Here is a 288,106-nt window from a genome sequence, read left to right on the forward strand (position 1 = left end):
CTGTGCTCAGACCCATACACTTCCCCCCTTTAATCAGGGCTTTCCCCAGTATAACCAGTAAGCCAGCACAGATGGGGCATCTAACACGTCCCTGGGCTTGTTGGGGCTTCCTTTGGTGCGATCCTACTCAGCATCCAGGCTGGCAGACACCGCAGCTTTCTCCTATTTACATGCCATGGCCTGTATTTCCTACCACGGAACATATGTATGACCCAGCGTTGGTCAGATTTGGGCTGGCGGGGAGCGCGGGACGGTGGTGGAACCATCGCAGCGCCCGGCGGCCGGGTGGGCTGGTGATGCCACGCGAAAGCATCCCCGGGCTGTGTAGTGAAAGGACCCAAGCAAAAGGGGAATGGCTTCAGCGGCTCTTCCCTTCATAAATCCCCACGTCCCCAGCACAGGGGTGCTCTGGGGTGCATCCATAAATGGATGTGAACAAGCTGGCCAAACCCTACAACCCGATGAGGACCTCAAATTCCGGTTAATGGCAGATTGCAGGTTTCCTGGGCCACACCAGTGTGTGACACAGGACAGTCCCCAGGTCGGGGACGGGGTGGCCGTGGGAGATGTGAGCAAGGACAGGGCATGGCTTTTTATTCAACCAAGATATCTGATGGGGGAAAAAAAGCCTGGTAACATGCCAGCTTCCCAGCCTGCAAACCCTTCCTGAGGGCTGAAATAGCAGCACCTATGGCTTGAGAACATAAATTTGAGATACGATGTTTGTTATCGCAGAGGAAAGAGAACTGGATGCTGTGCTGGACTGGTACAGCTCTGCTACGTGAGCCCATGCCACCAGGAGCTCACGTCCACCGATGGCCTGGCTGGCTGGGTTTTCACCTGAAAAAGTGCTTCTGTGCCCCAAATCCTGGCTGCTCCCTCCAGTTAAAGCCATGAGGAGGGCATGCCGGATGGGCCAAACCTGCCCAGACTCGCCGGTGCCAGGGGAGCTGCAGGGCATGGCACTCCTGGAGGAATTGCGCCATGGGGCCACCCGGGTCGGTGGCACCAAACCTGCTGAGCCAGCCTTGGCTGCGCTCCGCTCCAGCCTGGCAGCTTTCCCCATTGCCGAAGGCTGAGGCGACTGGGAATCCCGCTGGAGCGAGGAGCATCGGGTGTCATCTCCCACATTCAACCTGTTATCCTTGGCATTATGACCCAGCTTGGAAAAGATGAGTCAAGAGGTTGGGGCGATGGCCTGATGCGGACACAGTATTGCATGCAAAACTCAGCTCAGCAAGTAAAGCAGGCACAGCTTGACAGGGAGACAGCGGGCTCCCAGCCCCGCTGGCAGCACTGCTGCTTTGGTGCCACCGGCAAGGGGTCGCAGGGTGCTGGGTTGGAAGGAGCTTGCCGGACTTCATGTCCAAAAATATTTATTTACTCCTAAGGCAGGGTAAAACAGGACCGATGGATCTGTCAGGCTTTGGCGTCCGTCCTGGAGACCCTTGGGAAAGGGTAAGCAAAGCGGGGACGCTGCCAGTCCTGCTCCAACCTGTGTTGCAGCTGGACCTGGCTCTGTCCCTGATGCCAGCGCCTATGTCACAGGTCAAGCAGATGTTCTGGGGTAAAAGTGCACTTTGCCAGCATCATGATCTCCCACAGCCCAATCACCAGATCTGCGGCCCTTGCGCAGGGCTGGCACTGCTGGAGCGCCCCAGGAGCAGGCTCATCCCTCAATGCAGAAACTAGCATAGCAATAAAACTCCATGAAAGCACCCAGGTATTTCTGTACCAGCCTGTGCTGTGGGGTGAACATGCCCTTCAAGTTGTGCTTCTGGGTGGCATGGGAAAGGCCAAGGTGACACGAAGGCCAGCACCATCCCCATCCCCTCTCCTGCAGCAAATCCTGCAGACATCTCTCCCGTGAGCTCTCTCCCTGGCATTGCTCGGGTCCTGCAATATACACATGTGAAAAGGAGAGTTCTCCGTTTTACTCAGAGGCACTCTGACCTGAAACCTCTGGGCATTTTATGTTATTTTTAGCCTTGAACCAGGCTTGTTGAGTGTGTGCAGGTGAGCCAGGGAGAAAGCCGGGAGCCTGTGCTGCAGGGCCCAGCAGAGCCTCAGGAAAGGCAGCACCACCATCTGCTGGTTTTAGAGCTGTCCTGAGTATAAAATCAACCCTGCCTCTTGCTTTCCTCTGCCAGACCTCTACTGTGGTCTGAAAAGTTCAGTGTTCTCTGGCTGTGGAACAGTCAGGATGCTAAATTTCATATTTAAGTTTCCCCCAGCGTAGTTGAGGAGGGATAATTTTAATTCTATCCATCATAATTTAAGTCAAAGAGCCAAAGGTCACAATGTGGCCTTCGCTTCAACTTTCCGCACTGCCTGAGCTTCAGGTTGGTGCACTCTGTGTGTGCATGCAGGCAACACAAATGCATGTACGTCTAAGATAAACTAACTCAAAATACTTTCACGGGTCATCTGAACGTATCTCCATGGTTTTTGAAATCATAGAGGGCCCCACTCCAATACAGTGCCCTCCCACCCCCCAGGACTTGTCCCTGTGCTAGAGTCTGTGTGGGAGCCTGTTTCATGCAGGCTCCCCTTGCTAAAACCCAGCTTTCCTTGCCCTCTGTTGTCATGTCGCAGGAACTTGACATTAAGGTGGAGTTCCCCAGTTCCCAGGGCAGCTCTGTAAAGATAAGTCATTGAATTGTCATTTTTCCACTGCTTTCTTTACCGGCCCATATTCCAGCATTTGCTCACGTGCCCATGCTCTCAGTTCAGTCGCAGCTCTGCAGGAGAGGTAAGACACGTGTACTTGGGCAATGGCAAGCAGGGCTGCCCTAAACCAAGGATTTATCCTGGGCACCACAACAGCAAGTCTGGAGGACATGGGACAGCCAAACATAGCTATGCTCCTGCTGCCTAACCCATCCCTTTGGCTTCCAGGACGCTGCTGTAAACAAAGCCGGGCTGGGACAGTGCCCTGGCTTTACCTGGGATTTGGGCACTGTGGGTTACTGGAAGCTTTTCCATCTGCTTCAATTTGTGCTTGTGTACATTCACACAGCTTTACTTTGCCAAGCTCTGTGCAGATCATCGCCTGGGCTCAAAGAGAGGTGAGGAAGCCCCAGCCTTGTGCTTCACCCAGCTCCTGATGTCTCCCTGAGACCCTTTTTATCGTGAAATCAGAGTGTGAAGCACTCAGGCAAGACCTAGTTTCGACAGCAAATCTTTCCACTTTAATAGCAGGGGGCAATCACTGTTTGAGTTGTTACATTTTTCTGGAAAGAATCCACAATTCAGATGTTGTATTCAAAACTTGACACGACTTCAGGGACTGTATATTACCAAATGTTCCGTAAAATGCACCAGACTGAGCACAGAAGCCACAGGCAAAGGTCAGGGAGAAGCACAAGTGCCGTGGCACATTAGATTTCACTGGAGAAATAAGTGACCTGGTTACTCAGAGCATTTTTTCCCCTGATGCTGAGATTAGTTCAGAGTATGTTGCTAGGTCAGGAAAGCAAATCACATTTACGTGGTTGTGAGGGAATTGCTGGGGGAGCGATTTAAGAGAAATTTATCTTACTGCTTTTGTCCACATCTATGACCCTGAGGGTTTTGAATTTTTAGGACCCATCCAGGGGGGTTTGTTCCTCACCAGCCGCAGCACCAGCATCTCCCCAGCTGCCCTCTGCTGCGGTGGGATGGGCTAGCCCTGCGCTAGCTGTCAGCCTCGCCTGGGAGCCAGACCAGCGCCCACGTGCAGCCCAAACCTGGGGACAATTTCGATCTGCTCTGAATGTGCACACTTCAGCGAAACCCTCTGGTCAAGCCTCCGAGCATAAACCTAAGTGTTTAAGCCTATGCATCAGTACTGCTGGCAGGAGCAGGTGGACAGATTCCTGCTGCCTTTGGCCAGACTTGCTCTGGCCCCTGGGAGAAACAGGGATGTTCCTCCAGAAGTGGAAGGGCAGCACTGAGTATTTCCACTCCCGATCTCCATCCTGGGAGCTGAGGATTGTCGTTTTCCTAAGTAAGTGACCTCCCCAAAGTCACCCTTGCTGCAACTTTCTGCTTCTTCTTATGGTGGCAAGGAGGATAGGGTGTCCCCACGTCTGAAGGGAAAGAAGATGCGTGAAGCACTGAGATTTTCAAAGGCCTTTAACTCTTCAGTGCACACACAATAATAAAACCCCTCTGAGAAAAGGTGAAATCCTGTTTTCAGAGCAAAGCTTTAAAAAAACCTCTTTTTAGTTTATGAATCCCTTTAGATGCTCCCTTGTTTATTAGTTTCTGAGCTGACTCTTTATGAAAGAGATAAGGTTGAAAATAGTTTATAAAGGCAAGAATAATGGATGCATAAAATTAAGAAACCCAAGTATTTGGAAATTGCTCCCCAATCAGTTTTGTGGCCTTCTGCCAGTGCTTGCCTTTCCAAAACCAGCTGAATCTGGAGGAGCTCAGTGCCAGCAAGTCGAGAAATAGCACAAATAACAAACAGCTCCTCTCAGAGTGAATTTACTTCCTCTGATGAATCATAGCTGGATCCAGCTCACCTTTCATAATCACCCCAGAAGCCTGCGGGCACATTAGTGTGCTGTTTCACCCAGTACAAACAGCTCGAGCAAGGGTGCAGGGCTTGACTGCTGCCTGAGCAGCAAGCACCAGCACGGCCCCTCCAGTTGGGGTGGCAAGATGAGCACAATCATCCCTGCAGCAAACGCACAGATTGTTCTTTGGTTGTGGCTATTGCAATTTGTGCTAGAAGAGCCTGAGTTTAAGGCTCAGCCAAAACCCCACCCCTGAGGAGTGTGGAGCCGAGCACAGGGTGGCGATGCCCACAGTGATGGGGACAGGAGCAGGGCAGGGCTGTGCAGACACGCCAGCCTGGCCTGGGAGCTGCTTGGCACAACCCTGCCAGCTCCGTGGGACAGAAATGCTGGAGGGTGTCACCACCTGCCTTCCTTCTGGCACAGCTGCCTGGCGAGGAGGGGGGGTCTTTGCGAGTGAATCCAGTGCAGGATCTGACCCTCAGTGCGCATCATGCTGTGTCGGCATTCCCTTCACCTTTCAGTCCCCCTTGCTAAATCTCCTCTGGCTTCTGTCACAGCCTCCTGGGGACTTCTTGGCTGAGCAGATCATCCATCACTGCCCTGCTAGACTAATGCAGGCCCTGGTGTTGTGCTCTGGGGTTTCTACTACTTTCACTTTGATTTCCCCAGTGGCTCATCCATTTGATGCCACTGAGAGGGATTTACAGTCTGCCTCTCCATGTCACTTTTCCTCCTGTTTCTCACAGTGGTGATTTCCTAGGAAAAAATATCCAGAAATGCAGAGCTATTCCCCAAGCACTTCAGCTGGGATGACCGTAGATGCTTCAAGACTCGCAGTGTGCTGCCAGCAGCATAGCATTAGAAACCCATTGCTCCTTCGCAAATTGGGAATAGCAAGAGGGCTGGCCACGGTATGGACAGTGCCTCACCCTCCCACATCCAGCGCCAGTGAAGTCACTGGGACTCACCCCACTAGTCCTGGAGAGCTCATGGCTTGCAGCAGCAAAGCAGTGCAGCGCAGCTGGGCATAGGATCACTCAAACCTGGATCCCACTGCAGGTTACTCCTCCTGGAGGATTTGGGACCATTTTATTTTGCCGGTGCTTAGTTACTACCTTGTAGCTGTGTAATGCTTTGCAAGCAGATCTAGAGGTGCACCCATTTATTATTAATAATCAGAGTCACCATATAAAAATACAAATGCAGCTAGACTGAAGAGGCAGCTCTGCTGCTGAATTAAAAGTGCCCTGCCAGCATCAGGACTGATCTCACCAGGCATCCAAGCTGCAGCTTCTGCAGCTCTGGAGAGCGCGTTGCACAAAATGCCACTTTTCTGATACGCTTTCCAAACTATTCAATCCAGCCTCTTTGACAAACCTTCCAAAGAGCAGCACATGTTGAGTTTGATGACTACTGAATCTGTCTTTGAAACTAGGTTTCAGAAAGCTACTCTTGGGGCTTGCACTGTGCTGGTCGCAACCCTCACTCTGAATGCTTTTATTTGAGATGCAGCAGTCCTGAAGGCAGAGTGGTTGATCTCATTAACAGAAGGAGGCTTTTCTTAGGATCATTAGTTGAAAAGCTGTGCTGGGTGGTCAGGTCTCTGCTGGCATCTGCTGGATATGCAAACAAACACCAGTGCTGAAAGAGAAGTGGGAATGGGGGATCTCATTCACGGGAGCTGTTCCGGTTCTGGTGATTATTGTCAGCTATTACAGCCTATCAGGCTGTCACTTATAAATTGGTAATTGTTCACAATTCATAAGTTATGCACAAAGCATTTGCTTTGAACCAAGACTTTATCCAGAGATTAGGAAGGGAGTGAAAAATAATTACTTGAATGAATCTGATGATTAAATCAAGATCAAAACTACCACTGACTCCAGTTGGAACAGTACCTTCTAAAATGCTTGTCATTCATCAAGACTTAATGTTTTTCCTTCTAAGATATAATGCATTAGTTATATCAGTGGCATGCATATCATTGCCAGATAGTATGGCACTCTTAAACTGAGGGTAAGTGTGCTGGAAAGTCATCGAGGGACTAAAGAGCCCAAGGAGTAACTTTTAATTTGGCTTTGACTAACATTGTCACTGGTATCCAGGGCTTAACTGGTCTTCAAAACATGTGAATTGCCATCTCCCTTCTGCCAAATATCCTGCACTGAATAACCCACGTGATTTTTGAATTGGGGCGCTAAAAAGTGTCCCAACATCCTTTGCAGAGTCCTTGTGCAAACAAGATTGCAGTTCATCTTGCATCCAGGCTCATCTCAAGGGAGGAAGAAGGAAAGAACTATTGCAGACCCATGGCCGGAGGGTTGGACCCTCAAAGCTGGTTTTGCAGTGTCTAAAACCTCGGTGTCTTGCTGCCTTCTGAGTTCTCCTTCAGCCCAAAGAAAGGGGATCTCTAAGAGGGGTGACACCAGCATAGGCATGTAAGAGATGTGGAGCTGATGTCCCCATAGAGACTTGGCCAGGAGCCACCTCCTCAATGTTTTCTTACCCAGGAACAAGCAGCTGTGACCAAGGGCAGAGTTTTCAGAGCTAGAGTAAAACAGTGAGGTTTTATATAACAGTGAGTAAAACAACCTCAGGTCTCCTTCTTCTGGATGAACACACGGAGCTATTGTCAGGTACAAGGCTTGTATGCTAGCATGGCCAAGACCTTCTCGCCCACCCTGCACTGCCGGTGAGAAGCAGCAACCTTCAGCACAGCTGGGACACAGCAGCATTTCAAGTACCCTTTTGACAGGCAGCCTGCAGCCTTTGGCATGCTTTGTGTGTGTTTGTGTGTGTCTCTCTCTGCTCTTTGTGGTTTATTTAAGACACTTCACCCTTTGCTGTATTTTTTAAAACATACTTCTAAAAATGTTGCAGGAGAGACCCATGTACCTGACTTGCTCAACAGTGCTGTGATATGAGGAGTGGCTGAGGGAGCTGGGGTTGTTCAGTCTGGAGAACAGGAGGCTGAGGCAGGGAGACCTTATCACTCTCTACAGCTACCCGAGAGAAGGTTGTGGCAAGGTGTGCACAGGTCTCTTTTCCCAAGTAACAAGTGATTGGATGAGAGGAAATGGCCTCAAGTTATGCCAGGGGAAGTTTAGATTGGATATTAGGAAACATTTCTTCACTGAAAGGGTTGTCAAGCATTGGAACAGGCTGCCCAGGGAAGTGGTTGAGGCACCATCCCTGGAAGTAATTAAAAGATGTATGGACATGGCGCTTAGGGACATAGTTTAGTGGTGGAGTTGGCAGTGTTAGGTTTACAGTTGGACTTGATGATCTTAAGGGTCTTTTCCAACCTAAATGATTCTATGATTATGAGGAGTACAGGACAGGCACAGCTTTAAAACACAGGCTGGCTCTCTACTGGAGCTGCAGCAGGTCCACGTCAAAAAGGATCTGGTCAAGAATCTCCCCTTGCTACAGCCCAAGTTAGTGTTTAACAGAAATGTGCTAATTTGTGAAGGCTCAAAGGCTGCAGCCAGCTGTCCTCATTCAGCTCTTCACATACAAGACTAACATATGGGCACCGGCCAGTGCTTGTTGAAATCTGTGTTGCTCCAACTTCACTACCACCTTCCTAGAAAGCCATGTTAGTTCACTCCTGGTCCAGCTCCCACGACACTTCATGGTTGACCTCAGTCCTAGCATCCCCAATCCTGACCTTGCCAGAAGCGAGATGCTTACCTGGCCTGTGGCATGCTGGTCAGGGTATTAAAGCAGTAGAAAACTAAACCAGGATGCAAAAGAGGGAATCAGTGGTTTTCTGTGGTTTAGTGCCTGAGCTGGTTAGCGAGAGTCAGCTGGGGTGGTGGGGACAGAAGGGACTGGGAAGGTGGCCAGAGCTGAGCACCAAGGGGAGCAGGACCACCCTTTTCAGGGGCTTTCTGCTGTTAAGATCAATGCACCCATAGATAGCACTGAATGGCACGCCACAAGTCAGGCGCAGCGGTGCTGGACCTTCATCTTCCGCATTTTCTTAACCCAAGAACCACCCCTTAGTTCATCTATTCTGACCAAGTTTGTTTCAATTGGCAGAGAAATCTCTTCTTGCATGCAAAAAGTGAAAAAACCCGCAGTGAATCGGTGTGGTGCTGAAGACAGGAAGACTCTAAATGATCACTTCTGGTCAAAGTACAGGCTCTGCTTCAGAGCTGCAGAGGGGCCAGGCTAAAAACGGTGCCATCCTTTCTCCTACAACACGGACTTCATACCACAATAAGGATACAAGCCAAACACGCTAGCTGTACCACGGCCAGCGGATCGGAGTTAGGGTGCTGCACTGCAGGCGATACAGGAACTAGAAGCAGTCTGCCTTTGCCTGCTGTCTATACTGCACAAGGCTGATGAGTATTCAGCTTGGACAGTTTTCCTTGCTTCTGTCCTCCCAGCGTTAAAGAGCACTGGAATTTACTCTAAGGACTGTTGCTACAACTCATGGAGAAATGTCCCTTCTGGGAAGGCAGAACCCCACGGGTTTTCTCTGCTATCTCCTGGATCGTAGTTAAAGTTTTCTATAGATAAATACAAGAGTCAATGACTAGTGGAACTCAGGCAAAAGCTTTTGAAGCTGTTCAAACACCAGAGTGATCTGTATGGCAAATTAGACCGCACCAATCTCCTTGTTACCACCTGCCAGCTACCTAGGTAAGAGTTAAACCTAATCTCATCATTCACAACCACCTCTTTTGCTTTACACTAGACATACCTTGCTGCGGAAGGACAGGTATGCAAGAAATTCCTGTCCTACCCTTCTAAAAAGTCACTAGTGTTCACTTGCTGTCAAACAGCTTGTGTGAAAAGCTGTGGGTTCTCTGTACAGCTTCTCTCTGAAACAGTATGAATACACTGCTCAACTTGTAAAATCCAGGATCTGCAGGGCAAAGTATCAGTGCTGAGAAGTAGTCAAGGGTCAAACCTTTTCCTTGTGGACTTCAGGAGCATCACAGAAGAAAATTACAGTAATGCTCACAGCATCAAAAACAGCTGCCTTAAAATTTCACAAACACTTAGGTCTCTCTCTGCTATCGTTCATCTGGCAATTTTTTACAGAAGTTCCCTTCTCAAGGCTGGGCTGAGAACGATGCCAGGCTAAGACACTTTCATCTCCTGCATAAAAGACAATTTATTTCTTGTCTCACTTACAAAATAATGATAGTATGTTCACTTGGACCACAAACAGTTGAAAAAGCCAGTAAAACAGTAACATTTTATTTTTAAAGCCTGTACAAGGAAAAACACTTCCTGTTCTTCACATTTAACTCTGGCAAAGATAAAGGAAGGCCCAGTCTTAGCTCCTGATTCAAAATACTAATTTAAGGCTTTAGGCCTTTGGACAAAAAAATTACACCGATAAATTCACATGAATTTATGCCGTGCAATCGCACTTCCATTGTATTATTTTCCTTTTTTTCAATGGCAAACAGAGTTGGCTTTTAAATATTAAACTCCAGCAGCAGATTGCTGCCATCAATACAGTAATAGCTGTTCTCTGCATATACACATTTTCACATGCTTAAGAGCACACAAAGAGCACATGATATTGCTTTACCTCTCCTTTCAGATACTCACCTCTCTCACATGGCTCCTCTAAACATGGTTAAACTCTTAAGAGATGTGAGACACTTTGGATGAGCTCAGAAAGAAAACGCACACCTTGTGCACAAACTCAGTGATAGCAGTCTACACCCACACCCTTTTCCTCAGTCTGTCTGAAGAACACTCATTTCTCATATTCATAGTATTTTAAGCTGACTATACCTGCAAAAAAAAAGAAAAGGCTGCTGAAATTCTGACAGCTGAGGTTTCACCATCCTTTCCCTCCCTCCTGATAACATATATCTTCCCTGTCACAACAATTACTGTTTTGTTATGCTTGGGAGTTTGAAGAAAAAAAAAAAATCATCTTTCTTAATAGATCACTTTTCTAGCCTGTCCTACAGGCCTATGACTTTCTGACTATCAGCACTTCCACATATGATGGGTTAAAGCAACATTTTCTTGCCATGATACCATTTTCACAGTGTGGTGTTTTCAGAGTGTCTTCCAGCTGCCAGTGCTCAGCTTTCAAGCGCTTTTTTTAGCACTTAACATCAGATACAGCTCACACAGTCAATCAGTTTGGGCTGCATTTGTGTGTCTGTCTCTTAGCTTCACTGTGGCACTTTCTGCAGCACTGGAGCAAACACCGTTTCATTCTTCCAGTCAAGCTCTTGTGCTAGCTGGGCTTGGCGGCTATCACCAGTGTGTCAGGCCTGCTGAAAGTGAAGAGGGACTTGATTTCCCTGTGGAGCTCTCGCTGCTCGCAGACTGGGTATCCAAACCAGTTCATACAAAAGAGAAGAAACCACACTGTGGCTCACGCAGACCCGTCTCTCCCATTTCCCGGTAATCTGGCTGCAAAGGGCTCCAAGAGCTGGGGCTGCCTGCATTTCCTCAGGGAGACAGCCCCGGAGCCCAGTGACTCCACCCCAGACCCCCATCCCTTCAGAGGCTGGTGTCGACGGTGTCCGCTTTGGCCGGCAAGGCAGCCTCAGAGATGGTGTCTGGTTGCCCATCCCGACAGAAGAGTACAGCAGGGTTCTTGCAGGCCCACATGGCCACCTCTGCCCCGCTCGCCGGGCTGGAGGAGGTCAGGGCGCTGCCCGGGGGGCCGCTGTGCCGGTTGACATAGCGCTCCCGGACGCGGTCAGCCCGGTTCCAGGGCTCCGGCTGGCGGCCCGGGACCGAGAGGTAGGCCGCCACGTTGTTCCTAGTCCTGTAGCCACCCTCACGACTGCGCCGCAGCAGCACGGAGATGTTGGGGTTGCGGGCGGCGTAGATGAGTGGGTTGATGGCGCCGTTGGCCCAGGCCATCCCGCTGGCTACGGCGTCCATGGTGGGCGAGAAGGGCAGGTGGCCGGCGGCGGCGGCCAGCCCCAGGATGCAGTAGGGCCCCCAGCAGCAGATGATGGAGACGATCATGATGAGGACGGTGGTGGCCGTGCGCATCTCCCCGTAGGCCCGCAGCAGGTGCCCGTAGGTGGTGAGGGGCCGCACGCGGCTCTCGGCCAGCCGCACGGCCCGGCAGATGTTGTAGTGGCAGAAGCACATGAGGGCGAAGGGCAGGAGGTAGCAGAGCACGATGAGGGCCGCGCCGTAGGGCGGCCCCAGCCGGGAGGAGCCCCAGGGCAGCACGTAGACGCAGCGGTAGGCCCCGGGCCGGGCCTCCCGCTGCCCCTCGCCCGCCAGCCCGTACCAGGGTCCGGCCAGGGCCAGGGCGGCCAGCCAGACGGCGGCCAGGAGCTGGGCGGCGCGGCGGCGGCCCATCTTGTGTCGGGGCTGGCGGACGATGGCGCAGTAGCGGTCGAAGGAGAGGAGGGCCATGGTGAGGGTGGCGGCGATGCCCAGCCCGGCATGGAGGGCCGCGCTGGCCAGGCAGAGGCGCTGCCCGAAGAGCCAGGCGCCGGGCGGGCGGCTGAGCAGGCTGAGGAAGGCCAGGGGCAGGCAGAGCAGGGCGCCCAGCAGCTCCGACAGCGACAGCGACAGCACGAAGGCGTTGGTGACCGTGCGGAGCTGCCGGTGCCGGGCGATCACCAGCACCACCGCCCCGTTGCCCAGCGCCGAGAGGGCGAAGATGAGCAGCAGCGCCAGCGCCTGCGAGGCCAGCGCCGCCGCAGACCACCCCGCCGCCGCTCCCGCCGCCGCTCCGCCGCTCTCATTGCCGCCGCCGCCGCCGCCGCCGCCGCGGGAGAGGTTGCCCGGCACGGCCGCCGCCGGCTCCATGCGCAGCCTCATGCCCCGGCCCGCGCCGCGGCTGCAGAGGCGCTGCCCGCCCCGCTCCCCGCCCGCGCCGGGCCGCCGGCCCCGCCAGCCGCTGACGTCGCCCAGCCGCCGTTGCCCGGGGAACCGGCTCCCCCAGCCGAGCAGCGGGGACGGGAGACCCCGGCCATCACGGCTGGGCTGGGGACAGGGACACCCCCCCCCCCCCCCCCGCTTCAGCCCACACCGGCATCATCCCCACCCCAGAGTCGGGGACGGGTCCCCACAGCCCCTCTCCCCTCACGGCCTCTCTCTGCTCACAGCCCTCTCCCCTCACACCCCTCTCCCCTCATGGCCCCTCTCCCCTCACGGCCCCTCTCCCCTCACGGCCCCTCTCCCCTCACAGCCTCCCTCCCCTCACACCCCTCTCCCCTCATGGTCCCTCTCCCCTCACATCCCTCTCCCCTCATGGCCCCTCTCCTCTCACGGCCCCTCTGCCCTCATGGCCCCTCTGCCCTCACACCCCTCTCCCCTCATGGTCCCTCTCCCCTCACATCCCTCTCCCCTCATGGCCCCTCTCCCCTCATGGCCCCTCTCCTCTCACGGCCCCTCTGCCCTCATGGCCCCTCTGCCCTCACACCCCTCTCTCCTCACACCCCTTTCCCCTCATGGTCCCTCTCCCTTCATGGCCCCTCTCCCCTCACAGCCCTGCAGCCCATCACGAAGGGGCAGGGGCCAGCTACCCCCAGACATTCCGGTGGAGGCTGGGACCACCCGCCATGCTGTCTGGGCTGGGGTCTCAGAAGCTGAGGGGTCAGACCGGGACCCCCCCCCCCTCCCATCGGCAGCAGGACCCGTACCCCTGCTCTCAGCCATGCTGGAGCTGCCTGCTCCTACATGAAAAATTCCTTAGGGATAGGGATAGTGAATAACGAAGGCTGCGACCCAATTAATGGCTGAAGAGCTTCCAACCTTCCTTTCCATGCTGGGCTTCGTGACTTGCTGCCCCAGCTCTTCCCCGGGGGCCAGGCTGGGGGGCTGGTGACAAGGGAGATGCCCAGAAGCTAGAAACACGTCGTGGAGTTTGCTCCTGCAAGTGCAGAGGATTGGTGCGTCACTTCTTGCTCCCCTGGACCAGAGGCTGTACGGGATTTATCTGGGGGTTACAGGAAAGCTAGGAGCAAAAGCCCCTAAAAAATCACTGTTGTTGGCAGCACAGCCTTTCTCTGAACGAGGGGATTTTTGTTTCTTCCCATTCCAAAGTTATCATTTTCAAGCTGACAGAAGAAACTCCTCCCAGGCTTTTCTCTGCCAACCTTTTCCAAGCTTTCCAGTATGACTTGTTCCCTTCCACTGCATGAGCTACTGGGAGATGATCATTCTCATTTTCATGTCTCATTTTAACGAGGCACACTCTCTGGAGTGTCTTCAATAAACGAACACCATTTTGTCCAGAGACACAGTGGAAATTACAGGCCACAAGTGGTCTGAAGCTCTGCTTCTGCCACTGCAAATCCTTGCCTACGGCCCAGGGCTTGGTTTGGTTTTTCCACTGGCAATCCTCCCTTGAGGGACTCTGGCAAAGCAAGCATTGACTGCACTCCCAAGCAAGCTGCGCCCAGGGCTGAGACACAATCATCAGTAAATAATTAGCAATCAAAGGTCATAATGGCTCAGACCTTCCAATTCCTGCTGTTGAAAGTTAACCACAGGGTATTTGCAGCCAACCGTCCAAGATAAGCAAGAGAGGAAGGTTTAGGGAAGCGGCCTGACGTGGACACGCAGCAGGGACAGCAGGAAGTTCTGAGCAAGTACCTGCAACCAGCCCCAGGACGCAGGAGAGCTCTGGCAGGAATGAAAGGAGTGCAGCGAGGAGGGGGGTGTCCGGACAGGTCTGAGCAGGGCAGACCGGGGAAGCTGGGACATGAGACAGAGCAGCACGGCCAGCTGAGCAGGAGGCATCGAGAAAGAGCAGGCAATTCAAACCAACAGCCCTGACACACTCAGCAGAGTCCTGGAAATGAGCTCCAGGAGTGAAAACGAGGAGAAAGGCAGTGTCTTCAGCTGGCGTTTAATAGGAATCTGCATTTGAAATTAGTAATTTGCAGACATACAGAAGGCACATAGATTTGAAGATAGCTCTCCAAGATCAGCTCCATTTTCTGTCAATAATTATTGAAAAAAAAAAAGAAGAAAAAGATTATGGCTTCTCAGAGCAGCACATATATGCTAATCACATTGCACCCAATACGCTAATCACAACAGGAGAACACGCCCTGTTATCCTGAAACATGGCAGACACTGTCACACCACCAAAGGCTGTTCCTGTTGCTCTGGCATATTGCAACGAGCCGTGTGGAGAAGCAGAACAGAAATGCGTGGGCAGGAGAAGTGCAGCACCATCAGGGAGACTTTGCCACTGCCCAGTGGCTCAGATCACTTGAAGAAGAAGCCATATTTCAGCGGGTCCTCCTCTTCAACAGTGAAGATGGCTGTACCAGTGTAAAAGGCTTCTCCCGAGACTTCCACGATGACAGCGTTGTAGTCCCCAAACTCGGCTTCCTGCAGAGGTATTAGGATCAGGACAGAGGCGACAGGAGGTTCTCCGCTCTCCCAACTCCACGAAATGCCAGCGCTACCTGGCACCGAGCACCCCTCACCGACCGCTCTGCCCTGCCCAGGTACATCCCAAAGTGCGCAGCAGCCCTTTTACCCCCTCACCTTGCCTGCGTGAGCTCCACACCCGCACAACTGCTGCTCCGACCTCACAAGCCCCCGCACTGCCACAGCGTGGGTTTGCCTCAAAGGAGGGTGACAAGCTGGTGGCCGCTTGCAGCCAAAGACCAAGAGCTCCCTGGGGCACATCCAAACCTCCACAGCCATGAGCTGCCAGATCCCATGGGGCCAGGGCCGGGCCTGGAAACCTAGATGCGCAGACCCAGCTTCTACATCTCTGAACAATGCGCTCAGCCTTTAAGCAGGGAAGAGGGGACTAAACCAGGAATCCACCCTTAGCTGCCACTGAGAATGGACCAGACTGATTTATCTACATCAGCATCGGAGATTTTCTCACCCCGGTCCTTTCCTGATGGCCAAGAGAGGATTTGCAGGGAAGCCATGCAAGAGAACAAGGTCTTACTGTTGCTTGCTTCCCTAATAAAAAATCTTGAAGCCTGAGGCTTGTGGGAAAACAAGACACCCAGGCACCTCCCTCCTTCCATACGTCTTTCCCCAGGTACAGAAAGGCTTTTCTGCTTCTTCACTGAGCCAAGGCAACAGGACTTTTCCAGCAGTCCTCAAGACAGAGGGAAAGTCTGGCACAAGCCACTTGCCTTCACTGCCTTCCCGGTGAACAAGGACCCCGTGGTGCTGCTCCGAAACTTTCTGGTCTGATTCAGCTGGATGAGTCCCTTATGGTACTGCAAGGCGATGCGAGCTGTCACACCCGAACCAGTCGGACTTCGGTCAACCTACATTCAGAAGAGAAGATGAACCAGCTCTAGTGTTTTGGGGTTTAACAGAAAACAATATTGCTTCTCTCAGTTCTCTTTGCCACCTTTATACTGCACTTGGGGGAAACCCCTCTAGCCCAGGGTTTTGACCAGAATCTGGACACATCACAAATCAGAAGACAAAATAAGGTTTGGGGTACTTTTGGATTATGATCAGCTTTGGCAAACTTGTAGGGATGAATGATCTAATAAATGTTGAGGCTATTTAGGGAGCACTTGAAAGCTTCCGAGCATCATAGCAAAAGGACTGAGAGGAGCAGAGGCCACCTTCCCCATTCTCACGCATCAAGGTAGGATTAGTTCTCCTTACGCTAAGTGAGAGAGCTGCTGGTCAGCCTGGTTTTTAAAACCTCCAAAAACACAGTGTTGGCCAGCTTCCAAGGTGATCTGTCCCAGTGCTCCACACTCCTCACTGCTGGAAGTCCAACCAAAACTTCCCCTGCTATTTACATGACTGATACCTTACCCACTGCAGACAAGGATAGAAGTTTACGCCTCCTCTTTTCTCTCTTGCTCTGTTCATCCCCAGCAACTGTTCCCTAGACTGGGACTTTTAAGGACATGCACTATGTTGGGATCCCGCCTCAGCCCCTGAACTCCTGGGAAACTCCCACCTATGGGACATGGGTATGAATGTTTTTTAAATGCCACCGTCTAGGATGTGCAGAAGTATTTCTGTCATTAGGAACTAAACCGGCATGTGTTAAGTGACACTCAGCTCTTCAGAGACATCACTGTAGCAGAAGCAACAATCGCTGCTCAAACCAAGAAGCAGCAGAGCTGTCCCTCGTCTCTGCAGTGGATGTAAGAAGGGAAAAAGGTGGTGCCTTGTGTGTCTGAGAAGAGCCCGTTTCTGTACCTGTTCGTCTGCAAACACACAGATGTTGGTGGTGGGCTCCTCACTAAAGGCGTCTTTCCCATCTGTCAGTATGGTGCCGTAGAGGAAAGCCAGGTCTTCGCTTTCAGGGTGATGAAGCTTGAACTGGGAACAGCACAGACATGTTCACCAACGCGCAGCACAGCTGGGCAGTCAGCAGTGCGTGCAGCACAGCTTCCTTGAGAGACCAGAGGAAGGGGACGAGGCCACAGTGCTGCATTTCCACCTCTGCTTCTCCAGTAACAGAGACGGATGGAGCAGCAAGAAAGCGAGCTCCTTCTCACATCCTTGTGAGGCTGGAGGAGGACTCTGAAGTTCAACATGGGGCTGGAAGGGTGGGACTCCCTCCCACCCCGAGCGTCTTGGGCGAATAAAGGGCCTCACCCTGGTGCAGTCACCCCTGAAGGGTACACGCTGGGGTACCGCAGCACTCCGCCATACCTGTTTCTTCACTGCTTCCGTCACCGCGCTCGCCGCATTGATGAGGTCTCTGGTCTTCGAGGAGCACACATCAAGGCCCAGCTGCTCGGCGCTGAGGAAGGCGTAGAAAGTGCCACCATAGCCGATGTCGACCACCACCTTCCCGTGACCAGGGACGTCGATGGCCAAGTCTGGGCAAGGAAAGGGAGGTCTGTGAGGAGGGGAAACCATGCTGAGCCACGGGCTCGCACGCAGAGCAAAGGGACCCAGCCGTGCGCAAGGGGAGGGGACGGGAACAATGACTTGAGTGCTTCCATGCCAGAGAGCAGCATGTGACGCCTTATGCCATCCCTGGCGGCCTCTGAGGAACATCGGAATTGGGGAAGGATTTGCCAGCCCCCAAACCACAGCACGGCCACCACCAACCCCCCCCCCCCCCCCCCCCAAAACCCATTGCGGCGGGCCCGGTTCCCACCGGTGGCGGCAGCGAAGGCGGGCACGCTGTGGAAGCGGACGGGGTTGCCGCTACGGCGGCCATCCCAGGGCACGAAGGCGGTGACGGGCCCGCAGGGGCAGCGCAGGCGGACGGCGGTCTCGGGGCGGCTGGGCTCCGCCACCAGCCCGTAGTCGAGGGCGAAGCGGCCGAGGGCCAGGACGGCGTGGCCGCACATGGCGCTGTAGCCGGCGCCGTGCAGGAAGAGGGCTGCCAGGTGGGCGCCGGCGGCGGCCGCCCCGCCGCGAACCACCACCGCCCCGTACATGCCGGCGTGGCCCCGCGGCTCGTGCACCAGCGCCCGCCGCACGTGGTCCTGCGTGGCCGCCACTTCCCGCCGCAACGACAGCAGCGACAGCCCCCCGCTCTCCGCCGCCGCCTCCGCCGCCTCCAGCCGCGGGATGATGCGCAGCGGCTCGCCGCCCGTGTGCATCTCCACCGTCTGCAGCACCAGGCCCGACGGCGAGTGCGGCGGCAGCCGCCGGCCCGCACAAACTCCGCCGGCCTCCGCCTCCGCCGCCGCCGCCGCCATCGCCGCCGCCGCCGCCATCGCCCCGGGGGGACGGGGCGGGGACCATGCGGGGCACGCCCCCCCGCCCGCGGCCACGCCCCCCCAGAGGCGGGGAAATCCCGCCCCTGCGTATGGCCTCACTCATGGGCGGAGCAACCCCGCCCCTTGGGCGTGACCACGCCCACATCACGTTCCTCCGAAGGAGGGGGGGGGTGTAGAGCGTGTCCCCGCGTCGGAAGCGGAAGTGGCGCGTACGGAAGTAGCTCGGCGGAGCGGGAGGGCCTGTTGTTGGGTTACCGGGATGTTCCACTCCGGTAGGACGGGCCGGGCTGGGGGCAGCGGGTCCGGCGGTACCCGAGTGGGAGTAGGGATGGGGAGTCGAGGGGGGGGGGGGGGGGGGGTGTCAGCGGCTGGAGCGGGCCGGGGTGCTGCTCCGTGCCTCTCGGCTGCGGGAGGAGCCGCCGTGTGCGAGGCGGGGGTGGGGGGGATCGTATCGGAGCGCCGCGGTAACGCGGGCTGCGCTCTACCCCGCAGCTGTGGACATCCAGCCCGCCTGCCTCGGGCTGTACTGCGGCAGGACCGTCCTGTCGGTCAACGGCTCCGTGGAGACCTACGGGGACTGCGGGGTAAGTGCGGCGCCGGAGGGGCTCGGCCTGGGGAGGGGGGGATGGCCCCGCTCCCTCCCGGGCTGGGCCTGGCATCGGCAGCGCGGGCCGGACCGCACCGCTGCGGAGGCTGATGCGGATCCCGCTGTAAGCAGCACCGCGGCCCGCAGCCCAGCCCCGAGGTGCCTTGGGGATCAGGGGGAGAGGAGGCTGCAAAGGGCGGGCAGAGCTCCCTTACCGAAAGCAGGAGCTGCTCGATGAAGCGTTTCCCGAAGGAGGTGCTGAAGGCTCGGTGCTAAAACGGAGCTGAGTGGAGGGGCTGTGAAAGCTGGAAGAGAATGGGATGGTACAGAGAGCTGTGCTGAAATCACTCTGCCTGCAGATTTTATTGGAGTACTAAGGGAGAGCAAGATCCAGGAAGGGTGGAATAAACGGGGAGCAAGAAACTCTGGGGGGCAGTGGTTGTGAGCGGCCTTGTGAGTGAGCTTAGTGATAACAGGACAGCAGGAGAGGAAAAGGAGGTCTTGGATGAAGCCTTTTAAACATGCTTCACCTTTGTTTATATTAAGAAGCAATAGCCAGAGAGAGCAAGGCCAGTGTAAGCTGAGAAATGGCTGGGGTTAATGTTCCATCTCTTTAAAAATCTGATACTTTTCTTGCCCCAGTACTACTTCAGGCTGTTTTTCTAGGAACCACAGTGATTTGTTATTGGTACTCAGATGCTTTGTAAACACAGTCTCTGCTTTTTGTAGGTATGCCCTAGAGGTCAGAGAACCGATGACAACAAAATCTGCCGGGAATGTATGGGATCTCCAGACCGCTATGACTGGCTGTACCTTGGCTTCATGGCCATGCTTCCCCTGGTTTTACACTGGTTCTTTATTGAATGGTATTCAGGAAAAAAGAGGTTTGTATACCTCTTTTTCAGACAAGTTATTTAAAAATGGAAATATTGTATCCATGAGTGATCAACCTGAGATGCTGAATTGAACTGTGCAGCAGTTCATGCCATTGGTTGAGTTGATATGGTAGCACATAAGCTTTGGGCAGCGGGAGGGGGGCAGGGTTATTTACAAATGTAAGAGTCCTGCGGGTCCTTCTTGGCAGTCACTGCCCTCAGGAGATGGTCCGTATCTCTTTAATGTGGTGGTGGCTGGTCCTTCTGGCAATTTGGGCTGGATTGGGCTTCCCTGTAGCGGGCGAGAGTGTGTCATCCCCTCTCTCCTGGGCCAGGCCTACCACCTGCAGAGGCCCAGATCAGCAATGCTGCACCCATCAATGAGAGAATGGGTTTGAGTTTTCTCGTTAGGAATATGTATACTGGGTTTTGGTCCTGATAGCATAGCTGATGTAACCTTTAGGTCAGCATGGTGCATCAAGGAAGTTCTGTAAAAAAGGAGTTTAAAACCACACTACATGTGGCCATTAGGTGCCAGACTGGAACTTTTAAGAAGTAATGACTCTGGAGTGTACTAAATGCTGAAAACATAGGGGACTGAGAGAGTTTAATATATTATTATATACCATCTTTAACAAGGACTTGCAGCTTTGAAATTTTACTTATATCGTATGTAACAATGTTATCCCTTCTGAGACGTGTGGTGTCTTATCCTCACTGCTGCTTTCTTTGAAACTGCAAGAGCATGAGTGTTGTCATCCCTCACCTGACAGGATGCTTATGCTACAGCAAGCTTTCATTTAAGAAGCTGGAATGTTGTTCAATCACATTTTGCACACTAAATCATCTGAGATTGTAAATGAGTTTTCACATTCAGCTTCAAATACTTAACTTTTTATTCAAACAGAGTTGTCCTAACCTTGGTCACAGGGAATAGTAAGTCTGTAGAAGGTTCTGTACTTCATGGGCCTCCACTTCCCAGTCGGCATTCAAATTTCCTATAGGTTTATAGTAAATCTCTCTTTTTCCTTCCACAGCTCCAGTGCATTGTTGCAGCACGTCACCGCCTTGTTCGAGTGCAGCATTGCAGCAATTGTTACGCTGCTCGTCAGCGACCCTGTCGGCTCTCTGCATATCCGCTCCTGCAAGGTGAAGAAGCTTTCGGACTGGTACACGATGCTTTACAACCCAAGTCCCGACTACATCACCACGGTGCACTGCACTCATGAAGCAGTCTATCCCCTGTGAGTCTAAAGGCATTTGTGCTCCTGTCTGTCCCTTCCTTTTATACAAGTGTGTTTCTGTCCATGCCTCTTCTCAAAGCTGCAAAAAGTGTTCAGATATAACTCAGACCAATGAGTATCAGTCCCCTGAAGTCTTTCATGCATTGAGCTGTTTTATGCGTGAAACACTTAGCAACACCTAATGACTTTCTGAGCCACCAAAGAAGGTGGCGTTGTCCAGGCTATTTAGCTATGAAGCGTAAGACTTCCTTTTTTTTCCCCTTTGCTGCATCTTGACCGTTTCCCCTAGAAAAAGTGAACCCGTCATTCTGTGTTTACATCCTTTGATTTTAAATTCTTTAGACTTGACTGACTCTAACCCCAGACTCCCTGGTTCTGAGTTGAGTCTGCAGGAGAAAAAGAACTACACATTTTAAGGAATTTCTTTTTTTTTTTTCCCAGGTACACCATTGTGTTTATATATTACGCCTTCTGTCTTGTGTTAATGATGCTACTTCGGCCTCTTCTGGTTAAGAAAATTGCCTGTGGTTTAGGAAAGTCTGATCGATTTAAAAGCATTTATGCAGCGCTGTACTTCTTTCCTATCCTCACCGTGCTTCAGGCCGTTGGAGGAGGCTTGCTCTGTGAGTTCCCTCCTAGTAACACTAATAAACACACCTATAAACACACACAGACAAATGACTTGAGGGAGGGAGGGAGGGAAGGGACATGACACTCTTTTTTGCTTTGAGAATATGGACATTGTTTAAGGTTATTGTGAGGAGTCTTACCTGAAAATGTTGCTCATTAGTAGCCCTGTCCTAACGAGGCTCCTGACCAATGCTGCTTTGCCTCTGCCAGTGCTGCTAGAGACTGTCCTTTTCCCAGAAAGGGAGTAGAGGGGGTATGAGAGGAAATTACCTCAGAGGGAGTTAATTCCACTTCCTGCTAAGGTAGAGTTTGTCTGATTTCAGAGGCGGTGTATAGTATAAGTTTGGGGAGATCAGCTATTTTTGGTTTAGCTTCCGGCATACTTGTCACTTGAAGGGGACAGGTGCCACAAAATCCCCACTCAGCCTGACTACTTTTCTCGTTATCTGCCTTTTTCAACTAGTGATTTAAGTGTACAGTAATTCCACCTAGAAATATTAGAAAAAGTTTGAAAACCTAAGACAAAAGTGTTGAATAGTTGTATTGGACCCTTACTGCTGTGCGTGTTTGATGAGATAAGGGGCAGGCTGTAGTAGCTTAGTTTACTTCACACCCATGGTTACATGTGGAAAAACTCTCTCTGCTGCAATGTCTATCGTGTTCTTTTTCCTGCTAATGTGTTCAATGTTTGCCTTTAGATTATGCCTTCCCATACATCATACTGGTGTTGTCTTTGGTTACACTGGCTGTGTACATGTCTGCTTCTGAAGTGGAGGTAGGTAAACATGTTTCCTATGTTAAAGCTCATAATATAAAATACTGGAATAAGCAGAGACCACTTTGTCTCTTGCCTTTTCTCAGCAGTGTATTCTGTGTTTAAACCTCTTCCTTTATGACTTCTCCTCTTAGCTGGAGGAAGGAGCTCCTGCGAGAGTTCCCTCTTGTGGCGCACTGAGAAACTGTGTTATGTGCCGGAAGGTCTCAAACCCAGGAGGCTTCCCGCAGTCTCTCTGCGCTACCTAGAACATCTCTTAAACAGCAGGGACTAGGTAACAGGCTGAATGCTAACAGGATACTCTCTCTATTTTGCTAGTCTTTCAAGGATCTTCTTGTGAGGAAGAAAAGGCTTGTTGTCCTCTTCAGCCACTGGTTACTTCATGCCTATGGAATCATCTCCATTTCCAAACTGGATAAGCTTGAGCAGGACCTGCCGTTGCTTGCCTTGGTACCTGCACCTGCCCTCTTCTACTTAGTGACAGCGAAGTACACCGAGCCGTCACGCATACTCTCAGAAGGTGGAAATGGACATTAAAAGGAGCCTGTGCCAACAACGCTGTCCTAATGATCTGGATTAAGCAATTTTAGTACTTGTTACACTTTGGAAACTTCTGTTTTAAAAGAAGTTATTTATGTACAAGACTGCTAGGTGAAACACCTCTGAGTGAGACTGTGTAATATTAAAAAGCTGCACTTTGTACTCTTTGTGTCTCGTATAGATCAAAGGGAATGTCTTTGTATCTATTTATCACTGTGAATCTGTATAAAAAGCTTGTGCCACATTCTAGTACAGCGGTTTGCTTGTATATGTTTATTTCCTAATACAATATTTTAGGTGGTGTTTGAATAAAACAATAGAGCCTGGTTTTCAATAGACTTTCAGTAAAACAAAGAGGGCTTCAATATACCATAGAGCTTTCTCATCACATACTCTAGCTGCTATCCCCCACCAGTGAAAACAGACTTTTATCTTTCTTCCATCAAAAAATAAAACATGCTGAGTGTGATTCCTCATGATGCTTTAGTCTGACTGCTAGGTAGAAGGAGAGGAAAGGCGTAAAGTTCTCTATAGTTTATGCTCTGTGTACTTCATGTATGGAGACCTCTTCCTGGAGAAGATTAAACAGCAGTAGTATCCTTCCCCCTAAAGCCATTTTCTTATACCTTGATTATAAATTGCCATCTAAGATCAAAGATTTTCTTTTCCTGGTAGTTGTTGGCAAACCACTTGCTGCGGGTAAGCCTGTGAAGCATCTGTTCACTACGTCTGGGTGAATGAAGCCTTCTCTGCACCTTTCAGCACAGTCACCTTAGCTTCCTCCTCTGAGGGGGCTTCGTGCCCATTTCACCTGTGTATCGGTGGTGCCAGTGGCTCATGTCTCTTGCTGTGTGGCCACAGCTGTACCCGTACTACTGCAAGAGCAGTGGTCAGGCAGGAGTGGAGTTTAGCAGCTGAGAAAAGAACGGCTCTTTATGCAATATCACTGCTGCAATGACAGAAACTGCTAGAGTGACTGAAGTACAAAACCAGCACAGATGTAATAAAAAGAATTGGAGCTTGCGTATCTTCTTAAAGAGATACCATTATCTTTGCTCTACATTCATCAAAATCTATACTTCATGTGAACACCTTGATAAGAATTGCTAGAATTTCTGAGGCTGTTCAGAAGTGAGGTTTTGGCCTTGCTGAAGCAAAATGTTCACTGACAGTCTCTAGCCTTCTCTCTGAATTGTACAGGAAGATACCCAAAGCGTGTATCCTGTATGTTAGTCACCGGTAACTTAGTGCTATAGAGGGTCTAGAAGAAGATGCAGAGCAGTGCTGAAGGTCTAAACACAGAGGGAAGAGTAATCTTAATTTAAACTCTTCCTGCTGTATGGATCATTGGCTGTAGCAGTGCAAATAACTGTGTATTTCTACATTTAAGTGCGATAGTAATGCCTTTTCTATTCTATTACCTATCAACATTGGTAAGGACAGAGCCTGCCAGCGGCTCAGGGGCTTTGAGGGGTGTCATCTCAGCCAGGCTGCCTCGAGATGTCGCTCTCCTCTTTCTCCATAGAAGGTTTGATTTCATTACATCTGAACACCTTTCCTGATGATAGCTTTTATCCTTTGAAATGCCAATTGACAAGTTCACGGCTTCTAAAAATAGTGTGCAAACAAACTAGGTCTTGCATGCAGAAGTAAGGTTTTATTTAGGGATTAAGGAAGTAATTGATCTCCTTAAGGAAATCAAATGCTGTCTATACTGCTATATACAATATGTACTTTGCAGACACAATCTAGATGACAGTTCTAAAAGCATGGTTTTAAAAGTCATGTGTTAAAATACCATTTCCATAACTGAGTCATAGGCCTATTTTTCTTTAAAATGCCCTAAACACAGTTTTGTGTCTACATTTGCACAACTGTCACATCAGTACAGGCACTGTAGGCATGTGAGCAGCCAGTGCAGCACCGTGCAGGAAAAGCCCTTTGAAAAGGTGTGGTACTAAGGACTGCACACTTTTATGTGCATTTCTATGTATGGACTATATGTATTGGGTTTAAATGTTGGGCTATATCTTGTTTTTAAAAAGAAAAAGTAACAACAACCCCTAGGTAATGTTAGCTGTAGTAAAGCGTACATCTTTTGATAGGTCTAGAGAATCACGTGTCGATTTTGAAGGCTGCAGAATGAGGGACTCTATTAAAAGCAGAGGCAGTGTGCCCTGTGGACCATGCATGGCATAACCAAACACTGACCTTCCTGCTGGGCTCCAGCGCTTTAGCCTTCAGCAAAACCTGGAATGTAAAATAAAAATTAATAAACTCTTTTTATCACCTTCTCTCACTAGCATTAAAAAAATGTAATGGCAGCCAAAGAGTTAGATAGACGCGGCTAAATTAATACATGCAGTTTTGAATGACTAAGCAATGTTTTTGTGCAGGCTCCTCATGAAGGAACCTGCCCTGCACAACTGACACAGAAAATAATACTGGTGCTGGCTTTCAGATGAAGCAGGATTCTCTTCTGCTGTATGTTCACCATCCTTCCCCTCTCTGCCTGACTTCCTTCCAGGGCCATTCCCTTCCTCTGAAAATTCATCATTCCTCTCCCTGGTTTCCTGCCACACTACCCACACCCAATGATTTCAAAGCAGCCTGTATGCCATAGCCTTTCAGCTTTAATATTTATAAAAACAGATTCTGAACAAGACAATGGTCATTCAGTGACCAAACCTGTGACTCATTACAAATGAGACCTCTGTGAACCAACAAGTAAAGCAAGTATCTATAGGTCGGAGTTAAAAGGAGGCCCTGAAGCAAGTGATTGTATGTGCCCAGGGCCCCTGTGTAATAACACCTCTCCCCAAGACGTGAGTACCGAATATTGTTCATTTAAATGGAAACAGCAGTACAAATTGCCCACATGTAAAATTCTAAAGAACATAAACAATAATCAACCATATAGTCCTGTAGTAATAACCATGCAACCACAACCTGCGGGATTTGGGGGTCTGTTAGCTTTATCTACCCTTTGTGGAAAAGCAAACATATAGTTCTGGAGAGACCAGTGAAGCTCAGACTATTTTACAACCCCCTTACTGTTATTATCACAACCCTTTAGAAAGTGGAAATTAAAGATGATAATATCCAGGCTGTGTTATAAAGCATGCCTAGTTCTTCTAATAAATGTACCACTAGGTCTCAATCTGCAGCAAAGTTATCAGATAGAACATGGCTGTACTACTTGTGTTTTATCACAAACTGCTAAGAATTAACATATTCTGGGATTTAAAAAAAAAAAGAAAAAGAAAAAGAAAAAACTTTTTTAAAGGTTGGGAAAAAAGTTTAGTGTATCTTTAAGCGCTCATCCATTCTAGATTTTTTGTCAAACAGAGAAGTCAGTCCTTCCAGCTTATTTTGTAGCCTCCTATTAATATCACCAATCTTTTCCTCTCGTTGTTGAATTTTTCTTTTTAGAGCTGTCACTGCATTCAGTATTTCCTGCTCATTCTCCAGAAATTCCTGTAAAGACACAGAGTAGAATTTATTTTTTCTTTAAAACAAACAAACAAACAAACAAACAAAACCTTCACAAAATGTTAAGAAACTTGTTTTGTTTGTCTTGTTTTCCCACAGCTTGACTGGCCACCAGACCTGTACCTCTGCAGGAAGTCTTTCCATTAACTACCCAATCCTTGCATAAAAAAAGCAGTTTGACTTTCTGATGGAATAACTGGAGAAAAACTTAATGATAGTTTGGTTTAATTCCTGTTCAAAATGAAGGCTATCCCCAACTGTTTTTACGTACACGTTTAAGTAAGGCTTGAATATAAGACCAGCAAAAGGAACAACATTGGGAAAAATTATTTTTATAGCCAGGACTTTTATACAATGTTGGAAAACATAGGTTTAATACTTTGCCCGTGTATGACTTCAAAGATTGTAGTGCCTTATTTGCAATATGAAATTTTATTTTTTACATGGTAACTGAAATATATTTATGCAAAAAAGTATGATAGAAAATTGAAATTCACCTTTTGAATCAAGCTCTCCTCTGACCATCCCTTCAGAAGAAGATCTACAACAGAGACAACAGTTAAAATGTGGTAGATTGCTGTGCCAAAAAAAGACATAAGGACTGAAACATATTCTTTTAAAAATTATACTTTTTTGTTTTGAAATCATTATTAACATGTTACCATGAAGCACTGCTAGGTCATTCAGGATTTTGACTGTTGCTGACTTGTGGTTTCCTGCTTCAGCATTCATTGCAAAAATATCTTCTTTTATCTGCGCATTGCACTGTTAAAAAATAATTACAACTGAATACTTGCCACAGTTTTCTAAATAATTTCCAAACAGTTTCACTGTTTCTGGAGAGATCAGGAAGAATAAGCTGAGTTTTAGCTTATGGAAATACAAAGGTTAATGTATTCCTCTGGACAGGCTTTCTTTCAACAATAGCATCCATTTCATCTTTTGAACAAATTTTAACAGTTGCCAAAAGCAACACAAAGCCAGCTATGTCCATGCTACCAAATAAAATTGATGAGGATGCGGAGAACAGGCAGAGCAGCACAGATCATGTGCAAAAAGGGAAACTCTTCCTCACTCGCTCCCCCAAAATAGGATGGACTCATTCACGTTGGATCAGCTCTACCAGTACCCAGCTTGTACTGTCCCAGGTTTGGCTGAAATGTGTTAGATGGCCCAGGTCAGGCACAATAAAAGGCATTGCCTGGTGCAATACAGGCATCAGAAAAATCAGAGCTGCTCAGCTTCTGTTAGTGAATTGAACATAAGGAGAGTGATGTTTGTAGTATAACCAAGAGTTTTCTTCCTGAGGGAAGCCTTTGTTTCCAGAAGGGTATAATCAGATAGAGCTGCAGAATAGCTGGTACCTAGCATCTGCGGTGCTAGCACACACACAGATTCAGGCAGCTGCCCTTGCAGCAGTAGAGCTCTGTGCTTGCAGGCAGCAAACAGTGCACAGGGTTCAGATCGTCTTACAAATGTAGCGCACATGGCTGCACAAATGTGGGTTCAGGTCCATATGGCAGCCCAGTAACAGCTGGCAATAAGACCACTTTTACTTCATGTGTTTTATGGGGAAGGAGATTCTACTACCCTCATAGCCCAGGGCCTGAAAGGTACACAGAGCATTTTCAAAAGCATATATTCGAAATTGCACAGGCTTATTCTACATCTCACATTCATCTCAGCCCCCTTCATGTGGCAGGAAGGCCTTTTCCTATAATCCCTGACTGAATGCGGTAGATATACGATATTGATTATGTCTCAGGGAGATGCCTGGACCTTGGATATTCCTCTTTGTTTCCTTCCAAATTAAACACAGCCCCACACATTCATTTAAAAGGCCTGGTTTGCCCTGTGCTGTTTATGTTTCATCATCTTCCACAGCTAGTTCTCTGTGAAATGAAAAATGTACAGAGAACTTCATACTGGGAAGGAACACTGTCAAACTTCAATATACTCACTAATTTCAATCTGCAGTTCTCAGTGTTCACAATGTCAAGCTTCCTGTTGATCTCGTAGATGTCTCGTTCTAGCAGCTTCATACTCTCTGTATGATTTTTCAACTGGCTGGTTGCAGCATCACGCTTCATCCGCAATTTGTTCCTCAGCTCCGGCTGTTAATAATAAACTCTTCACTGCTAACTGATCTTTATATAGGTTTTTTGTAACTAAATGAAGCGAAGACAGTTTTTGTTATGTGGCAGCTTTCATTTAAAAATTTCAAAGTACCATCTGAGATGGGTATCTATGCCCTCTTACCAAAGAGGAGGAAGAGATACAGAGTGGGGAAGTGATTGCTTGTGGTCCACAAGAAAGGAACAAGCTCTGATGTGAAGTGACCTTCCTGCTGCAGGGTCACCCAATGACAGGAGCATCACTTTTCTGTCACTGGAGGCTCAGGTGTACACAACTGTTTTGTTGTGCTATTCCTATTCTAATATGGTTGGAGAAACAGGTCTCCCCCGTTTTCTGAACAGAGACAATTTCTGTGTTGATGTGGCTTCTGTGGAGCTCATCAGAGAGATTTGCACATTACCAGACCACTGGGGCACGAATCCTGCAATCTGACCAGCCTCATAAGAGCCCTTTATGTAGTTTATTGAGCTTGTCTTATGCTTATCAGTACCGAAAGACATTTTAATTCTTCCTATTAGCAGCAGAAGGTGTGACTGTGTTTCTTTTCCACTTAAAAATTTTGTTCTGGCAGATAAACAGAAAGCAAAAGCAATCTGATTGTTTGCCTGGGTTGTACAGCCCAGCCTCTACCAGGTTGCCTGATGCCCAGCAGCCGTAAGCAAATGGCCCCAGTACATACTGGGACTGATTAAGTTTGCACCATAAAAATGACCAGTGCAGGTACAGCACGTCTGACGCACTGTGGCTACCACACTCGGGCTCATCAGCTGTAGCAGGTCTGAGGGTGGCTGACAGGCAGAGTCACTGTGCGAGCTCTGCAGGGACACTGTGGCTGGAAGCACTAGATGTACCATGCCTCAGACATTTCGAGCCACTGCAACTACCCCCACAGCTCTACAACTTTCTCTCTCTCTGCTCATGCTGGTGCTGATTGAATGCCTGAAGTCAGAAATGAGAAATACAGATAAAGAGGCAAGGATACAGGAAGATTTTTCAAATATGAGTTACTGAGGTGGCAGAAATTCCTGCCCTAGCAGCAGCAACCATCTGAATAGAAGCAGGTTCACAAATGCCCTTAGTTCACCAGCTTCTTTTTTACTTGCTTACGTGCCTAAGGAATGCAAAATCAAGCACAAGGGCAGCTTGATATAAATGCTGGATTACAGGTTGAGCTGAGGTCTGAGGCATCCCCCAGATGGAAACACAGCAGCAGGGAGGAAGGTACGTCCCCAGTCCCAGCCTGTCTCCCCTGATCCCACTCTCCATAGGTGCCTGGTCTTTACTAGGAGGAAATAAAGTTGGTGGTGGAAACTTGCAGAAGTAGTACAGCTGAGTTTTAAGTTATTACCATGTCCTCCTTGAGCTTCTCAGTAGTTTTGATAGACTGCTGAATGGCTTTTTTGACTCGTACCTCTTCATCTTTCTTTTCTACAAAGCAAGAAAAGGGGTTTTAGTGTAATGACTGAACATTAAAGTTAAGCTGTTATAAATAAAACTAGGCTCTATCAGTAAGTCACCTGTTTAACTAGTCTGGCATTTTTAAAAAATGCTTCATATTTATGTTATGGCCATGTCTACAGACTCCAGTTGTTGCAAAGAGCTCAGCTTATACTTGTTTCATAGATCACCTGAGCCATAGGCAGACAAAGGGCTACGGCATGCTGGTTTTGGAAACAGCAAGAGAAAGCCCCACTATGTAGAGGAGTTACTTAATACTTACCTAAAAGTGATTTCCTCAGTTCTTGGTATTTTGCATACTTCTGTTCTGTTTCTCTCTTGGTTTCTTGCAAGATTAGTCTGCTTGTGTTTAATTCTTGTTCTTTTTTAAGCAGATTTTCAGTTGCAGTTTTGATGTCATTCTTTAATGAAACTAAATATTAATCAATAATCTAAGCGGCATTTAAATGCATAAATAATTCAACATATCCGGGGGGGGGGGGGGGGGGGGGGGAACAGATAAAAGAATATTGGAAGTGATCCCAAAAGGTCATCTTAGTCCATCTTTTTGCTGTACAGCAGAATCAATTAGACCTAAGTACCCATGACAGATGTTTGATTTGTCCTTAAAAACCCTAGTGGTAGAGATACCGTGTCTCAGACAACTGATTCCAGGGTTTTACTATTTGCGCTGTCAATGCTTTCTTAGGGCCTAAATTTTTCTTAAGTTAAATCTATTCTCTTCCCTGTTATTTGTCTCAACAAGTGGACAAGGAGAAAAGCTTATCACCTTGTTATCAATTTTTATTTATTCAGTAGTTACTACCATGTTTTCTGTTAGATTTACCTATTTTAAATGGAAAAGCTGCACATCTTTTTTTTTTCTGATCATCTTTACTTAGCTCTTCTTGGACCTCAAAATAAACTACATCCTCCTTAAATGAGGTGATCAATACCAAAAACTGTACTCCAGCTGTGTCCTACCAAAACCAGGTGGAGTAGAAAACTTACATCATAAGCCTTGCCTGGCTATCTGCCTCTTTATACAGACTGGTTTGACGGTTGCCTTTTTCATTACTACAAATCTTTGCTGACTTATGTTCAACTCGTCAGCTTTAATACTATTTATCACTGCCTAAACACCTGCCTTGTGGTGGAGTTGTACAGGGATTTTATCATGATCTTTTTTCCCCAAAATTACTTCTCCAGCTTGCTAAAATAATTCTGAATTCTAGTTCTTCTGCCCTGCAGAGCGTGCTCCCACTCTTACCGTGTTTGTCATCTGCAGATACAATAAGTATTCACCCTATCCTATCACTTGAGTCATGAAGGAAATAATTACAGATTAATTCCAGGCTGAGAGCAGACCTCCCGCAAACTAACACGGACCATTATTCTGTTTTGTCAATAAAGCATGGGTAACCATTATCTAGGATGATTTTCCAATTGTTTTTGTACCTGGGATTCTTCAGCCTGGAAAAGAGACAACTGAGGACACACACAATAAAGGTGTGTAAAATCACACACCTTTGCTGGAGAAGATGAGAACACAACAGTTATTCACTGTTTCTTGTAACACAAGAACTGCAAGATGCCAATAAACTTGTGAGACAGTGGGTTTAAAACAAAAGAATATTATTGTCCTTATTAAATAAATTATATGTTATAGGTTGTTATGGAGGATAAATGTATATATATGTGAGCTAAAAGAATCAATCAGTGATAGGAGAATATTGCACTGAAGATCCAGCATAGCATAAAATTCCATCAAAGGCTATTAAATGCAGATACCATCTCCATCCAAAGAAGTCCCTGACACTTCATTTGTCACGGAAATTATACAGAAGAAGGGTCAGTCTATATTTTACTGTTCTTACATTACTTCTCCAAGAAGGACTATTGATCACTGGAGAAGACAGGATCCTGGTAGGACCAACATTGTGTCTTACCCAGTAGGGCTATTTTGGGAACTGAAGTTGATTTGAGCTTTGCTCACCTATTCTTGATATGCACTTAAATATAACCATGAATAGCTCCGAAATGGCTTCAGCCACTTAACTACCTGAAGGTGAATTTCATCAGACTCAGATGATCTGAAGGCATCTGAGTTCTCTAGGTATGCTTGCTAACTGGTTCCTTCCCTATTCTTGCCTGAGATGTTACTTTTCTGATGCTGGCATTAGTATACTAGGCATTTGATTCTGCTGACCCATCAGTGAAGCAAAACTAATATTTCTTTATCTTACCACAAACATGGAGGGCTTTCACATTATTACACATGTCCTTTCCTACCAGCATGTCATTCTGTGGCTTGACCTGTCTCATGTTGTTGCTCCACGCCCAGCCATAAGCAAATTTTTTTTTCAATCATACTAATATTTGTTTAATACAAATGTAACTACAGTGCTCCTGGATCTGACCTATACATCCCCCTATAACGGGGCTGCACAGACTTACCAGCCTGGGAATCTTTGCACTCTGTTACATCAGCATGGGGAAGAAGGTACTATTAGCTCTTAAAGACTAAGCAGATCATCACCTAAATACCACTACAAATCTGTACACTTTAATCTTTCTCTGTCTCATTCCTTAGCTTTAAAAAAAATCTGACCTTTGATTTTTAAAGGAAAAAAAAAAAAAGTCTAATTCAATGTATGTGCATCTCTCAGCATAGTGGAATCTCATCTTGTTTCGGGCCAAAGGAACACAAGTCATGAGTTAAATGACTTTGCAGTGGAAAAATACATCTCTTCTCTTTTGCTGCAACACATTAAAATGCAAAAAGGGAGAACAGGAACAACCTATATAGACTGGGAGACTTGAAGAACAATATTAAGAGAGAGACAAGATGATACCCAAGGAATAAAGCCATACAAAGAAATGAAACTGGGCCCAGGATGTGAAGTGTACCACCAGGACTCTGAACTTGCTTCTTTACAGGACATTAACATCAAATCCTGCACTACAAGTTTTTGTTCCCTCTGAGACTCTGAAGTCAGGTAAGTCACATCCACTTCTGTGATCAAAGACTAGAAATATCAGAAAACCTCAAAGTATAGAAGTTTGGATATGCTCATGACCTGTATTTTTTTTTTTTTAAGGACTGTAGTAGAAGGATGGGTAAAAAGAATGAAAAAACTAGAAAACATGGAGGAGAATAGATGAAATGGGTTCCTTGGCAGATACAGATAAGTGAAGAAGGCAGAAGAAGAAAGGCGATCTGAGACTCATTTCTATGGACTAATTTGATATCATGCATCATCATGATGCTCCAGACAGAGCAGAATGAACCTGATCTGACATGACTCTTACAAAGGAATTTATTCCCCTTACACAGACCACCTCCATGAGACAGCATTCAGACAGAATCATTTTGCAGATGAAAACAGTGGAGAGCAAGTGCAAGAAAATGCTGAAAGTTCCAAAAGCAAAAAGGGGAAGAAAAAAAAGCAACTTCAATTGTTTCATCAAAATGGTAGGAAATGAAAGCAAAGCAGGAAAACAGCTAGAAAAGGAGAAAATGCTAGAGCGTGTCACTGAATGAAAATAAACAGTTACAATTACTTTTTCAATCTGGCTCTGTCCAGGCCACAAAGGAAATGGCAACCTTCTGATAACAGTTTCATCAGCAGTCTATTAGATGGGGGAAAAACTCTTTTAGAATGGATCATATTAAAGAAAAGACAGAGAGTGTCAAGGTATATTTAGCATGTCTTTTGTATACTCTGCATAGCTCAACTGCCAGAAAGAGCATGAGAATGAATCCAGCACAACGGTTTACTTAGCAGTGACAGTCCCAGCACTCATTTTTAGGGAAGCTTGAGCAGTTACATGACCATAACTGTCTTGCGTGACATGGGAGCATAACCTCTCCAAAGATCTTCAAGGCCTTCTGTAAATCTACCTTTCTAAGCTCAGACGTACAAAGAGAATATTTCTTACACTCCTGGCATGTGATTTATCCTCTCTCCAATCAGAATGTTGACCATGAATCAGACAGTTTCCCTGGGGATAGAGGGTATGCTATATACCAAAGACCAGAGAAGCGCTTGAAATCTTTGAAAGCTCTGCATAGTTCATATTCAGCATTTCAGTGTCCTACTTTCTTTGGGAAAGAAAGCTCATCAGTGTTTTAAAGAACACTGACACTAAGTAGCCTTGGGTTATGTCTTGCACACCATCAGTCACTCCAATAGATTTACAACAACAATAATTCAGAGGAGAATTTGACCAGTGTCTAAAATCAAGCTGTCATATCTCCATGAATGTTGGCCTGTTTACCCAAAAATGATGAAACAAATTCTACATGAACAGGTTACACATTGGGAGGCTCACTACAAAGCTAAACTGGACACATCTCAGGAATGAAACTGGTCCTGCACATATTTTTATTTTAAAATGGGAGGCATCCCTTCTGAGAAACATCTTCACTGCATTCTTTTGACATAGATGCTCATACGTACATGAATATATATACATACATGTACATATATAGTTGTGTACTGACTCCAGTGTCTCAATCTGAGGGTCTTAAGTGTTTTTGACCATTAAAAAAAAAAAAAAACCAAAACACCAACCTGAAAAGTAGAGAATTTTCTTGAAACAATTACTGACATGTGTCACATTTGAGCATAGCTCCAATGGGCATAGCTGCAATGAGGTGCAACAAACACTACCAATTCATCCATCAGAAATCTTCCCAAGGTTAATAAAAAGAACAATGAAACTTACCTCCAGACATTTTATTTTGTTAGTAAAATCCTCATTATAATTCCTGTAATCATTTTCCCTCTTACTTGCTTCTTCACTCAGGGCTTTGGCTTGCTTTTCAGACTGAAAAAGCTTTTTCTCAAGGTCTTCAGTCTCATAATGGAAAGCAAAATGAAGGTCAGTGATTTCTGAAATACGTAATGTCTACATGGACCACTCAGAAATAAGCAATTAGAGCAAAATGAGAGCAATCTGCATTTAAAACACAACATCTGCTAAGATAAATAATTGCTTTAAAATGGTTATTAATAGGAGTTAAGGTCAGATCACAGAATCACAGAATAGTTGAGGTTGGAAGGGACCTCTGGAGGTCATCGTGTCTGACGCCCTGCTCAAGCAGGGCCACTTGGAGCAAGTTGGCCAGGACTGTATCCAAATGGCTTTTGAATATCTCCAAGCATGGAGATATTTAGATTTTTAGATACTGAAGATCTTTAGACCTGATATCATGTTTAATAGCTTACAAAGAATTGGCCTTCGGAGGTTACTTACTTAGGTGTCAGTTTACTCTGATTATGTACAGCATGAATGTATCGTAACACTGGATGTAATGGGTTATAATACCTGTTGTTCAACATACGTACCTCCAGAAGTAGTTCAGCATGCCTTTTTTTGCCAGCCTCTATTCTTTCATTAACTTTTCTGTTTGTATTCTCCTCCTCTGAGAAAAAGAGTTCCCTCTGCTTTGCTAAGTACAGTAGCTTCCAATGAAGCATTACTCTAGTGACAGACACATAAGCAGAAATAAATTGAAATTGGGAGAAAAAACAGAGAAGGGAGACAACATTATCAGAGGCACTGCAAGCCTAATTTGAGTGATTGGAAGACTCAAACGTATAACCTGTAACTTCAGGACTACAATCAAAGTGGTTCAAATAGAAGTCTGGGATCCTGACAAAATCTAGGAGAGATGCATGAAAAGACAGAAAAACCTCTACTGAACCTGGAGGAGTCATCTTGAGGTGACTAGTCTCACTTAAGTGCCTCTGTTATGTGCCTAAAATTAGTTAGCATAAGTCTGGACCAAATAATTTGGTTAATTTAGCTTAGCAAATTGGAAAGTTGGAATGGACAAGATTTCACATTCATAAAACTCTAGGGTTTGTAAACTGTGAAAAGGATAAAAGACTACACTGATACAAAACCAAAAAGGCACTAGCTGTCTATGCGAAAATGCAGACTGGAAGTCAGAAAAAACTATTTTTTTACTATTCATCAAAAGAATAAGATTTCAGAATGACATCTTAATGAGAGTAAGGGGAGAAAGCAAAAATGGCTTTTTGGATTGAGTATGATTATTTTTGGAAGACAAAATTATGATGCAATATTCAGGGGAGAACCAGACAGGACCAGATTACCAAGAAATCTCCAGATCTCTTTGCACCTTACATGGCAGAATAATCAAATGAGAAGTCAGAGCTGCAGAGCTAGTCTGAAACAGCTGAGCACACAATGGGTTTATTTTGGAGAGCATCCTACCAACTGTAGGGGGCTAAGTACTTTCCTGAATTCACTTTTTTTCTGGCCAGTAATGAAGTGGAGGTGAAAATCCTATCGGGGATCTCACATACAAGGAGGCATTCATGGAAGAAAAAAAAAAAAAAAGCCCCAAAAACCTATCAAGTACATAGGTCTTAATGCTCTGACAAGAAGGTATCTCCATATTGGTGTGGAATGATAGCACCTCAAGAACGAGACACACAAAACTGAGTTTAGACAAACAGTATGAACAGACCCCCAAGAGCTTCAGTTGAAATCTCGCAGGTGCTGAGAAACTCAAAACTACCAGGAAAGCTTTATATCACTCTCACTTTAACTCCAGCTACAATCATTCACTTAGATTTATCCAACTCAAGGCTTTTTCTATAGGTACCTCACACGACTGTGGGTAGGCATGTCTGTGTATATGAACAGTGATGCAAACTACTTCATGGCAGATGTTCTGAATATAGATAAAATAACCGTTAGTCTTTTTGTGACTTTTGTGTAACATGCTCCTTAAAATTCTCTCTAAAAGTTTCCTAAAAAGACAGATTCAGTAGAAGTCACTGCTTAAGTAATGAAGAATACAGAAATCCAAGGAAGAAAGATGAAATACCTGAAAATGCAAGGATATCTAATTTTTACAGACTCAGTCAAAGGATTTGTGTATATGACAGCTGGAACCCCAGATCCCACCAGTCTGAGGACCTGATTTTGAAAGCTGTTCAGCACACAAAGTTCCCATACTTCCTAGCTGGAGCTATGGGTGCTTGATACTACAGGGAACTGAGACACTTTTTTCTCATCGAATTCAATGGCAAAGCTCTCATTGACCTCAGAGGTGCAGGATCAGCTACCAATGAACTTTAATTTAAATTAATTAAAACAAATAAATTAAAAAATGCAGTTTTACAATTTACATAAGTGTCCATATCCTGGGAAAATCCCAAATAGCGTATAAAATAAATTAGAACACTTGTGCCATAATGATTAAAAGCCACTTATACGGTAAGTTCAGTGGTTCTCACCACTTGGCAGTATAGCAATAATATTCAAATGAAACCTTGGATATACTTGAGGAGATGTCCTTTTATCTGCCATCATATCACTGAATATTTACATAGTGAGGCTTTGGGTTTATATCTCTTATATAATAGCACCAACAAGATGCAGTAATTCATTAATTTGCTGCTTTGTTTTAAAGATACAATGCACACTTTCTAGTTTAACCTACCTTGTCTTATTTTCTGTCTTCAAGTCTTGCTTTAGAGATGCCAGCTCTTCCGCATAGCTCTTTGTAGCATTTCTGGGGGGAAGAAAGATAAACTTTCAGAAATAATGCTGAAGATTTGGAGAGTGCTTACTCTATGTCAAAATTTTAGTACAGTTTTTCAAAATTTCCTTCCCACCAACCAACATGCTAACACTAGTTGGAGAGAGACAATATGGTACCTGTGGGTCACGTTTCAAAAACCTACACATATAGTGTTCAACCATAGCTATGTGTTAACACATTGTTGTTTCTCAGGTTAGAAACATCAGTTTAAAATTCAGAGGGTCTTGTTAGGGACCAAGGCAAATCCAGGAGTATTTTTTTCAAGCCAGAAACAATAAACAAATGCAAAACACAAGAACAGATGTTTCAGAAATGAACAATTACTCTAATGTATTAGCAGCAAGTACTACAAAAGAGCATTTTCAGAAGTAGAACTTCTGGCCAGATGGACAAATCAATTTATTTTAATTTTCTATGTATTTTCCAGTGTATTATGTGTGGTAAATACTAAAATGCATGAACTTTATACGTATTCGACCCATTCTAGGAGAGTTCAATACAATAAAAAGGCTGGTAGTATGAAACCAGTGATTCTCACTCCTTCAAGACACAAAGGTGGTGGGAAGCGCCTACTCCAAACCCCACATGGATTTACAAAGAGATAGTATGGTGCTTTCTTCCAAAGGTTTTATTGTTCTAAATGCAAAGCTAAATGTATGGAGCCAGAACGGCAAGACATTTTACTAGTAGCAGAATGCATCCCAAATAATTATTAGAAAACACTGAAAAATTAGACTTCCGTTCCATACTTTCCAAAACTACATTCATTATTGTCAACTGCTCAGTTCAGAGGGTTTAATCAATTGAAGACTGCCCTCTTGGAATGAAATCTGACAGACTTCATTTGAAACTGCTCATTAAAAAAAAAAAAAAAAAAATCGGTCAATCTTGTAAGGTGAATAGTAAGATTCTGAATATATTGCATATTACTTTTAGAAAAAAATAAAAATTAACAAAAGATCTTAATTTTGATTTCCAGTTTGGTGGCCCTGTTAAAGTGACTGGGAGGTCTGTGATGTCCACTGAAACTAAATTATTTGGGGTTTGATCCAGAGGGATGTTGTGAAGCTAGTGAAAATTCACAGAACAAGATAATTATGTACAGACATAAAATAAAAACCTAGGGAAGTATGGGGACAGGGACTGGGAGAAGGGAATTTTACAATCAGTTTTTCTAAGGGATCAGAGCTGCGGTGCATTTTGCACAGTTCCACGTAGTCTAGTTTAAAAGTCTGAAATTAAAAGCTGATTGTCTCTGGGAGAAAGCTCTTACAAATCTTTCCTTTACTATCATTAGTGTAGATATCCAGTTGGCATCAAGATACCAATTGGTATGCGATGCTTATTTCACCTCATTATCTTGTTAACTTAGTTTTATACTGTATATACATAGCACTTCATTACAAGTTCTCGTCCTCTTTAGCAGTGCATGGCTACGTCCTTTTTAGCAGTGTGTGACTACCTCATGGTCTTATTTTCTGCATCCCATGTTTACATGGCAACAATATTTCCTTTGCCAGGAAAAATGCAGACACTGATCCTATCAAGATAGAAATGTACTTCTTTTCCTACAAAGCAGAATAAATGTATTGTATGTTTTCTTATTCAGGATGAAAAGGGAGGTGAGCAGTTATTTTCATACTTTTTAGTTATAATTATATCCATAAGTAGGGCAACTCCATATTATCAAAACATTCCTCAGGAGGATTTAGATAACAGGAAGACCCCAGGAGCACAGCCCCTTCAGTGCCACACTGTGAAAATATTGCACAGAATCAGCACGATTGGTGTCATTCAAAACACAGAGTGCACGCAAATATTTGGCTCTGCTAGGTTTGAGGGACATAAGATTAATTGGCTGAACCTTTTTACTTTCTCTTGCAAAGGATGAGACTCCAGCAGAGACAAAAAGAAAAGCTCTCCCATTTGTCAGGATTACCTTTGTTACATGACAGAATTTGATTATTAGTGTGTAATGTAAGGCCTTGATCTTCCGATTCTCTAGCAAATAGATGAACTGGGTCCAAAGCAGGATATCTGGGGTCAGCACACACGGGCCTACCCTCACCCTATGGCAGCAAAATCCCAAATCTCTTCCACCAGCTACAGGCTAACAGAGAGCTGCAGTGCTTTGACCGTGCTCCTGCCAGCCATCCCCCAATGCACAGGGCACAGGACGTCTGTTCTGCTTAGACTACACAAGCCAAAGATTTCTTTTGCAGAGCACTTCTGTGCACAGGGCAAATCTGTGCTTACTTAGATTTATCTGAGTAAAAGCAGATTTTCTCAGATACCACCATAAAAGGGCAGTGGCTTTGTCCAAGACCTGGTACCACACTATGGAGTTCACAGTCCCAACTGTTTGTGAAGTTTTACATTCTGCATTGCTTCAATAGCCTTCAGTATTTGTATGTGCATTGCTTGGTGATAAGAAACTGCAGATTAAATTAGGGTAACTGGCAGCTAACGTCTTTTTTGTATGAAGTTTCATACCAGCCTACTAGTATAGTTTATAAACCCATTTAACTTCCCTATTGAATGTTACACTTCAGAATCACTTAAACCAGCTGAACTCCTGAGTAAACAGTACTGAGGCCATTTACTGTTGTCAAGATTGAAAAACTACATACAGTAGGCTGTCTTCAAGATTTTCAATCTCTTTCTCTAGGTTTTTCTTTTCCATCATATGATTTGCCAGAAATTCAAGCTTTTCATCCAACAAAACAGATAATTTCCCCAATCTACCAGAAGAAAAAAGAAATGTTAGATATCTTGTCAGAAACATGATCTCTCTATGTAGCAAGAAAATCCTTAGTCATAAAATCACAAACTTAAGAAATCTGTATTCAAAAGCTGACACGTAAAACCTACTTTGCCACCATCTCATCCCTTTTTATAGCCCAGCGTTGCTCTTCTTCCAGTACTTGTTCATACTTTTGGCGCACAGCTTTATTTTCTAATTTAAGTTTTTTATTCAGGCATTTAGCATTGCTTAGATCTTCCTTAGTCTAGAAATAAGGACCATAGATGTTAGCTTATTATTTCTATCTCCGTTTTACATTATAACAACATTTTATACTGCTATAGTTACTTTAATCAAAAAAATCTTAGAGAACTTTACAATGAATCAAGATTCACAGCACATGTGTAATTAACATATATAGATGTCACATCAAGATCATGTTTCTGGATCTTCATTTCCACGGCCTCATTCAAATCCACCACTCTGGAGCAGCCTGCAAGCTGCGTGCTGCTCCCAGACACATGGTACCTTGCTCCAGCTGGAGGTAGTGACTTCCACTGTGTGGACTACAAAGAGTGATAAAGTAGAAATGAGGAAAGCTTGACAATGAAGGAACACTGGGATGGTGGGCATGCAATACCAAGATGGAAGGAAGCAGGAGTCAGGGGTCCTGGCTGAATGAGGCAAGGGCAGGAAGATGGAAGAGAAAAAGGAAATAGGAAGATGATGATTGGGGTCCTGGCTTTTGATGGTAGGAAGGCAGTAGAAGAGCAGGTGGGGTTGCCATAGGATGGGGAGAATGTGGCTCCCACCTAGTGCTGCCTAATGTCAGCATGGCAGCGTTTTTAATGGATCAACATCTTGTTTGATATGTACACCTTTGGAGAAGTTATGAACATAGCTAGGAAACCACCCCCAATAGATGTGTGTAGTCTACATAACAACAATAATCTCAGGCAGTCAGCATTCCTTCACAGGTTCAGCAGATGGAGTGCCACCACTAGTTACATTTTCCCCACATGCAATAAAAGCTAATAATAATATTAAAAAGCATGGAGCAAGTCAACAAGGATGACTATGAAAACTGCACACTCAGCTTTCCAGACCAGGAGCCCAACCTCATCCTTGTTAACAAATCTCCCCACAATCCTCCTACATACATCTGTCTGCCCCATTCTCTTACTGCACACATACTCCCTCCCAAATCAACATCCTAATCTCATAACCCTCTATTCCCTTATATCCCAGCACACAAGACCACTCCCTCAAGCTTACCCCACCTGTCAGTGCCCCTTAAGTCTTTCAACATTAGCCTATGGCCTCAGTTGAAGAGAAGATCTTGCCCCTACCTCCATCACGGCTTCCAAAACCCAAGTATAGTAGAAGGTAGAAGCCACATGTCCTGCAAATGTTTATGCCTCTTCTCCCTGCTCGCACTCATCAAGCACAGAGGCACAGGCAAATCAAAGCACCTAAAGCACCTCACATGTCACACTTCGTGCAGGCCTGTTCTCATTGAGTGTTTCAACAAGACAAGGCCTAGTAAAAACTCTGAGCCAGAATAAAAATATCTCTCTTACCTTTTCAAGTTCCTTATTGAAATCTTCCTTTTCTTGGGCAATTTTTGATTGTAAAAGCAGTAATTCAGAATCAAGCTGAATCCTATTAAACAAAGACAATGTAGACATATTTAGGAGGGCATTAACAAAAAAATATTTTAAAAAAAAATTATGCATTCTTATTCTCAGGCCCCTCATGTGAACATAAGCTATGCCTACATACATTTGAGCTCTATTCCATTCAGGTGTCTTTTTTCATTACTTTCCTCTAATATACCTGATGAGAATATAACCTGCAAAGAAGGTAAGGACATAGAGAACTAGTAAGCTTTCTACTACAAGATCTTAAAATACAAAATACAAGCCAAGGAAGGCTTGTGGGGAGAGGCAATATTTTCTATAGACAAACTGATAGAAAAAGTACACAAGGAGAAAGCAGATAGGCTTTCAGGTAGGTAAGTCCTACTAGCAACAGGTCTACAGGTTAAAATGGGAATGTTTGTGCATAGATTTATATTTCTTGCTTGGATGAACATTGTGCATTTGTATGTTTTACAGGATGCAGTCAGAACAAGGGATACTCACTTCCTTTTTCTATCTTCCATACAAAACAGGAGTCATGCAAGAAGCATGAGCCTACCTAAAGAAGTGTCTGAAGAAAGAAATCTGATATGGAGGAGGAGAGGATATCAAAAAGAAAAGAGGAATAGAAAGCGCCAGCATCCTAGTAATCTTATAGCAAACAAATATAGAACCAGAAATCCATATTGACCAGGCTTTGAGAGCATGTGCCAAACGCTGTGAAAGAATAAATACATTGACCAGATCCTTTCTTTAACTCAACTGCCAAACTCATCTGTTACATTAAATAGTAGAATAAGTTATGAAGGACAAACACTCTAAAACAAATAAAGACATTGACAACACTGAGCAGCTATAAAAATGCAGCACAAAAAGAACAGAAAGACAATGCTTCTGTTACACCCAGGTTATGAAATTCACCATAGCCCACAGCTCTCTGGTCATCACCAGATCATAACTGTTTGTACCCTTGAAACATGAGCACGATCAACTTCCCTAGCACAAATATTTCTACTGAAGTTAATGCTCAGGAGAGTAAAGATAAGCAATTTATAACTGCCTACAGGATCAAGAGCCACAGCCGGATGCTGGCTGCAGCTCATTTTTTACAGTAATTACATTGTTAATTAATGGCAACATTCATTTCATGAAGACATTAATGAATTAGTTCTGCCATCAAGAAAAATAGTGGAGTTCAGAGCAATAATTTTAGCCAAGTTTCCAAGAACTTATATTTTCTTCTTTGTAGGGATTCTCAGCTCAGCTTATACAGAGAAATGGGTTCAAACAAGAAGTTTGAATCACCACGAAAAGTCTCAGTTTTTCTCCCCATCTCTTTGGCCGTATAACCCTTCAGAAGGCCTATGGCAGCATCAGAAGAGAAGCAGCTATGGAGCTAGCCTGGATAATACTAAATTGAGGATCTCCACATTGAGCTCCATGGGTGTAACATAGACAAGCCCATAGAATGATATTTGGATTATTTTGCTTATTCACATCATTTGTCATGCTTTGCATCTCAGGTAACATACAGAAGAAGAAATCTCTGTGCCACAGCAAATGTAAGTATTCCAGCTGATAGGACAATGATAGCATATGCAGGGAGTAATGACTGACTTTCCAACCATGTGTATTGTTAGAATAACAGTATAAGTCTAGCCCAAAGGGCACTGTTTGTGAATATTTGTTCCCTGACAGTTAATTTAGATTAACTTCAGCTGTCCTCCAAGTCTTTACTGTATGCCCACTGACACCAGTAGAAAGATTCCCATTACATAATTCACATACTTTATAGAATTTGGCTGGTTCTTCTTAAATACTGGGCAAAAATTCCCTCAGAAAACATTAATGCAGGTTTAGCAAAAAGATCAAATCAAATGGTATAATAATTCTTACTTCTTCTCTGAGAGTGCCAGCATGTCTGTCTTTTTTAATTCCAGGGTTTTTTCCAGTTGCTTGCTTTTTTCTTTCAGTTTTGCTATGAGACTTTCCTCATTAAATATAGCCTATAAAAAATATAACAGACTATGTCAAAAACATCTGAAATTTCCAAAACAGCAGATAATGAATCCCTTTACTGCCAGTGGTCGGTCTTTTTTTTTTTTTTTTTTAAGATTTCATAACATCTGCATGAGACTGCTATTTTCTAGCCACTCTGAGATTTCACAGTCAAAATTACTACAGCCTGCAAAGAAAGAATACTGAGGAAGCAGTGGTTAAGGCTGTATTTACTGTATTTAATCACTGAAAGAGTTAAAAAAAATAATCAGTGCAGGTTGGTAATGAAAAGACACTTTAAAAAATCAACCTATGAAATCTGTCATTCAAAGGAACCTCACTGCAGAGTTAACTCAGGTACAGTTCTGGAATTTTTACTAACATGATACTCATTCAGACAGAAAGGACTTTTACTGGGAGGGCAGCAGTGCTTCTAACAGAAGTTGGCAAGACTGGGAGAGAAAATGGATGTTTTACATCTCAGTTTGGCTCAACTCATTACACAAGTATTAGTTTTGCAGTATGGTTGCTTTCAGGAGTCCTGAGGTAACTTAGCAGATATTAAACTGAATGCACATAGTTTGAGTTAACTCTGCAAGAAGTCATAACAGGAAAGATGAAGACACTGATCTTTCCTTACTTTTCTCTGATAAGTTATCCTTGCAAAAAGGGAAAAGTAGTTCTAAAGTAGGCAGGGTTGAACTGGAAGCCCATATTAAATACGTGGCAGACAGAGAAAGCCTGGTTGTCTTTTAGCCCTATTAGCCTTGACTTTCCAGATCCTGAGCCTCCTTAAAATTGCCATGTCCACCAGCGAGGAGTTAACTTACACTGCTGAATGCATTCCCAGGCGGCTGGGCATAATAGAGTCTCCTTGTTTATTTTAGTTCCTACAACACTTTTCCAGTACAAACTCTTTCATAATATCTGAACAGCCTTCTTTTCTAAATTTCTTCCTATTTCTTCCCCTTACATCATAGTTTGCATCCACTAAATATCTGTTGATTATCATGTCTCTTCTTCAGCTAGTCCTCCAACTACCTCTACCAGAGCCATGTGCAGGACTGGGAGCCAAGTCATCCTCTCACTGACTTTTTTTAATATTCCCTATAACAATGTCCTGATAAATAGATTGATGAGCACATAGTAGCCAACTGTTTCATTAAGCTGGTAAAAAAAGTCTATATGGACCTTCTATTTTTTAAAGTGACTTTATAACCAAGTAACTAACAGTTAATAATGTCAGTCAATTAGACATCATGCAAGCTTATTTTTCTTCTTAAAAGGTAGGGACTGTGTTTCTCTATAAATTCCCCTCACATTGACCAGTTACGAATTGAATTTTGATCTTTGCATTAATGAACCAAAACAATTTTCTATATAACTTACCCTTGAATTCAGACTTATCAAATGCTGTAGGTCCAAAGATTTTATATTCAAGTTTTCAAATTCATGCTTTTTCTTGGAATTGTTTGCCTCCTGAGTATCAAGGATTTTTTTCATTTCTCTCTTCTACATTAAAAATAATACAATTAATTGAGCAATGTACGGTACAATGTTTAAAAATTTATATTAAAACGTCTGAAGCCTTCCAAAATTAAATGAGCACAAAATTTACCCTGGAAGAAAATAATTTTCTGGAAAAGCCACAGCTATGTACCAAATGACAAAATTCTATAAGAAAAAGAAACAATATTAATTAATATAACAAGCAAATTATGACCCGATCTGTCAAAATTTCATGTGATTTTATTCCAGTGTAGGAACCTGATTATATCATATTTTCTACTAGAAAGTTTTCCTTTAATCTGATCATCTGTTTTTATGTTATTGTTGAGGAAGAATATCAAATATACACAACTGAAAGTAGGGCAGATTATTAAAAAAAACAGTAAAACCTTATCTCAGAGCTTGCTGGAAAATATAGGTACCTTTATTTTAAGCAGTTTGCCTGGAGGGGTTGAGTTCCCAGTACATGATTATTTGTCCCACAGTCAGTAAGAAGCACCAATATAGACATGACATTCTGAGATGTGCTGCTAGAAAACAAATTTCATATACCATGCAATTTTGATGTGTGCATGTTTGTGTGTATATGTATACACACCACACACAGATAAGTACATGTATACAGAAGTCAAAACAGCATGTGTGCACCTGATGTCGAGTCACTTTTCTGTTTGTGCTGCTGTGGAGACATACGTTAGCACCATATGAGATAGCAGAATACAACATCTGCAATAATTTCTAAGGTAATTTACTGTGAAGTACATTTCAAAACCTTTACCTTTTTATCACATTCTTCTTTCTCTTTCTCAAGTTTACTTATTTTTTCAGCTATTTTTTCTTTCAATTCTGCTAATGCTGCCTTCGCCCTGATTATTTCTCTTTCTGTATCTCTTGTTTTATCACAAGTTTCAATTAAGAGAACATTTGTGTTAACTTTCGTTGCCATCCTTTCATTCAGCAAGTCTACTCTTTCTTTATACTGTGTCCGCAAGTATTCCTGTTCCTCACTGGAAAAAAATAAATAATAGGTGAAAATTATATTTCCTACCATTCATTCAGATCGAAGACTTGGTTCAGATGTTCGTTGAAATGAATACTTGCCTATCCATATGTTAGCAACTCAGTCTACTATAGCACTATATATACTATAAAGCATGACATGCAGCAGTACCTGTGATGAAGACCATCTAAGACCTTGCATTCCAATGAAACAGCTTTCAGTTATTTGTATTATAACTTTATCAAAGCTTTACTTTTACTGATGTGATTATTTTCCACAAGTTTCATTGAAAATGGAACGGCTGCTTGCAAGCATTGAAAGAATAAAGAATGCAGGCTTCCCCTAAGAAAATGCATTGCGATTTATTTTTTAACAGCTCTAGCAGCAAGGCAGAAGGTGACAGTAACATGAAATCTGGCAGGGAGAAAACAAATATCTCCCAAATCTCTGTATCCTCTTGGGGTAACTCTTGAAGAGGAAGATGGGTCTCTAGCACAGTTACTGATTCAGAGTTCCTTCCACTGTTCTTGTTTTAACTGAAAACCATGATTTTTGTCTGTAGTAGTTCCTTAACATTAATTGTTGAAAAAGAAAACTCTCCCTGCTGGTGTGAGAAGTGAAGCTGCAGACAATTTTCCCTAAGAGAGCTTGTCAGGGCTACAGAGGGCAGGCAGCAGCAGGCAGGCTCTGCTCTTCAAGAAAACAGATCGTAAAAACCAGGCTTGCTGCTGCAGCAAAGAGTTGCCTAGGAACATTTGTGGCTAGCTGCAGGGGTGAGGGCCAAGCACTACTCAGCATGTTTTGATAACATTTCAGTTCTCCTTAATCATCTCGCTAGTATGGTTTTCCTTGTTCAAATGAAAACATACCACAGTGCAGCATTCTGTCTTTCACAAAGGCTTTGCTTCTCATCCAGTAATTCAATTTCATAAGCAATGCTTTTCAATGCAGACTGCAGCTGATGTATCTTAGCAGCACTAGATTCGCGTGCAGCAGTAACAAGAGCTAAAAAATAAATACAAAACATGCAGAAGCCTTTTAGCTATAAAAAGGTATATACAAGATAATGCAATAAGGGATTGATCCATAATCTTTAATTCACTACTATTGGTACTAGCGCCTGGTAAGGGATAGCTGTGATTCTAAAACACTAACATCCCTGAAATCATGTATGTTATTTCAGTAGTTTAGTCTTATCACATTTTCCCTGAGTCATCTGCATTTATCAACAAGAAGCCTGCTGTGTTCTCATGGAACAATTGCTCTTTTTCATACTATATGTCTAAGAAATCCCCTAGATGTATTGTGAACTGATAAAAATTATTCCCGCTCCCGCCCCCCCCCCCCCCCCCCCCCCCCAATCTTCTGCATAACCAGCTCTGGCAGCCAGGGACAAGGAACAGGATCACCTGGCTTGAAATTCAATAGATTTTCTCCCAGAAGAGCCACTGCTGTGTAAAAGTGAAGAGCCTGCATGAAGAGGCACTGTGGATAAAGCTCCTCTGTGCAGGGGCGTTGTACTACAGCATCTCTTCAGCTTCTGAGATAACAGTCACATTAGTGTACATCCACCCACACAAAAACACTTAGGCAGTGCAGAATGGGAGCAGCTAGTATAAACAATCGACTAACTGCATAGCAACCACGTGGTATAGGCAGAGAAAAGGTGAGGGAAGAAACTTGCTATGAAAAAGTAATCAACAAACATAGAATGTAGCTGGGGAAAAAAAAAAAAAAAAAAGAGTTCTGGTTGCCATTTCATGACGAACCTAAAGCTGATCTAACTCCATAGTACTCCAAGAGGAGCAGTCCTGCTCTCGCTGGCCACCCTGCCATGTTGCCATCCCTCCTCTTGTGCCACTGTTGTCCTACAAATGGGGTTCATTTACCCAGTGTGCAAGCCAGCGACACACAGAGTCGAGGTATTTTCAAATTAATTTCATTGATGCGCCTGAATGGGTGCCTGTCTCAAGACAGCACACCCTTGTCTCAAAAATTCTCACATTTAGACACTTAACTAATACATATTCATTGTTATTTTCCTTAATGATCCGTTCTTTCTTCTTCATCCCTTATGTAAATTAGTGTGCAGACACTTTCTTCTTCCTTGTCTTCATTTGAGTAGGTGGTCAATGAGTCGGTGGTCGCGATCTCCCCCTGTAGGAATTACCTTTTACCTACTTCTTCCCTAATCTTGGCAGTTCCAAGTGGTTCTTCAAGGTTTATTGACCAGACCACAATCCATTACCTTTTCTGACATAAACATAAAGCCCCATGGTCTAGTAATTAGTTCCTAAACACTGAATCATGTCTAGTTATTGTTTTCCTGTTTCAACTATTACTGATGGGGACTGTACACAGGACTTTAGCAGCTCCCTGGTTATTTCAGTCATATTGTACATATTAATTGATAACACCACCTCTAACAATCATGCAGCCTCATGGTTAGCCAGATAAAGAACTCCAACTCCCTTGCTTCTCCCAAAAAGAAGTCCTAACATTCATCTAAATCAGCTCCCTGACCACTTTGCTTTGTGACTACAGTGTAAAGAGAAGGGTGGTAGCAGAATATGCCTTGGTCATCTTAAAAGTCAAGCCATACCTGAGGGGGGGGGGGAGAAATAGAACTCAACTTTATTTTCATCTAGATACCTACATTTGAGCCAGGGCTTTAGCCTCCCTTCATAGCCAGTAGAGAGAAAGAGGCACTTCCAACTCATGATTCTTCTGACTTGCTTTAAACGTCTATTCTAGGGTGAGACGAATCGTGCCTAGAAGTGCGTCTCTCTCTTCACTGTCTAAAAGAGACAGTTGATAAGCATTTGGTCAGATGAACCCCACCCAAAAGTAACAGCGCATCAGATAAGCATTATTATCCCAACTTCACAAAGAGGGAACTTGTAGCACAGAGCACTCAAGTGCTCCTTCTCAAGTATCAGAGAAAGGCTGTGGCACAGCTGGGATCAGAACTGAATACTGCAATTCTCCAGTCATTCCTCTAGTGCTTGTGCATGGTCTTCAGTGAAGATATCTCTCCTTTATACTCTTATGTGAGACAATAATCCCTCACAGTATCATACATCAGCAAACACCTATCTTCTTTCATTAAGAAGTTATTATTGAAAGTTATTACCTTTAGCAGTAAGATTTATTTTATAGAATACTTCAAGTTGTTTAAATGCATAGAAAACTCAATTCTCTTGTTTTTTCAGAGCTGGTTATGTCAGTACTACCTGTCATCTCTGCAATAATCTCTCCTGGAAAACTCTGCATTCTGAAGCGAAGATTGCTGGTTTTTATAGTCTCCTCTTCTAGGCATTCAAGGGTATGTCTTCGAATTTCTTCCTGACAATTAAAAAATTCACAAGTGAGAACCAAGTAATACAACAGATTGAAAAGCACTTCTTCCTGACAAACTCTTTATTTCTTTTTTTAGTTAGTTGATACTGGATATTTTCCATGCCTAGGTATATCATTCCCCTTGCTCATACTTGCTCTCTTTCCTCCTTTCTTTCACTCTTCAAAATAACAACTAACTTGTTTTACAGGTAGCTGAACAAACCTATGTATCTCCAGGAACTGTTGGCTTCTGACTGTTAACAACCTTCAGGAAGCCGTTACCGACATCTCTGCTACTAAAGCTGTGCTGGCAGGGAAGGTCTTAGCTGTCAGCTTCTGCCATTGTGCATGAGAGGTGTTATTTAAGCAACAGCAGAGTGTCATTTCCCTGTGGCCTGAAGCTATACTGAAGAAGGGGGACCCTAGCTGGCCTTGAGACACACTAGAAAGTCATCTTCTGGTTCATGGTTAATGGTGTGAAAAGGGTCACTTTTAGAGTGATGGTGGAGCAAGAGAAAACAGACTGAACTGATTGTGGGAAAAGCCCTCAAACAACTGAATCCCCAAATTTGTATGACTGGGAATTGTAGGTGGGTTGATGAAGCCCCAAATGTCTGGGAAAGAAATCAGTTCTTAAATGGCTGCTGACTTTGGCATCACAACTTATGCATAAAATGAATCCTATCTTTCTCCTTCAGTTTTGCTAGCAGTTACAATCACCAGCTGAGACACTATGGGAAGAAAAGATACTGTTGAATTTTACTGTCTACAGAGCAAATTCTATATGCACACATATAAATTACTCTCATTTCCTTGCAAAGATGAAATATTTAGAGGTGTAAAATAAATGTGTAAAAGGTTTTAATTTTGTATGAGTTACATCGTCAATTAGCTGAAGCAGTGAAAAAGAAAACAGCTTTATGATTTCAGCACGTTACATAAAACACTCATCTGACAGGCTAATGCAGAGCTGGTCTGAAATAGATGACTTAGAGGCCTACTGAAGGAGAAAGTAAAGTTTTACAAGATTTACACCTACCTAGACAAATACATTATGGAGATACTTTTAAAATACCTTCTGTTTGAAGCCATTCTGGCTTTAATGGCTTCAGAGATCTTACAGCAAAAGTTAGCTTCCTATGAACAGCCATCCTCAGCTCATAATTACTATAGGGTCTCTTATTATCACACACAATGCAATTGTTTCAAGGAAAAACAAACTGTTAAAAAAAAAAATCCTTTTGTACCTAGTCATAGGGCAAACGACCTACCTGCTGAACTCTGTACCATCTGCAGAATGCACTAACATTAGTGGGTGTATCCTCACAGCAGCCCTGAGAGGGAAGCATTATTTTTCTCCCTTGCACGAACAGCATTAATGCCCTTATGATGTAAAAAGCTCTACACAAGTACACCTTTGCCTTCAAGTGATTTTTGTGGTGCTCCTACTAAGTCACTGTAGGTTCAGAGCTTACACTTCTCACACAAAAGCAAACTGTGAAGACATACCAGAGTAAAGGGAAAAAAACTTCAACCCTGAGTCCCAAATTACTCTGCTGAGCATAAGACCCTTCCTCTTTTTACTTCAACAGAATGCTGGCCACGCCTTGAATTTCACTAGCCCCTAGTATAAGTGGTATCTAATGTTCCCCCATTAAAATATCAGCAGGTGAGCTAAGGCTTGGATCAGCTGTGTGATCTATACTAGTCAGGTTGGTTTGTTCTATTATAGCCAAACTTCTGCAGGCAGCAAAGTGCATGCAAGCACCCACCAACTTCACTCCAAACTGCCTCTTTCTCTCTCTAAAGGTAGGATATTACTCACACAAGAGAACACAGTACAACCATAAAAGATTAATTTCATGGCTACCAACTAACTTTTTCCCACATATTTGAAACTAAATATTAGATTTTTCTTACCAATTTCTTAATAGCAGCAATAGTATCTTCAAGACACTGCACAATTTCCCCACTGAATGAAGAATCTTCATTTTTTAAGTGTTTTTCTAAATGAAAAATACAGTGAAATTAGAACATATAGTTTTAAAGCTTCAAATATTGCTCTATTGTTCTGCAAGAATTATCCTGAAAGAGAAGGATTTATTTTTTAATTATTTCCTAAATCTGTTTTCCCTTGTTGTAAAGTAGGTCAGCATCTTTCATACTCCTCCTCCTGGTGCACAGAAAAGGCAGATGCACAAGTGGCATATGAAGTCCACAGGACCTGGTAAAACTTGCAGTCACAAAATGCTTCCAACTTAAATTCTGCAGAATTAATCTTTTCAGAGTCATTCAGAGAAGTTTACAGAGGTTATTAAACAGAAGTAAAAGCTGTGGATATAAATAATTTCCCTTTAAGCAGGGTGTAACTAATCTTTAGAATTTTTCCAAGCAGTCATGGCTTCATTATGTCTCTTTCCAACCAAAAATACTAATCCGGATTCATCAAAGCCTGAAGTGAGATTTACGGTACTCCAGAAGCTACTTTTTGTATTGTTAAATTTAATTTAGCTTGAGCTGGAATAATAATTGCAAGGATTTGAATTCATCCAAAAGATTATTGTACCTGTTACACTGGCATGAAATTTTTTTATACCCTGATTTTGTAACAGAGACTAAATCCTTATAGGAGGGGGAAAAAGAAAATTCCTGACCCAAGCATAAGTGAATTTGTAGGGAAGACGAGGCACTCAGCCAGCTGAGACCTCTGTTTTTAATTTGACCTACTAACTTGTTTGAAAAGCAGCAACTGTCCCATTTCACTAGGATCTTTATCTGGAGTTGGTGGGAACAAAGGCCATGAGCAGCTGCTACCTCTGCCCATCTTCAGGCCTGAGGATGACAATCACCTACCAGTATGGCATTTTCTGTGAACTATGAGCAGGAGAGATGTCAGAAAACAAGCCTATATATGCAGCAAACAGCAGAGTGGGTGGTGTAAGAGCAGAATTTGCCCCAGCTTCACCAATTAGTAGTAATTCCAGACAATTCTTTCTAATGATAGCAGACTGAAATCACAGTCTTTTTACCACCTGAGAATCAACAGAACTATGAGCTATTTTCCTCAGAAACATAAAAAAATTTAAGGCATATTGTGCATAAATGAAAATCCATGTTAAAATCTAATTTAAGTCCTGCTTGTGAAGACTTTTTTTCCAGTCATTTAGGCCATCTTTCTTCCAGACCCCCTCTTGATTTCTTTTTATCTATTTGATTTTCTCACCTCTTTTGTACTTACACTTGCTCTCTCAAAATCTCTATTTCCTAGCTGAAACATCTCCTTCAGAAAAAAGTTGAGATAAAGCATTCAGATATTTTCAATTTCCTTCTATGTCTGTTATTAAACCAAAACTAAATGCCAGATGTAAATTAACATTAGTGAAGTATAGGTTTCCCAAATGCAGAGTTTTTATTAAAAAAAAAATCACTCTGAAAAGTCTTGCCATTTTTTCCTACATGCTGCTCCAGAATTCAGCCAGCCTTTTATCCCAGCCTCTTCACTGCCAAAACTCTTCTCATAATCAAACTCTTAAGCCTAAAAGTGGCATAAAAATCAAGGTGATATGCAAATAATGTCAGCTATCCAATCCCTCCTGGTCTCTCTCCTCCAGTGCCACAGGCACAAATTTCTGGCTTCAGAACAGCATCAGTTCACTCTCCCTGCACATCAGTGCATTACTTGCATACCACATTCTCAAAAACTATAGTCACTGCTTTGTCCCACCTGAAATCCCTCCTGAACCCCCCTGGCTCCTTTGGGCAAGGGATGAACCGCAGCCTGACAGTGGCTGGGAGGGCAGAGTACTGAGACCATGGACATTTACTGGTGAAGTGTTTCCATATCATCTTAGATCTCATACTACAGCTTATGTCACCCCAAGCCATTTGTTTCATCTGTATATACCTTTTTCTGACCTCTAGGTTATAAGCTCTTTGAGGGACATTATAATTGCACAGCCTTTGAAACCAGGCTGTTGAGATAATGCCCTGCAACCAATCTCAAAGACAACAGGGAAGCTCAGGCCCTAGTTCCATACAGCCCTTAGTTGGACAGCTGAGGCCTCCAGAAGTGAATTTTTGTTATACTATAACCACAAGCTGTGCCCAATCCTCTCTATTTATAAGAAACCAGTTTTGTTAGACAAGAATAACTTTCTATTAAACAGATTTGATGGCGATGGAAAGTTTTGAATGTTCTGAAATTGGAAAATTTGAAATGACAACCAGAGGCAGTGTCCCCCAGCATGGAATCCATCCCTCGAGACTGCTCAGCTGTAATACATGTCTGCCTCTCCCTCTCAAAAAGGAGTATTTGAGAGCCAGATAAAACTTGTTTGAAATGTATCTCCTGGTACTTAGTTTATTTGGTCCTTTTACTCTGGCTAACTTTATTACTCATAGCACAATTTCCTTGCTTACACTTGAAGCAATCCTTCTCTTGCGTGATGATTATACTTTCCTTCTAAAGCAAATTTATTCCAGTTTTAGTCATTGCTTCATCTCCTTCATGAAGGCCTTTGCACCAAGTTCCTGATTGCTGAATTGTTCCAGTTTTGCATCTCTGTAATCCATCCAGCTACCCTGAAAGCAGGCTGTATTTCTTACAAGAGACACCATGATAAATGTGATTCTATAGGTCACATTTATCTTCCAAGAAGGCCCAACAGCTCCATAAGCAGCTTCTCGCCTGATACTGCACAGGAAAAAACATTAACATTCAAGACAATTCAAGGGCTTTTAACCTCTCAAGACTTGAAAGGAATGAATTTGTGCTTTGAGCATATTTAAAATTTCCTTCTGCCTTGAGATACCATGCCACATGCTCACTTCAGAGGCTGAGGGGACCACAAGCATCTGTCTCACACCACCTGCCACAGCACCTGAACCACCCTGCGAAGTGCATTCGCTTTCTTAATGTGCCACCAGACCTGTAGTTGAAGGAGGATTTTTCTCAACGCTGCCCTACAATGTCAGCACTGGTGATAGTGAGGAGGTTTGTGTTACAGGTAGAGACTGCAGCTGTCCATGAAAACTCTTTTTTAAGGAGGGTTTCCAGAAATAAGATGTAGTAGAAAGGCTTGAGAGGAAAAACCCTAGACATCTTCACATATGTGCTTGCCAAAAAGTCTTGGGAGTCCCACAGAGGAACCAGATGGCCCCATATGTGATAGTAAAACAAAAAAGACAAGGAGGAAATGCATTAATAACCATGGCAGCCATCTCATTTAGAAACACATGGCCTACACATGGCCCTTCCCCACCAAACACTTGCAGTGACTCTTCCCTTCAGATTTTATGTCTTCTACATTAACCCCAGTAAACCAGGCTGCAGGTAAACAGGAAAAGACAGTCCATGGCCATTGCAGCCATGGGGAGAACATTAGCCATATTTTCTTAGGTGGATATTTAAAACGGCAAAAAAGTGTAAGGCAAAATACTACCCGTTTTCTCTATTAAGCCCTGGCTCCACACGTACCCACAGTAGCAAATATACGTACAAGACAAGGTGTGGGCCTTTCCCTGCTTCTGCCTGCCCGGGGCTGGAGGGATGTTGTTCCTAGGGACACCAGCCCTCCAGCCCTCCCTCCCTCCCAGTGCTGGGGCAGGAGTCACCTCAGCAGCCCCCCAGGCCCTGCGCCCACCCACCCAGGCTCTGCAGGCAGCTGAGGGCGGCCGGCGCCACCGCAGAGGACGAGAGCGCCGTGGTGGACAGACCAGGCCTCAACATGGCGGCCAGGCCAGGCTTCAGCATGGCGGCCAGGCCAGGCCTCGCTGTCGCCAGGCAACCAGGCTCTGAGGGCCCAGGGCCACGCTCTGTCCCCTCACCCCGGGGCAGAAGGACGGGCGTCCTGGGGGCTCAGGCTGGGTCTGTCCCCCTGACAGACCTCCCCGGGGTACGGCGGGGGTGTAGCCCCCACCCCATGCCAGTCTGCCGATGAGGGTGTTGTGATGTCCACAGGCGTCCGAGGGAGACCTTGGGCAGGAGAAGACCTCACCGCCTTCCCCACATCGCATCCCTGGGGACAACGGCAGGGTTGTTGTTCCTTGTAGAAGTCATTTTTGGGGAGCAGATGATTGATCGGGAATTTTCTTCGTTGTTGCAACCTCTGTGCTTCTGGTTTGAGGCTTTCCTCTGTCACGGACAATGAATCACATCAAGATTAGATCAAAATATTACAGTAAACCTAGAAGAGTCTTGGCCCACATATTAAATGGCCTTCTCACAAAACACAGTGCATACAGTACTTTTAGGTCCCAGAAGTTAAACCTGGTAATTTCTGGCCTTGGAGACTATGCTGGCACCCCAACATTTCAAAGCATGCAAGATTTAAAAATATTAATAATAAAGGTTAGATTCTTTATTTGATTTTCCAAGCCTGCAGGCTGCAATTGACTTGCATGTTGAAGCTTTCCCATGGATCTTTTAAAATGCAGTCATCTGTGTTTTACAGTTATCACTGTAAAAACAGGGGCTTTAAGAACAAATATCCTCTATTCAAAATTGAAGATAAAATAGTGATTGTATGAGGGAATATCAGCTGGCACTGCTGATTATTTCCAAGTGAACTAAGCTCATACAGACAAATAATCAGCGGGATAATATCACCTCTTTTTAATTATCTAAAAAAATCTAATAAAAAGTGCTGCAACTTTCCTCTGGAGATAACCAGCTTCTTAGGAGATGACCCCTTTCTTTCCTACATATTTATGGCTGCTGCCACCTTGCCAAGCTACTACTGGAGACCTTTGTTCACAATCAGTATTGATTTATGGCTCAGCAAGGGACAATCAGCAAAGGTGGTGCCATCCTTCACCTCCAGCACTCTGAGAAATTGCTTTGGAAATTGAACTGTGCCAAGAACAGCCACATTAAGTGATCTGCTGTTAATCCTGTATGTTGGGTACACGCGCAGGACCTAATCCCAAGCGAGATGAGCATCCTGCCCTCCTCCTGATGTTTGCAGGAGATGGGGGCAATCAGTGTCCACTGCCTTGTAGACTGTGGTAACGCTCTTCTGCAGTTTGAATACGCAAAGTATCTCCAGTTAACCCCCCAAATAGATGGATCCATGTCTTCATTTCACTGCAGACATAATACCATTGTCTGGGTGAACATAGTAATGCCTGGACTAGTAGAAGACCTGCTCATAGACCTGGACTAGAAGAAGTCCTATCCTATCTGACTTGAAAAAAAAAAAAAAGGTCAACTGTTCATTGCATGGCAGCCAATTTGGTAACTACAAGATAAAGCTTTGCTAGGAAGAAGGTGTCACGACCCACTTTTCAAAGAGGAGGGTTGGAGACTCAGATTTGCAAAACCCCAGCAGCATGGACTAAGGTGAGACAACTCTCAAGGTCCATATACAAACATTTATTAGATTCCCACAGTGATTAATGTATGTCTTGAACTAGGTTTTCCGATAATTGTTTAGGAATATACAAATTATGGCAAGCTGTAAGGTACGCCTTGTGTTACTTAACAACTCTAAGAGAAAAGAGAAACAGGGTGGGGGGGAGATAAAGAGATCACCGGTCCTGGTTCCAGCATTGGTCCAGCCAAAGGGGAGGGGTTCTGGTTCGTAAGAGCACTCTTCTGCAGAATTCCACTTTTCCTTTTCTTTAGTGGCACCTATCTTCCCCCTTTATATTCATCATATCAGTACGACCTGCCCTTCTGCTACAGTGGCAGCTTCCTTTCAGGTTCTCCCCCCTTCCCCCAGGTGATGTGTAGCATGATTTGGGTTGAGAGGGGAGTGCTGTAGTCACATATGTTTAGCATGATCTCCATAATCTTCATTAGAATATGCAGGGGGGTCAACTTTAATATGCATTTCACGGATAATGAGGCAAAGGTCATTCATTGGACACGATGGCCCCGAAAACAGAGAGTTAACAAGTTTCACAAATTGTTTCAGAGCAGAACTGTTCTGCCTTCACAGGGCTTCCTCCTCCAGCATCACCCTTTGCTATTCCTCCCACATGGTATCCTTATCTGTCCATTGAGCACCAGACCTGCATTATTCAGTTCAGGATACTTGCAAGTGTTTGAGAGATTCCTCAGAGAGACTCAGAGGGCCTCCACCTCCCTCCCCCCTTATCTTTACCAAGTTTTGTCTCTCGCCATTGTTCGTGCTTCCCTTAGCTTGGTTTTCTCAATCTTTGTCTGGGAGTTACAAGCCATCTCCTACAGAAGGGAAGGGCCCTCTTTTTCTGAAAATCTTTTAAAGTCTTAAGCAGAATTCAGGCCTCAATGAACGCAGTAGTTGCAGAGCGCAGGCAGTTTTGTACCTGACTGACGTTCAGGCACCTCTGGGCCAAGTAAACAAATTGATTTCTATAATATCAAACTAGCAGGGGCAAGTTCTCAATTCTCATGGTGAATTTAGCCCCTCAGCTAGAAATCATACTTGAGGAAAAACTATAGGTTGTTTCCTTTTCAAGCAATTAAGCATTTCCAGGTAGAAAATTTACCCATTCTTTCTGGGCTTTTTTGAAATATTATGGTCCCACTGTTGTGGTGGTACAGATAGATTTGTAAAAATGTATCAGTGGAATTACAAATTTTACTGGAAAAATAATAGTAGTTTTCCTTTTTCTTTATGAAATATAACCATTTTTTATGCAAAAACCAGCCTCAAAATCAGGACTTCTGATGTGAAATAGTAACTTTTTTCCAGCAGATATTTCAAGACAAGGCTTCACTAGACCTTAAAACACTTTTGCAGAGTTGCAAAGGACTTCAAGCTCTTTAACGCTTAACAGAAAATTTCTAGTTGCTCTTACACAAAAGGTCCTCCGCAGGGCTATCTCCTCTCCTAAAGACATGCCTTTTCAATTGCCATCACGCTGCCTGTGCAAGTCCTGTAAGACCTTATCTGCAGATGTTGCTTTCAAACTCGTGTCAAAGATGAGGGTGGTAAATATGGTACAGACATATAAAATGCACACATGAGCAAAGGATAGATCATAAACTGGGATGGTTTTACAATGGCTGCAGGATATTTAAGCTAAGAAATACTTTGATTTCTAGCTTCAGCCTTCTAGGAATTTATGGCTGCGCTGTATCTGAAATAAATTTAGCTACTGCATTGATCACCAAATGGGGAATGTCAAATCCCTGCCCAGCATTATGGTGAGAGTAGCTGGGCAATGCAGCACCAGCTTACAAGAGCTACCAGGATATTAGGTCTGAGTAAGCAGAGGTAATTTTGTCTAGGAGGATCTGCTCCCTCCTTCCTTTTACTACAATGCACAGTCTGAACATGGATAAAGCAAGTGCACGTTCAATGTGAATGAAAATTTACATCTCAAATTATCTGCTTCCTGACAAGTTTATTAGAGTAAAAACTAAGGGCATTCCAATAGATTTTTCCCCCGCTATTTACTTACGCCAGAAAAAAGATTTTGGTTTGTTTGCACGTATTTCTATTAACCTATCCATCACAATCTGAATCTAATCTGGTTACCCTTTTCCCTGCATAGAAAATTATGTCACAGCAAACAGGATTCATAGAGGGAGACATGGACCAGTCTTTCTTTATAGTATCTTCCTAACTCCCAGGAAACAAGAAGAGGCATGAAGCCCCATCTGCATTTGCAAGAATTGACAAGCCTTTAAAATTTTGTCACAAGTCTAATGATGGCCTCACTGGTGCCTGGATGTCTCTGCTGAGCCTGGAATACCTTTCTTGGGATCACAAATATTACTAGCTAATAATAAATGACAAGGGCAATCTTTTCTTCCCAAAGAGAATGGGCCAAATTTTGAGTTCATATGATCTGGAGAGAGCTGCTCTGACTTCAGTAGATCTACTTGTCCTATCAGATGAGCATCTGTAATATTCTCTTCCTGATAAATAAACACAGAGATTCTACTTGTTAATGCACTAGTGCAATAATTGCGGGGGGGAGGGGGGGAACGTGTGTGATTCCCTTCAATCATCTCTTGTAAACTCACTTTCGGCACAAAAAAAGAGCCACATGGGGAATTGCCATCTGCTTATTTTATCAACAAGGCAATCAGCATTGTATGTAATATATTTCCTACCTTGAATGACTCACAGTGCTTGTTTCTAACTCCTATTTGGGAGCTAGTGTTAACTTCCCTGACCAATAATAAATTTCAATTTCAAAACCAAAGCCATAGAATGTAATTTTTTTCCTGTGTCATCATTAAGCAGCTTAATTAAGCACCAGCTTTCAGCCTTCCTGGTGTTTACCCCCAGTGTATGTGTAAAGAACAACTACATCACTGCTTCCCAGCCTTCATTTTGCTAGCGTAATGAAGCCAAACTCTTCTGGACTCCATTCCTGTAACGGCCCCTACATTCCCTTTGGATACCCCTAATAGCATTTCTCTGCCCCACTGAGCACTTTCTTACTGTGTTGACTAGGGTTTTCTCATCAGTATTTGTTTCTAACCGGCAACCTTCTAGCCAACAAGAGAATTTTCTGTTATCAATCCAGGACATAACTTTGTATTTGTGATGCAAAATATCATCTGATTTTTATTGCTCATGGGCTTCAAGATTATCCAGTTCCTTCCATATGGCATCCCAATGGTCTCCTCCAGTACCACTTTGTATCTTTAGCAAAGTTCATTAGCGTCCTCTGCATCTGGGATATTTTATTTATTCTCATTTTATGTATGAAAAGTTGAAATATGGCTGATATTTGGGAAACTTCAGTACTGACCTCTTCTTTTAACACTACCGATTACCATCTGCTCCTGAAGAGCTTCTTAAAATCTTTTATTAATTGCCATTTTATCTGGCTCACTCATAATTTCTTTCATGGCACCATATCACAGACTCCAGGTACATGACTGTGTAGCAGCTTCTCTGCCTGATTTCTTTTGCAAAACTTGAGTTATGATACTGTAGTTCAACCTGCATAACAGAGTCCATAGCATTTCACTCTAGAAGGAAGATTTACTCAGGTCTCTTGTGACTGGAGAGCTGTAGGAGTACCTTTGGCTAAATGGCAGTAGGAACAATGTTTTCTTTTAATTTGCACTATTGGTATAGTGTATGAGTCATAGACTTGTGATTGCTGTTGAGCGAGTGGGTGAGATAAAACACTTGAGACTAAGAGAGATTCTTAGTTATATCCTCATGTCGGAATTAAAATTTAAGCTTATTTCTGAAAGTCTGGTGTTCAAAAGTGAGACTAGTAGTATCAGCATTTTATACAGGTTTTTTTTTAAGCTTACGTGAAAACTTTGCATATACTTTTTGATAGTTTTGCTTTCTGTAGTTCATCACAGCTCTGTATTTCAGCTGAAAAAGTTGTAAATTGTCTAGTTTTCAAGGGGGGAGAGAGGTGAGAAAGGTTTCCAGGACTTCAGAATTTCTGACTAGAAGGAATACAAGAGGTGCTTCCTCAAATGAGTTCTAAGGTGCCTAGAGCCCCACCTCTTCCTAATTAAGTGCTGCAAATTTGCTGATAACTGACAAGTTAAGCTGATGTTCTGGTGGTAACTGTTCAGTAACTATGTTTAGCCTGTGCCAAAGGTGATACTTTTTCACCTGTAACAGGCTAATAATCCTGTGCATGGTGCTTTCTTCAAGCAAGCATCTGTGGAATTAGGAGAAATGAAATTAGGCCTCATGTCTAACTTGGTAAATGAAGAATATTTTGTGTAAAGACATCTGTTATCCAAGTCACTCCACCACCTGGATGTTACATATCCCTTTTTTTTTTTTTTTTTTTTTTTTTTTTAAAGTCACATCTATAAAACATTATAGACATTTTTGGACTGGTCTGTGCTACTTTACATCACTTCAGCTAAATTAGAGGGCTATACAAAAGAAGTAAAAATGTAACTAATACTCTCTTTATAGCTTCCCCGTAAAGGCAAATATATGCAGAGAGGCCTTACTGTGAATGACGATTAGCTTCACTGGACTGAATTATTTTTTCAACTTAAACAAAAAAAAGCCATGAGGAGGCATAAATTGCAACCTTGAGGCTGAATCGCTTTGATATTCAGTGAACATGAGAAATGAGTCTGACGTACTAGTTAAGGGGCAGACAGGAGGGAAAAGCAATGAAAGCATGTCAGCACAGGGCTGCTTTGTCTTTTGGTTTTCCTAGATAGACTCCTTCTGCAGCTCTATCCCATCCTCTTATTTTGATCCTGGTCCCTTCAGCATCTCCCAGCATTTTGGCTGAGGCAGAGCGGGAGGGAAAGGGAAGACAAGAACACAGGCAATGCAGAGATGGGCACATCCCAGTCAATGGGGGCTTGCCAGAGTGCTAGACAGAACCGTCTACCCACGTACCTGCCTGCCGATGTAACTTTACCTCGCCTTGTGCACACATGGTGATGTCCCCCAGATTATAAATCTGGCATACTTGTAGATCTAGCAGTCATTCTAGGGGAGCTGCAGAGGTGGTGAAGATACCTGGACTTGCAACAGGTTCAGGGGGCTAAGGTGCCCTTTCTGGTTCTGTTATCAATTAATATGTATAATATGATTGAAATAACCAGGGAGCTGCTAAAGTCCTGTGTACAGTCCCCATCAGTTAATAGTTGAAACAGGAAAACAATAACTAGACATGATTCAGTGTTTAGGAACTAATTACTAGACCATGGGGCTTTATGTTTATGTCAGAAAAGGTAATGGATTGTGGTCTGGTCAATAAACCTTGAAGAACCACTTGGAACTGCCAAGATTAGGGAAGAAGTAGGTAAAAGGTAATTCCTACAGGGGGAGATCGCGACTACCGACTCATTGACCACCTACTCAAATGATACCACCTACTCAAAAGAAGACAAGGAAGGAAGAAGAAAGCGTCTGCGCGCTAATTTACATGAGGGGCGAAGAAGAAGAAAGAACGGATCATTAAGGAAAATAACAATGAATATGTATTAGTTAAGTGTCTAAATGTGAGAATTTTTGAGACAAGGGTGTGCTGTCTTGAGACAGGCACCCATTCAGGCGCATCAATGAAATTAATTTGAAAATACCTCGACTCTGTGTGTCGCTGGCTTGCACACTGGGTAAATGAACCCCGTTTGTGGGACAACAGTTCTACAGAGGTCATCCTCACCCCATAACAGCTACCCATACAAAGAAGAAAGGAGAGCTGTAGAAGTGGTGAGTCACAGGCATCTGACTTGCTAGCCTGCAGTCACTTGGATCAGATACTGACCAGAGGAGAACACCAACAGATGGTGAGCTGACTGTGTTGTCCTAAAAGCAGATTCGTTACTTGGTGTGCAGTAGGCCAGTCTCACACACTCAGGAGAGATATTGCTTTTTACTCAGGCCTGGGTGCTTGGTGGACTTTCCACAAATCAGGCACACCAGGTTCATCAGGTGTGTCCCTTTTGCACCTAATTTATTAAACTACTCCTACCTAGTACATATTAAAACTATCTAATGTGTATGCATAGGATTATATAACCATGACACACCAAACGCCTTCTCTGCATGCGCGGGGGTCTCGGGTGGTCTTCAGTGGTCGTTTGGGGAGTATCCCCTCCTCACTTTGACTGCTAAGTCACTCTCTATAGGGTCAATGGTTTGTTTTCCTGCCAAGAGGGATGCATCATCAATCAGGAAGACTAGAAAGGATCAGAACGATCTTGGCTACTTCTCTAGGTATTATTAAGTTGAAAATGATTAACTAACTTAATTTAAAACAGGCTTTTCTATATCTGACATCTACTGTTCACTTACAAGCAAACACCGAAGACAAGGAAATGAACAGTTCAGGTAAGAGAGAGGCAGGTCAAGTCCATATACCTACTTACAGTCAACTCCCATTTCTATGCACACCTGTGGAGAAGGATCATCCACTCTCACTGTCTTTCCCCTACCGTGGCAGAGAGCAGGGTTTTGCCACTCTCTCCTGTAAAGGTGCTGAGCAGCCAGAAAGCCTGGCAGAAATGAATAGAGACCATTCCTCCTTCCATTTTCAGGCACTGCAGCTATTTAATCTTATCAGTGGACATGTCTCGCCCTTATCCAAATACCATATGTCCCACAGTGGCTGCATGTGCCAGCCAGTCTTACCAGGCTCCTTCATGCCAGCAGCCTCACTCCACTGATTCCTGGCATCCCAGGAAGCTTGCATGCAAGTTCACTGATGGAGCATCTTTTAATTCTGTGCCTGAGAAATGAAGTGTATTAAGAAAAGCCAGGAAGAAATACATCACACTTGGTGTTTTCAAAGCTGCACTGGGCAAACACGTGGGCTTGCCACGTATTTCCCTGGGCCCATATGGAGAAGGAAAGGCTGAGAAGCTTACAGTTGACTGACTTGTAACCCACCAGGACAGGGATGGGAGCCAGCTGCCATCTGAAAGCGTGCAGGGAGATAGCAAAAGCTATGAGGAAGCAGACAAATTCTCTTTAACTGGATTAGCTGCTTACAGAATATTATATCATTCTTTCCTCCCCCAATTCCAGGACTTTCCTGACACTGATGTGTTTTATGATCCTACTCTCACTAGATTAATATTAAAGAGCAGAGGATGCATAAAAAAGATCAGTAACAGCTCAGAGGCAAATACATAGGCTTGAAGAAGAGTGGAATACTCCCGAGGCACCAAGAAGCAGGGAATCAAAACCAACAACATTAGAGAGTATTCACATTTCACATCAAATTAGCAATGGAGTATCCATTTCAAGGTACATAGACAGACATTCAAGTGACAAAGCACTGACAGAGCTCTTCAGTAACTATCCAACCTCTCCTTAACAGGCAGCAGTTTAGGAGCAGGCTTATAAAGTTTCTGGAAGGTACAGGTGAAACCATGGAGAAGATATTTTAAAGTCATAGAGCTTAAAAAAGACACATTTGTAGGTGTGTCTTTACAAAAATACAAAATTTTTTCTCCCACCAGCACGCCACTCCTGATTTCATATCCCCAAGCCAGAGTTGAACAGGTTTGAGTTCAAATTAGCACAGTCATTTGGGCTGGCTTTCAAAGGTAAGCTCAGCAGTAGACCTGTTATCTTCCTTGAAAGGCAGCACCATGTTGAGCAGATCAAAACACAGCTGTCTTCTTTAACCAGCCAGTTCCCATGGGAAGGCCAGGTCCAGACCTGTCCTTGCATCTAAACAAGCCTCCTAGCTGAGACATCCACCTTAGAAACCTCTCAGCTTCCTCTCCAGAAAGGGAGTATCAGCATCTCAAGCTACCCAGAGACAGAGGATGAGAGACACTGCTTGGGCAAGGTATTTAGCACACACCTAACTCCAACCACCTGAACTTGGTTAGGTGGATCTTCAAAACATCCATACACTTGCATATCTTGTTAAAGCAGCCTTTGAACCAGGAGGACAACCTGACTCCTGAAGCACTAGTGATGTGGTGTGATGTCCAGGTTCCTCTAGCAAGGAACATTTTGAAGACAAAAGAATGGTTTAATGCCTTCCCCTCCTCTGCATTTTACCCAGGCAGTGTGAGCTGCTTTCCAGGTTTCACCTGCCTAGAAATCCTCACAAGTTTGCTGCTTTTACTATTCAAGCTTGTCTACCCCTGCTCTTCACTTTGAATACAAATACAGATCAGAAACAAAAGGGCTTTACAGCCTGTGAACCTCAGAGCACAGCTCAGCCCATGAATGTGTCATTGTGCTATCTTTAGCCATCTACTGTAATCACACTAAAATATTTTAAAAAGTAGAGCTCAGTGTTGTTTTTTCCCCCCAATTTTTTGAAAACCAAAAAAGATGGAGGTATAGCCCCTCCCCACAGTGTTGCTCAATGAATGAGACTTAATCAGGGAACACAAAAGGCGTCACAAGCTCTCAGTCCCTAGATGCACAGGGGCTCTGTCTTTGCAAGCTGTATAGCAGGACCATGAGTTCGCAAAGGTTTGCAAACAAGGCTTATGGGAGCTTTGGGCACGATGGCTTTCTCCAGGCTTCCGTGTTCAAAGGTATTATGGGAAGTGCTGCTGTGATCCCAGGAAGGTGATAGTGGCTGTGGGCAGCACAAGCAATCCAAGCCCTGGCTAAAGTCCTCTGCTTCTGGTACGTCCCAGCATGGTCTCCCAAGTTGGTTCCACCCACCAGATTAACCCACCCCAGCTGCTCAGCAGCACTTGCCCACTTGCAGGCTGTTGTTGCTAAATACATGGAAAGTCAGGGTGGCTGCAAGGAAGTTTGGGAGCTGGGCTGGAAAGGTGGGATGTGAGGAAAAGATAAAGGGTATGGGCTTGAGAGGTGTACGTGTAGGGGTACAGTCAGGGTGATGAGGGCCTGGGGTGGGGGGCTGGGGGTTTTGAGAGAGGGTGATGCTGGAGGAGACAAGAATGGGGTTCTTGGTCTCTATTGATTTAGGCTCTTAAGAATATTTGGACTCTGCCAGAAGGTTTTCTTTTGTTTGATTTCCAAATATACAGGAGATGTAGCCTTTAAATCCTGCATAGTGTTCAGCATTGCAAAAGGCTAGTCTTGGGTATAAGTGCATCGGTGGTGCTAGGGAAGAACATATTTATGCGACCAGTGGGATGGGACATTAAATGTGCTCATTTTCAAAATTAAGCTGTTGGACCCACATACTCATCTTGTAAGCGGCAAGAATTCTGAAGGTCAATCTTTACCCTCAAGGGCACTAGTACAGGCTGTACTGTCTTCCTCAGAGATACAGGGTATCTACTGGCCACCTGAATGCACTGGTAGGAAAGTCTAAGAGGCAGTTAAAACTGGGGGTAGATGTTGAATTTTAACTCCTGGCTGCAAACTACACGTGCTAAACCAAATGTACTCCATTTGATCAAAAGCAACACGTGTCACTTTGAGGCATTCAGTTTTTCATTGAGAAAAAATGTTCCTATCTAGCTGCAGGTGACATTTAAAAGACACTTTAGTATTTTTAAATAAGAGCAAAGAAGAATATAAATCTTAAATGAAAATAATGGTATTTGAGACTCATCACAATTAACTAGCCCACAGCCATACCAATGTTTCTACCAACTCCTATGTGCATTTGGGTTGTAGATTTATACACAGAACTGCAGCCTGACCTCGGACAGATGTCACCATGTCCATGTGTAACTGAGATGCTGAATTAAATGAATGAATCTAAGGAAAGACTTCAAGTCAATAAGTTGGGATAAGTGCTTAAGGATCTAGTTCTTTGTAGAAAAAATAATTTCTGCATAAAACCCTTTTGTGATAGAAAAAAAAGAAAAACTGCAATTTGGCTGAAAATGTTTTGATGTTCACATTTTTATACAAAAAAAAAAAAAATTTCTACAGGTATGTTCCACAAATGGGCAAATCATTCAGCACTTAACCAGTTGTTTGTTTTGAAGCACTTTAGATAATGTTCAACAGCTGTTTCTCTTATCTGATGGTTCTCAAACACCAAATGCCAATTTTAAAAACCTTCACCTTTGAACAAGAGCAAATGTTTATTTCAGTTCTCAGCCTCCGGATTCAGTATGGATCCCACGGTTTAAAGCAGATTTCAGAGAACAGCTTTGGATAAGAGAGTAACATGATGATAAGGAAATGGAAAAGTCCATTTTGGTGTGCTGACCTCTCCCACAGTGTGTTGCTTATGATTTGCACAATGTGCAAATGGAGGAAGAGACATTTATTCAGTTCCTGTTATTTGCTAACACCACCAACAAAAAAACCAAACTACATGCTAAGATCCTTCTTTTATTGCCGTACTCATCAAGATGTGAAACTGATAGATGAGCTACGTATTACATGTTGGACTGTACCATTTTGTAAGGGCAAGGCATGGGAGGATCTCAAGGGGAGAGAGAGAGAAAATCCTTCTTTTTGCATGGTACGTGTCCAGTTTCCAAATGTCAGGATAATCCCAGTGGCAACAAGAGGGAGAATGTTTTACATTTAGTAACATTTATTTCTGCATTCGGTATCAAGTACATAAGTGCAAATATTCAGAGTCCATAATTAAGTCCATTAGGAACTACAGAGAATGTAATACAAATTGTAATAAATTTAACATGCTGGAACTTTCCAGTTACCATACATGTAAGTCAGCCTGTCAATCCCTTACGACAAAAGTACTGGGTTTTGTTTTCATTTTTTTGAGTTATACAAAACTGATTACCATAAGTACCGATTACTGTTTATTTTATTTGTGCTGGAAAACACTAAAACATCAGTCTACAATTCTATATAGTTAATAAAGATGAATCCAACCAGCAACCCAGTGACGTAGAAGCAATTTTAACTATTGCATCAGTGCGCTAAGCAGGAAAGCCCCTAGCCACATGTAACATTAAAAGTTATAGAAGCAATGCCAATAGAAGAAGGAAAAACACTAAAAAAATAAAATAAAAAGGTCAATATTATTTAGGCTCTCACCATCATGCACTTTATAAGCAACACAAAAAACCACATCTAGTACACTTTTCTCTTTACTATACTTTAGTGCTTGACACAAGTGATTGCAAATATTCTAAGTGCAGAAGCAGCAGGGGAAAAGCACTGCTTCTGAGTTTTATGTTTCTAAGATTACGGTGTTGAGAAAAAAAAGAACGATAAATTTGCAGTAAAGTGTAAGAACAGAGCTGTTTCACTCCAGATTCCCCCATTATTCGCTACTGTAGTAGATGAATTCTTGATGTCTGCTTTACTCTGCCTTTCTCTTAGCACCTGGGATTTTAGCTTGAATCCTAGAAATAAAGAAGAAAAAAAAAGAAGGATTATATGGTGAGGCAGCTATTCCATTCCAGTGCATCCCCACCTGGAGTCTTACTCAGGGGTATTCTCTAGCTTGCGTTCAGTGTGTTGTCGCAACAGGTGGACTAGAGTCTAGTAAAAAACAGAGGTGATGTCCATCTATGTGTTCTTACAGGCCCCTAGTTGTAAATGGACCAGTTTGGGGTGGTTCATGTAACCATGGGATATGCTCAGTGATATTCTCCCCCCCTTCATTATTCTACCATGGTATATTATCTATTGGAAGCCAGGAATTAAGTTTAAACAAACAATTTTCAATACAAACTTTTAGTCCTGCCTAAGGCTAAGGGTTTTGCAGAATCACAGAACTATTGGCTGGAAAAGACCCCAGAAGTCTTTGAATCAACTTCCTACGTGAGGCAGGACTATTGCCAATGCTAAATCAGGTTGGCCACGGCTTTGTCTCGCTGCATCTTGAAAACCTCCAAGGAAGGAGGTTCTGGCACCTTCCCGTGTAGCCTGCTCTAGTGCTGTCCTAATCTCCTAGTGAAAAAGTTTCTCCTAATGTCCAACAGCAACCTCCTAAACTGGATTTGTGTTGTTGCTCCTTGTTATAACTTCTGCCACTACTGAGAAGAGTTTGGCTCTATCATCTTGTAACTTCCCATCAAGTACTTACAGGCTGCTATGAAATCACTCCTGAGCTCCCTCCTTCTCAGGCTAAACAAGCCCAGTTTCCTCAGCATCTCCTCGTGGGTCACCTGCTCTCTGTACCTCACCATTTTGTAACCTTCCATGGGATACTGGTTATTCAGCCAGTTTTTGCAAAGCCGTAGATACAAACTGCTGAGATGCACAGATCTACCTTCCAGACCAGCCATCCTGCTTCAGTAATTCTCAAGTTTCAAGAACTATGCTTAGACCCTCACTGTGCCCTTAGGGATCCCACAAAAGCTTTTGATACAGGCAACGCATTAGGAACTAGAGCAGACTGGCTTAAAAATTTCATCCAGGTCTTCTGTCTGTTCAATGGCGGTTTGAAACAAGATCATGGTGCTTCCAGGTATTTTCTTTCTGTAACAGGGTGGTGTTCTAATTCCCACTTTGTTCATTAATGGTATTATTAATTCTAAAGGACAGAGTCCCTGAAAGCAAAAAGCCAGGCTTGGAGCGGTCAGTGGGGAAGGCAGTTAACACATTTCTTCCTGTTTGTCTTGGCGTCTTTGTATGGACGTCAGCCCGGGGTTGGGCTGCTCTGTCCACAGCTCCCCCAGATGGCAGGAGAGGGGAGAGAAAGATGTAGGGTCACAGCTCTGCCTTAGTCTACGCTCAGCTGAGAAGGCCTGTGTTTGTCCGGGGATCTGCCCTCCCGCAGTCTTACATGCCAGGAGCTGGGGAGGACATCATTCATAGGGCACGTTGTCCCCGGGACCACCCAGCTCTTAGCCACCCTCAGGGCACCCCAACCTCACAGCAAGACTTCTGGTCAAGCCTGCTGCTGCTGAACTCACTTTGCCACAACAGTGTTTATGTGGGTCCGCACAAGTCCCAAGTATTGATCAATCTGTGCCTGCAAAGAGCAAAAGGAGACCCAGTCAATCAGGCATCAACAAGGCAGAACCACCCAGACACCCGAACCACACCGTGCAGACAGACTTACCTGGTACTTGTCATATACAACAGGGAGAGTAAACATAGACACCACAGCTGAGGAGAAAAAGAGCACACTGTTATATTCCTGCAGATCAGATTCCTCCAGAGAAGAGACCTACTTCAGTGACAAACACATATCATGCCACTTGGTCAGCTGATCCACCAGGGATCTTTGTATTAAAAATGAACTTTGCTCAAACCTCCCAAATATGGAATTTCCCATTGCTCTGCAAAAGCATAGAACACAAATTAGTTCTAGCAGGAGGGACAATGTAATAGGAATAATGAATATTTACTGGAAAAGGAAATAAATTTGATGGTTTAACTGTGGGGAAGGCACAACAAAGATAGGCTGTTTTGTCTAAGTAGAAATCGCGAGGGAGTTAAAGTTAAAAATAGATTTTAAAAGAAATGATGATTTTTACCCATTATCAGAAGAGTCAGGCCATTGAAGAGGGCTCCCACGTAAGTCAGCAGCCACATTAGTACTGCAAACTAAATTAAAGACGGATCATTACATCACCTCCACTGTCAGCATAAGAAGAAATTAGTGCACTTAACTAGCTAACATAATAGCACATTAGCCTTTTTTAATGTGTAAGGGGAGTTGTTAAGTAAGGCACATTAGGAACTAGGTACTTTTTCTGGGTGTATAAACCCCATTCTCCGTTCTGCTGTTCACTGCTTCTCACCCTCTTAGCTGAGCTTTCATGTATATTTAGGGCTTAATTGCATACATTTAGGACTCTGCATTGAGCACGGCATAGGCAGATTTCTGCATCCAATTTTGATGATGGCAGGGGTCATCCCACACAGGTTAATCACAGCCCCACAGTGATAATCCCAGTGACTGAAAACTCTTGAGGCTGGGAGATGGGTACATTTTTCTAAAAATCTTCAGTAATTTAGGAGCCTAACCCATGTCTGCTCTCTTAATGATCTTCCCTTTGCTCTGAAGAACACCTACTTGGGTTCTAGGGTGTAAGGCTTAAAATAATTATCTCAGCAGGGAGGGAAAGACGACATTCCTCCATAGCAGGAAATGCCACCATTAGAGGAAATCCAGATTAACAGAGGTATTAGAGGGGAACACACTATTTTGTGGCAAAGTCATAGAAAGCATAATGCAGAGATGCTTCTAGAACTGCAGTGGAGCTAAGCTCATCCTGCAACTTTTATAACTCCTGTATTACACATCAGTAAATTCAAATGCAGATTGCCAAACCTCTAAACTGCTGGAAGAAAGCAGTTTGGAAATCAAAAAGGAGAGCAATTTTTATATTTGGAGCTACACAAAACTAGGTTTTATGATGACACTGTCAACAAGTGAAGCAGCACTTAGAAATGTAGATTGATCCTCTAGAGAGGGGTTAAAAATATTTAAAGCAATCCTACTTTTAAAGAATCCACGAGGTCCTGAACAAGAAAGAGTCTCCTCAGCTCTTTGACTGTGCTGTTGACGTATAGCTGGAGACAGTCTGTGTATTTCTGAATCTGGTCCTGTGAAAGATTCATTTCCATCTCCAAGTAGGCTCTGCCAGAAACACAGGTCCAGTTACAAACCCAGGCAGGTTCACCTGCCGTTCACCCTCCTGCCTGTCTACCCCATCACTCCCTCCTCCCCAGACCTCATTTCTTTGTGCCGGAGCAACGTGTCCCCCTTCCTGCAGACACAGAGCCACCAGCGCACGCTGTCTTTGCCTTGCATGACCCATCTCCCTGGGCAATTGCAGGCTGTGTGGGGGCTGTTTGCCTCCAGCCTTGCCCTCTCCCCACGCAGAGCCTGGTCTTGATGGGTTGTCTCTTTACTCCATGCGAAGGGGGATGTAAATCCTAACTGGGGTGGATTCCCCACAAACTTCTGTGCAACATTGCTGCTGCAGAAGAGGACATCTCCTCCAGCTGGCAGCCTCTGGAGGAACAAAAGCTGCTGTCTGGCCACGTATCACCTTCGGCAGCGATGCCCCCTTCTCTCTCCTCCATCCCTCCACCTGCCCTGCACGTCTGAGCTATGCCCATGTCGTGAGTTGCATCTCAGAACTTATCCAAGTGAAATAGAAGGAGCAGCACCCCAACAAGCCTTTTTTTCAGTGTGTATGTTTGCAAACCAGACCGGTTCCATGACCTGGTTTTACCAACTTGTTGGCACAGCAGAGGAGAAAAGACAACTGCTCTCCTGGAGCAAACCACACAGAACCTGGGGAGGGTGGGGAGGACACTGGCATTGGCACCATCACCTAGGGTAATGGATTGCCACATCACAGCCAAGCAGTGCTGCAGAAAAGATATAAATAGTTCCCCTCTATGCCCAAAAGAGTGTGCCCAGAAACAATACTCCTCCTGCTTGCAGAGATACTGTATTATCATTAGTTCTAATGAAACTCTTTTTCTGTTTGCTTAAAAGTTTCCAGATCTTTTGAATTTCAGGAAAAAAATTCCCTGTATCAGAGGATGATGGCTTTTGTGTTGTTTTTCTTCCCCCAGGATCTGAGCCAATATAGCCTTACAGCTCTTGAGACACTGGACAACAGAAAAAATTATTTCCCCTGTTATGAGCAAGAAAAGAATTTTAGCCAGTATAAAAGCGGCAGCTAAAGAAACGTGAATTGCCACTAGGAATGGATCCTTTGCAAGATAAATGGCCCCTGGCCACGACTGCAAAGCACTCACTTGAAGGGGTGGCCCTCGTCCGTCTTCTGCACAGCCTGTAGGACCGATTTGTAGATTCTGAAGCTAATGGTGGCCGAGAGGCCAGCAAGGGCCAGGTAGGCCACGACGCTGACGACGCTGAACTGGGTCAGGGAGAAGAGCAGCAACAGGAGGCTGCCGAACACGATCCCTGTCTGCTTGATGTCACGCCAGTACAACAGGTCAATAGCTGGGGAGAGAAGACCAACATGTTAAAGGCAGGAGCTGGAAGGGCATTGAGGATGGCCACCATGGCCACTGCGATGCTCGGAGTCCTTGCAGGAGAGTAAAGGGAGGAGTGATGCTCCTGCTCACATCAGCATCAACAGGAACTCCTCAGCAGAAGCAGTGAAGTGACTTCAGCGACACACTGAGGAAACTGCAACCGGTGACCTACTTGAAATCCTTGTATTTCTTGCATCTGTGTCTGGGTTAGATAAGATGGATGAATATCTCCAACCACAGCACGGTAAGGTGCAGCAGCAAGGCAAATGTAAGCTGGGGTTTGTGTTGTCGCTAGGGTTGTATGGAAGTTTTCATCCTAGCTTGCCTTTACTTACTATGGAAACTGGATTATTTCTTTGTCACAAGTCCAAATGCCAAACGCTTGATCAAAGCATTTTCAAGTTTTGGTTGTTGATAAACCAATGAGAAATTTTGGGGTTAGCCACAATAAATCACTTTCCCATTCAAAGTTTTGACAATATGATTTTGTTATTTCCTAACTTTTGAGAAAGGAAAAGACTCCTGGTTTTACCACTGCTTAATAGTTACATGGGTAGGAAACCATTTTTCAGATGGGACCTTAAAATACAGAATAAATCCCTTTTGCTACTCAAATGCAACCATCTCAGAAATAAAAAAAAAAAAAATTTTTCTGCTTGTTATATAACTTCCCTTGTCTAGATCCATGGGAGATATTAGAACAAAGCAAGTGCAGAAAACCATTTTCAACCAATGTATTTTTACATTTGTAAAGCAGTTAATTTTGACAGTGTTTTTCACCCAGTTTGTATAGTTTATTCCAGCCCCTCCAGCAAACAATCTTACCATCAGGAATAGCCACTATAAAAGCAAAATTTTATGAAATGATTGCTGAATATCCAGTCCACAAAGGTGAATTTAATTTCTTTACACCAATAACCTCTTCTTGAGAGGACTCTTCATCCAGCCAAAGAACATGCTTATGACAATCTAAACAAAACAGCTTTAATTTCACACACTGCACAAGTCCTCATGAACAGCTTGAACACACCACCAGCCAAACAGATTTCATAGCTGCCACTTGTCAAATCATTCTGAACAAAGAGTAAATTCAGGAAAACTGCAATCTGTCAAAAAAAATTTCACAAATACAAAAAGAAACAAAATTAATCCAGCCTAGTAGTTCTTATCATCTAATCTCCAAAAATTGTGAGTCACTGCGGCATGTTTGCCTTGAGTCAATGTGCTGTATTACTCATTACTATTACACATATTAGCATTGCTTTTCAAAGTGATGGGCTTGAATCTCAATCAATATACACAATATAATAACTCTTTCATATTATTAAGTGCCAGCATTCAGCACTGGACCTGTGATCACAAGCATTCATGAATAGATCTATGGGCTGCCTGGAAGCCAAGGGACAGGGGACCTTGGTGGTACATGCTGAGGTCCTGGGTGCTGACTTTACAAATCGAGGACCAGGCCAGAGTCTTCCAGATATATGCCCAGGTCTCCTTCCTGCAGAAACCTAGGGGCATGGACTAGGGAATGCTCCAAAATGCAGTTACAGCATAGTCAGAGCATGCACCTATATCGAGGAGGTTAGCAGCAGGCCCAGCTGTATTGATGCAGGCAGCTGGAGCTCCACAAATTGCTTACAGTGTTGAGGTGCTGGAGCATGCGACTTGCAAACCATCCTTACAAAATGGCATCCAGAACACAAGTGTGCAGTTTTTACCATTTTTCATATTTTTTTTCAGTCAAGGCGCTGTAAAATTCTGCAGTACAGCACAGCAACTGGGGTGCTTTCACCAGCGAGCATTTGGACAGGAGGTGTTATTCACAGCCTGATCATTTTTGTGCTTAAAAATTCCTCTGTCAGAGGACAGTATTGGAAATTTATGCAAATCTCACTTTTTGAAATACTTAAAGTTTATATCACACAATACCTTCATGTTAAATGAAATGAGCACAGCTCAGCAAGCTGTACGTGGAACATCATCTACTGATGAAAGAAAAAGGCCACTTACCAGGGGAAAATACTACCTGGAACGCAGGCAGTAGACAGGGAAACAAATGAGACCTGAGCCAAAAAATACAAAAGCCCACTTCAGTAGAGTTCCCTGAATCAATCCCAATTTATGGTAAGACCCAAGATGAGCAACTAAGCCCCCTCTCTTTCTTTCGAGTATCTTTCACCTCATATTCCTGCAGACTGGAAGTGGGCTCTATTCTCACATACAGACAGATGCCAAACTGCATTTTCTCATTCCCCTCAACAAGGAAGATGCTGAATGACTCAAGACAGACTTGACCAGGTGTGTGTACATCCTGAAACTTGCCCTTTTCTGCCATGAAACGACTGGGATATTTACTGAGCTGTATCAGGTAAGGAAAGGCTTGTCATAAATCAGAGCAAGATGGACAGACGCCAAATGACACAGTTCTGGGGATATGTGCATGCGCGAGAGAGGAGATGAAAAGGCAGCTGGCCTCTTTCTCCAGCCAAATGAGACCTGGGAGAGAGGGATCCTGTGTCTTTTAGACCTGAGGCAAATATTCCCATGTGCATGGAAAAAATATGTGCCAACTGCTAGGTGGAAAATCTCAGCACAGAGGAGGGAGATATGAGTTGGATGATTTTTACATGGCTGTCCCAGTGCCCAGGTCCAGCCTGGGAACACAACCCCCCCACCCAGAGCCTGCAGTAGGTCAGTTAGGATTTTCAAGGGCAGGAACCAAATCTGCCTTCTCCTTGTCTCCCTCACAGGGATGGGGAACTGCGGCACTGCTGCCATGTCCAGCTGTTCAGGAGGGATTTGCTGCTCCCGCAGCCATTCCTCCTCCTCTCCCTTAGGGAGAGGGCGGTGAGCCAAACCGACTTGCAAAAGGCGATGCAGAGGGAGATGAACCTCACGGGTCCTTGGGCAGGGAAGGGGGAGAAGGAGAGTTCAGAGCCAGAGATCAGTGGAGACTTGTGGGGTCCAGACATGGTCCATGGGCTTCCCTGGAGAAAGCACTTTTTTTGCTGACAGGCCTCAGGGATTTGAGCTGTATCAGTTCCCCTGGAATTTAGATGGTGCTGAAAACACCTGAGCTACATGTCAGAACCACGTTTGCTCCTTCAGTCACAGCTTCAGCCACTTCAAAGGCTTTTTGCATGAATAGAATAGAATAGAATAGAATAGAATAGAATAGAATAGACTATTTCAGTTGGAAGGGACCTAAAATGATCATCTAGTCCAACTGCCTGACCAATTGAGGGCTGAACAAAAGTTAAAGCGTGTTGTTAAGGGCGTTCAAATGCCTCTTAAACACTGACAGGCTTGGGGCATCAACCACCCCTCTAGGCAGCCTGTTCCAGTGTTTGACCACCCTCTCAGAAAAGAAATGCTTCCTTACCGAGAGGGTGGTCAAACGTATTTTTGTCCTACATTTCCTTACATAAACAAATCTCCCTTAAAAGCAGGCAGAGGTGCACTGGGTGCAGAATTCACTAGCTGGGATCCTTTGCCTGGCTTCCTCGGGGTGCCATTTTCTCCTGTAACCATTTACACCAGAGCAAAAGTACCTGTCACATTGTTATCTGATGTTGTAAACAGATACCAAGGGGCAAAGGAATGAGAAATTTGCTCCTTCACCATCAGGTGAACCCAGAGCTAGGAGCATCAACCCCCTCCACACCCTTTTTTTTATTCTGAACGGGAATGAAAATGAAAGATGAAGTTGTCCACCACATTTATATGTCTGCTTTGAGTTTCATCTCATCCTATATTCATATACAAAACTGATTAACATAGCAAACAACTCCCTCAAACACTCACTGACCCATGTGTTTACTGCCCTTCAACAGGTCACAAAATATAAATAGTGGCCTGAGTCTTTGATGATGGGTACCTGCCTGTTCATGCCTGCACCCCTTCCTTTGCACGCTGAAGAAATGACCACCCAGGCTCAGACCAGCCTCCCCAGCACACAGGGACGCAGTGAGTCTGAGGACGGCGGGGCTGGGAGCTGAGCTGGAGCTGCGCACCTTCACACACACGCTTCTCTGCAAAGCCACTTGCCAGCATGCGCTGGCCCCATGCTTGGCTGGGCTGAGACAGGCTTCGAGTCTGGCTCTTACATGGGCACAGCGTTTCCCAGGTAAATTAAAGGAGATGGGATCCCTCACAGTATGAGTTAATGACATAAGAATTAAATGCTTTGGTCAATCCGTAGGGAAAGAAAAAAGGTCCTAGTGTGGTGAAGGGTCCTGCAAGCGCCGGGTGTGTTACAGACAGCGTGTGTGTCTGTGTGTGTGCACGGCACTGCCCAGACCCGACTACAATGGCATGATTCTGAGCAATGCATGCTGAATATGCATGAAGCAGGAGGCTGGTGCCACGTGAGCCTGTCGATATGTGATGTGCATGCAATTGGACAGTGGGTCAATCCGCCTGGCTAAGCAAGATACGCTTCTGAGAGCCAAAATGTCAACTTCAAACCACCTAAGGTTTGCAGCTAGGATTTGCAAACAGGGTTTGGAAAACAGGCACTGAAACCAGCCTCAGCTTCACTGAGATTTGAGTTCCTCCTGGTTTGAAAATCACAACTGTAAAATCCTGACCGTGCCCATTAACATGCAGAAGCTGTTCAGCTGTAGCTTTCCATGATCTCCCTTTAGCCTCCTGGAAGGAGGGAAGCAGTGTCGGTCACTTTGCACTCTTTCCAGTACAACACACCAGAGCTCTGGCTCATTTGTGGAGATATAAAAGGACTCTGGGTCTTGCCAGAACTGCCTCAGACTCAAAAGTTTTTGTATTTATTAAGGAGGACTTGCCAGCCATCTCTAAGACAGCAGTGCTGCAGGTCACTGCAACTGCCTTTGAAGAACTTTTCTGGAGAAGCATGTCTGATGAGCTATTTATCTGAAAGTATCACCTACCTGTGCTTTTTAACTGACAGCAGAACTTGTAAAATGTTAGTCAAGTAGCCTTCTATTTAAAAGAAAAAGTTTTCAAAGGTGCCAAATCAGTGTCTTAGCTATACTTTATGGTATAACTTCATCTCATTAAACTAATGTGAGTCCTCCATTTGGGGCCAACCCCCAGACTAATGATGCACAAAGGTAAACTCTATGATAGAAGCAACCACTTGTTAATATGAGTAGCTGGTAAATACCCATGTTTGCGAGGCAAGCTAAAATTAACCTCACAAATATAACAGCAGCAGCATGCAATACTTGTGCCAGCATGGAACTGCTCCTGAGTACAGTGCCTGAAAGCTCTCCCAGCTCTCATCATGGCTTTCAGCAGAAAATGTGTCTGCTCCTCAATATTTGGCAGCAAAGAAGCCAGAAGACAGACCTGGGGGCTGGAAAGGGCAATGCTGGAGGCAAGGCGTGAACAACTTGAGACAGACAAGGTGGACTAAGTAGTGATGCTCCTTAATCCATTCTCCTTGGGACCTGATGGAAACATGAGGACTAGGCTCTGGTGGTTTACATGGTCCCCAGAAGCACCGTGATATGGGGCTGCTGCAGCCCAAGGCTCCTGAGCGGAGATCCCAGAGGGAGAATAGAGGATCCAAACCAACTTGTAGCTAAAATGTCCTCACACCTTCAGAGTCCTGTGTGGTTATGTTTTTGAAAGGTACTTTTGTAAGAGAAACGGGGATCTTCCCATTCCATGTCTCAAAGAAAGCATTTTAAGATGAAATTAATGAAGATCAACTGAGCACAGACTGGACAATTCACATCTTCCACAGCTTCTTCCTCCCTTCCTCTGAAAACCTCTGTTCTCTCCTTCTGACTTCGCACGATTTTCCTCTATTGCAACAACTGTATGAAAAATGAACATGCATTAAGCAGCATTTACATGGAAGTTAGTACAAAAAGTGTGTGCAAAACCCTTGTATCCAGCCTTCAAATGAGGCCCATGGGCCTTGATGACTAAATAAAAGGTTATGTGCTTTTCAGCATACTAAAAGCACCCTTGGATGTGATCAAGCTGCCCCTCCCACAATGGAGGTCCCATTGGGCCTCCTTAGGAGGTAAAATCAATGGGTCATACAGCTTCATTCCCTATGTAATATTAGTATTAATGAGAAGTGAGAAAAACCTGTCTACACACAGCCTTTAATTCTGTATACAGTGTAATACTATGACTTCATAAATATAAATGACTTCATAAGTAATTTCTCAGACCTACTGGAAGTGGAAAGATCAGGAAACATGATTTAAGAAGGGCAATTTTGTTTATAGCATTGTCACAACAATATTTGACAACAAATGCAACAAAGCTGTAAATCTTTGAATAGAAGTAAATACTGCTCACAGTCAAAGAAATTCTAGTTTGCAGCTTTAACCACAGGCTGCAGGACCAGGCTTTCCCTCTTCTCTCCTGTGAAGGATCCAATGTGGTCATTTCTGCCCTCCCCACAACAGATCTGATTCAAATGTAATACAGATGGATACACCATTTAATGAGCAGTCTGGTGCCTTCAGGAGACTGCTGTGATTAACAGCAGAGTCAAGACAGAATATCTGCGCTATTTCATGAGGCATCTCTCCTTATCCTTTATCTCCAGCCTTGAGGGACCTCTCCATACTTCTTCTGCCTCTTGTACACACTTTGTCCATTAACTTCCTGTCCTCAGTTCAGCTTTATATCATTCACCTGCCCCAAGACTCAACTTGAAAGTTCAGACCTTCTTGGTCCCCAAACTCTGATGAGAGGAGACCTGGAACAGTACCAGGGAAAAGGAAAGTCTTGGTATAGGATGCCCTCCATGTTATCTCCTACTCCATCTGCAAGATCAAGATGTGAGCAAAAAAGTATTGATTGATTGCCTTATGTGAGTCACCGGAGTGGGCTTGAGTAGACAGAAAAGGATTGGCAATAAAAAATCAGCCCTAAAACCATGCTGCACACACGTCTATTGTAGTATTTATTATTATTATTATTGTTGTTGTTGTTGTTGTTGTTGTTGTTATTGTTTTCACATGAGAGATACTTTAAGACCAGGATTTAACACAGTGGCAGGAAAAAGCCTCCTCCACACACCTCCTGTTCATCAAACCATATCACCACCTGCCTTGGCCAGTTTCGATGGAGGATGTTACTGCTCTCACCTTAAGTGAGCAGAAACCCAGGAGACCAAGCAAAGACCTTGAATTGAGTCCCTGAATGCACATAATGCTATGGAAATGTTAAGATTTTCCTGAGATGCTCCTGGACCAAAATAACAGACCTGGACCCTTCCAAACTCTATCCAAACATTTGAAAATCTGCAGATTTTCAAAATGAATGGGCCAGACCTATGGTATTTGTGAGAATTAAATGTGACATGGAGAGAGTATCCCCTCTGATATCAAAAAAAGCCTCACCAAAACTCACTTCCCAGAGACCTAATGAAAGCAAAAGCAGCCCTCCAATGTTGCCTTCAGCTATTGCCCCATCATCACCCTCTTGCTAGAGTTTAAATTACTCCTCAGGGAATACCTTAAAATAATCTTACTTCTGGGGAACCTTCTCCTTGTTCTGGCAATGAAACAATATTGTTCATCTATTCTTAAAAGAAAAGAAAAAAAATTACATTCAGACATGGCACAGCATGTGTGCAGAGCACATTTTGGCAGAGCTATTGAAATCTCAGTGATTTTTTGATACTACCTATGTCAAGATATTTGTTGGGATGGTTGGCAGTCAAACAGTGTGAAGCTCATCGAAGAGAGTTTGTCATCTAACTTTAAGCTTTTGATCTTGCAGTTGTATTGCCATCAACAGGAATGTGTTTGAGGAAGGATTGATACAACTTCTGCTGCAGCAGCAGCAAGAAAAAAGGAAAGCAGATCTGAAAGTGGAAACAAATCTTGACAAATTTAATTCAAATTTCACAGGAAATCAACTGTGAAATTAGGAATTCAATTCCTCATAAGTTAGTGTAGTTTTCTGAAACTCCTAGCTAAATTGGTTACGTCAGATGATGACTTGGTTCTAAGATTTTAGCTCTACCAACATAAAAGCCAACTACTGGGATGGATCCTTAGCTGCTGAAAAGAGGGAGAGCTCATGTGAGCAAGACAAGTGGATCCCAGCTGAGAGTTCAGCCCACAATATTTTCAGGAAAGCACTGAAGGAACCAACTGGCTGAAGTTATATTCTCATGACAATATCTGTAATTAGACAGATTTCAGAACTGTCAATAGATTATAGATTAATAACATGCATCCATATTATTGCCATTGAATTTCTTTATGAGTCTTAAAGTGGGGAACGTTGCCACGAATAGTTGGTGCAGCTTCTCAGCACCCTTTGGAAACCAACTGATAGATCAAGCAAGCAAGGTACCTGGTTCTCTGAAACAGCTGCCAAGAAAATGCTACTCAATAACTCCAGTCCCTGTGGAGTTACATCAGCTAGACGGATTTGATAAAGTCTGCAGTCCTTTTCCACATTAAGTTTTATAATGTGGGTAATATTTAGGATCATTTCTATGAACGGTTCGCGGGCCTTTTTCTCTAGATCTTTCAGATTTTCTTTTTTAATAAGTCTTGCAGGAGGTTGAAACTGCAGGAACAAGCATGTCACTTATGACCACCCAAGAGCTGGCACATAGAAGAAACAGTGGAAGAGGGAATAGTCATGGGGACCAGTGTACTGACATCAAATAGCTCCATCAAGTTGGGGTGCAAAGACCTTCCTAATCCAGAGAAACCTCTCCAGCAAGGCATGGGGATGAGTCCTGCCGAGCTGGGCCGAGTCCCTTGGGAAGGCACAGAGACCTGCTCCTCCACCTGAACCTGGAGGCACACCTCATCCAGCAGCTCCCCTCTGGGAGCTGTGCTCTGCGATGCGTCACACAGCTGGCGCTGGCCATAGGTTGTTACACGAAGGCCCACATCAGCCAGCATGCCCGGTCGGAGACGTTTCTCCACACGCTCATGCATTATGCATGGCTCCATCCCAGCCTACTTCAAATGCATCACCTTCCAATGCGAAAGATGACTTGGGTGTGGAAGCCAGCTGCAATTCCCCAAAGCAGCCTATGATAATATTTTGAATGTAGCATATGCCCAGCAGGGGCGAATTACTCTCCCGCTCCCCCGAGGGGCTGTATCGTGATCTACCATTGACATAATCATGCTGTACCTGCAGGATGGGTAGGTAGAACACACTGCAATATTTCTAAATGTATGAAGCGGCATCAATTGCTTCATTGCAAGGAAAGTAACAGTACATTGACTTAGTGGGGCAAAGCCAAAGCTCCACCAAGTGTCCCTGCAGCTTCTTAAGATCCCCACCCAATTTTACACCGATTATAAGTACTATAAGGGCAAACCAACAATACAGCTAGTTGCAGGCTTGACTATTAATTAAAACTTATGTTAACCTCAATGTTGTATCTCCATAATTTCAGTAAAAATATGCTCTGTATTTACTGAGGTTTGTGTCTGCATCTGTTACATTCACAGACATTTCCAGAGTTTTCAGAAAGGAACCATAATTCCACTGAAAATTAATCTGGCAAAATTATACAACTCCAGGTTTGCACAAAACTGATATTCTGGGTTGAGGCAGACACTACATCAATAACAGATATTAAAAGAATCAATGAATCAAATCTTTAGTTTTCATTATTCTGAATTTTAAATTTCTCCTATTTTATCTGGGACCGATCAAAGAATTTTGCTGACAGAAATAATATTCTATGACTATTTCATGTTTTCTGCAGTATCATTTTTGAATCATAAAGCACCATCCAAGAAAAAAAAAATATGCAAATGATGTGGAAGTGAGGCAAGTGATTTATTTTAGCTGCGTTGATTTTTTCAGATCTGGGTTTTATTTCAAATCACCATGGGACACACTGTGTCATTTAATTTTCAGCAAATCTACTTCGGTTTCAAAAAGGAGAGCACAGAAGGAGGGAAAGCCCACTATTATTATTAATTATTAATTAAACAATAGCAGCATGCCCTTTGTTATTCCCCTCTTTTTAATATATGAAAAAATACTATTTTTTCTAATAAAGAGGGAAAATATTTAGTTTGCCTCTAAATACAGGTGTTTCAGCAATCTGACTCAGCAAATCAATGTCTTTATAAGGATCAGCAAAATATTGAGCCTTTTTGGAAACAAAACAAACAAAAAACCCAAACCCCGCCTAACAAGGAAGTTTATCTGCAAAGCTCAGATGAAAAGACCCTGAAGTTTGGTTGTGGCTCTGCCATATAAGCTTAATGAATCATGCAATCCTATAGAAAAAGCTAGCCCTTGATTAAGGCATGGAAAGCCCGATCTGCTGGAGGCTGGCATTTAACAGGTGCATCTGTTTACTTTCCAGCTACTCGTCTTCCTTAAAAAAACCCTCAGACCATAAATACAGTTAGGTACTGAATTAAGACTGCAAAAATATCGAGCTCCCTAGAGACAAGTGTCTGTCTGAAAGATGTCCCCTTGCCCTCCCCTCCCCAAAAAACAATGTAGGAAGGTTTTCTGGCTTCTGTTACATTGAGCTGCAATTATGAAACTATGTCTGCGTGCATCCTGGACCCTTTAATGAGATGATGCTATAGAGCAATCTCTCTCCCAGGGACCCTGTTGTGAGCATCAACATTACGTACTGTCTATTCAGGGTAAACATGCACCTTAAAATTAAAAAACACATTCAAACAAAGCCTGCCCAAAGCAGACAGCAGCCTGCCCGGCAGGATCAGCCACTAGCTTTTCTCCCTCTAATCTGCCCACCGAGCAGTGTCACAGAGACTGTCTTTTATCAAAACAAAGGCTGGATGCTGGCTGGGAAGTGTGAAGCTGACTAAAAATGGCTGAAAAGCTGTCCGAGGCGCCCGGGAAGGTAGCCAGCCCCACCCAGCGCAGACACCGACCCGCTCAAAATAAGCTGAAAATAAGCCCAAAAGGGAGATGCTATTGTTCCCCTCGCCTACTCGGCAGCAAGACAACATCATCGCAATATTTTGCCCCCGAACAGCTCAGCGGAGTGCTCGAAAGCACAACGAAGGGATTAAATTTTTTTTTTTTCTTTTTTAAAGCAATCCTACAGCAAAGTACGAAGTGGGTGGCAATGCCGCGGCCGCCTCGGTGCTATCGCACTTCTTGCCGAAGCTGCGTTTTCTTTGTGTCGACGCTAGGCTAAGCCCTCGCTATGGGTGTGTCCGTGGGCAGGATGCACCGAGGCACCCAACGCAACCGCCTCGAACCCTCGCGAGCCCGAGCAGGCACAAATTCACCATCGCCCGGCTTTCCTAAAGCCCGAAAGGTATGAAATCATGCCAGCAGCAGCCCGATGGAGAGAGTCAGGGATGAGAAATGGCACCGCTAACAGCAAGGGCGGATGCTTTGGGAATGAGCTGTAAGGTGGGAAGGAAGGTCCTGTTATCCTGGATGCTTTCAGGGTGAGACAGCTGGAGACGGGAGAAATACATTCAAAGAACAGAATTAAGGGCTCTTTATCTTTCTTTCTTAAATTACCCCCAAAGAAAAGCTTCACGGGGAGGGAGAGAAAACAGCATGCAAAGGCCCACAGGTGAACAATGCAAAAATGGATGGATCCTGCCTTTGCCTCCTCTGACATGCAGTCCTTCTAGCATGCAACACTAGAATAGATATAATACCCTGACATTTCCAGTTGCTCCAAAGACAGTCCATCTTGGTGGAATCGGCACTGGCTTGCATCTCGGAGAGCTGAGGAATTGCCGGTCCTTTCGTCGGAGGCACTGCGTTACCAGTCAGGCATTCCCGAGCATGGGTGGGTTAGTGGGTATCGCTCCCGTCTCCCCGCTCGGCTCCGGACTGATGCTGTAAGCAGCACAGGCGGAGGGGGGAGGGCATATTGTACGCGCTGCGGTCTCCACTGCAGCAAATCAGCGGTGTGATGTGGTTGCCCTAGGGAGCAGGCTCCTTTGAAAAGGGGATGCAGTCCCCTTTCAAATCAAAAGCTTGCGCTCGGCGGCTTAGCCTCCTAAGCCATCGAAATGGTTAAGGCAACCTGACGGCAAAGAAATAAAAACAAATTGGGTGTGGGTGGAGGGGGGGGGGGGGGGGGGGGCGAACAGTGTTTCCTATGTGGCTGTATGGTTGTGACTATTCATGTTCCAGAAATTTCTTGAGAGCAATGAAATCCGGTGTTTTCTTAATTTTTTTTGGAGGGCCAAATTCTTCCCAACCCTTCCAGGTTTTGATGCCCCCCCCTCCTCTGCCCAGCTGGGTGAGGTTGGGGAGCAGGCAGGAGAAAACCAAAGTCAAGATCCGACCCCAACAGAGCAACCCCCATTTTGCTACTTTTTTCAAAACTATTCCAGAAACAGTAGAAAATAGCAGAGTACCCACACCACCAGGGATCACCCTTCTCCCCCTGTAGGCATGAGCACCCGCACGCACGGGGTGACCCGCATGGCCCCCCAGCCCCTCATGCCAAGCCTTGCTACACCAGGATGCCAAGCACTGCAAACTGCACCCAGGTTAGGGTGTGGGGGGTATGAGCGCTGCCTCCTCTCGTTGCTCAAATTGCTGCATAAACCAGGATTTGAGGTGCAAGAGTGCAGGTATACAGGACAATTTGTGAAAAAGCGTGTGCTCTTGGTAGTAACTGTGAGCCCGCTAATGGCTGAATTTTAACAGCAGCCTCAGCACTGCTCCCCCAGATAAGACACTGCCCTTGCCTCAGTTTCCCCATCAATAAACTACTATAAGTAATCTCACGGAGATGTCATAACTAAGCAATGGCCACACAGTACTTGGTAAATACTCAGAAAGAAAATGCTTTATATCCACCCAACCTATTTGCCTTTTCAGATTTTGAGGAGTGGGTTGGTTATTAATCACAAAGAAACTCCCCCAAAAGTCACCCCATTTCACTGAAGAGTGACCTGAGATACAGCATATCAGACTTGGTCCAGTCATTGTTGGCAGAACGATCCCAACTGGGGACCTCTCGGTTCTGAGGCTGTATTTAATCTTTTCAATCATGCTAGTTTATGAAATAATTTTACTTTAGCCATGTTATACTGAGTTTAGCTTTTTTATAGGGCAACAGACACCAGCACAGACACAGCGGGTCACGTACACACCAGCATGGGGAGCAGAGTTTGAACCTCTCTGCTCTTTTGGCTCCAAAATCAAACAGTCTTTAATGCCCGAGTTAACAGAGATCTCCTCCAACTGGTAGTAGTAGGTCACTTGTCCTTCCCTCAGGTAACTCATCTCATAGAAGAAAGCCAAAATTTAAGGAGAGATTCACCACAGTGTGATCTTAACCTTTACCTAGCAAACTCTGCCGGGATTACAGAGGCCAACAGCTATTGTTCATGTCTCAAAACCGTCTTTGAAATTCCTCAAAAGACTTGCTTAGGTTTGAATCCAGCATCTTCAGTCCCCTAACAGGGAAATAATTAACTAATTGGTGCAGAACTGGCTTCAGCTGTCATTGCATATAGTAAGTTAAATCATCTACAAACAATGTTACAAGTCTTGATTTTGTGTTCTTCCGGGCTTTGTTAAAAAACGGAAGAAACAGGTTGGCAAGGGATGATTTCTCAGCATGGACTGATTGGTTTAGACCCTTTGCAAGAGCAGAAAATATCCCTATTGACACATTTTGCCCTGCACACTGCTTGCAGCTCTATGATGGGGTTCCCAGCACCAATCCATAATATGAGATATTTACAAGCAATGTATATAAAACAGAGCCATCATTCACATGAAATTCTTAAATCCTGGTGCCCCTGAAAAAAAGCCAGAGAGACCTCAAACTTAGTGCACCAATGAAACTCATGGCTATTATTGGGCACATACCACCAGCAACACAGACGTGAGAAGACACAAAATCTCTGCTTAGTCTCACTGTAACCCACATTTCTCAGTCAGGTATAAAAGACAAATGCCCTTTGGACAGAATAGTAGTCCATGTGCATTTAACATCCCAGTGTTGTATAAAGCAGTGATGATTTCTCCGTTCCTTCATTGTTGGCAGGGATTTTTCTTGCCCCAGACTGCAGGTCTCCACCTCCTTCCCCAGGCTTCCAAAATAAACCATACCATCACTTCTCCTGCTTAAATTCTTCCCTTTGGAAAAGTGTCTCTTCAGACCTGGCCTGTGTGATTGTACTGTCCCATGCTACTTCCAGAGCTATTTTAATTCATGGGCACCAGAACCCATCACTTTACCAGCAGTAACAACAACAATGCATCTGTGTCAGAAACCGAACTGGACTGGAACTGAGATGAACATACTTAGAAAATGTGAATGGGCTAAGAAGGTCTTCCAGCGTGCACTCACTCATCCCAGGAGCCAAGTCGGGTGAGGGACAGAGGCAGCGCCTGGCATTAACTCTGTATCTGCGTCTACACAGACGTGCACGAACAGTTTAACAAAATCCCGATCAGCACAGGGTGGATCCAGGACTAAAATGGCAATTAATAAAAAATGCATTTCTACAATGAGAATTTAAATTATGCATTCAGTAAGTAGTGAGCCAGAATTAGGACTAAGTAGTTGGCTATCAATAGACTGAGGGTGAGAACTACTTCTTTGCAACAGAACTAAACCAGGATCACCAATTAAACATTTACTGAGCAGACTGGAAGGCACAAATAAGCATAGCACTGCCAGGATCTTGAAAACATGCACAGGTCAGAGATCTTGGCATCAACCACAGGATACTGCAGTGTTGGAGGAAAGCTTTCCTGTGATCATGAACAGAAGCAGGATTAAAAGCAGTAAGTGGAATTTGCTTCCCTTCCCTTCAGAGCACTGTCCATGGGAAGCCTTATTCTGCCGCAGGATATTACTGAAATGATTACAGATCTTAAGATGTTTTACTGAGGTCACCTAGAGCTCAGTGTTGATGGCACAGCCACAAGCCAAGTGGGCTCATCGCTATTTGCCTGTTAAGTAGCTCTGCTGGAGATAATGACCCATGTATGTAGGACGTGTACGGTAAGGACTCAGTAAAATAAAGTTACCTGGTTGCTTTCAGCCCATCCTAACCTCCCATTGAGGGAAACCTCTGGCCAAGTTAACACATGAGTAGGGTATTGCTGTCTGCCTCATTTCTTTCCATCCCTCCAACCCCAGCAGGGTTTGCTGGATGAGGTGCAGACTGCAGCTCAGCAAAGGACACAGGCACCCTGCCGTGGTGCGTGGGTCACCAGGGTTGTGCTGCTTACAGGGACACAACAAGCCCTGCATCAGGACTAACTCTCCAGCTCTACCTTGCTTCCCTCTGAAGGTCCTCCCACTTCCATGGTGACCCAGCCTGCCTGTGCACTGCTGATGAGCTCTGACGAGGTCAGAGTTAACAACATTTAAGGCTTTTTAGGTAAATATACTTGAATTGACATAACAGTCCATAAGAGCTCAGAAGTACCCACTGTTCTACCACGGGAAGGATCACACATGGCCCTAAACTTCAGGGCTATCCCTTAACAATCCTGCTGGAGGGCAGGGTGGAAATCAGCATTGGTTTCAAAGAATATCTAATGATAACAAATTCAAAGACAGAGCTGAAACCCGTTGCCAGTTCTGCTCTAAGTGCAGTGACTTTGAAGACACTTTGGACTGATTATGTTTTTCAGAACAGCACTCTGCATCACTCCGCGTCAACGCATCGTGGGACACATTGAGGGCAGTGCCAGATCTGCAACGTGGTGCTGTAAGATCCTGACATTTAGCACTTTAGGAAAACAATAGCATTAAAGGAGATCATTGGGTTTTTCTTCTAAGCTAATTTGTTCTTAGCATTAGCAATAAAAATAGAGGGGATGCTATTTTAAAAGTTGCATTAATACGTCTTGAAGCTCTAAAGAACAACGGGGAATTTTTGCCTGACTACTCCAAGCCAAGGGCAGCCAGCAATTACATTTTCATGAGAAGGCTGTCAATAGCAGAGAGATGGGCCAGATCCCGGCTCTGCTCTCATCCTTCCCACTGTCTTGCACTCACTCTTGCACATTTTCTGGGCTGCAGAATTGCTCAGAGGCAGCCCAGGTGGAAAAGCCATGAGCTGGGAGATGCTGATGGCTATTTCAGGTCCATCACTATTCACAGTATAGGTGGTACATAAACAGCTCTGTCCTTGCTGTCTTTTGCCCCACATGTTTGATATTTTCTCTTAGGAGATGTAAGGCAGTGATGAATTACTTATTTTCTCAGGTCTTTAGACCACAAAAGCAATGAATAAGCTGGTAAAAAATATGGTCTTAATCTGGTGCAATTTAAGTCTGGAGCTGAATGCTCATAACAAAAGAAACCTCATGTCTCGGCATGCCACATTATGTTCCAGCTTCCCTGTGATTTCTTTTAGAAGTCTTGAAATGCCTGGATTTATCAGGGTTTTTTAAATCATCAGTCAAAATATTTGGGTTGTTCACAAGGACGAGAAGTGTGTTCTGAGATGTGTTGCTAAGCTCCTGTTCTGCTGCCTCTGTTTCACTTTCTTTCACTTTTTCAGCAGAACCGTTCTTCATGCCCATTTTTGCTCAAAGTCTGAGATTATCATAAGGTCTTCAGCAACAACCATGTGACATGAGTCAAATGAGTGGGTGAAAGAATCAGGTGAGACACACTTTGCACTTGCTTCCCTCCCTGGGAATGAGGTGGCCTTTCCCTGAATCCTAGTAAATGAGCCATTTGGGGTGAAGTCCTTAGATTTGGCTCTATTGTTGAGAAACAATTTTCCATTTTGGTTTTTGAACCACTGATGTGCAGCCCCTCAGCAAATTTGGCACAGATCCTCTTCACTGGCCATCCTGGAGATGGCTGGCACTTCTGCAGTGCCATTTGAGCTCACTGACTACTGCAGGCAACAGCACGTCTAACACATAAGAATCAGTTTTGATTTACTCCTGGCTCTTCAGCAGTGGATAATTTCTCTTGGTTCTTTAATGTTATTTTTGAACTGTGAGGATCATAGAAATGAAGGCTCTGTTCCTGCCATTGACCTAGAAAAGTCTTTTGATTCTTTCCAGTGGGACTACTTTTTTCAGTTGCTGGGAACCTTAAGATCGGGTGTTTCTGTCCTGTGGGGGAGGTAGTTGGTACATTCCTCCTTTAAGATTTGATCAGTAAAACTGACAAGATCCTAAAACTCTGGCTGACCTATTGCATTCCCCCATTACAGTGGGCTCTTACGGTGCTTGCAGCCTACCACCATTTTCAAGCCTGCCACTTTTAAGCCTGTGCTGCTAAATTTTTCTCTCTTACAGCATTGCTGGTGCTGCAGCTGGCATTATTAATTCCATTTCATTAACTGATCTTTCTAATGGACTGGAAGACAAAAGAGAAGACAGTCCTGAGACCACAGTGTGGCTGCGCCTCAGGAGATCTATGTTCAGTCCTCGCGTCTGCCACAGGCTTCCTACGTGACCTTGGGAACCATCTCTCTTAGGTCTCTGGGTCTGCTTGGTCTATTTAAATTTGGGGCATCTTCTGCTTTTTAAGCTTTATTTCTGCAGCACCCAGCACAACATCTGCTGTTCTAGCAAATAAGCCTCACTCATTTTTGCAATACAGCTTGGAGGCTGGTGTTACTGGCTGTCATTCTTGGACCAGTGGAGATCAAGCAAGATCGTAAAGATGAATTGGGATTGCATTGCTCTTGGAAATGGTGAAAACCTGCCTGGTGCTGTGGAAGGATGCTGGGGGACAGAGAAGCCTCCTCTTTGGCCAAGCAGGCCCAGAAGAGATGAAGAAGACACACTTTTAGCAAATTCTCAAAGCAAGGTCTGGCAGCCAGTGCCTGAGCTGGGGAAATAAGGCCTGGACTTTGCCACATGAGTGTGCCACAAGCTACCAGGGACCCTGTCCCTGCCTGGGAAAGGTCCTGTGCTGGAAGCAGAGGAGGTGGCCCCGGAGCAGCTCACCTCACTGGCTCTCCCCCTGCACTGCTGGCACGCTGCAGGGCAGGCACAGCCCCTCCGAGCTGCTTTGCTGGGAGTAGGAGGCAGTAAGAGGCAGAAATAAGAGCGTGAGCAGTGACAATGCCAGTACAAGCATGCAGGCATGTGGCGTGGTGGTGCACAGAGAGCGCCGTGCCCCAGGCAGGCAGCCCTGCTGCGAGCTCAGGCAAAGTGCCACACTAATGCAGCTCTGCCGCACAGCAGCACTAGACAGGTCTTGCCCAGTCAAGTCCTTCCCTTTGCTCTTCTGCACATCCAGGTCCTGGGCTGAGGCAGCTCTGGTGCAACCCCCAGGAAAGATGTGCCCACAGAAGTGTCCAAAGCCTTGCTTCCAGCTTACAGGGGACACCCCTTGGTCCTGCCCAGCTGGGATCAGGCTGAAGTCTTGAAGCTCCAGGTGCTGATTCAGGGGCTGGGATGCTCTGTCCAAGTGCAAAATGCAACTACAGATTGTGCAAACGTGGCTGCAAATTGAACAGCCTGCAGGCAGAGGCTCAGGAGACTGAGGTTGCATTTGCAGCAATGCCACGAGCCCTTAATTCAGGTTGGGATTCTCATAAGCAGCCAGGGGTGCTTGCAAATGAGCTGTGGTTTGCAGGGTTTCTGCTGGCTCCTCTGCTCCTGTACCCAGCACTCCTCCTGCCGGCCCAAACTAGTTGGGTGGGTGAAGGTGCAGAAAGACTTACTGCAGACCAGGCCCCTTTCCCCAGCCCTTGTTCCCCCAAAAAAGTAATTTTCTTTGGGGAAGGGAATCACCCAGCATGCCCTGAGCTGCTCACCCCTCTGCACCATGCTGGAGAGCTGCTTTGAGCATCTTGGCATGGATATCTTTGCATCCCCCGCCACTGACCCAACCCCACTGCACAGGAGGCCGGGAGGATAAATGCGTTAGTGGCGGAGGTGTGCGGATGCTGTGGCCATGCACGCACTGGCTCAACTGACACACAATTGTCATGGCAACCCCAGCTTTCCCTGGAAAACAAAAACAGATCACTAATACACAGCTGGATGCAATAGCCACAACCGCCTGCTCCACGGATGCAAGACACCTGGGTACCAAAATGCTCTCTGCAAAGGGAGGGGTGGCACTCACCGAGCCGCAGCTCTAGATTATACTCAGGCTGGGAAGTCAGCTGCTAATATGCAAAAATCTTGGCCGAGTTTGCAGAGGAAGGGGGGACAGGTCAGGCAGAGGCAGGTTAGAGAGTGGCCCCTCCTGTCCTGAGCAAATGGAACCCTACAGTGCTTGCAAAGGTGATGGAGGAGGCAGAGAGTGTGGCTGCTTATTGCAGCAACGCTAACAGTGCTTCGTGGCGTGAAGGGCTGATGAACGCGTTAGTACTGCCCAAGGAGAAAAAAAAAAACAAAAGGCAAAATGAAGGACATAAAATACTGGTGTGTAAGACAGGAATGTCAGCGCAAGGCTGTGGGAGGGCAAAAGCAAAGAGAATATGAAAAGGGCCCTGGTAAGAGCCAATATGAGCACTGGCTAGAGAAACACTTTGGACAGTGAAGCAGCACTCTGATTTTTAAATGTTATTATGGGCCTCGAGGGTAATTAGAAGAATTAGATCAGGAAATGATGTGCCAGAAGTGTTGCCTGGAAAGTGGTCAGAGTTGTGTTTGCTGGTGAAGTGAGCAGGGAAAATGGTTTTGTGGGGCATTTTAGGATATTGGCTGGAAGAAGAGCTACACAGAAAAGCAGTGACAGTTTGAGTATTGGTGGAGCTGGCCCTCCCCCGGCACATCCCCTCACATGGGGCAGAGGGAAGAGGAAAGGATGGATCATATATATGTATCTTATGGAAGGTACCATGAGCAAGCTTCCAGCATCAAATCAGCAAAATATGCAGTCAAAATCCACACCCTGGAGCCAGCTCGTTAGGAACTTAACATCAGTCATCCCTAAAACTAGGTATCTTAAACTTACAAATGTAAAATGAGGAAAAAGAGAAGAAAAAACCGCAGAACCCAGATAAACCCACTGAATTTGTGGAAATGGGTTTCTCCCTGAAAAACAGATTCCATCTCTGAGTACTTGAATTCTCGCTCCCCCTCTCTGCACACAATGAGAAAGTCCTGATTTGGATGCTGACGTCGAGGATCTGAGAAAAGACAATTTCATTTCCCATTCTCAAGACCAAAGGATTAAAGATAGATCAGCAAAACTATTTCACATTTAGAAAACCAAACTAAAAGGCCTAAGGAATTCAGATTTCCCTGACGATATCATTAAACATCACAAGCCACATTTTCCTGATTGCTTCTGCAAAGGAATGATAGCTCTCTATTCTGGGATGAGCATGAATATATAATAGGAGGTATAGAGTGAATTTGAATATATATATATGTAAAATGGAATTATTTTGCCATCTTTATCAATTAATAAGCAGCATGAAAGTTCACTGAACAAAACTGAACAAGGGAAAATGTTTTCCTTATATCACAGTACATTTAACTACTCTGCTTCAATAACGGATAGCATGCGGATATGGTAGAAGTAGCAGTAATTTCAGAGTAACAGTGTAGATTTGCAGAGATACAGAACTAGCTGTTATCCCAGAGCACTGCACGTGAACAATGCGAGGTGGAAGGATAGCATAGTACGTTTTCTGCGTGAATAGTGAATTCCCTTGCAACAGGTTTGGCTTTTGCAGAAACTAGGGAATTCCGAAGAGAATTGTAAAATAGGTCTGGGCAAGCATTGCAAAAGGTCTGCTGGGATTACTGAGCTGCTTTCCCCAAGTGTTTCACTCCTTGCAAACACTTTAGTACATGGAGCTTTGCTGAAACTCCCTGACTGAGACAGGTACCACCAAATACCCCTTTGTACTGTATCAGACACCTCATTCTAAATAAAAACATCCAGGGACAAAAGCACAATATCGCTGTGTCCCAGCTAAGGCTCTTGCATTTCATATGCCAGATACTTAAAATTAATTTCTTGCAAATAAATCAGAGATAAAACATAATGGCGTGCCATTAATTTTAAATTATGATAAATTCAAGAAAACAATAATCTTTGTATATGCAAATAAAACAAACCCAAACCCCAAATTCAAATACCACATTTTGTTTTGGATGAACCTTATCTTTCACAGTATGCTGGACATGATCAGCCATTGCTGAATGCCGAGCAGGTCTCTGAGTCCTGCTGGTCCTCAGCACCGGCGGGCCTGGGCTTTGGAAACCTCTGCCTCTGAGTACCCCCAGCCTGGTGCCGAGAAACATCAGCCCTCTCTGAGCTAGGATGTCTAGTACTGGGGGCCAGAAGAGATCGTACTTCATTTTGGAAACAGCAGCTCCCACCTTTTCCAAAACACTTGCTTTTTAATTGTGCTTTTTTTCCTCCTTTTTTTCCCCAGGCCATCTGACATTTAAAGTGATCAAAGTTTCCTGTGAACCACAGCTTCTAAGTTTCAGATAAATATAGCCACGCTGCTCTGCGTTCGTTTGTTTTCCTCAGGTTGCAAACCTGCAGTCGAGACCTACTTATTTTGCAGCAGGGAGAGCTGCTGCTTGTCACCATGTGCTTCAGCAGCCGGGGAGAAGCACAGCCCGGCGCACAGGGTGCAGCACCACACCACTCGCAACATGGGGTTCAATCCTGCTCTGGCAACTCGGAGCAAACTAACCAGCAGCCCCTGTGCTGGCTCGAGGAGCCAGAGCAACCCTGGAGCAGGCAGAAAGCAAAAGGAGGCGTGATGCACAGAGACAGGCTGCTTACAGGGGTGCATGGAGGCGATGACGGAGATGGCCGATGCTGAGTGTTGTGACATGTCCAGCCCACGCTGGCACACGGGGACAACACTCAGCCCTTCGAGACACAGCGAAACCACGTGCAAGGGCAGGAAGGTCCTGGCCCCGCCTCCCTTGCCCACCCATGCATACCCACTCAACCCAGTACAATTTATTTTGGTCTCCCCATTAGCTGGGAAGTAAACGTGGCAATTACTTTGCACATCTGAAGTGTCAGAACCCTTCAGCACATTTCCCTGAAGCTAAATAATTAATGAAGGGCTCTGATTAGCGTGAATCTTGTGGAATCATCAGACAGCACGCAGTGACATTTATTTTTACCTCTCGATGCCTGAGATGGGGCTTTGTTAAGAGGCCAAGGATGGAGGAGCTTCCTAGCCACCGAAATGGGAGGCTGTCCTGCAGCCGAAAGGGAGCTTGGGGTTTATTTTGGAAAAGAAGGTTTCTGCCCTGCTTTGTGCTTAGGCTGCCACAGACAGAAGCAGCCTTCAAAATTTGAATGCCTTGCAAGTGATGGAGGATAAAATACACTTCTTTTCCACACAGGAAAGACATCCCGCATACGTAGCACCCGGCAACTCGTTCACCTCAGTGCCTTGTTAGAGGCACCACAACTAAAAGGCTTTTTTCCCCTCTCACCAACAAACAGGGGTCAAGTAGAAGATACCGGGTGTGCGGCTGCCAAGGGTGAGGCTCAGATCCTGCAAACCAGACCACCACAGCAGGACCTGGCTCCCACAGCAGGATCAGGCCCCATGGAGCCATGCTTGTGGCAGTGGGTCTTTCCCCTTGGCCCCCAGTGGCAGAGCAAGCTGGTGTCCCTGCGGGATAGCGAGAGACTGCTGCATGGGAGATGCAGGAAGAGCTGGTGGCTGCCACTCAAGATCCATTTTCTCTTGCATGTTCTTTCTTTCTGAATCAGTTCCCCATACAAAACACGCCAGCCACTCAAAAGGCTGTATTGAGCCCTGCCTATGCCATGCAGGTCTGTGTGAGCCGCTGCCCTTTTCCCAGCCCTCCCTTGTTTTGCCCTCAGACTGCAAATAATCTCTTTTTTACCCTGACCCAAGGAGGAGAGAGGCTGCCCAGCGGACACATGGAGCTATTACATGAGCAAATTGGGTATCTTTGCGGTCCCGAAGTGCAGAGGAGGAGATGAAGGTATAGCAAAGGGATTACATTAAAGCTGAACTCTCCTGACCCCAAATGCCATGGCCATAACTACACCAGCTTCAAAACCCACTGTCCCTCCCCTGCCTCGTGTATTTCACCTCTGAGCAGCAAAGGGGCATGTTCACGTGCTCAGGGAGGATGCTTTCAACCCCTGCAGCAACACCAGTCAGGCACCTCAAAAAGTTGCCTCTCCCTAAAGGGATTTCCTCCTCATCCGGAGTTTTGTACAAACAGGAGGTAAAGGACTCCTTGCAAGGAAAAGCAAATATTTTGGAAATCATGTACTTTAAGTCTATGCCCGGTTTCGCCTCATCCAACACATGTTTCCATGGAAGCAGAGGAGGAAACGGGCAGCCTGCGGCTGCAAATCACAGCTATATCACTGCCTGCTCCTGAGACTGAAGAGACAAATGGATCATTAAAAATAAAACAAAACTAAAATTTAAAAAATCCCTTTTGATAGTAGATAGCTGATATTTAGTACTGCAATGTTGGTTTTAGGGACCAAGGTCCAAGAGCATCACGGCCGAATGAAACCAAACTTGGGCTCATTCTCAGAGAAAACGGAGTATGCGCTGAATAAAATGATTTGTGTTCTTTTGTTGATCACATTGGTGTAGTGATTGTGTGAGCACAGAGAATGGCAGCGCAGCACACAAAGGGAGTTATATAAACGGATTAAAAAGATGTTTTCAGCATGGTTTGGAGGAGTGTATTGCAGAGAGAGACCAAAACAAGGATGGTTTAGGAAATACGTATTGTTTAGGAAAACAGAAGGTTTATCTGTTGATCCAAACCCAGTTCTGATCTCTGGAGTGAGTCTCCTGAAGTCAGTCTGTCTGTCAGTCAGTTGCTCTTATCAACATGTCCTTTGAGCAAAAACTTATTTTTGACTATAACCACAAAGTTTTCCTGGCCTTAAACTAGCATCTTGAGGCACCACCGCATTCAAACAAAACACGCAGTTCCTAACAGCTTGCAAGCGTGTTGCAAATACATCTTGCTGCTGACCCAGGCACATTTCACTGGGAGTAATTACCATATATCCTCAGGTAAGAGCTGCCTCTTACCCAAAATGTTGCACTCAGTGACTTGAACGCAGCCGCTCCACACAGCTGCTCTCAAGCGACTGAGCTGGATCTACCCCGTCGCCTCATGCCAGCTCCCAGCAAGGTAGCAGGGCTGATATATGTGCGGCCATTACGTGAGCCAATGCAAAATGTTCTTCCTGCATTTACCCCCTCTCCGAAAAATATATATCTGCTTTACAGCAGCCTGCCTTCTCCCAAAAGGCAGCAGAATTTCTCATCAGTAGATTGTTTTTTTTCTTTCTTGACTACTGGGCAAGAAAAATTAGGCACACTTACAAAAACTGCCAATTAGAAAATATAGTTGCAGACTCTAGTGAGTTAAAAACCTGGAGTTTTTAGTGCTTGTGAGATTTCCTCCCCACAGCTCTGTGTAATGGATTTGGAGCTGTTCTTTATAGCTGCCTGAACACTGAATTTCTGAATACCATGATCAATACTGTATTGAATACCGATACCTACAGATCTAATGACAGCTCTGTGTGCATCTATTACTTAAGTTTAGTAGATAGATTTCAGGGGGAGAATAGCAAAAGTTGAAAGAATGGGTCAAATCAACTTGAGTTTGTTAGATTCTACATCTGAGCAGGGAAATACGTGAGATGAAAATAAATCTATTGGGGAAAATGAAGAGATTTAGCTTGGACCAGAACTGACCCTATTTCCACAGCCTGCAAAAGTCCCAGACAACTCTATACCATCAAATCCCAATGAGCAAATGGCAGTATCAACAAAGGTATCATTCTTGCCTTTTTTAGCCTGTGAAATTAATTGCTAAAAGGGGGGTTCAAGCCAGCAGACCCAGACAGGGCAGGGCCCTGCAAAAGCTTTTATGCACAGGCTGGAGACACAGTCTGCAGTGGTGCCAAGCACCAGCATCCTGGCAGGACCTGCAGGGAGTAGGGAACCACTGGTTTAGTTTTCATCTCTGGTTAGTGCTTGGTTTCTGTCTTCATCCCACCAACAGGAATCACCTGGTGGTACTGGTTGGTACCATGAACTGGAATAATCCAGGGTTTCTTTTTTAAAAATATGGACATCAAATCATAATAGTGATTTGTGGCTTGTTTGTACCTATGCCATTGATGAGCGAGCCATTGAGTGTCCACTGGGCCCAACAGCTTGAAGGTGAAAGGCTCCTGTATCCCATTCCCAATCCTGAGCCCACGAGGACAAGTTTTACAAACATGTAACTCAGCAAAAGAGGACAGTGCACCTAAATTCTTGGACCAATTAGGAATGAACTGGAAGGCGAGAGAGAAACTAGTGCAGATGAGTCTGGAGGATATCAGAAAAGCATTTGTCTCTAGACAGTGAGGGATATTGATCTGCAGAGTCACAGAGCAGCTCATGCTGGACAGGAAGCATCCAAAATGCATCAGAAATTGGCTGAGGGAAAGGGAGAAAGCTGTCAATAAACTCAAGCAGTGTGGCAAAGAGAGGAGGAAGGAGGAGGCTAGCAGGGCAGCTAGCGCTGGAGCCATGGGTGTTTACCTCGTGCTGTGTATCAGTGACCTTGAGAGTGATGCCATTATCTAATGATGCCAAATTGTAGGAGGCACAGAACAAATTAATTACAAATGGGAGATTAGGCTTACAGTCTGATAAGCAGCTCATGGAGTTCAATGAAGAGAAGTTTTAATGAGATTAAGTGACAAAGCCATCACTTAGAAGGAAGCATTAAACAGACTACAGACAAGGAGAAAGAACTGGGGGCGAAGGCAGAGAACTATTAAAACCATCTGTGTTATTAAAAGAAGAGTAAACAAGGCCTGTGCCTCTCAGGGAGAAATGGAGATGGTAGTAAGGCATGCTGGCACTGCTGGTGGGAACTCTTCCCTTGAACGTTTCATACGCAGCATCTGAGTCAGGCTTGGGGGCATATTGATGGAGCACAGCAAGGGAAACCCAACACACATTTGGGACCAACACAAGCAGCAAAGCACTGGCTGGCTTAGTATGAATTACTGCAAGCAAGAGCCCTGAGAGGAGGTCCAGGAGGCCTGGATTACTGGGAGACAGCAATGGGTTGGAGCTGGCTTGATGGAGAAGACCTTTGCCGTGGCCCACTTCAAAAGCAAATACAGCAGGGCATTGGATGGTAGCAATCAAGGAAAGAAACAGGCTAGCAGTTAATATTTCAGGCTAAGAAGGGCTCTTAAATAATAATAGCTACTGCTAATGATGAATAATTAAAGCAGACCATTTGGTCCTCCAGCCCTTACGTAGTTCCGTTCCTCTAATGTACAGCAGAAGCATAATTTATAGTACGTGGCAGGAGGAACCATGCACTCGCACGGACTGGCTGGGCTTTATCTCCTACCAAACCCACTGCATCCTTCTCCATGACCTGTATTTAAAGCCGAGTTCAAATACAATGGGAACGGGAGCGGCTTCAAATCGGACTGATGATAGACCTGGGGTGTAAAGGCAGCCCCATCTTGCCATGCAGCAAACACATGCAAGGCTAGGGATTGGAGAAAACATCCCCTGTTCACGTTACCTACAAGTAATGGGCCAAAACAGTTCCTGAAGAGGAGGAGAGACTCATCTCATCTTTCAACAGGGGTGGGCAGACTTCTGTTTGTCTGTTTTATAAAGGAAATATTAGACACGTTTCCTCATCTTTCCTCTTTGTGATGGGACATGTGCAGTCTGGGTATGTGGGGCTGACTGACATTGCCGGGCATGTAGTGACTCACCGGCACAAGAGTTTACCAATTCTTACTTCTCAAACGGATCCAATTAGGGAAAAGGTTTGGGAACAAAGCAGCGCAGACCCCAGCCCCCTCACTTGTCTCCTCTCTCCCTCGCCTTTCCACCCACCCCTCCACCAGAATAGTAACACCACGGTGAGGGGATTGGGGGACTCAAAAAAGGAGTGGGCACCAGGCAAAGCAGGGCTGACCCTCAGCCAACCCAAAATGGTGGAATTTCCTAGTTTCATGCATTAAACAATCCTCCTTAGACTGAAATTCATCCTGCAAACTCTCCAAGGAGAGGACCTTACTGCATGCTCTTACCTTGGCTAACAAAAGGTCCTGATCTTGACTGGGTGTCCAAGCACTACAACTAAAATAAGAACTCAAAACAATAATCAGCGCAAAGCTTTCTTTTTCCTTATGAAATCAGGGAGCAATTTGTGCATGTTAAGAAACACGTCTAGCACTACAGCTTTTCAAAGTCATCCGCTATTCCCCTGACTTCTCTTGCAATGCAGATTATCCAAATGTGGATCCCTGGGTGCTCTCTGATACACAATTCCAGTAAATATTTACAACCCCTCTCTTCCTATTTTGGTCTGAAATATGCTAAAAGGATGCACAGGGGGTCCCTCAGCATTTTACAGACTCTTCACTTTGGTCAGCAAAAGCAAAATCCTGCAGGAGTGACAGCCAAAAGCATGTGTTGCATTCTTACCTTTCTGGAAAGAGTCAAACCCCTACAGTTAAATCTTATTATTAAAAACTGCACAAAACCAAAGTGTGCAGCAGAACCTTCTTCGGCGATTTGATTTTTCAAATCTCTTTTCCCTTCCATGGGGATTATCCAAGATAAACTAACAGAGATGGACTCTCCCCATTTCTTAGGGTCTGTCACTAAGGAAGGGAAAACTGATCCTGAGAAAACACAAACCTTGGTGGTTTAGGATGCATATGCTTTGTGCATGCTTCCTTGTTTGTACCTCATCTTCCCAAGCCAGTGCTGATAGGGATGAGATGATAACTTGGCTCACATGCCTGGTCACACCTGGCTTGACCTGGATGTGAGATCCCGAGGAAACCTAAGCACAGGCTGGGTGGGGGGTGTAGGTCCTTCCCGACGAGTCCCTGTCCTGAGTGATGGGGACCAGGACCTCAGGGCTCACCACAGCACACCCCAGCAGGGACATCTTTAGAGACAGGTCAGCTACAAACCCCAACTGTCACACTTGTTTTGTGGCATTTGCTAGAAGTGGATGGGATGGTCTTACCTCTGGGTGTGAGTGGGGCTCAGCTCTGGTGGGGATGGCATAGGGGCTTGCTTTGCTTTCGGCTCTGGAAATAGGAAGGTGCATTGCACTCTGCAGGAGGCCAAAGAAACCAAGGACGTGGTATTTGCATGCAGCTGAGCACAGCTGGACATGCTGATGTTGGCTTTGCAAAGGCCCATACAGTTCCTGCTGTATGTGTTTCTGCTGCGTGATTGTCCCCATGCTTTCTCTGCAAAACCTCCATTTAGCAGCACTGGGAACTCTCTCTACCGAGCAAGCACAGAGCAGGCAGGAGGAGATGGGAAGGCTTAGGTATAGAATTATACAGATAGGTATGATACATATCTATGCCTGACTCAAATCCATGAATAGAAACTGCGGATCTGAACTCCACCCTTGCCCACAGGGCAAAAGCAAAGCTTGCATCTGAATAAATCCTGAAAATCTCAGCTGCCAACATCTCCAAACCAGAGCAACAACAACAGGAGCTGAAGTGAAGTGCTCTGAATATTTTCTTCCAGAATACCCAGGAGAGCTCGGCTATATGTAGCAGAGCCATTTACATGGTGTTTGAGGCAACATTTCTAGTCTTGGCAGACAGAGAGGTGCCAGGAAACGATTCTGCTCCCCAGGCAGAACTCAAACCACAGCATAGTCAGGCCTTTGAGTCCATGATTATCACATTGATCTTTTCACCGCCCCCCATGTAGCATCAAACATGTGTTAGATGGCTACTGCTCTTCCCAGATACTCCTCTTAGCTACTGCTGTGGGTTGTAGTGCAGTGAATACTGCAAAGGCAATGTCTCTCTCAGACTGTCCCTGAGAAGAGAGTCAGATCCTAGCCATGCTAAAGACAAGGCTTCAGTTCCCTCCTTTCCCTCAAAACACAGTGGTGTAATACAGAACAGTTTGATGAGGCATTGTTCCCCTCTTTCTATGGGATTTCAAATGGAGGGAAGAGGGGGGAATACGTGCAGACAGCTGCCCAGATCGGCCAGGGAAAAGGGCTCTCACCTGGAGAAGGAGCACTGGGGGAAGACACTGCAAAACTTGTGATTGAATTTTAACCAGGGGTGCAGGAACAGAAGAAAGCAAGACACCTTTAAAAGGGATAAGAGGAGATGGCATGTTCTCCAGACAGATGTGGCTGACAAGGATTAATCTTTCAGACTTCATGGCTCTACCTGCTATATCACAGTTGCCCCATCAATGCCTCTGGCCCTAGACAGCTACCTGCTTGCCATTCCCTACTCTTTGCAATACCTCCCCTCAAAGGGAAGGTCTCCCATCACAAACTGAGCTAATCTGGGCCCACAAGCATCACCAAAGTCACACCTGTCACGGCCAAAACATTCACTCTGTTTTTTACAAAAGGCTTGCACCCAGCAGCAACTGGCACGTAAGGGGTGGGATCCCAGGCCAGATCCTCTGTGAAATCTGTGACACTGGGGCATTTGGCTAACACATCATTTGGCATTTTCTCTCCAGCAACCTCATTTATTTCCCTTTGCAATGTCAGTTTGCCCAGCCAGCTCAATGAATAATTCAGCACCATTAAGCATGTGCCAAAGCCGCTTCAGCACTTAGTAGGATCAGTTCTTTGGCCCTTTTCTCCATTTAAACTTCATTGCAACATAATCTCCTCTTCATTGCTGCTGGAGGAGCAAGATCTACAAGTAAAAAGCACGCTGCCATAGCTATATGGAAATATAGCTATATATATGGAAATCACACCTTTGATAGAAATGGTGTGCTGCTAACCATTCTGCCCGATGCATGGTGCTTTGCTGCTCTGGCTCACTGTCACTTTGCACGACGGAGAAACCCACTGTTTTTTTACAGACATCTGTTGGATGTAAGGGTCAATAACCAGGCAGTAAGGATGATCTCACAAGCCAGGATTCAGAAAAACCTGAGGTAACTTCCCAGTTCTGTTGTGTATTCCTGGTGTTATTGCAGGGAAATCAATTCATCACACCCAACAAATCAATTAATCATATGATAAATTAGTCAATCTCAGTCCCTTTTTCACCAGCTTTTCTAGACAAAGGGGCTTTAAGATGGGTGTGCACGAGTTTCAGCATCCCATCTGTAAGATGAAAATACCATCTCCTTACTTGCCTTGCCTGGAGATTTGGACTGTTTCACTGTCCCTCGCTGCCAACCTGCAATGCTGAGAAAACTGGGGCTCTCAGCATGGACAAAACCTGTAGGTTCACTGCTTCTAGTAGTCCTGTCACTGTGATTGAACCATCTTTACTTCAGTCCCCCAAAATGGCACTACTCAGACCCTTTCCCTGCAAGGACCGAGGGCTGTTCCTCTGGAACATCAGACATAACTGCACACACAAATTCTGACCCAGTTTGCATGTGCAATTACCATGTCTGAGAGCACCAGGCAGCAGAGTCAGCACATAATATCCAGCTGCAATAACTGTCTGTGCAAATAAAGTGTATAGGTGAATGCTCATTTCAGAAGGCACAATTGCTACTATGGCTTTTATTAAATCCTACTCATTTTATGACTCCCTAGTTGGAGTAATAAACCTTTCGCTTTCAGCTAAAGGTGTACATGGGCCTGCTGTTTCAGCAGCAGTGGCAAAGCTCCAGCAGCTCCAGTGCAGGCATCTGAGACGAACAGCGAAGGCAGCCCATTCTCTTGCTTTGGTAAGTAACTTCCATTCTTTGGAAAAGCTCTCGCACTTAACCTAAGCAAGTAAGCATAGCTGCTCGTGTTTCAACGGTACATTAGCTGACAAAGTAACCTTCAGAAATCCTGACTATTAATCTCTGCTGGCTTTTCTGTAAGCTCTCCTACCCTGCTCCTTGCTCGTTGCCCAGATACAGACCTTGTTTTGTGGATGTTATCAGCATTTCATTAGGATGTACGCAGTAACTCCCCCCCTGTCTCTGTAAGGAACTGTCTATATTTCTAAAAGAGAGCAGAAAAACCTGTCTGTACAACGCCTGCCTCTGCTAACAGCACTCACTAAGTGAGCATAGATCCTAGGTTGCTTTTAAATGAGTCACTGTGAAAACAGTGTCTCCAGGATTGTCAGAGGCTGGATTTTGATCTTACAGCACTGTGGATCCCAAGTAACATCAAACAAGGCAGAGAGGTCATACCAGCCAGGCCATAGGTGGTATGAAACCTTGGAAATCTGCATTTATTTTTTCCCTTAAATTTTGCTATCTCATTGCACCTTCCATTCAAAAGATAAAAGGCAATTTTAAAAGTTTACATTTTGCTGATTTGTATGAAATGTGCTGATCCAACAGTGTTTACATCTAGCCAGATGATGTAGCAACACCAAGAGCTGCTTCCCTGGCAAATTATTCTTTAGGATCCAGTTTGAAAGGGGAGTCTTTACTGAGATTCCTACTTTACCTGGCAATCTGGATAGTCTAATGCCAAATCCTTAATGCAAGCTAAATTTGCAGCCTTGGAAGCCTCTCTAAGGCATGGCTTTTTGCAAATAGTCATTATCTGTGTCCTTTTTGTGCCTCTCAAGTTACCCCAGCTCTAGAGGACTCCTGAGGTCACCTCTCACAGTTGTTTGCACTCTAATGAACCGAGTCGTGGATTATTTTCATATGAACTGTGAGAAAGCTTGTACATCTTTTGCAGTAATGTTGAAGAATTGCAGGAAAGTACTGGACAACTGATAGCACCCAGCCGGACCTAATCAGTGCCCATGGTACAGAAGACCCCTACAGGGAACAGTAATGTGAAGCAAACTCCAACACCAGCTGAAACCTTTGGAAGAGATCACCAGTTCCACATAAAATCACATGGCACCAGTTGGGAAAGGGTTTCTCTGAGCAAGCGATACCAAAGGGCTTTCAGTGCATAGACCTGTGAGTCAAGTTGAAGCTGCAAGGAAGATAAACCCTAAAATGAGGCTTCTGGGAAAGCAAAGAACCTTTCACCTAAAAGCAACCCAACTGGCAGGGTTTTTCCCCACAAAATATTGACTGCCGCATAATGTGTCCTTCAAATCACTCATGCTTTGTGTCTTCTGAGCCCCGAATACACAGGAAATGAACACTCAGTCCTTTTGAATGGAGACACGCCTATTTCAGAAGCACCTGGATCTTTGTATGTCCAATTTTCAGAAATGATGGAACCGCCCGGACTCGGAGCACTTGTGAAATCTATCGTCACTACCAAAATGACAAGCCTTCACTTTCATTGCTAGAGTTGATTTAAGCAACCTTGACATCACCAAACATCCCCACCACAGGCAGGCTAGTGTCTGGCAGACCAGTGTCTGGCAGACCTGTGGTGGAGGTAGAAGACTATTGCCATCCAAGCCAACCCATCCTCTTGTAGCATTAATTTTTTCCACACTTGTTTGTATTCCTCACACACAAACGAAATGCTGTGAAAGCAAAACACCAGAATGACCTCTCACTGCTGCAGTTCCCATGTAACCACCAAGCTGCTGTCAGAGCCAGAGAGGGAAGAGAGGATATCTGTGATACCTCTCTGGAAAAAACAGTGGGCAAAATTGCCCAAGTTGGGTAAAGGTCAAGAGAGTTAGAAAAAAAAAATTACTGCAGAGGACTAAAACAAAAGTGGTAATCAAGATTAAGAGTCAAAATGATAAAAACACCAGATACTTTCTTCAGAGGGGAAATCAAGCCCTTTGAACTGTTGGATCATTGCATGTCCCTTATTTTCTAAATTGTTCTGAACTGACATGAACACAGCAGCCTCCCAAGGAAAAGGAAAAAAAGTAAATCCCTTCCAGTCAATATTGCTATTATGTCCCAATCACCAGTGCACTCTCAGAAGCTAAGGAAAAACACCAGTAAAATCAATACCCACCTCCAGGTTTTATTCCCAGTGGAAATCTCCTACCACATGCCTCCCCTTCACTACATTCAAATACAACCTCATGCTATCTACCAGACACAAATAGCAGTACTCAGGGAAGCCCTTATTCTGCTTAACATCTGAAGAATTTGAGTGTTACGACACCCTAAAACAGGCAGAGATATTAAAAAGTTTGTATTTCACCTCTCCTTGAGAGCTAGAGAGGTATTTTATATCACCAGACCTTAATCATAAATTTAAATCTGACCTGAAATGAATCCAAACTGTTCATTTGAATTAATCAATAAAACTGGTGAACACCCATGATTCCCAGCTCACGGAGCATTGCAGAAGTTCAGAAGCAGCACTTCTAGCAGACCAGAAAACAAAATATTCCAGAAGTTCCCTGCAAAATACTACATTTATGAGAAAATTGCATTAATGGGCAAAATATTTTGTTAATAAAACCAAAATGTTTTATTTTTCCTTCGCTTAATTTGTTTTATAGTATATAAACTTCCCTAAGCACCTTCTGGGCTAAAAACACGAATTGGTATGGAAAAAGCTCTTTAACATCATTTACAGAAAAGCCTTGCAAGTGGTATAACTTTTCCCCTTCATTACATACTGCATTTTTTTCTTGTTTCTGTACACCCAGAATAAACATCTCTCCTTCCTGTATATTCTGTCAGCCCCAGAAAAGCTATCAATAGGTATTAGATTTCTCTGTCAATAACAAGTCTCTGAGATCTGCTGGGAGTATCCAGGCAAAGCATCTTTATATCTAGGCATCTGGGAGAAACTGGTTGCCATCAGATTGTCAGTGTCACAGCCTTCCCTGCAAGCTGAGTCATTGATCGCTAATGCCAAGAGACACCAAAAGGGACACCGTGTCAAGATTTTGGCTTCTAAAACCTGCTTCAACTGTGAGTGATTCTGCAACTGAGGTTTGTCCGCATGAACAGAAAAATCACTTGTGAGCAGAGCAGTTGTCTCCTTGCAGCCTTCCCCAGGAGCAGGACTGAGTCAACCTTGGGTGCTCAGCTTGGCAGAGCATGGATATGGGCATGGGCATGGGCATGGACGTGGACGCGGACATGGACGTGGACAGGGGCAGAGCCAGCAGTGGGTTTGTGCAGCCCAGCTTGCAGATATAGGTCTTCACAGATTACATGTCTTTCTTCTTTGGACCTCTTCTCAGAAGGTTCCTGTTTGTATACAGATACCCACCAACCCACTGTGCTTGGCTTAAACTTTGCCATTCATGGCTTTGATATTTAAACATTTGACCTAACCATCAGGCACCTGTATACAGTCAAACAAGTAGCTCTTTTTTTTTTTTCCTGGTCACAATGTCATCTTGACCACCTGTCAGAAACATTTTATAAACACCATCTTGTGTTGTATCTATCAGAAAGGCCTGTATACTTCTGTTTGAGTGCTATGACTTATGACAGCTCATCAGAGGCAGTCCTTTGCTCTTAAAGGGAAGATATATGAAAACAGGATAAGGCCTATAAATTTTTATAGCTCTGTACTTAACTCACACACAGGCAGTGGAGTGGATAGCAGTCTCAAGAGAAGACATATGATCCTGCTACATTAAGCTATGCCCATTTTTTAAAGCACCTCTGAGCATCCGGCCACTGTGTTTAAGATGCTTTGACACTTAGGCATTATAAGTTTGACCTTAGCCAACACATGGGGAGTAATTTTCACGAGCGCAGCCAAAAATCAGGGGAGGAAACAGATGCCAGGGGTGAAATGGGCCAAATGCTCAGGCTATGGACAACACAGGTTGTGATCTGAAGGGTATGAGATTTATTGAGATATTTCTGAAGGTCATCTCAAGATCATGCTCTGGTATACGTGCATGGTGCTAATCACGAGAGGGCATCATTGCCCTTGGTCGTTACTGATCCCAGCCACTGCCCAAGCAAACTGTCATTTGGGAAGAGGAGAGAAAATTCCCTGTTCTTTGCTTCGCTCTAATCCTTTCCAGGGCTCAGGCATCTCCTCTAAGTGACCGCTCCTTACTTAGGAGACCCTGCTATCCTCCCACCAGACCAGGACTCCAGGGAGAACCCCAGAGCCAGCACCTGACCATCTATCAGCTTTCCTTGTCCCCTCTGCAGAGAAGACAGGTGATCCTGCAACCGCTCCTGAGGCCAGAAAGTGCCAAACTCACTCCTGCCTCCCTGAAAAAAAAGGATCTGGGAGGAGTGGAAGAGAAATCATGTACAGCACAAACCTGCCGGTGTGTGCACTGTTCATTTCCACCACCACGACCTGCACGTCTCCAGGTTTCTCCAGCTCAGCTTCGGTTGAGTTATCACAGCTTGACAGTTATAACAAGCTGTCATGTGGCAGCTGAATTGCATTAACTGGCCAGAAATGGGGAGGCGGGCCATAGCCTGCTGCAAAGGCAGAAACATTTCCAACTGCTTGGCCCACGGTGAAAAAGGGTAGCTGTGAAGTTCCCTCTCCTCCTCCGTGGGGAGAAGAACGTGCCCATGAGCCACTGCTGGGGCAGCTCAGCTGGGATGGGGAAACTCCTCCAGTCACAGTGGCTGGAGATGGTGTCTGGGGCCCCACTGCCTCGGTTGTTCAAAAGTCTCTGGAGTGAGACCCCGTGAAATGAGGCCATCTGAATGTGTCTGCAGAGTCCATGTCATCACAGCTCGCTGTTTATGTCCTATCAAGTGTTCAGAGTCATTTTTTAGATTCCTTGAACAGAGCAAAAGCAGAATTGCAAAGCAGCTGGAAGCCAAGACCTCTTGGTCTACCAATCTACTGTTAAACCTCCCAAAATACCAAGAATGTACCATGGAAAGGTTAATCCCTGGTATGAAACTATTCTCAGTAAGAAGAACAACCCTCACTCCTTGCTGCAGCTCTGCATGCCTCAGACACTTTCATTTAAAGCTGTTTTCTTACTCTTTATTCACCACTTTTGATCCATCTAGCCAATAAACAGCTAATTGGCTATTTTTGCTGTAACTTTGGGTTGCTAGGCCACAAAGCCAAGGAAGAACATGCATCAGAGCAGAGAGACAAGAGCAGGCTGAAGCATGTCTTAGCTGTGTTTTCTCCTGCCCACCGCCTTAGTCTTAAATTCATCCCTGACCTTACATCAGGGCAGTCAAGTAGAGGTATAGAAGTAGAAGACTGGCCTGGACAACAGACCAATTGCCAGTGCTCCAGGTGTGTCCCTAGCATGGGGTTTAGCAATGCAGGTGCCATTTCTTCCTCTAAGACCCTCTATACATAAGCTATTTCACTGGTTTGCAACTGAGAGTACACATGACCAGTTCCTAAAGAGGGTAGGCTGGGGAAGGGCCAAGCATACAGCAGAGTAAGAGAGATTTGTGAACCAAAGTGTCCTGTGGGATCAGACAGCCCAGAAGAAAGAGAAACCATTTTGCTCAAGGGAGGAGTCCGGAAGATTTGGGGAAAAGTTATGCCTGCAGGACCTCTTCCACTCAATACCTGCTCGTGGTTCTTGGAAAACACCGGTCCCTCTAGGTTCATCTGCTCTGCATTAACCAGGCAAGCCCACTTCAGCTGGCATTCAACCATCTGACCAGTAAGTCATTCAAGTTCTCCATTTCTACATTGAGTAGTATCTCTCCTTTACCCTGCTCTGCAGTGTACCTGCAGCTAATGGTGCTGAGGCAGCATCACGAGACTGACCCAGATTTGCAAGCTCCAACTCTCAGCTACCCCCAAACCTCTGCCTTTGCTGAGAAAATGGACAGGTAGACAAGGCCCTGAGCAACATGACCAAACTGCTTTGAGCAAGGGGCTGGACCAGAGACCTCCACAGGTCCCTTCCCACCTAAATTATTCCATGTGGGAGGCAAGCACACCAATCTACTCCAAGATTTTGTGGCAAGGCCAGGCCTAGATTCACATGTTTACTTCTCCAGGTGGGTTTTACCCCACTCCTCCTACAGCATCACAAGGTGAAGACACTCAAGCCCCAGGCAGGACATCTGTCTCCACTACACCTTTTCCAAGCAAGGACTTTCCAAAGGATGCAAAGCTACCGGAGGCCCATAAAAAGCAAACTGAAGCACACAAAACAGATGGGCCAGAGTGTGGAGGCACTTGCAGCAGATGGCACTAAAATATTAAACTAACATTACCGTATGCTTAAGCCGCGGCCTGGCTTGCTGCTGATTGCAGAGCCAGCCTGGTGAAAGCATGCAGATGAGAAATGAGCCTCAGATTGCTAAATCATCCTACCAAACATCCCCTTCCGACGGAAAAATGCCTCGCTAGCAACTCCTCCAACAGCAGGGACATGCTAACGCGATGCAGACGACATTTTGCTGAACAAAAAACTTCCCCAATAACTTATGGTCTGTCCCAGATCTCTGCCAGAAAACCATCTCCTTGAGAAACTGTGTAAAATCAATTTGTCTGTGACACCAAACAGGTGGATGCAGTGAGAGATTAAACAGGAAAAGCCCACACTGCTTTGTGCTTGTCTGCTGTGTGACAGCCCTGGACACCATGGGATGGCACGAGGGGAACCAGGGAGGAGGGGCAATGTTCTTCAACCCAGGGCATTTTCCAGTGTCACCCCAAAACAAGAAGTGATCCTGACTGCAGCTAGTGCCACTACCTGAGAAACACTGAGCCACCACATAGAGATGGGTGACCATGAACCTTGGTGTCCTCATGGGCACTTAGAGCCACAGCAGCCATGAAGGGTGTGTGGTAAGCACACGCTCTTCTAGGGGACTAACCAGATTAATGCTACAAAAGCCTTTCATAAGGCATAAAAAACAGGATGCCTCATAGCAGGGTGGCATAGGACTGTGCTGCAGAATAAAGCATTTCAAATAATGAACTTTATTTGACTGCATTTCCAGCAGGACCCTGTTTGGAACCTGGGTCCTGCCAGTTGTGCCATCAAGCACGTGAGTGACAGCACGACCCCATAGCCCCAGGCCTAGGTTTTCCTTTTCCTATGCTAAATTTTGCCATAAAATAAAAAGAAAATGAAAGTAAACATTACTATTAATGTCCACATCTTTTTTTTTTTTTTTTTAACCTGAGCTCAGACAGCTGATATGCAAGGTAACAAGGTGCTGCACGTTTCATTAAATGGATCAAGCAGAAGCAACCTCCTAATATTGTCATTGAAGGAGAGGCTGGAGAGAGACACGATACCGCAGCATAAGTGAAATCTCCGCCCAGGACCAGATCCCCAGGCTGTGGGACTCCAGCATGCAGTCAGCCAGGCCACTCTGGCAGACAGCTACCAACAGGCATGGCAAGAGAAGACAGGAAAGGACTCAGCCAAAATGCTCCTTCCCAGCCTGCCTTGGTCCAGGCTTTTTTGGGCTTCTTGCAAACTGCCCCAGGCCAAAAGATGCGTGTTTCCAGGATAGCAGGTCTTTTCTGAAATTTCCTGCATGCCCAAGCCATGTGCAAGCCCAGCCTGGATGTCACCTGGGCTATGCAATGGCACAGTGCTGTGCAGGCCACACTGATCAGTTGTGTTATTTTCCAAAGTTTGTGAAAATCTGTTGCAAGACAGGGTTTTCTTAGAGCAAACCTAAAAATCTGCATACCTTGCTCTGGCTAATAGAAAACACAAATGCATCTGCTCTTCCTTCTCTGTGGCTGAATATTTAAAAAAAAAGCGGGGGGGGGGGGGGAGAAACTGAGCTGGCAACTTCCTTTCCTTTAGAGCCACAGCCAGATGTGCTCTAAACCCTGTTGTGTAAGGGCTGTAGGGCTCTGTCCACCTCTGAGGGCGAGATGCCAGGACTGATGCAGGGGCAGCGACAGCCAAACAGCCAATGTCTTGCTACAGCTCTGCCTTCCCCTCTTTGCTCGGCAGGAGCCAAATGAGTGGGTAACACTAACATAGATAGTAACTGCCCAATTCTGGCCAAAACAAGGCCTGTGTTGCAGCAAGCAGTGCAATCTTTCTGACCGTGCGGAAAAGCGAGCGAGGCTGCTTAGCGGTTAACAGCATGGGAATAGCTCCACTCTTTAAAATCGTGATAGTCAGCTCCAGTAAAATGGAGGTAGGAAGTCACTGCCCATTTTTGTTACTGCCACTGGATGGCAACAGACGTTAAGCAGAGATGTTGAGTTATCGCTGCACAAACCACACATGCACTTGAAGTGCTCCACCTTGTTATTTAGGGAAATGCCTAGCAGACACATCAGAAAGGTCTCTGAGGAAATAAGCCGCAGTCTGGCAGCAACACAATCAGCAAGACTGCTCCTGGGGTCAGGTTGGATGCTGGGCTTTCACTTTGCACAGCTTCTCCATGTATTTCCTGGAGCGTGCACTCAAAATCAATTTTTGTCTTGCCAGCCCAGGGCAAACTCTTCTGATGAGCCATGCAAAGTATATTTAATGCCATGGATATGAGTAAAAAACTCCTTGGTGGAATTACAGTATCACGCTGTGAAATAGTTAACACCTACAGGTGAAACTGATGGCTGACTATTTTTAAACTACATATACCTGGCTACGAGCTGGCCAAGGGCCACAGAAAGATCTACAGCTGGGTGTCAAAAACACAGCCACGTGTGTCAAAGCTTCATTTGATCCATCAGTTTCCTATGAATCTCCAGACACGCTGGGCTAGCACTGACCTGAGTGGGTGAGTCCCTCAGGTGGGACTTGCCATGGCCATAGGGGAATCAGTGCCCACCCGGACTCTGAACATCACTAAAACCATTCTGTCTTAATAAGGATGTGCGGTGGTAGCGTAACACTTCTGAGGTGACGTGTAACAAGGAGGTAACGGGAAACAATGAACGTTTTTCTGTTTTCTCTCTTTTAACAAATGCATAGTCACATCTTGTTAGTATTCTCTTAATGACAGATAACTACAATTAAGATAATTCTCTAAATGAATGATGACACTGTTCCTGCTTTGGGTGACATCGTTCTGCTGCACCTCCGTTGTGCGGCACTGCCACATCTCCCTCTATTTTCACCACTTTGGCTGAGTGTGGCCCATGTCAAATGCCTGCCAGGTGCATCTGAGTTGGCGTATGTCACATATATGATGCCATAATGTAAAGCTCTGCCAGGACTTCCAAGTTGATGCTATGAAGGCAATCCCCGTCCCCTTGGATGTGCTCTGCCACACCATTTCCCTGCCAGCCGATGCGGCTGCAGGCTGATGGAGCCTGAGAGGACCCATGGGGGATGCTCTGGTTCCACCAAGCCAGTTAACACACCACCCAGTTCACCTCTGATAACCGGAAAACCGCTGAAGGGTTTCACGTGAATTTTCCGAGTGGGGAACAAGCTGTCCTTTCCCAGGTCAGGAGACCCCATACTCTACCTTCAACATAAAAATTTAACTAGTGTCCAGACACAAGTGACCTATGCAGCAAGTACCTGTGACTGGAAGGTAGTGTAAACTGGACCCCACTATCATCCATATTTTCTTATCTTGAGTCCCTCTCTCCATACCTTGAAATCAGCTTTAAAAAGTTACACAAGTTTTAGGAATAATCTTCTTGAGAGGCTTTATGTTTTTATTTTCCTTGCCTTAGGCACTGGAGTGTCTCAATGAAGCAAAGCACATACTGAAATAGTCCTCTACGCACCACCAAATAGTAATTAGCTGTCTTGTGTCTGTCCTGGAGGACAAGTTCCTGCCACTACTGTCCTACAGGGAATACAGATAGGAAAATACAGACACACTACAACGCAGGGAGAAAGTCTGCTCATGCACACAGGGATTTTCTCTGACCACCACATGAGAACAAGCCTTTGTTAGCATCAGTTTAGGCAACGACAGAAATTAAATGAGACACAATAGTTAGGCCAAAAAAATCTGAATATGATCAAGGGGGACTGAATATTGTAATAGGGCCTGAAGTCTCAAAATTGAGGGACAGGCAACTAGCTGCCCATGTGATATTCCCCAACTACTTTCCCCAAATCCAAGATCAAACTGTTAGTCATCTGCCCAGAAAAACACACAGAACACAATATGTGGTTGGTTGCAGAGACCCAATGCTAGAGACTGCAAGAAGCGTGTGTAACGTAAATTCAATCAGCCCTACAGCTTCTAGGGTTTGGGCAGGGCCTGGGCCAGTCCTACAAAATGGGAATTTGGGAAGTGGGAAAGAAATGGTTGGAGCTCATCCTACTCGTGAGGGAGCTAAGAGATGCACAGTGTGACGTTGCAAGCTCTGAGAATCTGGCAGGAAAACATACTTACAAGCTATAATCATATGTTTCTTATTCAGCCTATTGATGTCATTAGTTCATTACCGCTAAGAATATCGGTATTAACATATTTTATTGCACTGCAGATCTTGCAGTCCTCAGCACATCGTGCAAGTTCGGGCTGTTCCCTTACTAGACTTGCAGGCTTGGGTTCGCAGTGCTAGATAAATCAGTTGTAAAAGCGTGCCACTTAAACGTGTCTGCCACATCTCCAGACCATCATGTGGTCAAACGTCTGCACAAACGCGGATGGACAAAGAAGATGCTCTCTAAGCAGCAGGGGTGGGTTTCACCCCCCCTCCATCTCTACCAGCTGCTTGCAAGGAAGCAGTAGCTCTCTGAATTGCAAAACAACATCCGACAGAAGAGCCGTGGACAGCCGCTGCCCCCCAGCCCAGTCGGGGGAGACGACAGAAGGGGAGCAGTGCAGGCTTGGGGCAGCCCCAGTGTCCCTCCCGTCCACGCCAGCCTACAAAGCCAGAGGCACACAAAAGTCCTGGCTATTTAGAGCTGGCATCTTGCAAAGAATAAAATGCCTTTTTCTCTTGTGCGCCTTGTGAACGAAGCCAGTTACAGGCTGCAGGGATGCCTGGCAGTGTCAGTGTGCCATGACCGTGTGCTACCCTTTGGTCCTCAGGGTTTAGCTCAGACCAAAAGCTGGTGGTGGCTCTAAAGGTTTGGTGGGTCCAGTCAGACCTCAGTGCCTGGCACAAGCCAGGACCTGGCTGGCTCTACACTGGCTTTGAAGGGATCCTAGCAGACAAGTGCCCCTGAGCTCACCTGAGCGCCAGGGAAGTGTCATGCCCTTCCCCCTCCCAGAGCTGGATTAGGGAAGGGGCTTTCAGAGGGGCACACAGGATGCCCCAACGCACACAGAGCTGGGATGAGCACCCCTAAGCCACCCATCTCCCTGCACTATCCTGGAAACATACACAAAGCCCTCATTATTCAGGATGGAGGGTGTCAGTCACCATGAGAGAGATTGGTTTAAACTGCACTACCTTCAGAAACACGCAGACGCACCAAACCCAACCCCTCTCCTCCTCCAAATCTTTCTTTTTTCCTAATTGTATACTCAAAAACATTATCCTTACATTTTTGGGAGGGTCAGGACCACCTCCCTGATTACACCCCTTCCCTGGGGCAAGGCAGGTAGTATTTCAAAGGAAAAATGATCATTAGTTGCTCTTTGTCCTCCAGATGCCTGATGTACAAATCAGTCTTATGTTACTGGGGTTCCTGCTTGAACCGGTATCTATATGCTTAAGCCTAAAAATTATTGTAGCTGGTATTTTTAATTTTTTTTCCTAAGGGAAAGGAAAAGGAGAAAAAGAAGAGGATGGGAAGGTCAGAGATAATGTGTGCATTGTCACAGGCATGCCCAGCTTCGAGTTGAGGCTATCGCGTGCCAGCAGCTCCCCCGGCTCGGCACTACTAACATCTCCCCTGCAAGGAACAGGCACTTCTCCCTCCTCCCCCTTCTCAGCAGCACGGCAAAAAACAACATAAACATCTGCATTTACCTTTCTGCTTATTTAAAAACGGTAGTAGGGGTGAAGCCAAGGGACTTCTTTTGCCAGAGTCCTTGGAAGACACTTTACTTTGGTTAACAACAGTTTCTTCAATGGGTTTCTTCAGGATTATTCTTTCCTTCAGCTCATCGGTGCTGACGGCAGAGGTTGGGGGCTCAGCACCTACTTTTGGTGCAACAAAGGAGCATTTCAGGTAGGATGCAGACTCTGCCAGGTTTTCCCTGTTCATCCTGCTCTCTGTCGTTTTACTTGCTTCGTAGTCTGAGGCGTCAGTGCGCGAGCTGTTCTCTTCCTTGATAATGTCCATGACCATGGGCTTCATCAGAGGGGAGTCCTGCTCCCTCTTTGGGCTCTCTTCGGAGGCCGATGAGGCATCACAGGACTCGATGATGAGCTCGCTGTCAAGCTCGGCCTCCCGCTCCTCCCGCAGGATGCTGTACTGGATGGAGGGGGAAGCAGGTGATGGAGGGGGCCCTCCAATGTGGCTGAAGGTCATGTAGTTGGAGTGCAGCACCTCCTCAGCAGCCAGTGGGTCCTCCGAGACCAGCTCGATCTCTGAGTCTCCTGACTCAGCGCTGCTGGCTTCGTTATCCAGGGGTGAGGAGACGGCAGGGCGCCCAGGTTTGACCCTCTGGTCTCTCTTCTCCGTGGAAAGGGCTGGTGACTGCTGTACCTCCGGGGTCTCAAAGGAAAAGCTTTTTGCTTCCTTGATGGCACTGATGAGTTCATCCTCCGACAGGCTGCCTTTGCCCTGCGACTCTGAGCCGGATGGTTCTGCCACCCGGAAAGAAAGGGGGGAAAAAAAAAATTGTTAAGAAAGAGATTTTCTGGCTGCTTACACAACAAACACAGTAGATTTCAGGCCAGCACGAATCCCTCTAGCAGGGCTGGTAACATAGACAGAATGTCTCCCCGTCTGGGATAACTAACACTAATAACAGCTTGTCTTTACAGAGTGTTTCCCATGCACATACTCATTATAAAAGAAGTATCATTAGCATCATTTACTGAAGAAAAAGCTGAGGCACAAGGCAATGCTGGTCAGTGCTTGGCCAGTGGCTTAGCAATATGGTTTTCACCAGGAAAATCACCAGTCATGAGGAATGTGGGCTCAGGCCACACATGACAGCATCTGACTGTCACGGACAGATACAGGTTTGTTCTGGGGACAAACGCACACAGAGCTGGTGGGTTCCTGACACCGCTGATCATAACAACCCATCTGTAGTTACTAGTAGTTTTGTCAAACTTTAACTTTCAGGTGTGGAAAGTTCCAGGGCAGAAACTTTTCTCAGACTTTTTTTTTTTGGGGGGGGGGGGGGGGGAGAGGAATTCTCTGTTTGCTTTTATCTCAGCTGGGTCCAAGAATGAAACTCATTTTTTTACTGTAATTCTTAATATCATTAAGAACTACATTAACCAAATAATGACGGACCAACTTGTCACCCAAAATCTGAAACAAAAAATTTCTCTGCATTTTCTGGCTCACACTGGAAGAAGATAGACTCAGAGAGTGAAAATGAGCAGTCGAAAAGGCTGGTTGGTCATCCAGGATTAGCAAGGAGCCCACATCCTGTACTAGAAAGGAACCTAGCACCAGACTTCCCACCTGTTCTGCCTCCCTGTATATCACCCTACCACACGGGATTTTGTAATGAAATAACAAAGAAAGTAAAATTGCATGTAGAGTGTTCACAATAAGAGGTGACGGAGGCAGCATGAGGTGCATCAGCAGCTGTCTTGAGTTACTGCGTGGGGAACAGGCTTCACTTGATCATTCACAGAACATCAGCCAGCCTCAAACCCAGACTGCACCTGGTGCATCAGCAGCAAGGCCAGCCAGGCCACCTGAGCCTGTCTCTGCCAGGGGGGACCACGATGGCAGTTTGCATCCGATCCCCTGCCGGCACCTGGCCACCACCGCCTCCTGATCACCGGTTTCCACTTTGCACTTCACTGACCCAGAGACTGCTGCCATCCACACCCAAGACCCTCCCTTTTGGGGGAAAAAATGACTGAATTCCCCAGTCGCGTTGAAACAGCCATCGAGCACACATGGAAGTTTGTCCTCTGGACTCTTGAGTGCTCATTCACTGATTTTATACCATTATTAACATGACAGGGATCACTAAGTGGCATTGCAGGCATTGAGGGTTCAAGAAAGCCATCAGGAAAAGAGACCCCCAAGTTTTCTCCTGCTGATGCTGGTAAAGAGGCCCATGGCAGAACACCACCGGTGTCTGCGCATCTGGGGACCACAGCGGAGTGTAGGGAGGTTTCCAGCCCTTTGGTTGCAGGTGTGGGGAGCCCTGAGCTGACCTGTGCCTGCTCCCAGTGGGTATTTGCCTTTAGTCTAGCCCTGCTTTGGGTGCAGCCACTGGCATCGGCCCCCTGAGCCTACTCAGCTGCACTGGCCACCTCTGGAAGCTCCTCTACAACAGAGGGTGGGAAAGAGATTGTACCCGATGTGACCTGGGACAAACCCACTATTTCTGGCTATTTCCAGACTTAACTTCTCATGGCAATAGCGTAGCTGATTTCTTCCTGATCATACGCCTTCCCCAAGATGAATCATGTAAATGGGGAGGTTTTATTGATAGCACTCGAGCCATGACGTCCTACTGGAAGATGGGTAAGAAAAAGAACCTGCCCACAACCCCCCAAGCAGTTTTGGTTTGTGTATCTGCGAAAATGCATGTCATCAGCAGTTTTGAGCATATATTGTTGGCATGTCTACAGCTCCTCTGACAAAACAGTTCTCTTGTAACACATCCCTCTTGCATGAGAAAGTCCTTCTGCAACCCAGAGTATGGCCACAGACAGGATTAAGGTGTTTGGGACTGTTATGACACACTCCCGTCTGGATGCTGGGAAGTTTCTGTTGCATCAGCTGCGCTGAGCAGGACCCTGTGCATCCTTTTCCTCTGGCTGCAGGAAACCCATGTGAGCTGCACCACTCTCCTGCATTACCGCATGTGAGCATTTTCTCACTGAGCGATGACTTAATCCGGCACGCGTCCAACCAGGCATGTGATTGCCAGCCCTTGTAGCGCAGCAACGCGCCGTCCCTTGGTTTCATCCTGCTCCTGCCTGCGCTGGCAGTTTGTAACTCTCAGCCACAGCATTTACCTTGCGAACAAAAAAGTCCTTTGTGGCCAGCAGCAGGGTGTCACATTTACCGCTGGCATGGGGAAGCGTATAAATACCCACTGCCTTTCAGTGCCAGCGCAGTGTATGAACAGACCATGTCTTCCTTCCACAGAAAGATGATGGCCAGTAATTAAAAGCAAACTGTTTTCAAAAGTCCTGATCCAAGCGGGGGGGAACTGGGGGCTTCGCCAGAATGCTTGAGGGGTATCTAGGAGCAACGACTTTGCTGGGTCACTGAGTAGAAATAGCGAGGGCAGGTTTTACATTTCTTCCTCGCATATGAACGTGGAGTCTGAGTGCAGTGTGTCCCCAGCTGCGGGAAAGGGGGGAAATCCAGAGAAAACACCCTGTGGGAGCCAGCCCCTAAAAGAAGATGCCTGCTTCTTTCCTTAACGCGATAGATAAGCAGTCTTTCTGGCTTTCCAGCACCCCGATGCAAGGCAGTGGGACCTCCCAGGGCTGTTTGGGCAGTGGTGGCAATCAGCTTAACCCATGGAGAGGAACATTTCCATGCCAGCAATCATGCTGGCCACACCAGTGCCTCCCAGTAAGGCAGCAGCCCTGAGGCTCAGCTACAGACTATTCAGCTGTTATGATGGGATACAGTTAACAAGTGTCATGGAGCCAGCTTTGAACAGTCAGCAAGGACTGAATAAATAACAGTTAGTGCCTGAAGTTCTTAATTACCTTGTAGTGCAAAAAGTGTTAATCAATAAAGACCGGCATGCCTCAGAAGTAGCGTGTGATGTCACGCAGTTAAATAAAAGAAGAAAAATGGGAGTTTAATGTATATTTATTATCTAAAGTTTCTGGCTGATGCAGGCAGGATAAAATCGTAGCTGCGGTGGACTCTATCTCTTTTTTTGTGTGTGAAAGTGTACAAATGCACACTCAGTTTTGGATAGGAACTAGGTATTTCTCTAAGGGTAGATACTAGTGTGAGTGGAAATCCCAGACTGCCATTTTAAGGAAATTCCAGCTGATTTTTAAGTGCTTCTAGATGCCATCAAAGCCAAAGCAATGGAAATTTCAGCTTGGGGATGTTCATTGTCAAATGTCAAATGTTCATTGTCAAAGGGTTTTGATCCAGGACGTTGAAATTTAATTTCAAGTCTGAAAATTGTTTCCTGTCACAGAACTTTATTCCTTTTAAAAACACTATACTACTTTCATATTTTAGCAGTGTATAATATGGAAAATGAGGAATAGATATTATGTCCTACTGCAGTAATCAGACAATAAAAAATGTATAAACATGGGATTTTGGTGCTTCCCCAATAGAAATCAGGAGCCTTTAAAAGATACTGGCCCTTTGTCCCTGCAGTCCCCTTTGTAAATGAGGTGACAGCATTTCTCTCCTCAGCACTTTCTAAAAGCAGCACTTTCACATGAAAACAGCACTTCACCTTATTCTCTCCAAGAGCAAAGAGGTGTTAAAACAGCCATTAAAATTAAAAAAAAAGGAACCCAGACACTTGCAGCACCCTGGTCCCACACACCTCATTTCCTCTTGGAGCGTGGCCAGCCAGGGTGACAAAGAGACCCCAAAATCACTGGGATCCAGCCCAAACTGTCGGCTGGCTGACAATACCCCCAATGACACCCGCCAACTCACAACTAAAGATCCCCATGGGGACCAGGCTCAGCAAGCCTGGATCTGACCCCAGCCACGCTAGTGAGTGGCTCTTGGCAACTTATTTCTGTGGATCCCCAGCCCCGTCTTCCCCTCTTTTCACACAGAAAGGGCAGCCCATCCTGAGCAGCGTGTTAGTGATGGGCAGCACGGTTCGTATCCTCCTTCGGTTGGCAAAGCATGGTGCCTGAACAGAGTAGAAACACCTCCAGCCATGGAGACCCATTAATGTCTGCTCGCACCCCCTTAGACCCACCCCACAAACCCATAGTAATTCTCCAACATGTAGGGCTACAATTGCAACCACTCTCTGAATACCAAAAAAAATGGTGCCATGCACAAGCATTACCTGTGCCAGACGACGGTGGCGTGACGGACCCCGGGCTGTCATCTTCTGGCTCTGACACCGTCACCGTTGGTACCACCTCATGGCTCGGCTTCAGGCCGGTCTCCGGCTGAGTCGGGCTCGACTCTTTGCTGGCAGCTTCCCCGCCGCTTTCTGTCTCGGTGAGCGTGATCTTGACAGGGGCTGTAACCACGGAGGCACTGTGCTGATCTCCAGACCTTGTGTCTTCAAGCAGGTCTTGCTCTTTGGCTGCCTTCGTGTTCTCCGAAGCCGTCCGCTGTGGTTCAGCAGTGTGGCTGGACCTAGTGGGTATTCCCTGGTACTTATCGATAAGGCCTGGGCTCTCATCTTCTGAGTCAGGGTCATGTTTTTCTTGGTATTTTATTTCTTCTGATCTACTTATGTCCATGTATTTATAAGCTTCTACTTTCATGGGATCTGCTAAGGTTTTATCAACTTCAGTAGACTCTGCAGGAGTCATTTCTATTCCCGAATCTGAGCTAAACAAGCCACGGGACTCAAACCCAGTCACATCTTGAACAGGATGCCCCAGCGTGTTAAACCCCTCTGTGCTGCCGGAGCAGGGAATGGGGCTGTTTTCCTGCTGATAAATGCCCGTGAAATAGGTGGAGTCCCGTGGGGTGGTGTAGTGGACGTCCGAGATCAGAGAGGTGTAGAAGGAGCTGTCACCTCCATTGGCAGTGGAGCCATAGTCAAAGAGGTGCGATGAGGCTGTGACACCTAAAGCAAAGACACAAAAATGGTGCGCAATGAAGAGACAAATGCCTGCATGCATCAATCTTTCTGCAAAGCCGCACTCGTTCCCTGCTGGTTTTAGATTCAGTTTGTGCACCAGGCTTGGCTTTGCTTGGAAGCTCTTTGGGACTGTCTCTTACTATACCTTTGGGCGACATAGTGGCACATCTGTCAGACGAGGCTTCCAGCTGCTGTTGTATCTTAAAATAGCTATAATGATCCTGATAGCTGCTAAGAGTCCCCCGCCAATGTTTACCCAGCCTGTGCATAAAAATCTCCAGTGATGGCAATCCCACAACCTCCCTCACAATCTGACTCAGGGGCTCACCATCCAATAATCATAAAAAAAAAAATCCAATGTCCAAAACAAAAACAATCCTGAGCAAAAAAAAATTTTTTTTTTTTTTTTAAATACAGAGAAATGGAAGAGTTTCACCCTAAGCAAACTTTTCATTAAGAAAAAAAATCTGCTGGATAGAAATTGAGATAGAAAGTTGGTAGGCAGTTTTAGGTTTCATTTGCTCTTTTAAAAGTAGCCACCCTAAATTTGTGAAACACCAGGGCAGAGACTAAACATCCTCATTTAGTGATTTCCATGTCCCCAGAAAGCTGTATCCTGTGCGCATCATCTACAAAGCATGCTGGCATGAAAGCAGTTAAACCTCTACCCACGCCCATGCATCATTTTCATACAGTACTTCTAATTCCCTCTGTCAAGCTTTAAGTGCCTGTGGATGACGCTAATTAAATTACAAACAATGGCCACTCTCTATTTGCAGCATTAATATAAAGCACAGCTCGATGATGAGAACAGCAAGATCCCCCATGAGGGAGGCGGGATGTGGCGAGACAAATTTTTATAGGGGCTGAGGGAACGGGTATGTAGAGGAACAAAGCTAATGTCTGCAGGAGCTGGTGCCTATAGGAAGGCAGTAGCCTCTTAACTGCTTGTGCACTGATGCACGCTGCATCGCAGAGGCTGGCCGCCTTTCTCCGACCTCTGCTCATCACCCTGCAAGGGATGTGGGGCTCCTGACCCGCTCCACGTGTGCCCAGTCCTGGGTTACCATGCACAATGCAAACTTAACAGTAATATTAAAGGGACATTGCTGCAGCTGCAAAGCCAGAAGCTGGGAAATGTCAGCGTGAAAGCTCCTGAGCTACTTGCATTTGGTTATTTTCTTTCTCCTTGCACACACGTAATGATACCATCACACTATTTTTTCCCACAGCCCTCCACACATTAGGCATGTGCAGCTCATTTAGTGAGTCCTGAAGCAATTCCTTTTCCCCTTAACACCGTTCAGTGTGTAGATGCAGGCTTTGTTTTACTGCAAAACCTTGCCGGATTTTACATGCACAACCCAAGCCCTGCACAAAGGCAGAATGACCATTTCCCTCACGATACTTTTGCATCACTTGGTACTATGATGACTTGCAAGCAAATTCTCTTCCCTGGGCCACCTTTAGGGTGGGAACAGTATGCTCCTCCTTTTACAAGGGAAACTTGGCAGCATAGGGAAAAAGCAACCCCAAAGTGCCACACTTTGCTTTTCAGCCTACCTATGCTATCTGCTCCTGTGTGTCCATCCTCACTGACTGCGGGTGCTGCCCACCAGCCCTCACCGCTAATCTGCCACTGCGCATACGATGCTGACAGCAGCTCCATCCCCACACCCTGAGAGCCCGTGGCCAGGGATTCGCGGCAGCTGCCTTTGCCATACAAGAGCACAGAGCAAGGAGTGCTGTAGGTAGCAGGGGAAAAATTATCATCACCGCTCCCAGTTATTCCTGGCTTTTAGTTTGCTCTTCTCACCACTATGGAGCACTGCATAGAACTTTTCATAGAAATACTTATGATCAAGCCAAGATCTTGTTTCAGAGTGGTCAGGGTCGCTGCAGAGATTTTTCCTATGCATGTGAGTTTGGGACTTTTTTTTCCTCTCTATCTGTGTAACTTTACATTTATCTACTTTAAATTTCACCTTCTGCTTTCCTTCCAGCTCACTCAGGGCCACAAGATCCTTTTGTACTTCGCTGCAGGCAGCTCTCATCCTCACTGCTCCAAATGACTCAGTCTCATCAGCTAAAGGTACATGAGAACAGAGCCTAAGCAGAAAACCGCAGTGAAACTGAAGCAGAAAGAGGGCTAAGCTGGGCTGCCCAGCAGCCACATCTGGTCCTACCTGACATCATCCAGTACCTCACAAAGACAGCTCATACCCAAAAAAAATTTCTAAATGATCAGTAAGCAAAAACGGATAGGTTCTTTTTGTTGCAAATGTTTTTCTTGCTGAACTTGCCTTTTTGAAAATTATCAATAAACAGGCTTGGATTTTCACAAATGTGTTGGTTAGCTGGAATTATCTGATGCATTGTTTATGCCAACATATTTCGGGCTGTGAATTGCTGACTACAGACTATTCATGCCTGTTGCTGCCAGTATCTGCTGTTTGTAATTTACTATTTGTGCTGGGTGAGTGGCTGTCTAAATCACGGGGTTTCAGGGCTGCTCTTTCATTAGATGATTCCTCGGTGCCTACTGGGCCTGATCCAAAGCCCACCGAATTCACTAGAAAAGTCTCATTGATTCTGAGTGGCTTTGAACGAGCTCAAGATGGCTGAGCAGTACTTTCTGCTCTGGGTGCTCATGAAAAATACACCGTCACAACACCATCAGTGAGCAAAAAATCTGTTTCTACAAACATCCCACTATTGCTAGTAAAGAGAGAGCACAAACATAGTCAAAGGAAATAGAAGTCACCATCAAACCAATATTCATGGATGCTGTTTGCAGCATTCATTTCTGCTTTGTCCACAGTATATGCGAGCCAGATGCACATGAATTTGCAGCACTTAGTAATGCTGATCAATAGAGCAGTGAAAGGGTTTCTAATGCATTTGTGTCAGGTGCTTCATAGCAGGAGTTATAGCAACCCAGGAGAGCTCGCAGGAGAACCACTGTGGTAAAGAGAGCCTGGGAAAATATCATCCTATTCTTTATGTTATTCATCAACAGAAAGAAAAAATAACCCTGAAATAGTCACCGACAGAAACATCACTTCACATTCTCAAATAGTACAAAACCAATGCTGTAGCAGATGTTAACACACGAGCTGATTTAAAATGGACTCACTGTCGATCATAAACCTTTTTTTTTTTTCTTTCTGCAGTGGTTTTGCAAATAACAATGAAACCAGAAAATGCATTTCTTACTGGGGTTCAGGAGGAAGATAAAGAGTTAAAGGGTGTGTGAGCATGTCCATGTGCATGTGTGAGTAGAGAGAAGGTTCACATTAGCAGGACATAGAGGTATCCCAAATCTCAAGGCAACTGCAGAGTCAAAAGCACTGAAGACAGCTGAAATTGCCTAATTACTAGGATTTAATGCAACTCTATTTCCACAGGGAATGATTTAAAGCCATTGGTAAAACTGCCTCTTATTTGGGAAGTGTGAATCTATCAGCTATTAGGCTGGCTATTAAAGACATGGAAACCTATAATAGCTGAGCAGATTTTTGCTGAAGAATAGTGTATTCAGAGCCTGGTGATTAAGCAATGCCCTCTCTGACTTTAAGTTTATTTAGTTCAATATCCGTGGGAAGGAGAAGCCTTGAATAGCACTGGCAACTGATGGCAGTATCAGATCTGAATTTACCCTTGTTACAAAGGCTTGGTTTTTTTAATCTGTATTTCCCTCAAATGTGCCCAAAAACTTGCCTGCCAATTCAGGTAAAGCAAAACTATTCAGCACTTGAGAGCAGCAGTCACGCTTTCTTGTAATATGAGCCCTCGGGAAATAATTTCACTTCCTGTGACCAGCTAAGAAGTAATGGGTCTGATTCAATCATTCAAGCACAGCTGAGATGCGCAGCAAGTTACATGTGTTTTCATCAGCAGTAAAGGAAAAAAAAAAATTGAAAATGACTGTTTTGTTTCCTCAGAATAACTAAGTGAATGCTCCAGAAATCCTCTCCTACAGCACTGGATTTAGAGCTATTTAGCAATTGACACAGGAAATAATTTAGAAATCATTGGTTCCATGCAGAGTAACTCTTAATTTAAGAAAGGCAGCTGAAGCCCAATTTGTATCAATGCAAGCTGAACTGCTGCAGTACACTGGAAGAGGAAATCAAAAGCTGAGGATGATAGACAAGAAAAAGAGCTAATTTAAATAAAACTGCCTTTTTTTTTTCCCCAACTAGAGTATGCTCAGTGTTCTTAAAATTGATCACTTCAGAATATTGTGTTCAATTTTCAATAAAATAACCAGTTTCCACGTTAACGTGCCTTTCTTAATCTTCACATGCAATTCTGGTGACCTTCAATGGCACAGACAGACTGACACAGAAGGACATGAAATTTCAGTTCTGCAGAACAGCTGGCAACCCCGCAATGTGAGGTTCAGTATTTATTTTATGTCAGTGATTCGGTCAGAATTATTAATTTTTCAGAAGAGGAGGGGGAGAACTAATCTTTAATTAGATGATGCTATTTTTACAGCCTGGAGCTGCACTGAGAAGAGGAAGGATCTTTGGTTGCAACTGGAGGAATCAAGGTTTCAGTGACCTTTTCAGACAAAAGCAGAATAGTGTGAGCAAACCACTTCCAGCAAATTCCTGTAAGTCTTTTAAATAGTTGGCTCTGACTTTTGCTTTGGATACTAAGCCTTAGGAGCCGTTACTGGCTACCCCAGTTCTGCAGGGCTGGTAGCTCCCAGGAGCAGGGTCTCCCCAGCTCTCTCCCGTGTCCACGCAGATCACAACTTCCTGGCGACAAGATCCACCTTGTCCTGTTTGGACAGTCCCTGACTTGCGGTAATTTATGGACTAGAGATAATAATGAGCAAAGACCCATAAACGAGGTGAGTACTCTTGTTTGACTGGCTCCAAATGATGCTAGAGGGTCTCTCAGGCCACATGGCGCTCCCAGTACCTCAGCCCTTTAGATGTCATCCAGAGACTTTAGGTAACAAAGAGGCCAAAACTGAGCGATGAGCATTTTCCGACACAGCAACTTTGCTCTGATCCAAGACTCCTGAAGGCACCACAGAGCTCAGGGATATGCAGTGACTTTCTTTCAGCACTCAGACTAAAGCCTGGTTCTTAAAAAGATATCCTATATTGTCTTAAAGACTCAAGGAGGTGGTTGAGCACTTTGCCAAGCTTTTTATTTCATAATTACCCTCTTGCCTAGAAAGGCTGATTTCATAGCAAGGCTGACTGTCTAAATCCAAGGAGCCATCATGGCATCCCATTGCACCTGACAGCGATGCAGGAGAGTCCTATTTCCCAGACCTTGCCACCACCTAAACATCTGTATCTGGAGATCAAACCACAGCTTGGGGTCCTCTCTGATGACCAGCACAGACCATGTTTCCCAGCCCCACATCAGCAGCTTACATTCCAGCCTCTCCTTCATTTTTATTGTTCATCCATGACCACCAGATAGATGCATCTTCCTGCTTGCTTCCAAATACACAACAAAAGTAGCTATTAAACATCCTGCCTTTTCTGTACCAAATCTACAATTTTGTCATCAGCCACTAGCAAAAAGCCTATGCTTGACCTTGGCTGCTTCTTATTCCTAACTTATCCTTAAAAAAAGGAGAAAAAAAGGGAAAGACTTTTTACTTCTGTTCTTTTGACCCTTATATATGATGTCTCACTGTTTCTTTTTAGTTTCCCAACTCAGTTACCTTCCTTTTTAAAACTCACATTATATTGCCTTACTATGATCTCATCTGTAGTCATATACATCTTTATACAGATGTTCAGTGTTTTATCACGTTTCCACATCTCTTTACAGTACCCAGATGGACAGCAGTCCCAAGCCTATCTGCAAATTCAAAGTACACCCAGTTGTCTTAGATCCAGACCAAGCTGTTTCTTCCTCTCTGCTTGATTTCAAGTCCAACTCAAACCTCAGAAAAGCTCCGCAGATTTCCAAACGTCCTTTGCTAGTACCACTCCCAGCAGCGGCAAGGGCAGCTTGCACGAATGGCAGAGGCATCTCTGAGCCCCATGCCAAATCACACAATGCTTCGAAGTAGGCTGGCTACCCCCAGGGATATTTGAAGGTACCACTTGGAAGCCGTGCTCTCAATTTTGCAAGACCCTTCTCCATGAATTTTCTAACATAAGACATTTCAATATCCATGCAAACCTCAAAAGTACTTGAGCACTTGTGTGTCAGCTCAAGTAGAGTTTGAAACCCAAACAGCTGAGACTTCTCATGCCAAGTGCAGGCATCACCATGTTGTGGATAACACCACTAAATCAGCTCTCAGTCTCCCCAGGATTAGCCTTTCTCAATAGCCAGAGCCAGTTGTCAGCCCTGAGCTATACTACCTCCAGATGCTATAGGTTAGATGCAGAGAGCAGCAAGCTGCTTGCAAGAGAACTGCACTAGGCATGCATCCCTGGTAGCAGTGCCAGCTATTCCCAGCTGCCAGGAGATGGTGCTCTTTGTTTTAGCTCAGGATTTGCAAACCCACTTTACAGGTTAGCAACTTCTTTTCCTCCAGAACTCTCACGTTGCTGACTGCAGGAAAGATATAACTCTGCAAGTCACACCACTCGCAAATATGAAGTATATGGCCATACTCTGAAAGTCATTTTGAGATTCATTTGCACAATAGATGCTATAAGAAAATTGGATGTATCAGAAGGATACATGCTCCTACTCTATTATTTCCCCCTGGCTCTCTGCATGGGTCCTGAATGTGTTGGGGAAACTCAGAGCAGCAAGAAGGCTGCTTCCCGCTGTCTCAGAGCAGCTGACAGCTCTGCACCTTAGCTCCTGGGGACAGGAATGAGTCAGTGCATCAGCTGTGCAAGTTATTCATCCTTCCCCTCGAGATCCCACAGCAGCCAGAGGAAATGGTGCCATGCAGAGAGGCTGGTGCTGTCTCCTGCACAGGTAGGAGGGCAAAAGGACAGGGGGGGGAAATTCTCTTTACACTCCGGTTACTCCATTGACTTCATTGGAGTGACTTCTGATTCATCCCACCTGAGATGGAAAGCAAGCCCTAAACTCAGACAAGTTAATGATATGCTTTGATGCATGTAAAACCCCTTCTGCAGATCAATATGCAGAGGATATGAGTTACTACAGCCTCCAGCCCCAGAGCTTTAGCTGTGTATTACAAGCAGGTATTGCAGCTTCCAGTTCCAGGGCTTCCCCATTTCAGTCCTCCATGTGCTAAATATATGTGGGCGTGGGGGTCAGCTGGGATCCCAGCCCCCAAAAAACCTTGGCTTCTGAGGATGAGCATCCTTTATCAACTCACCACCTCCTGGTAAGCACGGAGGCTGGAGCAGGGGACAAATATCTTTCAGGATTCAAACCCTGGACGCCCTAACACTTTTAGGAATTTCAGTTTGGGGGCTGCCTGGTTGAGACACTCCCCCCAGCAGCTGGTGCCAGGTCACCGTCATGTTATGCCAAAGCGTGGTTCTTCCGTGTGGCTTCCCAAGACCCTGTCTGGGGGGTTCTCCTGTTGCCCCAGCTGACTTTGGATTTCTTCCAAAAACTGGACGGGCACAGATCAGGTCCTGGCTCAGCTGCTGAGTGCTACAGCCCTGTCTGCGGGAGGGATGTGTAAGAAACACTGATGAGCTTTTAATAAGATTAAGACAGATCCACTCTTGAGAACGCAGGACGCACTGCGCTGCCAGCACCATCATCCCGGCAGACTGTTAACAGCATCTTTTTTTTTGTTGTGGACTCTGCACCACAAGAGCTATTGTCTCCCTGCCAGCACCACTCTGAAAAGATACCAGGGTCCATCTTTTTGCTGCTGCTCAGTAGGCACTGAGGGTGTCATGATGCACCCCGGACCAAGCCAAGTCAAACAGAGGAGTGGAGCTCGGTTTGGTGATGCTGAACAGCCTCAGCTCCCACGGACATCCACAGAGCTCATGTTATCTGACAGGGGATGTTCAGCAGGTTCCCCAAAGCCAACCAGCCAGTGTGCAAAGTGAACCCATAGTAAATGATTCAGCAGTTCCCACCCCCACATGCTCTCTAGGCTTTCTGCTTCAATAAATGGTCTCAGAGAGCTTCAGTTTGACCTGGCCTTAAAACCCTGGTTTAAAGTCCATGACAGCCCCCCCAGTACTCTAGACAGCATGAAAAAATCAGAAACACTGAAAAACGAGCCCTGAGAGGAGCACAAGAACTGTTTGAAATGTGCATAAAGTTGCAAATGCTCCTGCTAGAAATGCAGCTGCAGCAGATTTTCATAATTATCAGAAAAGGATACAAATATCATTTAGTAAGTTTTAACAAAAGTCTGGTTCAGGAAAAATGCAGGTTTTCACTCCTGTGATATGAGTAACATGGCTGGTCAGTAGGGTTCAGCGACACTAAGGTACTGCCTGAAATGCTATCAAATGCACTTTGCTAAGGATAACTAAACCCCGCTTATGAGAATAATTCATTCTTATTTCACTGCAGTCACATTTCCCCTAGAATGATCAAACTCCACTGAGTCCCACTCCAAGCACTAAATGAATTAGCACCTAAATCATTCTTTTCAATGACTTGAAATGGGGCCTAACTCCCTTTAGAGCACTAGACACCAAAGTGTCTCACAAAATCTGGATGTGTTTGGCTAAGTGTCTTCCACCTTTAAGTTCTAAAATACCTAAATCCCATTTCAAACATGATTTAGGAACTTCAGCTATTCACTGTTTTTACCCGCAAACTGCTACAAAGCAGTCTGTCACTCTCCAAACTCAGACCAGGTTGTCTTTCAATACCCCCTGCAGAAACACCTTCTTCCCCTGCCCAGCCTCCATCCCAGGGCTCTGCCACAGGCACCTCCCACACATCCAGCCCCACCTTTGCTGCATCCCAGTTACTTAAAAATTGAGCTTCGCATGATTGCTGTAAGGCAATCCACAGCCGCTCAGCTGCAGATTCAAACTTAGCCTGGAAAAGAGAAAAATGCCAACGCCAGCTGCTCTTGATGCTGCGATAAACCCGGGACAGAAATCATTGCCCTACAGCTTCAGGCTCTTCCACGCCCTGGGAGCGAGGGCTCAGCAGCAGGGAGGTAAAAGCCAGTATTGGAGAAGGGCTTCTACTGAAATACAAGTCTTTGAGCAAGAGTTTGATGCACATGTGGAAGGGACTGCTGAGTTTTCTCTACGCCACCTGACCGCAACATCTCATGGAAATCCAGCTATTAAAAAATGAGAAAAAAGGAAGAAAGGGTCGCTTTGCACTTGGCTCCCCATCCCCTAAGATTGAAGCTACCCCAGTGGCATGAATCTTCCAGGGAGACAGAGCGACAATAGCAATGAAGTTCAGCTGAAATCACTGAGGGCTCTCGAGAGGAAAATTAATTTTGTGACGATGCATAACACCTACAGCGATGTGTCAGGCACGGTAATTCAGGGAGAAAACCAGCTGTCAGGCACTGAGCGCTGGGGTAAATCAGGAGCGACTCCACCAAAGGCACTAGAGTTACACCTGCATAAAACTGTCACCAGGGAAGGAAGTACGAGGCCCTGGGAGCCAACAAATAGAGTCTGAAGACAAGGCATTGCTGGCCACAAATCAGGATCAAATCTAATGCCCAAGGGACAGCAGGGAAATCTAGGTCAGAGAGGACACGGTGGCGCGAGGCTGACGCAGGCAAAGAGACAGAGCTCAAAAATCACCATCTAACTCTCTTTTAACCCAAGGTTTTCCCATCGCAACATGACCTGTGCCAGAAAGACCAGAGGACCAGTGTATGCTGGCTCCTGGTGACCACCTTTATTGGCAGCAATAAAAACATTAGGAGAAAAGACCCTGTATAGCATCAAATAGGATCCAGAATATATAACATCAAGGAGGAGTGAGGGAATATGAGCAACATCAGAAAAGATTTTGTTTTTAAATTTAAAAAGAGAAACAGGGAGGTTCTGCTGAGGCAGGTGAGGCAGCAGGCTCTGATCCAAGTGCTAATGCGGCTTCCTTGCATGTTAAGTGATTTCTCTCTGTTTCTAGAAGGTGGGGGCACCAAGAGTGCATCTGAAAGTCAATCAAAAAGTTCTCAAAAGTGTATTAAAAGTTAAACCTCTCAAAGTAGTGCAGAATGTGGGGCAGAGCCACTGCAGTCATAAATCAGCATCAACCTGCTGGCTCCAGCTTCTGCTTAAGGAGGATCGGGCCATATGTGCTATAACTAATGCTATAAATGTCCTTTCCTTCAAGGTCTCTCCTTTATTTACCTGCCACTATGTATCTTCACCTGCAAAAGATGAGTTTACTCCAGAGACAGGAAAAATCCTCCCCAGACATCTCACTTCCCTGAAGGACGTTTTTAGAGACTTATTCCACCCTTCACTCAAGTGGAGCGAAGAACCAATACAACTACAAGCCACTCCATTTCCTGACCGTGGATACGCGACACCAAAAATACTTGCCCACCCAGGAGACCAGCCAGCAAGTCTGAAGTCTGTACTTCGAGCAGAGGCATAATTAAGGTTTCAAGGAACACAGGTTAGTTGGACTGTCCCTCTCCCTGAAAGCCCAGGAGAAGCTCCTGCTCCTTCCTTACTCGGCAGCTCTCCATCTCTTTACATTTGCAAAGCCTGAAGGCTTGCAAGGGTGACGTGGGACCTCTGTGGTGAGCTGGGGCCTGGTCAACAGGCTGGCTTGTCTTTGGGGACCTTTCACAGACACCTTGGATGTCACCCACAAGCTCCTCACTCCTGGATACCCCCAAGCTGTGGGGAAAGGAGCAGCTCCTCTCCCCTCTATACATGCACACCATGCAGGCAACCCCACGGGCAGCACTGCAGACTCACCCAGTTTCCTGGGATAAAGAAACCTAGGACTTGGGTATCTTTGGCTCTGGCCCTCTTCTGTCCCACTGCAGCCAGCAGGACAGGGGTAGGGGCAATTGCTTTGCTCTAGGGCAGGCAGCTGCTGATCACCACTTTTCTGGAAGAGCGGAGGAAAGCCAAGGCAAAGTCATGCCTCTGCTGTTTGCAAGGGGACCCGGCTCCCCGCAGACAGAGTTGGTGGCTAAATCACAGTCTTCTGCAGATTTAAAGACAGCGGAGGCTGCACTGCAGAAAGCTTTTGAGGTTGTGGTGGAGCAACCTTGATTCAAACCAACCATTTGCTGGAATTAATGTTTGTTATTAAAGCAGGAGGGGGGCAGCAGCTTGACAGCAGTGCCAGGACCAACCTCTCTGACAGGCGCTTCTCTCCGCATTCAGCGGCACAGCCTGGCATTTGGCTTCACAAGTGAAAAGCTGAGGATAATTACCCAGATCATGATGCTTCGTGCAGCTTTCCTAGAGTCTCTGCCGCCTGCCTGGGAAGGGTCAGCTGCCAGGTAACTGTGGAAGCTGCAGTGAAAGGCAGGAGCAGACAGTTGTCTCCTTGCTCTCCTCCTCTGCCTGACCTCCCATCTGTGTGCCGACGGTGCTGCTGAAGCAGTTCTTGTGGAGCGGTTATTGCACACCACTGCCTCACCCACACCTGCTGGAAGATTTCTATTAAAAGCTGCAATGAAATCTTAGCTTTTCAATCACAGGGACATACGTTTTCCTCTGAAGAATGTCCCTTCCCCAGAGAAACATCCAAGCCTCCAAACCTGAAAATCTCTGACTTTGCTGCCATCCTGACCTTAGAAGGGGCAGAAAGCACTGAAATAGTTTCCTATTCAACCTCCGGGGAGGTTTCAGATCCTACATACTGAAGGTTTTTAAGAGTAGTTACACAAGTAACTCTTAAATGGTTTCAGTAGAGGTCCTCCTGCTTGGGGAGACAGGATAAATACATGACATCCACAGCAGCTCTCCTGCTTTAGGCTCTAGCATGAACTACTTTTGGAGGACAGCTACACAACAGCCAGACTTGCAGCTATGATCACGAACAAGGACCTTTCCATCCCAGAAGATACACCAGGTAGAGTGTTTCATCTGAGAAGAAAGCAGCTTCTAGATCAAGTTCTGGACAGGACATCTCTGCAGATACTGGTGATTCACCTACAGGTTCGTGCCAAAACAATAAACATGTCTAAAGAGAAAAAGCAAATATGGCAAGCAGTTTTTCTGCTGTGTCTTCAAAGAGATAGAAAGGAACATCCAGAAAACTTCAGGGCAAGCGAAGCAATATGTCCTCGGGGAAAAGCCCATTTTGAGAGTCTACCACAGCGAGTGAGCCAGAGGGCATTTCGAAGAGCATGACTACTACCTAAGATTAAGCATTAGGTTTTGCTTAAATAAAAAATAAAATAAAATAATAAAAAAAATCTAATAGCCTTCTTGGCTATAAGCTTGGTGTTAGGAAGCCAAGGAAAAGTAGCGAGTGTAGGAAACTTAACTTTCCCATGTATTTTTGGCATTCAGTCCTCTCTGGTAATCAACTCAACATATGTAAAGGAAATCAGTCAAACGGACAAAGTGTTAACAGGGGAATTAAGACACTAAGATATCCTGGAGTGAGTTCTTCACATGCAATATCAGATATTGGCTAATCATTCATTGCATTAAAAACCTCAGCCAGGGTAGTGTAAATGCATCAGCAGATGACACTGTGCGCAGGGATGTAGCATATTTCCCTTGGGCAGAAGCCAGAGTGCAAGGGTGTATGCAGTGCTGCAGACTGAGCATGACCAAGTACCCAGGCAGGACATGAAAGGAGGCAAGAGGCAGCCCAGGAACAGACAGCAAAAGAAGTAAGAGCTCATGGACTAACCCTGCAATGTAAAACAAAGAAGGTCCCGTACAGGGATGGGCAGGGCAGGGAGAAGAGACTCCCACTATTTATCTGTAGCTTGTCCTCTGGCACAGATAAACCAGGAGCCAGGTATTTGTGCAGTTTGTTTTCTTCATTTAGGAAAAGCATGGAAAGATGCAGAGAAGCTACAGAAGTTGCTGTTGGCATAAGTACTGGAGGGCAGGATACCTGGGACCAGTCTGGAGGAAGGAATAACAGAGATAGATTTATATTGTATGGAAAGGGGAAGGGAGGGGGAGGGCAGGATCACAGTCTATAAGTACTCTGAAGGTACCAGTATAAGTGAAGGGAGGGAATTAGTCACAGTCTTAAGAGGATGAGAGGAAGAAGAGCAATGGCTTGAAGTTAAGATATAAAATTAGGCTACATGTCAAGGTGTATTTCTTGATGGAAAAGGGCAGAGGAGTGGAATAGGGAGCACAAGGTGTGCCCATATACCGTCTCCGCATTACAGCACATCTGGATGGGCCTTAGCAGGGAATGAACTCCAGCTTTCCCCTGGGAAGGGGTTCCAGATGTCTTTTTCTGGCACCACTGTCAATAGCCCGATTTTGCCTCTTGTACATTAGCACTTCAGATGAAGTTTGGCAAAACAGAAAATTAAAGGGAAATAATTCTGCTTGGAACTGAGCTGGAACAGATTTTTTTTCCATGGGTTCCCCCCCCCTCCCTTTTTTTTTTTTTAAATGAAACACAAAAACAAACCAATAAAAATCATTCTAGGTCAAATCAATTTAATTTGACCTGAAGCTAAATGTCAGATCTGGTTTACAGCAAACTTTGAATATCAAAGGGAAGCGCTGTGCATCAGGGTCCCTCGTGGCAGCACGCGCAACATGGTGCATGTAGGGGGACCTTCATTTTCCCTACCCCACCCCAGCTGCACCTAACAGGCTGCAGCTCCCTTCAGAGTCAGAGAAGCATCTTTTACCTTCTTCCCTAACTTCTTCCCAAGTCCAACCATTTCAGCATAGCACCCATATGACCAAAGTTCACAGGCAGTCCTAAATCATGCTCAGACCCATCTTAGTTGCCAGTGTTTTGGATTTGAGCCCATGAAATTATTCACCACATCATATAGTTGCTATAGTAACATCCTATTGAGTATTATTAGAAATCGCTGTCCCAAAATCCCATATACTGGAAGGAGTTGTGCAGCAGGGGTAAGAGCCATCTTTGCCTGCACAGCTTTCCATTCCCCATAGCTCCCAACAGCAGATGATCCAGGCAGTGGATTAATCATGCCCTATCTTTCCCCGGCACTATTGGTTGCAGCACTGAGCTGTGGAGTGCAAAAAGCAATGTGTACCCCACTTCCAACTGACCCAGCTTCTTCAAAGCAGCTGCTGTTTAAAGCTGCTTCTTCACAGCAACTTGCTTACACATTTTCCAGAAGTGAATTAACAAAATATGCTCTAATTTAAATGCAGACAACGGGTATTTTTGTTAGCTCAAGCAAACAAGGAAAATCTGAGCCCCTTTCCCCTCCATTTTTCACAAGAATTTAGAATATGACCCTGCAGAGATTAAATTTTGCAGTAAACCTTCCTGAACATTTCCCATTTATGAAAAAGAACCACAACTTTTTTTTTTCTGATGTTAAATGTTAGAACAGTGCACATTCCTCAGGAAACAGGAAATTAAGCCAGTACAGGGCTGAGGATGGACAGAGATGACTGGACAGAGGAAGAATCAGGCTGCACCTTGCTCTAAAACACAAGTCACTACATTCTTCCACTAAACTCCTCTTCCAAGAGGAAAACTGGGTTTCAGTAGTTAAATATAACTAATTCAGGCAATGGCTTTCCACAATAAATTAGAAGTTTGGCGAAGTTCTAAATAGCATTTGATGTTGTCTTATGCAAATACCACATGGCTCAGGTGCTGCATCTCTTAGTGCCCGCAAGGCCAGCAGATGTCCACATCAGCTGTGGGGTTATAAGACAAAAAGGGCTTCTGAGGTCCACACAGCTCCCAGCCTGATCTGAAATAGTCCAAAGACAATAACCAATGTTCTCCTCCTTCAAAAACTGGAAACAGGACAGAGAAGGGAAGTTGGAGATGGGAGACTGTATGAAGAGTATTTCCAACAGGCTATTTATACCCTTACTGGCTCGACTTCCATTTACCCTGAAGCCATTTAACACTGTTTCGCAGTGTGAAAGGGCCTTCATGTGGATAAACATTCAGGTCTGTCACTGTAAGGCACTCACAACATATGGGCAGACTCTTCCTTTTTAGTATTTTCATCCACTTAAATACATCAGATAAAGGCTTAAGGATTTTATGTCTGCTTTTGACCACGGTGACAAGTGTAAACAGCCATCCCAGTGAGATATTTCTGCCTGCACACCCAGGATGCAACAAAACACCTCCCTGGGCAGCCCTCCCACTTCCCAAGCCAAATGCTATGCTGGCAACCCAGGTCAGGCCCTCGCGTTTGGGTATCAAGAGCCCCCATCTCTTGTCTTGACCTGTCTCAGGGTATCTCCAGGTGGTTCTCACGTAAGCTGCAGACCAAGGTCAGATTGGTCTTCGATGGGGAGGGCAGAAATGGCTTTTCCATCCTAACTATAGGTGGTCACCTTGATGCAAGATGCTTCATCCCCCAGCCCAGCTTACCCAGTCTCTGCATCTTTCAGCTAGCTCTCAAGTCAGCTTTTAAGCTGACACATAGGTTTTGGCCATCTCTGTACCAGGTGGCTAAATTACACCAGAGATCTTTGGCACCTGCTTGCCCCAGGGACTATTTGGGCAGAGCATCCCCAACAGATTTTTGGTTGTGATGATGAGAAGGAAACAGCTGAGGAATGAAGCAAAAAGGATGCAGAGACAAGAGGAAAAACAGGGAGAACAACTCAGTGCTAAGAACAGGGAGAAGTATTGGGAGAGAGGAGAAAGATGGGGTGTGTGGGACTGGCATGGAAAGCAGGGGGAAAAGGACACTGATGTGGAGAGAGAGAAATAGACAGAGTGAGAATTAAATGAAAGAAGAGTGATGCAGAAGAATCAAAACAAAGTCATGGGAACAAAGGACAAGAGAGGTAGAAGGCAGAGGGTGAAGTATGAAATGGGTGAGGAGAGACAGAAGAAATTTTAGAACTGCTAGGGTGGACACACATACCTGTCTGTATGTACAGTCTGACAGTTACTACATTTGATGTACACTTCCCGCGTTCATGTTCATCCATCATACATTTCTGGGACACTATTTTTAGCCATGTACAAAATCACACTAGGAGCTTTTCTTGCTTCCATTTTGGAGGAAGGGCCAGGCACTTCCCAGGCACAAGGTGAATCTCTTTTTAGAATAAATTCAGAAAGACTATCAGAGCAAACCCAATGCCTATTAATAAATAACTCTGCTCCTGTGGAGGAGGCTGTGGCAAGGAGCTATTCTCAGATGTTCACATAGCCCTGAAGGAGAGGATGCTTGGGAGCAAATAAGGAGGTGGTGGCCACCAGCCCTGCGTGGCTTGGGCATTTGACCTGCACTCCTGTGGGGAAGGAGCTTTTCCAGCCTGGAGCAGCAAAGGGCATGAGGAGCAACATGTGCACAAAGGCAGAAGAACGTGGCCGACGTGAGCTGTTGTACAGGTCCTGTTGCCTGGACCAAGGCAGCTCCTTCTTGCACCATGGCCATCCCACGCCCTCTGCACCAGTCTGCTGGTTGATAGCCTGTGACAGGTTCAGCAGCACCAGTCTGATCCTATTTTTGTTCCACATCAGGTGTGAGGACCTTGGGTGGAGCAGACCTGCTACTGGAGGGAGCAGGGAGGCAGGAGGCTTTGTTCTGTGCTGTTGTGCTGCCATCCTTATCAGCAGGCCTGGGATATTGCTGGCTAACATGGCTGCAGCATGAAACACTGGGCAGGGTGGGGATTAGCTTAAGGCAGAAATGTGCTGATTTAAGGTTAACCCTTCCCCAGCGTCATCTCTGTGCTTGAATCCACCAAATAAGTTGTGTCCTGCTCCCTGCACATTACAGCTGCTCTGCACCTCACTATAAGCATCAGATGAGGTCAATTTATCCAGTTATAGGAGGAAGAACCCAGAAGTTTGTATAAGCCACTGATCCCTTCTTGGATAGGACAACAAGAAAGGCAGGGATTTAGTCTGACCAAAGATCAGCTCTAGTTTCTTCCCTTTAGGGCTGCTTGAGCCTGGCATAACTTAGCCCTGCCTCAAGGCTGCTCTAACTCCACAATGGGAGAGTGGCTCTGCATGGAGTAGCACACGGAGATGCCCAAAGCCATTTCTATCCTCCCTCAGCACCCCCTCCAGGCCGCATGCAATTTGACCATACTATACAGTACATTCAGCCTGCTCTGAAAAGCATCTATCCACCTCCCTGGGAGGTGGCTGGGGACAGCCATGAGCTGAGACACAGGAACTAAAACAAGGTTTGGCAGTACTCATGCAAGCATCTTTCAATTATCCATTTACCCACACATTCCTTCCCTTTGGCTACTATATTGCTAATTACCTAAATTATGCAGCCATATTCACCTGGAAATGTATGAAATAGGACATTGATACATTTTATAAGATGGCAGTGGAAGCTTCACTTTCATGAGAGGTAAAAACAAAATAAGACTTTCGTCCATCTGCAATCCAACTTTACTCAACTGCCTTTTATAGCAGTTGGGATGACAGAGATGCATGCTCCTGAGAGTCCAGACACTAAAAGTATCTGTAATGTGCATCAGACTGTGAGTGCCTGCACCGTTTATACTCATTAAATTGATGTGAGGCTCCCAAATCCCTTCACTGCTCTTTCAGAAGATACAGATTCTTGCTTAAAAACTGGTAGGTTCCCCAATTCTGGTCCATTCCCAAAGTCTCTAGGATCAGAGCTGCAGAGGTCCTGACTGCAGCACAGATGGCTTTAATGAAGTTAGTGGGTTGGGCGGTGTCCCGTAGCCAGAGGAGTGTGCCAGAGATGCACAGAGATGTCAGGAGGGTGAAGCTGGGTGGAAATGCAGCAGTAGTGCTGAACTCCAGGCAGGGCTGTGGCTCAGCCGCAGAGGCTGTGAAGGTGCAGAAGTGCTGCTTGAGAGTTGGAGGAGCATGTTCTTGGTGAATTCAATGGATCATGCAGATGCAGAAAGTGGAGAATACGCAAGTGCCCAGATGGGAATCAGTCTCTCCTGTGGTACTCCTCTGTCATCCATCCCATGCAAATCCATGCAGAGCATGGGCAACGCCGAAACAAAACCCTTATGGGTTTGAGATGTGAGAGAGGTCTCTGTTGCAGGCTTTCAAACACAGTCTGCCTTGATACCACAGCTAAAGAAGGAGCCTGGATATCTCAGGTCTGAGGCTCGCTGCCAGCCTTGGAGATAGCTGAAGTCCCTTCTGCTCACCAGCACTTCAGCCCTCAAAAATAAACCTATTTCCTATCACCACTTGGCAGGAGTGCAGTTACCTGTGCTGCTGGAAGGGAATGGGAGACTGTTCAAAGGGGAAAATGGAAGTTGGGTAAATGCCTCCCAGATGTGCAAGGCGATACACTGTAAGCTCCTGCCCTCTCCAGCCCCAGCGTGACTTGCATCTCCATGACCTTGCTTCTCAACTAGACTTTTTGGGGTCATCAAACGAGACACGGCCATCCTATTTATCTCCAGCTACACCACCTTTAAACCAAGGAGTCAGACTTTTGGAGCCAAGTTGCTCAGTCACACAGCAGCCTGCTGCTTTCCAACACATTTTAAAGACACTTCATGGGAAAAAGAGCCAGTTTTCAACAACATGTAAAGCTGTAAGTGGGGAATGTTTGGACCACTAAGTAGAGCCATCCCCTTACCCAATGGTGAACAATATCACAGGCCCATTTTCAGGACATCAACCTCTGTCTTAAAAAACAATTTGACTTTTGACTCCTTACACCCATTAGAAAACTGGTCCACAACATGACTGATCTGGTGTTTTAAGAGTCTCCTAAATTTCCACCCTAAATTTATTCATCACCAGCCTACATCCATTAGTTCTTCTGTCAGCATTGGCTTTTGCCCCTTGAAAATATTTATAGGAAGCAATCATTCCCTTGGAGCTTTCATTTTGCTAGACTGAACAAATTACTCTCTCTAGTCTCCTAAGGAAAGCTCTCCACACCCTGACATTAAATCTCATGGAGAGTCTAGGATGCCTAGTGCCACGCTCTGGGAAGTTTCTTCTATTTTCTGTCCTAAATTCTTCTTTAGTGCTATGTACTTTAAGCCACTCTTTAATGATGTTTCTACACACAGAAATGCATTTTAACTCAGTGCAGACAGCTCACACCATTATTTCATTTGGCTCGAGGAGCATGAAAATACACTGATAGCAGTAGGTTAGTTTCTGAAGTATTGTTCTTCTTGGTTCAACCATCATAATTTCTGCTCTGGTATCATGAGAGGGAAAAAAATACTGTTAAGGGTCAGAAATTATGCAGAAACTGGAATCATACAGCACCGTTAGGGTAAAGCAAGTAGTTATCAGAGTTTCCCTGGCAAGCATGGCCACACAGTAAATACCATATCAAAGAATCAATACCAAACTACACTCCAAAGCACATCCTTATGTATGCATGCCTATGGGTGCACACACACCTACATGCTTACACCTTTCTTTCCCAAGCTGAAGCGATTAACTCTCAGCCTCTAAAATTTCTGGAATCACATTTCTGGATGACCATCACACACAGTGCCCTGGTCCAGTCTCTGCATTGCCATACTTGAAATGGAAAGCTCTGTGCAAGTCAGCATGTTCACACTGAATTTTAGCCAGAGCATCCTGGCCCATCTGTTTGAGATTAAGACCACAATGGAGCAGAGCATTAATAAATGATCTGCAATTCCTACCCTCCTCCACTTTGCAACATTGGGGAAAAAAAAAAATATTCCCAACACCCAAATGCACTTTTCAGCAACAAATAATGATAATGATTTGGTTCAGCATTAAGCATATAAGGAAAAAGTTTAATGCAGAATCTGAGCACCATCCTATCTCACGGGGCTATTGTTCCGACATGAAGAATTATATATAGCTGAGTCTTTTTATTACATTAATTCAATTCTTCAGCTGCTTAGACTGCTCCTGTATATCTTTTCTAAATTAAATTTGATTTTCTGTACCTGCAGCTATGGTTATCCTGGGTATTTTCTTGTGTATTCCACTGTGAAAATCGTGATTAAGTTCATTTGTCATAAAACAAACATGATGCCATGAATGATAAATAAGCAAAGTGTACTGCAGAGACTGGCAATGCAGCTCAGCTTTCTCAGTGCTTGGGGGATGGGGATGGTTTCTGTGTTGCTCATGTCTGAGATTAGAAAGCTTCCTAATGAAGAAATCTGCCTAACAAATGATGTCATTTCTGGCAAAGCCACAAGCCTAATTTGCAGGGAAGGGCCCAGCGACCCCAGCATCACCTCCCCAGGCATGCAGAGAATTTGCCTTTGCGAGCTCTCAGGCAAGGAGGACACAGCACAGAGGCAGCAGTGGGGGCTGTCTGCCTGGCCCCTGCCCCTCAAACTGAGCTGCATGCACCCACGCACCTCTGCAGAGTTTAGAGAGGGACATTCACCCCAAGGGGACATCGCCTGCTGTCACCTTTGCTGCATGCCTGGAGATCCAGGGATCCCATCCACTGCTGCACTGGGGTCGTAGACACTCCCCCACCCCTGCTCCTTTCTATGGCACTTGCGTCAGAGGGCAAAGGGGATCAGGGTAACTTTCACAGCCAGATTTTGTTAAATGCATCTCAGGATAAACTATCATATTGGACAGTATTTCACCAGCACCCATGACAAGATCCCCAGCCCATATCCGGCTCCAAGCCAACAGCAGCTGGCTGGGGTCTCCCACCACCCAGCACAGTACCATAACTGGGAAGCTGTGGGCTGTGTTTCTTGCCAGCTTTCATGTCCCAGACTTCAGGAGTTGCTAAAGCAGCCTGGCCCACCTCCAGGAGAGTCACTCCAGCACCCTGATGAGACCCAGGGCATAGGCGATTGGAAATCAGGCCCTCAGCTCTGCTGGGCACGTAAACTCTGGGCTCACTTGCAAGCTCCCGGTCCCACTACCCTCACCTTCTGGGTGCTGCCTATTTTATCACCATCCCTAGATTTCAGCACTTCAAACCATGGAATTGAAGCCCATTTTCCCCATCAAGATTATTTAACTCAGGACAGGTTAAATGCTAAGCTCAGACCCCAGGAAGCCTTCAGTGTCTTGTGGCACCCCTGGCTGGAAGATCAGGTTGACGTGGGCTGCAGTCCTCAGTTTGTGTTGCCCTGCTCTTGTTTCCAACCTTTGTGCTGGAGTTTCCACCCTGTAGACTTGATCTGCACCAACTTGCTTACTTCTGTAGAGCCCACAGGTTCTTACTCGGACCTCTGAATTCTGCGTTTAACATAAAACACAGGAGTAGCCAGAATACAAGCCCATGCTTTGCTAAGCCACAGCAAATAGAAAAAGCTGTGGCTCATGAGCTAAACAGAGGTCTTTACTGCCTATAAATCAATCCTACTCACGCTCTTCCTTCTCCAGTTCCTAGCCCTCCCAAAGAACTTTCTTGCTCTCAGGTTCTCTCAGCCCTCTGGCTATCTCTTCACCTAGCAGGCCCCAATAAAAACATATTTTTTTTCCATTTTCACTGCCCTCTTGCTCCAGAGATTACCAGGCCCATTGACATAACGTTTTCCACTAACCTCACACTCCAAGGCATCCATGGATCTTTGTGTTCAACACCACCTCTGGTGCTGATAAATCCTAAACCAAAAGCCTGCAGAAGCAGCCAGCCAAACACAGATCTGCTAAATGCAGTAGCTGCAAGCCAGCTAAGCACAGCAACACAGCCATCAGGATGTGAACCCATGACAACTGCCTTCTGACCACAGGCAGCTCTTCTTTCTCTACAGGATTAAGGACAAGAGTGAGGTAGGGATTACCTGCACTAATTCAGAGCAAGTTTGTGACCTCCCCCGTGGGTTGCCAAAGCACTCCTTCCGTTCAGCTGTAGGCTAATCCTGCTTCATTTACCTTATTTACAAGCACCACCACCATGTTTGCTTTATTTCCCAGTCCATTCTGTCTTCTGTGTTCCACAATGTGCTCAAATTCAGCATTCCCCATTCCCAAAAATTTCTTTGGCCAATTCTCTTCCTAACCCTTTCAGCTTACAAAGCTTCAGTTAGTGGCTGTTCAATACCTTCCCATTAACGCAGTATTTTCTCTTCCATCCGTAATGAAAGCAAGATGCAAATACATCCTGCTTCCCTCTCCAAAAGCATCATCTCCTCTTTCTAGAGCGCATCAGACATGTACTTTCTTGCCTTTCTGACACACTGATGGACGAGGTTGTCCTTTCTTTCTCTAACATCAGAGCCAATTGCTCTAATTACATGCTGTCTGCTGTGCTCTGAGAAGCTGTAAATAAAGAACTAGTCACAGTATCATTTCATCTATACTGTCCTCCAAAGCAGCAGCCCCCATGGTCTCTGCTGGCAGTGCAGACAGGCTGAGGATATATTTTGTGCAGAGCTACCTAACCAGCAGGTCTCTAACATAAAAAGGCAGATGCTATAGACTTGGGTGTCTCTGTAGGGGCCCAGCTCAGCACACTATTTAGCTGATCATGGGCCATTCCCCAAATACCTAAACTGCTCTACACACCCAGCTGCACAATTGCAGCAAACTGAGAGCCAAGGTCTGCTATGAACTGTATTTTTACCTATAGTGATTTTTAGGAAGGAGATCCCAGTTTTGCAGATATTCACATATTTGAGACCTAACTGAAAATTCGATGAAGCCAGTCTGAATTGTTTCTACTTAGCTAAAGCTTTCAGTCAGGTCACCTCCATCCCCTATAGAAACAAAATGGGAGGAATTAATAAGTTTCTACAGGAATTACCCCAGAAATGGTACAAAGACACATTCTAGCAACAAGACCCTTTGGGATGGTCTGAACAGCATGCAGGCAGACAGAAAGCCTGTGCTCAGCACTAGGAATTTTCCAATAGACATTATTAAACAAGGAGAGGAATTGCTGCTTGTGAGCAGAGGCACACTGCTCTTTTAATTCAGCCTCGGGAAGACCCACACTGAATCAATGCTGTGTTTCTCAAGTGTAGGATGGGAGCTCCCCAATCAGCCAATAATGGGGTTTGTCAGAACAATCAAATTGGAAAACACATTTCTAGGTGTCACCAAGTCACTGGCAACGCTAGCAAGAAAGTCAGTTTAAAAAAAGCTAACAACCTGCTGTTCAGCGAAGGAAACACAGACAGAGATGCACTCCATCAGGCTGCACACAAACAGCTCAAGCACTGCACAATACAGAGAACCACTGCCAGGTTTGTGGACAGTAGCAACTCTACAAGGCAGTGCTGCAGGTTTGTATCCCCTTTTTCTAAGCCATGGAGCACTCCAGGTGTGGCAGAGCGGGGACAGTCCCCAACCTGCTTCCTCACCAGCAATCTGCTGCTGCACTCACTGGGCAGAGCATCCTTGCTGGAGAGAGCGACCTTGCACAGGGCCAGTCCGGGAAAGTAGTTACTCTTCCCATTTCCCAGGTGGAAAACCATTAGACTGAAAATTTAAATGACATACCCAAAGCCACACTGGGAGATCAAGGAAGTGAATGGCCATCTCAAGTCACTGCTCTCCTCACAAAATCAGTGCCTTCCATGTGTCCCTTTGCTCGTGCACAAGTGGCTGCACTCAGCAGGAGGACTCCTTACTGCCAGAGAGCAAACACTGCTGGGGGTTTGCACATATCTATTGCAGCACCCTGTTCAGAACAGACCCAAGATCTTCAAAACAGCAAGTTTTAAAATTTAAAAACCTCTTTTAGGGCATTGCTCTTGCATTTAGACAAAGCAGCAGCAATGGAGAGGGGTTTATTGAGCTTGGTTGAAGAGTCATTATAATAACTTTTTCCCCCCAAAAGGAAAGCTCCATCATCATAGCTTAAAAGTGGAGGTGAATGGGTTCATGCAGGCATCCAAGGCAGCAAGCTCCTCACTGTAGCACAGGCTTTGTAACCCACTAACCTGACTTACGATGGCAGAATAATAATATCTAGCTCTTAGACAGTCCTTTTCATCAGCAGATCTAAGAAAACTTTCTAAATGCTGGTTGTGTCAGTGCTTGTAACTGCCAGGAGAATAGGAAGAGAGCAGTGAGAGAGATTTCTGAAGATAGCTTTGGAGCACCAGGTTTTGATCAGTATCATCCTACAATGGGAAACCTGATTCAAAGGCTGCTAAAATTCAATGGAGCCATTATGCAGACTTCAAGGGGCTTTGGAGCAGAACACCAGGGATTACCGTAACTTTTACTACAATTTCTTTTACAACAATAAAACCACATGATTGTAATATGCTTTATTTGCCTCGTGCACCCTCATATATCTAAGAGCTTAAAGTGATCTGTTGTTGGCTGTTCCCAATGGCACATCTGCAGCAGCTCTCTAGACATTGTATGTCCAGCTGTAAGCGATGATAAGGATCCTGCAGCAGACTGAAGAGACTTTAAAAGACCAATTTACTAAATGCCTTTTCTAAGGTTCAGGGTTCCTCAGTATTTTGCACAGTGCATTCTTCAAGACCTTAAAACAATGCCATCTGTCATGATGCTGTATTTCTTGAACTAACATCAAGAAGGACAGGATAGTTGAAAGCAACATCAGTCCAACTCAGATGTTACACCTCAGTATCTCTGCAACAACAGACCTCAGCAAATAACACAGGTGAATCATGATGCCCATGAAGTGGGTTTTTGTTTGGTTTTTTGTTGTTTTTTTTTAAAGGTAGTCTTGCTACAATATCACACATTTTTACTAAAATATATTCCTGCCAGAGAAGAACAAGTATGCTCTTCAGATGTGGTAAGTCCTCTGTTTACATTTTCCTTTTAATTGCATTTGCAGACCAGTGAAAAAGAAGCTAATTTCCAGTACACCATAAGCAAGCAGGCTGTGAGCAGCAAAGTAATTTTAGAGGAATTGTGTATCTACTGCTGAAATTGCTGCTCTTTTGCAAGGAAAAGTTGAACCAAAGTGCCCTTAAATTAGTGAGTGCCACTTGCCCACAAAGCTGGCAGAGGAGACCAAGCCATCTCCAGTCAACATGAATACAACTACCAGCAATTCTGGTGGAAAGTGTCATGTGAAACACCCTGCACAGAAAGGGTGGCAATTTACCAGGATGCATTTCCTTGCAGGTTAAAAAAAAAACAAAAAAACCCAAACAACTATATGTTGTGTTGCTTATCACTTTAGCTAAACCATACCCTACAAAGGTTCAATTTTTATGTCAATTGAACAACTACAGTGTCCAACATGGGAGGATCCGGCACAAAAAAGCACACAGGAAAGCAAGCAGGAGTCTGTAACCAGTCAGTCAGACCATGCACTAGGAAGCAGAGAGACACAGGCTCCACTGCCTGCTTCAAAAAAATCACTTTATACATCTTTAATAGCTTATAAATAAACCAGCATATGAACATGGACTGAAATTGAGGTCCTTTGCCTTGGAGTTCTGCCTGAAGCACTAGCACTATTCATCTCCCATTGGCCGCACACAGGCTCACGCACTTACCCTGCTGGGGTGCAGGTTGTACCCAGCCCTCCTGAACACGAGGTTAAGACACTGATGTCCCAGGGGGATTCCCACCCCATCCCTTCTCCTCAATCCAAATCAGCTGCTTTATCAACTATTTGGGTTTCCCAGCCTCTGTGCAAGTGGCTTGGGTGCCAAAATCAGACCTGCAGCTTCCAGCCAGCAAGTTCAGCACCTCCAGGCTCACCGCTGTTGTGCTGACCCAGTTGGAGATGCAAGGCACCCCCAAAGAAAGAGGTGTTTGAGGAACACAAGAGTGGGACCACAGCTCAGTTCTGAAATAGCTTTGCTCCCCATCACAATTTTATTAAGACCTCACTTGTCCAACTTTAAGGACAGGGCAATAAATTAAGTGCTTTTACTAGCCCAATGCCAAGAATAAATTAATGATTTATATTAATAATATACAGCATTCTATAAATTAATGATGTATATTAATAATATACAGCATTCTTACTGAAGCTAAGGCCATTTTCTGATGCATAAAATAGTAAGCTAAAAATGACTTATTTTTAAATCAATACAAAATTCACTCCCCAGCACTACCGCATAAACTGTAACTTTTATGCTGCGTCTTAAATATTAGATGAAAGTGGATGGATAACTCTGAGAAACTTCTCCTCCTCTACAATCTCAGAGGTGAGCTGCAAGTTTACAAGTGGGTTTGGACCTCCCCAGAAAAGAAAAACAGAAGAATCACTGCACACAGTGAAAGACTGTTCAGAGCAGCAAGTGTTATCTGGTAATACATGAACGGCACACGCTGGACAGACCCAAGAGTGTTACTTTCTTTAACTCACAATCAGCTTGATGCAGCACAGGACAATGCCAATACAAATATTGGCTCCCTCCCCTCCAAGGCACCTTGCCTGGTCCAAATCTACTCGTAGCACTCCTCTCTAGCCTCTATCCTCCTTACTCACCAGGACAAGGTCACTAAAACCAATATGGTCCTTCCCCACTATTTCCAGTGTGTCGGCTTAAATCCAGGAAGACAGTTTTGTCCATCAGTGCAGGCAGAGGAACAGTTCAGCCACCAGATATTCAGGTGAACTAGGAACAAGGCAAGGGGGGGCCATTTTTGACCTTCAGACCTGGCACTGGAGCAGCAATCTCACACTGCAGTTTCTCACAATCAGGTCTGACCCACCGACCATCCAGCTCTTGTGAAGCAAAGAGCTGTTTAACCGAACAAGAAGCATTTCAGAGAAAACCCACCCTAAACTATGGAACAGCTTATACTTATGCCAGGTTTACCAAGTAGCTGCTCATCTTTCAGCTAAAGGGTCACATTTATGTACTCTTGTCCCTCTATTCACCCAGGACACAGCACTACAAAAAAAAAAAAAAAAAAAAAAAAAAAAAAGAAAACCAAAAACCCATAAAAAACACCCCAAGTCCAGAGACACCACACAGCACTTGCCCTGGGATTCCTCTTGACCCATCTCTGGCCAAAAAACTTTTGTTGGGTTTTGGGGGGTGTTTGGTTTGGTTTGTTTGGGGGGTTTTTTGTTTTTTGTTTTTTTTTAACCTTTCCTGGTTGCATCTGTGAAGCACCATGCCATGCAGCAGAGCAGCATCTGTGAAGCACATCACCTGAGACTGTGCACCCAGAGTGGTGGCAGGAGAGCACCCAGGGGTTCTGAGTCTGAGGGCATAAAACCTTCTGGGATGGGGCCAATGCACACATAGGGTGGAACCAAACCCCAGGATTTAGCTAAAACCATGTTAATTAGCCTACCCAAGGAAACACATGTGGGAACATGTGTGGGAGGATGATAACGATCCCGTGTTTGAGCTGGACAGCTGTGGGCTAAAAGACCCTCACAGGCACAAGATGTACAGCATTAAGAAAGGCATCTGTAAGTATTCCTACTCCCAAATCTCCTTTGCTTCCACCCAGCTGAAATTCATCCTCATGCTTTTCTGACAAGCAGTGGCTGCCTGGCTGTTTTAATTTTGGAAAAAATACAAGTAACCCTCAGCTACTTTAATCTGGACAGACCACTGAAATTAATAGGTTTCCACCAGTAAAAGACTGGGTCCTGCAAGCACGTTGTTAGTAAGAGCAAGACTGATTTGCTCTGCAATGAGTTCTTACAACAACCTTTACTGAGCACGTAGCTGAACGTGGGTGTGCAACACCACCATTAAAAAACTGCCTTTGGTTACACTAATCAGGAGGACTTGAGCAGTTCCAGCTTTAAGTATGAGCCCCACACAGACTGTTATAATACGATAAAGGGTAACATGACCGTACTGCAGGTATTCATCACCTACTGCAATTAACTGGGAGCTCACTTCAGTCTCCCCTTCACACAACATCGTGAAAAAGGAAACCATGCAGGTGCATTTTGGCTTGAAACAACAATATTTGCTACCCACAAACATAAGCATCTGGCAACATACAGACATCACTGCTCTTTTGGGCTCTGCTGACTTCTGCAGAGAAGCAGAGTCATGAAGAGTCCCTAAACCATCTAGAGGGGTAAATCCCAATTCTTTTCACTGCTCTGCACTAAGCAAACAGAATTTTTCTTATCATTAAGATAACATAATCTCCACTGGCCTCCCAAAACCCAAGTCTGAGCAGAACTAACATAAAGGAAAAAGGTATTTTTCTTAACTTAATACAAATATTGGAAACACAATAATTTGCTTTCTGGGTGTGCCTCATTCCCCATTGTCCACAAATAGATCTTATTCAATTAAGTTAAACCAGAATGCCAGCTTTTAAAATACTAAAGTCAGGTGAGATGAGTGCTATTCCTAAAAGCATAATATTCTGGGTTATAAACACATATAGGACCTCACAGTTACAGGCTCCCTAGAAACATCCAATGTTTCCTCTTATAACATGAAACCATTGCTCCTTCTAGCCATATCCCCAGCTGGTAGCAGGCAACAGAGCAGTCTTAAAATAGATATGGATGTAGGACACACTCTATTTCCGAAGGCAAACTGTGGGCAAAATACCATGACCATTATTAAAAAAAAAAAAAAATACACACACAATAAACTCACAAGAAAGAAACAGGTTAAGATGAGACAGTGACAATTTGGCGCAGGTACTATCCAGCTTCTTTATCAAACAATAAAGTAACACCACTACAAGGACGCACTCACACATCTTCCCAGTGCACAGAGATGAATACACTATGCAAACTGAAAGAACTCTCTCCTGCTCCTCCACATAAATCCTTAGCTCTAGGCTCTTTGCAAGCTCAGAGGCAGCTGAGGGAGGCACTCCCATTTGGGTGCTAATTAGATAAAGCTGAGGTAATTAGCAAAAGCTGGTGTTCAAGTCAAAGGGGAGCCCAGAGGGTTACAGAAGAGGAAACTGGCATATGTGTGGATAGATGAGCACTGCTGTCCGCTAAACAGTTATGTCCTTTCTGTGTATATCACTTATATTAGCCCACTGAAGCGGCTGTTCCTGATGTAAGCTCAGAGGTGGAAGTGGGTAGGACGTGGGACTGAAGAATTCCCTGTGGCTATGTCTTCTGCAGCAGCAGCTCACACAGCTGCGCAGGCACCAGCCCCTGCACCCAGCAGAGCTGCTGACTCTCCCCACACAGCTTTAGAGATGTGGGCAGCTCTGCAAAGCCAAGCTGGAGGGAGCCATGCCCAAGCAAAGGCACCTCTGCTTGCAGCACTATGAACCCAAACCACAGCATCTGTGTTTGCCGCTTATAAAACTGCATGGGAAAACCTTGGTGCTAAAGTCTTCTGCCAACCCACAGACTCCCTGCATTAAAACAAGGCACCTAAAGCTTCCAGGGTGTTTTTGTGTTCAAACAAGAGCTTTTGCTGAGCTTCCTTTATCATGTTATTCTGTGCAACAGGTACAAATAATGCATTTTCCGAGGTGGCTTCAACATTGCATACACCTCGCCATGCACAGAGAGCCATCAGGCAGATAGGCATGTGTCATGGTTTAACCCCAGCCAGCAACTAAGCACCACCCAGCCACTCACTGAGTCCCCCCCACCCAGTGGGATGAGGGAGAGAATCAAAGGTAAAACTAGTGGCTTGAGATAAGAACAGTTTAATAGAACAGAAAGGAAGAAACTAATAATGATAATAATAAAATTACAATAATAATAAAAGGATTGGAATATACAAAACAAGTCATGCACAATGCAATTACCCACTGACCGATGCCCAGTTAGTTCCTAGGCAGCGATCCCCCCAGGCCACTCCCCCCCAGTTTATATACTGGGCATGATGTCACATGGTATAGAATAATACCCCTTTGGCCAGTCTGGGTCAGCTGTCCTGGCTGTGTCCCCTCCCAACTTCTTGTGCCCCTCCAGCCTTCTTGCTAGCTGGGCACGAGAAGCTGAAAAATCCTTGACTTCTTATTATAAACACTACTTGGCAACAACTGAAAACATCAGAGTGTCATCAACATTCTTCTCATACTGAATCCAAGACATAACACTATACCAGCTACTAGAAAGAAAATTAACTCCATCCCAGCCAAAACCAGGACACCATGCCACCTGCATCATGGACAGAGCACAGTCATACCAAACAATGTGGTTAAAAATTGGATGTCTGGGAAAATAATCAAGCACAACAAGTTTTATTCCAGTGAAATAAATCATATGCATGATGTACCATGCCCTGTGAGGTGCATCTTATTTAAAAAAAAAAAAACCAAGAAATTGTATATGTAAGTTACTGAAATCCAAGGATGGGGCTTTTTGCAGAAGCAGCATGTGGGAGGGAGCCCCTGGCAGAAATGCCTAGCAAGCCCCTCAGGCTGGACAACAGTTGTACAAGTCCTTCTGTGTATATTATCTTGAGATAGTTTTATTCAAGTACGACACTGCCAGTCTGCATTAATGCCAGAATGTTAATATCTAGGGAAGCCAATCTGACTAAATACCATGCTGCTCTAATGAGCAATTTTTCTGTATTCACCAGCAGTAAGGCTCTGTTGTCGAAATGTAGCTCTCCATAATTAGCACCCACTCATCACACTGCTGTGAGCTGGTGTCTGAAGGCAAAAATAAGAAGGGAAGCCCGTAAAGTTGGAAGTGCTCCTTCAGTGATATGTGTATTAGGGATAAAGATGCTCTATGGCCCTTTTTAGCACAGAGAAAGGAGAGGGATGGAGAAAGAAGTGACGGTATCTTCCAAAGGATAAGGAACATCTCAACAAAGTATATACTGGGCTGAAAAAATGGAGCTATGCTTTGAAAGATATATCTGTAGATACCCGTAACGTCAGGGCATGTCCTCTATTTTCAGCTCACAGTTGGGTTTCCCCTCTGAGCCAAGGAATCCCCGTAATTTTCCCTCTCCTTGTGATCAGTGTTTTGGTGGGAGACACAAGTAAATAAACAAGCCTCTACATCGCACATTTCACCTGCAAATCTCAAAGCAGTCAAAGGTTTTACAAAGCTTGTTAAGAAACAGCAGCTTTAAAGGGCTCTGGCTGACCCAGCCGGAGCAGGTTGTTGTATGGCTCAGAGGCTGGTGTTAACAACCTGGATAGTTTTGATCTTGGGCACTGAATGAAGCAGATCTCTCATACTCCTCAGCTCTGAGCAACCTTGGAGCTACACTGAGGGTTACAGAAGTGCTTTGTCTGAGACGCACAGTGAGGGAAAAAGCATTTGAGAAAGATAAGTATCTGAATCCCTTTGACCAGGTGGAAGAGGCTCTGCATAACCTGTTGGCACTAGCACTGGTGTTCTCCTTGCTAACTGCATGTTAGCTTCTCATAACTCCCTACCTGTGGTCACTGAATAAAGATACAGAAAATAAAAGCCAAAGATAATGCCATGGATTTTTTCCAATTTTTAAAAGAAATTTTTTTGAGGCTTTTAGAACAGCAGCTACAACAAAATAGAGCACATTTGTGGACCAGTAAGCAAATATTCAACAGTTCAGACATCTATTCCCTCAAATCCCTGACTAATTAAGTGCTAAAAAGCTCAGGCTGAGGGAAATTATTATGTAACCAAATGTGGTAATTCTCAATACCACTTAAGAAAGGGGAAAAAAAGGGATCTAAGATTTTTTTTCGCTTCCAAATTTTACCTTCAAAACTTCCGTGCTGTGTAACTCTTACGGGGAAATAGTGAGTTTTGTAGTCAGTCATTTCAGGCATTAAAGAAGCTGCTCCTCCTCGTTAGTGCAGAAGGCAGCATGGCTTTGCATGGCTTGGACCAGCCCAGAGCCCTGTCCTTGCTATTTGTCACCCCCAGGTCCTTCCTGCGGGGCCCAGAGTCTGTCTTCCAAATGCAGCACGAGTGGGAGTGCTGATGCTCTAGTGCAGGGAAACAGGGCAAATTTCTTCCGCAGAGGCCAGTTCAAAGAAAACTTAGGGTAGTAGATAGAGCTCTGACTTTGGCATTTCAAATACACTGGCAAAACCTCTCGTATTTTAAGACATGAAGATGTTAGTCTATACTAAGAATGAGTATGTCGCTAAGGTACAATGTGCAATAAGGGGGGGTGCAATAAAGGGACTCTGTGCAATAAATGTGCAATAAAGGGACTCTGCTTTGGCTCAGCAAGTGATGACAGGACTTAGTGAAGGGGATCAGTATATCTGCTAAAGTATTTGGTTGTCAGCAGCTCCATCCACAAGTGATGCATTGAAAACATCAGCTCCCCATTTTTGGTAGTTCTGGCACTGGTCCTGTTACAAATCTTCACCCAAAGCCACGCTACCTCAACAGCATCCCCATCTGCAAACTAACAATCCAGTGACAGATCAGACATGAATCCTCTGCCCGGCTCCAGGCACAAGTTTTGGTAAGTTGTGAGCTTATGGAAACCATGTGTACTAGCTGACAGCTGATACAACAGGACATGTTAAATCCAATCCCCATTTAGCCCCTGATCTTCAACATGCATGAGACCAGCTGAGTCACAGCCTGTGCAGGATGGAAAACACTGGCCTTCAGTAGTGACACTAAATATTTTCCAAATAAAACTCACTGCATTACAGGGTCAATCTAACTCCCCTTGATAAAGGCTCAGTACTGGACATCATAGCCCTCCCAGTCTCCTCCTACAAGAACTCCTCTCTTACAGGTCAAGGTTATAAAGTAGACAAAAGGGTAAAAGATCATAAAAAATCAAATCACCTTCTTGCTTCCCCTCTTCACCCACCTCTAAAAAAACACAGCAAAATACCAAGCTCCAGTAGATAACTTCCCTCCTGCGAGAAGTTATGGAGAGAGGGAGACAGGAGATGGAGGGTCCAAGTCACGCAGGAGACGTGCTAGTGGCATGGCCAACCCTGTGGCCACTGCTGAGACGTGGGGGGGCGAGGAACAGGAGAAGCAGCACAGGAGGGGTGAGACATGCCCCTATGATACTGCTGGGATCAATGAGCACACAGGGCATAGTTGGGTGTGTCATGGGGCATTTCCATTCACATAGTAGGTTGTTAAAAAGCCTTTTCCCATGCAATGACTGGACCATGTATAACCCTAACAACTCCACAGAGCTTTCACTGGAAGTTTGCATGTAGTTGCATGTAGCAAACAATGTAGTAATAGGGACATCTCTTTCTCTCTCTCTCATTCCCTTTCTGCAGTTGTATCATGCATGAAACCAATGTCCTTGAGTGCCTCCACTCTGCAACCATCTTTTGGCCTGATCTTCTCCTTACACGTCTCTCATTTAGCAGGCATTATGCTGGTACATTCATAAACATGTATTCATAACTCTATTCAAGTATACATCAGATTACACACAACGCCACTACTCAGCTGGTTTTTTTATAATGCTGTTGTTTTTACTATTTTGCTAGACCTTCCACTGTTTTGTGATAACTCCAGACCTCCATGAAGACACACACCAGTGGGGCTAAGGAAGATGCAGTTCCCACACATCTCTCCTAGAGTGATTAGGAAAAGCCTACTGACTGCTAAAGAACCCTTTCCTTTCCTTTACTACAGCAAAACAGGGGAAAAAGAGGCTGCTTGTGAGTCTGCTCCCAATTGCCATCTGAACCTGGTTAGGGTCCTGATTTGAGAAACCATGTGAAAAAAACCGGTTTCTCCCCAGGAACGCAACATAATTGCTCACTTATAACGATCCCTCTTTGCCTTAGCTGCGCTTGAGGAGCTGGTCCTTTATCCTGGTGTGATGGGTTGACCCTGGCTGGGTGCCAGGTGCCCACCAAAGCCGTTCTATCACTCCCCCTCCTCAACTGGACAGGGGAGAGAAAATACAACAAAGAGCTTGTGGGTCGAGATAAGGACAGGAGAGATCACTCACCACTTACTGTCACGGGCAAAACAGACTCAACTTGGGGAAAATTAACTCACTTTATTACAAATCAACCAGAGTAGGGTAATGAGAAAGAAAACCGAATCTCAGAACACCTTCCCTCCACCCCTCCCTTCTTCCCGGGCACAACTTCACTCCCGGATTCTCTACCAACCCCCCCCAGCGGCACAGGGGGACGGGGATGGGGTTTACGGTCAGTTCATTACACGTTGTTTTCTGCCGCTTCATCCTCCTCAGGTGGAGGACTCATCACACTCTTCCCTGCTCCAGCATGGGGTCCCACCCACGGGAGACAGTCCTCCATGAACTTCTCCAATGTGGGCCATTCCCATGGGCTGCAGTTCTTCACGAACTGCTCCAGCATGGGTCCTTTCCACGGTGTGCAGTCCTTCAGGAGCACACTGCTCCAGCGTGGGTCCCCCACGGGGTCACAAGTCCTGCCAGAAAACCTGCTCCAGCGTGGGCTCCTCTCTCCACAGATCCGCAGGTCCTGCCAGGAGCCTGCTCCAGCGCGGGCTTCCCACGGGGTCACAGCCTCCTTCAGGAACCCACCTGCTCCAGCGTGGGGTCCTCCACGGGCTGCAGGTGGATATCTGCCACCGTGGACCTCCATGGACTGCAGGGGGACAGCCTGCCTCACCATGGTCTTCACCACGGGCTGCAGGGGAATCTCTGCTCCGGTGCCTGGAGCATCTCCACCCCCTCCTTCTTCACTGACCTGGGTGTCCGCAGGGTTGTTTCTCTCACATGTTCTCACTCCTCTCTCCGGCTGCCGCATCTGCCTATCCCAACTTTTTTTCCTTCTTAAAAATGTTATCACAGAGGCGTTACCACTATCGCTGATTGGCTCGGCCTTGGCCGGCGGCGGGTCCGTCTTAGAGCCGGCTGGTATTGGCTCTCTCTCGAACACACGGGAAGCTTCCAGCAACTTCTTACAGAAGCCACCCCTGTAACCCCCTCGCTACCAAAACCTTGCCAACAAAACCAATACACCTGGTTAGCAGGAACTTTGTGCCCTGAAGATGCAGATCCTCATTCTGAATGCCCGCAATGCTGGAGACAGGCCTCTGGCAAACAGAAGGAGACATGAGGAAGCACTTGTTCTTGAGAGCGTGTCTGTTTTCCCTACCAAAATCAGCTGGTCCATTAGAAGCTGTTATCTTTCCTTACCAGCTCTGCCTCGTGTATCCTCAGGCCATCACGGCTGCAACACTGTTATGACACTGGCAAAAGCTCTGGCGGCTGTTTGGGGTGTTAATAATGACATAAGGATTGGGCTGAAGGGGAAGGAAGAGTAAACACACTAACGAATCCATGCATCCTTTTCCAGATCTCACTGGACTTGCGGTAAAACTTCACAGGATGATATTCTGACCATTGCACTCACTGGGAACTCCACCAGTCTTCAGTGTGATTGGGATTCACTCATCACTTCTGTCCCAATGACCCCTTCCTTCATCCAGATTGTTCCTTCCTTTGCTAAAATAAGCTGAAAGTCTTCTTTCTTTTTTTTTTTTCATTTCAGCTACTGAACAAATAAAATCCTCTTCTTACTCAGCTCCCAAAGGCCAGCATATACTTGCACATACCATGTGCAATCAAAGAGCACATGGCTGATAGAGGCAGAGTTTGCTGTATGGGAAAAGTGCTCACAGCATAGACCTGTCTGTGGGGACCTAATGGAATCAGAAGAATGAAAATAAAACTTGTTTTTTGGAAGACAAATATCTTTCACTCTCCATCACTGTCCTCACCACAAAATGCAATGTCTGTGATGAGGACCAACAGTTATATGCAAAAGCAAAGAACATCCAATGTATGCAGCAATGGGGAGAAAAATCTAAAAATAAATGCACCGTCCTGAGAGAAAGACATCTGGATCCTCTTAGGAGAGAGGCATGAGCAGTGTTTACTGCAAAGCAATAGTGGCGCTTGCAAATGCAAATGTGTGTGTGAATCTGAAAAAGCAACAGACTGCAGGAGCAACACGAGTGCGTGGGATGCGACACAGCATTAGCTATATCTGCTTGGGGTTTTTTTTAAGGATAGGAAAAGAAAAAGCAAGTTAGTAATGCCAAGGGAATTTAGCACACTAAACCTTGTCACTATAAGGATTGATTCTGGCTTGGGTGTTTAAAAGAAAGAAAGAAACCAATCACCCAACTAATTCATTTATCCTTCTACTTAAAGTCAATGGCTGTCATGCCCATCAAGTGTGGCTAACATCCTTTGATCACTGTGTTGAGGGGTCAATGAAACTCACCTCTAATAATCTAGATTTAACAGACAATTACAATGAGATACCCTTTAAAAAAGTCAGCCTGGAAAGCCTTGCCTGTCTCCTAAAAAGCCATGTGGGAATTTCAAGAGCTCTTCAAGGGCTCTGTTGTGCTCACTAAAAGGAGAGGTGGAGCAGTAGCTCCCCACTCGTGCTCAGTCACCATGGATTGCGGGTGGGTCTATTGTCTCATGCAGTGCCAACAGGACCTAAGACCTTCACCTGTCTCCACATGACACTGTTCTTAGCATACATGTGATCAAAATAGGTTCAAAATAGTTGTTGTCAAATGGACAAGTCTGACTTTCAAGCCATAGCTTCCAAAGGAAACACTCTTAAAAATGTAATCTGCCACAATCCGTTAACTGTAGTGCATGTACTATTATTACTAATTATTTGAATTTCAGTAAACCCTAGGTGTCCCAATAGTGACTTATACTCCTAAATGCTGAAAGCTGAGCAAAGAAGATAGTCTTGCCCCAACAGCTACAGTCTGAAAAGACAGAGGCAGAAAGTAAAGGAGAAATGGGGAACACAAAGAAGCCATGTCACTGTAACTGGGACCATTTACTATTTCGGTTATGTGCACCTCAGAGGAAGGATCTCTCTTACTACATGTCCGTAGAGTACCAATCTCAATAGTGCCTTGACCTTGATTAATGTGATAAGCTAGATATGATAATAATAGACAGATATTTTCTGAGTGTGCTCACCTGAGATCCATGGTTTTCTGAGGGCTGGACGTAAGAATCAAGCACTGCCTTGCTGAAAACATCTTGGCAAGAAATTTGCTTAGGAGGAAACTGTATTACCAGTGCCAGACAAAAAGGCTGGATTGCTTTTAACCAGACACTGAACAGCCACATCTTTCACAGATGTCCTCCCACTGTTTTCAATAGGACCTGCGAAAGGCTTGAACTTTTGAAAAGCTGGGAGTTTCATTTGAGTTCCCAAATGGCATATGTACGTTTTTAATCTGGATCTCCTTTACTATCATATTGTTAGTTCTGAATAAATTATCCAGAAACCTGAGCCTTTTTATTGCTCCTCAGTTCTGCTTTCTATAAATACATTCATTATTTGCATGTTGTCACTGAACACTTAATACTTGCTCTCCTGTGGAGCTATGGCAAATTGCTAGTTTGGAATATATACACTACTCATTAGCCACTGTGGAACTAAACAATTAACTCACATGATGTCGTCTCCTTCAGCTGATGATGATAATAACCAGCAGCAGATTGTGAATAACAAACATCCCTATTATCAAGGAATATCCCCTGTACAAATGAAGAGAAGCATCGCTTTCATATTGGTGCACCGGGGTCTGGATGATCCACCTAGCACTTGATCAGAACTTAAGCAAACACTTGTGAGTACTGCTTTATCCCACTGTCCTAACCGCTTTATTTTTAAACAAGTTGTCAAAGAAGATTAAAAGAAGCACTGTGAAATCATTTCCAGCTTTGAGCCACAGAGCAGAAGACAACTTGATAAAGAAAAGTCTCCATGTGTTTTCACTCTCGTGCATGGTACAGAAGAGAGGGATGGGGTCAGGCAGCCTGCACACGATGCAGGGCTGCAAACTCTCATGCTGTGCCTGGTTTTGGGAGAGGTGTGTGGCTTTGGGTACCCTATTTAATTTCTCCATCTGTTTATTCAGTTGGCCCTGATACTTCCACACCCGCTACAGAAAGAGGCAGCATGTGTGAATTACAATCCATATGAAAATGTTGAAGAACCATACAAAATAGGGGGGTTGCTTATTTCAAACATACCGAATGATAGGAAGAAATGAAAAGGCTTCTGTTTCCCATCCCTTTCAAATATGGACATGCACAGAAACACACACTTACTTCCAAGGTAATTACTTGCAGAGTGAGTTTGACCTTGCCATAGCACCATAAGATGACATCTTTAAGCACGAGTTCTGCAGGATGTCAAATTACATGATGTAATGTTTTCTTCTCATTTAAATCCATGAAGGACCATTTCCTTCCACCAGTAATCCTCCACCCATAAAATGCAACTGATCTTCAGCTTTGCTTTCTTTTTTTTTTCTCTCTTCACATTAAGCTGCTGTGCTGAGTGGAGAAGGCCACGTGCTCATCTGCCTGTACCTCCATCTCAACTCTGCTATATGCCACGTGCCCATTGCTCATGGTCATACACGGCAATTCCCAATGTATTTTCAGCCATCCTGGATACCTTAACTCACCAGGAAGGTAACTATGAGTTTGAGCTGTGTAATCTCAGGAGCAGTGCACTAGTGTGTTAGGGTGTCTCTGTAGGAGACCCACCACGGCATATTGTTTATTGTCTTTTCAATAATGGATTCAAATCTTTCACTTGGTTCTTAAGAAGGAACATTTTTTTACTTTGATATTTTACTTTATCATAACATCAGCAGCCATTAAGACTACAGACTTTAGTATGTCATTGTCTATCTGTAACACAGCACAGGGCATCTGATCTTCAGCAGATTATTCCCACTTATGGTGTCAGTCCCAGCCCACAAGCCCCAGGTAAACTGTGTCCCTGCAGACACTGCCTTTGCATCTTTCTGCTCTGTGGCCCCTGGCTCAGTCCGTGGCTCACAGCAGATGTGGCAGTGAAAGAACAGTGGCAGGAGTGCCCCAAGAAGGAGCCCCAAAAGTGCACTGGGAAACTGCAGAGTGCTGATGGCATGGGTGACATATGGCTCATGTCAGCAGAACCACATGCTAAAGATGCATCTCAGGCATCAAATGGCTATTTTTAAGTTTCACCTTGGGCTTTAAGAGAAGTTACAGATGTTTATGGCTTACAGGATTTGCCCATGTTCCTTTGACCCTGCAGGAGGGACAGGCCACTACTGCATTTCATGCCAAGGGCAGAAATTGGATGCCATATTGCAGGAAGATGGACTGAAGACACAGTACTAATTCCAAAATATGTGTGCACAATGCATCTAGCAAAGGAGATAGCTGCTCTGGGCAGGGCAGTCAGGCATGTTTTGATGACAAAAGAAAGGAAAATTCCACCCAGGTATCCTATTAAAACTCCCTTCACAGGTTTAATCTGGTCACATATCCCACTTCAGACTTATAGACAATCTCAGAGCCACCCCCACCCCCCTCACCCCCCCCCAAAAAAGGAGGTTGGTCTGACTTAATGGGGAAGTAAATCCTGATGCACCCCTTGAAAATTGTGCTGGAGTGCATACATACAAAAAACAAATGTGTGAAACAGTCAACAACTGCTTATGCATAAGCAGTGTAGTGGTATTTTGCACAAGGGAAGAAGCGTCTTGGGTGGTTTCCATAGCAGGTCACTACATTTTGGTCTGTTTAAGAGGTCTCCTACTGTTTGAACGAAGTATGTTATTCATCTCATGTGCAGTCAGCACCATAGCCATGTTGTATTGTTCCTTGGGCAGCTAACACTGCACTCCATGGGCAGTGGTGCTACAGAAATGATCTCTTTTTGGTTTTCCTACTTGCTTTAGTTTTTAAGCCTCTGCCAGTGGAAGCTTTGGATAACTAGTGCCCCAACAGCAGGTGTTTATCTGAATATGCACTGTAGACACATCTGATATTTCCAGATAGCCAGAGGCAATGACAGAGCTGTTGCTGTAACCTGCTGGGATGCCAGGCCCATACAAGTGTATTAAATCCCCTAATTATCTTTGGACAAAATTTCCAGGTGGGAAAGGAGGCTCAGCTCAATATATAGATGAGCTCTGCCCTCTGTGCAAGCCCTGCTCCAGCAGCCTCTGTCCCCAGGGATCTTGCCCTAATTCTGCCCTAATTACTGAAAGCTGAATGGTGTCTGGGGTCAGGCAGAAAGGATGGCCGGAGGGATCCAGCTGGATTGCTCTGGCCTACATGGCAAAGGGCTTCTGGGAATAAGGAACGCTGGTTTCTATTCCTGGCTCTAGAAAGCAGTATAGCCTCTCGGTGACGAACAGCACAACCTGCGGCAGGGATGGGCAGATGTCGCCTGCTCATTTTACTGGCCAGCTCACATGTGATTTTATTCTTTATTAGTTTTTAAACAAGGTACTTAGTTGGAAGGACAACTTAAGCCAGGATTTTCTCATTATTTCTCGGGCATGAATTTTACACTTAAAATAATGAGTTCATCTTTAAAAGAGCTACAGTAGGAGGCTTTAAAATGACTCAATACTGTATTCTGAAAAGAACTCGTGGATCGCTTGTGCCTCAGAGCTATTTATACGCTACCTGCCAGGGAAATTCACAGATGAACGAACTAGCAAGAAACATACTATTCAAGAGAGAGTTTCTTAGGATCCGCAGTCAAAAAAATCCACATAATTACATAAGGGTTCTGGTTCGGAGGGCTCTGCTCACTGGAGAGAAACTCTCCAACATCATTTCTCCATGTGCTGCTGCTGTTGGTCTCTTCCCTCTGCCAGAGAAAGTCTCTACCAAGCAGGTTTGGAATCCAATACATTCTAACAAATTGTTATTGCAGCAACATTATCTGCACTATAGCTGTCATGTGAAACCAGCTTGCAAAAAATGGAAAAATGCATATGCCCGTAACTGGTTCATGGCCTGTAGTTGCTCTTTTCCATGGGTGAATAGTAATAAACAGAAATTAAAATCCAGCACACTTTCTTGCACTCTCCTTGAAAGTGCACCATTAAAGGCATCATTTGGAGGGGCATGGTCTCTGTGTGTCACTTTGCTCGCCACCAAATAACCTCAAGAGTTTCTCCATGGGTGAAAGCTGGCTTTAAACATGCTTGGTGCAGCCTGCAAGATGTTAAAGCGACAGAGAGGGAAGTCTCAGGAGAGGTGGAGGGGTGATGCCGAGACACCCAGCTCCAAGATTAAGATACAGACAGGTGTCTTGAGTTAGGCTCAGGTACTTACTTCCACTGGTTTTAACAGCACCAGAATTAATGCAAGGCATGTCTCCAAATCCCCCTTTGGGGTGGTCCTGACAGCCTCAGCCTGGGCTCCTAATTAGCAGTTCAGTCCCTGCCCAGTGAGGGAAGGCAGGGGCTCTCCCACATGTCCACATTTGGCACAGGGCAGAGATTAATTTCCTGCTGATACCGATGCAGAAAGCAGCCTGGGATTGAGCATTAGCATGTAACTGAGGTTTCAGCACGGCATGGTAAAGGGGAAGAGCAAGAGGCATGTGGCATTGGAGAAAGAAGACCTTTTGGGGACATCCTCTGGGAGAAGGGCATCCCCACACCTCCCACTACATTGCAGGGAAGTCCCTGGAGATTTCTTCCTCTTCCTCCTCCTCCTTCTTCTTCTCCTCTTGCTCCTTTTCCTCCTCCCTGCAGGGCAGGCAGCAGGGCAGCAGCTCTAGTGGCCTGGGCTCCCGGGGACACCCCAGTCCTGAGCCCGCCCTGGGCTGCTGCAGATCATGACTTGGAGGAAAAGGCCTCAGATTTTGTCCTCATTGCCATACTTTCCTCTTTTCTCAGGTATTTCCTCTGCTTTAGGGAAGGGTTGTTGCTCTCCACTGTGGTTTCCTCCTCCTTTGGTAGTTAAAGAGGCTCGCTGCACAATTTCAGCTAACACTTGTATCTCTTTGCCCCCACAGGTTTTATCAAGCGCAACATTGCTAACCTATGTGTTCCCAAACTGGCATTTATTTGCGTGTGAGCTCTCTGCAACCTACTTAATATGCACAGGGCTGTGGAAATGATGCTTCATAATCTCTCTTTAGGCAGCCACAGAGCTCTCTGGAGCAACGAGGCTGGGACAACTGAGGGGCACTCATCCACCTAATAAAGAGTAAAAACCATGCCATGTACCAGATCAGCTGCATAAATATTGCACGAGCTGCAGACGCAGAGGTCATCCCTGCGTCTCGCTGAGGCAGGCAAGCCTGCTGGGCTGATCAGTCCAGGCAGGTGAATGGAGGCTTCACTTCCCCACACCGCTGCCCATGGAGGATGGTCTCCTGACTGCAGAAAGTGCCCTTTGTGGCACAGACAGCCCAAAAACCTTCATGCTCATGCCTGCCACTGCCCACTCACCGGCTCTGAACAGTTCAGGAAATTTTCTGTCCTCTCAGACCTGGGCTAGGGGGCTGGGGGGGCAGATTTGACCCACCAAGCCTTCCCTTCCCATCCCCCAGGAGAGTAGTTTGAGGGTGTTTGCCACTAGGGAGGTGAACCAAGTGTCTGGCATGCTCAGCTGGCTGGAAAAACTGCTAGTTAAACATCTCAGGCATCTCTGGAAACCCCCAGCCCACACAAAGCCAACAGTCGGGGTCTGCCACCTGCAAAGATGCAGCGTGCAATGAAATGGGTGGAGGAGGAAAGCAGTGCTGGGACCATACAGCCCAGTCCTGCTGCGCGGTCCCCTGAGCTGCAACAAAACTCCCACCACAACAAGAATGGCGGTCAAAAGGCACAATGAGGGAAAAAACACAACAAAAGTATAAGACTTGTTTCCACTGTTCTTTTTTTTAGTGCAGCTGTTCAGCTCCTTGCAAGTTGCAGAGGATCTGGCAGAACTGCTGCTGGAAAATATATTTTTTCAATTGAAAAGAGTGGAAAAAAAGCCCTCCCTTTGTTTCATGATCAGCTGTTCTGATTTTGTGTTTGATGGAGTCCTTGTCTCGTATAACTCACCCCTGGCAAAATCCACAATGGACATGTTTTAAAGTCAGCAGGATTATAAACCCACAGGCACAAGTCCCTTCCTATCTACACCCCTTTACACTGAATGGCAGGAAACCAGCCCAAAAGACAATGAAAAACACTTCCTCTAAAATTTTCTCCCTTTAAAAAGGTATTTAAAAAAATTTCCTTAAGAACAGCTTCCCATTGACCTTAAGAGGAGCAGCTCACAGGGAAGAAATATTAGTGGCCAACACTGCGGGCTCATCTACACAGGCAGGCACCTATGCCCACGTCTGGGCTCTGCAAGGGGACCGGATCCATTCGCACAGAGAGCAGCAGCCCTGGACCACGTTAGTCCTTCTTGCAAGATTTTCATGATTGACACCAGACAGGGCTCCTGAGGATGGCCAAGGGCCAGCCTTATCTCAGGCTCATCAGCATTTTTGTCCTTCAAAAGGTGAACTGCAAAGCAAATGCTTCAAATCCAGAGGACTGCAAAAATAGCAGCATCCCAGCAGGGTTTCCCTGTCTGCCTTAAGATGCCTGGCTATTTATAGAGAGACACAAAACAAAAGGCTGAGGGGTTTCTATAGGCTGCTCTAACCCTTTGGCTCCAGAGCAGGTTGGGGCAATAAGGGCTGAACCCCAGTAGACCTTTGAGGTCTGTTTGTTGCACTATCCTACTTGTGCATCACAGTGATGGAGAGGCAGTCAGACATGTAACGGGCAGTCAGACACATAATGGTTGTTATCAGGTGTTCACAGTCTAACAGGGATGGAGATAAGCACCTAATAACATAGAAAATAAAAAGCCATTCCAGGCTGGACTTGAGTTTTTATTGGGTCAAAGCCTTTTCTTTTTCCTTCCAAACACGAAAAAGTTGCAATCTGATGACATGGAAATTGTTCTGGGAAGACTGTTCCCCTTCCTAGACAGGGGTTTCTAACCCCCTTTCCTCTCCCTGTCCGGTACTGTGTCTCTGTGTGCTTTCAACAGCCCTAGATCAAAGAACTTCCATTTTCTGAGCAACAAATACCTGGAGATTTGGGCTTCTGGGCGCAAACAACATGAAAAATGTTGTGGAAAATGTCAACACAAAGTTATGGCAAATATCACATGTTTTTCAAACACCTCCAGGAGCTTTCCCCATTATGGACAGGGAAAACACTCCTTGCCATATTTACAGGGATGTTTTTTGATGCCCGCAGAGATTGCCGGGGCAGTGACCCTGTGCATGCTACAAGGCACTGCCATGTACCAACCTGGGACTCTCCCTGGCTTCACATTAAGATCAGGGACAGGAGAGAGGGTCAGGAAAATCACCTTTCTCCAGGAGTGCAGGTCTGCCTGCTGGAACAGGGTTTTGCCCTCAATTTCAGCATCCCAGTGTTAGCCCCCTTGCACAGTTCACTATCTTCTGGAGGAAGCACCTTTCCACAGTTTATTTCCAAACACAGAAACAGCAGCCAATTCCTCTTTTGAAGAGATCAAAGAAAGCAGCAGACATATTTCTGAAACTTGCTCGCAGGCCTCAAGGGCCTTTTATTTTCCCTAGTTTATCTTGCAGATCTATTTAACTATTTGTTGAGCCTCAGGTGCCTGCCCAGATGGGCCAGAGAGGCCATACAAACCATGTTCACAGTTGCAGAGGAAATCCTGACATCCTACTCAACAGCACATGTATTCATCTGAAGCCACTCCCATAAGGGAAACAGAATTCTACAGGATGCCCTGGGGGGGTTATCATTCAGTAGAGATAGCAGTCATTATGAAGTATACAACAATGTTCCCGAGTTCCCAGATCCCCTGCACAGGAGCTTTACCAGTTTAACAGCCGAAAATCAAGCCTGTGGGTGGTGGTTACCTTTCCATTCCTCACACACGTGTCCTCCCTACCACCTGCCTGATGCACTGGCTGGTCCAGATTTGTTTAGCGTATCTTCCTGTCCACTCCCTGTTTGTCCCATCTGCTTTCCAGGAGGAGCTCTCCTCTGCATAACCCTGCCTGTCACAGCAGATAACGATGCTCTTTGTGCTTTTCCCCAAGAGACAGATGGAAAAGAGAGGAGAGGGAGGCATCTCAGACACGCTGTTGTGGTGTCAGAAGGGGCTGGCTGTGACGGGCTGGTGGAGAAGAGGGCTGTCTGACACTGGGGCTTCACCAGCCGGCAGGAAGGCACCGACAGGGACCCTGTGACTCGTTTCCTATGCAGGGAGTTACAGGAGCACATGATGGGATCTCCAGCTGATGCTCAGGAGAGAAAGGGAGGAAAAAATGAGCCTGATGAAGCGACAGTCCCCAGCAGAAGCAGAACTGCAAGGTTGATTGCAAGTAGGACAAGCTCGGATGCTAGGGATGACCTGCAAACATTACATCTCCTTGGAAATGGCCTGGATACAAAAACACATATTAACTCCTACAGTAACAGAGCGTGGTGCCAGGGGCTTTATTTTCCTACGCAGAATATAAACAAAGAACATCCTGGCTTTAAGCATAGCATTTAAAAGAGACGGTGAACACACTCCCACAATGCACCCAGCTAATTTTACAGTAGGGGGAAATGTATTCCTGCTCCCAGCTGGTGAGGCGCTCAGCCACAGCAGTTGATGGCCTTCAGATTTTATCCTTGCTGGAATAATCCCAGTTTCATAACTAAGGGATATAGCCGACAAATTTCTCAGTTTGCAGATTAGAGAAAGGTCAACCCCAGCTTAATCGGCTGCTGTGACAGGTCAAGAGACAGAGTAACTCATAAACAGTGTGAAATTAATACAAGTATTTAGCATATTGTGTATGCAGTTTTCCATGCCTGCCATCCAAAGAAAACAGAAAGGGGGAACCAAAAGCCTTCCAAGCAATTGCCAAATATCTTCTTGGAAAAATCAAGCTAGGAATGTAGTAGGGAAAAGTCAACAGTGTGCAAACTGTGAGGGATCAGATCTACCCTTCCCAAGGATAGGCTAGGGGCAGAAAAGGTTTTTGGAACAGGCCTTTGCAAATCCATGACCTGCCTGAACTCAAAGAACCAGAGAAGAGACCTCAGTGGAGCTCTGCTGGCTTACAGTGACCAAGGGTCTGGGTCTGCCACCCCACATCACCCTTGGTACTTACAGCAAGGCACGACCCATGCGGGGGTGGCAGAGATGTTATGGATGTCATTGGTATTACTGGAGGAAGTCCAGCAGAGATTTTTAAAGGAAACAACAGAGATGCAGTCTTGTGCAAAAAGAGGTGGTAAATATCTGTGGTAAATATTTCTGCTTTATTTAAACTTCCTTTCAAAACACATTTAGGGCTTAACAATAGGCTTCATATTTTGTTCAGGATTCAAATACATGTTTTCTTCCACTCCACCCAATTAAGGGTTGCTGGAGTTTCTGCTATTAGAAAATATTCTATTTTGTGCAGATAAATGGCACAGCAGATTATGTTTGGGGCAGACTGTATTAGGTTACTTAGGAAATTAAGGCTCAGGAGCACAGCTTGACTTCTGGAAAACTGCACTGAAGAATGAAATGTTATACAGCAGGGCTGCACATCTCATAGCTTCTATAAACCAACAGCAAAGCACGGTACAGGTCTCTGGCATACCTTCATCCCTCTGTCCCACAAACCTTTGTGTGCCACTCCCATCCTCCACTTGACCTACAATCTCCATGCAGTCCTTCAAACCAGGACCTCCTGATGAGTGTCCTCTTATTTCCCAAACCTTCTGTAGACCAGTTACCATCACAAGCTGGAGGCTGACTGTCTTCTCAAACCCACTCACCCTTTGTAAACTGGATGGTGGAAAATGTCTGGCTTGTCCTTGGGCACATCTGCGTTGCCCAAGAACACATTGCATCACCACAGCAGTGCAGCATTAAGCCTCAGCTACTCAGTCCTGCTGAGAGGCTTATTTTTTCCAGACAGGCAGAGCACTACAGAAGCTCAGCCCACAAGGCCAAGATGGCACCTCCACAGAGCATGGGGCTGCCCAGGATGGACGGACAGATGGCTAATCCATAATGCACTGCTTGCTACTGCTTGGTCTCAACTGCCCCTACATCTCACTAACACCTCTCTTACCACTTTCCCATTCTCTCTCTATCTGGTGATCCTGCTGGTGTCTCCACATCTGCAGCACTCGCAACCCCACTGCGGCGTTTCTGCTCGTGCCAGGGTACCTGGGAATACTCACCCCACATCATGCTCTGCACCTTGTCCTCATATCACAACATTTGCCAGAGGGAGTTTCTCCTGAGCTAGTCAAGGGCTGAGGAATGCGAAGACAGTACTTGATGGTGAAAGGACAGTCTGCATCACACCTTCTAACACACAGCACCTTCAGGAACCAGCACACCCACTTAGCTGCCCTCATGCAAGCAGCTACTAGCTGAGATAGGTAATGGTGCTTCTTTTTTCTTTCCTGCCTTGCTAAAATGTTGTAACGACCCCATGGTGAGCAGAACAGCAGGAGAAGTGCACATTGCTCATGAAAATTAAACCAGAAAATAAACAAGCCGACACACAGCAGGAGAGATATGGCAGCCTCAAAGACTTACTCTCCTCCCTTTGCCTCGATCGAAACCAGCCACTGTGAGCTGGGTCCCACCACTGTGCAACTGGACTAACACTCAGAGAGGGCAGATTCATGGCCAAACACCTTTTCCTCTGGAGAAATCAAGATTTCTCAAGTGTTAATTGAGTTTTCCACCTGTGAGCTGATAACACAGCACATGAGCAAACTTTTGTCACTACCTTGCCCTTATTCTATTATCACCACCCATCCGCACAAAACACTACCAGCAAAGAGTGCCAGCTCCAAGAAGCAAAACCATCACTCATCTCTGAGGATGGGGAAAAGAGGGAGACAGACAGGAAGAACACATGCGCACAGGTCTTGAACATGTTAGCACTTGGGACAATGGGTGGCTTTCCCCATTTCAGTAGCCCAGTCAAATTGCCTTACAAAAAACTCATCACTACACCTTCACCTTTCTCCTCAGCTTCAGTCCTGCTTTTCACTCCTATAAAACAAGAAAAAACACTCCATACCAGCTTATTCCTCCTTGAAACCAGCAGCAGCTTCACCAGTGCAAATCTCTGCTTCACCCTGCTAAAAAATGTAGTTTGTAGCACAAATATGGGATACAGGATCTCCCTTCTGCACTGCCAGAATTGAAGATGGGGGAGATTTTGGGGCTCAATAGCTGATTTGGTGGAAAGCTCACACTTGATTGACCCCAATGTTTGGAAGTTTCTGCCAAATTCAGCCAATAATTTTAGCTTAGAAAAAAGATTTTTTTGATAAGGCTTGCATTTACTGCACAGTGGTTGTTGCAAATTGCATTGCGATTTGCTTATGTTCAAACAGTGTCTTTTGCCAAAGCTGACTTTTCATAAAAATAGTAAATAGTTTCCAAAGTGAAGTGAAAGGAATTGGTGGGGAGAGAATTGAGCACCTGGTGTGGAGGTGCATTCCCCCCCTCTTCCTGGGCCACTCTACAATCTCAGGAATTCCCATTATGCCTTGGCCTTTGTGTAATGAGTTGGGCAGTTAAGCGTCCCTTGGCCATACCGGGAACTCTTACCTGGCTAAGGTGGGGAGTAGAACCAACTGTACCAAGAACTCCTGTTGCCTGGCCGAGGCAGGGAACAAGAGCGGGAATAATTAGTCATCCCCTGACAGCCTTGGAACATCCCTTACCTGGATTGTAGCTTGAGTGGAATGGTACCAGTGTTACCGGAATTCCAGTAATTTGCTGATGACTAAAGCCGATCATCTTGCGAACCTATGAACAGCGGTCCTAAGTGAGGCCCTTTGAGCTCTCCTGGACTGCAGCGGGCTGCGACCCAGCATCTCCCTCTGTGGGGGATGCCTCTCAGAGCTTGTGAACTCTCCAGTTTGCAAAAACCAGAGGACCGTTGCCAAAAGCTGACGATGGGACCTGGGCTGATACCCTTCATTCCTTGAGGCTCAACCCTTCACCCATTGAGAAAATGTTGACACATTTGACGCGAATATTTCACTGAACTCGATGGGAATTTTTAACACATACCTTTGTTTATATATATATCTTAGTGTCTGTGTGCGTGCATGTGTGAATTGACTCAGGTATCTAATAGCAAGTACAGTATAAATATTGCCCTTTCGAATCTATAATTAAGTCACTGTCGTGATTGTAGTAAATTCTATTGAATCACTTAAAATGATCAAGTTCTGCTAAATCTTGTGATTCACCTCAAACTGTGAATGAACCTCAGACTGCTGCTACACACATAATCCCTTTAGACATAAACCGTTGACCAAATCTGGGGCTAGGAGTGGATCCAGCCGCACCTAAGCTCCATCAGGAGTTTAGAAAGCTAGGGGGTCTTCTCTGAACCTCATGACTCAACAGGAGGGTCTCCCCTACTTTTTTACATCTCCAATCTCTGTGCAAATCATGAAAAATTCTAACTTGATTTTCCTTTGCATGTTTCTCACTTATCCTTTTGCATCTTTGGTCTCTGTATAAATCATTCTAGTTTGATTCTAACTTGATTTTTCTTTGTATGCTTCATCCATGCATTAAGGAATAGAGTGAATCTTGCCATTGAGCTTTGTGAAGTCGCACTTTTATAAATACCTATTAAATCACTTTTGCTAATACCCTTGACGGTGATTCTTTAAGCGGTCCAAACCACTCATTCACAACACCTGGGATTTAATAAAAACAACTTTTTGTTTGTTTTTTGTTTTCCTGAGGAAACGGAAAATTCCTTGTCTCAGACTGACCTGCAGAAATACATATATTTTTAATTCATTAATTTGGTCTGTGAACCAGAAAGAGAGAAGGGACTTACTCAGCAGAGCAACGAGACACCCAGCTGGGCTTGAGAAGCAACACAAGCCCTTTGTTGGTGCAGAAGTGCCTTGAGGGCCAACTTTTAAAATAGCCCTAATTACATTTATATTTATAACGGGAAAATAGGTGGAAGTGGTCAGGAATAGTAGGTAGAAGCACAGCAGAGAAAAAGGTAATATAGCTGAGTCTTAAAAGTCATAGAATTACAGAAAAAAATCAGGCTGGACAGGACCTCTGGAGGTCTCCAGCTCAACCCCTTCTCAAAGCAGGGGTATTTCAAAGCTAGTTCAGGTTGCTCAATGTTTTCCTTCTATCCACCCTTGGCTGAATAGAGGGAATAATCTCTTCTCTTGACTCGCTGGCTTTGCTCTTGCTAATACAGCCCACACTGCTCACTCCAGCTCAACTTACTGACCACCAGAACCTCTGCACATCATTCTGACAAAACAATTGCACTATGTGTTTGCAATATACACATGTATGTTTGCATTAATAAATGAATCATTCAGATTATGCTAGCAAAATTCTAATGAATTTTATATGAATAAAGTCCAATAAAATCCTAAGAAAGACCCTAAATTTCTAATAATATTCACTCCCTGTATAGGAAATGATTTGCTTTCAGTGCCCCATAATATAGGTTTTTGGCCTTCTTTCAGTGATCCACATGGCACCAGAGACATGCCGCAAGGCAGGACCAGGCATGTGATGAGGAGGTCGACTCAGGGCTGGAACAGGACAGAAAAACCTGGAGTTCTCCCAGGTGTCATGCACCCACAACCATGCCACATCGTCTCCCCGACTCCCCAAATTATGAGGCTCTCAGCAGGTGGTGTTGCACCTGTGGGTCCCTGAAATGTGGTAGCATCTTGTGTTGCAAAGGTGATGTGCGGCTGGATGGGAGCATTACCTGGTGATGCTCAATTGGACCATCCTCAGGATATCCTCCAGAGATCCTCAGGGAAAGGCCCCAGCTGGAAAATGGCAGAAGAACTTCTCCAAATTCCTCAGAAATCGTGTTTTTGCCTCATGGGATAATGACGTTAACTATTAGCCCTACTCAAACCCCAGCATTTGAATTTCAAATTGCATATAAGTTCTTCTCAATCTTGCATACAAAGAAATTAAAAACTACCCACAGTTCAACACTGCTTCAATGGCATGTCTTTTGTGAAAGAAAACCCAAACATTTGCTAGAAAACTTATTCATTGCTTATTGTAGCTATTCAAGGTTATATAAAATGGATATGTTCCCTTATAAGTGTGGAAACAATGTTACCCCAAAGCCATATAAGAAAAATCTAGGGACCTATTTAAAAAATTTATTTTGTCCTCAGCTTATCATAGTGGTTGATGGGGGAAAGTGTATGTTTGCAGTTGAAAACATTTAATAATGAAATATTCAGCACAGGCCAATTTTCATACACTCTTCCTCTTCTTGGCCCCCTTTTATTTCTTTGAGCTTCTCCCTGCTCTGCAATATTAGACAGGGTCCCAGATCTCTCAAGCAGCAACTGCACCACCAGCAACAAGCAGAAACTAAGAAAGCTGATTCCAGTCAATGCCACCCTGCTACCAGCTCAGCAATATTTTGCTGTGGTGGGAACATAAGCTAAAATTTTCTCATCATGGGTGCCTGGGGTTTGCCTCTCTAAATAAAATCCTTTCTGTAATAGGGGTGTAGCTTTCTCAGATGCCAGCAACTGGAAAAGGAGTTAGGCATTCCCAGCACTTCAAAATCTCAGGGCACTTTGCTTGAGTCAGCAAAGCACAGAATATCAAGCTTATTTTAACCATGCACAGAGTTCTATTTGAGACCTTATTTTCCTTCCTACATACAGACTGAGATCTGTAAATATTGACAAACATGAAAAATGGGTCTTCATATTTTATGAGTAAAATACTAGTCCGATCAAAAAGGAAACAACCATCTGGCACCGCTCCTTCCAGATGTTTTCCTAAACATTCTCCATTTTTTCTTCCCAAATGTGTGTTTTCTGAGTACTCAAAGAACTCCCATGATCCCCTCTTGTTTATCCATGCCCAGCTTCAGATTTCCAAGCCTGTTATTTCTTTCCCTTTTTTCTTAGTTCATCTGTCATTCCTTCGGTCAGTGAGTGGAATCTATTCAACAAACAGTATTGTGTTTTTGGAAAGAATTTGCCTTTTATTATGTTTGTGGTTCAAAGGGTTGTGGCTGGCTTGGCAGCGGTGTTTGAAAGGACAGCTTGTTAATAATTTAAGCCAACACATTGACCAAGGAATTTTGGAAATATCCATGCCACTAGGATGAATTTACAACATTCACTTGAACTGGGAAATAATCATCAATGTTTCATGGAATCTCTGCTGGGATAGAAAATGAGTGTGTTGTACCTGTGGAGTCACTTTCCAAACAGATAAACTCTCGCCTTTGTACCATACCAAAAAAATCTGTAACCTCAGGGATCAAGCAGGTCAGGTATCCTGGACCATTGCAGCTATACTGACCTTTACAGTGTGAAAAATCGAGATTATTTTTCAATGCAAGCAGTTCACTGACTCTGTCTTACATCAGCAGCAGCCTTTGCTGCTGAGCAGAAGGAAGATCACATATGTCATGTTTTATATTCATGAAACAGAGCTTTAAATCCAGTGAAAAGGTACTGCAAAGAAGGCTCTTCTGAACTCTGTTGTAGCTGAATGCTTTAATGAGGTCTTCAGGAAAGATAAAGTCTTTTTTTCCCAAACTTAATAAACCAACTTTTATGAAAAATTGTTGCAACAAGCAGTGTACCACAAACGGTAAAACTACCAGTCACCTCACATGATGATCTTTTGTGGACCTTGTGATTCCCCATTAATACTGCATGCAGGATGAAACCCGGAGACCAGCAGCAGATGTGGCATTGGAGCAGCTATATTGGAGCTGCAACACCCACTCTTGTTCCGAGGTAAGAATTACAGCCACCCTAACGCCCAGGAGAAACCTAAATGTACAAAAAAATGCAAAAAAACCCCAAGCCTCCAACTTATAACAGAGCTAAGAAAGCAATCAAATCGGCCTTTCCTGAAGCTGGTTCTGACTTCACCTAATAAAATTTCCACAGCTGGAAACATACAATGCTGCCACCCAAATATATCTCACAAGCGAATGTTAGTGTTATTTTCTAATTTTGGTACAGAGGGGATGATACAAGCATTTTTCAGTGGCTGTTACACGTTTAAATGATTTTATAATAAGTAAATCCATATATCATTTTCTGTCAATGCTTGAGAAATGATTTTTTGGCAAAGAAATGTTTGCCAAGGCCAATAACAAACTTGTATGTATCAGCATCAAGTGAAAATAAGTACTGAAATTGGCACAGTCAAGTATGTATAAAAGATGTGTTTGCTAATTCCTCCAATCAAGGATCCTCGTTAAATAGTCATGTGACTCATATAAGAGGCTACAATTAAGCAGTACAGCTCACATTTCAAATACTCATAATCAGTCCATAGAGCCCAAATATAAAGGGAATCATCTCCAAATTTGGCTCACGAACTGGTCTGAGGAAACGCTGTTTGCTCACTGATATTAACACAGCTGGGAAGAGGTGCTACATTTCTCAAAACTACTTTTATTGATTATTTCCTCATCCTCTGAGGAGGATGGAAAACTTTACTTAAAAGAATTGGCTGGAAAAAGTCATTTCAGTAAAACTGGACTTTTTTTCTCTTTTTTTTTTGTCGAATTAAAACTGTTTCCAAGCAAATGTATTTTTGTTTTGGAAAACGTTGAAACCAAGTGTGAGGTATTTAACATTTCAATTTCTTTTCTCTGATGTCATTCTTATTGCTTTCACCATTTTGTCAGAGGGCAATAGTGACTCTGTACAAAACCAGTGCAGTTATCCACGGCACTGAATGACAGTGGTGATCCCAAGGTCAAAGCAGAAGCTGAACCAGCACTTGTACAAAGGCATTACAACCTCATTCTAGAGAGAATACACCTCAACAAACACAGCTCTTTTCACCCTTGCAGGGTGTCGGGATGTTTTTCTACAGCTCACAACTGCCTGGCTCAGCCAGCTTCCCCTGTAAGACGCTCCAGCCACCTCTCACCACAACTCCCAGCATACTCCCATAGTCTGCTCTGGCTTTTGGTACCAAACATTTTACAAAGGTATTTAATAAGATAGGCCCCAAGACTGACTGAGGAGCCCCACCAGCAACTCCCACACTGCCTGAGTGTTCTGCTTTCAGCATAAGCTGAAGCATGCCATGGCTATATTGCCTTCTACCTTCTCCAGCTCATCCAGTAATTTTCCATGTAGTACTGGGTTTTACACTTCTACTGAAACCCAGTCAGAAAACAATTGGTTTCTTACTGAAGTAAACTATCAGGTTTGTCTTCACAGTCCACATTTATAAATCAATGATGCATTTTTCCAATTTCCTTTTACCTTAATGTTCTTAACAATACTAATTAGATCAAATTAATAAGCTTGCACTTGCTGTATCTTTTTCCCTTTCCTACTTCCCTGGATGCAGGCACTATGCTGTTAATCTCCAACTATCATTGCACACTTCATCTTCTAGAATTTCTCCCCGCCAAGCCTGCATTTATTAAAAATCCTTACTACTCTTTTGTGCTCTGTTTGTCCAACTTAAGCTATTGAATGCTATGTTTAGGTTTGTCTGCAGGAGTCAATTCACCCCCCCAAGGAAAGCGGGGCTTTTCCTGAAAAACAAACAAAAAGCTATTTTTCTTTAAAAAAATAAATAATTACCATCAAAAGACACTGAAACACAAAAATATCAGCCATTCCTACTTTTCTGTGACTCATGGTTGGTGCACACTTTCAAAGGGCAACAGGAGAAGCTGCTGGTTTGAACAGGACAGGGACCAAACTAAGATGGGAAAAGAAGAAATTAGTGTATTTCCTGCTGCCATCCCTCAGCTCAGCTTACAGACTCCCCAAAAATAGGGCCAGAAAGGCCTGAAAGATATCACCTAGCTCCATTGCTGGCCCTAGCCACCAGTACCACTTCCTACATCATCTGGGTGATGTCCCTCTGCACTGCCTGTACAGCCCTCCAGCAACGGAGCTGCCGCCACTCCCTCCAGTTACCTGTGTTTCTCTATCCTACATGTCTACATTCTCCAAAAGTTTTTTCTGAATGATTAATCTGAATCTCTTATGTTGCAACTGAAGCCACATCCATTCCTGCCCACCACGGACCTGGAGATCAGGTTAACTCAGGCTCTTTGCTTGGGCTTTCATGTACTTAAAGACTGCTCTTGTTCTGTCCCCTGGTGATTCTCTCCTTTAGCTTAAACAAACCTAGGTCCTTCAATCTTCCCTCCTAGATCATGTTTCCCAGCTGTCTGATCACCCTTGTTGCTCTCCTACATACTTTCTGCATTGCTCCTGAAGTGCTGTGCTCCAGACTGGACACCGCTCTCCTCCCCAGGCCGTTTGCTGCATCATGCACACAAAATCCACATCGCCATATCTCAGTGTGGCATCTGCTGTTTAGCAACAGCAAAACAGCACAAGCTTTGCAGCCTATGGTGGCTTGCATTTGGCTTGTGACCCTCAACACCCCAATACTTCTCTGATGGACTCATCTGTGGTCTCCCATCCTGTGTTTATGAAGTTGGCTCTTCCTGCTGAGATGCCCTGTCCCTGATGAAGCCCCTCCTATTTATTGAGACCATTTAAACGGATGGCCAAGATCATTCTGAGTTTTCATGGTCTTCCTTGTAGTTTCCCAGGGTAAGCTGTAGGAGCTGGGAGAGGTCGGCCAGTCTCCAAGGGTCTGGAGAGCAAAGCCATTGGGTCCTGCTGTGGCACAGCACTCCTCCAGGTAGTACTTTAATGGTGAAGGGTTGAACAAATTTGTCTCTGCCTTGAAGAATGAGGATTTTATGCCCTTCCACTTGAGTAAAAGAAATAATTGAAAAAGTAAAATGCATTAAAAAGCTTTTTTTAAGAGAAATTATGTTAACAGCTCCAACTAAACAAAGGCTTGGGGGAGGTGGTTTTGCTAGGAAAGTCTGCTTCCAGAACTCATGAACACAGAAGAAGTGGACCTGCTGAGTTTCTAAGCTTAACCCCCTACCACTACAAGCATCACATTACCTCATTCCCTCCACAACTGATGAGAAATCCATCACTTGAGAAATCCACTCTTGAGAGTAGTTTGGATTTCTTTTTCTTGCTATTCATTTTTCCCTCCATCCTGACTTCCTCTCCTCCCCAGCCTGAACACTCCTGTCCAATTTATACAACTTTATTCTTGTGCTTACACTGACTTTTAGTGTAGCTCATTTCTGCTGGCTGTTTGCCCCAAGCTCCAGGAGCAAACACCCCTTTCCCTCTCAACTTTCTGTTGGACAAGGTTAGAAACCAGCTCCTCTAACCCATCTTCTCAGAAGTTGGTTTGTACCTGGCACAGCAGAGCAGTTGTGACCAGAAACCTGAGCAAGTAACACTGCAGGCAATATGGTGCTTTGCTCACATCTGGCTTTTTCATTTCTAAAGGCTACAAAAGCCTGGGGCACCTGGTGCTGGGTGCAGGCAGGAGCAGAGGACTCCTGGGAAACCTTGGATCTTACCTGCTCTGGCAGTTACCACCATCCAGCTAAATGGATCTGAAGTTGGTTGAAAATGTCTGGAACAGCCCTTTTTTTTCTAAAATGCTGGTTAAAACACACAGCACAGCAAGGCTGAGGAAGCGGTTGTCATTGCAGCTCCAAGTGCAGGGTCGGGAAAGGGAACCTGATGGTTTCTAAAGACTTCACTTGCTGCTCACAGAGGAGCCTGCATTGCTTTCCTGATCACACAAAGTGTGAGCTTTTAAAAAAGAAGTTGTCTTGTATAGAGCCTGAGAAGAAAGAGTCAGATTTGCTGTCTTCACTGGCTTTCCTTCCCTTGCTCGGCACCAATAGGCAAGTCACATTATTAAGTGAGTAAGGGAGGGAGCACTATATAATTATTTGAATCCAAGGACACTGGGCAGCTGCTAGGTTGGGGAACACTGTTGGTTTCATGCCACCTTCCGCACAGTGGTAGCAAAGTCATCTGCCATAAAGAGAGAACAACCTGCTTGGTATTATAGTTCAGCAGCAATTAGATGGGCTGGACCAGGAGGCAACTTCATTTTCACCAGTGACAGAGAACCAAGGTCACACTCCTGTTGAGTGCATTAAATAGGTGCTAACAAATCCTACTTGCTAGTGCACTAGCTCTTGGATTTAATGGGTATTTTCAAGCTGAGAGTAAAGTGTGTTGATGTCATTGCTCTTCAGACAGCAACAGCAAAGAATAAGTCGTAAATGTAGGGTTGAAATTAAGCATACTGACTGCATTGTTTGTGTTTTTCCTGACATTAGCTGGAAGTGGAGCTATTATTGCAAAAGAAATTCTGTCCTGTGGGAAAATTTCATATTATTTTCAATTTTCTTTTCATCTCAAATCAAGGGGAAACAGAAAACCTTTCTATGGAAGAGAAAGCTCCACAGGAACAATGTTTGGAAATGTTGAAACATGTTGCTTCAGCAAATTTAGCAATGTCAGTAGTGATGGCAAATAACACATGGTATTCCCTCTATGTTGTTCAGCTGGAACAGTGAATGCCGTTGCAAAACATAACTAAGGATCCTTAATATGAATTTAAAAGTTAAAAACAGGCAGGAAAAAAAAAACCCAACCCTATCTTCATGCACCTAAGTAAAAATAGCTGCCCTACATTTTTCAGGAGAGAGGAGTGACTTTTTGGAGTCTCAGCCTGAGAGGCCCCATAAACTGAGTCACCTATGATGAAGCTGAGACCCCTTTGGAGCAGCCTGGCACTGCCTGGGGCTCAGCTGAGCCAGACCTAGTTCAAATGCAGCTGCTGGGGACTGTTTGTAAGACCCTTCACTCCACTGTGCATCAGTTGTCCCATCAGCAAAATAGTAATAAAGGTATCTACTTCCTTACGCCTCCCCAAAATGCACCCTGAGGAACACCAGCTTAGTCTTCCATTCTGCGCTTTTCGTCATCTCTTGGAAAGCAAAGGATGATGTTGGCAGAGAGCTGGCCAAGAAAAAGCAAATAGAAACACAGAGACATTATAAAGCAAGGCTCCAAGTACTACAGTCTTGCTAAACTCCTAGTTCCAGTAAATACCAAAGACCCAAGCGGGTTATGGGCAGAGGAAGGGGACAACTGACTGCTAAGAAAGTGCTGGAGGATGTGGCATTTCCATTTCCAAGATGTTGCTGATACGCTGAAAAATCCCTTTTCTGCTCATTTAGCACAGCTGGAACTTTGCTAAAATCAAACCCTCCCTGTGAAATATTTTTTGCAAATCAGCACATTCCGCAGCACATTTTTCTTCCCTTGGCGGGGAGGGAGGCGTCAGGAGTTACCACCCGGCTGTGATGACACCTCGTAGGAACAGTCAGAAGAAATTCCTGAAATCCTTATTGCTGAAGCTCAGGCTTTGACCAATATAGCAGAGGGACCGTGTCCACTCGCTGCTAACAGCTGCAGGCAATTATCTGCAGGCTGAGATGGGAAAATATGTAACATATTTTATGCAGATGTCGGACTAAGAGAACAAGTAGTAGAAAAGGGAGCGACTGAAGCTGGCACTTCTGGGACCAGTTCACAGAACTGTGTAGAAACAGTTCAGGATTCATCCTGTGCAGATCACATTAGAAATTATCTTGATGACAAAGGAAAAAGAAATGAAGCTATTCTGTGCATCTTCCTACTCTTTAGGGTGCAATCAGAGCACATCTTCAGCACTGCTATTAGCATTCCTCCACCAAAGAAATCTCAGCAAAGCATTGAGCTCACATTTTCAAAGATGATGCTGGAAAGCTTCCCAGATTATATATTTTCCTCTTTAATTTATACCTCTGAGGATAATGCTAATCAAGGAGGCACTGAAACTGGTGAAACATCCTCGGATCCAGGTTGATTTATTAGCAGTGGTTGCATTATTCTCACTTGGAGAATGATGCTAGTATCCCAAGCTTCCAGAAAAAAAAATCTTGTTTGCTGGTAGGTTAGCAAATAAAAGCTGACAATGTACTTGCACAGCAGATATGCATAACTGCATTGCACAGTATGATTCATCTGCAAAACATCTAGCATGCTAGATGCTTGATTTAAAGTAGGTTAGAAGAACGATTCATTAAAAAGCAAGAGCAGAGAGAGAGGGGGGTGGAAGAAGCCCAAACTCTGAAATTTCCTACTGGGAATGATATATTTTCTTCTCACTCTTTGTTCAGCCCTCTCTCCTCGGGTTGCTTTTGAATAGAGTTTGGATGGCATAGGGATGGACAACCATGTAAAAACACATGTAGCTAGACGAATATTACAAATGCTGTCTTCATGGCCTGGCAGATCTACCAAATATTCCAGGGATTATATATGGTCTGTTTACCACGTTTAAAGTGAGAAGAGATTGACTATATTTCACACAGCATAAATCCCCAAGCCTGTCTCCTTAGCTCTGACCTGAACTTCTAGTACACAGCAACCGAATTATGAAGGCTAATGTCAGAAAGACTTTGAAGGAAAAAAAATTCCCAAAATAGCAACTGGCTTTTACTATGATAGCTGCTCAGATGATCCACCGTGATCTCCAGTGGTATTTTTTAGGGCAGAAAAAAAACAAAAACAGAAAAAATCTGCATGACATGGCAATTCTAAAATAGAGTAGGGAACTTTGCAGGGCAGAATTAGTGCTTTTAAAATGAAATTTATGTGTATTTAGAATAAATGTCCTACTATAAAACCAAATGTAGACTTTTCTAAACACTGTTGCCAGCCAAATCAGGTGAAACATATGAATTGATTTAGGAATAATTTGAAAATATATACACTGATTTGTAATATTTCACTATTTTTTAAGTATTATTTTAATCCATGTATCTCTTGTGGAAAGATTTTTTTGTCTGATGGCAAGTTTTTTTAAAAATTTAGATTTCAGGAAATTCAGTCCTTGTTCCTGGCATCAGCAGAGATAGGTATGCATTTTCAAAGGCAGAGTTCCTATTTCACCCATGTAAAAGTAGCCCAGTTTTTACTCAGTGACTCCACATTTGTGCATGCAACCAATTATTTGCTTGCGTGACTTTTCAATCCTGTATGCAACATACCCACGTTAAACACACATGAAACTTTTTAAGTAGAGAATTAGATATGAGCTACTAAAGATCTACTACAAATTGTTCAGTGATGTAAAAATCCTGTCTTGCCTGTAACCAAGATGCCACTTACCAGCCATTTTGATATAAGGATTTCTGCTTAGCGAAAGTGATAAAGAGAGCTACTGCATAGAGGATCCAAAACCCTATTTTCTTTCATAAACAATGTATTCAGAGGAGGTTGAGTCCTCTGGGACTTCTCCTGACTCTCACACATCATCTTGGAGCTTCACCTTTGGGCCAACACCTTTCCTACAAACTAATTATGGTCTGAGAATCACAGATTATACACACAGACTTTCAGGATAACCAGGAGGTTCTGAGAAATCAATTCAATATTCAACCACAGTGATACTTTTGCTAGAGCAGTAGAGAAAACAGCAACAACATGAATGCTGCATTATGACTTTTTTAAAGAACTGCAAAAGCTGCAAAAGAGAGGAATCAGCCCCAGCTTTAGGTCAGCCCCATATCAAAGGCAACTGTCTCAATTAAAGTTTAGTGCACAGCAATATTGCAGTTTAGAGCATCTATTTGGTCAATGATGTTTACTGAAGATACAAACCTTTATAGTAAAAAGGAAAAAAAAACAGCAAACTGGCAAACAGAGTACATCCTAAGCCAGAGATAAGCACTAACCAGGAGATGAAAAAATGGCGAGCAAAATAGGGATACAGCTTTTTATAACTTTTTTAAGGGGCGAGAGAAGGCATTTCCCTTTTTACTACAAATAACATATGATTACTCTTCATATCATACAGCTACACCTGCACAGAGAGGAGTTAAGCCTCCAGTTCAGCTGAAGTGCACATTTAATTTCCAGCGTGTTGCATTGCGCTTCATTGCTGAAGTCAACAGGAATGAAAATATCCTGAAATGCAAAACATTTCCTACGCACACGAGCAGCAAGTGCATCTCTTTTGCCTCTAAATTAAGGACATTAAGGGAAAGACCTAATTAAGACTTATTAGAATTCAGACCCTGCCGTACATCAGTAGTCAGTGGAGAGATGGTACCTGTGAAACCTCATTGCACCCTCCCACAAAGCACATGGGGATGCTGCTCAGTAGATTGGAGCAGAGACGAGACACTGTGTTCCCCACGTCTGCCTGCTGCGGGTTTTCACCTCCCACCCCAGCCATGGCCTCAGTGCATGTTCCTGGCACAGGGAGGGGGACACAGCTAACCCGAATACGGGTGAAGAGTTGCGCAGTGGTGGCAGACTTACAGCAACTTTTAGGCTTTGCTCAGGATCTAGACCTTTGGCCTGCCAATAAGCTTGGGATTAAAAGCATTTCCAAGCAGAGCTGCTCTGCTGGCTATGTGCATGTCAAGACCTATATAGGGTGAGGGACTCCCAACCTCCCTGGCATGCAGAATGCTGTCTTTGGTGGGTGTAGGCATCCTCCCTGCATCAGCCTTGCTACCTCCAAGTTGGGTGGTGGGATTAGGCCTGTAAATGGCAAAACTCCCTTGCTGATTGCAAGCCATAAATGCAGCCTGTCTCTCCAGCAATTCCTTTACAGGTGCTCCCGAGTGCTTTTGGGAGCAGCGTGTAAGGGGCCAGGCTCAGCAGAAGAAAATCAGTAAAAACTCTGATGGCTCAGGCTGTCTGCAGCCCCCCTCTGCACAGCTGTGCTGCAGAGGCTGCCCAGGGTGAGGATTTTTAGGCTGTTTGGTTGTACAGCCAGTGACTAACGCAGCACAGGCAGGGAAAGTTTGGGGATGTCGTTCAGATCTATAACTTCTGCATCTGTGGCTTTGCAACGTGCATATGAAGGGTGCTTCGACGGGGTGAGGGACAGCCACCCTGGGCTGTGTTTGGGAGACAAAGCACTGCCAGCACTGGCAGCCAGAGGCTCCTGCTCGGCCCCATGGCCAGAGGCTGTGTCCTGGTGCCGTGGTTCCTCCTCCTCGGCCATGGGGCTCACGCAGGCGTGCCCACGTGTGCATCCGAGACATGGACTGATATTTGCATGGAAAAAAACCTCAGAGACAAGAGAAGCACAGGATCCCCAGGGTCTGGGAGCAGGAAGGTTTCCCACCTGACAAGGCCACCCCATACATTTGCTTTTTACTGGCTGCAGTTAACAAGCCCTTCAATGTCTTTAAATCTACCAACAATAAATCAGCTGCAGTTAATAAATTCAGCACTCCTGAAAAATAAGATGTAATTCATGTCCTGAATGGCACAGTAAAGCCTTGAGCTGACATAAGTCTGCGAGTCTGCAGAGTCACCCCAGCGCAGACAGCACCCTTCAGCGAGCATCCTCCCGCGCTCTGTCCTCACCTGTACCCAAGCAAACACCCCACTGCAGCACCACATCTGGGACAGGAGCCATGGCTACACGAAGGAGATGTTGGGAATGCCGCAGCTGTTAGCGGCAATTGTGTCAAAATAATCTCTGAAGAACTGGCTATCTTTTCTGATACAAGATCTCATGATAATTGGAGGCTGTATCGAGGGCAAGAATCTCATTACAGCAGTGAAAGAAATATTCAAAGAACTCTTTTAGCAGCTGTTATTTAAATAAAGATGGAAAAGCCCACTTTTAAGGAATATTAAAGTATAAAGCCAATGCTTATGAGGTACACCTTAATATTTGAAAGAGACAGGCTTATAAAGGCTGTAGTCATTTCCAACAATTTTTAGTCTCACCTGGACACACACAATAGATCAAAAGAAACAACACAACATTATAATGATTTTCATTCCAAGTTTTCAATGTCTTTAAATGTTAATTTTCACAGTGCTGTAATGAGATAGGTAAGTGCTGGTATCTCCATTTTACACACAAGTGACCTGAAGCAGTCTGATCTAATGGGTAATAAAGCCAATTTATCCATGATCTATCTTCTACTTCATTTATCCCTAAATTCAGCAAAACACATGCTCACCTTTATGTGTAAGACCATCCCAATTTTTTAAAGCAGTTAAGAATGCACTTATGTTCTGTATAATTAGGATCTTAAATACTTTATTGAAACAAAGAGGACTGGAATAGATGATTAACGTCCCCTCTATTTCGAGTCTTGTCTTGCAGGTGAGTGCCAAGAATTTATTCTCACTGTTGAAGGTATGGGGTTTCTTAGAGGAATAGGCTGACTGTAAATCAGAAGTGTCTTAAAAAACAAGAATACTAAATGTGGGGTGTGTTCTTGAGTGCTGAATCATGCCAAGTCTACAGCAGCACATACATTTACTTTCCCTAAATTAGAAAACTAATTACAAATAATGCTTCATTACTTGAAACATGGTTTGCTATGTGATGGCCTTCTTTTCTTTTGAAAGAAAAACACCAACCAACCCAAGAAAAACAAGAATCCCCAGAATTTTCTAAGCAGCCCTGATCTGGCAGTAAGAGAATACAACATGAAAAACAGACACAAGGACATAAATGCTACATTATGAAATGCTACAAAAATGAAAAAGGCTTAGTGCGTACTTGGCCCATTTTAGAGGTATTGACTACTCAGGAGGGAAAGTGAGGCAAATTCCTAAGAAGTCACCCATTTAAAAACCTCCATTCCCTGTTGATGTGGACCTGCAGCACAACTCCTTGGGTATTTCAGGAATTTTGAGTTAAAACACACGTGCACAAAATAATTAGGTCTTGGGGCCAAATCAGTTCTCAGGGCCTAAAGCAGAGCCAAACGCTAGTCCTGAGCATCACGGGTCAATCTAGGCCATGCAGTTGGGCTGGCATTCTTTCATGGGACAGTCTGTGAAAACACGATAAACAGACCTATGGGATCTGCCCAAACTTTTCCAAGAGGACTGAGCCAGAGGCAGCACCCAGGCATTTGCTGGGGTCGCCATCCCCAGGCAGACTGAAAGCACACACTGCGTGTGCATGCTACTGCATACTACAGTTTTGGGGGGAAAAATAAGGTGTAAGACATATCACTGAATGGCATTTCCAGGGCTGCAGAAAAAAGGAGGCAGATATGCCTCCCAGAACCCTTTCACCACTGAGATACAGTGAACAACCCAGCTAAGGGGAGGCTCACAGCCCAGGAAATACTGCAACATGCAAAACCCAATGCTTGCTGCAACTGGGACATCCAAAGCCTCTCCCCTCCATGCTGTTCTCCTCCTCCCCAACCTCTTTTCCTCAGTTCCTTGCTTATAAATAAAACATTTCATTACCAAGTGAGGAAGATTAAAATAAGGCAGGTGAGTCACCCTCCCTGGTACTACTCTGCTCTTTCATCTGCCTCATCCTCTTCCTCAGCCCATTTGCAGCCCTAAAGGCTGAAGAAAATTCATCAGCATGGAAGTCAAAGCAGGAATGGAGCTATCTGCATCCCTGTGGGGAATAGGACAAAGCTGCATTTTGATCTGTATGGAGTTGAGAACTACACTGCTGCACAGATTTTAAACCAGGAGATTTTAAGGACCTCTGATAGCACTTTTCACCCCCAGAAGCACAGCACTTGCTGGAGGAGCCCAACAGGAGTCGTTGCTCCTACTTTAACCAAGTGGGAATGAAGGATGGTATTTCAATAGGAATTTTTTTAGATGACTGATTGTGGGCTGTGATGAAATGGCCACTTTGTCAAGCTTCCTGAGAATTACAGGAACAGAAGGATCCAAGAAGAAATCCGCTGTGTTTCTGTCCCTCTCTGCAAAATCTGCTTGCTCTCACAAAACCCCAGAGAATGGGGAGAGCCTCCACCAAATGATCTCGATCACCTTCACTCACATCAGTATGTCAGAGATTTTGAGGGACTAATCCAGGGAGCAGACAAAAAATAAATTCAATTCTCTAAATCAGGAAGGACTAAAATGTCAATAATAGAATTGGCATGAATATATACTCTTCCAAAGTGAGACTAAATTTGGCCTCAGTTGGCTAAATCTGAGCAAGATCGCCTGGCAGTTGAGGACGTATTTCCAAACAGCTGCTTAGGCTCCCCTGTGGCATACGCTTAGGCCAGTGAATCCACTCTATCAAGACTCTCTCTACAGCAACTTGAAAAATCAGGTTTTAGATCTTGGCCTTTACAGCGCACATGGCCTGGAGCAGTACATTGCCATGAACGCTTAGGGAGGGAGAGTTCTTGCTAAAGCAATACTTGGAAAGGGGTGGGAAGGCCCCAAAGGGCAACTGAGCCAGTTGTCTTGGGGAACCTGCTGCATTTGGTTGTGCTGTGACATCCCCGAAAAGCATCAGTGCCAAACCCAAGCGGTGCAGATGTTCACATTCATACCCACTTCTCTCCACCCAGGTGAACTACAGGGCTCTCAAGCTGCCTGAAAACCATCAAAAACCTCTTTCATGTTGAGGTGTAAAACTGCCAGTAACTCTCCAGTAACTGGAGAGAAACAATAAACTGAGATTTGCAGGTGAAGCATTATCAGTACAAACACAAGCTTATGCTAGGAGCACCTCACTGCAGTCCCTTGCTGGCAGAGGCTTGGTGGCTTAGTTCATGGTGAGAGCATGTGGGTACGCTGCACACATTTTCAAACTCAACCTCTACAAATCATGTGAATTAGAAATTTTTTTTTTAAATGTCTTTACTTAAAGCAGTGAGCCTAGAGAGCCTGTCCTTGTCACGGATGTCACGGAGCAGCAGGAGCCAGGACCACTCATGGTCTTGTGTGCTACATCTACACCCATCAGAGCACGAAACACTCCTGGGATTTGGTATCTCACTGCTCCTCGGCAGGCAGAAGCTGTTCCTCCACTCCTCTGCCTCATCCAAGCAGCTTCTAGTCCCGCTTTCCCTCCTCGCCTCGCTGGCACATACCATATGGGTGCCATTCAGTCCCATAATCACAGGACTTCCATGCCACTGAGGCACCTCAGGGGACCCCAACCAGCTGGTAGCTGCTGTTTCAGAAGGGTTCCCATAGGCCATATTCGCCATCCCCTTGCGTCCCCACAGGCACGTCCCAGTTATTAATGCCATCTCCTGTGGCACTGGCCACCTCTCCTTTGGGCAGCTGGACCCCACCTGCAGCCTGTCTTTCAAGGCAGCTGGAAATGGGCCAGGATTGCCAGGGATGTCCTGACTGCTGTGGCCAGTCTGAAGGCAAAGAGCATCCTGGCCTAAGTATCAGCAGGCAGGGCTCACTGGCAGTTCTCTCAATCTCAGTTACACGGACACAGCGGTGTACCACTGCTGCCTGTAAATCACCCTACAGATACCAACAAAATGCACAAGGCTGCTTACAGCTTCCCAGACCCTGACACATGAATCACCATTTGTATGAGTTCCTGCTCTTTTTCCCCCTCTTCTTCCCCCTAAGAACACCTGCATTGTGGAGGTACAGTCCATTCTTACATTTTGCCATTTCTCTGAAGGAAACCATATGTATTTATCCTGGGGAATGCCTGGTAGCCTGTCTAGTATTTTTGTAAATAATTCTTTTCAAGGAATTTTAATCACTGTTGATGTATAAAACTAAATAACAGAATCTGTGACCAGATGGTGTGTTGGGTGGCATGGGGCTCTTTTCACCAACATGCAACTGCTCACCAGCCTTTCAGGACTACTTCAGTCTCCAGTCCTTGCAAGATCTGCCTGCAAGCAGCTCTCACCCTGAACCAAATTCATCTTTGGGAAGGAGAGAAACTCTCCATTTGAGGGAGAGAAACATTTTCAGCAAAATCCAGGGGCCAAGTATGAAAGCAAGAGAAACTGCTTTGTCCCTGCCCAGAAGCTACTGGAGTCAATCTTCATTGTAGCTCTGCAGGAGAAGCAGATGTGGGATCTGCAGCTCCTTACTGCCCTGACTTTGCTTGAGAAATCTCTGAGCTTTCCACTCCTTGTGGGAATTTTTTTCTGCAGTCCCAATCATTGCCGATTTTGGTTGGTCCGAAGAACGAGGAGTGAAATCCATTGCTTTTCATCATTCAGAAACCACTCAGAAGGTTTTGACACAAAGCCAGTTTGGCTCAAAGCCGGGCTCACGGCCAGCTTGAAAATTTTCCTGAACCTTTCAACAATCCCTGGCTGGTTTTCAAACTTAAAACAAAGGCCAAGATCAGGGAAAGTTTGCAAATTTTTAGGTTGTATAAGAAAACTTCTGTACAACTTGTGATAAATTCCCACCATTTATTTTCAGTTATTTTCATGCTGGGAGAATCTCTTGGTCTCCAAACCCTGCTCTTGCCTCAAAGAGCATAACCATGTTTCTCACAAAAAAGACTGGTCTGAGAGGTATGGAGGAAGATACAGGATGTGTTGGGAAACTACCTGGAAAACATACTGTCCAGTTCACTCTTGTTTCGATGCATTGTTCCTTGTCTAAAGTGTCCCCAGGTGCCCCATTTTATAGGGAGTGTTGTAAGTTTACGGCAGTTTATGGCAGTGTTGTAAGTTGCCAGAGCTAGGTATCTCCCACTGGGTCCATTCCTACAGCTTAGGAACACACAGCAATCCCCCTCTGAGAAGGAGAATTAAAGAGTTTTCTGAAATACTTGACAGTTTTAGATATTCAGCAATATGATAGACCTCTTATTCAGCAACTTAAGAATATTTAGTCACACAGAGAGAACAGGGAAATTATTTACTTCCCCTGGTGAAGGGAGCGGGAGCTGTAGCTGACTAGGTAATGTGGAACAGAAATACAGGTGCTGCAGCCACAAACAGAAAAGGCAACTGCATGCACAGGACTGCACTGGTTGGGATGCTGCTCTGTCTGTCATGGTCGGCTAGACACACGCACAACCACATAACAGTTACTTTATTAAACAGGGAGAACAAAATGGAAATGTTTAAAACACATTACTGCTCTTATGATATTGCTAATTTGACAGTCTGTCAATCCACAGCTAGCAAACACCAAAAAGGTCTGTATTGCTCACTTTATCTCCACCTTGCCACAGTTTGACATATGCAAACAAACATGTCTAAAGCCCTTTTGCAGAGGATTCCAAAAGCCAAAAATTTTTTTTTTTGCTTCTCTTTTTCCTTTTCTTTCCTTTTTTCTTTTTTCTTTTTTCTTTTTCTTTTCTTTCTTTCCTTCTTCCTTTCTTTCTTTCTTTCATTCTGTCTATTCTGCATTCTATAAGCCTGAATTTACAGATCAGGTTAAGCCTGAAGAAGCCTTCATTAAATGTAAGCAGTATCACACTCATTCAACTTAATGGGGATTTACACAATTTAAGAGACCACCCCTCTTTGTTCTGTACGCTAACATTCAGCATGGCCATATTTTTATCCATCAGTGAACAACAAAAGCTCACAAGATCTTTTCCCCCTTCTTCATGTCATGATACTGTTGAGGCAACCCTACCTGGAAATCCCAATCCTGCCCCTCTTCACACACACAACCCCTGCACCTAGAACAGCCTTACATTACAAGCCATCTGCCTCTATCTCCAGTAAAAAGTCACGTTTCACAACCTACCACGCAGATCAGCGAATGAGCGGTACATCAGCAGATTAGCTGCCTGCCCAAAGCTACAAAACAGCAAAACATTTCCCACATCAGCCGATGGGCGTTAGATCCTATTTTACTACTGAACTCGGTAGCATCAAGCAGACAGAAAAGCACCAGGGAAACATCCATGTTGAGAGCACACACATGCACAGATGCACACTCAGTCCCTGAAAAAAACATACAGATGGGTAGCAGTGGAATAATACACGTAGTCATGCAGACTGTGTTGTTTCTGGCCAGCTACTCTCTGTGCTGATTGAGTGAAGGGGATTAGAAAGGACTCAGCCCAAAAACGCAGTTCCTAATGCTTCTGCAGCTATTGCATAATGGAGACCAATTCCCGTCCCAAGCCCTGACCCTCAACTTACTCAAGACAAGTCAGGCTGTATGATGGAAACATCTACTTCCCAGTGAAGAGGAATCTAGATGGGAACCACCAGCCTCCCCAGGGCTGGGTTATTTGGGTTCTCTGATGGGCGGCAGTAGGAAAGAAAGTAAGGAAGTGTCACCAAGAAGGAAATAGAGTAATTTTTCCCCAAACATTTCTACCAGGAGCTACTGGAAGCTGAAGCCTTCTGGGGCTCCTTAATAGATATACACCTGCTATTAATACACCCACTAAAGAAAGGAACCCTAAACTAATGGAAATCAAATAAATCCCAAAAAGAAACTGAAAATCCATGAACCTGCAGTCCCTAGCTAAACTAAATGCATCTTAAGTCAAAGACACCTAAAAAAAGCAAAAGGAGGAAAACACAGCAACCAAAAAGTCCACAATTAAATGGATGTGTCTCAAAAGCATGCAGGAAACACACAAACACTTCAGAATCGGCACTCCATTAAAAGCTACATGTTTAAATAACATAAGGGGCCATGCAGGAATTCCAGGTGCACGGGGAATAGCTGAAGTAACTCCTTTGAGATCTGTCACTCCAGATGTGTACAGGTGTACAACAAACGAGGACAGAGCCTCATCAAGTCAGGTGAAATCAAATGCCCTCCAACATTTGACTGAAATCTGGATGTCCTGTGCCTAGCAAAGTGCAAAGAGCTTTAGGGAACTTGGCCGGGTCCTGCATTCCCCACCCCCCATCAGCAAAAATTATTATTTGCAAAGGCCGCAATTGCTCGTTATTTTCTGTTTTCCTACATGCGCTCACTAACTCATTAGCAATGTTTCCAAGCAGCCAGGCTGGGAGAAGAACCGGGGAAGGGACGGGAACGAGACAAGCAGGAGATGCTGCTGCCAGGGCCCCTTTGTTGAGCATCCCTGGGTACCCCTCGCCTTTTACCTGGGGATGCAGTCGCCATGGCAACGGGCGGGTGTTCCCTGGCTGAGCCGAAAACCAGCTGTTCCCGCTGCTGAGCCCCATCTCCATCTCGCAGCGGAGCCCCAGCTGCATACTGGTCCGCCCCGTCCGCAGCCCAGTGCACCCCAGTGCCCGACAGCAGCAGGTCCTGGGGGTCCGGCGGGGCTGACATGCTGCCTGCAAGGCGGCCGCTCGTCTCCGGCTCTCAGGCTGCAGCGGGAAGCCACCGAAAAAGCTGCGGTGGCCGCCGGGGGCTGGATGGTGCTGCGGCCGCGCTGGAGTCTGGCCGGCTGCGGGGACTCGGAGCCGCCGCTGCTGCTGCTGTTGCTGTATCTCCACTAGCGCTTATTACGCAGGTGAAAATGGCTTGTTAGTTGGAGCCTTCCAGCCCTTGCGTCACCCTGTGGCTGGCATATCACAGGGCAGGAATCTGCCAGCCTGGCTGCTGCTCTCCCCCGTTTAACTGCTTCAGCAGGGTAGGCATCGGCTTGTGTGTATAAGGGAAGAAATGCCCCCTTCCAGGCAGGCACACGCCTCCCTCTCCTCTCCTGCGGTCCCCCACACAGCGCGCATCCCCCTCCTCTGCATCCCCTCCTCTCTAGAGCATCCCACCGAGCCCCACGGCCGGGCTCAGCAACGCGCCCGCCGTGGGAACGCCGCTCGTTCCTCCTGCACCTCCGGGCTTGGCAGAGAGGGGAAAGACAGCCCACGACAAAGCGCATCCTAAAAGCTCCCCAATCCCCCCTCCCTCCGGCAGCCCCCCAACCCAGCGGAAGAAGCCGCGCTCTGCTCCCGAGCACCTGGGTTTGTTTTCCTAGTTGGCTCCCTTCTGTTTACAGCCACGCCGGAGAGAAGATCACAGCTTATTGCATCTAAATGACACTTGTCAAAATAAACTCACAGCAGGTGTCTGTGTGTGCCTTTTTTTTTTTCTTTCCTTTTTTTGGTGTGCCATTGTATTTGCTTGCTTACAGAGGTGGTGTGAACTCTCAGGAATCCTTGCTGTTCGGGAAAGCAGCAGTGGCATGACATATAGCAAAGGTGAAAGTACAGAGCAGGACCTGTGACACTTCTCAGGTGCACTGGGAACCAGTATCCTTGCCATCCTTTTACAGATGAGGAAAGGGAGTCAGGTAAATGGTACAGGATCATTCCTGCATTGCATGGAGCTCTGGCACTGACAGGTCAAAGTAAGGAATTTACTGTCCAGCAGAAGGACCTCTCTCTCGTGGTATGACAAGTCAAGCTACAAAGTGGAGAGTAATTGCCGCAGCCAGAAGACTTCAGCCCCATCTGGCTCTTTGCCTGTTGCAGCAACAGATCTCCAGCTGTGATCTTTATGTCACAGCATCCCTAGGCATGCTTCAGACCCTCTCCAGCTCCAGCATGCTTATGCTTGGGTTTGAAAACTTAACACGTTTCTACTCTCTCTAGGCAACGGGGGAGGAAGTTCAGGGTAAGCCCACAGTGCAAGTTGAAAAGCCTCAGAAGTAGTCTCCACCATTTCCATCTGTGTTATCTTCCCAGGGAATTGCCACCCTTATCCTCACTCCAGTCCAAGTTCTATTTCTGGGAGCTATTCTGCTGCTGCCTGAGTCCATGCTGCTCAGTCCCAGCTCCCCATAGCCCTTCAAAGATGGGCTCCTTAGCATGGGGGGGTGGATCAGGGACAGGGGTGTCCTTTTGGAGGTCTGCAGCCAAAGGTGCCAGTGTGAGCAACATGCTTCAGATCAGCCAAATCACACTGGAAGTGAAGTGACTGATGTGAATGCAGGTAAACTCTACTGTCTCGAGCTCTAAGTAGCAAGGGTGATTTTAAAGAATAAGACCTTATTCTGATTGGGGTTGCATGGTACAATTCTATTGTGGAGATACTGTAGGCTAAGACCAGCAAAATTTGGCTTTAAAAATGGAAATCACATGACTGTTTCTATATTGTCATGAAAAAACACTTCAGAAGTAGCTATAAACCAAGTATACCATCTTCTGTCTGCCCTGTAAGCTCTGATGTCTTGTGGGACAGCTTCTGCAAACATGATTCATGACATACCGTCATGAACTGCATTTGTACGCACAAGGTCCAATGGACCCTTGAGGCTCTGCCTGCCCTGATAGCCACGCTTGAAAACTCATGGTATAGGTCAGTGAGCTAGTACTTGAGGCAGATCTCAACAGACAGTGTGGACCTAGCCACCAATAACTTCTTGTTCTAAGCTTCCCAGTGTGATTAATTACTGAAGAACAATGACATCAAACTCACTTCTCCCTTTTCTATGATTTGCACCCTATTTCAAGATCAGCATTATTATATAGGTCTTTTCTATGATTTGCACCCTATTTCAAGATCAGCATTATTATATAGGTCATTTTACTTTCAGGGCAACATATGCTTTAACACAGCATGCAAGACCATCTGAGCTAGAACAAAAAAACTACTCCAAACCACTTGGCTGAAATATGGTTATCCAGAGGATAAAGACTACCAGGGAATCTTCGATTTAGCCACTGCTTTATTAAAACAATTACAGAGGTGTCACACAACACAGTCTATCAAATTCAGCTTTACATGTGAGTTACTTCCAGGTAATCCATCCTCCAAAGACACGCGAAATGATAGACAGAAAACGTATCTTTGATACCAGCTTCAAGTTTTTTGATTGAGGGTACCACTATGGAAAAAGCTGCCTGAACCCTGCAGCTCGACTGAACCCCTCGTTGTGAATTCTGACTCTCCTGTAACTCACACATAAAGCGTTTATTAATTAAGCATTATTTAACGTCTTCATGGAACAATGGTGAAAACATGCCCTTCCGGTGTGCTCAACCTGCCTTACATGCACAAGCTCATTAGATTTTCTTTATTTGTTTACATCAAGATAGGATGGTGTTTGCTGTAGTTTGGTAGCATATGATTTTAGTCATCATGTTTGTATCGCCAAATCCCACACCTAAACCTCACGTCATGAGCAAAGGAGATGAATTTACCTAATTCATGGTCCCCCCTTTGACATATACCATGTCATGTACCATATTTTGTCTGATTATGATTCTTGCAAGATTCTGGTGACTTCAAAGTTACTATTAATGATGTTAATGATATTCAGTATGTTTTCAAAAATATGTCTTCCCATAGATCTTAATACCTGTCCTTGTTCAGACTCCCCAGTTTTCTTCTGTGTCCATCACTCTCTGGGGCAGCCTTATGATACTATTTGTGTGGATCGGTAATGGACTGGAGGGCTCAGGAGAAGGCCTGTAAGAGCACTGAGCCCCTGACAGCTTTGCTGTGTGAGCAATATGCAATCACAAAGGTCTTCTGATAATGCAGCATCATCAGAATGTGTGCACACACACTAGGAATGATTCATTTCTACAGACCAAAAAGGTTATCATGATCTGAGGGCTGCTGGCATGAACACAGTGTTACTATAGTAAAAGACTTAGAGGAAAGAGTGTGGACTGTGGGCTCTGCTTATTGAAGAGAAATGGGGACAAGCAGGGATAAGAACATAAATAAAGCAGAAAAGTGTTTTTTGCTTCAGGGATTCCAATTGTAGTGCAACCCAGGGCTTTATTTCACTGGTTCCTGTACAGTCCCCAGGTGACCTGGAACAGTCTCATGCAATACAATCAGCGCTGCTCATCACCACGTAATATCGGGTGGGAAACTAGAGGTGCAATTTCAAACCTTGGATGCAAATCCTGGGCTCCTACTGACCGTCACAGGTGTGGTGCATACATTTCTGATAGCAAAGCTCTGGTTTGCCAGGATGAATAAAAAAAAATCAACAGGAACAACAGGACAAATACTCAGAAAGCTTGACTGATCCATTTTGCGTGCTTGTACAGAAAACTTTGAACTCGGCATAACCTGGGCTGTCATGTATAAAGTTAAGTCACTAGAGATTTTACAGGGTTTTTTAAGATCCCTGCAGGAGGATCAGGCTGGATGAAGATTTAATCAAATGTGTGCTTAAGAGAGGTGTGAGTTTAAGTAATACTCAGCACAAAGGAACAAAGATGATTTATTTCTGTTTTCAATGAATATACAAAAGCTCTCAGTAGTTTGTATGGTATTGTGTTGAAAACTGACTTGCGCAGGCCTCATCTATCTCTGCTCATTGGTATTTAATTCTCTCGCTCTTCCCTTTGGACATTATAAGTCTCTGAATGTATGAAGTCTGAAAACATACACACAAATTGCTTCTCTTTCCCTTTGTGTTCTGGGGCTGATGTATGCTGCTGGGCCAAAGTGACTTTGAACCTTGAGGGGATTTTTGGTCTCAGATGTAACATTACCGGCAAAGAGCATAGGACCTGGCAGGGTATATCAACTGATTCAGCAATAGAAAAAAAATCATCCCCTCTTCCTTGGGGATTTATTCTTGAGGTTTTAGAATAAATGAACTGCAATAGGAAAAAGCAAAGCAAAAAAAAAAAAGAAAAGAGGCTTCTGACATAAATAGAAAAATGAAGGTAAGTAAAACAACCTCCCGCTACCCCATAGAAAAGACTCCAGCACTGTAGCAGCTACAGTCTAGTTTTCAATTCACCACATCCGCACTGCAGACCACCTGGTTTCCACCTGTGTGTCTCATCCTCTCTCCCAAACAGGCAAACCTCTGGGAGTGTATGACAGCACTGGCCTGGCCAGCATGCATGAACTTCCTTCCACAGCATGCAATCAGATCTCATTCGGACACAGACAGGTAGAAACCCCAGGAGCCATGCTGTGGGGTAAATCAGGCACAAGCCTGCCCTACAAGGCACAGAGAGCTGTTGGGACTCCCAAAGCAAGGCTGGAAACCTGGTGAGAATAAAGACTCCTCCTGGGCAAGCCAAACAACTCAAAACTGTCACTACAGAGAGTCAAATGGCTTGAGAAAAAAGCTGACCCATGGTGGTGGCTCTCCCCACAGCAAAGGTCCACCAAGCAGCTCTCACACAATGGTCCTTCTGAGAGAGGCCCTTGGACCTTTGGTCTTCACACCTTCTCCCTCTCCATAAGCTCTGGCAATGAAGCTGGGCCAGGCAGCCTCTGCAAGGTCCTCTTCATCTACTCCTCCCACTGCCACAACTGCCAAGGCCAATGCTTCAGGCCTGTCTGGAAATAGGTACCCCAACCTTCTACAGAGCTTCAAGGCATCATGCACCTCGCCGCTTCCCCCCACAGCACCCCTGGGACCCACCACACAGGCTCCTATCCCAGCACTGCTTTGTAACCTGGAGTAAGTTTCTGCACCAGCCAGTGTGTCTTAGACACAATTTTGGTGCTGAAAGCACAAGCATCCCAGTGCCAGGAAAGCAACAGCAAAACTGGTTAGGCCCAGGAAAGACAGAAGTTTGAGTCCGGGTGTAATAACAACCTTCCCGGACAAACAGCTGTGTAGGGTGTGCTCTCCTTTGTAATGAACGGCTCCAGAGATGAGACAGGTAATCAGTCCAGAACTGCAGCTCTGAAAATGATCTCCTGGAAAGGACCATCTCTTACCACATGCTGTAAAATGGGAAGACTGATTCAACTGGGGCCTCTAGTAAGTGCAATTTCAAAAATACCAGAGTCTAAATAGTAGCATTTTTACTACATATTGTGTAATTTAACCTTCCTTCACTTTCAAAGTTCACAGCCACAGTCTTTAGCAGACAGTTCATCGCTCTGAGGTCTGCCTGCCTGTAACCGTACCAAAGCAGTATATAAAGTCCCTGCCTGGCCCTTTAATTCCCACATCATGCTAGAGCTTTCAGCATCTCTAGCCCTCCAGTTGTAATGAAATGTGATTAAAGGTGGTGCCTTCCCTGAGTAAGCCTGACTGACTGCTCTGTCCTTCATTCCCTCCACATCAACAGCTGCTCTAGGAGCAGTGAGGATTACCTCTGTTTCTCTGAAAAGGGAGTTTTGCAAGGAAATCCAGTGACAGGAACTTAAACAGCAAAACTGTTGACCACATGAGCAGGGACAGCCATGGGATGTGTGTGTATCAGGTGTCAGAGAGGAGAAAACCTACTGGGCCTCTGATGAACACAGCCTGTTTCCCCCTTCTTCCCAGCTTCAAACTCTTTGTAGAGAAGGAGAGCTGAGCAGAGTAGACAGGTGAGTAGGTGGAGCTCTGCATATGCAAGATACATTCAGTAGTGGCCTAGTTTCAGCAGTGCTTGGTAGCTGAATTGCCATCAAAGTGCTATGTCTGAAAAGCTCTGCACTCACCTCTAGAATATATGTCTATTGAAATGACTCCCTGTCCTGGAGGACACTGGACCAGGAGTCTGAATCTGAATCCTTGATCTTAGCTGGTGATATTATTTGCAAGTACATACTCCATGCGTCAGTAGGATCTCTGCGTGCTATCGCAAGTGTTGCTCACGAGCATCTTCAGAACAGTAATCTTTTTCTCTTTTTACAGTGCTCATCCTGGGAGCCCAGCCCAGGGTTATTAAAAGAAGAAGCATTAGAATTTGTCCTGTCAGAGATTCCCAGCTGCATGGAACAGGACTTCCTTCTTCAAGCCCTGGCAGAGCAGTTTCAAAGGCCAGTCATCACTGAGAAAAAATGTTCAGACTGACACCAATGGGTCTGGTGCTATTTAATTTCACTGTTAATGACCCAGCTGAAAAGAAAGTATCAGACAAGACAGTCTATGTGAGCTCTGAACAGATCATACAGTGGCCAGAAGTTTATATGGGCAACGGTTTTGATACTGGTAAAACAGTAAAAGTAAACCAAAAAAACCTATAATAAAAATACCCACAAATCTACTTTTGGGAGAAGCTGAAGAAAGTGTGACAAAGGTCTAACCAGAATTGTTTCCATCATAGGATAGTTAGGTTTGTACCCAAAAGGTACAGCCAGCTGCCAGGGAAGCAGAGACAGGTTTTTTTTTTATGAATTCTCATTCCCTTGCATTACATTAGAAGGTATTTGTGCACAGAGTGCTCTGTGCACTTACACAGCTCTGCAGCAAGTCCATTAGAGGTTAGCATCTGAGTCCTGATTTATGCTGATACAGTACATGCATTTATCAGACTCTGAGTGTTGATTATGTACTGTTTGCACATCTCAGAAACTCATAGATGCGAAAGATTACAGCTTCCATGCTGGAGGAAACAGAAATGGCCTGATATGCTTTCATTTAGGATTTGGCATGGCACAGAGGGTATCAGAGATTCAGCCGATGGAGACAAGACCTGCAATCATGTCTAAAACACACAAGAGATTACACCTTTTAGTGTAACGGAGAGGCACATCCACTATCCCTAAGACCCAGAACTGCTGCAATATGCCAATATTGACAAAACTGCAGTGAAAGGCAACACATTCTTGATAGACACAATGCTTTGTGCCCAGAGATACCTCTAAGCAATTGTCACCTGGAGGTAATCAGCAGTGCTTCTAATAGTTGTTATGAAGATAACTACATGCATGCCGTTGGTTCATCTAAAGATACAGTGCTAATAGGTAACATAAGAGATCAAGTTTAATGTAAGAGGTCTGAGGACAGATAAGTCTGCAGATGATAAAACTGAATATTGCAATAGCTGCCTCAGTGTAACCTTGATAGCTGGGACTTGTGTTCCCTTAATGAGCAACATAGTCTTTTCCTCCATTTTTTATAGCACAGACCTAATTTTCTTGCTTTGTATACAAATGAGAACCAAGAACATCTTTACAGCAGCCACTGGGGCCAATCCATAAATCAAAATCAGGCTCAGAACTCCCCATTTCTAATTATTCATTTAAATATTTCTTATGAGAAGAAGTTATCTAAGCAAGAGGCCGTTGCCTGTTGCCCAGTCAATCCTGAGCATGGCGACTCTATCTCAAAACAAAATAGACAGCAAATAACGGGTGTATCTAGTTGCTCTTTTGAGCTGGCTCTGTGTGGTGGACCCTGGCTGGACACCAGGTGCCCACCAAAGCCGTTCTGTCACGCCCCCCACCCCCCTCAGCTGGACAGGGGAGAGAAAATATAACAAAGGGCTCGTGGGTTGAGATAAGGACAGGAGTGATCACTCACCAATTACTGTCACAGGCAAAACAGACTCAACTTGGGGAAAATCAACTCATTACCAATCAACCAGGGTAGGGTAATGAGAAATAAAACCAAATCTCAAAACATCTTCCCTACACCCCTCCCTTCGTCCCGGGCACAACTTCACTCCCGGATTCTCTACCTACCCCCTCCAGTGGCGCAGGGGGACGGGGAATGGGGTTTATGGTCAGTTCATCGCACGTTGTCTCTGCCGCTTCATCCTCCTCAGGGGCAGGACTCATCACACTCTTCCCCTGCTCCAGCGTGGGGTCCCTCCCACGGGAGACAGTCCTCCACGAACTTCTCCAATATGGGTCCTTCCCACGGGCTGCAGTTCTTCACAAACTGCTCCAGCATGGTCCCTTCCATGGCGTGCAGTCCTTCAGGAGTACACTGCTCCAGCGTGGGTCCCCCACAGGGTCACAAGTCCTGCCAGAAAACCTGCTCCGTGGGCTCCTCTCTCCACAGATCCGCAGGTCCTACCGGGAGCCTGCTCCAGCAAGGGCTTCCCACGGGGTCACAGCCTCCTTCGGGCACCCACCTGCTCCGGCATGGGGTCCTCCCTGGGCTGCAGGTGGATATCTGCTCCACCATGGACCTCCATGGGCTGCAGGGGGACAGCCTGCCTCACCGTGGTCTTCCCCACGGGCTGCAGGGGAATCTCTGCTCTGGCGCCTGGAGCATCTCCACCCCCTCCTTCTTCACTGACCTGGGTGTCTCCAGGGTTTTCTCTTACATGTTCTCACTCCTCTCTCTGGCTGCCATTTCTGTGTGCCCTGCAACTTTTTTTTCCTTCTTAAATATGTTATCACAGAGGCGTTACCACTATCGCTGATGGGCTCGGCCTTGGCCAGTGGCGGGTCCATCTTAGAGCTGGCTGGTATTGGCTCTGTCGGACATAGGGGAAGCTTCCAGCAGCTTCTCACTGAACCCACACCTGTAACCCCCCCTGCTACTAAAACCTTGCCACACAAACCCAATACACTCTACCTGCCTAAAGGTTGGGTGCTATAATACTGAATAGTTAGGCTATAATACTGAATATAACTCTTTACCAGTCGGTGCCCACACACCTCATCTATGATATGAGAACTGTAATGCTCTGCAGTGCAAAGTTAAACGCAATTCTGAGCTGCTTGGGTGCTAGAGACCCACAGATGGCAGAGTCAGGCAGGGATTGCATTTTGCCAGTTTGAAGCCAAGCTAGAATTGTTCTAAGACCTTTAATCTATTTTTTATTAAATTCATGAAATTAAACTCCAGTTAACAGAAGTGCTGTAGAACCAGGCTCTATTTTATATTTGTAATTAGTCCCATTGACTTCAAAGAAGCTGGTTTTGTATAATATTTGCAGGGTTGGGATTTGTTTTTGCATTTAATTAATATATCATTTAGCACTTGATATCAGCTCTTCAAAGGGAACATTATTGCTTTACATTTCAAAATCACTTTGTAGTGCATTCTGTATATCACATTATTCAAATTGGAGAGAACAACCTGCAAATTCTTACCAGCTCTACTCATCTGTGGCTTTATTTTGTGAATTAAATGTCTGCAATGAACACAAGCCTACATTCCCCAAACTCTAGCTGATGTCAGTGCTGAAAAAGCAAAACCAGGCAGGATTAATCCCTGATATAACTAACCCCTAAAATCATCATTTTTATTCTCTGCATTTTGCAGTGGAGTGAGTAGGTAAGTAAATAAGCCTGGTTGCTTGTTTTTATAACATGTGGCATGTTCTTGTCTTAATGTAACTTAACTTTTGCAAAAATCAAAACCTGAACTGAAAGCAGGGCTCTGCTGGTTTCTCATGAACAGCCCCATTGTGTAATTAAAGTAATCTTCTGCCAAAAAAAAGTGAAATCAGATCCAGGGCCCTCTGCTGGATTGTGAAGAGAATGTTACCTTCCTCAAAATGCTGAGATGAATTGCTGCCTTGGAAAGTTCGTAGTATGCATCAACATACAACTTTTGGCCATCAACATTATGTTTATGAAAACAGAACTACAGGTTATGACTCATCCGTGTGACAATAAAGTGGGTTTTGCAACTCACAAGCAACATTACAGGGAAGGTTTCCTAGAGTAAGGCATAAAGAATCTGTCCTTATTGTGCCCAAGAATTAAAAAACAAGGTCCCATTCATTGTAATTTCCTTATCTGAATTCTTATCAACTCATTACAGCTGAACATGGTAGAGAAATAGATAAGAAAACAGAAATAAATAAGAGCCAGTGAAAGATGCTGTAAGAGGAAATGAGCTTTTGCCCTTCACACAGCTTGGGGAGTTTGGGAGAAAAATTCAAGCAAGTGAAAGGAGTTGAATATTCTCTGTGCTTTACACTAGGAAGTCTTATCAACCCTTCTAAAGATTGCCGTGCCTTCAAGTGGTGGAAAGACCACATGTTTGCGTAATCCCATCATCTACCCCCGGGGAGCAGGAGCTTTGTGAGCTCTAGGACCTCAATCAACAAAGCAAACTGGAGATAGGCGCTGGGGGAAAAAAAAAGTGAGATAACTGGGCTCCCAGGACAGCATGAGAAATGCTAACTCCAGATGGAAGGAGGAATGTGATGCTGATAGAAAGCATTTCAGGTCAGCAGTGTCTCTGTTCAGCTGCTAGTAGAACAGGTTTCACAAGACCATTCTGGACAAAATTAACCTGGAAGACAGGATTGATTCCTTCCTCTGTATCATGTACACAATGCTTGTGACATTCCTAAAGAGGCTTCTGAAAAAGGGGGGAATCTTGGCAACTCTGACTGTCCAGCCAGGGGTGAGAAATCAAAATGAGATGATCACATAACAAGTGACCACATGATTCAATATAGAGTTGAAAATTTAAAAGCTGCTTGAGGTTTGCCTTGTGGAAACAGGGAGGAATCATTTGTGATTTTGTTTTTTTATGACTTCTCAGAACTTTCTTAGCATCTCCTACTTGCAGCTGTATTAAGCTACTAGCTTAATTGCCTTTGTGCTCATTAATGGTAGATACATGGGGGTTTTCCTGCATCTTTACATTTTCACTAATTTATATAAAATAAGTTTTGAAATAGTTTTGGTTATTATGATAACTTCTGTGAAAGTTAAATGTTTTAAATGACACTATCTCAAAATAGTGGTTTGGATTCTGGATTTGCATTTCTACCTCCTAGCTGAAGCAGTTCAGCAGAATCAGTAGGAGATAATTCATGATTCTGAACCTGTATTCTTAGTGGTGAAAGTATTGCCGACAGGGTTTTGTCCAGCTCTGGTATTCTCAGTAGTGAAAGTTACATCAACTGAGTTCATGAAAAAGAAATGTGAGAACTGGAAGTCTTTTTTACTTTAATTATTCATACATCGGTCTTGGACAGAGCCCAAAATTTCAATGCTTTTAGCAATTTGATTGTATATTAAGAATAAAGGGTAACTGCTTGACATCTGTTGTGTAAGTGTGCATGGTCAGATACTAAATGCTCCGAGTGCATATTTATTTAATCAGGAAATACAAATGTCAAGGGGGTAGATTAAAAGATCTCTCTTGAGGACAATGAAATGGCCTTCTACTGATATACATGGGAACAAGTCTTAAAATGTAAAGAATAAAAACTTTAGTTTGAATTAAAATCAGAAAACTCATTCAGATATCTTAATTTCCCAAATACGTCTGCTTTTACTATGGCTTATTTTCCATTAAAAAAGACAATCAATGAAGTTAGAATTCATATCTTCATCCTCCATTAAAGATCTGTTCTAGTTCACTAAAAACACCACTGTGAAGCCATTACCTGTTGGTGTAATAATAACACTCTCTAAAACATGCATTGTGCCTAGACCCACAGTGATACATTACCAAGGATCCAGTCTATTATTTCAAAGATGCACTAAAGCTAAGCACCAGTGACTGTTCTTGTAAGAGAAAAACATTTTGACCTGTTCTTCTATCCTACTGTATCTTCCATGTGTTCCAGTCTCCATACCATTACTTTCACCATTAATCTGGAAAACAATGTTCCAGCAGCTCTCAACAGAAAACCCGCTGCTATGTTTTGTCATTCAGATGACAGAAGACCCTCCTGTGTGCCTGAGAAAGAGGAGAGGGGATCACTGAGCATTTCCAACATCATATTTTCCCAAAGTGAAACATAAGATTAGATGGCAGCTTAATATTCAAAAAAAGTCATCTTCCGAGAGAAGCAGCTGTTTAAAGATAAAACTAAAATTAGAAGCTAATTTTGTAGTCTGCACTGGCCAATCCTCATATCTGAGGTCTGATCTTTTAGGTACTGACTTCCATGGTTAGTGCCTTAGTTATGGGAACTTTCCTGAAGCCACCTGGTCTCAGAATCTGAGGTTCTTTCACGATATTTTGAACCACATAGCTGGAAGTGTCAGTTCTGAAGCTCCTCTTGAAATGTATATCTCCCTGCAGGCTTCGCTCTAGGATGCAGACCCTGCTCATACCGACAATGTGGAAACCTGACACCACTTGCCTGCGAGCTGAGGGGAGCAGGTAGGAGTCCCCAGCCCAACAGGCATAACTTTTAGTCACTATTTCCTCCTTTTCAGCAACTTTCAGAGGATCCATCTCCCTGTGTGTCATATATTTGTCAGTGGGCTCCAGGGTTTGAACCCTCAAGGCTCTGTAACGTTGACTCATGATGAAGATGGGCCAATTAAAATTGCCTTGTTCATTACACTGGCCACCGCAGGGCACATCTTGAAAGTACCTGGATTACTGCTTTATTCAGTCTTATTTTAGACAACCCAAATGATGAGTCATCCATGAGTTCCTTTGAGTAAATATTGCATAACCACTTCACTCTCAGGAAGTTTCTCAAGAAAGTACTTCTTCTCCCTCTGCCCTTCAAATGTTTATGTTCTCAAATCTACCTTCATCTTATAATATGGAATTGCTTAAAATACAAAAATATGAGGGACTTCGTGGCTTGCCAGGCACAGTCCTCTTCTATTTCAGGCAACAATATCACATAAACTGTTCACTGTCATTTTAAAATGAGGTAGAGTGTTCTGTCCCTCTTATTTCTACTGGAAAGCTGTTCCAAAAATTCACTCCTCTTAGGGCTAGACAAATTCTTCTGATTTCCAGCCTAAATTTATTCATGGCCAGTTTACAGCCATTTGTTCTTGTGCCAACAGTGTACTTTAGCTTAAACAACTTTTCCCCCTCCCTGGTGTTTTCTTTGCTGACGTATTCATAGCTTCCCAAAAGTCACTCACTATTTTCATTTTGCTGCAGGTTTTAAACTTTGTGTAATTTGTTCTGGTTTTATTATTAACAGTCTTCTGAAACTAGCTGCAGTGTCGTAGACATGCTTTACTACGGTTAAATGAAAAGCGACTTCATGACATAATGCCTCTGTATATACAGATCAAATTGACCATCCCCATTTCCATTTCAATATACCACTGTCATTTCATTTTCCTGTTGCTGTTCATTTAAACTCTGCTTTTCTATGTACCCACCAACATTTCTGCCTCCCATTGAAAACAGGAATATGGGAAAGAGGAAGGGCAGAGTGATTCCCAGATGTATCAGTTTACAAGAGAGAGGTCATTTTTTAAAACTAACTTCCAGATTCCATTTCTTAGCTGTTCTTTTTTTCCCCCAATTGGTGTTTGCATCCTGTTCCAGAGCTGGATCATTTACACATTTTTTAATTGTGCATTTAAGTGGTCTTTTAGATAACGGAAATTCATTCATGAAGAATAGCTCTAATACAGATTTTTTTCAACCTAGCTCAACTCACTACATATTGTCACTGTCCACTATCACAGTCAATCCAGGAGCACGTCACCAGTAATTAGAACTGTAACTCTGGTCTGTTCTGTGCCTCAGACAACTGCCCATACTTGCCTAGCACTGCCTTCAAAAACTTTTCCAGGAGGCATCAAGGAAAAAAAACTCTATGGCTCACGTACCCAGGAGCTAATTAAAAATCCTCCCCATTTTGCCAGGTGCTAAGCATTAAGACAAGACACAGGTGAACTGTCCAACGCTCCCAGGAGTAAAAAAGCGTTGTAAATTCTGGTCACCCAGGAGCTATGCTACTGAGAGTCTTAGCTAATCCAATGGTTTGGTTATAAAAACTGAAGACAGATAAAGGGAAAGGAGAAAGGAAATAGAGTAAGAATTATGAAGAGCCATAATGAGTCAAGCCAAAGGATTGCTTAGGATCCTGTCTCCGAGAGGGTCCAGTTGCAGCTGATTAGAGAAAGTACACCTAGAGAGGGAAACAAGGAGCGAAAATCACTCCCTTTCACAGGGAGTGAAAATCCTCTGCCCTCCTTCCTCAATATATCCTTGCAGATTTCCTGCAATCTTTGCTAAAAGATTTCCCAAGTCAGATATTGAAACCACATCCTTCTGTTTAACAGCCTTTGATAGAGGTATATCCATAAATTTGTCTAATCACATTTTTAATTCATTTATGCTTTCAGCTTCCATGACATCCTGTAGCAACAAGTTCCACAATTTAATTATAGGCTGCTTGAAGAAATACTTCCTTCTGTTTGTTCTGAACCTGCCTGACAATTTCATGATGTGCTCGTATTGTAAGGAATAATGGCTATTGTTCCCTATTTGCATCTTCATGCCACTTGTTTGGCATATTTTATATATTTTTAATATAAATATATATTTCATATATATTTTATATACCTCTGTGATTTAGTCATCTGCTTTCCAAGGGCAGCACATCTATTTAGGCTCCTCATATGGAAATTATTCCATACTGCCAGTTGTGTTAAGTACTCTTCCCTGAGCATTTTCTAGCTATATTTTTAAAAATTTTTGTGAAGAAGGAACAGGGAAGAGGCCAAACTGCTTGTGTGATGTAAGGTGTGAGTACACTGGGGATTTGCTGCTGCGCTGTGATGTTTTGTTGTCTCCCTCTTCAGTGGTTTCTAACTTTTTGGTTGCTTTTTTCACTGCTCCCAAACATGATACTGATATTTTCATTGAATTATCCACAGTTACTCTGAGATCTTTTTTCCTGAGATGTGATAGCTAAGTTAGAGCTCATCAGTGCATATCTGTAGTCACAGCTGTTTCTCCTCATGTGCGGCAGTTTGCAGTTATCACCATGGAGTTTCATCTACTGTTTCACCATCCAGTTACTCAAATTTTATGAGGTCCCTTTTGCAACTCTTTGCAGAAAGCTTTTGTTTTTATTAACCTGACTAATTCTGCATCATTTTAATCCCTGTCACATCACTATTCTCCGTTTTCCACATCATTTATGAGTATGACGAGCAGCACATATCCAGCACATGTCCCCCTTGAACATTACTGGGAGCATCCAGTGCCCCCTGTGCCTCCTCTTTTCAGCCATCATTTCCCACCCTCCTGCCCCTCAGCTCACTAAGCGTCCCCCCCCATTTCCCTCCTTCATGCCCAGCTTGCTAATTCTTCTCACAGCACTAAATCTATGCTCCAGCATTTTGCTGTGACAGAGATAATTTTAGCCATTTGTGTCCTCTGGTTTTGGAGACTCTGCCCTTTAGCGAGCATGGTGGTATCAGCCTGTTCACACCTTGACTTCCCAGCAACAGAAATATCCCTCTGGATATGCCGCAGCCATTGCTCCTGCACAGTAAGGAAAGGCATGTCATGGCTGGACTGCGTAGTGTGTAGAGAGACCACATTGCACAGCAAACAAGGATACACAACACATAAGCACTAAACCCAGGCATGCATGAAGCAGCTCCATGTCTGCAAAGTTGACCCCTGCTGCGCTCATCTTTCTCTGGTGGGATGGTGAGTGACAGAACTCCCTTTGCACAAAAGGGTGAAGATCACCCCTCACTGATTCTGTCTAGAGATACTTTGGTCCTATGGGAGAGACTGGAGAATAGAGTTTGCAGCTTTGCAGGCAGGTCCCAACAGCTGGAGAGGCTGCCTGGATTTGTTACAACTATCTTAACAGAAGTTTGGCCCATCTTCTCCTCTTCTGGTGGAACAGTAGGTAAAGGGGCAACAGGATTTAATCCACATAACCATCTTTTGAATCCAGCTGCAACCCCAGAAGACTAGAGACTAAGAATGGTGTGTAAACTAATGCTAAAAGAAGCTGTTGCTTTCTGCCTGGCTTCCACCCAACTTGAACCTCTGAAACCTCCTTTGGTGACGGAAAGTCTAGAGGCATTAGAAAGGGGCAGAAAGAAGAAATTGGTTTTGCCAAGAGTACTGCCAATGCCAATCTCACTGCAGTCAGTGAGCAGTGAAATGTTTTAACCATTGAACCAGAATTTAGGAGAATGTTGCATACTGTTTGCTCCTTCTCCAACCACACATCACCAATTTCTGATTTGTCTCTCACACCATAATCTCATAAATAATCCTCAGGGACACATGTCATGCAGGCAGATTAATTTTGCCATAACTTTAAGTGGAACAGATCAAGACAGTGTGGACTGTGTTTGATGTCTCCTCTCACAGGATGTATCTGGGTAGGAAAATCAGCATGGCCATTCCTTCCCCTGCAGCAGAAACAGCATTCGTCTGCATACTCCTGTGCTCTCTGTAACTGATTTGATTGAGGCAGCACTATATTATACTTTCAGTAATATCTGTCAAAACAGTAAAATGAGATTTCTTTGTTTTATTGGAAAGCTGAAGACTTCACTTGATCAATGGCCAATTTCACCGTAAGATCTCGTACGGGTGTTACCACTCAGCCAGTGACAGTCCCCCCACCTAAATCCCCTTGAATTAAGTTTTGAGAGGTATATGTTTCAAATACACATTCTGTCAAATACAAGGCAGATTTTGGATTCCCTCTTTCCATTACATTTTATAATTCTATTTAAAAAGCAATCAAATCTGCCTGGCAAGAGAGAATCAGTCTACCCTGATGCTAGTTCAATATGCAGAGTTTCATTATGATTGCTAAATTTTACATCTGTCTTATTCTTTCCTCTCTATTTTGTTCAGTATTACCCTAGAAATGTGAGCTAGTTTTGGAAGAGAAAAGCTGCTGCCTGAGCCTGTCTTTATTACCCCTGTGGCAGCACAGTCCTAGATCTGTCACACTACAAGAAGCTGCTGGAGTGTTGGGTGGCCTTTTTAATGTATCCTTTGTGGTTGACCAGTACCAAAGCCAAGTAACAGCAACAAATTAATTAACCTCTGTCCTCTACTTTTGTGGTCTTGGGGCTCAGAGCTTGTCTTCCAAACATGCTAAGACAGTCCTTAAGGCTTTATTCACTACATGCTACCACCATTATAGTACAGTACCATACACTTCCTCTGTGGCTTTATTCATTGATGTCATGAGTCAGCAAACATTTTAGCATCCCATTATCTTTAAATAATGGAGTATTTCTGAGGTCAGACTTGATGCAAAATTTAGTACAAGTTTGGCCCTGAACTAGTATTTCAGCCTCCTTCATGGTTTTCGTAATTGTTTTCAAACATCTTAATTGATCACAAATTGCAGCATAAAAATTGGGAAGAAATTACTTACCAGCATGGCTTTGAATTTTTAAAAGTACACGTGTCATGGTAGTAAATCCAGTGTGGTGGGCTGCAAACAGTAGAGTGTTAGGTCTCAATTTCTTCCAGCACAACTATCTATCATACGTATCTTTTTCCCCAAAATTTACAGAGATGTGATACAAACAACTACTCGCATATATTTCCCAGGAAATTTCACATATATTTCTCAGGAAATTATTTTATCCTCGTAGCCAGTTTATTCTAACTAGCTAAATTCTTTTTTATATTTTTCTCTAGATTTCTCTTTTCCTTCCATACTTGGTTTCCATTAAATATTTTCTGTTTTCATCCTTCAACATATAAACTGTAGGCAAAGCAATTAGATCTTGGCTATTTCTCTTGGCTTTTCTCCTCTTACTGTGGTTGCCCCCAGACTCCTCCTGTTCTCTTCTCCCTCTGTTTATTGTCTCACAACCATGACTATTCTCCACCACTCTGGTATAATGGTCTTAGCCATGACTTTCAACCCTTTGTGTTCCGTTTACTTTCCCTGTCTTTGGAGAATGTATTGTGCTGTGTAATTCCCCAGAGCAGTAGTGAAACAGGGCTCCCATCATCTAGAGGGTATATATGGACTATATAAGTAAATATTCATCAGTCTGAAGCAGTTCTCTTCAAGCATTAGAAATACACGAACATAACCCTTGTATTGGAGAAACAGAAATTTGGCCACCTTTGCCTCTGAAAGTACAGACAACATAAGACTTATCTAGAAAGCTAATTAGATCCTGAAGTACAGAACTCGTTCATTAAAAAAGGCTGCTAATTAGCATGTCTTTCCATCTTTTACTCATCTGCTGGAATTAATTTGGTCTGTGGGAAGCACAACCAAGAAACAAGTCTCATCAGCTGTCTTCATTATGTCTGCTCTCCCTCTTAATCCCAGAAGGCACTTTTTCTGCTCCTATGTGTATGTCACTGTAGATAGCAAACCAGCCTTTGCTACTGTTGCTCTAGTGGGCTTCTTATAAGGAGTTTAGTTTAGTGAAAGAAATAATTTGAATCACAGATGGCCCAAGATGTGATCAAGAATATGATGCAGTACTACAATCAACATTCTGGGGAGAAGCAAAGCATCTGATGCTATCAGGGTTTGCGTTTCTTCTCCTAACAGAGACATTCTCTTCTCGGTTGTACTGGCTGGAAATTCTCTACTGAGACACACACCCATGATTTACCCCACTCTGGGAGTGAATGTTGACTGGCACTGGGCCTTGTGGCCCTTATGTGTAGTTTTTGCTTTTTCTGTGGGGTTTTTTTGCTTTGTTTTGCTTTTTGTTGGGATGGTGGTGGTGTTTACTTCCTGTTCTTTTTCCAGTTGCATTTAAAAGAGCAAGGAGATCCAGGTCCAGGTGTGACTCTTACAAATCATTGCAGAGGTGGTAAGATGAAGGTCTGGAAATGGTGTTGACATTAAATTTTCAACATCAGATATCACAGAACCAATAGAAGCATCAGAGAAAGAGAAAGACACATTCTTCACTCCAAAAATAAAACAATAGAGTGTCCTGAGCCCTAGTATCTAGTTTCTATATTATGCTCAGAAAGACTGGTGTATTATATTGCTAAAATAATTTTCCAGAATGTGGTGTGAGTGCATTTCAGCTGCACTTCTGAAATCATAATCCCTCTCCCAGAGCAATTGAAGGCAGTTGTCAGGACCCTGGATACTCAGGGGCTCCACAGGCCTGGCATGTCTATTGATGGAGTCATTCTACATTTCAGATGGATTCAGTCACTTGGGCTTCTTGAAATTCTCCTTTGCTTTGGCAATATCAGTATCTCAACCTGTCAGAGCACACTCACTACCGTAACAGAAACTTACACGTAATCTTTTTGCCCTAGAACATTTTTACTTACGGCAATACAAGAAGAAGAATTAAAGACACATTTTTGCTGCATCTTTTCAAAAGAAAAACATAAATTGTGGTTCTCAGAACTGGACAGGAATTCTTAACTTTTTTTTTTATTAAATATAATACAGAGAGCCTTAAGTCCTTCTTTGAAAAATAGTACTGTTCTATAGTAATACCAGTTGATCATTTCTCAGTCTTCCTTTGCCCAAAGTATAAAAATGTTTAGCAGCCTTTAGGATGTTTCATTAACTTATTCATTCAGAATATGAACTTAGAATATTAATTTGATATTTTTAGTAATTCTGAGTCCTTTAGACTGTGTTATAATTTTTTTTACAGTGGGAACCTAGTGACAGCTAAATATGATTCCCTGTTAGATAATTTCAAATATGGCTTTATGTCTTGGAGGTTTTTGATACATTAACCTGCTCAAAACTATAAATTGGGTGTTTTCTCCTCTATCATATTAATAGTCAAAAGCATACTCATTCCATTTCCTGCTATCAATCTTCAGTTCAGGAATTTGAGCAAGAAATTTATTCCTTATGCAATGTAAAGGGATATAAACTTGTACAAATAGTTCAGAGACATGACGGAAACTCCTGACATAGTCATCTGAGCCTTTGAAACTTCCAGGTTCTTGCTGTCCTACAGCAAAATCTAAAAGGTAACGTAATATCAAAGTGCCATTGAGCATACCACTATTTTCTCTTGCACTCACTAACTTTCTCTGCTCACTGGGATTAAGATTTGCCATTAGTCTTTGGGTTTGGAATTTCCATTACCAGAGGCTTTTAAAAACAGGTTACAGAAACAGTACACAGGGAAGGTTTGGAAGAAGTCCATTCTGCCTTGGAGCAAAGGGGTCCATTAGGTGACTTCTCAAGGTCCTTGCTAGTCTTGTGTCTGTGTGTCAGGAAAAAAAAAAGTTTGATGAAAAAAAGAAATGCAAGAGAAAGAAAAATATTTTTTTAAGATTTCCTTAAGCTGGTTATGTAGGAAGTCCATTATATGCTCAAAACAATGTTGTGTTACATAAGTCTTACAGTATCCTTGTTCTGTGAATTATGTTACCAGGTCTCTTTGTCAAAAGATACAAATAGCTCAAGGAAGATTTGCTGATATCAGATCTAGGATGCTTTTCTCATCATATCTCTCAGACTGGGATGATAGGGCTCGGCCCTTTTTCATCCATGCAGACAGACCAATTAAGGTATTATTTCATCCTGCAAAGCTGACTGCACTTTTTCCAGTCCGGCAGGTTTTCAATTTCCATTGTGCCTCAGAGACAAAGAGATATGCTAGTCACCCTGGAAAAATGCAAGAAAAGAAAAGCAGGTGAAAATTCCTCACTGCATTTTATTGTTGCTTTCGAGTGCAATTCTTTTGCCCCAGATATTAGACAAAATGTTCCAATGCTTCTTCTGTGGTGCTTTTTGAGGTTCACGTTTCCTAGAGACCTCTGGTAACTGACATTACAGTGTGACAGCAACAGATGCTCAAGAACTCTGTTGAACATTTTTGTTTGCTTCTCCCTACCACTTTGTAACTAGTGGTCTTGATCTCAGTGTAACCAGGCTCTGGGAAAAGATGGTTCATAAGGATGCTTCATAAGACTGAAATGATTCTTCCACACCTACTCTGGTGGTTGCGTTTAATGCCCGGTGTGTAGAATAAAGCCAATAGCAGGCAAGAATACGACCATAAAACAGTTTTGGCCTTCAGTAGGCACAAAACTAACATCATTCCATGGGATACAGAGGAGCTATAGGATTACACATGGACTGCAGGTTAGAGCCAAAATTACTTCCCTTGTGACTTCATGAGACTGTAATGACACCACGTCCCATGGAAGATTTACTTTTGTTTCAATGGATCTTGTTGAGGCTCATGATGCACAGAGAGAAAAGAAAGACAAAAAGGATGGAGACAGAAAAAGGTGATGTTTTGCAAAGTACTGGTGCAAGCAGAGTTTGTTCTCTTATAACAATCGGCAATATTCACCACTAAGATGAGAAGTACACTCACATTCCTGTATCTGCAGAACCTCTTTAGAAATCATGAAGAGCTTGATCCCCTTCTTGGGGAAACTATTTACTTTACTATTCATAAGCATTGAAAAATATAGATTGTAAACTTTAAAGAGCTTAATGGGTTGTATATTATTGATAGATTAAAAGGAAAGATAAAGTTGAGATTAATAAAAAGACAATCTTGCAACTTCTTTTTCAAGATTGTCCATGAAACTATCATGATGAAGTTTCACAGGTGCTGATTTCTAACCTAACTCAGATCCCACTGAGATTAATGGTACAGAAGAATTCAGCATTGACACAATGCTACCCCCACTAATGCTGACAATACGTTATGTGCATGCTACAATACATTGTCCAACTTAAAATTTCAGTGGCTGGATATTGTTGCACCTTTCCCTGTCAGACTCAAAAGCCTTCTGCTATCAGCTGTAATTTTCCATAGCTACCTATATACTACTATTCAGTTCAGTCTCAACCTTCCTTTCATCAGGGAGGGTCTGTTAGCAGTGTATCATCAGGTTTAGTTCCTAGTCCATGGCTATGTTTGTGGCCTCCTTCTCTGGAGTGAAGGCACATTAAATGAACACACCATTACAGGAGCTGGTTTATCAGTGCTGCATACAAAAGAAAAAAATCCCTTCTCTGTCTTACTCTCTGTGTTCATCTACTTGATAAACCCATAGATCATGTTGGTCAGTTCAACTAGAGCACTACAGTAGGAGCTCAGGCTGATGTAGTTTGCTATGGATGAGCTTATGTCCCTCTCCTGAGTCAAAGCATTTCAAGATGAGGTTTCTTACCATGTAGCTGTAGTCCATATACCCTCAGTGTATCAGCTTGCTTTTAGCTGTGTTGAAGTGCATATTGCTCAACTGTCACCATTTAATTAGGTGATTCAAATAATTTTATACGTGTAACTTCATTACTTACTACTCAACAAGCCTGTCATCTGCAAATTTAACTGGCAGAGACCTATGTTACCATTTGGATGGCCAATAAAATCATTAGATAGCTTCATTAAATTGATTAATAATCATTAAAATTATTTTTTCCCATTTTGAGATCTGCTTTTAAGCCAATTTATAATGCATTTAATATATGCCCTGCAAATTCTATTTTATGCTACATTGCTTATTTTCATATATTTCAGGCCATATTTTTTGTGTGTGGGGTTTTTTCCTTGCAGTGTGTTTATAGTAACATTCCTTTGTAGATACCTAGCTGATGGCTTCTGAACAATTCTCTGCTTTCATTGACATTTTCCATTTTCAAGTTACTCTCCCTGTCAAAATTTATGTCAAAAATTGCTATAAGCTCTGGGACAGTGACCCTAACAAAAAATTGGCATGTACCCATTACTGCATAGTGCTATTTTTTGTTTGCACAAAGAGAGTGTGCCAAGATCATGAGTCACTAGGCAACTGCTAATTTATAGATCAATGCTGAGCTCATTTCTGTCTGTTAGCATGACATCCGGTCCAGGGCTGGCTGAAGAAGTTACTGCAATAATAAAACATTCTGTAAGTAATGTCTTACCTATTGTTTTTAGAAGCACTAATGAAGTTTTATTGGTTTGGTTTTGGTTTTTTCATCTCCTTACAGGAGACTTTCAACAGCTATACCCAAGACCAAGCCATCTGAGATAAGTCTGTCTTCCTTCCTACATGTTATTGACTGATATATAAGAAGCAGCTTGCCCTGTTCCACAGGGAATTTCATATAGATGCCTAGTGCCCATCTGAGTTCACTCCTCAGTTTTTATGGCCTGTCATCCAAAGCAACAAGAAAATACAGCAATTCAGATGATCTAAAAACATGCAAAATACAAAGCACAGACATACATATTCATCTATACACTTCTGTCTAGTTCATTTACTTTAGAAAAATGGTGAACGGTTGTCTGTAAAATCAGGTGAGGTGCAGAGAGAGCAGAGCCCCATAGCACTGACATTCATTCTGCATCATACACTCTGTGGCAAGAGAATGCAGCCAGAGCCACTGGGAAATGGCCTTTTCCACCCAGAGCTCAGAGACTCAGGAGTTATTTTAGATAAAACACTAATGCATATGCATTTAAAGTCATGATTCTGGACTGTCTGTGATGAATGTCTGTTGCTAGTGGCATACTTGAGACAACAAACTTTTATTCCATTTGATCTTGCTGGTCAAGCTGTAACTAGCTTGGGATACATACCAGAATGCTCCCCAAATAACATCTCTTTTTGGCAGCGCCAAAAGCAAGCAAGTGCTCTTCTTCCCACATTTGTGCTCATGGTTCATGGGACTCTTGTGAACACACTTAATGCATCATCACTGCTGGGCCAAACCCTACAAGCCTTCCTCAGTCTTGTCTCAGCAGTATTTTTCTTGACCTCAGTGGGAGTGAGGACTCTGCATTAAGTGGAGACATCAATATAACTAGATCATGTTTCCAACTACCGTCCGTGCTTATCCTGCTAACCTAACTGCTTGCAATCACAGCTGAAGGGGTGATATTTCCTAGGTGCTTAATGGGAAATCTATTATTTTAAATACTTCAAAAGACATAGCCATGTATCACATCAAAATATTTATACTGCTAAAATTATTAAAAAAAACCAACCCCCGAACTATCTCATGTATCTTACCTGATACTAAAAGCTAGCTAAAGTGCTTACAGCTTTATTAACGCTAAGGCATAGAGAGCCTAGATTCTAAAATATAATCTCTCTTAAACATTTACATGAGGTCTGTCATGACTGTTTCTTGCCATTTAATCTGACATTTCATCTAAATATGCGCTCACTTGCAGAGATGATACCAGAAACACTTGGGTTAATAAATGACACAGTGGAAGTCAGAAATATTCCAGTGATACAAAGCAGAAGCAGACAAAAAGCTGCACATACATTACAAATAGTGTTTTTTTAAGGATGAAGACCCTTCTACAAACAAATACAATGACGACTGTTTAGCAATGCCAGTGAAACCAAATATCAACATCAGTAGAAGGTGGAGGCAGAAACATATGCCTATGAGGCACAGTGATCCATGAGAATCTGATGAACATCAGTTTCAAAAGTTTCTACAGTAGTCAGCAAAACGACAAGGACAATTCCAAAAGTAAATATACAGCAGCAAAGCACCATCAGCACTTAAACAGTTGCTTTGACTATACTATGAAATGATTTCAAATTATAGTAAAAGGCTTTAGCAGAATTAGAGCAGAATGTACCACAGCAGAAGGTGAGAGATAACACACTACAAATGATTCATTCAGACTGAGGTTTGAAAATCCTTTACGTTAAAAGAGAAATGTAGCAACTACTGCCAGACATTTTTAAAATATTGTACATGCGAATATACATTTTAACTGCTTTATAAACCACCACAAGATTATCTAGCAGTAACATTAGCTAGCTCTTAATGAGCTGAGTTAATGATTAATATTGTAATGCTGCCCTGCACGTTTGCTGCAATTGAAGAGATTAGGAATATTACACACACAGATTTTAGGCTGCCAGAGCAGGTCACTCTGAGATGATTCAGTCACCTAGAAAGGACTAAAAGAAGTGGTGCACAATAATGTTGATTTTTACAATAATTCCCTTCTGGTAAGAGAGGAGTGCTTTCCAGTCAAACAGAAATCCCTATACCCAAATTAGAGCATTTAGCTTTCCTCACTGCCAATAATGAGTCATTCCATTACACGCTCAGAAAAAAAAGCAGTTGCATTTTGCTACAGATAGTACCGATGAATATCTGAATTTAGATGCAATGTCCAGTTTTAATGCTTATTCATTCAATTACTGTTTAAAAAAATATTAGACAGATCACAAAATGGTATCAGTTGGTCTAGCTGCCCCAACTAATTTACTGAGAAGGTTGATCCTAAGATTCTTTGTCAATGAGAAAGGAAAGAAAAGGAGTAATTTGCTAAAGAAGACCCTCTTCCTTGCAGGATCTGGTGTAAAGGGAACAGAACATACTCCCCTTAAGCAAAAATTACATAAAAATTTCCCTGGAGAAGGGTCGAGAAGATGATTGGGTTTTTTTTCCTTGAATTAGAAAGTGCGCACAGTTTTCAGAGCATTAACATCCCCTTTTTAATTTCAAAATGTTTCATTATGTACTTGTTACAATATGTTAGTTCAGGAGAGCATATTTGGACTCATAGACTTTGTTACAGGCTTCTGCTAAAAGAAGTGGTATATATGTATTTTTGTCTTTGGGTAAGTGAAATGTAGCACCTACGGTTAAGGAAGTCTAAGACCAAGCCAGAACATCTTCTACAATGTAGAAAAAAACGGAAGCCGTCTGCCTTATGTGGACTTGGAGTGACATCTGGTGACAAGAAAAAAGCAGTGCAAGTAACGAGCTACAGAGAGATTGATCCGCCTCGGTAGAACTGCAGAAGCTGCTTAAGCAATTTTCTCCCTTTCCATTAAAAATGTTAAGAAACATTAATACAAAGACTTTAACAGAAATCTTTGTAATTTTCAATAAATGTAACTTCCTTACTCACAAATTAGGCATCTTTGGGGATATTTGTTTCAGTGAGGATCCAATTTTCTGCTGAGCAATTCTACCACTGGAAAATGATTGGCTGGTTCTCACTGCATGCAAAAAAAAAAAAAAAAAAAAAAGTGGTTTAATTATAATTGTTCTTAAATTGATAAAATTAATCCAGTGCAAATAGCTCAATGAACACAGTCCTTTTGGTTTAAGAATGGCCTATTTTATCTCACGCTTACATTTCTAATTGATTTAAGCTAAGCCACAGCAAGCTTCTGTGCTGCAATTTGGCACCGTCAGTTTACATTGCCCCCTGAAGATAAACTGCTGCATAGACATGACACCTTCCCTGACCAAGAGAGATACACAAGAGAGAATAAAACTCTCTAACCCTCTTTTTTTGACATTTCACACACCAGCTTACCAGCTACACTCCACCACCCCACACACTGACAGGGCAAGAGGAAACGTCACTGCAGCTTAAATTAATCACCAGCACTGGGCCAGGTGCCCAGAAAAGGGATGGGGAAGGTCTCCAGCGTGTTGCTGTCAGGCCGTTGACCTAGCGCAGCTGAAGATCGCAAGGACCCAGTTTCCACTGGCCCATTTCACTGGGCTTACTGGTGCTGAGCCCTCTGGCACGTGTCAATACCCCCTGCCCTTGCAGACGCCTCTCACTGAGGTAACCGCCATGGCGGCAGTCCCTGCGACACGAGATCTGTCCCCCCTCACACGCACACCTCCCATTGGCTGCTGCTCTGCCCCGCCTGGCCCGTGAGGGAGGGTCAGTGCATCACGCACTCGCCTCCGGTTGGCTCTCAGCCCACTGGTGGGCGGGGCAAGGCGGTCTCCCATACACAGCCGGAGTTGGTGGCCTGTCCTGGGGGTTCAGCCCAGCCTCAGGCTGAGGCCTCGAGTAGGCCGCAGCGGGCAAATCCGTGGCATTACTCTGTGGGAATGTATTATATGGAAGCTCTCTGTGGAGGCAGTGATCCAGAAGAGATGCTGGCAAAGCCATGTCCCTTCTAGGCGAGGTAGAACAATTCCCTGAGCTCCCCTACAGAGCCCAGAGGAGCAGGCATCCACCCAAATCTAATTCAGGTCTAATGTAATTTCCTTAGCTGTTGTAAATGGAAAAATATATTTTTCGTTTCCTGTCCTAAATTACTCGCTAGAGGGGCTGTGTGTCGTTAAATACTGTGGCAGAAATTCAAAAGCAGTGGGGATGTGGTATATTAAGGGTGTAGTTTGTGCATACTGTGGTTAATATACCGTGAAAGTGCTTTCAAAAGGAAAAACAAAAAAAAAAAAGCTGCTGCAACAATCATACTCATTACTAATAAGTGTTTGATAACTCTAAAGAAGAATTGTAGCAGCTGTGTTATTACTTAAAAAAATTGTAGCAGAGATTTTATACTCTCCATTATATTCTGGTATATTTTTACATACATGCAGAGGGGCTTTTGTTGAGGTTTTTGGTGAATTATGGGCTCTGACTGGTTCTTTTTTACTGTGTCTTTGTGCAAATACAATTTACTGAGTCCAATACAAGGATAAGTGGGTGCAATTCCTCCCCCTTCCTTATGAAGGTGGTCAGAATAGCTTATACTATACTACTTTCTGGGCCTTTAGAATCTAAAAAAGTTAATTTAAAAAGTAATAGATCAAAGTATTCCAGGCAATTTCAGCTTTATTCTGTTGTAATCTCCATTGTGATTCCATTAGAAATACAGATTCTGGAACTAAGTCCATTAGGAATTTAGATCTCCTATCCAAATTTCTTGGAAATCCTGTGACTTATAAATTATGTGGATGGCTACACAGCTGATAATATTACTGTACTTTTTCTAAGAAGATACTAAAAAATAATAGTCACTGCAGAGAACTCAAAAGATGATGCAAGTGATAACCAAAACCAGAATCTTGTGGAAATAATTATGGCACTGAGAAGCTACTAATTTGGGTTTGGTTTTAATCTTCTTTTTTTTTTTTTTTTTTTTTTCTCCTCTCAGTACTTCGATAAATATCAATGTCCTTGCTAGAATATACAATTATTTTTGCTCCTCTAGCGGTACCATCTGTAGGGTTGTCTCCATTCTGGAATGCCCCAAAGGTGATATAGGGCATGCATTAATAACAGTTTGTGGTGATCTGAATATTTCAGAACTCTGGAAACAATGTTAGTAGTTAGGATGCAGAAATGAGAATCTCTCAAGGGAGTATCTTCAGAGTAAACTACTTTTAAGGTACAATTCCCTACTTTTTTTCTTGTGAAATGCCCTGCAGAATTATTCTTATGTAGAAACAGAAATAAGCTTGTCATATAAATTTGATCAAAATAAATCTTGTAGTTTTGACTTAGTCCTGCATTTTTGTAGACAATGGATAGTTGTGAGCAGAATTGGGTGATTAACTAAGATAGTGGAAATTTTGTCTACTTTGAACTGGTTAGAATTTTAAAATAGAATCCCACTCCAGTTTAAGACACCTTCATTTATGTATCTACAGGTAGTTGTCTACATATGCATTTCAGTTCTTGGCTCTCATTACAGTCAGTGGAAATCAAGGATAGGATTCATCTGCATAGATACAGATGTCTAGTGCCATTTTACTTGCCTCCAGGTAACTAAGACACCACACGTCTCTAGGAGGATACTGGAACAGCTGCTGCAGGATACTTTAAGGTCTCTGAAATCGCAACAGATATTCTGAATGCTATCCTTAGTCAATATAGTCAGGGAAGCCTATAGAATAAGTCAATTTAGTGTAAGGTAAACACCTCCTGTCTGGTCATCTGGAATGGCTTTCCAGAATCCTTTGGCTATATTGGTTAAATCTCTTGACTAACATGAGAGCTTAGGCAAGAGGCACACTTGTGGATATATACTGCTTCATGTCTTAATCTCAAGCTGAATCTCACCCATGATGAAATTCCATGTAAACTTTTTCTTTTTTCCTGGCCAAAAGCTTTTATTATTACATTTACTTGATACAACCACTCCAGAAGTGGAAAACTACAAGACTGATGAAGCACACCATCTATCCTCATATATATATATATATATATATGTATGTATGTGTGTATACATATACACATACATGTACTAGCTTATAGATAAAGTTACAAATTTCCAGGTTTTAATCTTCATTAGAATTAGCAGAATTGAAAATTATGTAATATATTTTTTACAGCATGGATATAAAGTGACTAATAGTTGCATTTCTTTTCCAGTACACATGTAATGGATTGTCTTATGAGAACATTGATCAAGAGGGATAAAAACAACAGCACTGGAGATGTTTTTCACAGGTTATCCCAAAATCGTCGGCATGAAATACTTCCCAAATGTAACTACTCTCATTCTCATTGGACAAAGCATTCAAAAGATTTCAGACCTAGAGTACTGCCTGTTGCTCAAAGAGCTGTGGATTGCTGAATGCTGTTTAGTGGTAGGTTAACTATGAGGTTTTTTTCTAGCCAAGTTTAACCAATTTCCACTCCCTTAGAATCGTTATCATATTCTTACACAAACACTCCATTCATCTGTTCAAGGAAGAAGGCACTATTCGAAGGAGTCATGATCTGGCACTTCTTTACTTAAGTATCTAAAAATCCCATTTTAGATATGGATCAAATTACGTCTGTTACATATTACAGTTTTTTGTAATTTAGAACCTATTGTTAGATTTTTTTCTCTCTCATTAGAAACACTATTTTTTAAAACTAGAATAATTACATTGAAACCTTTTCCAGGAAACTGGTTAGAATGAAGACATTTTAATGAAAATAATACTGTATTTAAAAACACATAATCATTTATCATGAACTGTTGTAGCTGCTACTATTTTTTCTTTGTTGGCTTAATTGAAAAGCTTTCTAAATCAGCAGAATTCTGCATAGAGCATGTGGTCTCAAATTATTTGGAACTACCTAACAATTTTCTGTACAAGTTAATAGCATCTTGACAAAAAAAGAGTGACATATTGTTGTTCAGTACCGCAAAGTAATACCTCCTATTGCAGAAAATAGATGGTCTACAAAAATGTGTAAATTTGCAAATGCTTTATCTTTATTGCAATGAAATTTCCAGAACTGAAAATCGGGAAGCCCTAACAAAGCTGAATGTACTTTGGTTGAATAATAACCTGATCAAGAATATAGAGGTGAGTCTGGTGTCCTTGTTATGATTTCTTTTCTTCTAATTTGGCTAATGTATGGTATTTTAATAGTATGGTATATATATGTGTCTAATAAGGAGGGCTAACTTTTAGATTATTGAACAAGAGAAAGGACAATTTTAAACTTCAATTTATAAGAAGTAAGGCTGAAATATTATTTAGAACTGATTAGCTGTCAAGGTTTTATGCATATGCAGAGTTAACTAAATCACTCATTTTCGAAGACCTCAGAGATTCTTGATAAGGAAAAGAATTTTTTAGTTTTCTTATAACTGCAGATTTTTGTCTACACTTCAGTATTATGTAAAAGGCTTGCCATTTAATTTATTTTAGAGTTTGGATTTTTTTTTATTTTTTTTTTTACCTTGGAGAGATTAACTCCTGTTCAGGAGAAGTTTTATCCTGGCCTTTTCTCATGCTGTCATATATCAAAGTAGCTCCTATGAGAAATCGGTTTCTCCCCTTTTCCCCCCCAAATTAGTACTCTTCATGTTAATCTTTGAGTTGGAGGCTAGTCCAGAACCAGCAAGAACTCTGTGATTAGCAGTTTGGCATGTAAAGGAAGAAGAAATTTGTAGATGTCCATTTCTAGCAAAAGACCATGTAGCTTTCTGAATTACCTGAGTCATTGCGCCCTAACAGGGAGACAGAAGTGCTGCAGCTCAGTCCACCTTCCCCTGGGAGAGTACATGAAAAAACAGGCAGAGGGAGATAATGATACCAAGATAAAAGTAGTTAGAGCAGAAGGAGGTGCTGATAGGCATGAATGAGACCAGATCACTGTGAACCTTCAAAGCCATAAAAGAGAGGAGAGAGAAATTGAAGCTGGGCATGATGATAGGGAAGGAAAAGGAAGACTGAGAAATTACAGCTGACAAAGTACAAATGTAAAGGCAGCAGAGTGTTTCCAGAAATGATTATTAGCAAGGACACTAGAAACACTAGTGGCATCTCACTGCAAAGAACTGCAGTGTCATCATGGAGAGAAATGATTGACTTCAGTGATTTAGCTCTCGTGATATCCCAAGGCCAAGACATGGGCTGCAGCCAAAAGCTAATGAGTACTCATGACATGGGGCATGATCTGTTAGGTTTCTCATGCACAGCTGTGAAGCTAAGGCTGGGGGACTAAGTTTATTTTCATTGCAGTATCATTTACAAAGGCTTTCCAAGCTAATTCCCTTTCGGCAAAATGCATTCTCTCTTTCCATGTCAAAAGAAAGCTATAGTTTACAACAGAGGCCAACATTGTTTAGACTCCAGTCAAATTTGTTTTTACATTTGAATGATCTGCCTCTTAGCCTACAGGCTCTTCAGCATTTGCAGTGCTATATTAGATTAAAACTGTATTGTTTAAAATACTCACAGGGCTTACATACTCTGCAGAATTTGCAGAAGGTCAACCTTGCTGGAAACTTAATAGAAAAAATAGGAAGGTGATACCAGTCTGGCATTTCTAGCATGAGCATTCTGATTACTACCAAGGATTTATGTACATGGTTTAATCTTTCTCTCATTCTGATAAAAATTTCCTACCAACTTGCATGGTTCAGAGTCATATCCAATATACACAGCCCTGATCATCCCAAAGTCTGTGTCAAAACTCCCTAGGGCTCATCTTTGTTTACTCCAGACTCCTTTCCATTGCTGTAGCCATGTCAAAGAAGACAGAAAATTGGTATCAGTGGGATTTGTGCATATATTTATTTTTCTTTTTCACTGCCTTAAGTATAAAGGGCATTTAGTTTAAATCTAAATCAAGCCTGTTTGGTTATAAAATGGAAATGTAAATCATGCCTGCATATCTGAATAGATGCTAAAGAATCTATTAATTTTTCTGGGTTTATCTTTATCTGTAATAAAAAGACCTTCCACGTGCTATCCCTGCACTTTGGGTGGAAATAGAAAATAATATATTACATGTATGATGTCATTGTTTGTGTTAATTATTCTTCAGAATAATCAACAGCCAAGTTTCTAGGACATTTAATGTGTTGCAGGGGATCCATTTCCAGTTTTCAGTTCTGCCATGTTCATAATTATTTGAATTTGGTGTCTCAAGCCTTAGGTAAGCACTTTGACTAATGGGCTCTTAAATGGAACTGCACCAAGAAGGAAGCCTTAGAGATACAGTCCAGAACAGTGGACTAGATAAGATACCGACCTAATGTGGTAAACTGTGTTTCAGGTTGCTTCTTTTATTCATCCAGTACAGGTGTTTGCAGAGGACCTTCCTGCTGAGTTCCCAGATTATTATGGTTATTGCCTATTCTAGCTGATACTATAAACATTTCTGAAAGGTCTCTGTTTTGCAGATTAGAAAGCTCTTTCTCACCCAGCTCTTGAGTTACTGTTTTGTTTTTTTTCTGATTTCCGACTGATTGGTCTGTTCCCCTTCCTTTAAGAACAGTATAAGCAACATAATGGATCAGAATCGGACTGTAGTTGCATCAGTGCAACTGCAGTTATTCAATAATGAAAAGACCTGTGTCACAGATTTTCTGTACAGCAGTTTGTAAACTTTCCTAGTATGTCTTCAATGCACTTTGAGTGAGCTCTTTGCACATACGTCTGTACAAGTATAACTGAAAAAACATTGCTGGCTATGTAAATAGGACCCCTTAAAAGTACTTTAATCAAGAATCAACAGATTCTTTTGGTCAAGGGTGCACACACCAAGGACTCTGCCAATGCAGGCTCATGCCTTTATGGTCATATCTTCCTCCTTTGTTTGCCATATGTAGATCAGGAAGCAGACATGTGCTTCAGTCACCTCATCTCTTTGTCAGAAGTGCCTATAGTTAGGGCATATATTAATATTTTAAATAATATTCACATCGGGGTGTGTAGGCAGAGTGAGCTAAATTGCTTTCTTTAAGAATAGTTTTATGGAAGTTTTATACTTGGGAGCCAAATCCTTGCTTGTTATTCAAAAGGAATGAGTAGTTTATTCTCTTGCTTTACCTAATCTCAGCTGTATAGCAGCTTCATTGATCCTAAAGATTTACCTCTTAAAAAAGAATGCAAAAAGAGTTTTGCTTCCACAAAGCAGAGAGTAATTATCACACAGTGATCACACATGGGGAGAGAAATGTTCCCTACCCTTAGGTGTCTGAAGAAAATCTGCATTTCCATTTTAATTGTACCCTCTAACTCTCTTTTCATTGCTGAGACTTGCATCATAATGAAGTCACACTGAGGGGTCGGTTCTGCCTGGGTGAAACAATGGTCTAAATGATATGAATAGGACTGGGATATAAGCCAGTATACAACAGAAGAGTATGTGCAGTTGCTCAGAGCAGAGCTGTCCCTTTGGCCAAGTAATTCAGCTTTTTGTATTGACAATCAAGAGTTTGAATTTATTAAAATAATTTTCTGTTTTGATGTTTTCAGGTATGCTTTTTAGTACACGTCTAGAGGGCTTCTCTTTTGAGGAAACATAAATAAGATAATTTTCTTGCCATACTTTAACATAACCTCTTGCTTCTGAATCCTAATGGGGTCTTTTTATCAGCTGGAAAGTGAATTGGCCAAGCTGCAAATGTTGGGTAAAACATCAAGTAATAAATCTCTAAAGAGTAAGAATCTGGAACCTGAAAATTCAGTTCATGATAATGAAGATACAGAAAAGATGTGTCTTGGCATTCTTACAAAAAATAAATGCACTGGAGGAAAGAATAACACTCCAGAACAGAAAACTGAATTAGCATGTTTAGTGAATTGTAGAAGAACGGTATTCTGATATTTTCAGGGTATGATGGTGGCTGGTGGTTAGGAGATTAATGACAGGAATTGAAGCCTGTCTCACATACATTTTTTATAAGGTCCAAACTAGGAGTATTGCAAATATGATTAAAGTGGCAGCTCTGACCTCTTGCGTGGTCTGAATTATTGGAACCAGGCCAGCTTCTAGCAGGCAGATGCTGCCATTCCCATTATTGGTGATCTAGTAAATAGGAGAAGGATTGAACAAAAATAGCTGGGATGAGTAGTTATATTGGACCAGTGCTTGGAAAAGTTTTCTGGGCCTTTAAACAGTAGAGATCCAGCAAAGTGCTGTGAGGGTTTTTTTGTTTCTGTTTGTTGGGGTTTTTTTCCTCCTGTATTTCCAATGTGATTTTAATGGCTTCTTTTTCTTGTCATTCTTGATTCTGGCTTAGGACTTCATGAGTCAAAGTCACTCTATAGTCAATGGCCAGCACAAAGTCTCCACACAAAGAATCCTTTGTAATAGGGCATGTGGAGGATATCAGTGATGCCATAGACCTAATGTTGGATGCCAGCATGGATCTGAAGCTCATTCTACAGAATTTTTATGAAGGGAGAATTAGATGGCTCTTTTCTGATGAGTTGAAAGCTGTCTCTTCTCTCTCTGATGTTCTGCAGGACAACTAAGGCATACCACTCATTTGGCCAGTTCTTGCTTTGGTTTTGGGTCTTAGACCAATGAACACTGTCCTTAGCTACAAGTGTAGTACAAAGAGTCTGTAGTGCATCAGGCCCCCAAAGAATTAAATAATTTAGATGCTGCATTTAAGTAGAAATAGCATACTGAAGTAGTACTGTGTTAAAACTTGTTAATAAAGAGAGGGAAAGACTGTCAGTCATCTCGAGGAAGAAACAACTGGTGGAGGAGTGGGAGAATTTAAACATACTGTGAAATTTGTTGCTGTTACTTGCCACTGATTTCATGCCAGTGCCTCACACTGCACTCAAGTCCAGCATGGTTTTGTTAGTGCTGCTGTTTGGACTGACATCATTATGAATACTAAATAGCAAACTAAGACCTTCTCTTATTTGAAGAGGTGATTCCCTTAAGTTAATGATTACAGAGCAACACTGAGAGTGAAGTGGATGAAGCTTGGTGTTATGGATTAGTATAGGACCAGTATATCCACATATAAGGATCAGTATATCCACAGTTGTAGTCTTTCAGATTAAAAAAAAAAAAAACAGTCTTTCTGTAATAATTTGTCTAAATTTCTTGTTTTTAAAAAAATCAAAGTTCTGTTAATTTGCCCTGTTGTGTTGTTCCAGGCAGAATTTTACAAGATTTCCAAGTGGAAATGAAGAAAAGTTTTAATTTGGTAGTACAATTCTTGTTGATAGAATTGGAAACAGTAGGAAACATTCGTTTTGAAGAAGGTTTATCAAATAATCTTTTAGAGATACTTCAAACTAGAACCTGTTTCTTATGATTCCAAGTTAATAATTTTTAACAAAACAAATTTATTACAAGGATCTGGAGTATTTTGAAGCATCAGTGTTCCACAGACTCCATTTGCAGATAGCTGACAAGAAAGGAAATACTCTCTCCTTCTCTTGGTGGTATACCAGGCTGAAGCTTTGAGCCCACAAAGACGGATTTTTTTGTTGCCTTTATTTTTTTATTACCTATTTATGAAGGCCTTGATTTTAAAAAAGGAAGAAAAAAGAATAAGCAAGCTATCTAATTGCTTTTTGACAACAGTGATAATGATTATTCTAAGTTTCTACACAGCTGTATTTGTAAAGAAGCATTAGAAGTTGCTTACATAATCTTTGTATGAATAACCTTGACGCTCAGTTGAGGGGAGATTCAAATTTAGACTGGCAGTATTTCAAGGACTGTTTTCTGCTTGAGTACTCCAAGCTTGTCCACCTCAGGTATGCCTTCTTTTTGTGTTCAGGGACGTTTGTTAGAGCTGCAGGTAGTTCTGTACCTGCAGGTTCCGTTTGAGGTTGTTTATAAATAGCATTCTGGTTACTTTTAATGCCACTTTCTCAAGCCAAGGATCTTTTTGTTTTGGCAAGGAGAAATTAATAAATTACTCTTGTGGGGATGAAAGCCAAACCAAAGGTTTTTGAATGAGTAATCTTAGCACAAAATCTTTTTGAGAAAGAGTAATATTTTTATTAGTTGCAGTAAGGATTTTGACTGTTACATCTTCTTTTTTAAGAAAACTTTCCATCAAATTAAGAACTGGAGAACCTACTGCATTTCTAGGTTGGTTCTCTTTCTAAGGTGTCCGATTACCCCGTAATCTTTAAGGAATCTTACAGTACCAGATGGAAGTACGGAAGTTTATTGTCTTAGTCAGACACAGAGAAAATGGCCACATACTTTTGAGTTATTTGACCTGCGTACCACAAGGAATAGGTGAGCTTCTGCCCCCAGGTTCCTGGCTGGCCAGTGGGCTGTCTCCTCTTTCTCAAGTTTGACTGTAGAAGCTGTTGTAGGTTCTTGCAAACCATGCTCACTGTATGCATAATTGTGCTTACTATAGTGGAACTGCTCATTTGCATAGTGAAGAAGGATTTAAACAGATTTTAAATATGACAGTGCAAATAGAGAAAAGGAACACAATGTATCACATGTGATTAGATATTGATATTTGATGCTTAACTTTGAATGGAGCATTTGAATAAAATAAGGTGAATTTATTTGTCTCCACTTGAGAGAACAAAGTTAACAATGAAATGAAACAGGCTAGAGGTATTGCTTGTGATTCTTTCTTCTGAATAGGAAACAGAAGAAAATCATGTAGATAGCACTGAAAAATTCAGTACAAAACAAGAAGGAAATATTATTATCTTAGTGCTCTCCTCTGTGCATTTCTGCACACAGGTTTAGTTCTTTTTATTATATAATTCAATCACTATTCTGTACCTGGGACTTCAGAGCATACAGTATCATGGGAATGAAAATAAATCACATCTTTAGAGTGCACAATCAAATTCTGATGCTGAAATTAAAGGAGGAGTTTCAAATATTTCTGTAAAAAGAAGTTTTCAGTGTAGCAGAGTTAGTGCCTAAGTTTTAAGAGCTATTTAGTGTAGCGCTGACCTGTGAACAGTTAACTTTGTGATTATAAGAACAGAAACATTTTGCAAAGCATCAAATAATTCAGGATTATCAAGAAGTTTTACCCAGATAGAGGTGGCTTGAAGTTCCCCAAAGTCCCTATGCTTGGTGTTTCTATGACTGGCTCTTGGACTTCAGAGGTCTGTAGCTTGGTAGAAAATACCAGGCACGAGAATTGATTCAGGTTTTTGCTGTTAGCATCTGGGTCTTACCTCATGTGTTCCTAATGGTTGTGCAAACAGACTAAATAGTTATGCGTGGCCATATTTCTGAAAGTGGAAAGCAGTGGTAGATTAACAATGCAGAAACAAAACAAAACCCACCCAGATGTATATGCATCTGTATTTCTTCTGTATCACAGGAGAGCATATGCATATGTCAGGACAGTCACAAGGTAGATTTGTATCCATGCAGATAAGTCCCAAGTTTTTGTGGGTAAATTTTCATATTACCTGAAGAGAACAAAACTTTTCAGGAAGCTCCCCAATGCACTCTGTATCACGCTGGTAGGATATCCTCCAGGTTGTATGAAAAACTGTCTCATTGTATTAGCTCCTAGTATGGATTAGCCAGATCAGCTCCATTCATATGTATTAGACCCCATTCCGGTTGGTGATAGGGAATTTCTGCATCTTCCCTAAGAAGCAACTATCAGCGCAACACTGTTCTTTAAATTGAAACCTCATGGTCTGATGGTTATTTTGGCAGAGAAGTCCAGCAATAATTAATCAGATCCTCAGGCTAACTTGCTGATACTCAAACTGCAGTGTTGTAAATCACCAGTAATTACATCCTTATGAAAAAGAATTTCAAGAAGAAAATAAGTTATCAACAGTTTTGTAGTATTTGTATGGGGTTCTGGATCTGCTGTCAACATTTATTGTACTATTCTCTTTCTTCTCATGGTATTGCTACCTTCATGCTAAGGATCTTCAGCAAAGACAAGACTTGTGATTCCAGAGGCAAATAAATAGATTTTTTAATTTTTGTTTTTTATGTAATACAGAACATGGAGACTACTTTTACTGATTATAAAGAGACAGGGGGGAAAAAAAAAAGTCTTGCAAGTGATCTCATGATTATTGTGAACATCAGTATTATGGAATTTGTCTTAATTGTCCTTAGTAAATATTGTGCAACATATAAACTTTGTATGGTCTGAATGTCTATTCTTGTCTTTTGTCTGCTTTTGCAACAGCATAATGAAAACCTGGAGTCTTTCCCTATTTCTTCTCTTCGTAGTTTCTTAACAAGAAAAGATGGAATGTCTCTCTTATGTATGCAACCCTGAATTGCCAGTTAAGAAAAAGCAGCTGCTACAAATGCTGGAGGGTGGTTTCCAGGGTCTGGAAGTGCATACGGTATGCTGCATTGTGGAAAGAAGAATGCTGTTCTTAGTAAAGGATAGCACAGAAGAGAGCAGGAAGAAAAGTGCTGCTCTCTTTTCCTTTCTCCTTTCATCATTTTTCTATTCATCATTCTTCTGTTTTCCTCCTCTGTTCTCATTTTATTTCTTTGTGTTAACTCTGCTTCATTCTTCACATCGTTATGCCATCTGTGGCAAAGGCATGATTAGTGCTTTCCACTTTTTCTCATCATCTTCTTGTCCTTTCCTTACCCTTTCTCTTTTTGTTGCATTTTGTCTCTTCTCACTCACCACTTCTCACTAGTGTCCCCCACTAGAGTTTGTGGGGACTGATGCAGGACCAGTTTGGAAGTCTCCACGGTAGCAGCTGCAGCACCTGTATTTACTGCCTGTGGAACAGATTTGCTCAGTGGTTTCTTCAGCCATTTATTTTATAATCTTCATTTGTATTTGTTTGAACACAGTATTATTTTGCTATTATTTTGTTCTTCCTACCGGTGCTAGAACAAAGCATACCATGCGTTTTCAGTTGTTTCAGTCTCAGTTCTAGTAATACAGCATTCCAGGTCCTGGCTTGCAGGCCTTGTCCTAACTCTGAATCACTGCCTCCTTTGTCCTTAATCTTAAATTTAATCCTAGTCCATTTATCCCTGGTGTCTCCAGATACCTAGCCCTAACCATAGGGTTCCTCTGGCATGGATCCTACTTGTCAGACCAGTCATAACCCTAGTAACTGTCAGTCCTGTCCCAGTGACCCCTTCCATCTCCAGACTGTAAAATAGCCAGACAGGTGGAATATATTATTTCATGCTGAGTAAGAAATTAAGAATAGAAGAAGTATTTTCACAGACTCACAGAATGGTTAGGATTGGAAGGGGTCCCTGGAGGTCACCTTGCCCAACCCACCTGATCAAGCAGGGTCACTTACAGCAGGCTGCACAGAGGCATGTCTAGACAGCTTTTGAATATCTCCAAGGATGGAGATATTTCTGGTAAGGAAGTTTTCATTCTGACTTATGAAGGAAAATTAATTCAGGGCAACTCTTCTGTAGTCCCCATTACTCTCCTTTTCTTCTTTCCAACATTTTGCCCACCTGCCTTTCTCTTTTTGCTCTGAGAAGTGATCAGATTTTGGGGTGGCAAGATTGTATCTTCAGATGCAGTATCTATTGTCCTGTTTTGCTTTATTATTGTTTATATCATGCTAGTTTGCAGAGGCCCCAGTGAGATTCCTCTCTGTGGTGTTAAATGCTTAATAAGCATACAGGAAGATGGGCCCTGTCCCACAGAGCTAAAAATCTGATTTTCTTGTCTGTATCTCTCATTCTGTTGGAATAATGACACCATAAACTATTTTGTTATTCATTATTCTTCACTTTCCCTGCCTGCCATCCCTTATCATAATTCATTGCTATATTTTCATGCTGCTTAAATTTGTTTAAATTTTTAAGGAATAGTCTCAGTCAAATAAAGATACTTGGCCCTTGCTTTAATCTTTGCAGCAGTCTGACAGGAAAAAAAAGCTTTTTTTCTCTGTAACAGTTTAAGCATATGTGAATGTCCCAGAACAGAGTTTCTGAAACAATAAGCTAAGGCAGAAGGCAAAAAGAGTAGTGATCCTGAGAAGTCATTCAAGCATGGTAATTCAAAGTTTGGAAAGATCTTGTGAAATATGTGTTGTATGGCTTGTATAATTGTTGTTACAGAAAGGACATTTTGTAAATACTGTAGATGGCCATGAGGTGGCATATGCAGCCTTGAAAGGAGCTCTGAAACTGCTGAAATCTGTTCCAGTGTCATTTCTGTGTATTAAGAAGCTCCACAAAGGGCTTCAGCTGCTGGGAGTAATTCCCAGACAGCAGTTCGAAGCGTCTATGAGACATATCCTCATGTGAGAAATAATTAGATATGTCTAATCTTTTCTAGATGAGTGAGGAAAGACACAAATACATTGGGTCAATCCCAAGGGAAGGGAAAAACACCAGTCATGTTGTGTGACTCTGTCATTGCAGTGCCTTAGGAATGATCAAATGTCAACCAAATTTGCAAAAAAGTATCGAAGTCTTAAAGGTAATTAAGTATTTATGTTTTTTGTAGAAATGTGTCTTAACCTAAATTAGGACACCTCTCCTCCTCCTCACAAAGAAAAGAGATATTTCTCAGCTTTTCTAGGGTTCAGCTAGCATCAGCCAACAGGGCAGTCAGTATAGACTTCTGGCAAGTTTGTCAGCATATATGTAGCTTGAGATTAGCCATTGCACATATGTCCTGGTTTGGGCTGGAATAGAGTTAATTTTCTTTCTAGTAGGTGGTACAGTGTTAGGTTTTGGGTTCAGTATGAGAAGAATGTTGATAACACACTGATGTTTTCAGCTGTTGCTGAGTAGTGTTTATAATGAGTCAAGGATTTTTCAGCTTCTCATGCCCAGCCAGCAAGAAGGCTGGAGGGGCACAAGAAGTTGGGAGAGGACACAGCCAGGGCAGCTGACCCAAAGTAGCCAAAGGGGTATTCCATACCATGTGATGTCATGCCCAGTATATAAACTGGGGGGAGTTGACCTGGGGGGTATCGCTGCTTGGGAACTAACTGGGCACAGGTTGGTGGGTGGTGAGCAATTGCATTGTGCATCACTTGTATATTCCAATCCTTTTATTATTACTGTCATTTTGTTATTGTTGTTATTATCATTATTAGTTTCTTCCTTTCTGTTCTACTAAACTGTTCTTATCTCAACCCATAAGGTTTACCTTTTTTTTTTTCCCAATTCTGTCCCCCATCCCACTGGGTGGGGGGGAAGTGAGTGAGCGGCTGTGTGGTGCTTAGTTACCGGCTGGGGTTAAACCATGACAACATACTACCTTTTGCTTGGCCTTGGTGTCACAGGGAGCTTGGGGAAGCTGGGTTTACTGCAGTATGGAAGAAGGAGGTTGGAAGACACAAGTCCAAAGGATACCTGGCCTTACAGGTTCCACTGTTTATGAAATTATTTATTTTCAGATTTCACTGGCTTTAAATATTAGCCAGCTACAAATGTTAGATTTCACAGTGTAATCTTTTTCCAAAGTATATTTGTTTCATAAAAAACATAAAACCAGAATCACAATATATAAAAATACATATTTTTATTAATAAGTATTACATACATATTAGAGCATTCATTTGCCAGCCCAAGATGTAGCTGCCTGTTATTACATTAAGCATCAATGTTGTATTATCCTGTCTGCACTCCCAAGCTAAAATTAGAAGCATTAAGTGTTTTTTCTCCCTCTCCTAGGGAAAGTGGTAATTGCAAAAGTTTTCCTTGGCCACAGTGCTCCAGCTTGTGCGGTGAATCCCATCCATCAGGTCAACTACCCAGAAGCTAATCCAGTATTCAGGCTGTGGAAATGCCTAGAAAGTGATGCATCTACTTTTGGCAATGGTATGTATTTGTAGGCACTTGTTAGCATAAAGTTAAGGTTAAATTAACATTTGTGTTCTAAACTCATCTTTGATGTTAGGTTGTGTCAAGAGGTTTCATCCCTCAAAACATGGTCTCTGCTCAGCTGAAGTGCATTTTTTTCACAGACAATAGCAAGCAAGAAGATTCCTCTTTGAATAAATATTTGTGCTTGTTTAGTTCACAGAATAAAAGTGAGCTGTGCTATTTAGCCATTAGTCCACACTAAAAGTAGCTTACTTCATGCAGTTTCATAACTACTCTTTGTACAGCAGCATTGAGTGAGTATTGCAAAGGGCAATATGCATATACCACGGAGGGAATCTTCACCCTTAAAATCCACAGCCTTTACCTTTAAGCAAAATAAAAATGAGTACTGCTGAGAAACACACTGTTGTAAGTAACCACATTAAATCTCTGTATCATATGTATCCTCTGAGTGATAGATTCTGCTTTACCCTATTTTTTGCAAGAGAACAGAGTGGGAATTGATTAATAATTTTACCTGTTCACTCTGATATACTCTCCAAACTTTCAGATGCTAACAGGGAGCAACATCTGCCTCTCTATAAAGGAACTGGGATTGTTTCTGGTTTCTTAGAAGGGAGGAAATGAAAGCTAATTTGGAAGGTGATCACACCATAATATGATGGAGTAGTTTTGGACAGTGCAGCAATGAAGGTACTGCAGGAGAGTTGTCCATGCCCTCAGGATCTAAGTTAGTCTTTGACAGGCTGTGATCTTCATGCTGGAATCTGACAGTTGCTTTTTCTACATGGAGTATTAGAAAGCCAAGTTAAACTCCTTTATTAGCCTCTGTGAGTCTGTATGGCAAAGAAAGTCTAATGGTAGAAAAGAATAAAACTGATGCATCTTCATGGAAGGAAATACCTTTTTCTCATTAACATTCTGGAATTAATACCAAACTTAGCTAAAAAACAATATATTTACCCTGTTTTGTCCACTTTCAAGATGTGAGCTTCCTCGGAACAGAGAAATTGTGACTGCAGCCATTGGCGTTGCGAGTGGTTTGTGTTTGACCATGAACTGGTCCTGCCAGAATACATTGCTGCGTTTGGGTACATTACACTGGTATGAACTTTGTTTTTCCTCCTGTGATATTAGAAGGCAAGCTTTGGATTTCACAGATCAAAAGAAAAAAAACAAGTAGGTAAAATTAAATTCTGTTCTACTAACACAACCTGACAAGCTCAGGTTTAAGGTTGATTCTCTTCTGTCCATTCTGTCAGAACCAGATGAAACTTCTGTGGAAATCAGTGAGAAACTTTCCGCTCCTTGTAGTGAGATTTTGATGAGGCTTTCATTTTGTACTTGTAAAAAGCATAGCAGAGAAAGCAAAGATCCTCTAAGTTTCAACAGATTAAATGAAATGCAGCTGAAAACTAAGTTCTCTGTCACTAAGAACTACTTTCTCTGGAGTACCAACTTTAGTATTGACTGTGCAAAGGATCTTTCTTTCATGGGGTCTTGCAGGAGCAAATGATCTTTAGTTGTTTGATTTAAATTGTGAGATGTGCAGTTTTGAAAAAAAAAAAAGAAAATATATTTTATTCTCACCTGGTATTCTGTAAAAGTTTTTCCTTGATTCCTTTTATTCATTTTTACAAGCATATAATGCTGCTGTTTCACTCATCTAACTTCATAACTTGTTGCCAGAGTAGAAGGGCTCGTTTCAGACTCTGAGTTACTCTGTCTGTTAGAAACAAGAGAGTATGGGGAAGTGGGATGTTCAGCTCTGGGGAAAGGAAGGAGAGAGTCGAATTCACTAACGAGTATATCTGACTGGTCCCATGGTCCAGTGTTAGGCTGCTGTTGGACTTTGGGAATTTCAGTGCACAGGTGTACTTCTTTTGATTCTAGCCAGAGTTCTGTATGGTACACAACAACCCATACAAGCAAAAACATTATGCAGTGCTTTGATTATGAGGCAATTAAATCCAGTTTCTAGCAGATCTGTGTTACAGAAAGATGATTTCCTGACTTGATTGCTATTAATTTCATAATCGAACTTCTCTCATTTTACACTCAGTATTAAATTATTTAATTAAAAATCAGAAAGTTTACAAATTTCAAATGCTTTTTATTTTATATAGCTCAAAGACCAGTGTCTGTTTTCTATGTGCAACATAATTGTGGAAGAGGGAAAGAGAAGCACAAAAAGATTTATTCTGTCTCATGATTTGCAGTGTGATGATGAAGTTTTGAACATGGAACTGACAGTAAAGGTCAAGCCTCATTTTTTTTGCTTAAATGAAAAAAAACAATATTCTTGGTGGCTGAGGCCAATATTTAGTCAGGTACAGGTAAGGCATTGCTGTCAAATTTTCAGTAAAATAAATGTATTATGTAATTTTTACTTTGCTATTCAGGTTGGCCCATGACCTAAACCCAACACAAAAGTTAAAAATCAACATTTCCATTTGGACTTGATTCTGATGTTGCTTACATTTACTTAACATCATTAGAACTTGTGTTCCTCTGCCTATTAGTTATTATGCAATGTGAATTACAATTATTGGGCTGAATCCTAATTGCATTTCCTACTGTGTAATGGACATGTAATTTCAATGAAAAACAGTTTAAGAAGAATGCATCTGAGGATAGGACATGACCTAAACTATCAGCCTTTCCTTTGAATTTATGAAATACATGACTTCATGCCATTATGCCAGTTGTTCTTGAAAAGATTTTTTTGGGGGGACAGGACAGGACAGATTTGACATCACAAGAACGTAGCCTGGGGAAAAAAACTACATCAAAACAGTAGCGGGCTACAGATTTTAGCTTCAGAAATATATATTGTTATAATAGCTGCACAGAAATATGCTTCTTCAGGTGGACATTTATATGCATAATTCTGACATTGCACTCGTGTGCATAGCTATTGTATGGCACCTTCAGTAGCGAGCCTTTCTGATGACGTAGCCCTGCTAAATATCTGATACATGAAACTGTGAAATGGTTTCTGAACTGTCCCATTTGTAACCGTAGTTTGTGAATGGTGTTATTTCTTGTACTTGATGGTTATGTTTTCAATCCCATTTTTTTACAGTTTCAAATAAGCTTTTTCTTTTCTAAAGCTTATTTAAAGACAATGTTAAGAAAGGGTGAATAACAATTCTCTTCTTATTTTACCAAAGTGCCATCTTTCCGGTAATTTGTGTTTGTAGTGAGATGCTAGCGATTCTCCTCTCACTTTGCCTTTTCCTAAAGATCTGTTGTCTGTCTCTGCTTGGCTCCACTCTTTCCATACTGCTCTTTCGTAATGGAAGAGTTGCCAGTTCCTTAGTGTCGGCAGCATCTGTTCCCTTCTCCTGTGAACTGGTTGACTGTTGGACTCCCCATCTTACTCAGGTTACTTCTATTTCAGGGAGAAGTTGGAGAATAAATAGTCTTCAAATAAGTGAAAAAGAGTCATCATAGCCCTTATTGTCTTTTCACTATTTCATGTTAGTTTGGATTCACATTTTATAGTCTTTTTATGGTTTACTAGTAGGATAGTATTTGCATTTGCACTCCATCAGTTGAAGCTCTTTCATTTTAAAGGCAACCATGGAGTATTACAGAATATGGCTGTGTGTCCAGTAAAATTGTCATTTCTGATCTACTTTTGGCCTAGGTTTTGAATTTGAATGGGAACAGCCTGAGCATGCTGTAGGACATCTCTAGACTTAAAAACACTTCAAAAGCTTAACATCAGCTTTAATGAATTTACTTCCTTAAATAATATTTATGACCTGGTGAGAAATTAAGCTCTAATTCTTTTTTTTTTAAGGAACATTTACTAGCATAAATATTCTTGCATTCTGAGGTGTGCTCACAAGACAGGATTGAGCCAGGATGCACACAGGGGAAGACAATGGGGGACTAAACTAGGACCATGAACCCTATGATATTATTAGCAGCCCACAGTTTTGGTGCCTGTTGATATTGCCTCCAATGTGAATCACAGTATTATAGTGGTATCACTTTGTTACCCATCTGACCTTTATAATGGTCATTTCATTCTAACAAATAGAGTAACATGTCTGGAGCACACTAGGTTTCCCTCAACAGACCCAATACTGAGCAAAGGGAGTCCCAGGCACTGTATCCAATTAAGTCTATTTAAAGATTAAATGTATCTGATTACTTTAACCAAAGTTTCTTTCGCAACACTTCTGGCCATACAACTATTTTCAAACCTGCATTGCCTTGCAGCCCAACCGGGAGTATTTTGCTGTGAGCTATAACCATGTTATAATGCCCTTTTGAGGGCATTAGAGGCTTAAGCAAACTGCAGTTCTTCAGCCTGAGCTGGAACCAGCTGAAAAAGTCCAGGGAAGAGATAAACATCTTACATAAACACACTCCCAACACACTCACTCTTGACATCACACACAACCTATGGCATAAGGTACATATCAGCACTTGAAATTCCTGGGAAAGCATTCTGACCATGACCACAGCTATAAAGGCTTAAAATCTGGTCCTGCACCTTATTAATTCTAAGGCCCTTGCAATGTAAGAAGCCTTATGATCATGTTATGGCAACTTTGTTCTCACAGGGCCTTCACTTCTTTTTGTAGTCACACCCTAACCAAGTGAATAAGCTCTGTGGCATTTTTGCTCAGAGACATCTTTGAGGCATAGTTCCTTTCTTTTTCCTTCCCTTAAGAATTAAATTTATTGGTGGCCTGTGCCAGATATAAAAAACAAGCCCTGGCTTCAATTTTGCTGTCTCAGCTGCACTGAATAAGGGGTGGGAGCAGAGACAGTTCCTAGCCTTGGGGATGTGCATATATACTGTTAGTCTCTCTGTTACTGCATGTATCTGTCTGCAGCAGCACAGCTGTGTTGGCTGGAGCTTTGGCAAGAAAGCCAGTACTCAGCCCTTTTACTGACTCTCATTCATTCCTGCTGCCCAACCAGCTTCTGGAACAAATGTTTCTCTCTGTTCTTTATTCCCTTTGAATCAATACATTTTAACATTATTTAAAGGCCTCAGTCAGAGTCTGCAGGGTTAAACCTTACAAACTTGAGACTCTTAAAAAAGCTTTTTGAATGATCATTTAACAGTAAATTTAATATTTTGTACAAGTCAAAGTCAGGCAAACAGAGTACTATCTGAATAGAATGCCTCTCAAATAATTTGAACAGCAAGCCAATGCAGGAAACAGAACTCCATTGGGGCACCCAGGAAGCATCCAAAAAGATGCTGCCTTGTCTATTTGGCCTGTCAATTAAGCTTCAATGCATCTTTTCAATACACGCTAAGATATAAAAAGAAAGAATAAGAGCTACCAGTTCCGGTCTCTGGTTCTTTGTTGTTATTACTTAGGTTGGAACTCAGTATCATGCTAACACAACTTTCATGTGATCACAGCACAGTCACAGTGAGACTATGTCTGCCCACATGCTAAGTAAGATCATGTCTTACTGAAAAAATCGGGATAAATATCTTCACAAAAACCAGACTGTAGTTAACACAGAGCATTTTAATTAGGTCTACCTTCTCTGTTTTATGTACTGAAAACTCTAAAAACTTGATATGTGCAAGATCTATAGGAGTCTTGCAAACTTTTAAACTTATTAGATGTATGAATTATTATGTCTACTAATATATCACCTTCCTCTTCCAAGAACAACAGGATTTTTATGCCATTTACTATATGCTAAGCTGTGAAGTATATCTAGTTACATTATATACTTAATATACTTAAAATGTTTTTCTTTCCCTCAGTTGTCTCTGTTAGAATATTCTAGGTCTGATGAAGAAAAAACTCCCATTCTCAGTGTTATTTCCTTGTGCTAAAATTCTGTCTCAAATTTGCAAGAACAAGGTGGATTCGCAGCTGCATCGTAGTAACTGGTATTCAATAGTAGGGCTGATGTTGTTTAATGTATTTAGGTGAACATTTAGATTAATATCTGTAAAAGGTTTTTTTGTTGTCTTAGGTTATGCTTTTTGGTTAAAACATATTTCTGAACACATCTAAATCTAGCCAATAGTTACCTTGTCTCTGAGCTCTGAGAATGGCCATTTCCAGATGCCTCACAGGAGCTCCGGGATACCCTGAAGAGAGCATTTAAGTTACTTATTTTGCTGTAAAACTGTCTTTTTAGCATTAATAGACTTTTAAGACCAAGAGGTACTAATAAGATTCTCTAGACTGACTATGCATAAAGCAGGCAAGAAAGCATTGCATGGTAATTTCTGCATCAATTTCATACCATCTGTTTGAGCTACAGCAGATTTTACAGTAAACCATCCAGATTAGGATTAATTTCACCTAATTTTGCTTATCTACAGTGTAGAAGATAACCATATTCGAACTAGTCACCCTACATTCCTTTTATAGGCAGTGCAGAAACAAAAATAGTTTGGGGACATGAGTCACCTAACAGTTTAGAGGGTTACTGTAGGTTAAAGTGAATTGCATCCTATCAGAGAGCCCATCCAGCCACCACAGATGGAAATATCTCTGTTGCTGATATTTTTTTGCTGGTATGAAAGCCACTTTTAGTGGTGTTTTTAAGATTTCAAGTAACAGTGAATCTACCAGGTCTCTCCTATCTCCCTCTTTCTTGTCTATCTTGTTTCTAATACAAATTTGGCTACTATCAAATCTAATCCACTGGGTCTCATTTTATCTCTTTCTGGTGTTCTAAAGGAGCAGAACCAGATGTTCTAAAAGAACCAGAAGTCTTTTCCTTATTTAGCCAAAATCATCCCACTTTACCTTATCTTCAGGAAACTAAGTTAGGTTGAACTTCTTAAGTGTCTCATTATAAAGTGTTTTTTTTATTTCTCATTACATTATTCTAGTTCATTCCTGAACATGTTTCATTATGTCCACATGGTTTTTATATATGGCCTCCTACAAAACTATACACTAACTTTCAGCACTGGGCTGATAATGACACACCCAGATATAATTCCGCTTGCCTAATCCTACTCACTAATCCGATGATTAAATATTAACTGTCATGTATGTCCTTGTGGCAACAGTGCAAGCTCATATTCATCTGGTTTTCTATCATTAGTTCTTGTCCTTTTCAGTGTTCCTGAGATAACGTCTTTCATCGCATGAGTGTGAATTTCTCTTTTCCTAGCTACATAATTTACAAATTGTTCTATGCAGAAATGTGCTTTTTAAATAGGGCCACCACGCTAGTCATTATAAGACTGTTCTTTATAGCTGACCTTACTAACATCTTTATGTCATCTCCTAGTTTACCAGGAAGAAACTCCTGCTCTTTTTTACTAGGTCATTGAGAAAAAGAATTTTGAGCAGAACATCAATAAAAATACTCTGTAAAGTGAAGATTTTCTTTCTATAGCTAGATTTTGAGATCCATCCTCTAACCAGTTTTTGTCTATTTAACAAGAATTACCTGCACTTTTGGATATCATTATTTTTATATTACATTATCAGACAGAAGCTATTAATCTTATCAATACATTTAAATTTTCATCAAAAGCAATTTAATATTAATTTTTGTTTCCTATGCACCATACTGGCATATATTAATAAGGCCATTAACTTGTAATTATTTACTGTGTTGCACACCAGCCTTGCTGTGATACCTAAGGATGGTATCAAGCTAACTGACCTATTCTGGTCATCCTTTTTATCCTCAACACTATTATAACTTCAGTTTGTTCATAACCTTCTAGAACTTCCCAAGCATACTATCATTTGTATAAAATGAATTAATGAGGGGCTTAGAAAGTTCTTCAACTGATTCATTAATATCCTTGATTGAAAAATGCCTGGTTTAAAAATGTTAACATGAGTAGTTCCAGTTTTAGATTCTTTTTAGTTATTAACGAAATACAAAGTATTTTTTTATCCATGTAAATTATGAGCAGCTCATCACGGTCCATCCCAAAGGCAGAGAAAAATATGCATTGAAACTATCTTTCTCTCCTGTATTCTGATTGACTATTTTAAAATCCGTAGATAGGATCAAGTCTATAGCATTGCTTGAATTTCACTAGGTCCTGATTATGATTTCTGATTATATTCACCATCAAATTTTCATTGACATTTGTAGCTTTCATTTTCAGTAATCCGTGTTTCTAACAACTATTTTATTCCCACTGCTATCATTTTTCCTATTTTTCATTCATTTCTGCTGTAGTGGAATAAAAGGGCCATGGCACGATCCAGTAGGGCTCATGAATATTTGCTTTAGTCTGTAAACTTAAAAGGGTGAAGATTTTTTTAACTGTAAATGAAAAAGTGTGTAATGATGAAGTGTTTAGTGTTTAACCTTCTGTGTCGTTAAACCTCTCCTAACTAGCCTTCACATTTTTTAGCTTAAGTTTTTGTGTCACTCATTTCACTCGTGACTGCTTTCGGCATATGAAAAGTGCCCTTTGTAAAACACCAAGGCTATATAAAGGACATGCTTATGAGATACACTTGCTTGTTTTTTTAAAGAATTGCCTCCTAAGGCAAGACAAAATCCTTAATCTACTTGCTTCGTTTAAGGATTCCAGGAATTCCAAATGCTCTGGAAGTATTTCAAAGGAGAGTGTCAGTGAAGCTTCAAGAATATTGGGCAATTTTTTAAAGAGCAAGGACACTGGTGGCAAGGATAATGATGGAACCAGACTGATTCAGGAAACTGCAGCCGGCTCCTTTGCATTCTCTCCCTGATTAGTAGAGATATGCCCTGAGAATTTTTCATTAGAAAATTCAGTAGCTATGCTTAGCTAATGTATTCTGCCAATTTTGAACCCAACTTTTTTCTGATGTCACCAAAGTATCATGTTGAAACATGTTGAAACATTAGTTCTCCCAGTAAATTCTATAAACTTCAATTCTCTAATGCATATAGCAACACAGTTTTCTAATGCTGACCCTTCAAATATACCCTGCCCTAAAATTTAGAGGCTTAGGCATTTTTCATGTCTAAAGCCAAATAAGCTGTGCCACATGCATATTGAACTCTCTATACTAATCCATTTCTTGTGGTCAGGCACGATTAAAATTTCACAGAGTTCTACTAAATACCAATATGAAAAACAGATTGCAAGAAGAGAGCTAGTAGATCTAATTTCAAACCAACAAACATTGAGAACAACCCTTTGAACATTAGCTCTCACCTTGAAAGACTACCTAGAATTATAAACTAATTAAGCAGTCACTTGATGAGCAGCAGGACTGAAGGAAATTGGTTTGCCTTAAGAAAGAGCTTTGTCTTTGGGTTATCCAGTGCCTCATCAATTTGTGAGCTCTCAGAGTTTCTCAGATCATTCAGAACAGGTCTCTCCTGAAACCTCTAGTGTTTGGCATTGTAGCTGAGCCAATATTGCAGCCTTTCCTTCACTGGGATCATCAGTTTATAACTGTAATTCAGCTGCTCATTTTCATGGAATTTGTTGGAAGTCAAGTAGTTCTTGTCTGACAGATAGGGCCAAAACTCACCAATAGGTTTAAAAATTAGTGGTAAGGCTAGCAGATGGCTATACAGATAGCACAATCACATCAGCCTTGTTTCCTGAGGAAACTGAGCTAACAAAAAGCCACAAGAGTCAGTGGAGGAAGATCCAAGGTCATCCTAACCTGTTCTGATCCATCAGCTGAAATCATGTTAATCTAACCAGTATGAAAGGTTAAAAGCTCCTCTGTCAGCTCAATTTGTTATTAGAATATAGAATAACTAGGGGGAAACAGATTTCTGCTGATAAGCGTAGCACTTTATTCTGTGTGCATTAGGGAATTCATGTTTAGAAAAATTGCCAGGAGAATTAATGCTTTAGCATATGTCATATAAGTTTTGTGACATCAGAGAGAAGAGATTCATAAAGGGTAAGATAAATACTTCAGAAAATAAAATAATAGAGCCAAAAAATGTTCTTTAGTCATCACCAAAGCCAGTCTAACGGCACTAAATATTTAAGTGATTATTTGTCTTAGACACAATCTCGATACCATACTGGATATTTTGGGCCCTTACAATACAACTTGAATTTTTTGATTGGGACTCTGTGATCTTTTATTTTCTCCATTGTGCAATGATTGACTAACATAGTGTAGTATTATTGGAAAGGGGGAGTTGTAGTCATACAAACAGGTTATAGATTGGATCACTGACAGCCTTGTCTTTACAGGAAGCTTGCTGCCAGGTGTCTAAAGTCAGATCCTGTGTAAGAAAGTCATTTCACAACCTAGTCAGCAAAATATATGTTTAGTACTGACATTTATTTGTTTCTGTTCAAGAATATTTCAAACAAGAAAATTACTGAGTTTGTTAATCTATGATATAGAGAAAAGGGTACTTACTTTGTATATAAAAAGCATGAAGAGCTATAAAGTTAGGATGAATTCTGCTCTGACTTTGCACTCAGCCTCTTCTAGACTATATGTCCAGCCTTGGTGTTAGGCTGAAATCCTGTTTCCATTAAAGTCCTGTTGTAGAATGAGGATGTGTAAAGCAGTCTAGCCAATAAAATAACCATGTACTGCAGAAGGATTTAAATTGAACAAAACTATCTAAGATCTAATGCAGACAAGAAAAAAATGTCTTACGTTCAGATAGCTTCAACTGCGAAGATACATTTGGAAGCTGGCACACTTATGTTATAGAGCTCTTGTTTTTGGAGGAGAAGCTGAACTTTTTTGAAATGCATTAAAGATGAGTAGCTCTGTCGCATAATGGGGAAATATCACATTCTGCATCCAAGAAGTTGCCATTGATGTTACTAGAAAATGTACACATAGAAACTGAGCACAGAATAAATAGGTGGAATTAATTTACAGATTAATTGACTGTTTGGTTTCTTTCAACTCTAATACTGAGTTTTATTACAGATCACTGTCTTAAATCTGGCTGACCAACACTCTTCAAAAGTTCCAACTTGGAAAAACTGGAGCATTTAAGATGGGCATCATTTAGCAACAACAAACTACACAAATAAAAGGAATAGAGTCTTGTCTTAACCTCAGAGGACTCACTTTACATGAAAACTACATTTCAACACTAGATGGTACTATATTTACCGTGGTAGTGATAATGCAGGCTGTTAAGCTGGGACACAGTAGAAGTGTTTCTTTATAGTGAATATTATAGAGGGTAAGTTTTTACTTGCTGCCAGCAGAGTGAGTTTTTCAAATATTAAAAAATCTGAGTGTATCTTTAGCAGAACTGAAGAAAGGGAGTGAGGCAGAACAGTTATGTTCCAGCAAAATAAGTACTTCTTATTAAAATATACATATTTATCTATGTTTAATGATCTAATTGATCTAATGATCATTGATCTAGTTACAGTTGGACCCAGTAACACAAACTGTGTCACTTGTAACTTGTTTTATCTTCTGTATCAGCCACCAAAGCTCACCAAACTTACAAGACATAGTGTAAATAATAATTGTCTTATCAGCCTCAAAAGACATGTGTTTGAAATTTTGTCTTATCCTCCTTTCCACTGAGAACAACAGAATCACATATTTAGTTGTTTTAAAGAAAACTTACTCCCTAATAGAGCTATACATAAGTAATAACTTTGTTTATACCAACCAAGAGATACATAATTTAAAGGTAAATATTTACTATTTCAAAACTAATTTGGTTTTTGTTACATTACAAATACAGTGTTTCCCCACTTGTTCAAGTATAGAGGAAGCTACGTGGTTGCTGCATTTAGCCATCTTTACAGAGGAACCCAAACTGATGAGAACCTCTGTCTAATGTTTTTGGATTGATACTCACTCCTGAGAAGGAGGTACTGAACCCTCCAGGTGGTTTGGGCTCAAAATGTTTTGCAGAGGTAAACATCACTTATACCAGGTAGGCTAATCAAGGTTTACAATCCATGGAATAATTCTGCAACTCATGTCAAATAATAAACAATTACACCTGCAGCAGTTCCAGTTCTTTTCAGCTTACGTGGAATGCTAATGTATGTATTATAAACTTTGTTGGCTGGGTTCAGACACTAATTGGAGACTGAGGCCCTGATTCTTATTTGTGTTCAGGATCTGTAAAACTGTGTGAGAGCACAAAGGCTTTTAAGGCAATGTCGGTGCAGTTTTCACTACCTTTAAGGGCTTTCTTTGTGGCTTGAGTGTTGAAAAGTGCTATTAATCTAAATGAAGATATCTGGATTTTGTTAAGTAATTTCTCAGTTTTGAGTCATGCAGATGATGGCTGAAGAAGGAGCTGGAAACAAAGTAGTCTGAATGCACCTATATATGGATGTTTTAAAGTTATATTAATAAACCCGTGCTTTTTTCTACTTAGGGTTTAAGTAATCTGGTAATTTTGGACCTGAGTAGAATAGTCTGGAAACAAGATCACTACCAACTATTTGTATTATTCCATCTTCCCTTTCTCAAAGCTTTAGATGTTATCGCATTAGTAAGTTATTCTGTATGCAGATTACTACTATAATTTTTTAAAAAGTAGTTCTTTAAGAAATTAACACCCAGCTGATCAGACTTGTTAATATGTGTGTAATCTTTTCATATACTCCATAATACTCCATTTTCTGTTTATGTCTCTCTTCAGTCATTTTGAGGTAAAATTGCCTTTTTTTTGTAATAGTACCTAGCACAATAGTGTCCTGGCACATTGCTAGGGTTCCCGAGGCTTTAACTATAATTTTGGAGCTTAATCATTTCTAACACCTGTGAAATTAGTCATTACTTACAAATCCTTATTGTAAACTAACTGAGAGAACACCGATTATCTCCATTAAACTGTTCCATAAGAAAACTGTCATCCAGTTCTGCTCATATAAAGACAAAATAACACTTTTTAAGTTACTTTGATTTTAAATATTTTTAATTCATTGAACTGTGAAATGCTTCTTCCCTATATTACTGTGATAGTTCTAGATCCTCATTAATATAGCAGACTTCACTTCAAATGCATTTAACAGGAACCAACAGAATGAGAAAGTGCAAAAGATTTGTTTGCAGGCAAACTCACCTCTGACATGATTGCAGATAGACTGTGACATTCAGACTTCACAGAAATGCAAGAATTAAATTGGACAGCTTCTAATATCAGGTACAGTGATTTTCAGAATTGCATTATCTATTAAAAGTGGCATCTAATATTGTGGATAGAATGTGAAAATCTAAAGCTAGAATCTGTATTTAGCAAATATACCTTATAATTCCTGAGCATTTGTAGGCCAAATTCCCTTGACTGATCCATAAAATAAGTAATTTTTCATCACAAAAGGTTATTTTCCACAGTTCCATTGAAGAAATGTTCTTTTTCTAGATGCTTCCATTTTTCATTTAAGGAGTGGTGCTGCCTGCACACAGTTTAACAGAAAATGTCTAGGAGAGATAGGGTACTGGCTCCAGACCAAGTATATCTAGAAGAGAAATTTTATTTGATCAAAACCCATCTGATCTGATTCCTTTCAGAACAAATTCAGCCAAAGTGAGAACAGACATGTACGTATGTGCAGTGCTGCTTCTGCAAACTTCTAATTTCTGAAAAAAGCTGCCTTGTCCATTGTAGATCTACAGGAATTTAGAGCAAGAATGACCTGTGATTGGTTGCATCCTTAACTGAACACTGGTATGTGCACTCAGTGGGACAGTCACTGTTCTGAAAAAATAGTATTTTACACAGCACTAGTCACACTTGTTTGCAGACATCATCCCTGATATTAATCTTTAGGGAAGTATTTCTATGGGTTGTATGTATGTATTTGTCTTCTTGGAGTCATAATTGTATTTTATTCTCTCCCAGCATCTTGCATCTGTCAGTGAAAGTCCTTACCTGGTGTAACATGTGAAGACAATTTTCATGGCGCAGTCCATGATCTTCATCTCTTGATCTTAAATAGCCTAGTAGGCCTTCAGCAATGGTATTACCATGCCAGGAATATCAGTGTCAATATTCTGCTGGAATTGAGTAGGTCTTGCTCATAAAGAAATTGTAACTCCTTTTAGTTTGACTCTTGGTTTCAGGAGACTGTTTTAAGATGTGAGGACAGGGACAAGTATTTAAACATTCTTGTTAGGATTATTTCCTGCAAGGACTTTCATTCCCTGGAGGCTTTGTTGTAAAAGGTTGTAGACCAATACTCTTGACACTGACTATGTGCCTTTTAAGGTATTACAATTGCAAGCCTTGAATTTCTTGAAGAGAGGTACCTACAGCACAGTTATGAATTCCTAAAAATTACTTGAGGAATGTCTCTCTGATCAATAGAGGATCCTGGTTCTACCATTAAGTAGTAACAAGTACCTTGCAAGCAGGCTTTGATGCAGCTGAGGTACACAATTACAGTCTGTGTGGTGCTTTGGCAGGCCTCAGGGTAAAGGGAGAATGGGTGGAATACTTCATCTGAGCAATTGCAGCTCCGGTGCTGCTGGAAAGCAATGAAAACAACCTAAGAGGTATGGAACTGGAATTTCAGTAATGTGATATAGAAGCAAACAGAGCAAACTGTTGAAAGCCCTTGCCTTTGGTGTCAGAATCAAATCAATTGTTTACTACTGGAAAAAGAACTGTGAATTTGTTGTTAGATTTTCATCAGGGAGCTTCTTTCATAGGAGCATGTTGCATTTCCTACCCCAAAGCCAGCATGTTATGGATCTGCTCATGCTATATATCTCATTTCTATCTTATCTTTCCATGTTACTTGTATTGTCAATCCATGTTTGTCTTTTTTTACTTAATTCAGAGCTGTAGAGCTGGTGCTAGCAGACCAGTTTAGAAATGTCTGCAGTGTGAATTTACAGAACAATAATCTCATGCCTTTCAGTGGTTTACTCTTCCTTCCTAATGCCAAAGTGGGTTCATGACAGTCTTTTCTATTTTTCATAATAATATTAATGATAAACTAATTTCCTTGATTGAAAATAGTCTTTAATCTCCTTTAATACCCTGTTGTTTGTGGGGTTTTGTAACAACACCAATCAATTGGCACAAAGCTGATTGCAACCACTGTTTCAATTTTACAGTATTGTTGCAGTAATCTGATCCAAAATCAATGAATTGCACCAAACTTTTTTAAGCACTTTAAACTGACCGATCATCTTTCTAAAGATCAAATTTCTGAATCAGAAATATGTAATTGGCAGTTTTGCTAATGTGTTAGCAGAGGAACATTCTGTTTGATTAATTAAGTTTCCTTTTTACAGGTATTGTGCCTGAAATACAATTACATTGAATCAATACTGCCTGGACAAAAGCTCCCAAATCAGTTAACAAATGGGCAGCAGCTGTAGTGAAAGGTGGCGTCTTGTGGCTATGGACATCAAGGACTTGCCAAAGGAAGCAAGTAACATCAGCTTTTAAAATAAACTTTTATCTCTCTACTCTACTGAGGAGGAAGGAGGTGTCTTCAGTGTAGCTTTTTTCCCCGCCTCCTAGCTTGAAGAAACCCAGTACGGTTTTTTGTTCATTTGTTTTGCACACATATGTTATGTTTGGCATTATCTAGTTGGCTTTTCTTTCACAAGTTCTTTGTGAAGAACTTGTTAGGCCACTTCTTCATCAAACTAACTATACCAGGCTGCTGTCATCCATTCTTTGGATCTTATTGCATAGGTGGTTAGGCAGACATTGAAGTTTTTTCACCTTCCTACAAAGGTTTTCATTTTGAGTAAGGGAACCACTTACCTCTCTCTGGCTGCTGGTTTGATCTGGGAGAGTATGGACATATATCTCTGACCAGACTGATCATTGATATTCTGTTTTCATTCTTTACTTAAATTTATACAACATAACACTACAAAATTTTAGGAATATATTCAGATAGTGAGGAATATATTGAGATAGTATTTCAGTCCCTTGAGCCTGACCTGTGAAAATTCAGCTGCCTTACACTGTATAGTATTCTGATGGCAGTCACAACCCCTTGTTAGAATCAATGAGTTCAGCCAGTTCAGACTATATAGTACATTTTATGAGCATAAAGAAGGCTTTTGCATATTCATCCAAAGTTCTTCTGCAATGTTGTGTGTAGTATAAGCAGTCATTCATCCTGCCATTAAACCTCTTTTCCTTTGCTCATTTCAGAACTGATATTCTTTTCGTCATCCTCTGAAGGAGACAGTCATACTTCTTTCTTCTTCCTTTTGCCATCAATGTTAGATCAGCCTGTGTCCTAAAGAGCATTTTCAATTACCTTTCAGTTTGCTTTTCTCATCCGGGCACTCTTTCAGGACTGCAACTTCCAGGACCTGTCAGGATTCATTTACTTATTTCTGCATAGATAAGGCAACATCCATAGTCAAATGCAGTTTTATCATATCAGAGAAATTTTGCAAAGTCACGATGCAGAATTCCTTCTATACATTGGCCAAATTTTATACAAGTAACAGTGACAGAGCATCAGAGAATCCTGCAAAACCTAGTTGTTGTGCGCATACTTCTCAAGACTTCACCCAGCTCTTCTTGTCTTCATTCTTTGCATATGGAGTGTGAGAAAAACATTAATTTGTTTTCAGATTTTCTAGGGGGAATGGATATTGGCAGAAGCACACATGGATATGGGCTGTTTGGGCTTCCATCATAGTGTGACAAATTTCTGTGTTCATTTTACTTATCTGCTTCCTTGTGAGAGATGAACATTCTTTATACAGACTGGGGGTTCAAAAAGGACTTGAAATAATTGTTCAGTAACTGTAGGAATTCCCTTTGTATTGATGGGAGGGATTTTTTTGCACTAATGCTTTCTAATTTCCTCCCCTTTCCCTTTTTAAATATTGACAAATTTTAGCTTTCTTGCAGGCCACTGAAACTTGGCTGATGGTCCCAAACTCAGTGCAAGTCAACATAAATATTCCATAATGTTTCTCAGCCAGCTTTTTCAAATGTGACTTACTCAGAGTCACTGATTTAAACATGTCAGATTCTAGCTCAGTGGCTGCTACTTAACAAGCTTTAAGTCAATACTGGAATGGAAATTACTTCATTATTACTCTCTGATATGAATAACATTGCCCTTTTTTTCCCCACAAATGCAGCACAAAATTATTTAGTGAACAACTACGCTTCATTTCAGGTTTATTGATACTTCTGCCACCTTCAGCTAGTAATGATCCAATACCATTGTCAGTATTACTTTTATAATTGGTATATTTTCAAACTCTTTCTTACTGTTCTTAATGCTACAAGCCATTGATGTCCCCTTTTGTGCATTTGCTCTTTTCATCAATTTTTTGCACATTTTTACTTCTTACTGTCAGTTTCTTTTATTTTTCCATTTATTATAGATGCTTTTAATTTCCCACTAAGTAGATACTGTCTTTTTAATGACTGTTGCCTTCTTTCTCAATTGTGAGATATTCTAGGAACAAAAATGTTCTTAAACGTTCCCCAGATACTCTTGACAGTTTCTTCGGAAGTTGAATTAGCTCTTAATCTTTGTAGCCTTGTGAGATAAGCCTGTGTAAACCATGAAATATACTTATTACATATTTACACATCTTAACACAAATTAATATTACATATTCACATACAGTTTGGATACTCTTTTGTTTGTGATGTGTGAATGTAATCAACTCACTACCTGCTCAGCAATCACCAATATTTAGTGTTTTTATGGAAATTGAGGTTGCTAAGCACATTGTTTCATTAGCTGGGTGGTAAGGAAGAAGCAAAGCTAAAATTAAAACCCTTTTTTCCCTTCTCTTTCCTAATCTATTAGTTCATGCTAGCTAATTACAGGTCAGACATAACAGAAATGAAGCTTTTACAAACAAATTAGTAGAACAGTGCATGTTATTTTATTTTGCCCTATTGTCATTCAGCTGTTGTGAGAATACACCCAAAGGTTGCCGTAAGTATTTTACTAAATATAGCAGTGGTTTATAGCTGTTTTCTTTTCATGTCCTCAGACTTCTGTGAGCAGAGGAAGGGGTTTTTTTATTTGTTTGATTTCCATGGTCTGGATCCAGAAAACTTGACCTAGCTTCCACAGAACAGAAATTTATATAAGGAGTATTTCCACTTCAAAGTAGTGGATTTGATTCATTTTTAATGAGTTTTTTTTTAACATATACAGGTGTAATTCCTATGAAACCCGTTCCAGTGATTAGTGAAATTGCAGTCATCCATATATATACCCTTCATAAATTTTTTTGGGGGAGTGGGAAATGCTGAAGTTCTTTTGTCTTCAAACAAGAAAAGAGTTTCAAAAGAAGGAAAATTGTGGCATCATACTCTTGTTTGCTTTACTGGTTTGGGGATGCAGAATTTGGAGAAAACCTGCCCCTGATAATGCAGAGTTTGGAAGATTTTCATCTGGAATTACTAACATGGCCCAGCTACAGCTTAGCAGGCTAAAAAACTTGAAACTTCTGTTTTTGCAGAGTAGATGGTAGCAGCTCTTCTGTACATTCATTCAAGCATTTTACAGTACTTTCCTTATGTCCAGTCTTCACTCTGTGCCTTGAATTTGTGGGGGACAGTCTTGACCCCCATAGGAATGATATCCCAGCTTTAATTCTTGCCCTGGCTCCAAGATCCTTCAGAATTTTAACAGTGAAATTCTTCCATATTGCGCTACTGTGCCTCACTTTTCTTTTACAAGGGCAAAGCAGGGTAACCAGCGTGTGGAAGGTACATTTGTCAGCTCATGGCCAGCAGCAAGTTCCACACTCAGGAAATTTCCTCCTCACTATAAGCAATACTGACGATAACAATTGACCTAAGTCTTGTTCCTCAAGATGCCTAGATTTTATTTAGGAAGATATTTTACTTTAAATAGAGATGGCAGATAGGTAGATGAAATAAAACACACTGTTTTCCAGTGTCACTGAAGTGGTCCAAAACAACATACAAGTAATTCAGAAAGTTCATGAGCTTCTTTTGCTTAAGATAATTTTTTGCTGGAAAGGAATCCAAATCCATTACAGATGATTCCATGCATTTACTCTTGCTATATTAGGAAACTACATCAGCCAAACTGAAGGACTTGAAGGTCTCAGACTTCTGCAGGAGTTGGTATTGGACCATAACCGCATTAAGATGATTGCATGAGGTTTCCTTGCTAGTCAGAATGGTCTTTTGACTCTTCATCTAGAGCAAAACCAAATACGAGAACTGAACAGCTTACAACCTTTGGTAAAATTACAGAAACTCTTTCTGGACTTCAACAGAATTCAAGTACAGTATATTTTTGTTAATGCTGTAGATTCAGTGAGCTAATTGTGGGGGACTGTTTTCAGATAAAATTCCCATTTTCTTCTATGGATTTGCCTGAATAAAATTACCTGTATTTTCCCCAAAATATATATACCAGTTGCAAGATTTTTGAGAACTCCTGACATATGGTGTATTTTTTAACTTTTGGACAGGAATCATCTGAGCTAGAAAAACCTCCAGTTATTCCCAGTCTTAAGGTGCTTTCAAACCACAGAAATCCAGTGAGTATATTCATTTGCATTATTAAATAAACTAGATGTGTATTTCACTTTATACACTGAATATTTACTCTTCATAATCATTAGAACTATTAGGAATTTCTCCATAACCAGATCATTCCTAAGTATCTGTTATTATTGTTTTAAAGTCGAAAGCTTCATAGTATGTGTGATGATCACATTGCCTCACTGTGCCTGTCTCAGTGCCATACTGTGATCAGAAGGCACTCATTCTTCATCATACTGTTCTTCATAGTGCTGCAAGATCAATTTAAAATATATGTGTTTGCATGAATATGTTGCAGTGATGGGCTGTCCTTTCAATGTTCCAAAGCAGGTCAGATCTGTGAAGAAAGGTCAAAGAATGTTAAAGGATTTCTGAAATACTTGATTTTATTTTTAAACTGGCTAAATAGCAATATTTTTTGTTGTTTTGCACATCACTCCTTGCAAGAGTCCCAAAGGGAAATTTCAGGTTTCTTTTTTTCCAGACATGCTTCTGTTTTTCAGTGTAGTACTGTTGGTTTGCCTTTTTTTTATCCCTGGGAACAAACTAGTAGAACACAGTAAAGTGTCTAGCCTTTGTGATTTTATGAATACATAGCTGTGGGACAGAAGACAGCTAACACTTTCACACAGTAGAAAAGGCTTTCCTGGTAGCCATAAAAGGACAAGTGGAACTCAGTGGGGCCAAGTGTTTGAATAAAGTTTGTAGGATCTCAGCTTCATGTATTTAAGTATCTTAGCATTGCTGAGCTTTAAAGTAGCATCAAATATAAATTGAAACAAAAATATATTTTTCATTGTTAGTTTTGAGAAAAAACGTGGCTTTCTAAATTTCAGTTGAAAATATAGTTCATATGGCATGTTTTCATAAACAGACCCTTGAAGATTAGGTGGAAAGTCCAAGTTCTAAATGCCCCTTAACTTCCTTTTACCATAAACCAGCAGTTTCTGGTCTAAAGCAACAGCTAGAAACACAGGGAAGAGAGAAGGCAGGGACACATTAGAGCAGTAGTACATATGGTGCAGTCATGCACTCTGTTTTCAGTGGTTGACTCAGAAGAATATTTTTACACTTATGACATTTTTAAAACCAACTTTCAAAGAGTTATAACAGAGTGGGAAATGAACTGGCTTCTGAAATGGATGATGAAATGGCAGGAGAATGTCAAGCAAACTGAATGTTACCCAGTAATGGCAGGAACAGTCATGCACTTCACAAGGAAAAAAGACGAACAGATTCCTCTTGGGAAATTGCTATTTCAGGGTTTCTTTCTTCAGAATTGTAGGCCTAGACTTTGTCCTGAAGGGCATCAAGGTGGTGAGCTCAGCTGTGTCCTATACAACGTGGCATTAAGAAGTACATCTCAGTGTAAGCGTCAGTTAGTACACCGCCACTATGGTCCACACTTCAGATAGCTTACCGCCTGTCATTTTCAATAACATTGTATATTAAACCAGAAAAATATTGCTAGCCTTTTCTGTCTGCAGCACAGCCTGCATCTCAACGCTTGGCCTTCTGTAAGTCTGTTTCCTAGTCACGTCTCTCCAGGCTGCACAGTGCACTCGAATCCTCATAAGTGCTGAGAGCCATGAGAAGCTGCTGTGGTCTGGGCTACCTTGATGAGGAAGGTATAAATTTGCCCACAGCATGCCACTTTGTCAGTGCAAAGTGTCAGTTATTCACAGGCACTTAAAGTTGAAAAAAGTTGCTCAAGAGTATATAGTCTTTTACGCACAGGTTGGATTCTGTTTCTAGGAGAGTAGCATTGGTGTAAGGTTTGGTTCAGACATTAACTGGTGTAGCCAAGATACTGTCAGATTGAATTCTTGGACAAGGACCCCATTTCTGGGTTAATTTGTATTTTCTTTGCACAGGGTTCTCTCAAGAAGAACTACTGTTTATTGCTTATGTTTTGACTGCCAGTAAATGCAGAAGAGAGGATGAGAGCTGCCTAACAGCCCCTGGAACAAGTAAAGCAAATGTTTTTCAAATTTGAAGGACAATATTCATGTCACCTATAATGGGTGCCTAATGTGCTTATCATAGCATTAAAATAGATTTTTTTTCTTCCTTCTAGATAGACTCTCTGAAGCAATCTCAGGTTTTGTAAAGTCCAGAAAAATAAAAGACATACCATCTGCTCCCTTTCTTCACCACAGAATTTAATGAGTGTGAGCACCTATATCAGGTTCTTTCTATCATCCTGTCAGGAAGATGCCTACTATTTGGGTGTTGTGATACCTTCACTGAGGTGCCTGTGATAGGCAATTGCAATACAAACCAAACATTTAAAAACTATAAAGGACCCATTAGAGTCTCAGGCTGCTTTATCTATAGATATAGGTGACACTATAGATTTTATTGTTCAGAAATGTGAAAGTTACCCCTGGTAGTAACTTATACTTACCCTGAAGTTCCATGCTGCAGCAAATCCACTCATTTTTTCCAGCAGGGTTCACCCTCAGTTCATGCTCCTGTGCACTTACACAGCTTTTGGATAGTCTAGACTACAGGTAGAATGAGGTCATAGGGAGAATTAAATTTGCAGGTGCACATTTGATGAACCAAATCCTCATAAGTAGGTTAAGCAGATGCACTATCAGTGTCATGCAAGTATGTCCATGTGGAACAAGAACAGAAGGAATAGAAGCACCCATACTTTCACAGGGTATCTGTCTGATAATTTTTTATAAAAGTTTCAGAGGAACCTATTTCTGTTACCTCATAATGTTACTACATAGTACAGTATCACAGCAATGCTGCATCAATGTTTTAAACTGTAATTTCAAAGTGCATTATTCACCGATATAACTTCTCTGTCCATCTTTTCTCAGTAAATGGGATTCTTGACACACCTGATTCCAATTTCTCTTCTTGCTGATAGTTACCTTCATAATTATTTTCAACTATAATTTGATAATGCAATATCGTATTGGCTTGTCTTGAAGGATACTGTCTTGTCCCATCTGTATCCATTGGGAATACTTCAACACAGATAATATTCTTCATTTATTGCTTTGCCCATAAGCCTGTTGCTTTGTGTTAGCTCTCACTGTCCCTCCTCATCAAAGTACTTGTCTCCATCGCTGTAGTTCAGTCTTGCCTATCCCCATGCTTCTTGTTGAGAGTGAGGTCATGTCCTAATGCCTTCGGATGCAATTGCATACGATAAGCTGACCACTGTTACTGGTCATCAACACCCTTTTTTCACTGCCATATTTCTACCTTTGCTACTCCTTTTGTTGAGAAGGGGCTTCCTGGACAGGCTACCTTGTTGTTTTCTTCCAGACCTTGCCCTGAAATTCTCACTGACTATGAAACCAAAAAAAAGCTTCACAACAGTTGGGCATCTGCTGTGACTATTGTCTGTCACACTGACCAATTTTATTGCTCATTATTTTCTTGTGCTCACCCATCTGTCAGTCTGTCTGCATTCATTGGGTGTGCCTCATCTCATTTTACAGTATAAATTCACTGGAACAGAGATTTTTAGTAGGATTCACTGTTAGGTTTCCTAAATACAAGAGTAACAGTAACAACACCAAGGAGTCAGAGGAGGCTAGCCCAGCACGTCTCTCCTATGAACAGAAGGTTCATTGTCTCTGTGGTTCTGTTTATCACTAAGACCCCACTCACTGAAAGAGTTTGTTGTCCCACAGAAGACCTGTGTTTTCCGTATCACAGCATGAAACTTCTCGGGAGATTTGTTTGATGAACAGAATTCTTTCCCTCCAGTTCAAAAGACTGCAGTATGCATTTTAACCATCAGTTTCCCCAGAAGGACCAATAGAGTAATGAGGAGATCTAGAGTCTGTTCCCACTCTGTGTTGTGCAAGCCAGTTCTCTCTTCATGTCTCAGTTTCATATTTATGGAGCACAGAAACAGTTCTTTTACACATCTGAAACGTACGTACTAAGGATGATGAGAAGCATCAGTAAAATTGGTTTTATTCTCCCGTCCTCATCAACTTGTCCAGCTTTTCCTCAAACCTCTTTGTGTTATAGATAAGAAGTGCTACCAGGAGACACTTACACCATAAGGTTATTCTACTCCAATTATCTCCTTAAGTTTTTTACTGCCATGATGCTGTCACCATGCCCAACCATATCTAAACTGTTGCCCAGCTGCAAATACTACTTGATGCACTGAATCTAACCCCTTTGTTGTTATCTTATACTTCCCACACCTATGGGTTTTGTCCTTATTGTATACCTACATAAAATTCTTTGCATAAATATTTTATTGTATAAATAAAGCTCTTTAGCAGGATATTAGCTTCTAGGTACTACCAGAATAAATGCTATTATTTGGTACTGATACTAGCGGTATCTTCATCGTTCTGCCAAATCTCAGTCTTCACACTGATAGTAGGTCACTGCTGAAACCAGATAGGTTAAAATCCATGTACACTTGGGTTCTGCCTCAGAACTCCATCTGCCAAAAATGTGTTATCACACATCTCTGTCTGGCTACATTAATATCTCTGTTTGCAGACTCGGGACCTTAGTAAGCTAGTGAAACACATTTTCCCACTTGAAGCCACAATGCTTATATACAGAGTTCAAAGCACTTTTGGATTGAGTAATTTCATGTGTAAATGTTTTATTTCAAAACTGACCTGTGCTTTTATTCATTGGACATCACTTAAATAAAAACATGGCAGAATGAGTAAAGCAATAGAAGCATGTTAAGACTATATCTTCAGAGAAATCTCTGTTTTATATTCAGGTTCAGTGAAGATGTTATACCTCATTAGCTACAACAGAACTGAGCCATTTTCTCATTAGATCATTCAAGTGGAACAACACAAAAGATTTTTCAAGTTTGTCAGTTGCATTTTAGTTGTGCTTTTTAAAGTGCTTGTTAGAAAGCAAGAATTGAAACCGTATGGTGGTGTTTAAGCTTAAAAAGTGCTTTTGATCTTAAGCTTCAAAAGAGATTTTCCCAGCAGAAAGTAGGCTAGCACTTTATTTAGTACTGGTTTAGGTAGACACCAGAACACTGTACACAATAATATTTTCTTTTTTCATGCTATTGATTAAATCTCTTTTAATGTTGTCACTGCTGAATTAGAGATGATTTACAGGAGGCAATCAATCACCGTTGTCATTGTACTGTACCCAGTTTTAACAAAATTAACAAATCAGCACAGGCTGGCACACAGCCTTAAATCAATTGCTAGAAGAAGTGGTGGTCACAAAGTGAGACTTATGAACTACTAAGTATTTTAAAATATTATAAAGATCTTTCCAAAGCTGAATTTTTAGCAGCCCCCTGCCAGCCATCCCCTGTATTGGGTTTACATTTGAAAATGTATTGTTTTCTATCTTTCTCAGTGCAAACAGCTTTAGTGCATTACAGTAGCTTTGTTCTTGAAGTGGTTACAATTTCGTTTCAAGCATTTTAGTTTTGTAGCTACTGGTACTTTTTAATGTACACAACTTGCATAGCTTCTGTGTTTGATGGTTTATCTAGAAAGTGCAATAGTCAAATCTTAAGCTCACAACAGTAATTTGAAGAACTGATCATGCAGTTCTTTAATCACAAAAAGTTGATCATTACTGTTTATATTACTGCAAAACCAAAAAGACATTTCTATCATAAAGACCAAGATATGTAATCTTTATTTTTGGTTTTCCAGCAAACTCTCCAGAGGAGTCTGGATTTCCTGCACTGCCAGCAAACTTTACAAGACATAATCCTCTCAGAATAACAAATGGAAATCTGAATGAAAACATTAACAATTTATTTGGCTCTGATCTTATATTTGGCCATGAACTTGAAGAGCCTCTACTGAATAAGTCAAATGAAAGTAAGCATAAACAAACAGGATTACGTATTCCTGAATACTTAACATAGTTATACTCCTTCGTGCTACATGTTATATGGCCAAATAAAGCATTTTTAACAAGAACATTTTTATCTTTCCTGGGTATCTTGCAAGTCTGTAAGTTTCTCACAACCTTCCCAGAGCTGGGAAATGTGTTTTCTGGAGGAATACATATCTTTCTTGGTTCTTTACCCTAGGATGGATCTTGAGATTCAGTCTGAATCTCTGATAGAAGAGTTAGCCTTTCAGTGCTTTCAAAACCTTTGGGTTGTGGGTTTTTTTTTTAATTTATTAACCAATATCAGTCTATAAATTAAAGTTTTAACTATGCTAGGAACTGAAAGGAAATGATGTAAGATTGTTCTGGTGAGGAAAATTAAGAAGAAGAAAAGAAGAATGAGTGCAGTACTTGATGATTGGCAGCCGGGGTGAGTCTGTGCAGGGAGAATATCCATGTGCATTTTGTGTTACAGATACGTCTAAGAACCCAGGAATTACAACAAATAATCTTTGAAGCATCCATGCAGAAAGAGCTCTTAGGCAAGCCAAAGGAGCAGCAACTAATCTTCTAAACCATTTGGTGCATCACAGCACTACTTCTCGAACCAGCCAACTGCATCAAGGCAACACAGAAAATCCAGGCAGGTGAGGCTCTTACCAGCCCTAAATACTGCTGCTGCTTCTTTCCTTTTTTAGGGGGGTGCGGCTGTGTGCAGCCAAAGCACTTATCTTCAAATATTACTTTTCTTTCTCTAAATGCTACCATATTTTCTTTACCTCAGCTTCCCGATGCACCAAAAATGTGTTTACTCTCTTTCTTCTGATAAAACTTGCAATGCAGCTAAGAAAACGTCTAGACAACAATTTAAAATTTTGCAGTTAGAGCAATGACTGTACTATAAAATGGAGCCAGCTGCTTAACAGAAATAAGCTGGTATCTCCAAATCCACGCTTAATCCTGTTCTATCACTAACTCAAGACTTTCTGGTTGGTTGATTTGTTTGTTTTCTGTTGCATGAAGTCTAACTTGGTTTAGTAATTAAAAATATTAAGTATGGAAGCAGAAATGCAAAGGTAAAGCTGTTACTGTGGTTAAATACATCTAATAATTGTGATCCAAACAGCAGTATCTTGCTATCACTGACTGTCAGCACTGGAACGAGCCAGTGTGTGACTGAAGGTTACACCAACATTTCTTATTGTATCAAATGCTTCTCCACAACAAGGAAGTGAACAAACAGGTCTGGCACTAGGACTTTTACATTTCCATCTTGATTACTAGTATTTACTACCTAAAGAGATTCCCTCAAAATCATATGGAAGTCAGTGAGGTGATTGTTTCTGGAATCAGTATGCATAGTTGCTTCTTGTGTACGATTAGTCCCAAACAAGCATTTTTCTTAGGCATATTTCATATATTATTATACCTATACACCATGGTGTAAACTATGATTTTTCCTTGCTAGAAAAATGTGTTTAAAAGCTGTAGGCCATATTTGCCAACGAAAAAGAGAGCTAATTAAGGGCTTGTTCCCAAAGATGTTTCTCCACAGCCATCTTCAATTGGTAGTTACATATGCACAGGGTTGATAGGAGTAGTTTCCAAAGGAACATTTGGTTTTGGTGACTGATATCACCAAACCTCTAGAGGGGAAACACTTTAAATAACCTTATTTAAACCAAGCAGTGCCATGCTGACTCAGATGTTACAGATTAGAAAGCAGTGAACAGAGGAAGTGACATTACTTAGCATGACTGATTTATACAGAACTAAATTTCCCCTAGCCATGATCTAAGCTGGCCTCTTCACAGAACTGGATTTTACCTTAGCTGCATACTGTCCAGGATCCTTTTAAAGGTATTTCTCTTTTACTTAAAAAGTGGGCTTTTCTGGCTTAAAGCAGCATGTCTGACTTTTTCCCCATGTTGTAGATTGATCCCCACACATTAAAAAAAAACACATATGGACACCATGTATTTTTAAATAATGTAGATGAGATGCTGTAGCAAGCATCCTCTATCAGTAGCTATGTTTGCATTCCCTCACATGCCACATGTGTTTGTTGATCTTTTCCCATTTCTCTCAACCTGTTGTAACATTACAAAACTATGCATAGTGTCTGGGTGTTTCCAATTTAATCTTACTTTTTATTAAATCCAACATGCTAAAATTAGAAGAACACCACAAGTGCACCCAGATAGTAAAATGTTTGCCTCTGATTAAGCGATGGTAGTCACATCATCCCAGACTAGATGAAGTGATGTTTTAGGACAAATCAGGCCTTTTTTTAACCTTTCCCCTTATGGCATCTCTTCAGGCAGAGTTAAAGCTATTCAGGTGTCTTAACAGCCTAATCCTTACCTTACTAGGGTTAGATTTCTTTGAAGCATTATCTTCCCTAAATTTCTTAACTTAGATGATATTTGTAGCATCTCTTAGCATTTTATAGTTGCTTCTGATATTTACTACTTAATTTCTATTTTAATCTTATTTTATAATGAGAAATTATGCATACAACCCTAAAGTAAAAATGAAACAAGAATGCTGTTATGCGATACTTTTCATTATTTCTGTTTACAGGATCTGTCTTTAATCAGTACTGTTTTTTTTAACTTCAAGGAGAATTCACTGATACATCAAAGCAGGAAGACTACAGTAATCACTTAAGCTAAATTTATAGTTGCATTCCATCACCAGAAAACATATGAACCCATGCATTTCTTCCTTAATCTTTGGAATTCAAAGAGTTAGTTTGTATGGTAACATAAGTTCAACTTTGACTGTATATCTATGTAGGAAGGAAGATCCTAGTTTCCTGAGTCCAAAAAGTTTTTATGGTTTTAACGTTGCTTCAGGTCTTTCGACAATGCTTCTTCAATGCTCACAGTCAGCCCACTGTCAAGGTACTCAAGGTACCATGCAGCCATGACATTTCTTAGGACAGCTAACATTCAATTAACAATTTTATGCTAGTGAGCCACTACAACATGTGGAAGTGTTGTATGAAAATTAGCAGTGGAGGTCACAGGGTGAGTGGCTGGTGGACGCATATTAAGATGGTTACCCTTTGGAGTTAACTAAATTTTTGTCCTAGGTTTGTGTGTGTCATAGTTAATTGTAACACTTCTGTATGATTTTTATTAGTAACTTAAATTTACTGCCAGGTAATTTATTCAAGTGCAGTCTATGTATTATATATATATTTCCCTTGAAAGTTTAAAGCACCTATATTTTTCCTTTGTTATGATCAGGAGGAGAAACGACCATACAGGAAAGCAAAGCTCTTAAAAGACAGAGTTTCACCTCACTACATTTCAAAAAGTAACAAATGGATTTGCTTGAATTTTCCTGTTCTGTTAGAGAGCTGGTAGTGCACTGTTTAATGTACAAAAGAAGGAGTCTGAATCCTTGCTTAACGTGGAAGACAACTTTGCTTTACCACTGGAGTCTCCACTACAGTCCCCTGCTTAAAAGAGAACATCACATTTGTTTGCCTTTCTGAGTATTAAAATCTTCCAGGCTTCATTTTGTTCAGTTTTAAATATTATAGTTACAACTTGTACTTCAACAGAAGGCAAACTCTACCAAAAAGAGGTGATTAAAAAAAGATAATTTGGACTCAAATGCAAATACCTTTGTTTTAAGAGTGTTGGCTTTTTATCTTTTGATGGCACAAAGCAGTAGGCAGTCACTCCATCCATCAGCTGCTTGTAGATGAGTGTGATAATAAGATAATACTCTATTATCTTAGGGGTTCTTTGAGGTCACATTCTCGGACACGTGCTCCCTAGTATTAGGTCAGTACTGTTTTCATGTTATAACAACTGGAACAGGGCTAAAAGCTTTCTCATTACACAGAGAAATCAATGAGTTTGATCAGAGTTAAAAGATGCAACAGGATGTTTATGAACCACTAATGACATATTTCCCTGCTTGTCATTTGTGAATCACCTGTTAGTATGGGGAATATGATAGTTGATTTTCAGTAGGATTAAAACTATTAAGATATTTAGGCTTCTCAGGGCTAACAGAGCAATACCTAGGTATGTTTACAAATCTGATCCTAAGGGAATTCAGTATTTCATCATTTTTGTAAATAATCTCTTCTTCATAAAACAAGAAAAGTTCTAAAAATGCTTGTAGAGGGATGTACTGAAGTACATGGTGAAATCTTGGCTTGTCTGTATTAGCAGTAGATCTCCAAGTTACTTAAGCAAAGTCCTGATTTCATCTGTGAATGGTACATATAGTTATTGTCATGGGAGTGCATGATAGGACTGAATATCATGTTATTAATGTATTAAATACATATTATTATTATTATTATTATTACTTCTCAAAATCAATGGATATTTTTTAAAATAAAGTCTCTGTAGTTTGACTGGGAATTGTTTCTAGCCTCTCCACACTAAATGAACCGTAAGAGTCAAGAGAACTGTGAAAATTAGAGACATTAAGGGGGAAGAAAATCTTCCTGAGGAGGATTGCTCCACAGACTTAAGCGGTGTTACTGAAGGGAGAATTTTGCCATTTGTACTTTTATTTTAATATGGTGATTGTGAATGTATAATGAATATGAAATATCAATTATGTAATGAATTTATTTAATTCAGTGAAGCAACCATTTACACACATGCAGAATACCTGGATCCTGTGGGACTCGGAGATCCCTTTGGCTTGTTCTGTTTTCATTCACCCTGGTATAAATCAGCAATAAAATCTCAGAATTTAGTTGACAAGAAGTCTGAATTCAATACAATTTCTTCAGATTTGCACTGGAAAAAACAGAGGGCAGAGTCTGATCTCTCCACCTTTATTGCATAGTGGGTTGCTCTTTGTTCCAAGAGCTTTTTGATCTGAATTAATTACTCTTCCTTTTTACTAAACTGAGAAAATATCATGGGTTATATTATAATGAATTTTAATGTAAAGGTGAGGAAGAAAAAGTGTAAGTACATCTCAGATCAAGGTTATATGCTGGTAAATTTGCTGTGCGAGATTTTGTTCTGCTGTTCAAAAATGCAGTTTTAGACAATCACAAAAATTGCCACTTCACTGTAATAGATGCGCTTACTGTATCTATAGAGCCTTTCTCATATATATGTGTGTGTGAACTGATGCAAGGAATAGCAATGAAGCTACATCTGAATGTAATTATGGACTTTATTATTACATCTCTTTTCTTAAAAATACATTTCACTTTTCATATTATATTTTTTTAAATATAGGGTTTGGGGTATAGTGCATAGGATTATATAGGGTTTTAAAAAATATACTGGTGTACAAAACTATAAACATGTTATATATCTGCTGATTTATAATAAAATTATACGTATTTTAAAAGTAAATGTTGATAAGTTACCATGTTACTATGAAATTAAGGTTCTTAGAAGACTTTAGAGTACTATCTCTAATACAAGAGCTTACTTGCAGACTTGATAAATTCTTCATAGCATTCACTTCACGTACCAGGTCAAATTAAATTACTATTAGAGTTACTGTTTTTTAATTTAATAATCTGAGTTTCTATGCTTAATTTCTATTAATGATATTATTTAATTTTTACAATTAAGATATTATTATACTCATACATTTTTTTTGTTTGTTTCTCCTAGGTGATTTGAAAGAGGGGTTAGTATTAATTATACTTACAAGTAGATGGCAGGCAGTAAGTGCGAAGATTGTTACCAGACCACAGACATTCACGTTGTGGTCAGATCTCCTGTCTGGCTGGTAAGTCTTCTTTGTCTCGTGTGCGGTTTGCGGGACAGCCACGAGGTGTCTTTGTTGTACTGCTCATTTTTACATCAGGGCTACTAAGATGTGCCGTGAGTACATAGGGTAACAGACTCCCCCCTCGCTTCAACTGGGTTATGGCAGATTTGCACCAGAATAAATCAAAGATTTAAATCCCATTCTTGAAATTTCAAGGCAAGGAAAGACCGCTTGCAGTGTTGCAGAGCTCAACGTGGGTCTGTGAGAGCAGCCCAACCTTTGGCTCCGATTCATTTTGCTTTCTAATTTGGAGCCCTGACTTCTTGGGAAACGGGTGTGAGTGTGACTGGTTTGGTATTTGTACAGGCAACTTGGATCCCATTGCACCTAAAAGTCACTGCCCTGCTAGCAGTCAGGTTTGTTCATTGCAGGAGAGCTAGAGGGATCTGAACAGGGACACGGTAGTGTCAGGGAAAGCAGTTTGTACCTCTGAGGTGAGCCCAAAGGAGAGATAAGCACATGTGTAGCTGATGGAGGCAGAGGAACAACACAAAACAGAAGTCAACTGGTTGTAAAAGTAGTATATGGAGGAAAAAGAAGAGTAGGACTGCTCGTGCAGCATGGGTACTCGTGGGCTCGTGTTACTGACCTCTGTACATGGCCAGTCCCAGCCCGCCACAGGTAACAACTGAATTTTAAGGCAAGACTTAAAAATTGGCCTTAACTAGGAGTAAGGGAAGAGGAAAGGGATGAGAGTGAGCTCAGATAGCTCTCTGCAGAGACTGCTCAGTGCAGCTTTTTGCTCTTGTGCTCTCTGTGTAATTTTGAACCCTACAGAAAGGCCCTTGTATAATCCTGAGTAGAAATATCCTGTGCCTCAAAGCAGCCAAAGTTTCCTAAAAGACTTAGAGCTTCTGTGGCATGCTACCTCCATCTGAGATGGGAGAGCATTGCTCTGCCAGCCTGTTACAGGTGAATAGCTCTCATTTCTGTAGGCTGTAAAAGCACAATGTGGTGAATGTGAAATTAGAAATATGTGTGTACCCCCTATAGCTTTGCTTCTTTTTAATTCTCTGAACTTACCTATGCTTGTGCATAATATTCTTTCAAATTTGCATCTCTTTCAGGGATTTTAAATTCCACCTTTGCCTATTGCCTGGGCTTTTTTAAGTGCAGAATTTTATAATGGAAGCATATTTCTGTTTGGGGGGCTAACTGCACTCCATTTAAACACGTTTTCTGTCTCTCCTGCTTTAGCAAAAAATTTCCCTTGCAAATAACAGTATAATTAAAGATAGTTAAATGCAGAAGCACCGTAAATATACAGGGCACTCACATTACAAAGCTTTTAGAAGAGATGTCTTCATGTCTGGAAGACATAGTTACAACACTGGAGCATGTATGTGAGTTCCAGGAAATACAGATTCAAGCTGTGAGAAGTTTCTTAGCATTTAGGTGGTTTCCCAAAATTAAGTTGAAAGATTTAATAACATTTTGTTTACTTTTGATTCACACTCCTTACACACAAAGAGTAGCACTAGCAAAGTGTGGCAAAGGGGTTGCAGCAGGACAGAAATAGAAGCCTTGAGGCTGTGGTCCTATTTCTGTGCTTCTGCCTTATTAGCCACTGGTTTTCTGGCATAAAATTCAAGGTTGTTATGAGATTCTCTAATGGACGTTGGAGCGCACAGGATGATGGAGGTCTTCTCACCCCCGCTGACCTGTTTATGTTCATGACAAGCAGCTCCACCACAGCCTTTGCAGTGGAGAGGCATAAGTGGGGTATCACCACTCCCAAACTTGCCAGTGGAGACCCAGACATAAGTGGTCAAACAGCCCACAGAGAGTTCAGCAGGAAGACTATAATTAGTTTACTGTCAAGAAAAGGGATAAACCTTCAAGTAAAATCCCAGACAAGGATTTAAAGGCTCGCATCAGAGACATGATCAGTTCTTTGGCGGGATGCACCCAGGATTGTCTGCATTTACTTATCAATCTCTTCTGTGGGAAGAATCTCAGAAGAAAGCAAGCCTTGGAGCGTCTTTATTGAATCTCACTCAGCAGGCTTACTTCCACTAACGGAAATGGAATTGCCTCTGCATACACCAGTACTGAATTTGGCCCAGTAAACTGTAGTGGGACTACAGCAGAGAAGTTTTGATCCCATATATGCATTGAAATCAATGGGATGTTTTGCCTGATAAAAGGATGCAGGAGTGGCCTTTAGGTTTTTTCTGACTCCTGACTCTAAAGAACAGTGAAGCCTTTCTTTAATATAAACTCCATTTGCATCCAGGCTTGTTGTATACATTCCCTGTAAAATACAAAATGAAAGCTTAGAGCCTGAAGAACACAGACAGAACTGCTACAGAGGCCTCACTTCTGCAACCATCCCCTGGGCAGAACTGTGAATACAGGAGTCTTTGTCTATTGCCTTCTTCTTTAATTTTGTATAAAGTTGATGGTCAAAAAAAAGCAAACAAAACTTTGAATCTCCCCATCTGTGCACGCACACAGACATTTAAAAGGTACTGGTACTGCACCATTTCAATAGCTTTTGCCTGCAAAGTGTCACACTTTTCATCTACCATTTAATTCTTCTAAATGGATGTTACTCTTCTTCCCATTATGGATCTCCATTGCTTCTATGAAACATTATTTGCATAAAAGGAACTGAATAATTGATAGAGGATGTGAGCAAGAGCTAGCACACAGCTTGGTAGGGGTTTGCTGGTAATCCCAGTGAGTCCAACACATAGCTCATAGCTCGTTTAATGGGATGGAAACTGACAGGGTTTCCTTGTACCACTGCTACAGAACTCATCGCTGCTGCATGACCTCCTTGTATTTAGCTGCTTTTCTTGTTGATCTCACTGCTCTTTTCCTCCATTAACGGGAGAATTCTTAAAGGAAGTGATACAGTATGCTACAATTTGTGTTCACGTACACCATCAAATACTACCGCATTTGAGGTCTGGCGGACTTATTCTGTTGCTTTTATAAAATTAAAAGGAACAAAAATCTTAAATGGATCGCATTATTAAAGGCAAAATCTAGGAACATATTTCATTTACGAGTTTGTTTCATCTTGAATTCAAACCTGAGTTTGATCTTGGGGCTAGGTAGCGGTGGGGGGGGGTCCATATTAAGATTTGTTTGGTTGGAAAAAAAAACTGTAAAACTGTAGAACTCACACTATGCAGATTTTTTTCTCCTGTTCTGTAACAGGAGTCTTATACTGAAAGTCTTCTTCATTTTAGATGTCTCCACTCAGTGAGATGACTGTCAGAATCAATATCTGTATTTCTGAAAAGAGAAAAAGCCACAGAAGTAATATATCTTGTAAATGAAATATGTTTGGGAGTTGTCTGAAAAATTATCTAAAAATAAACTAACATCAAATATTTTTTCTTTTAGAGCTTTCCACATTTCTAAAGTATATATTTTTTAATGATAAGCAGCAGTATTAGGAGAGCCTGGAAACAGCTGGAACGATTAGTATTTTGTTTGGTGAGGAGCCGTCTCAGCTGCTCTGACGAGCAAGCTGCCATTTTCAGTGTAATCACTTTTGATTCTAAAGCACTTGCTTTGCTTTTAACTTTGTGCAAATCCCTCTTGATACTTCTCTTTTTAAAGCAGATGCATTTCCATATGTCTATAAAAGTTTCCCTGACAATTCAGCATGCTGTTCAGAATGACTTCCCTTATTCCTGTTGGGTGATTTGTGAAATGAGGTTGCTTTGTTTATTAAGTATACATAATGTGAAACGTACTTAATATCGTCAACCACTGCACAGATGTTTTTGTGCTGAAAGGACGCTCAAAGTTTCGCTGATTTAATTAACCTTTCTTTTTCTCCCATTTGTAAAGCAATTTATTAAGGACTCATCCTATTCCTGATAAATATATTATTCCATGGTTCAAATGTTACTCTTAAAAAGAAATAGTTTTCCGTATTCTCTGAAGAGAAATATTTGAGACTAAAAAATATTTTTTTAAAAACAGCAAATCATGGAAATAACTGATCCAGATACTTCTGTTCATTCTGCCGTTTTCTCTCTTCAGAATTGTGCCTGATATTTTGAGGGGGAAAAGGCTTTCTGCAACAAAAAGCTACTGCATGGCGTATTTTGTTAATGTCTCAATATTTTATTCCTCAAAATGTTTTACACATGTTTTTTCTATTCTTATAAAAATAAGTAGCAAACAAATATATATCAGTAACATTTTTAAATTTCAGTTCTTATTCCTTCCCATCAATTTGGCTGAAAACAGGTATTTGCAAACACTGGTAGCCTAATTTCTTATGGCCTTTCATTTTTTATGAAGTGTTTTCAAAAGACTTCAATCAACCTTAATGGTGCATTTTTAGTTAAGGAAACAGAATGGAGAGAAGTCAATTTAAGCTCCCCAATGAACAAGTGTGTACAGAAAAAAAGCCATAAATGGGTTTAGAAAACAGAGCCAGTACAAGCAAAATGCAGCGAGCAGAGCGCTCAGGGAAGCCAAGATATAATGGAAAGAGTAAAACACTGCAGAGCTTTTTAAACTATATACAATTGGAACAATGGACTGGACCCAGACATCTATGTTAAACTGTTAGAAGATAGGTGAAAAGCAAGCTGCAATTCTGTAACCAGGGCTAGAGAATACTAGAATGGAAGGGCTTAAAGCCGAAGCAAATGAATGTGGGGTAGTTTAGCAGCATAGAAATCAAGTCAAAATTGGCATGTTTCACTGTTTAATGTACCACGTGAAGAACCATCTCCTGGCTTTCTGTATTAAAGGACTATTAGTACCAGCCTCCTTAATGAAGCTACTTTTATGCCACCTGTGAAATAATAATACCTTTTTTTGCACACCTATTTTTACCAAAATACTTTAAAAGCATTGGGTAATTAAGTAATGTAGCCTCTGTGAGAATACATTATATATCTACAAAATATATAAAACAGAAATACACCTGGGAAACTATTACCCAGTGATTGTTTGATTGTCTCCCATTATTTAAACATGGCATTAATAATACATATAACATATTTTTCCAAAGCATCACAACCTCACTGGTAAAAGGGTAACTACATAAATATTAAAAATCCAAAGACTAAAATAATTCAGTCCTGCTAAACAAGATTGATGCATGCTCTCAGTTGTCTGGGCCCCACCACCTCTTTGAAACAAACTACTGTACAGGGTACCAGCGATTATTACCACTTGTATTGTAGCATATCAGTTTATACTTCGCTTTTATGCACGCTTACAGCTGAGTGCAATTGTTTTTAATGTCTGCCTTACAATATAATGCAATCCATTTGGGTAGCTTAATGCAAAGATTTCGTAATGTACACAGGGATGAGTAGCACTAAGGCAACGAACATAGTACTCATTATTCTTTTAACGGGAATGTCAACAAGAAGAGGAATTAGAGAGGAAATCATTGTAACTCCAAAAGAACATCTGACTAACCACTACAGATGACATGTTTTTTCCCTTTTTATCCTCTTCATGATCCATAAAGCAGGATTTTTCCAAAACAATTAATTTGGTTGCCAAACCCTTCTTAATTCTAAGGAGATTTAAAACTCATCTACTTGGAGTCTGTCTCATGGAGCTAGACCCACAACCGGATTACAAGCTATTCCATCATATGGCTGTTGTTAGCCCAGTTGCTGCTATGTCGTACATAATTGGACTGTTTAAAGAAAAAAAAACCAACCAAGGAAGACATATAAACCTCCAAGTCTTCTTTACACTAAGCCCACTGGCACCCCTGCATTTTATTATTTGTGTTACTTTCTCCTCAAAATAAAAGCTCAGCAGCCTGAGAGAAAGAGTTTCCAGAAACTTCCAAGTAATCTTGATATACAGTCCCCAAAATAAACATTAATGCTCTAAACTGAACAAGCCAATCAACAGCAATGGGCATTCCAATCCTACAGCAAAACTGAGGTTTAAGTTGGTAAAATGGCTTTTCTTTGTGTCTGGTGTTGGAGAGCATATGGCAAATTTCCACTTAACAAGAATCTTGATTTGCAACACAAACTAAGTCCCATGTTAATTCCTTTAATTATTGTATGTGTGCATGTGTTTGCGTGCACAAAAGTATGTGTTGTTTTCTTTCTTTAGAGAGAATCAGTGACCTTAAAAAAGCCGAGGCAGACTTAAATCCAGATTCACCCCTTTGTAACATCACTGACTTAGAGCTGGGATCACAGTAATGTTCTCTTTCTCTCTGCTGGTGGTGCACAATGTTCTGCACTTGATCTTTGCAAGCCAAGATAGGGCCAACGGTTAGAGAATGTCTACACTGACAGCCACTGTCTTGGGCCTCTGATGATCCAAATCAGAGCCCTCCTCAATACAACACAACCACCGTCTAGCCTTTGTGCATGTTACCTTTATGTGGGAACTATAGAGGCCATGGAAGAGGAAGGAATGTCCCAAAGTCTTGTCCTGAGATGGCACTAGAAGCGTTCATAGGTCAGCTGGTTTAGATAATACTGTTGAAGTCCTCAGTTTAGGATCTCACCCTGAAGTATAAACTCAATTGTTTTGCTGACAGCCTCATACCCTTTATGTTCCTTCATTGTGTTTCTTTTATTTAATGTACCGTAGGCATGTAATTGTTATTAAGCTTGTAAGCATAATCTGTAGAAGCCCAAAAAGTGCAGCTACATGCCCATCTCAGTGCAAAATTAAGAGGAACTGATTGTCTCAGAAGAACAAAGGTCTTAGGCAAGTGCATTAATGGAAAGGTGTTTCTTCTTCCATGAACTTTAAAAAAAGTATGTAATATGCTAGTATTTATTAAAGGTGCTGCTTTAAATTTTTTCTTTGCCATCAAAATACACTCCTGGTATGTTATTCTGTAATTGCCACATGCACAGCCCCACAACATTAATCTGATCATATGCATGTGTGAGAACAAAAGTTTCACATAAGTAAATATACTCCTTTCTTCTGCAAAGACCAAAATCAGGGGTGTCTGCTGGTGTCATTTCTTCCGTTATCCCTTTAGTGCACACAAAGAGATGAACCCAGCAATAAATCAGTGCTTGTAGTTGGCAATAGTCTTCTGATTTAGCAAATCTAAACCACTTCCAAAAATGAGGTGCTTGTGCCCTTTATCGGTCGCTTCATTCATCCTGTCCCTTTCTAACCCATTTTGTGACTGGACATGATATTGAGTGCACTTAATGCACTCTTTCTCCCCCCCTTTTTTTTTTGGTGTGTGTTGGCCTTTTTGTGACTGTTATTCCCAGGTTAAATACAAGTTGAGTTCACAAGAGTAACACAAAGAAGAGTAACCTGGGGATTACTCTACACCTGACTGCCCAATATGCATCAACACTGGCAAAATCCATGGGGCAACCCAGGATTTAGAAAGAAATAATGAATAAATTACAGAAAATGGAGTAGAAGTGGTGTTTGAAATGCAGCTTGGACTGATAATTAGAAGCCAGAATATAGTACAGTCCGGACAGAGTATCTGCCTGGGAAAACCCTATCCATTTTGCAAGAAGGGGTGAAATATTGTAAGTCAAAGGGATGCTGATGCATGTGAGGACCAATCATTCAAATTCCTATATAGCAGCCCAATTTTTACATAGAGTTGAATCATTTAATTTAAACATTTATGGTTTGGTGTGCCAGGAAATAAACTGCTTAAAGCTAAATATTTAAATTCAGATAAACTCTTTTAAACTATTTTCTTCAAAAACAAAATGCACTGGCATCAGATTTTCACCTTTGGGTTTCAGTTTTCCAGCCTGTAATAAGAGTCCAAGTTTCTCCTGTCCAGTAAATGCTACCGTTGTCCCACAGGGCCCCTAACCCCGACACAGACCCTCTTTGGAGAGGAAGGCTGAAGTGTGATTTTATGATGAATTCCAGCTTTGGAATCCAAGGTGAGATTTCTCCTCCCCGTCTCCAACGAGCAGCTTTGGCACTCCCTCTGTTGCTCTGCTCAGCAGTGTGTGGGACCTGTTTTGCCCTGCCACAGAAAAGCACAGGGAAATTCTATTACCATTTCTCATCCTCGCTCTCTCCAGGGCTCAGAGGGATTGCCCCTTCTTCACTTCCTTCTTTTTGTGCAGCTCAAGCCAACTTTACCAACATTAAATAACAATACCTCTTCCTATCTCTGGTTTGTTCAGTGTGTTACATCATCTAGAACCAAACAAACTGCAGCATTTCCTAAAACAGAAATTGTTTTTAAAAAATTCAGGCTGGCCAGCTGTTTGGAGTCTCCCAGCTGGGAATGCTGCCTTCAGAATCCACACTTGATGCTCCTGCACGGTCTCTGTATTGCTCAACAATCTGTCCATCTGACTGCGTGGCATGTCGCCAGCTCTTAAGTTGGCCTGATCTTTATCTGGGGTACCAAAGCAACATGGATTTGGACTGACAGTCTCAGTAACTGCAAGTGTCACTTCTTCTGCTAGAAGTCCCTCTGCAGTGACAGCATTGCTTTTCTTGCTAGACTGCTATCTCAGGTTGGTATTTCACTCCCGTTGGCCTTTCAGCTCTGTTTCAGAAAACGACAGAGAGACATTAATGCAGAGCCATAGAGTTACTAGTGAATACAAAATAATAAATATTCCATTTTTATATACATCATTTTTATGTACATAAATGTGTTCTTTCCAGTTAGGAGTTACATATTTGAGGTACATGAAAATGTAAGAAAAGTTAATTGTCATATAATATAGAAACTAAGTCACAAAACTCCCATTTGTCTTAACGTGACAAGAATTTGCCCCTAAATATATTTTTGCTAAAGCCGTTTTAAAACAAGCAGGTTAGGACCCAACTTTGCCATCGTTAGTTGAGTAGTACTGTGCTCCAAGGAAGCCCCACTGAAATGAATGAGATTTCTGCTAGAGACATTATCCATCACAACTCTGGGTACCAGAGTAAGGTTCTGAGAGCAGTGAATACGGTTTTTCAGTATTTTTCCTTCTTTTGTGTAGCTCCATATGTGAATGATCTAGCTTTCTGACACCACACAGGGAAAGGCTTCTCGTTGGGGTCATCACAATTTGTAAACAACTTCTACAATCCCTGGCTCAGAAGCAGCCTTTTTCCTTTACAAATTCCTCTTAATTTCAGTGGGCGTATTTGCTCTGCAGCCTGCACAAATCAACAAGGCGTTGGTTCTCTTTTCAGAAAGCTAGATAGTTTATGTACTGGATTGAGGAGAGCAAGTACCAGGTTGTCATTGTAACCATAATTTCTCTCTGTCAATTGTTATACAGTGAAAAGTAAAAGTTTAAATCTTTAATCTGGAAATAATTGATTTCGGTTCTTGTTTTCTAAGATGATCTGGTTTATGCAGAGGTGATTGTAGCTGAGTGGAGAGATCTTATACTAACTTTCTATTCATTAGCATTATAATTGAACATTTACATTTAGACCCTTTATCATTTAAAAAAAAATCTTTAAAAGAAAAAAAGAGCCTTACACAAAGAAAACAGTAAGATGGGTTGACATTGATACTTCCTTGGGCAAACTGCCATAAGGCAAAGCTTGCATCACTTCTGTGTACACAACACAGTCCCTCCATCTTATTTTTCATGACGGTGAGCAGAGAAGTCGGGGCTGGCTAAGGGAAGGTTTATTGGGCACCACACGGGCAGCCAGCCGAAGCGCAGAGTCCCCCCGCGTCCCTCTGCACACCAACATGTGCCAGGGCAACAGCGGCGGCTGGGCCACCGCTCGCTCCTGCGGCAGGCAGCCGGAGATGAAGGCAAGGCGGCTCCACGGAGGCCGGGGAAAGCAAGTGGCCCTTGGGACCGGGCTTCCTCAGCACCGCTCCCGAGGCAGCACAACCGGGCAGTGCCTCTAGCACACGTCCCTGCTCTCAAGCCCTCCTCCAGCCCCTCTGCTTTTTTTTTTTTTTTTAAGTAAACAGTCTCTCTTGCATATGCATCACATAAAAAAGCACCGATGTTCTAGTAAGTGACTTAATTCAGTATGTTCATCTTACTTCCCAATTATTTCTTATTCATAACTAACAGGATAAACACCAGCAAAAGTTACTGTATTGCACAAATGACATGCAGATGACCATTTGCACCAGGGGAAACTTAGTCACTTAAATCGGTACTTCAGCGCGTCTAAAAACTAAGGTGCTCATTTCTAGGCACCATAGCATATTATGACAAACAAAAACAGCTACAAGAGCTCCGAAAGCTCATTGTACTTCTGTCTTTGCAAAGAAGGCTACAAAAGTGAGGCTACTTCTGCACATCGGGAAACTTCTGAATCACACACTGAAACCTTTCCGTGCTTACCAGAAAGTTCCTGAAAAAGTATCACTTATGGGCTGTGCATTCTGCGTTGGGATAGGGTTATAATAAGACATGGATAATTATTTCCAAATTTCCCTATTTTCATTCTTTCCATTTTTATGGGGTTTTTTTTAGCTTTCTTGTATTTTCTGTTCTTTTGTTACTATATGGTCTCACTAAGATTCTTCATCAGATTAACCTTTAAAAGAAAACACACGCGCAGCGCACAGTTTCTCTACTGTGCAGAGAAACAACATGAAATCTGCAGCAGCAAAGAGCCATCTTAAACTACCCCCATACTTACGCTGGTATTCAGGCTCTGTCAGTCTTCTTCAGGGGCAGTAATAACATTATAATGGGACTGGGAGACAAAACTGTCAAATTCTTTCCAAGACAATCTTCCAGGCTCATCAGCATAGACAATCATTCCTTTCACTTCTGGAGTAATAGGAAGATTTTAAGCAATATCTTTTGATTTGAGTTGGACTTGAAAAATGACATAGCTGGGGGGCCTTATTTGAAATGCAACAAGACTGAAATGTAAAGCGCAATTTCCCATGCAGTCTGCAGAGAGAATGAGGCACTTGTCCCAGTTTTCTTAATTGTCTCTGATTGCTGTTTGTGTAGCACAGTCACTTCCTCGTCTTCGAAATCACCTTCAAGGGCTCCAACATTTTTCACTTCACTGTTTTAAATCAAGAAGGGCTAAACACCCACCCATTCAACCATTATGGCTCTTTTATGTTATTTATGTGGTTTATGCTATTAGGCTTTAAAATTTTGTTTATTTAATTGGCCTTAACAAGTACTTAAGTAACAGGTTTGAGGACACATCAGTGGGTCTCCGCACATGTTGATTAAGGTGTGCTTAACCTGACAGTTAATATTTTGTACCATTTTCCCAGCAGCCGTTACTGTTATGGAAGAAGTGCTAATTTTCCAGAAATGGTTAGAGCTTGATTATTATGTTGGTTCTTTATTCACACGGCTTCATTATTTTGTTGGCGCTGCTCTGTCAGAGATGAAGTAGTGCTATTATTTCTACTCCCAACTCCTTTCAGTCTCTTGCAATCATTTAGGCACATGTGTGACATTACTCAGATAAGCAATTCTGTTTGCCTTCACTGAGACTGGGCAGACGAATACACCCTGTAAAACAAGAAAGATGCTCACCTTCAGGAGTGACCACAGTATTTTCTGGCGTATACCTGGGGAGGTGAACAAGAAACAGTAAAAATGACGGTCATATGTCCCACCAAATCTTCTTTGTTTAAGTAAATAGCTTTCATTCATAAGAGAAATTCTGCCAGCTGGAAGCACTAGAGCCTCTCTCAGTTTTTGGGGAGCCCGAAGTAGCCAGGTAGTTAAAGGAGGGAAAGGTAAGGTATTGAAAATTTCCAAGAAAGGTTGCAGGTGAGTGGAAGCCAGAGAGGCCACTTCGGCCTCTAAAAATAGGAAGTCTGTTTCAGTCTGTGGCTGGAATATTAGAAGCTGGTACTCTCAAGTTATCCGACACAGCAGAAGTCCAACTTAGCTTTTTACATCAAATTATTCATGAAAGTCAGCAGGAGCTGGAGATAAACTATTCATTCTGTGCATATCTATGTGAAAGGAACTCTCAGGAGAGATCCTCAAGGTCCTGCCAAGAAAACAAGTGGAAGCATTTTAAGAATGGGAGGAAACATTTATAATTGAAATCACCAACAGCGTATTTTGATTAGTTAATTCTACCAGAATAAAGATGCCACCTTTCCTTAGATGACTGGGGGGCACAAAGGAGAGCAGAGGAGGATATGAGGGCTGGAAGAAATGTGACAATCACCCCTACATATTCTGCCAGCTTGCTTTTAAACATGGCACCGTTGGACCTCTGTGGCCCTGCTGCTCAAGACATCCTGACCTGACCAGAGAGTACCCAGGTACACCTGCCACCTCTCTCCTTCATTTCTTCCCTAGTTGTCAAGATAAGACTACTTGTCTTCATACCACTATCAGCTTCTCATGGAGATGCACCTAAAACAACGCCTCCTACAACCTAATACTCATCCAAAGGGTTTCCAAGACCATGTATTGGGTAGCCTCTGATTCCCTAACAGCACAGTTGCAAATGAAAGGCAGGACTGTAGACAGAAGCTGTCTCTCTTTTGCCTTTCTTCACTGGAGAAATAAAAAGTTGAAATGCTGATTGAATGTTGTCTTATTTTTCCATGGCTACTTGTTGTTGTTATTCGCATTATCATAGCAATTCTGTCCAGTCACGGATCTGAATGTGCTGCACATTGTTCCTGCCCCAAGGAGCTAACAACAACAGGATGAGAGACCACGGATGGGCAGAGCCCAACAGACCACTGGAAAGGAAACAACTAAATAAGCCAGGTTAGCATGTGTTCAGGGAGACTCAGAACACCTGCACTTTCATCTTAGAGAAAATAAGACTACAGTAATATTAAAGACAGTGCCAGTTTCAGGCCATTTAAGCCAACTTTGGTTTTTCCCCACAAAAAGAAATTTAATGACACATAAAATGTGAATTTTCTTCAAAGCCCCTAGTCTAGCAACAGGGAAAGGGAATAAAGGATGTTTTTAAAATGAAAGCTTTTGCTTTAAATACAGCATTCAAAATGAAAAGTATTAACTGTTTTTCATTCTTTATCTTTAATAACATGTTAAGGGGTTTCTTAGCAGTACTTGTGACAATGGGAATAAGTCAGGGTTAACTTGGCAGAAACCCCAAACCACACTTAGCTGTTCCCTATTGTAACAGTGAACAAAGGTTTTATTAACATCTTACCCCTTGTCGGGCCCAAGAGTCCCTCTTTTCAACACAACAGGAGCTTTGAGTCTTCAATTTGCAGCTCTGCGGAGGGTGTTTCTGCCTCCAGATTCAGCATGTTGTTCAGCATTTGTTTACATTTATTTCCAAATGTCCCCATCAAAAGTTATCTGTGAGAAGCAGAGACATTTAAAAAACAGAAGTATTTTTAAAATGTATCCAATATGGGCACAAAATCAACACACAAAAAGCCTTCCGAACTCCAAGACTGTGCTGCACATAAAAGATGGGATGGAGGAGGGGCTGTAGTTCATGAAGTCCCCAGTCTGTAATAGCAGCAGAGGAAAATCAGAGCAAAAACCCCTTCATTGAGAAAATCTTGCTCCCCAGGTGCCTACTGGTTCAGGTGCCTCAGAAAATCACAGATGTCATGCTATCAGGAGGAGAAAAGGTATCACACCGCTTGCTATGACAACCGAGTCGCATTCATCACCCCACCATGTTGGTGGGCCTCGTGGGTGCACAGGCTCTGGGTGCAATTACCTCCACGGCATGCCATAGCTTCTGCTGCTCCCCGGTCTGAACGTAAGTCCGTATCAAGCGCTCCGTGCTCAGCTAGTGTGAAGGGTACATAGGAAACAAAGAAACAGAGGTTTTGGTCAAACGGACATAGCAGACTTCACAGTGGCTCTTGCTGTTGGGGAACCTGGAAGGGGCAGGAGGTCTGAAAGGACTCAGACTTTAACAAAATACAGCCAGCAATTGGCTCCTGTGCCTGTCCTCCTGCAAACCCCATACCAGCACTGAATGGGATCGGATAGAAACAGCCTGGAGCGACTTGGTAGGATCCTGTGAAAAGGTGACAGCAGAGGCTGCACAGTGAGGTTAAATATATCCTACTCAGCTCTGAGGGAAACTACTAATAAATCAGCATGCACCCATAGCATGCTTCTCTCTCAAACAGGCTGTCCTTGCCCCCAACACTCAGCATCAACCCTATCCCAGTCCAAAACAAAAGTGATTAATTCACCGACTCTTGAGGACCCACCGTATTGCCAACCCGTGCTCCTTGTTGGATTTAAGGTGAGGCATTTTTGGAAAGACAATCTGCTGTCACCTGGCAAGAGATATTTCAAGACCAAGCATCTAATGGTCACTTTTAAAGAGAAACCTACAGCTTGCAGTCCTTCACAGTAAGGTGGTGATCCCATCCCAGGCATTTGGCTTCCCCCCAACCAGGAGGGATAGGCACCTCACGCACACACCTTCCCCACAAGCACAATACCCTCTATCTGACTCGAGCCCCGAGGCCGTCCTTCCTAGTATGTCAAGGTTTCCTAGTCTGCTTTAGTATCCAAACATGTCAGCATTTCCTGATGCATTTTGTGCTAAACTTCAAGGGCACAAGAGCATGTTGTGCGAAATGTGTTCCCTTCCTGCGTGGAAACAGCCGGCCTTTAACCTTGCAATGATCCGCTGGCTCGCACTCTGGGGAAATGCACCTTTGTGGCCTCAGGGCACTGCCAAGAAGCATCCCCCGTGCTTTTCGCGTCCTTTCTAGTGGAAAAGCTGGCGGCAAAGGGATTGGCATGCTTTTCTAAACGGGAATCCAAAAAACATTGACTTTGCATCGAGTTATAGCAAATTTATTTTGTTTTTCAAAGCAAAGAGCAATCTCTCAGCTGCTTCACCAGGTTCTGCGTTTCCAGTTCATGTTCCAGCTGCCGTAAAATAGCAAATAAAACAGGCTGCTCTCCTACCTCGAGAGGGCACCACGAGACAGTCAAAAAAAAGGAATGGAAGCAAACAAGCTTTACCTCAGGCACCAAATATTCCTGTCATGAGGATGTTCAATTACAGTAATTAGCAATAATCACATAAGCAACAGGAGCTTCCCTTACCTCCTTTCACCCCTCCGAAGAATGGAGTCTGCTTCATTAAAACCTCAGCTTCCTCCTTAATCCCACGGACCCGTTCATGGGGGCTTCCTTCAGAGACCTGAGGACCTGGATTCACCACCACGGCTTCCCAGTGCCGCTGCCAAGATGTCGGGTCAACGTGTTAACTGCAAAAGGCAAAACGTATTGCCATGAATCATCTGACTTCAAAACGGAAATTTTAAAAGGGGAAAAAAAGTCTTAAATGTTAGCAGGACCTATTAAACAAACCAGAGCCTACCGTTAGTGTGACTACCACTACGTTTTCTGTAACAACTCTGACCTACTTACAAGAGATGAGCTCTGTCTATGAAGCAAGATTTGTTTGCTTTTTTTTTTTAAATTATGTTTTCCTTCCTACCACCTGGTATCCAACCAACTTAGCCTGACAGTACCTAATTTGCAGGGGGAAAGCTGAAGTTAGCAGATTCACTGAAGCTCAGATGAAACCACATTTGTTTAAAGAAAACAATTTTCTACCTTTTTAGCCTGGAAGCATCTCAATCCAGTAACTTAAACACAAGGCCGTTCTTCCACCCTCCGAATGGAAGCGTCCCAGCGGGGAGGCGCAGGGCACTGCACTTGCAGGGCGTTCGGACAGCAAGGCAGCCCCAGGCAAGGCACTGGGCTACACGTCGAGCCACGCAAGGAATGGAGCTGAGGGGTTAGTATCTGCAGCCCACATCTCTGTGAACCCAAAGAGATTCATACTACCATGCCATGAAGACCCTATGCCCTGACCTGCTCCAACAATGAAGTTAGGAGCGAGCAGATTAATTGTAAATATCCTAAATGAACTTTAGCAACGTTTCTACTTCCTTTCTTTGCTACACCCACTCTATAATGTTGTTATTCTGGTTGCACACCTTCTTGACAAATCTAATTTTTGGTGCTATTGATAGATTTGCAGCATAAAACCTGGAGGAAACCCAAGAAATTTCAAACCAAATAAGTAAATTTTAAAAGTAAGTAAACTATGTTTATCTGTTAAAAATCACTCAGTGAGTTTGGGTAAAGAAAGGTAGCTAGAGGGTTTCGAATGTGCTTAAATTTCTCAGTGTGGGTAAAAGAACAGGCCTAGGTACTCCTGACCTCCAAATAGGATGAAAATAGAGGGTGCCTCCAGCACAAAGGCATATTCATTATTGACTCCCCAGAAACCGGGATTATACTCCTGATGTCCTTAATGCACTGTCTGAGCCATCCATTACAGACCGGAAAGTCTGGATTCAAGGTAGGGCCCAAAGTAACAAATCTTCACAGCTGGGTGTAAATCCATGTCATGATCGATGACTGTCCAATGTGAATGGCAAAGGTAAAGGAAGAAACCATGAGCTCTATCAGACTGCTCCATGAGGCTCTAGGTCCTTTCTACCCCCAAAATAACAGGCAACATGATAAAGGCAAAAAAAAAAATTGGACATATTCAGGACATTTGGCAATCTGATGGTGATTCCAGTCAGTGACATTTCACAGCCAGTATTTCGCTGTATTTTGTATACTCAGGAAACAACACGGACACTCTGCTTCCTCACCATAGGTGAGCTGAGGGCAGAGGCGGTGAGGCCTTGTTGTTGGAAAGAACAACCTTGCAGAAAAAACATAGTATACAGAGGAAACTATGAATTTCAGCTATATAAATATACAGAAAATAAGTGGTTCATTCATAACCTAGAGGATTCCATTCACACACATTTATTTTGGGGCAGAATTGCTGTCATTAAAACAGAAATGCTATAAATACAAAATTTTAGGACTCAAATTACAACATGGAGAATTAAATACCTGCAGTTCCTCTTTTCTGTATAAACTTACAAAGCTAATCATTGTATGGAGTGCTTTTGTCCTTGTTTCAGATTTCTGACAGTCTCCAGAGCTCCGGATGATGACATGGTCTTATACATGTGAGGGTCGTGAGTTAAAAAATTAGACAACTAACAATGTGTGGATTTTATGGGAACCTCAGATACTTAAACCTCCGTCTCTCCATCTCTGTCCCAAGTGGTCCTTTATAGAGACTTACAACAGGCAAACAGCAATCTCATCAAGTTCAACCAAGAGAATTGCAAAGTCCTGCACCCAGAGATGAACAACCCCAAGCACCAGTACGGGCTGAGGCCAACCAGTTGGAAAACAGCTTTGCAAGAAAGGCCCTGGGGGTCCTGGTGGACAACAAGCTGACCATGAGCCAGCAAGGTGACCTTGCAGCAAAGAAGGCCAACAGCCTCCAGGGCTGCATTAGGAAAAGTATCTCCAGCAGGTCAAGGGAAGTGATCCTTCTCCTCTCTTCAGCACTGGTGAGGTCACATCTGCAGTGCTGGGTCCAGTCCTGGGCTCTCCAGTACAAAAGAGACACGGACATACTGGAAGGAGTCCAGCAAAGGGCCACAATGATGGTTGAGGGACTGGAGAACCTGTCATATGAGGAGAGATTGAAGGAGCTGGGACCGTTTAGTCTGGAGAAGCTCAGGAAAATCTTATCAATGTATACAAACACCTGATGTGAAGAAGTAAGATAGAGCCAGGCTCTTTTCGGTGGTGCCCAGTGAGAGGACAAGAGGCAACAAACACATTGACATACAAGAAACTCCATTTAAACATACAAAAGTTTTTACTGGGAGGGAGGTCATACACTGGAACAGGTCACCAGGAAGGTTGTGGAGTCTCCATCCTTGGAGATATTCAAAATCTGACAGGACACAGCCCTGAGCAACCTGCTGTAGTTGACCCTGCTCTGAGCAGCGCTGGGACTAGACGACCTCTGAAGTTCCCTTCCAACCTCAACGCTTCTGTGATTCTGTGACTGCCTAGCCTGTTTTTTTCCAAGTTACTGATGTGTTTTGCAACAGGAAGAGCAACAAGCTGTATCAACAAACTCTTGCCACTGGAAAAGCTGAATTAATTGCTAGAATCACACCAGCCAGCTGGCGTGAATGCGAGTTTCTGTTCAAAGGCCTGCCAACGTAAACATTATTGTTGCAGAATCTAAGCTCTAGCCGTGGGCTATATGCCAGATTTCTTAACGTGCCTCAAGAACTTAGACATCGTTAGCCACAGTGTCAGCACCCTGATAAGAGCTGCATGTGATAGCAATGGGAGGGGCTGGCTGGAATGGTGATTGAGCCTGTGCCGCAGGCTCTGCTGCACGAAAAGGGCTACGGATGCCTTAGGCCGGCCAGAAAATCATCCAGTGACAAACATGTGCCAGATACAGGAAAGAACTATGAAGATGGTTACAGAGCACCCAACAGAGAGGCCTGGGAGAGCTGACCTTCTTGTACTCTGGGGAAAACTGTCAGCAACCCCCAGATTCTCCTGTCCATTTCTAGTCTTCCACCCAGCCCCTGGACGAGAAGCATTTCACGAACATTCATTTAAACAGAAACATTGTGCTATTCCGTGACCGTAGGTGGAGTGGGAGTAACGGCCAGGCACCAGAGCAGAAAGAGGTAAGGGATAAGCAAGACTGAACACTGCTGGGAAGGGGTGGGCTGGCAGCCATGCGTATATTTACTGTGGCAGGAGAGGGAGAGGACGAAGGGGGCAGTTGACTCTTGTTAACGCTGCGTGGTGCAAGGGGCAGGGAGGACTGTGTCATGCTGCCATGTAGCCGTTCCCCACCACCATTCAACCCACCACGTCCAGCCCCGCGGGCTGGTACGGGACATTGTCCCAGCCTGAACGCTGCATTCGGCTGAGCCTTGGGGTGGAACCATCCAAACCTCTTCATGCATGGAAAACAGGAACGGAGAGAGAATGGTCCTTCCCTTCCATTTCCTGGTTAAATGATGAGCTGCTTGGTCGAGATAAGGGAGATTTCATTGCAAACCTTGCCTATTTGGCAGAGGGCTTTTTTAAGCTCCAGTTCCTGGAATACATTTAAGCTTTCATTTTTTCAGGCCTAATGATTTCAGAAAAAGCAATGTAAATATAATTCCTAAAGACACAAAGCTGAGAAGCAATACTCCTCCCATCTCAAAATCGTTCAGCCTAGTTTTTAAGTCCTTCACATAAGTTAGGAGAGAAGGTCTGCCTAATTATTTACTGAGAATTTGCAGATGAAAATACTATTCTGAAGTATATCAACTGTATTCCAAAGCCCAATTTTAGGCCTAATAGTGTGGTCTATTACATCAATCACAGGAAGTTATTTTAACGTGAATATGGTTGTAGGTTTTACAGACTTAATTGCAATGCTTGCCTGCCCCCTTCTATATAGATGACATGAAATGAAACGAACTGGAGATAGATACTTAGGAATGATTTATTCTGAAAAATGATTGCACATTTTTAATCAAGTTTGACATGGTTATTTAAGTAGACCTGTTCAGGAACAAAATTAATCTTTGGGCTAGCTTTATTTTTCATTTTGTAATGTATTATGTCTCTAAATGTTGAACTATAATTTATTTCTAACCATACCGGTGTTTTTCTTGTACACTCAATAAATTACCATCCGAGAAAGGACATCCTCTGCGTTTTGTTACTGCTCAAGCAATTTTCACTTCAAACCATGTTATTCTTTAATCTTTGCTTTCTTGTCCATTTCTGCACATCAGATGTCTGTAACTGCCATCCTCCAAATGGCAAATACAGCCTGTTTATTTCTCACATCCAAAACAGGAGCACAAGAATAAAGGTTGACTAAGACAAGTGTAATTGTTGTTCACTAGAACAATCCCCCAAGATCCAAACCTAGCAAATTCGGTAAGCATATATTTAATTTAAAACATGTTAGTATTTCCATTGCCTTTGAAATAATACCTTTTATGTTAAGGCTTCTACAGAAATTCTCATACTTCAATTAGGCACAGGCTAAAGAACTTCACTGGATAGAGGTCTGAGCACCTTGCAAGCTGAGCAGACCTGACCTACTACACTAAAATGCATCCCTCTTTGTCTTTCAGAAACTAAATTCCTTTATTGTCTTTACACTGTAATAGACTCAAACTTCAATTTAAGATTTAAAATGGATAATAGAAATATGACATACATATTAAGTGAAATTTCAGATATAAGGTTTTCTAATTTGCAAAAACAGCTTCACTGGGAAGTGGTTCGTACTTAGCAAATGACCTGTCACAAGTCAGAATTTCACTGATAAGCCTCTCAAATACTCCAGCTTCTGTTCAGAGGAGTATCTAAAAACTCATCATGCCCAGTCCTTGACGAAGAACAAGAATTCAATTCAAACTGAAAACAGGCAGTGCTGGGAGAGGTTCTGACATTCAAAAAGGGTAGGAGGATAAAAGAGAGAGAAAAATGACAGACTCAGTCTGCACCATTACTAAAATTAGATCATTTCTTTTGTTCTCCTGAACCTTCTGCTCTATTTGCCAGGAATCATATTAGCAACAGAAACTGTGAGAATCTGTCCAACCTTATTAGAGAAGCTGGACACAAAGAAATTATGAAAATCTTTTTAAAATGTACTTGCACATGAAAAAAGGCAGAGTTTTAGAATTCTGCAAGATTAGATCAAAACCCATGTCAGAAAAACTGGACATCAAACTAACAAAGCTTAATTAACAGTATTGCAGTGTGCTGAGCACCAGCACAGAACAGTACTTTACCATTTGTGTCTATATATATTGTTTTACTACTTAGGACAGGCTTAAACAGAGGCATGCTCACAAGCTCTTCTCAAGAGCAACCAGTTCACCCAAGATGTTCCTCTGCTGTCTAAGCATACTATTCAATACTGCCACTCGAAAGAGCTCTGAAGGGCCAGCTCTGCTCCTGGGAAGCATTTTGATGGCTGGCAGTGAATCTCTTCTCTGTGTGGGAGATTCATCAGCAGACCTAATAGTCTGTAATGCTGTAGGAGCAAGTGATGATTCTGGTGTATACCAAGACACCATAGCTGAACTCCTCAATATTGTGGGAATTTCACATGAGAATCTTCACACTGAGATCTTCCCTCGCTGGTCTGCTTTTTTGAAGACATAATTAGAAGCAACAGGTAAGGACTAATTAATATTTTAAGTCAGGCACGAAAGGGAAGTGCTCGTCCTTGGGTGATGGGATCAGGCTCCCTCTCTATTCTGATTTTACTAGAATAGCAGATAATGGCTCTTCCATAGCCTTATCTGTAGCCTCTTTTACAGAACGACACCGTGAGTTGGGCTCTTTCAGGCTAAGAAGGTCCTTGGCCTCCTTCCTCTTGGGGCAGGCAGCCGCTAGCCTACTTCATGGAAGGCAGTTCCTGGCACCATACCGCTGCCTTTTACTCCTTCTTAGGCAGGCACCAGCCATGGCAGGGGGCATCACTGCTCCAAGCGGATCGAGGCACTTTGTGCACAACCACAAATTAGATGCACTGAGACAGCAGCTCAGACCTGCTCCTGGAGGGATGTTTGCTAATGGCTAACATCAGCAGCTCTCCACTTAGTGAGCATAGAACTATCCTCCAGAGACACCTACTTCACTCTGTTCCCAATCTTGCACAAAGTCCAAATGTCTCACTTAGATCTCTGAATTAATTTTTTGGGTCAAGAATATTTTTTTAAGTCGTTGCAAAGTTGGGTGCTGGATGGCAGCGATCTGAACCTAGTCTTTAACAACTAGTGCGTGTGAACGTGACCATTCTTAATTGGGTGAAGTGCTCAAAGACATAGGATACACTGCCTTGCACGTAGATGATACAAACTTTAATACTGTTATGGCAGCCACAAATTGTCCTTAAGCTCTAGCAGTAAAAGGTTGTGTGTCGCTGGAGTGGAGTGTCTTGCACACGAACTGTCTCCATTTATAACTACAACATCTGTGTGGCCACAGGACTGTTGCGCCCTGTCAAACTAAAGATGCAGAATATCCCATAGTCAATCCTGGGTTGTCACTTACGATTCTAGTAGTACACAAATTTGCAATTTGTAATTCTTTCTCTGTCCCTTTCTCCTCAGATCAGTGATAGATTCTCGAAACACAGCAATTGAAAGAGACTTCCAAGGCAAGTGAGTCTTTCCCAAAACATAAAATATTTAACTAGATTGCTTCCATAATCAAGACATTTTTGGCATTAAATGCAAGGAGGAAAAAAAAAGGAAAAAACCTTGCTTTGTTAAACAACAAAAAGAATTCAGCTCACAGCTCCTGATTTTAAGAATATCCTGCACAAACTAAAAGGAAATCTTCAAACTCAGACTGTTTTATCCTTCACTGCGAGCAATATTGGAAGAATACGGTTCTCATACAATCCAAACCACATTATACACAAAACCAAATCAATAAGAAACACTTTCATATTGCTTTAATGTCATAATAAATAGCTAGATATAAATTCTGAAATTACTTGAAGCATATGCTTAGCCACCATACAGGAAGGGTAGCTGAATTGGAGCTGATACTTCAGTTGATAACACTCATTACACGGATGACTGTTACCCTTGAACTCTTAATGGTAGCTCAGAAATGTCATCAAAAGCCCTTGCCTTCAGGAAAACATAGGTATCTTTCACATGTAGGAATGGAGTACTTTTTTGTAAAGTTTATTTCAAAGGGATAAAGTCATCCAGAAAGAAGCAAGCTCCTTAGTATGTTTTCCTGCCAGCCTAAGGCTGTTATTGTCGAAAGGCATTACTTCCAAGGGAGCCATAGAAAAGTAGTCATGGATAACATACATCCCGCATATGCAGCTTTCCAGAAAGCTACACAGATAAACACAAGATGGGTCTCCTATGGGATGCAGAACAAAAAGACTGAGTAAAATGAGGAGTCAGATTTCACTATGACATCTTCTATTTGGGAATGCCAGCTTACAGATCTCAATATACCAATGATTAACTTTGGGCATCAGGAAAAAAAGAATAAATAACTTCTATGATCTGATTTGAAAGTAACCTTTTTTTTACCTAGCACTAATTCTTTTTAAAAGAATAATTTCCTACAAGCTCTGTCTATCTTAATAGTCAGGAAATGCAAGAAAGCATCTGTTTCTCCTACCCTTATAGCTGTATATAAAGATGCATTCCAGAACAAAAATCACTGGTTTAGCTTATCTTTAAAGATGAGAAAGGTCAATAAGAAAAATATTTGCTACTGCATGCATCATTCTAAACAAAGTAAACATTAAAAATATGGAAATATGCGAAATTATTATCTGGTGAGTCAGGACTAATAGCCCTTTCACAAACTAAAAAGAAGCACGCCAAAACCCAAGTCCCAAGTCTGCAAATAGTTTATGTGTATCTTAATTTTAAGCAGATGAGGAGTCCTATTAATTTCAGTGGGATTGTTCACATGCTTGCAGTTACACATTGTGCGATAATCTGTGCAAAAGACAGCTGGAGGTTGGCAGAATTTACCTAGAACAGTTTACTCTGTTAGCAGGCTTTATCTTATTTTATATGACCAAGAAAATTCTTAGAACTCTTAAGAGAAATAAATTAGTATGCTCCCTTCTCCAGTAAATAGCTTGGAGTTTGCACTGACGGAAATTCTGATTTATTCTTTTGAGCAATGGAGAAATCACAGGAAATGAGGACAGGCAAGAAGCCTTCTCTGAGTATTGAAACACAAGCAGCAGAGCTTGCAATGAAATAAATCTAATGTCTGCTTCCCCCCTGCAATTCCTGTTTAAGATTTACATACTCCAGAACATAATCATCACCTTTACAAAACCATGACTGAATTGGTTAAAGTGGAACAGGATGAACCTGCTACAGACCTTTAGTGAATTGTACAGAGATGCTATTTACCTTGGAATATCTGTAAGACATACAAATACTTAATTTTAATAGGATTGCAACAGATATATTTGAAGGACAGGGTAAATAAATCTTAAGTCAAGGATCCTGAAAAAAAAACAAACAGGTGGTTGGTTTTTTTTTTAGATACTTATATTTGTCTTCTAGGAGGCTGGACTCTAGTATCATTTGTACCATTGAACTTCATTTAAAAGAAATTCAGTAAAGGTAAATGAGCATTTTTCTTTGGTAGTGTTTCCAAGGTTTTACACTGGATACCACAATCTAACTGCCTTTTTATTATCTCTGAAGAATAAAGATTAACAGACCTACAAAAAGGTTATGATGCTTCTGATAAGGATTGATTAGAGTGAATCCGTTAGTCTACCTAAAATTCTAAGCGTATGCCTGTGTGTTAAATTAGGGATTCAGATTAAAACAGATATAACTGTTTGTAAGTATTTATATGGTGATTGTTATAACATAGATATTAAGGTAGACATGCGTGCCTTGGTGTTCTAATGAATACAGTGACTTATACATTTTAGTATTATTAGATATAAATTATATTAAGCAAGCTCACTCTATTAAATATTCTCAATGTTTAATGGGTGTAATTTGAAGTGGTAAGCAGTATTGCAGTATTTGGATTTACATTTCAATTTGCCAGTGAATGCTCAAGTTTATTTAACCTAGAAGAAAACTCAGAATGCATTTTCCTCTACCTGAGGCTAGAACCAGTGTTCTCATCTTGAGTAAGTTATACATAAACAGAGAAAGACCATTAACATTCAAGATTAAGGAAACTTTTAAAGAGTATTTTAGTATCACGTCAGTATGCTGTGGATTGAGTATTTGTGCTTAATGTTTTAATATTAGAATGTTGCCTGTTGAAAGTTGTAATAATTAAACAGACTAATTTGGTTGGTTTTGCACTTTTGTTGATGTGGGAAGATTATGAAAACGACTAAAAAAGTGATGAAAAGAACAGTCTTTGACATTTCCATGCCAGCTCTGAGAGGGACGGAAAGAACCTTGAGGAAACCGAAGCCGCCTGGGTGACAGATGCATCAGCTAGAGAGGGACCAGCCCCTGCCCGCCCTGCCACAGCTCCTCCGCGGACTGAGGGATTTTCTTCACCTTTCTCTTCGCTTCGGGAAGCTGCTGGCAGGCCACAGCTAGAGAGATGCCTCACGCCTAATTTTACAACAGAAGGACGACGGTGATGTGTGGAAAGCAGAGCTGTGAAAACCCGTACTGCTGAGGGAAGCGCGGGCGGGCGGGGCGGCAGGTAGCCGCCGGGCTCCGGGCACCAGCCCGCCGTGGGGGCAAGCCCCGCCACCGGGGAGCGGGAAGGCGATCAGCCCCTCGGCTTCACCGTCCC

The 288,106-nt window shown here is 43.0% G+C and overlaps 6 protein-coding genes and 1 long non-coding RNA gene across 8 annotated transcripts; 2 read left to right on the plus strand and 5 right to left on the minus strand.

The window, feature by feature from the left end:
- Positions 1-9,614: 9,614 nt before the first annotated feature.
- Positions 9,615-12,278, minus strand: GPR135 (G protein-coupled receptor 135). Its single transcript, XM_030007422.1, has one exon. The coding sequence runs from the start codon at positions 12,276-12,278 to the stop codon at positions 11,001-11,003; it is 1,278 nt and encodes a 425-aa protein (XP_029863282.1). The 3' UTR covers positions 9,615-11,000.
- A 2,031-nt stretch (positions 12,279-14,309) lies between these two features.
- Positions 14,310-18,143, minus strand: L3HYPDH (trans-L-3-hydroxyproline dehydratase). Its single transcript, XM_030007234.2, has 5 exons — positions 17,539-18,143; positions 17,085-17,254; positions 16,626-16,748; positions 15,587-15,724; positions 14,310-14,816 (listed from the first exon to the last, which is right to left on the minus strand). Exons 1-5 carry the CDS (start codon positions 18,104-18,106, stop codon positions 14,691-14,693), a joined length of 1,125 nt encoding a protein of 374 aa, XP_029863094.1. The 5' UTR covers positions 18,107-18,143; the 3' UTR covers positions 14,310-14,690.
- Positions 18,144-18,272: 129 nt separating this feature from the next.
- LOC115349591 (JNK1/MAPK8 associated membrane protein) lies at positions 18,273-23,097 on the plus strand. Its single transcript, XM_030034099.2, has 7 exons — positions 18,273-18,381; positions 18,602-18,693; positions 19,425-19,579; positions 20,608-20,814; positions 21,256-21,437; positions 22,143-22,219; positions 22,538-23,097. Exons 1-7 carry the CDS (start codon positions 18,369-18,371, stop codon positions 22,754-22,756), a joined length of 945 nt encoding a protein of 314 aa, XP_029889959.1. The 5' UTR covers positions 18,273-18,368; the 3' UTR covers positions 22,757-23,097.
- A 2,811-nt stretch (positions 23,098-25,908) lies between these two features.
- Positions 25,909-49,606, minus strand: LOC115350009 (rho-associated protein kinase 1-like). The gene is given in 18 exon segments (XM_030035022.2): positions 25,909-25,920; positions 26,036-26,236; positions 26,749-26,792; positions 26,914-27,016; positions 28,213-28,365; positions 29,736-29,815; positions 30,108-30,246; positions 34,556-34,687; positions 35,179-35,314; positions 37,311-37,382; positions 40,043-40,153; positions 40,284-40,420; positions 41,736-41,817; positions 43,692-43,801; positions 45,183-45,305; positions 46,081-46,309; positions 47,172-47,307; positions 49,536-49,606. Coding segments are annotated over 18 exon segments (2,040 nt in total). The 5' UTR covers positions 49,576-49,606.
- A 17,855-nt stretch (positions 49,607-67,461) lies between these two features.
- Positions 67,462-190,920, minus strand: RTN1 (reticulon 1). Of its 2 annotated transcripts, XM_030034077.2 has the most exons (9): positions 190,364-190,920; positions 120,422-121,159; positions 115,281-116,063; positions 72,591-72,798; positions 71,316-71,454; positions 70,346-70,415; positions 69,928-69,974; positions 69,779-69,837; positions 67,462-68,260 (listed from the first exon to the last, which is right to left on the minus strand). In XM_030034077.2, the coding sequence occupies exons 1-9, from the start codon at positions 190,551-190,553 to the stop codon at positions 68,218-68,220; spliced, it is 2,277 nt and encodes a 758-aa protein (XP_029889937.1). In that variant the 5' UTR covers positions 190,554-190,920; the 3' UTR covers positions 67,462-68,217. The 2 variants fall into 2 exon arrangements, with proteins under 2 accessions (XP_029889937.1, XP_029889946.1); XM_030034086.2 differs by lacking the exons at positions 115,281-116,063; positions 120,422-121,159; positions 190,364-190,920 and adding an exon at positions 84,437-84,852.
- Positions 190,921-219,580: 28,660 nt separating this feature from the next.
- Positions 219,581-257,969, plus strand: LRRC9 (leucine rich repeat containing 9). Its single transcript, XM_041128300.1, is given in 36 exon segments — positions 219,581-219,748; positions 220,322-220,462; positions 221,846-221,913; positions 222,666-222,735; positions 223,992-224,116; positions 224,118-224,183; positions 225,519-225,640; positions 227,084-227,261; positions 227,967-227,977; positions 228,576-228,682; positions 230,201-230,327; positions 231,963-232,109; positions 232,200-232,201; positions 233,100-233,219; positions 234,242-234,451; positions 235,768-235,818; positions 235,820-235,888; positions 236,349-236,390; positions 236,392-236,544; positions 237,871-237,927; positions 237,929-238,009; positions 242,954-242,981; positions 242,984-243,046; positions 243,049-243,143; positions 243,476-243,555; positions 243,557-243,680; positions 244,383-244,499; positions 245,023-245,153; positions 246,793-246,901; positions 247,253-247,391; positions 250,303-250,359; positions 250,362-250,430; positions 251,008-251,225; positions 251,417-251,489; positions 257,132-257,302; positions 257,794-257,969. Coding segments are annotated over 36 exon segments (3,750 nt in total). The 5' UTR covers positions 219,581-219,595.
- Positions 257,970-273,456: 15,487 nt separating this feature from the next.
- LOC115333585 lies at positions 273,457-278,153 on the minus strand. Its single transcript, XR_003920854.2, has 3 exons — positions 278,003-278,153; positions 276,120-276,271; positions 273,457-274,967 (listed from the first exon to the last, which is right to left on the minus strand). It is a non-coding gene; the product is annotated as an uncharacterized LOC115333585 (long non-coding RNA).
- Between the last annotated feature and the right edge of the window lie 9,953 nt (positions 278,154-288,106).

Source organism: Aquila chrysaetos, chromosome 2, assembly GCF_900496995.4.
Source record: "Aquila chrysaetos chrysaetos chromosome 2, bAquChr1.4, whole genome shotgun sequence".
NCBI classification, from domain to species: Eukaryota; Metazoa; Chordata; class Aves; order Accipitriformes; family Accipitridae; genus Aquila; species Aquila chrysaetos.

Bases quoted from the DNA above. Each gene is read 5' to 3' on its own strand.
- RTN1 (XM_030034077.2), bottom strand. From the start codon at position 190,553: ATGTCAGCCCCGCCGGACCCCCAGGACCTGCTGCTGTCGGGCACTGGG. The intron at 121,160-190,363 runs GTAAAAGGCGAG...TCTTTGCTTTAG, and splicing joins CATGGCGACTGCATCCCCAG to GTGTCACAGCCTCATCGCAC. The intron at 68,261-69,778 runs GTGAGTTCAGCA...CTTTATTTCTAG, and splicing joins ATAAACACTGTTGTGGCAAA to GATTCAAGCTAAAATCCCAG.
- LOC115349591 (XM_030034099.2), top strand. The intron at 18,694-19,424 runs GTAAGTGCGGCG...TGCTTTTTGTAG, and splicing joins AGACCTACGGGGACTGCGGG to GTATGCCCTAGAGGTCAGAG. The intron at 22,220-22,537 runs GTAGGTAAACAT...CTATTTTGCTAG, and splicing joins TGTCTGCTTCTGAAGTGGAG to TCTTTCAAGGATCTTCTTGT.
- L3HYPDH (XM_030007234.2), bottom strand. From the start codon at position 18,106: ATGGCGGCGGCGGCGGCGATGGCGGCGGCGGCGGCGGAGGCGGAGGCC. The intron at 16,749-17,084 runs GTATGGCGGAGT...TGCTGTTCCCAG, and splicing joins CGGAAGCAGTGAAGAAACAG to TTCAAGCTTCATCACCCTGA. The intron at 14,817-15,586 runs GCAAGTGGCTTG...ATACCTCTGCAG, and splicing joins TCACCGGGAAGGCAGTGAAG to GAAGCCGAGTTTGGGGACTA.
- GPR135 (XM_030007422.1), bottom strand. From the start codon at position 12,278: ATGGAGCCGGCGGCGGCCGTGCCGGGCAACCTCTCCCGCGGCGGCGGC.